Below are 240,879 nucleotides of genomic sequence, written 5' to 3'. Positions count from 1 at the left end.
GATAGTAGTACCAATGGTGGTGGTAGTTGAATAAAATACGCCCTCTATGAAGTATTGCAATTATGCTTCTGAATATAATTTATGTAATGTGGATTATGCAGTTCGCTTAAAATGAATATCTCTTGTTTTAGCGGAAAGAGAAACCCGAGAAATTTTTTTTTTTTTTCAAAAACTAATAGATACATTCTCTTGGATTTCTTGAGTAATACTCCAGGCATGTCTAAAAACTGAACCAAACTGCGTGCCGCATTTGAAAACTACCACGAAGTTTATTTGAGACGGTACGCAGTTGCCGTGCCTGATAAAACAACCCGGACGCTGTGAAAAAGCAACCGCTAGCCTTTTCAGTGTTGTTTTTTGCACACCGGGTTTTAACACTTCGGAAACACTCGGGATGGCGTGTATTTCTACTTCGTAAAAGTTTCTCGGATAGATGCTGGACGACCAGCGTGAACTCGTGTCTTTTTACTTTTCTATTTCTTTCACTCACACGGCCAATTGGAATAAGTATGAAGCGCCTCCATGCGTGTTTTTGCAAGCTTGAAAGTACTCGCCTACGGTGGATTCCGATATCGGTAACACTCGGAAACCGTGTGTAATTGAAAACAGACTGAACATTTTTTAAACCTAACGCCACCGGTGTAATGCTTCTTACACTCCGTGTTTGTTTGCATGTACGGGAACGGCGTGCAAAACGAAATTAAGTTTGTTGAGTGGTTTTGAGCAATGGTGCCCACGTGTAAGCTCGGTTCGGTGTTTTACCCATGCCTGTAATACTCTATTCGGCATAGCTGCTAAAGTAGGTCTTGCATTCTATCTCTTTGTCAATACAATAAATTTACTAGCTGAGTGCCCGATCTTATTCGGGGCACTTTTGTCTCTCAGCCACTTTTACATCTGTTATTGTAACGGAAATTCCCATATCGCAAGAAATAAAACCCTTTTTCTTTATTTCAGCATCCATACTCCCTTTGTTACCTCTCTCAAACCCTGTTGTTTCCTAACCACTTGTAAATCTGTTTTCTTTTCGGTAATCTCTATAGAGTCACAAAGCTTTTTTTTGCTTATTTGAACCTCCCCCTTTTTTCTGTTTTACTTGTCTCTGACTCTATCGCGGTCCAACGTAAACCATTTTTTTATTAAAGTGGAGGGGCGTTTGGTGACATGAATGGTAGACTGGATGAAACTGGGAAATTTCGATATAAGGTCAAAAATATATTGGGCAGTTCAATTGGTAAGTGGGACTCCAACCCACACTTTCTCGGTTGACGCCCGAGTGCTTTGGCAATTAAACTATTACCACACAACTCTATATTAGAGTCTCATATCTAATTTTGTCCCTTCAATCTAACCATTCCACATACGCACACATACGCTCCCCGGCTGACGGTAACTATTTTTGTATGATTGCCCGTTTTACTTCTACCACCGAGAAGCTAGACGATTATCGGCTGCATTGTGATAGGAGCTCAGCAGTTTGGTGCCAACCGTCGAGTCGCAAGCTGGTGTTATAGCACACCTTTACACCTGAACTACCCAATATATTTTTGGCCTCATATCGAACTTTCCAGTCTCATCTAGTCTACCATTCTTCTCACCAAGCGCTCACCCACTTAAATAAAACCTCCCTTTGTTAATGGCCACCCGATCTTATTTAGATGCCCCTCTTGTCTTTCAGCCATATGTACATCTGCTATGAATCCGCCAATTCATACAATGTAAGACAAATAAAACCCTTTTTTCCTTATTTGGGCCTTCTCTCTATATTAGGGACCACCTCCCTTTTGACGTAGGACTACGTCTTTGTTTACTATACTGGGACTGGGTAGCACTTTGTGAAAACGAAAATAGAAGTGTAACGTTTGAATCAAAGATTTCGAATGCTAATAACTACTAAACTACTAAACGAAACTGAACAATTTGTATGTCGTTGGATAGATAAAGATAGATAAAGCAGTTTTAAGGAGGGCAAAATTCGAGAACTAATCAAGCAAATGGAACCAAATTTGGCATGTGGGGATTTCAGAAAACATTTTTTTTCTATGGGGAATTGAGACTCCCGTCTTTAGAAGGGGGGGGGGGCTCCTGTACAAATAGAACACAAATTTCCTCATAACTCGAGAACTAATCAAGCAAATGGAACCAAATTTGGTATGTGGGGGGTTTTGGAGGCATGAATTTATTTAAAATAAATTCGTGCCTCCAGGGGTTTGAGACCCCTCACTTCTGTGGGCTGGTCATTAATTACTATTTCAACCTTTATGATGCACACAAGTGATTTTTAAAAGGAATCTCTATGTCTCAATGGTTGCAGGCGTTGTACTTATGAACCCCCGTCCACGTATTTTCAAAGCCACCATTGCAATCAATGAAGGATTGAAACTGAATATTTTGCTCTTCCTTTCACACATTCACTTGAACAATGGCACTGACAGATTCTTATAAATATATATATGCCAGAAATGCAGTTTACATTAGTCTATGATCTAATTATCTGATATAGTCCTACGCCACCCTTTCGTACAACCCTTAGGGCTGTATACCTTGTAGTTTTTATCAATCATTCTATTCTGATTCCCTTATGCCTAGGTACTAGTATGCCAAGTTTTATGTAGAACCGTCCAAGCGTTCCGGAGTTTGGCGGGGCATACAAACAGATATTCACTTTTACATACAGGAATCCTTCGAATAAAGCGATGAGAGGTGCTCTACGGCCCACCGCCATAGCTCAGCTCTCAATTAACCAATAAATCTGATTTGATAGACGAGTTTATGGCAGTGGCAGATACTAACAATGTAGCTAAAATCAACTACGTTGGTTAAGGCGGAACCGAAAGTGGCTAACGTTATTGTGTTAGTGCGATAAACACTGTGCTGTACATCTCATGTGTTCGTTAAAAACCTAAACGTTTATTTGAATATTGCATTAGTATTGGTAATATATGTCAAATAGCGGAGCTTGCAAACATAAACAGCTGATCCGCAGCCAACCGCACTGACTACAAACATCCCGAAAAAGGGTTTGTTTTCTTTATCAAGATCTTCCGATTCAATCAAAATTAACAGCAGCAACTGAATAATGCGTAGGATCACTAGGATGTTTAATTAATCCGCTTGCATCGGATTGCGTTTTTGATTCCTGCTTTTGCGTTTTGTTTGTTTACTTCACTCTAAACTCATTGTTGCGGCGAAAGTTGAAAGCTCTTTAAAAGCTCATTGATGTGAAGAAAGTTTGATACTGTGTTGCTGCTTTTTCAGAAATCGCTAGTTCAACGAAATATGTGTGCTACCAAATATCTATTAACTAATTCCAAATTATACATTGGTCGCTTTTATGAACACGTAATGATCGATATGATCAGTAAAATTTATTTTCCATTAGCAATTATGTTTTGCTGAGCGTTTATTGATACATAGCAGATCGATAAATTGAACTACAAGTTTTAGGAAATTATAACAGCACTGGAAGCACTGATTACGTGGCGAAAGCGTGCTCTGCCAATACAAATGCATTTTTAAGGCGCAAAACAATACATGCATCGAATGGTAGCCATTTATCCAGCCATCTTTGAGCCACTTTCGGTTTCCCCTTAATGGGCAACTAAGAAATCGCCGTGAGCGTACAGTACCATGCACTGTCTTATTCGGGGGACTGCTGTATTCAGATTGGATTACTCCACCCCCTTTTTGTATTCTAGCTCCTTGCGTATCTCTTTTCGTTTCGGAAATTACTATGTTGCAACAAAGCAAGCCTGTTACCACAGTAGATCTAAATGCTGGTCGCAGTGGTCGAGTCTCCTATAAACAAAAAAAAACCAAGCCGGTTTTTCTTCGTTTTTACGTCCTCGTCCCCTTATCAGCTAACCCTCCCTCTCCTGGGCGGCGGCCGCTTTTTGTCCTGCAACCACTTATACATTTGTTTTTTATTTCGAAAGTCTTTATAACGAAAGAGAAACAAAGCCTTTTTTCCTAGTTTAGACCACCCTCTTGTAGGAGAAATAGTAGGCATAACATTAGAAAAATATAAAAGGATGACTTTCATTGTAAAATAAAAAGGATTATTTGCCTTTCAGAAGGGTACGAATAAACGCTTGCAGTAGTAATTTACTAAAGTTCGGATATTCGTGTTCACTCCCTAGTTGGTGACCCCCCGTCCCCTTTTCGAACCCTCCCCCCATCTCTTGCAGGCTTGGCATGTTCTTTTGACTACAGCACCTCAGTCAAGCCAAGTTTGAAAAAGTGGTAGGTATATGGGGCATTTATAGAGCTAGTGATTATCTACAATATTACCGAAAAAATTCATGTTTTATCTTTAGTATTTACGCCGCTCTAGGGCTGCAATACCGTTGGTTACAAAAGGCTGCTAAGAAGGGGTTGCAGCCTTATAGTGCTATAAAAACAAAAGGCATAGCAATGCTTACTACAGCAATGTGGCAGATAATAACTAATTCTTTAAATGCCCCATATAGCAAAGCAAAGCCAAAAAGCAAAGCCTAGGTGCTACATTCCGTTATAGAAACTTGACCTTCTGTTTTTCTACGACAGACTTCAGCCAGCTGTTAGAGTGCAGAATAATTGCAGGGTCAGTTGCTGCGATCCTATTGACTCTAACAGCCTCTCCCAATCGAGATTCGAACATACGACGACTGGTTTATTAGGCCAGCGCCATATCTCGAAACCAACTGGGAGGTTACAATGCCCCATATATCAATTTTTAAAATTCTGCTTAGCTGAGGTGCAGTAAAGCCCAGGAGCAAAATTGAAACGAAAAGAGCATTCTAAGCCTGATCTCTAGTCATACCGCTACTTATACAATTTTTATCGGTCCAAATGCAGGAGAAACGCAGCCGCTTTACTTGTTTGGACCTCCACGCTTATTAAAGTCTGGCACTCCCTTTTTATCAACCCGCCAGTGCTGATTCCATTATTTCAAGAAACAAGTCATTCAAGTCTGTTCCTGGAATTATGTTAGTGTTCAACGGAAAAACTTTGGAGACGATATTGCTACTAATTTGGATATGGTTTGTCATCTGCACTCGCGGTAATTCTCCAATGTGTTTTGTTGTTGTTGAAAGGCTGTCTGAAATAGAATTATCAACTGCACTAGACAACATTTTCAATCTCGGTGGCTCTTTCAATAACCTGACTATTGACGAAGCTATTTATTAAGCCGATCGCTCTGAAGTTAGACAGCTCTACATCCGGTGGACCGAACGGCATTCCCTCAACCATTTTAGCAGTTCCAATCCGTCGTCTATTTAGCTCATCGATTAGCTTAGGTACCAATTTCCTCGTTCGTCCAGCAGTACATCGTCGATGATGTGCAACACGGATTCATGCCCAAGAGCTCAACGTCTACCAACCTTGTTAAACTGGACAAACTCGGCATTCGAGGGCCGCTGCGAAGGTGTTTCAAATCGTATTTGGCAAATCGTCTTATTAATAATATCCATCAATGGGTCCCTTTTGCCGGTTTTCACTGCATTCTCGGAAATTCCGCAAGGAAGTCATCTCGGTCCGTTGGTTTATCTTATTTATTTCAACGACGTCATCATAGCGCTCAAAGGTCGTTAATTTGCGTTCACCGACGACTGGAAACCGTTCACAAAAATCAATCAATCAATAACCCATCTGATACTCTACACTCAAAATATTCTGCACATAACTAATAGTACATTTCCATATGAAATTCCCTATAGTTATCATGAGCCGCATATAAACACAGTCCTCCCAGAAATACACATAAAAATTATACGCATATGAATAGTATGTGCAAAAGTTTCGCGTACCCATAAATTATAACTGTTTGGCATATAAAGTTCATTAACTGGGCACATTGCAAAAATCTATGTGTGGGACCCATAGAAACTATACGAAAAGTTTTCTCAGTGTAGCATTCCAGAAACAGCTGTCGATATTCGCTGAATGTCGCCGAAGTTGAATCCGATAATCTTCGAATGCCGACTATCAAGCATACCCCGACGTCGCACAGTGGGACGGATTCAAAAAAAAAAAAAGGCGGACATCAGCTTTTGCGTAGAAACCAATAAGTTTTATGCATTTGTGTCTTCACAAAAGTTTCTTGATCTTTGAAGCACGTTTTTGTTATACTAAAAAAATCAGAGGGGTTGTGTACAAGACACGACCGTATATGTAGGTGACGCAGGGCTACATAAAAGTCTCTTTGTAGTGATAGTAGCATGTATTCATGCATGTAATCATTCGATGTATACATACTATATGCAGCATAAATACATGCAGGGATGGCACCTCCTCAGAAGAAAAAAAGAGAAGAGAAAAATTCAAACTGTGCTCAGTCTTCAACGCGATTTATTCTGCTCCGTTTCGTTTTAACTGTGCTCTTTCTTGCTGAACGCAGTTGTATGTGCAACCGCACACTGTGCTACTCATTGAGGAGAATGTTAATACACTTTGAATAAGTTGATGCGATGCGCTGACGTATGACAACTACGGGTAGTTTTAACATGGGTAGTGCGTTGAGAAAAAACGACGATTGTCAGTAGCGGTCATTGCCATCAGAAAAATATTAATCCATTAATGCAGTTGAATCATGATCCTTACATTTAGTCTATGCAGTTGAGTTTGGCTGCCCGTGAACGCAACTGCATCATATGGTTAGGCATGTCACAATGGCAACAGTGCGAAAAATGTTATTTAGATATGGCAACATTTGAATTCCCATACATATGCTTCTTGTCGCGTACCAACAGGAAAGTCACATTATAAACAAAGGCAATTCTCCGCTAAGATTCAAAATATAACGACTTTTGATTGTCTTGACGCCTCTGAGTCTATAGCTGCTGTACGCGCACCGGTTGTTTTTTTTCCAGGTTTACTGCTGTAGCTACCGAGAGGACCGGGAGCAAAACCGAAAGTTGCTCATTTAAAGAGCGCATTAAGAAATTTTTCTGCACGTCAGTTTTTCTCATTGTGTTTAGTCTGTTTCTCATTGTGTGGATTTACTTCTCATTTCTGAAAGCAGTTCTGCTCATTGTGTGGAACAAAAAAAGTTGCACTTTTTGCACAATGAGTGAGGAAATAACAAGCCTGAATACATGCTACATGCGTTGAATGTAACATTTACCAAAGTAGTAATATTGTATACGTCCAAACCTCAATATATTTCAGAGTTATTTCTATGTGCATTTGGAAGCAATTTAACAAAATCAAGAACATACATTATTGCTTTCCTGCTACCTTTCAGAAATTAAAGATTGTTTTTATTACCAATCGTTTAACCACGTTGTATGGACCAATTGAATTTACTAATTCAATCCCATTTTATCAACAGCACAGCTTTTAACTACACTTCCTATGAAACGTCAAGCATGCGCATCCATACGGAATTAAATTATAACCGAACGCTACTGACAGCTGAAGCGCACTTTTCCAACACAGATATCAAATTCGCCTAGGTTTAATCGTTTCGCCGTAAAGAATTTGCAATCTGTTGGGGCAATGGACTTAAGTAATTTTTTCTGGCACACTTCCCTAACACAGACATCAAATTGGAGGGATGGAAACTATCATTAAAAATCGTTACTGATAACTATCAGTAATTTCAGTACGTTACTGATAATTATCAGTAAATATCAGTAATTTTACCCATCCAGATTTTACCGACCAGATTTTTTCCATCCGACAGATCTTGAAGAAATGTTGAGGGTACATCGTGTCCTCGGATCACATCTTTATTGATTTCAAAGCAACATACGATACAGTCCATCGCGACCAGCTATGGTACGTAATGCACGAAACCGGTTTGCCGGATAAACTGACCCGACTAATCAGAGCTACATTGGAACGAGTGATGTGCTTCGCACGTCCGCGGGACACACTCGAGTCCCTTCGAGACTCGTCGAGGGTTGGGACAAGGTGACAGGTTATCCAGTATGCTGTTCAATATTACTCTTGAGGCGGTGTTCCGATCAGCGAGTATCGAAACGATAGGCATGATTTTCATCAAGGGTAGAAGTATATGAATCACGACATACTTTCACTGCTTGAGAATCCCAGAGACTCCCATCTACATCTGACGAAAGTCGGTAGGCTACAGTGGGCCGGGCACGTCGTAAGGATGCCGAACGACAGAGCAACGACAACAGTTCTTTTCAACAACCCCACCAGCACCGGAAACACGAAGACTCAACATGCAAGATGGCTTGACCAAGTCGAAAGTGATTTGTGACTTTTGAGACGACTGGGAAACTTGCGACGAATGGCCCAAGATCGAGTTAAATAGAGACGACTGCTTGAAACAGCACGAGCCATCCCGGCTCTAGATTGCTGACGACAACGGGCATTAATTACTGATAACTATCAGTAATTAATGATAGTTTTCCCATCCCTATATGGACTAGGTTTAATCGCGTTCGAAAGAAATTTGTTGGCACGAGGGGGCTTTGTCACTCTTTCTGGCATACTTCCCAAGCAAGGACATCAAAATGGTCTATGTTCAATCGTGGCATTAAGAAATCTTGTTGAGACGAGGGAACTTTGTCACTTGTTTTGGTTTACTTCCCAAGCACAGATATGAAATTGGTATAGGTTTAGATGATCGTAAAGAATCTTCCAACCAATCACAAAGCGAAGATTTCCAGTTGGACAATGCTTCATTATTTTCAATTTTTCAATAGTACATACTTTGAAATCAATAGGTTTTATTACTGGTGTGGATGCGTAGAAGATTTTCCGATCGATTGACGTAAAAATATTTAAAATCGATCTGGAAACCGCCAAGCTATTAGCGTTCAAAATTTTTCATTTTTCATGACGCTCGCATTTTTCGATTTTTTAGAATGATACCCTATCCCTAACCTTGCCGTAAGACGTAGTCCTCGTCAAAAATTGGCATGGGTCAATAAATAATCAATTTAGCTTTTTTATTTAAAGCCAAAAATGAACAAAGCCATAGAAAAAATTGTACGAAATGTTATGTAAGGAGTTTTTGTCGAAGAAAGAAAACTTCTATCTCTTAAGGGAAAGAAGTTATAGTGCTACAAACTACTGTATCCCCTTAATAAAAGTTTTTCTAATTTTTTTTTGGCTATCTTCATTTCGATGCAGTTTTGATGTTCCACAAAGCTTAACATGCTATGAAAATACATCTTTTTGCTGAAAGAAGTGTAGCTCTAGCTTTCTTGGTTTTCGAGCTATTCCAGCTTTAGTCTAATTTTCAATTAATTTTTAGGGGCTTTATTTTAAAAGGGCGCAGGTATGCGCAGTCGATCTCCGCCACTACGAACTGCAATGTAGTGTTTTTCGCTTCATAAGTATGTCACGGTAGATCTCGGTGGAACATTTGAGAAAACTGCAAATGAAATTCCCAATTTTGCATGATTTCTTTGTTCAAAAATATGTAAGAAAAAAAAAATATTGCCAAAAATAATCATCAATACCCTGGCAAGGCTTACGGTTACACTCACATCCGAGCATTTTTGTTTTTGATATATTTTGGGCATTTGCATCTAGCGTATTTCGATTTCAAAGCAAAAAAATGTGCGAAATTGGTAATTTTATTTACAGTTTTCTAAAATGTTCCACCGAGATCCTTAAGGAAGTAATAAGATACGATTTAAATCGTTATTATGAAATCTTCAACAAGACAACAAATGATTTCGCACAAGTTATCAACGCAAACCAGCGCAACCAGCGAATGTGGCAAATAAGAAAAGAAAAGAAAAGAAAAGAAAAATGAAGAACCAATTTTTCCATTGCTTCAGGGCAACCATGCGATCAGTGCTTTCCTGCTGGGATTTACAGCGGTATACGGCTGTGTGCTGTAATGGAAGATAACCCTTCCATCGAGCCTCTGCATTCACTTAGAAACCAGCTCAAAAAAATGAACATCCAAAAAACGCCTGTTCCTACAAGTACATACGTATGTTGCTGTCGGAATCAAATATCTCTAGTGATGCTTTCGGCACTCCGCGGCTTCGGTGTGCTTATACTTCAAAGTTTATAACCATCATTGTATTTTTTACGGAAATAATTGCATTATGTAAACTTCTCAATGGAGAGGGATTGCCGCTTCCGGGAAACCGTTGTAACCCTTGCAACCACGCTTGCCATAATCCATTACCGCTAAAACGGATTTTCACTGTACACATACATTGTTTGGGTGGGTCCCTTGTTCAGTTGTTCTGGATAAGATATGGTACAGTATCACTCATCCAAATATTCCACGATGGCACGGTGAATGAAATTCCGGCAAGATGTTTGAGTTGCTTATTGAAATTTGCCCATAGAGACACGTCCCGAATGGGGAGGAGGATAATACCTACTCGTCGTCCGAACCGGTTGCTACTAGCCAGCAACGCTGGAGGATCTTTTGCAGCTAGCAGGTCTCGCCTACCCGCCCGCCGCTGGCGCTCGCTGGGTTGGCTGCGTCGTGGGAAAACCGGCAGAAATTTTCCTACGTGTTTGAGTTATCGTGATTGGCATATGGTTTGAAATGAATAGGGATTAATTTTGGAAGTTTGCGCTCTTGCATAACCGCTTGTCAGGGAGGATTTTGTGGGGGCGTGATTAAAAAGAAGAGGCATTTTTGTTCGGTGCGGGTTTTGAACGGAGGCAAATTAGTATATGTGGCGAAAAAAAAAATCACTAAATCAGGCTACAATTTTCGCGTGAACGTCAGAGAGTGTGACGGAAAAACAAAATTGATTGGTTCAATTGAACAGCGACGGATTGATTCATTGATAGGTATATATTTGCGTCGGTTTTTATAGATCCGCAATAAAGAACAGGTTTTTTTTTTTAAATTTCAGCATATTGATTGCGTTCATTTTTCGAGATTAATGCGAAAATGTATTTTCGATTTTCATTTGATGCCATTGACTCAATGGTTTATTATCCACGAATTGCGCTTTCACCTTTTGAACTGTGTGCTCTGTGCAAACATGGCTTAACATTCTCTTTTGTACGTCACGCAACTACCCTTGACCCTAATCAAGCTTCGACAATGAAGTAATCTCCAAATAATCGAATAACTTTTCATTCTGCTGGTGCCAGATCGCAGCCAATTACCGAATATAGGAAGTATTGTCCCGAGGAAACATTACGGTGTCTAATGCGATGTGTCACCACAGGCACAAACAGACAAATTTTCCTCTCGCTCGGACTGGAACTGAACCGGTGCGGTGTCACGTCGTCGTTTTGCTTTGTTCGTCGGCACGGAAGAAGAAAGTCAGACAGAAACAAATTACTCCTACTCCGAACAGGAACTTTTTTCCTCCATTATCCATTCCGGCGGTCGTATGGAGTCGCTTGGTAAACCAGTGAACCGCTGCCTGCCACTACACAGCAAAATGTCGTCTACTGGGCAGCAAAGTGATTCTTTGCGATTTTATCACACCCACCACACCACCGCCCCCGGCCAGTCCTGTCGATTTGTTGGTGGGCGGTTGGACAACACTGAAGTATGTTGTAATTGTATGAAGTGGTTTGATTTTATGTTGCCTGTCAAATTGGTGTAAATTGGCTGTACTAATGTACTTGACACAAACTATATTTATTAGTAATTAGTGATGTCTTCAAACTAATGGAATGAGTTCATACTGAAATTGAATGTTTTGTGTTCTAATTTCTACTGTAGTGCAGTAGATTGCATTTTTCCTCGAATGACGTTCTTCTACAATCAAATTGATGCATGGAAAAGATTTTTCTTCACAACGAAAAACTACACGTGAGTTTTACTGAAAAGTACTGGAGCTCCAGTCCTGCACATTATTTTTATCGAATCGTACCTACTGCATAGTTGGTAGTTCGCGTGAGCGATTTATTCATTGTACGAAATCGCGTTTATTTATGATACCAATTAAGACTCTTCCGGGGTCCGGCAGCTCTTTTAACCCAGCAAACATTCGGTCGCGTGTTCCTTTTATTGTACATACGGAACTACCTACAGTAAATCCATTGTACAACCGATCGAATGGAATGGATTTCCTTCACTGAATTCCTTTTCTCTGACCTACTAGTTCTATAAAGAACCAAGTGGCAGCGAATAAATCGAACTGGAAGAAGCAATGGAATACACACCATAATTTTCTTTTAGTTTTTTGTCCACTCCCACAGAAATCTCACGTTCCTAACCGGTTAAGTCATCCGATAAAGTTTAATCGAAAGATAGTTCGAAAGCGCTTCGCATCAAAGACATCAATGATTGAAGAAAACAAACAGACATTGAGCGAGAGGAAAAAAACAAAAACAAAACAGATAAAACGCCCCAATGACTTCGATCTGCTTCTTTCAATTTACACCGAAGAAAATTGCATGGAACGATACCCGAGCGTTGCAGATGTCCATGTTTATCTGCCTTTGTTCGAAGGAATTTCTATCCGTAGTTCTATCATCGATTTTCAATCGAATTGTCAGCTGCAGGATTGTGTCCCTCTTGCTTGGTTCCCAAAGCTGCACTGTCCCGGATCTGAAAAGGGATTTTACACCGTAGGACAAAACTAGCCCCAGTGAAGGAACAAAATCCTTGAGAATCGATTGAAGTACTATAAGCACTTTGATATTATTGCAGACAGCCGTGACGGTACACTTTTGACAACGTCAGTCTGAAATATTCGATTTTATCATGTCATTTTAATTGAAACTTCGTGTAGAAAGCTGAATACCATGATTCCACCGTAATTGAGTGCTTCCTTCCCTGTTTCACTTCAGTTCCAATTTGAAAGCAATTGTCGCAGCTCGATTGCGATGCACAAAAAGAGACGTCAGGGTGGAGGGTTCGTCCTTCCGGGAATGGGACCGTAGAAACGGCAGGATTAGTCTTTGACCGTCTGTCACAGAAATGTACGAGCTGTACAGTTGGTACGAACGATTGAAATGTTAGAGTAGCGAATGCAATAACGATAGCGCAAATTAAGCGCGAAAGAAAAAAAGGACTCGACAGTGTGAGAAAATATTCTGTTGAGCTCAATTGGAATTGGAAGATAACAAGGTGGCATCAAGTAGGGTAAGGAACGAGTTAAGCAGTGTTACCTATTTTAATCAGTTGAACATAAATGATCCGAAAATGCACTTTTTTATTCATATTTTCAAAATCTTTTGATAGGATCATCTTCACAAATCACTTAACCATACATTTGATTCACACAAACACAATTTACTGGGTTTCCGGCAAGAAATATGATGAATTAAAAATTGTTGTCCAAAAACGTACATTTTTCAGTTGCTCTTCAGCAATCGCCACCTCGCTACTAACGAATTCATCAAATTTTCAGCACTGATTACAACCACTCTGAAAGTCAAGCACTCAATTGTCACATACCATATTATTCAGTCTCTTTTTTCTATTATCTATGGCTTTGTTACTAGCCAAAAGTTTTATTATTTTCTAACAAAACTGAAAACAAATTCTGAATTGACGGAACCTGTTCACCACTAGCAGCAGCTGCAGCACAACTGATGAACTATCGTGTTGCCAAGACACTGTTTCGGTTCTGGAAATAACAATTTTAAGTTTGAAATTAACTGAAACCTCCTACGGTGAAAACGTGGTTCAATACTTTCAAGAGAAATGTATGTTCATAATTAATTTTTCTTTAAAACAACACAAAAGACAGCTTTTTCAATAATTTTCGAAGATTTTCTCAGTGATTTAATAAAGCAACGATGTGTTTCAATGTTATTTGCTTTGACAACACTGTTCTGAGTCGGATCGTTTGTACTGCTATATGTTTACCTCTTTTGTTCTCCCACCATCCTTATGAACAGCGAGTTAGACGTCAAACTCGCAGTTTCCCATAAGAACACCAGAGAATAAAAGAGACAACGAATACCGTTTGCCGAACGGTGCGGTGAGTGTATGCCCCGATAAACAATTTAGACAGATGGCATTTTACGCATCTATGCCGATACGCTATGCCGATTACACATCAGATGCCGATTAGTAGGTCGCGGATAGGAACGCGAACTTACTGAATAGGGGGAAAAGTTCGAGGGATTTTTTAAGGGGACGTAAAAAAATTCAGATTTCAGGATTGCTTAAAAAAGCACCTTGCGGGTGAAAATGGGTTCGGTCTGTTCAAAATTAGTTCCGCCGCTCCAACTTTTAAAGCGAAAAATCAAAAGTTTAGCTCAACAATAGTGTCTTCCAATGGTAACAGCTTGAAGAACTAAAGATAGCAAGAAGATTGGTATGCTGATATCCCCCACTTAGTCAACCCATCGCTTGTAATAAGGTAAAACAATCAGTGACCCGCTTAGACTGCTTAAAACTAGTTCTTTACCCTAACTTATTACCGGTTGCAACGAAAAGAATTTTCATCTCGACCTTGATCTATATTGTAAACATGTTGTATTTCAGCATGCATGATAGTCTAAAGCACTTCACTAAAAATTCAAGAAACGACGATGGCACACGGCGGGGCATACAACTTAGTGGACGAGTCAACTTTCTCCTTAAAATTTAACATCAAGCTTTACGAATCTAATCGTCCGAAGAATTGTTCGGCATTCTAGCGACATGCCTTGTCCAACGTATCCGTCCGGCTTTAGCCTCTTTCCGAATACTGAGTTCGCCGTAGAGACGCTCGAGCTCGTGGTTCATTCTTCGCCTCCATACACCGTTCTCTTGTACGCCACCAAAGATGGTTCTTAGCACCCGCCATTCGAAAACTCCGAGTGCTCGCAGGTCTACTTCTAGCAGTGTCCACGCTTCAAATCCGTAGAGCACAACCGGTCTAACTAGCGTTTTGTACAATGTGCACTTTGTACGGAGTCTGAGATTGTTCGACTGCAAATGTTTGGAGTCTATAGTAGGAACGACTTCCGCTTATAAACTTGCGCCTAATCTCACGGCTGGCATTGTTGTTCACTGTTGTCAGTGAGCCAAGGTACACCAAGTGAAAAGCTGTTGGTCAACAGATTAGTAAAATTTTTGAATCAGTTTGATATATTATATAAATTTCAATATGGATTTAGGAAAGGTTGTAGCACTTCGACAGCCATAGTGGAACTAGTCGAATTTTTGTTGTAACATTGATAATAAATGTATTGTTGGTGGGCTATTTATCGATCTAAAGAAAAAGTTCGATACGTTGGATCACCATATCCTGCTTCAAAAGTTAGAATCTTATGGGATACGGGGTCTACCAAATGACATTATTCGAAGCTATCTAAAGAACAGACGACAATATGTAGCCATCGAGGACTCGCGAAGTTCTCTGCAAACATATAATATTGGTGTCCCACAAGGTAGCAATATCGGGCCACTCTTATTCCTCATCTACATAAACGACCTCGGAAACCTGCCTCTTAAAGGAATACCGAGACTATTTGCGGATGACACAGCAATGTTCTATCCAAATAGTAATGCTTCCACTATTATTTCTGATATAAATGATGATTTGAAAATCCTTATACAGTTTTTCGACTCGAATCTTCTATCTTTGAATTTAGGAAAAACTAAATACATGTCGTTCCGCTCGCCGAGGAAAAAAATTTCCGCACATATAAATCCGTCTGTTGGACAGATAGCTATCGACGAAGTACAAACTTTCAAATATCTCGGCTTGGTTTTAGACCCTACGCTTTCTTGGGGAAGCCATATAGATTATATTCACCGAAGACTATCATCTCTTTGTGGGCTATTGTATCAAGTCAGACCGTTTGTTCCGCGGCATGCATTGATCAAATTTTATTTTGGGTGTATTCATTCTCACCTGCAGTATCTAGTCGTTGTTTGGGGCCAAGCCTGCAAATCTAAACTTAAGAAACTGCAAGTTTTACAGAACAGATGTCTTAAAATAATTTATACATTACCTCAGTTTTACTCAACGCTCGACTTATTCAAGAACTTCATGCATAACGCCTTACCAATACTAGGGTTGCGCGAGTTGCAATCCTGTTTATTTATTTACGATATACAGAAAAATTCAAACATGCATCATAATATTATTCTGCCGGCAAGAACTCATGACCACAACACAAGGTATGCAAACAACTTGGGAAGATCTCGAGCCCTCAGTACCCTTGGTCAAACTCGAATATCTTCTTATGGTCCTTCTGCGTATAATAAAATACCACAACACTTTAAGTTAATCAATAATAGATTGCTATTCAAAAAAAGATTGAAACAGTATTTCAAATCTAAAGTTAATACTTTTATAATTTAGTTTCGTATCAACCACAAGATAATTTTCGTAAAATTCACTCTATAAATGTCTAGTTAACTTGTTAATTATATTTGTATCTATTTATCTAGTTTTTTGGGATCCCTTCAAAGGAATGAACTTCCACTGGGAATCCCTTTTTGATATTAGTTTTGTTCAGTATACATCACTTCCAAACTCACCAATAAGTTACACTGCTCGGTTTTTTTGTTCATTATTTGCTTTTTTTTTTCATTAGATGAGTCCATTACCAGGGGGCTCGTCCTTACAGCTTTTTGGTGTGGGGGTAGTGGTGGGCCATTATAAAAAAAGGCCAGCACATACTTCATTCCAGACGTATTTATCTTCAATCCAATCTTCTCTACTTCGCGTTTCAGTCTGGTGTTCTGATTTTCCAACGCATCAAAAGTTCTACCGACAGCGTCCACGTCGTCGGTAAAGCAGCGCAATGTTGAATCGAAGGTAGGAGAAACCATCTCCTTGTCGAAGTCATCTGCAAGATTCGAATGGGTCCGAAAATTCACCCAAGATTACCACACAGCACTGGATCCATGATAAGTCTAGTAAGCTTACCCTGGAAAGCCGTTTTCATCCAAAATTTTCCATAGCTGTTTTTGGTTTACACTATCATTTGCGACTTTCAAATCGATGAACAGGTGATGCATGGGGACTCGGAATTCGCGGCACTTCTGGAGGATCTGCCGTAGGATAAAGATTTGGTCCGTTGTAGATCGATTCTTTACGAAACCCGCCCGATAACTTCTCAAGAGCCTATTGGCTATTGATAACAGTCGAAGGAAGATGACTTGGGAAAGCACTTTGTAGGTGGCATTCAGCATAGTTATCGCTAGGTAGTTCTTACAATCCAGCTTATCGCTTTTTTTGGCCAACTTGTCCGGATCCATTCAGTTCCGCTCCAATGCCATTCTTTCCCGCTGCTTTGTTGTTCTTCAGCCGCTGGATGGCTTCTTAAACTTCGCTTATCGATGGGGGTGACACATCTCCGTTGCTTGCTACACCAATGAAGTCACTTTCTGCCCTATCAATGTCTTTCGCCTGCACGCCATTCAGGTGTTCATCGTAGCGCTTCCACGTTTCGATCACCGTACGGTCGTCTGTCAAGATACCTCCATTCGAGATTCGTTTAGTCTCTGATAGAACTTCCGTGTGTCGTGAAAGCGGTACAGCTGCTTGAGTTCTTCGCACTTCTTCACCTTCTGGTTCCTTCTACATAGCATTAGAACCCGCGCTGCGTTGTTCTCATTTAATATCTGCTAGTACTCCTCGGTAAATGATTCGTTACGTCGATTTGGTGCCACACGGCCTGGGACGTTCTCCGCTACGCTGTTAATACATGCACGACACATCAACCGTCCTCAAGAGGCCCTAATTCAGCTCACCCTCATCCAGCAATGTGGCTTCGAGAGATAACGCGTAGCTTTCAGCGAGATCCGGTTGCTTCAGTCGTGTTAGATTATACCGTGGTGGGCGCTGGTATCCCATGTTGGTCACAACAGTTTTTGACGTATCTCAACCATCACTAGATAGTGATTCGAATCAATATTAGCGCCTCAATAGGTTCTGATGCCGATGATGTCTAAAAAATATCGACCTTCTATCAGAACGTGGTCGATTTGTGATTCCGTCTGGTTGGGTGATCTCTAAGTCTAAGTCTTCAAGTCTAAGTCCAAGTCTCCTACTAACTGTGGCTTTGATGCACGTCCCACGTCCCATTCAATCCTCTACGGAATTCGAAATCTCCGGTTCCGGCAACGTCACTCCGTTTGTCCAGACCGCCGGCTTACTGTGTACGCTGAGAGCCTTGTCGGTCCTCACCGCCCTTCGGTCTTGCCCCGGAGTGTGATCCACCGGCGCGCTATGGTTCCGAGTGTGGCACTCGTTTCAGCATCGGCGGCACTATCTCCGGCGGCAAGTGCAGGTACGAACGCAGATACTCGATACCTTCGTTGGTCAGGTACCAGTAGTAGTGGCGCCAGGTGAACTGTACCTTCATGAAATTGTTCGACTTCAGCGACTGCATCGTCTTAATGACGTGCAGATTGGGGATGTTCTCCAGCTCCGGGTGCTTCGGAACGTAGAAATCCTTTTGTGTCACGTGGACTCCCTTCTTGAAGAGGTACTCATAATTGGCGACGCGATGGGCTTTTGGCATAAGCATCTCGCACGAAATGAGTTTCTACAATTCCGTGCGATTGCCGGAAAGAGAAAAGGCCAATTGTAACAACTTCCAAGTAAGTTACTACCCCTTCAAACTATAACAGCACGAGACCCTGACTTCGTCGCAAGGTCAGCGCGCTACTGGCCAAACTGGAGAGAATTAACTATAAAAATTTTAACATTGAAACGGTCAACTTCTTTGTAAGAATGTGTTTTATTGTTCGTATAGCGTAGAGTGGAGTGGTTCACGGATCGGTACTACTAACTGATTCCGTATTTCGGTTTATTGACGGTGACGGCGACTGTTCCTATTCTTGAGCAGCGAGCGCTCGCTGATCGTCGGTGCGGCTACTAGCGTCTCTCTGCCGGCTGGAAAAATGGCGTCGACTCTTAACGGATGGCAAATGCGTGCCCTGGAAAGGCCCTCCAGGTGGATTCTCTTTCAGGCGTTTCCTTCCTTGACGGAGATCGGTTGACGACGGGCAAGACCGGCTTCTTCCAGACCGAGAAGGGAATCCTCCTTTATGCTTAGGGCCGACAACCAAGGGTTAATGCCCTTCTTGACGGCTATGATCATGGGCGATCAGAGGACCGATCGCTGCTCCTTTACGGGATATGTAGGCGTCGACAACCGCCAGGTTCCCTGGGCCGAATCCGAGTCCATGTCCAAGTCCAAGGCCAAGGCCAAGGCCAAGGCCAAGGCCAACGCCAAGGCCAAGGCCAACGCCAAGGCCAAGGCCAAGGCCAAGGCCAAGGCCAAGGCCAAGGCCAAGGCCAAGGCCAAGGCCAAGGCCAAGGCCAAGGCCAAGGCCAAGGCCAAGGCCAAGGCCAAGGCCAAGGCCAAGGCCAAGGCCAAGGCCAAGGCCAAGGTCTTCAAGACCAAGTCTCTAAGGCCAAGTCGCCATGACCAAATCTCCAAGGCAAAGTCTTTAAATCCAAGTCTCCAAGTACAAGTCACCAAGTCCAAGTCTCCAAGGCCAAGTCTCCAAGTCCAAGTATCCAAGGCCAAGTCTACAAGTTCAAGTTCAAGTCTCCAAGGCCAAGTCTTCAATGCAAAGTCTCTAAGGCCAAGTATCTAAGTCCAAGTCTCCAAGTCCAAGCCTCCAAGTCCAAGTTCAAGGCTCCAAGGCCAAATCTTCAAGACCAGCTCTCTAAGGCCAAGTCTCCAAGTCCAAGTCACCAAGTCCAAGTCTCCAAGGCCAAGTCTCCAAGGCCAAGTCTTCAATGCCAAGTCTCCAAAGCCAAATCTCTAAGTCCAAGTCTCCAAGTCCAAGTTCAAGTCTCCAAGGTCAAATTTTCAAGTCCAAGTCTCCTAGTATTCAAGTCCAAGTCTACGAGTCCAAGTCTCCAAGTCCAAATCTCCAAGTCCAAGCCTCCAAGTCCAAATCTCCAAGTCTAAGTCTCCAAGTCCAAGTCTCCAAGTCCAAGTGTCCAAGTCCAAGTCTCCAAATCCAAGTCTCCAAGTCCAAGTTTTCAAGTCAAAGTCTCCAAGGCTAAGTGTTCAATGCCAAGTCTGCAAGGCCTAGTCTTTAAGTCCAAGTCTACAAGTCCAAGTCTCCAAGTCCAAGATTCCAAGTCCAAGTCTCCAAGTCCAAGTCTCCAAATCGAAGTCTCCAAGTCCAAGTCTTCAAGTCCAAGTCTTCAAGTCTGAGTCTTCAAGTCCAAGTCTTCAAGTCTGAGTCTTCAAGTCCAAGTCTTCAAGTCTAAGTCTCCAAGGCCAAGTCTTCAATGCCAAGTCTCCAAGGCCTAGTCTCTAAGTCCAAGTCCAAGTCCAAGTCCAAGTCCAAGTCCAAGTCCAAGTCCAAGTCCAAGTCCAAGTCCAAGTCCAAGTCCAAGTCCAAGTCCAAGTCCAAGTCCAAGTCCAAGTCCAAGTCCAAGTCCAAGTCCAAGTCCAAGTCCAAGTCCAAGTCCAAGTCCAAGTCCAAGTCCAAGTCCAAGTCCAGGTCCAGGTCCAGGTCCAAGTCCAAGTCCAAGTCCAAGTCCAAGTCCAAGTCCAAGTCCAAGTCCAAGTCCAAGTCCAAGTCCAAGTCCAAGTCCAAGTCCAAGTCCAAGTCCAAGTCCAAGTCCAAGTCCAAGTCCAAGTCCAAGTCCAAGTCCAAGTCCAAGTCCAAGTCCAAGTCCAAGTCCAAGTCCAAGTCCAAGTCCAAGTCCAAGTCCAAGTCCAAGTCCAAGTCCAAGTCCAAGTCCAAGTCCAAGTCCAAGTCCAAGTCCAAGTTCAGGTTCCAGTCCAAGTCCAAGTTCAGGTCCAAGTCCAAGTCCAAGTTCAAGTGCAAATCCAAGTCTTCAGGCTTAAATCCAAGTCCAAGTTTAAGTCCCAGTTCAAATCCGAATCCAAGTTTTCAAGCTCAAATCCAAGTCCAAGTTCATGTCCTAGTCCAAGTCCAAGTCCAAGTCCAAGTCCAAGTCCAAGTCCAAGTCCAAGTCCAAGTCCAAGTCCAAGTCCAAGTCCAAGTCCAAGTCCAAGTCCAAGTCCAAGTCCAAGTCCAAGTCCAAGTCCAAGTCCAAGTCCAAGTCCAAGTCCAAGTCCAAGTCCAAGTCCAAGTCCAAGTCCAAGTCCAAGTTCAGGTTCAAGTCCAAGTCCAAGTTCAGGTCCAAGTCCAAGTCCAAGTTCAAGTGCAAATCCAAGTCTTCAGGCTTAAATCCAAGTCCAAGTTCAAGTCCCAGTTCAAGTCCGAATCCAAGTTTTCAAGCTCAAATCCAAGTCCAAGTTCATGTCCTAGTCCAAGTCCAGCCCAAGTCAGTCAAACCCAAGTACGAGTCCAATTCTTCAAGTCTTAGTCTCTACGTCCAGGTCTAAGCCTAAGTCCGCAAAAAGGAGGACAAACATCTTGAAAGGTTAATGGCATGCGTAAGTTATATGAAAAGGTCCATGGACCTACACACCGATACCTGAAGTGTGTAGAGCCGAGAAGGGAAACTGGATTACAAGCGAGCGCGGGATCGGCGACAAATCCAAGCAGTTTTTCGATGAATCCCTAAACCCCTAAACCCGTATAACGAAAGAAGCCCGAATGGAAACCAACTTGGGAGCGCACTTAAACCGTAGTTGCATCCAGTGCTAAAGAGCAGTACAGCCGCCGGAAACGACCGACTTCCGATAGAATTCTACAAACATAGTAAAGTAAAGTAAATCAAAGTAAAGTAAAGTAAAGTAAAGAAAAAGTAAAGTAAAGTAAAGTAAAGTAAAGTAAAGTAAAGTAAAGTAAAGTAAAGTAAAGTAAAGTAAAGTAAAGTAAAGTAAAGTAAAGTAAAGTAAAGTAAAGTAAAGTAAAGTAAAGTAAAGTAAAGTAAAGTAAAGTAAAGTAAAGTAAAGTAAAGTAAAGTAAAGTAAAGTAAAGTAAAGTAAAGTAAAGTAAAGTAAAGTAAAGTAAAGTAAAGTAAAGTAAAGTAAAGTAAAGTAAAGTAAAGTAAAGTAAAGTAAAGTAAAGTAAAGTAAAGTAAAGTAAAGTAAAGTAAAGTAAAGTAAAGTAAAGTAAAGTAAAGTAAAGTAAAGTAAAGTAAAGTAAAGTAAAGTAAAGTGAAATCAAGTAAAGTAATGTAAAATAAGTTAGAATTAATTATAGTAAAGCACAAAAAAGTAAAATAAAGTAAAGTGAAAAAATGAATTTCAATCATGCTAGTTTCCTACAGTAAAAACAATTTTGATTATAATTTGTATTCTACCATTAAGTCATCAATTATGAATTCCAGCGTTACATTTTGCTCACAAAGTGTAAAGTTTATACCACCAAAGTTGTTGGTTTCTGTGCTAACCGACAAGCTGACTAATTGGCTCGAAGTTACAAATTGTTTTCGACACCGCAATGCGTATATTCCGACACTGTACAAGCGAAAACTGCACAAGCATCCCCTGAGCTTAATATGTTCAAATTTAAAACTTTTATATAATTTTTCAAATCACATTATTTTCGTTTTCCTTTCGTATTTTCATTTTCAGGTAATTTATCGATTCGCATTACCGGTGCTAATATGTAAATTTGAATTTCGAAACTTTTATTTCAAGTAAATAACCATCTAAACTATCAATATCATTAGGTTTACAGTCTATCGACTAATCATGGCGAAAGTGGAATAAAGCTTACCATTACAGTAGTGCTGTAAGATTGTCATGGAGTCACTTCTGGACGAAAACAAATCCCGACCCCTTTGGGAAAACACATCACGGACACGCCAGGGATACCGGCATCGGAGAAAACTCCGATTCAGTCAGTCAGTCGGTCGTTGACAACCCGATCCGGGCGGCGAAATTCGGTAAGATTGATGAATGCCAATTGTTGCTCTCGCTACCCTCCCTTGCCGGATTCCCGGTCGAAAGTGGCAATTGCTTACGCAGTTGCGTCGGTTGCGTCCGGGACCTGCGGGCCGGATGTTTTCTACGCCTATGCCGTGTCAGTTAGCATATAAATCATCGTGAAATTTCATCAAAACTTCAACCGATTGATTGCGGCTGGCAGTTGCTGAATAACCAGGTTACCGTCACCGGTTTTGCTTGGCAGGGCGGAAAATCGCACTCCCGCAAACGACGACGACAAACAGAGGTGTGAGGCGTGTGCGTGGGCTTCGTCATCAGAATCCGACAACCGACCGTCTAGGTGTTTGTCTTGTCTATGGTAATTCGCACGTTGTTGCTGATGTTGTTACCGTTATCCAACCTACGTGTTTCATGCGGTTGTACTTATGGTACACGCTGGTGGGTTTACCTAATGTTCGGTAATATCAATTTTTTTTGTCGGTCGGTCGTATGCAATAGAAACGACCATTACGGAGCACATCTTTTACAGAAATGGCTTTTATTGGATTTTTCTTTTGATATGGTTTCAAAGAAGTCTGGTAGAACAGTGGGCTGCTCTATACCGAAAGGATATCCCAGGGCGGAACTAAACGCTTAGCTCGGTTTTGCACTAGCAAGGAGTCGTGCGGAACGAGCGGTAGTCGAAAATCGATATTCTGTCAAAAGTGATTTATACCGGTTGGTTCAATGGTCACAGTAGAAGTTCTGTTGGGAAGAGATGTGCAAAAAGCTATTGTTGCTATTATTGCTTTTATTTATCTTAAAATAATTCATGTTCTGCTTATGTTGTACCAAAATAATTTAAAAGAGTTCGTGACTCGTGACTTGTTTGGTCTGCAAAAGAATGTTTACAAACTAAAAACGGTTACCGAAATGTAAGTCATGCCTGCGCCATTCTCTACATGAACAACCCGCCGAAAACCTTAAGCCACAGAACAGAAGCCCAAAGTTTTCCGTTCTGGGATGAGACAAACGGTGTATAATGAGCTCAAACAGACCACAGTTGTTCGTGGATGATTTATTTCGGTCAATTAAGCCATTCGTTGCAAAGAAGCCAGATCCCTCGAGCCAGCGAAATCCAGAGAAGCAGAGCAAATATATCTGTGCGTACGTTATGCCACCACTAAGCAGACGAACAACATGTTGTGTAATATAAATATTCTTACTGTTTGCCGGTAAGCTAAGGATATTTGTTAAGCCATTTGCTGAATTTAACGAAAATACCAAAGAAGGACGTTTAGTAGCGTGGTCAGTATTTTATTCAAATTTAAAAAGATCAAAATTCAAAAAAATCAATTTCAATTCAATAATTATTTGATATTGATTCAACAAGAAGGTGCGTAATGATTAGACTCCAGATTGAATGAAGAAAAAAATTTACAGTCGAAGTACAAGCTGTTTCAGACGTAGCATTTAAGGGACAAGTTGTATGATATTATAGACTGCACCTAATGCTTCATATTTTGGCGGACTCTGGGAAGCGGTGGTGCGATCAGTAAAATAACACCAAATCCATCCAAAACAGCACGGAATAATCGTGATGCTTCAGATATACGCGTTTTTCTAGAAACTCGTTCACATAAATTTCTTGATGTTACAGCCAAACCGCACATTTCGTAGCAATTTTGACAGTTTCATAAGCTTAAAATTGTCTGCCGCCTTTCCCCTTCCATTTGCAGTGCAAAACCCCTGTCCAGGAAGCTATTTGAAGTTAGCCTCGACGACATAGATTTCATTTTCTATTACAATGCAATCAAACTTCGTCATCATGATCTTATGCATAGCTTCCAAAATCGTGTGTTGGCCGTCTTGTTTTGTTTATCTACTATCAAACTAACCCTGATCACTTTTATCACGTTGGTGACAGTTAATTTGGTTACTTTCAACGATTTCGCTAACTGGACTTGCGAGTAGCCTGCATTTTCGTCATGCGTGACAAAAGTTTCGATGCGTTGATTCGCTTGTTTGGACGCCATTTTGATAACTGAAGAGCAAATGTCAAAATCAACAAAGAGGCATCATTTTGCCTCGCACATAAAGGGTGTCCCACACCAAATTGCATCACGGAAGAAACGCTGTAGAAAATTACCCATTGGGTATTTTCTCTTGAACATTGGGGTAGAAGTAGTTTAGAACGTATTGTTTACTCTGTATTTTTATCGCGGTCAGTTTTTCGAAAAATGGAAAAAATGGCGGCACCCGAAATGCAACGCCGAGAATTTATTTTCCGCAAACACCTGGAAAATTCTCAACTCTCTCATCATAGATGACCAACTCAACTCAACTGCAAGGCGGACTTCCGGCAGCTTCCGGGGCTACTGTACTTCACCGCCCAGCACAAGTTTGATGTTCCGGAGGAAGTTTACCAAGAAATACATGATTTGGCAAGCGATCTGCTCATGAGGCAAACAGAGTGCGCCGTTCGTGACTACCGGGACTGTAAACGGGCAGATCTACTTCAAGGAGTGTCTATAGAAGTGTCTGCTTTCTCTGTTGAAGCAACAAGAGGGCCCTACGATCTTCTGGCCGGATCTAGCTTCGTACCACTATTCAAAGGATGTTAAGCGTAAGGAGCGAACATACGGTTATGGTACTGATGTTGAATGAAATAAATATGCCAAAAGCTTACTAATGGGTTATATTTTATTGTCTGAAAGTTTGAAAAGGATCGGTCAAATAGGTAATTTTCTACGGCGTTTCTTCCGTGATGCAATTTGATGTGGGACACCCTTTAATCTGCTTTTAATTATTTTGTTTAATGCACAAGAAATACGATGAGCTCGCGAATTGAGCAATTTCACCGGTTTATGAGTGTTTTAGTAGTCTTACCTTGCTTCTGTTGACTTTTAAACTTTATTCATGCGACGGCTGAGCTTATAATTACTAACCTAGGACACCGTCCGGTAACCTTTTGCCTGACAAAGCAGGCATGAAATCTGTGGTACCAGTGTAATTATAGTTTACAGCCGGTTTGCTTCCTACCGTCCGTCGTCCAACCGGATGTAAACAGCTTTGTTTGAAGAACAAACCGACCGGACAAACCGAACACCTGGTGAATAAATTATAGTAGAAAATTAACTTCAATTATGTTGGTGCAACAGAATGTAGCTTTCAATTTAGAAGAAAACGCGAAAAATTTGACACTTTGCGGTATTCACTCGTCTGTAGCTGTGTAAACCACAATGATGACAGCAAAAAGTATGCTGAGGTTTTTTCATAGGGTAAGCCGGGTTAAGACGGCCCCTAAGCAAATAAATTGCTTGCATAAAAAGTGTACAAAAATTCGCTTCTTCATGTTCCGCATATGAATGACCATTCATTTACCTACCATTAAAAATTATATAAACAATTGATTAGTCTATTCTTTCACGATATTTCGTCAATTTTTGAAACGTCAAAAAGTTACATGTTTACAACCAAAAAGGATAACCAGCAAAGGGTAAGACGGACCATGACGAAGTAAGGCGGATTGATCGTAAGTAATGCAATCCATATAGTCTTCCTTTTGAATCGTCGCGATGAGTTTTAATGAAGTATCAGTTTTAAGAAATAAGCATCTGCGCTATCGAATATCAACTGTGTTACATTTTGTTACATTTTTAGCACGACGACCTGGACTTGGTTGGTTGGTTTGCATGTCATTGAAACTAGATCGCTTAAAGTCACTGGTTACGTCTGGTGCCACAAGTGTATGTTGACGACTTCATAATTATTACAAATGTGACTCGAATAACGTTCTATCCTTGATGTAACAATGATTTTCTTATATTTTTGCAAATAAAAATTTGTTTGCTTACACTTCATTCGCAAAATACATTCTCGGCTTATTGACAGCGATAAACAATGAGTGTGAAATGGGGATACCAGGTGAGTGTTTGCGAGCGTAGTCAATTCAGATTTTTCCCAGCAGTTTTCACGTCGGCGCTCATTCGGTAGGGACTACGTAAATCGCTGATCCGCTGACGATGAGCAATCATCACGAAGAAAATTAGCAACATTGCCTCTCACTTTAGGTAGCGGTTGAACGCAGGAAGTCATTAAATCAGCCATCAAATGAATTGGAATTATCGAATTAGGATTCTGTTAGATTCTATGGCACTCGTTGGCTCCCTTCAACGTATCTCTGTGTCGAAACAGACACTGATAAAGCCCGCAAGTCGTAGGCGAAATGCGTATCTGTCAGAATAATAAAAAAAAACTAGTTGAATTTAACAGGAAAAAAGTTCGCCTTTTTATTTTTAGAATCTATTGCGACTTTCAATACCGTCCAGTTAGTCGAAGTACGATGCTGCTGTCTAACAAGCCAATCATCGTATGGCGATGTTCGATTAAGCGATGCTACTAGATAGATTTAGTGGGATTGTTGCACTAGCGCTGTAATTGTGCTGTACAACGTCTTGGAAGCGGCTATTCTGACGCATGATGTTGAGCCTTCCCGCGTCGCACTAATCAGCGTAACTAGTTTTGTCGGAAAGTCAGGTTCTAGCATTATCTGTCACAACTTATTTCGCTTGACTGAATCGTATGCCGCTTTAAAATCCAGAAACGGATGAGGAGTCTGAAAATTGTACTAGCTGAACTTGTCTACTGACGCATGATAAACATCTGATGATTTATGGGCCTCAGACCGTTATCATTGGACACATTTCAGCGTGTCCCGTTACGACGACGACCCGACTTTCATTGACATTTTGCTCCCGCTAGCAAAAAATACGTTCGTGACTAAGTTATTAAACAAGTTTTAAATTATGTCTGTTAAATGTACTTTCTAACGTAGTATTTACTTTTTGATTTAGATTGTTATTTAGGTAGGTATAACAAGTTACATTTCGTAACGGGACACCATCGCAGAAATACCGCTTTTCCAGCATGTTTTAATATGTTTACACTTCAATGTGCTAATTATTAAACGTTCTATATGTTAATTGTGTTGAGAACTACGTTTTCTTTGTAGTTCAATAATCACTGGTTCAGATCCAGTATAATATGAGTTGAAAAATGAAATTTAAATACCGATTTCTTGGTGTACAAGTGTGTGGAATGTGTCATTGGTCGACAGATGAAGGCAATGTCTTCCAATGACAGGATGGAAGAATTCCTCCCTCCCGATTTGCGCATTTGCATCTCCGATGATGATTTTTACGTAATGCTTTGGGTACTCTCCGTAGGTCTTCTTGAGCTTGTAGTAGAACTCGTCCTTAGCATTATCGTATTAATCATTTGTCGGTGCCTATACGTTGATTAGGTTGTAGTTGAAGAATTTACCCTTAATTTTCAACACACGTCATCTACGGGCCTCCTTCGGATAATTCTTTGCTTTTGTGTTCTCAATACTACGAAACCGACTCCATGTTCTGTATTTCCACCGCCACTGTAGTAGACGTAGTACTTGAAAGAAGTGCCTGCAATAAAAAAATTATAAATTAAATTTCAAATTTAGTTTCAAGCCAAATTTAAGCTTAATTGCAAATCAAAATTCAATTCAAGCTTCATGATCAATTTCAACACTGATTTCAAGTCCAATTTTAAGTCCAGCTTCAAAAGTTCAATTCCAAATACAATTCCAGGCGCAATTCGAATCCATTTTATAACCAATTTCAATTGCTACTTTATGTTCAATTTCAGAAAGGTAACGGGACAGAAAACGAAAAACAAAACTGAAAAAGAGGAAAACAGGTCTGAAAATGGAAGGAAAAACACGAAAACAGCGACCAAACAAAAAAAAAAACCAGAGTGAAGAGGAAAAAATAGAGGAAAGACGGGACAGAAAAACGAAAAACGAAAAGAAAAAGAGGGAAAATAAGTCAAGAAATGGAAAATGGAACAGAAAACAAGAGAATCTCACATTTTCTCACATACGTTCTCATTCTAATAAACACACTGACTGGCATGGATATGCTCTTGGACTACCTTTCTCATTTTTACAAGCCCTGTGATTGCGTTTTTGCGAGTGTGTATTTAGTTATCAGCCACAGTCGTCGCTCGCGCTCGTCATTGTCATCCGAGCAAGAATTGATATGGAACGCTCACGAGGGCCTGCACTCTTAACCGCGTGTGAGGCGCAGGCCTAAGATGAAGAAGAAAAAAGAAGTAAAGCAAAATCTGCAGCCAGATGACCTACTCACGCTCGCTACCTAATTTAAGCTTGATTTAACAAAACAGCTCACAAGCTGGTAGTTTCGTGAGCGGGCTGCGCAGAACGACACTGTACGCTCGCGAGTAAATCGGTAGCAGCGGTTGTTGGTCGTACGCTTGCGTCAATGGACTAAACGTTGGATGTTATGCTTCTCACACTCGCTTGTTACTTGGGAGGAAACGAAGAAAAACGGAACAATGAAACAGAAAACACCGGACAGGGAAAAAAACGAGAAAAAAAGTAAAACAGAAGGAACAAGAAGAAAAATGGGAGCAAAAACCAAGAAAACAAAAACAAGTGTACTTTCTTCAGAAAAAAGAAAAAACGAAAGAAAAAGAAGAAAAACGCGAGTTGGTAAAGCAGAAGAAAGGTGTCCATGTTCAATTTCAATTTTAAGGTTCATTTTGAGCATAATTTCAAAAAATGTTGCAAATCGAGCTAGAAGCCAACCTTATCTACTCTCACGCGAGTGGGTATGAGAAGCACAGCATCCAACGCTTACGCCACACACGCAAGCATGAAACAAACAGCCACCGTTGCTGTGTGCAGACATTCTGCTACCTACACACTCGCGCTCGCACATCCTCACATCGTCTTCCTGCATAGCTTTTTCGCGAGTAAAATAACTCCTGAGCAATCAGCTGCCCGTGGGGCATAGTGACGCACTGGGATTCAGGTTTTGCATGACTTTTTCTTTTCTTCTTCTTCTTAGCCCCCGATTCTACTCACGGGCGGGAGTGCGAGCCCCCGCAAGCAGCACAGGCTGCAACGAAGAACGAGAGCGACGACCGTAGCTGCTAGCTAAACACACACTCGCAAAAACTCGTCGCAATGCATGAATAAGTACGAGCGAGAGTCCGATAGGGACGCCTTTGCCGGTGCCTTCCTTAGGACGAGTACGCGTGTGTGAGAAAATTAGACCACATGAGTGTGAGCTTCGCAACACTGATTTCTAATCCAATTTTAATTCTAATTCCAAATCTAATTCAATTGCAATTTCAAGTTCAATTTCAAATAAAAACAAAAGTTTACTTTTAAGGCCGATTTCATGTCTAATTCCAAGTAAAACTTCTAGTGTAAATTATTCCAAATTTAAGTCCCGTTTCAAATTCAATTTTAGCTTCAATACAAATTGAATTCTATTCTAGTCCAATCTATCATCATAAATATAAGAGGCTTATGTCTGTCGCCAAAACGAGGGGCGCGATATGTATTTTCGTGGTAATAATCGCCCACATTAAGCAAAGAATCAAACCAATCATACCAGATTACATTCAAGACGAGTAAACGTAACGTAGTTGCACCTCATAGAGTTACATAGCGTTAGCGTTACATAGCGTACCTCCAATTTGCTCTCAATTAGACGCTAGGCGACGCGCGCGGGTTACAGTAAGTCTATTCAAATAAGAGGTTTATGTCTGTACCGGAAACCAGGTCTCTGGCAGGACGTCATAAGAGGCTTATCGGTAACTAAAAACAGGTCCCTGACAGCTCGTCATGCTTTCGTAGTAACGGGTTGTATTCTCAGTCACCTCACTGGTCGACTGTTGGACTGCTCGATTGCTCAACTGGTTGACTAGACTGCTCGACTGGACTGGTCGATTAGACTGCTCGATTTTATTGCTCGACTGGACTGCTTAACTGAACTGCTCGACTGAACTGTTCGATTTGACTGCACGACTAAACTGCTTGATTGGATAGATCGACATTATTGCTTGACTGAACAGCTCGATCTAAGTGCTCGGGTGGACTACTCGTGTTAACTACTCGATTCGACTGCTTGACACATTTACTTGACTTACTACTCGACCCGACTGCTCGACTTAACTGCACGATTGAACTGCTCGACTAGACTGTTAGATTCGGCTGCTTGACTGGACAGCATGCTTCATCTGCTCGACTCAACTGTTCGATTCGACGCTCGACGCAACTGCTCGATTCAACTGCTTGATTTCAACAGCTCGAGTAGCCTGCTCGACTTAGCCACTCAACCCGACTGCTCGACTCAACTGCTTGATTTAACTGTTTGATTCGACAGCTCGGCTTAACTGCTCGACTGGACTACTCGACTCAACTGCTCGAATGAACTGCTCGACTTAACCGCTTGACCCGACTGCTTGACTAAACCATTCGATTCGACTGCTCGACTCAAGTGCTCAACTAGACTACTCGATTCCACTGCTCGACTGGACTGCTAGACTTAACTGTTCGATTAAACTGCTCGATTAAGCCACTCGATTTGACTGCTCGACTGGACCATTCGATTCAACTGCTCGAATCTACTGCTTGATTTCACTGCTCGACTGGACTACTCGACTCAACTGCTCGACTCGACTGCTTGAATGAACTGCTTGACTCAACTACTCGATTGGACTATTTGAATCGGCTGCTCGACTGAATTGCTCAACCCGATTGCTCGATTCAACTGCTCGACTAGACTACTCGATTTGATTGCTCGACTCAACTGACAGCTTGATTCAACAGCTTGAGTAGCCTGCTCGACTTAGCCACTCAACCCGACTGCTCCACTCAACTGCTTGACATAACTGTTTGATTCGACAGCTCGGCTTAACTGCTCGACTGGACTATTCGAATCAACTGTTCGACTTAACCGCTTGACCCGACTGCTTGACTAAACCATTCGATTCGACTGCTCGACTCAAGTGCTCGACTAGACTATTCGATTCAACTGCTCGATTGGACTACTCGACTTTACTGCTCGATTCAGCTGCTCGACTTGACTGCTCGACTGCACCACTCGATTCAACTGCTCAACTCGAATGCTCAACTCTACTGCTCGATTCAACTTCTCGACAGGAATGCTTGACTGAGCTGCCAGATTTAACTGCTCGACTAGACTGCACGATTTGACTGCTCGACTAGACTGCACAATTTGACTGCTCGACTTGACTGTTCGACTCGACTGCTCGACCCAACTGCTTGACTCGATTGCTTGATTCGACTGCTCGACTCGCCTGCTGCCGATTGCTTGTCGCGATATCAAATGGTCGGTGATAAATCAGACCGGACCAAGTCGCAAAATTTTAAAAATTGAGTTAATGATAGTAAACGATCAAGAATTTTCTAAGCAGCATTTCACTCTAATCAGACTACATAAATGTTGCAAACAGCCAGAGTTAGACAATGATTTCGAAGGCAACAAACTTTGAATGCGTTTTTCTCGAAGTCAGAATTTTGCCACTTGGTTCTGTCTGACTTAACACCGACCATATGAATCGGTTTGTTTGCCGCACGGTAGACGGTTCAGAGCCACTCACACAAAAGAGCCATATTGGCCGCCTATAGAATCAGCACAGTGGAGATAATGTTTTTGTTCAGTTAAATAAAATCCAATACGACCATACAAACTATTTCAGTTTCAGTTTCAGTTTCAGTTTGCGGCTATGATTCTTTTATGTACAACATCTTAGAGCTATATTATGAAATATAAGAACTCAAAGAACTAATATAAAGATTAAACATCTTCACAAAACACTGGCCAATGGAATGTATCCGCAGTTTTATGAATTCTGAATTCGTAAGATTCAGGCTCAACTAGTTTGAAATAAAGCTTCAAACCCAAATAAGTCCAAAACCAAGACTAGTTTAATATTCTATGACAAGTCCAACTTCAACTCAAATTTTTAGTCCAATTTCAACTTTGATTTTAAAGAAAGTGCGGAGTTTTCAAGCTAATCGGTCGGTAATTTTGTGATAAAAATTATAAATTTGCCATACTTGATTTTCCAGGCCAAAACAATCTTCGGAAAGGTCTGAAAGGTTGTTTATGTCTGGGCATGCTACTGCTCGCCTCGAAAGTGTTTAGACACTTGTAAACATTTTACAGATTTCTCATCGAAAGCGATGTAGTTCGTCTTTCCCCGGTCGGGCCCTTCCCAGCTAGCACCAATTCGTATATGAATGTACGAAAATTATCGTAAATATTTCCTAACAAATTCGAAATCGTAACTAAAGCTGGACAAAGCGAGACCAAGTGGATTTTATATCGCATATAATGATAATAACTGACATACATACGATTTTCAGCATAAAACGCTCAAAATTATTCGTAATCACGTATATCGCCTACAAAATAGTACGGATATGCCAATTTTGCGCATCAAATACGATTTATTAGCATGTATATCTGTCCGTAGTGCTGATTTTTATCTTTTATACATATGAAAATGCTAGCTGGTACGAGATGAACCAGCCCACGGCTGAAAATCTCGATAATAAAGAGAGAAAAAAAAAAAAAAAAAAAAAAATGCTAGCTGGATTTTACTCCTTGTTCCCCTACTCGAACAGTTTGCTTAGAGCTCAGGGAAGGCAAAGAGCGTAGAAGTGGATTTGGGTATTTTAAATCAGATTATTGTTTAGCAGAATTTAATCTACTAACAGCTTCAATGGATCTCCCACATGCGTGTGCAGCGATGATTATTCTGTCAAGTGCAGAATCATTCGTACCTCGAGTCCGACAAAAAGATCGGTGAATGAAATCGTCAAAACGATTTTTGATTGACATTTTATTTATATATAAACATTCGCAACTTAGTTGTTTGTGCTTGCTTGGATGGACATAACATCTTATTGTTTTTCCTCTCGCTGTTGCTTTGTATTTTGCTGTGAATAGGGTGGATTCAGCAAAAAGTTGTTTAAAATTACTCAAAATACCCTTGAAGAGTACAAACTCAAATTCTGAGTAGTTTCCAACCAAAAGATTGATAGAAGGAATCCAAAACTACGTTATTTGTCATAGTGAATAATTCAGTTATTCGCTCAAGTACGATAAGTTTTCTACTGAAAGTCTGAGTTTGTATCACTAGAAGCGAATCCTGAGAAGATTTATTCAACTTTTAGCTAAATCCAACCTATTCAAAAGTCCATTAGGTTGCCGTATACGACAACGAAAAGTGTTGTCAAAGCTTTCTTGATTTTCAAGCTGCAATGGGTTAATGAAGATAGCTGGTTTTCCATTGAAGAGCAAAATTACCGTGCTGATAAAGATGTGCATAATTTGTTATTTCTTATTTTATACCAAACTGCGATAAACGAGAAAATAAATCCCACATAGCGAGTATAATCTATAAAATATCTTATTATAAAAACCGGAAACTTAAGAAAAATAAATGCGTGAATTTTCCCAAACCAAAAGCAATTGACCGTGAAAAATTAAACTGCAGGTTCTTTACTTTTCAGCAATTAGCAAGCCACCCGGCAATCTCACCAATTTAGGCTCAATTCAACGCGTTCGAGCGCCGGGTCTTCTAATCCTTCTGTGCAGTGGCTCATTCGGGTGCCTCCTGCTGGGTGAACTTTATTTTAGTACGTGTCGGCTCTATAAAGTGTGTGCGTGGATCCTTTAGGATCGCACAGGATGACTTGTGTAAGCAAGTGAGGAGAAATTTTCCAGTTCAAAACTGAATTCCATTACCGGGCAATGAATCATCGCTTTTATGGAAAACTCTCGGCCAACGAACGGCGGTGGTTGTGTTTCGATTCGATTAAGCTCACTCCGGATGGTTTCGCCTCTGAAATATGAGGCGACTGTGGCAGGAGAACCCACGTCAAGTGAGGTTAGTTTGAGCCCGGTAGAAGGACATGGATATAGGCTTCGGCCTACGGAAGATCCGCATCTTGCATCGGATGAGCCTAACCAAATCGTTCCATTGAACGGCTTTTACCGGCAGCCCACGTGATGATCCAAGAGTCATCCAAGAGGTGCTCCTGCCGATGTATGCTTTTGGAGGTTTTCCTTAAGCGGTGTGCTCTTGCTAGGGCGGCCTCGCTATGTGTTGCTAATGTAAATGTATTGTAAATATTTGATAGAATCTACTAGAGGTTGCTTTTTTATTCGCATCATACCGGCGCTGCGCTGCGCTGGTGTGGTATGGAATAGGGAAAATCCTTCGACGAAAGGAACAATAACTGTCTGTATAATTTCGTGCTTCGGAAGCGTCTCGGGTTCAGTTTTCGTAGTCCTTTCATTCTGGGTTGAAGCTTGTGTAAACACATGGAAGGTACAATACTTTTTTTTTGATTATTCATGATTGATTCATTTCCTTTTGTGCTCCACTGCCGGTCGGCACTGCCGGGTGAAGAGATATGAAAAAATATTGCTATACGTAGCACAAAATAATTGGGTCTTACTGAAATTTGTCAAGCTTCTCTTTGATTTCATTTCGTTACATCAGAGAATGTTAAAATAAGGATCTCGTTAATTCGGTGGATGTAAAATTGGATCTAATTTATTATTATTACCAACATTGTCCTTTCAATTTCTCGTGGGAGCTTTGTTTGGTTTTAAGGTAATAATATTAGATTTTTCGAGAAAAAACGAGGCTTGAAATTTCTATCAAATGTTTGAATGTTTACGCACAAATTACTTCACTCCCCTAAGGGAATGATAATTGCAGATTATGCTGCAAAATTGATTATACCGCAGTTTCGGCTCGTTCTGTAGCAGCTAGGTGACATAATTACTATAATCCTCTGCGACACCAATTTTTCATCACCGTATGATGAGTAATTATCGAAAATTTAATATTTTTATGGTCGCTTCTGGGCGCAAAAAATCTTTATCACGCATAGCGAAAAAAGCAGCTAATTATATTCCGATTTTATAGTGCCGCCGTTGTCGTCTAAGTAAGTATGGATATGTCCCTTCATCATTCCTGTCGCCATCGCTATCATCATCATCGTTTTTATCATTCGCGTTGAAGATTTTCTTTAAGCAACGGGTTTGCGGGTGGTCCGCCTGTTAGCAGCTACCGCCGGGTGGAACCGGTACACGGAAAATGGACCCATTATAACAAAGTTGAAGTATAAAGCAAAAATAGAAACACAGAATAGGAACCTGGAACAACAGCAGGACGAAGCAAGGACTGGAAGTTTTTTCTCTAAGCGTGTCTGCTATTATTATCATTGTTGTTGGAAGTATGTATTTGTTTTAAACCAAACGTATAAATCTATTACGGGTTCTGATGGTGTAGAAAAGGTTGCTTTTCTTGCCAAAACAATCAAGATAGCAATGAGATTTTTTACAACAGAAGTTTACAGACGATTATTAGCGTTGAGATTAAGGAAATTCAAACTGGTTAATTAGTGTTTGCAGTGCATTAGCCAAATCAATAATAAAAGATTTTTAGAACGACTGCAGTTTTTCGATATTCAATATTGATTTGAAAATTAATCCGCATCCGCAATTTTGTGGCTGGCAGACTTAAAAATCTGCTTGCTTTGTCGATGCAATTATGGTAGGGTAGACGCTCCATTAGGCGCCCAGCTAAGCACAATGTTATTTTTTCTTCTTGTTCATTGAGGTATATGCTTCAATAATTGTTATATATAAATTTATCAAACACAAGGTATTTGTCACAAGGCAAGGCAATTGCATTCGTTGTTGTACAAGAAGCCTTGTAGAGAAAAAAAATGAAATTTCCGATTCAATTACTCTGTACCAATAGTTGCGATAATGTTCCCTTAATTAAATTTCGTGTTCCTTTAATTGTGTTATTACATATACATTGCTAGCTTGCTAGGTGAAAAAGCATTATAGCGCAACTATTGAAATGAGCGTCTTCCAGCGGCGCTTACAGTTGTGTTAGATTTTAGAAAATCGGTATTTTAGCAAATAATGTTTAAATTTTAAATGGTATAGTCTAACTACCAATACTCCTAAGAACTTGCTTTTATAATGAACGTAATTGTTTTATTTAAAAGGCTGCGGTGATGAAAATATGCATTAATAATTCATAGCAGCGCAACTATTGGTGCTACCACAACTATTAGATCAACTACCCTAAGTACCTAAGACACTTTTTTCGATTCCAAACCATAATAAGACAGTAGAGACCATAGTATATAAGTAACCTCCATTCCTAAAAATAAAAAATAAGAAAACTTATCCAATTTAATTCTACTATGTGTATTTTATTCAATGACAGATACGTATTTCGCCTACGACTTGCAGGCTTCCTCAGTGTCTGTTTTCGAACCACGACACTGAGGAAGCCTGCAAGTCGTAGGCGAAATACGTATCTGTCATTGAATAAAATACACATAGTAGAATTAAATTGGATAAGTTTTCTTATTTTTTATTTTTAGGTTTCGTATTCTACTAAGACGCTCCAAAAACTTCAGTTAACCTCCATTGTTTCTTTGGGAAAAAGAGGGCGCATGGTTACTTTCAAAATTTAAATCGCCGGTGTACACCACTGCAACTGGATAGAACTGTTTTTAGGAAGCAATTGCTTTGTTTTATTTCGCGAAGTACTTTAAACTTAAGCCATTTTATTGACATAAACCCTAACTAATCATGTTATATTCTCTAATACGAATAATTAATTTAAACTGTTGGAATTTTAACCATATGAGATGAGAAGCTCTGCTAAAATTGACGAAAATGAAAAAAGAAGATACCGTGATTCTAGGTTGGGATGCGAGTGTAAACAGAGAGGAAGGTTTTGGCAACAATTATAACGTTTATTGAGATGACCGAAACTATTAACCCTCTAACGGGTAAGACCGTCTGTAGACGGCCTTCGCTTTTGGAGCTCCAGAGCCGCATACGAAATTTGTTTTTAGTTGACAATATGCAAAATGTGTTCAGAACAAATTTCTTGACATTTTGATACTAATATCATAACATTCTGACCATGCATTCAAAAGTTATCATCTTTCAAAAACAAAAATTCCGAAAAATTCCGAAAATAATGCGCGAATATTCCCTTTTTTACTTTTGAAGGAAACGGACATCTAGAACAAAATTGTTGACCTAAACAAAATTTCTTTGAGTAAATTTCATGCTTTATTTTAATTTTGTAATATATCTGAATTGAAAAAATATCTGGGCAGAGCGTTAGACATGAAAAAAGAAAAAGAGAAATTGGACTTTTTCTTACCTGCCGCTCCTCCAGAGAATTGTTTTTGCATGAAAATCAGAACTTAAGGATTTTTTGTGTGTACTTCCATGATAAAATACTCATTAGCTTAATCGCATCGTTTTTAAGGTGTTGCCCGTTAGAGGGTCAATATAAAAAAAAAAATCAGGAATCATGAGGTCAGGTGTCCGAAATATTTCGTTCTAAAATAGCCAATACAAGAAAAATTGAGGTTTTTGAACACGTTTGGGTAAAAGTGCAAGTAACAGTAGTAAGAGAGTGAATGCATGTGCATGATATTCAAATGCGCAAACATTATTGTTTTAGTGAAATGGTCATAACATCTACAATTTTCAACCGATTGTTAGCATTAACCCCTAGATTTCTTTGACTTTCATCGGCCTTTAAGGCCCACGTGGACTAAAATTTTTAAAATGCTTTAATGCTATCCAAAATCTTTGTTGCAAACAAATTCATAAATATCTACAGTACTATTAGTCTTACAAAAAAGTGAAGTTCAACTAATCGATAGCAAATTTTCTCATCTTTAATAAGAAAAAAAGACATTGAGAATTATGCACCGCAGCCGTAAATATTTGTATTTATGTGCATGTACTTTCTCTTAGCAAAATTTCAGCTTTTGTGCATATCCCAAAAACTATTCCAGTTTAATTTTTTCTGACCTCATTTTCGGATTCAGCGGCCAATTTTACATGAAAAATCACCTTCAGCTTACTTAGTTCATGCTCTTTGTTTTACTTTTTTGACAAGTGTTATTTGTGCCATTTAACTTCAAGCAATAAAATTGGTAAACTTTACCTCAACATACAGCATATCTGAGAAAATCTGCGTTTTTTTTTCAAACATATCTGTCATCTGTGTTCAGAGATTCTGTGCCTTGAAATGACGACAAAATCTGCGATTTTATTGCCAAATCTGTGAAAATGACAACTCTGAATCCAGCCCAAACGCGTCAAAAGACTTGAATCATATACGACCAACCGTAAACTAATAGTAATACTCAGAGGAAAACAATCAAACTCTGTCAATACCAAGTGTTGTGTCCCTCAGGGTACTTATTTGAGACCTTTACTCTTAATTATGTTTGTAAACGATTTATCCTTCATTATTAAGAACCTGAAAATATTAATGTAATGTAATAAGTACTGAAATGACATGCAACGTAGCCAGCTGAGGTCCCATAGACTGCAACTCCGTACAAAACTTGCGCTCTATAAGATGCTAATGCTTCCGGTGGTACTCTACGGCCACGAAGCGTGGCCGTTGAAAGAGAACAACCGACGAGCTCTTGGCGTTTTTGAGCGTAAAATCCTGCAATCAATTCTTGGCGGCATATTACAGGAAGGAGTGTGGCGCAGGCGCTTGAATCATATACAAAGATGAGTAGTAGATGAAAGTATATATAAAGTTGCGGATATTGTGAAGCGACTAAAACACGGCAGGCTACAATGGGCTGGCCACGTAACAAGGATGCCCGATGAGAGACCAGCGAAAACAATAGTCAGCATAGAACCAGACAGAGGCCGTCGATTTCGAGGCAGATGCCTTACCCGTTAGATGAGCGTTGTTGACGAGGATGCTAGAACAGCGGGTGTTAGGGGTGATTGGCCAAAGACCAAGTAGCGCGGAAACTACTCCTAAATTCGGCCCAGATTCGAAGAGCGGATTGTCGCCAAAAAATGAAATGAAATGAACGACCTAATCTAAAAATATATTGGGCTGTTCAATGGCAGGTGGAAATCGAACCCACGACTGGTCATCGAGCGACGGGGGTCGAGTCCCACCTACCATTGAACAACTCAATATATTTTAGATCTATGTATTTTCCAGTTCCAGTTTTCCAGTAATTTTCCAGTTCATCCAGTATTCCAAAAAAGAATCAAAACGTCAAAAAATGATTCAGGAATAATCCTGGACTCAAAGCTAACGTTCATTGACTATTATAACACAATTACAAACAGAACTAATTTCTTTTTTTTTTGACGTAGGGCTACGTCTTTCAAGAAGGTAGCTTGTATATGGGGTCTTTCTAAGAAATCTATATCAAAAAGCGATCCGGTTTTGAACGCCTATAACGCGAGAACGCGATTTCCTGATCGAATTCCAATATTGCTGCATCAATCGATCGAAAAATCTTACACGCGTCGACCCAAAGAAAGAAAACTATTGTAGTTTTCGTTTACAAATCACGAAATAGTGAAAATTAGTGAACAGTTTCTAGTTCAAATTTCGCCACACATTTTCTTTGTGATCACCGTGCTTAACAGGCAGGGATGACAGTTCAATATACCATATGTTTTCTATGATTTCGATTAATTTCGTTATGGAAAAAATGTGACGAAACCTCCTCGTCTCAACTGGTCGAGGATTCTTTACCATTTTGATATCCCAAGCAACAATGTGAGTTTTATTATACTCTTATGGTGGTCTTCAAGATCAATTTTGGTTTTAAATGCCACCATAAGAGTGTAATAAAACCCAAATTGTTACTTGGGATCCTTGCTTGGAAAGTATGCCACAATTTTGAGCTCAATTATTTTGTCCTAGATGCTCTTTTTCTTCAAAAGTGAAATAGAGAATATTCACGCCATAATTTTTTTACGCAAAGTTTCTGAATTTTTGTGTTTGAAAGACGATAAAACTTAACCTCTTTTCGTGACGCTCGGGCTCTTACATTTTCAGGACTAACAGCTTACCTTTCCGTAAGGCCTTACCTTACGTAAATCATTTTATTGAATTTTGCGACGCTTAGAACGTGACCACGATTTAAATATTCTTTATAGAACAATTTTATGTGCTTGGCAATTCTCCTCGTTTCATTTTATACCGTGCAATAATTGCACAGTGATCCAAAAGGGCGAAAAGTGGAACTTTTTTCTTAGCGTCTTTTGCTTTCATTTTAGCATTTCGAAACTTCAGCACTTTTGTTTGTATAAATACCACCATAATCTGAAAGGATAAAACATTAGCCATAGCTTACTATGATAAAAATAACTTTTTTGCGTTAGTAGTTAGAGACTAGACTGCCCACAGCGCGCTATATAACGTAATTGCGCCAGTCATCTCTGAAACTCAGCACGGCTTCATGAGGAACCGGTCAACTACCACTAATCTGATGTGCTACGTTACTACTTTATCCAAAGAAGTCGAAGCAAGACGACAAGTGGACTCGGTATACAACGACTTTGCAAAAGCTTTTGATACTGTTCCACATATTCTGGTTATCGCTAAGTTAAAGCACATGGGTCTTCCGGATTGGATTACAGAATGGCTCAGTTCATATCTGATGGACCGCACGGCATACGTTGTAGTGAATTCTGCTCGCTCTCGAACGTTTCTAATTCCCTCCGGCGTACCCCAAGGAAGCGTACTCGGACCATTGCTATTCAACATTTTCGTAAGCGACCTGAGTACATCTATGTAATCTCCGGTACTTTCGTTCGCCGATAATTTTAAAGTTTTTCGAACAATACTGTCGGTTTCGGACTGCATGGCACTGCAAAAAGACTTAAACAAACTATTAATTTGGTGCGACAGCAATGGCATGCGCATCAACTACAAAAAATGCAAAACTGTAACCTTCACTCGAAGCAATAATGCTCTACACCATCAATACTTATTGGGATTAGACATTTTAGATCCCGTTCACTCAATGTGCGACTTATAGTAGGCGTCACAATTGACTCGAAAGCAAGATTCAACGAGCACATCGGGATTATCACCGCGAAGGCATTCACAACACTAGGATTCATCCGTCGTAATGCTTCCAGCTTTAGCGACATTTACGCACTCAAAACGCTGTATTGCGCGTTGGTGCGTAGCATCTTGGAGTACGCTTCTGGGTATGAAATGGGGAAGGCAAATGAGGAGCGTCCAATATAGCTCTAGCCATCCCAAGCCCCTACCTAGCGCCTCCACGTGGCCATACCTGGTAATGCTCTTTTGAGTAGCCAAGCTAGGAGGTGCGATGCTGGGTGGTTCCCGGCTGCCTGATCTCAAAACCGGGGTTTTGGACAGACGGCGGAGCCACACGGCCTTGCTAATAGGTAAGCCTGATTTAGTTATTTTAATTTTTTTTTTTTCGTTTTAGCTTATGAAGCATCTCTTGCTATATAGTAAAAACTTTGGCCAAAACGAGTTTTAATACTGCACATGGATACCAAAATGAAAAAATTAAATTAAGTATTAGAAACACTTATGGAACTTCAAAGGACGCTATTCTATTTCATACGAAGGACTGCTGGTGAGATTGTTCTATCATATACCACACTTCATTATATACCCATATATACCACATTTCCACTTAATATTATATTATTAATAGTATTATTATTGATATCATAAATGTGGAAGGCTGGATGATGGAGTGGATTGCCAACCTGAATTCTTAAGGTCTGAAGCAAATATGGCACTACTCAACTCAAAACAAACTAATCATCACGTGGGTTAAAGTTGGTACAGCGAAATTGATTATTACATGGAAGGATTCTAATGCTGGAAGGCGACTCTTATAACCCCGGAATGAGCACAAGTGCCTCTGCTTGTGGGTCCGCCCAATCCCTTTTGGCCCTTCTGTAACAGCATTAGTGTGAAATTTATTTGATAATCAAATTTGGATCTACTGTAATTCTACCTACATACATTGGCAAGTCCTTGAAATGATGGTGGCTTTCCCCTACTACTACTACTACTACTACTACTACTACTACTACTACTACTACTACTACTACTACTACTACTACTACTACTACTACTACTACTACTACTACTACTACTACTACTACTACTACTACTACTACTACTACTACTACTACTACTACTACTACTACTACTACTACTACTACTACTACTACTACTACTACTACTACTACTACTACTACTACTACTACTACTACTACTACTACTACTACTACTACTACTACTACTACTACTACTACTACTACTACTACTACTACTACTACTACTACTACTACTACTACTACTACTACTACTACTACTACTACTACTACTACTACTACTACTACTACTACTACTACTACTACTACTACTACTACTACTACTACTACTACTACTACTACTACTACTAGCATATTGGAGTACGCTTCTATCGTTTGGTGCCCGCATCAGGTTACGCAAACCCTTGTTACCGAACGAGTACAGAAAAAATTATTACGTTTTGCTCTGCGCAATTTGCCCTGGAACGATCCGATCAATCTTCCACATTACCAAGCTTGGTGTCAGCTGATCAAACTCGATCTACTGTCGGGTAGGGGTACCAATCGACAAAGAATGTTCGGGTTGACCTAATGCAGGGAAACTTTGACTGCCCAGCATTATTAGAACAGGTGCCAATCAACGTACCACCTCGCCGGTTTCGCGATACGCAGTTACTTGCAATACCTTTCCACCGGACGCACTTTGGCCAGAACAACGCATTAAACTCATGTCTTCAGGCCTTCAACGCTGTTGGTGACATTTTTGACTTCGACATGCCAAAGTCAGTTTTCAAACAACGAATCAGCGAAATCACATTGTGAAACATAGTTTATAAGCATATTCATCTGTACGATTTTTTGTCGAAGGCGGTGTAAATTAAATAAAATAAAAAATGGAATAATATTCATTCAAAAAATTCATTGATTGCATTGCGCAAAAGCATTGCGGTCGTATTAAAGAATAAACTGTTGATTTGGGTTTTTTTTTCGAACTGACAACCAGCAAAAAATGTTATACAGTCAGTCCACAATCATGAATCACACATAATTAATGCATGAATAGTATACTAATTGATTGATAAAATTTTTATTCATAAGTAGCACTAATAAGTTGATCACTCATTAGGTAATATTTAACGGGAAACTAGCAGTCATTAACTTTTCGTCGGAGAGCCCAATTTCGGAAGCAGTTTTTGGGCCCAAAAGCGGGATTCTGTTCATGAAAATGTAAATACTGCATTCTTCTTGCCAATCTGAACACAGCGAATATAAAATATATTGGACAGAATTTTTGTTTCAAACAAAAAAACTGCTTTTGGAATTGGCAGAATCGATGACGATTAATTTCACCTTAAACGGAAATTAGCAGCTAAAGCTAAAATGACAATTGTCTGTGACCCATGATTGTGGATTGACTGTACTCTGTTAATATCTACAACAAAGCATGGCAAGAAAAGAAAATGGAACGGGGTTTGCAGTTTATGATAAAAAAATTATACCGAACAGTAATATGATGTCCAGAAAAGGGAGGAATCTCACAACGGCTAACACCTCATGCATCTGTAACATAGCAGGAACTCAGAGTGAGGGAACCGAATCGAAACCAGAGACGCGAGAAAATCTTCTAGTCTCACTTCGGATTGGAACGCGCGCTCGCGTTCTCTGGTTCGCGTGTTCTTGCTCTCGCGCGGTTTAATCGGCGACAGAGCAGCGAACGTTTTGAATTTTACTTTGAGAGTTCATAATTTCTCCATCTCGACGAGTTACATATTTCATAATATCACATCGGTAAACAAAACTACAGATATTAAATTGAGGATTTGTGGCTTTAGTGGAGCTGAAGGATATGGAGACGAATATTCATATTCGGCACACTTGCACTGTTGGAAAAAAATTTGCTTCTCACTTAGAGCAACAATTGTGAGCTGATGACTGTTATTTTTGCATTGTCGTAATAATAATTAATAACTTTTTTTTAAAGAAATACACCTGTTGTTTACAAATCACTACATTTTTCTTTCAAAGAATTCAAAACATTCTCAACGTTTAAATTGGTGTGAAAACAATAACTACCACAATCAGTGGATTCCCGCACGGTGAATCGAATCGCACTCGAACGATAAAAAAACATCAACAGTTCGCGTTGTTACGCAGTTACGATTGATGCTCTTATCGATTTCGGTCGATTCGCTTTGAAAATAACACCGCGAATCCCAGTTGATCCCACTCGGTTTTGATTTTGGCTTCTCAACACGTGCTCTGTCCAGATAATAAAAGTTTCCAGCGATTTGAAACTTTTCGTTGCTCAGAATATGTATGTTTCCACACGTCGCGGCGGGTGTGAGTTCCGCCAGCTGTCGGCCTCGAAACTGTACACAGGTCTGTCAGATATGGTTCTAACACAGAAATTGAACATTATTCACGCAGTCATTCATATGCCTCCGACTGGACGTACGCCTCGGTACACCATCAGCAGGGAAACAGAGTACGACAAGATCCCTACTATCTCCCAGCCCAACAATGGACAATCGAATAATTTGATGCGCTCATTTATTACCGCTGCCACTTTTTGCTGTTGTTCTTGCGCTTGATGTTGCTGCTTACTACCCTAATGTATTCGTACACATATGTACGTGGTACAGCCATACAGCATTCAGCTATTCATCGTTAGGTCGCATAATGAAATTTGCAATTTCTGGTTCTAATCACACTTGTCAGTCAGCCCTGCTGGAGAAAAAACACTCCAACCTGACCCGAGCAAGTTCCGCGGCAACCGCAAAAAAAAGGCTACAAAATTACAATTGCTGATGGTGGATGATATTCAATATGAATGGATAAAGATGGCTCGACCGGCATGAACGGTCTGTTGTGCCTTCGAAAGCTCGTAAGTAATTTGATTTTGTTCGTTTTACACGTGGCGCCAACGGGTCTTAGTCTGGCTGACGGCATCGCATTGTGTGTTCTCTTTTGTGGTCGTTCACAGAATTTGACTGAGAAATAATTTGAACCGCGATATAGGTAGGTACAATCGAATTTGCGGAGACACCGTTTGATAATGTTAAAATAATATCACTCGCGAAAGATAACAATCGGACAGAAGTGATATTTTTACTCTGTGCTTTGAAAAATAAAACAAATATTGTAATCTTCAATTGACACCATGCTGCTATACGGCAAATAATTGTATCGTTTCAGTCAGCCCCATTGTTCAACAATATCGAATAATATCCGACATTCTAACCGGTATTGTTGTGCTCACAATATTTGTATAAATTTTAACACCAGTCAGTGGATGCTTCGCCTTGCGGATCTCGCAAAACATGTTCAGGTATTGCAAACTGTGAGATTCTAACGATCCAAATTGATTAACTAATTGAAAGCAAATATATTAATCGGATTAATTGTTGCACAAGCATATAGCAGTACAGCTTTGTGCTAATTTGATGTTTGCATGCATGATGTCATCAAATATGCCATCTCGTTGACACCAGTGCCGGTTCATACAACAAGAAGTACGATTGTAACGACTTCAGGTGTATATATTTAACGGGCCAACGTTGCTACCTTAAGGGACGTCAATTTCATTTTTTTGAAATGAGTTACGTACAGCGCCAATCATAACGAGCTGCATTATGTTTGCTGGCAACCTGCAAGTACCATTATGTATTTGCAATACACTTAATCTCTTTGATATTTTTTTTGTTGAAGTTTTTAAATTGTGCATCGTAGCGAAGCATTAACACGGCTACTTTCGTAAAAAATTAAAATTACTGATTAATTTCTAGGATTAATTGATTTACACAGCCGCTGAATTTTTTGCACAGGGTGAGTAGTAACAATTGTCGGTAAAGGAAATTGTCACAAAAATAAGACGTCCGAATAAATTTAAATTTTGAGTGTATTTTGTGTAAAGTATATGCATAACATTTGTCTTAAATTAGTCCAACTCAAAACTTTCCCCCTTTGCTTTAATTACCGGTTGCAATCGTTGTTCAAAAGCGTTACAACAGTCACGCACCATATCATGCGGCGTTTCATCCTAAATCTTCTACAAACATTGCTTAAAAGTATCCACAGCCAACCCTTTGGGGCTCCCTAGTTTTCCTATCATGTAACTCCATGCATAGAGGTTGAGCGGATTCAAATCAGGTAAAGAGGCAGACCACTCTTTCGTAGAAATAAAATCCGGAAAACTGATCTCACACCAAACTTGTGCAGCTTTCGCCTGATAAGACGGTGCAGAAACTTGTTGGAAGCAGTATGATGCATTCTTGTAGTGGTTTTTTGACGATCGGAAGCAAATTAAACATTATCAATGTAATATTTTAGTTAAAAACAATACCGAAGTGTATAACGGTATTGTGAAGGACCAATTGTTTCCTTGGGTGAAAGCCAACAACTCTGAGGATCAATACGCTGTCCTACTATCCTACAACAGAATGGTGCACCATGATCACACGTCAAATCGGACCTAACGATGGCTGAGAGAAAGCATGAAAATTTGTGGCCGGACCTAAAACCGTTGGATTATTCGATTTGGGTGAATCTTGAAGCGCAAATCAGCTAAACATCTCACCCTAGTGTGAAGACCCTAAAGTCTGTTAAAACGCACATAGGGCAGTAGGGACTAGGGAGGACTATGTTCGAAAAGCGTGTTTTACTATGTTCTAGGCGTGTCTTGAGGATCAGCAATAATTAGCTAAAAATGAAGAGCACATCGAGTAAATTTCTTTGAAAGGACCTAATATAGATAACTGAACTCTAAAATGGTGATATTATAGCCTCAAAAAGTTGAAAATGAAACTGAATAAATATACCACAAACTTTCACATTTTTTCTTGCTGCATCCTGATTTAGCAAAACAAAGCAATCTCTCTGAAAATTAAATATTAATAACCTACAGAACTGCGGTTTTCAGCAAAACAAATAACTCTCTTGAATATTACGAACACATGAAAATTTACCAGAGACCAGAGAGAAATTAGGATCAAAAAACTGTTTCATGAGGTTTTCCACAAACTACGCTTCATAAATAGTTTTTATGAAGGGATACAGGTTTGATGTTTTTAGACTGGTCAAGGCTCCACTTTCTCTATTAAATTTAGTATAAAAAATAATTGTTGATGTGCATTTTTGCGAAAAATAATCTAACTGCGTAAAAATAGATCTTGAAACTTTAAATCCAGTGTCAAGCAAAATTGCAAGTTTAATTTGTAGACCAATTTCAAGTCCTATTTCAAGTCCTATTTCAAGTCCTATTTACGTTCAAATCCACTTTCAGTTTTAGGTCCAACTTTTAGTTCAATTTGAAGTAATGTTGGCATTTCAAATTGGTTTAGGTTTGAGTCTATTTTCAATCAATTTCAAATTTTGCGCCAATTTAAAGTACAATTTCAAGCTCAATTTAAGTCTAAATTAACGTTCAACTTTGAGATTATTTTAACTGAAGTTTTTGGAGCGTCTTAGTAAAATACGAAACCTAAAATTAAAAAAGAAGAAAACTTATCCAATTCAATTCTACTATGTATATTTTATTCACGACAGATACGTATTTCGCCTACGACTTGCAGGTTTCCTCAGTGTCTGTAATGTCCACCTTTAGCATTACAATTACATTTTCCTGTCTAATTTCAAGTCCTATTTTGTATTTAATTTCAAGTTTAATGCCAAGTCCGAATTCAGTTCCCATTTTAAGTCGAATTCTCGATCAATATTAGGTTCACGTCCACTTTCAACATCAATTTTAAGTAAACTGTCGTGTCTAATTCCAAATAAAATTTTAAGTTCGATTTTAAGTCCAACTTAAAGTTGAATTTAATTCCGATTTAGAGCTCATTTTGAGTCCAATTTTAAATTCTATTGAGTCTGAACAATTTTCAAGTCCAGCTTCATGAAATTATGAAATTAAATTTTAGAACGATTTTACACCTAATTTCACGTCCGATTTCTGATCCGATTTTAAGATCAATTTTAGGGGAAATTCCAAAACCTATTTTATGTCCCGCTTCTGGTCCTATTGCATGTCTGATTTCAATTCGAGTTCAAAGTTTCAACTCAAGTCCAATTTTCAGTTCAATTTAAAGTCCAATTTTCAAATGAATTCAAGGTCAAATTTCAAACCTAAAACGACCCGAATTTAAATCCAATGTCAAGTCCAAGGTCAAATCCAAATCCAAGTTAAAATTTAAATACAAATTATAATCTAATGTCAAGTCAAATTTTAAATTTAATTTCAAATCCAGTTTCAGGTCCACTGAGATGCTCAGACTGGAGCACGTGTCCCGTCTGCTTTATGAAATTTAATGTAAAAATCCTCATGGGTTATGGTTGATTTGGCTTCACGTTTGTCCGCACTGGCAATTATCGAAAAGCAAGCTTGTTTTGCAGATGCCATTTAATTCTATTCGCTCTTGTCTGCTCTCTCATTCAGCGACTGCAACCGTCAAGGCACGAAAATTGATTTACATTAGCTAGTCCATGACTGCATATGTTGCCTGTTTGCAGCGTCATGTAGCAAGCAAAAAGCCTGAGCCTCTTGGTTGGCCTCGAGGTACGACACTGGTCTAACAAGCCAGACGTCGCATGTTCGAATATCGATTGGGAGAGGCTGGTAGAGTCAATAGAATCGTTGCACTACAATTGTCCGGCATTCTGACAGCTGGCTGCAAAGTTTGTCGTATAAAACCGGAAATTTTGAAATTTTCTTTGCTTTGTAGCAAGCAAAAATTAGAGGGGTTGTGTACAAGACAGGACCGCATATATAGATGACGCAGGACTACGTAAGTCTCTTTGTAGTGATAGTAGCATGTATCCATGCTTGTAATCATTCGATTCTTCATGTATACATGCTATATGCAACATATATACATGCTACATACGTTGTATGTAACATTTATCAAAGTAGGCACATTGCATACGTTCAATCCCCAAAAGACTTCAGAGTTATTTCTAAGTGAACTAGGAAACAATTTAACACAATCAAGAACACAAACTATTGCTTTCCTGCTACCTTACAGAAATTAAAGATTGTTTTATGACCCATGGTTCCCCACGTTAAAGGGATTTTACCAATTCAATCCTATTTTATCAACAGCACATCTTTTCACTACACTTCTAATGAAACGGCAAGCATGCATATTCATACAGAGTCATATTATAACCGAACACTACAGTTGTAGCACATTTTTCCAACACGGATATCAAATTTGCCTAGGTTTAATCGTCTCGCAGTAAAGAATTTGCGATCTGTCGGGACAACGAGCTCTTGTCATTTTTTCTGGCCCACTTCCCTAACACAGACATCAAATTGGACTAGTTTTAATCGCGTTCGTAAGAAATCTGTTGGCACGAGGGGGCTTTGTCACTCTTTCTGGCGTACTTCCCAAGCAAGGACATCAAAATGTTCTAGGTTTAATCGCGGTGTTGAGAAATCTTGTTGAAATGATGAAGCTTGGTCACTTGTTTTGGCTTACTCCCCAAGCACAGATATCAAATTAGTATAGGTTTAGATCATCGTAAAGAATCTTCAAACCAATCACGAAGCGAGAATTCTGGTAAAACATAGGTTCATTATTTACAATTTATCAATAGTTCAACATCAAGAATCCATACTTTTCTACATTTGGGCCAATTCTTAGAAGATTTTCCAATCTATTGGTGTAAGAATATTGAAAATCGGTCGGGAAACCACTAAGCTATTAGCGTTTAAAACCTGACCACTTTTCGAGAAAGATTTTTTGGAATGACACCCTATACCAGCTACCTTCCTGAAAGACGTAGTCCTACGACAAAAACACGATCGAAAGTGTAGCTTGTACAATAAAGTTCCGAACGACGATATCTATGTCGGATTACCACTGGTGGGGTCCAAGTATAGATCGAAATAGAAAGTTACACAAGTAACAATTTGGATTTTATTACACTCTTATGATAGCTTTTATGACCAAAATTTGTCGTGGGACCGCAATAAGCGTACAATAAAACTCATATTGTTACTTTGGTACTGTAATCAGCTCGGAAGTCGAGCAGTGATTAAATGACGATAATGGCTTTGCTTTTCTTTTTATGACATTTCAATAGTCTTTACATGTCAAGAAGGCAGCACAACGTAACCGCCACAAGATTATCCTACTTCTCTATCTTAAAGCAGCAGCAACAGCCTGGGAAGTAAGGCTATCACACTTAAAAATGTATGGGAAAATTTTAACTAGAAAGTTTTCATTGATTTTCGCTATGTAGAGATTGTAAAACAATCTTTCCAAGAAAGCCATAAAATTGCTCCATCTTTTATGATCGAATGGTATGCGAACCATCAAAATCTATTCTAAATTGGAAGAACTATTAGCGTTCATAATCTTTCTTCCTTCATAACGCTGGCTTCAATCCAAATTTTAGTAAGACGTAGTTCTACGTCAAAAATCAATAAGTGTGTCTAAATACATCCAGTTTTAGGCCAAATTTCAACTTTAATTTGAAGTCTAATTTAAGCTAATTTTCAAGAAGGATATTAAAATATATTAGAAGCCAAATTTAATATCCAACAACAAGTTCAAAGTCAAATCCAACTTAATGTTCCATTTTATTTAAGCTCAATTTCAAGCCTGATTAAGTTCGAATTTCATCTTCAATTTCAAGTTCCAATTTAATTCCAATTTTAAATGTAGCTCCATGTCCAGTTCAAGTTCAATTACATATTCTGTTTAACATCCTATGTGAAGCCCAATTATAAGCCTAATTCAACTCTAATTTCATCTCTAATCCAATTCCAAGTCCAATTTAAGTTAAGCTTCTCGTAAAATTTCAAACCTGATTCAATTCTAATTACATCTCAGATTTCGTGTCCAATTTTAGGTCATATTGTGGAACAATTCCGGGTCCAGTTTTAAGTCAAATTTAAGTACAGTTTCATGTCTAGTTCATTGTCCTATTTTTAAACCATTTTCAGCTATGATTCGAAGTCGAATTTCAAGTCTAATTTCAAGCCCAACATCAAGTCTAATTTCAAGTGCAATTGGATATACGATTGAGGTCCAATTTCAAGTCCAACTTAATGTCCAATTTTAAAGCTAAATTATTAGTGCGTTTCAATTCCAATTTTAACTCAGATTTAAAGTCCATCTTAAGTCAAATTTTAGATCCAATTTCAAGCCCAATTCAATGTGCAATTTCAATTTGTCCAAGGCCAATTTAGAATCCAACTTCATGTCTGATTTCAAGCTTAATTTAATGTTTTTTTTTGTTAGGGGGGACTTAGACTACTTTGTCCATCGAATTGAAATTTTGTGGTATAAATTTTATGTTAAATTTCAATTCCAATTTCAAGTCCAATTTAATGTCCGATAAGGATCCGCTCAGTTAGCTTTGAGGTATGATGCTGGTCTTACAAGTCAGTCGTCGTATGTTCGAATCTCGGTTGGGCGGTGCTGCTCAATAGAGTCTGACAAATTCAGTTCTAATTTCAATCTACTTGTAAGTCTAATATCAGGTCTAGTTTCAAATCCAATTTTCAGTTCAATTTTAAATAAAATGTTAAGTCTAAGTTTAAGTCCGAGTTCAAATTCTAGTTTAATGTCAAGGCCAGTTTGAAAATTTGAAAAGCTGAGAATTGTTTACATAACGTATTAAATATTCAGAAATGTACAGTTTATGCTTGTGAGCTACATATTTTTTAAAGAAATAAAGTTGCGTTAACGCAATGGAGAGGAGACACATGGTGTCTCATTTTTACCGGAAATGAAACGGATATTTTCGGGAAAAAGGAGCCAGAAATACCCTTCCTTTTTCGTGGAATAGTTATACAATCCAGATGTAGTCTGGAAGGTGTTTTTGTATCTCCAGTGTATTTCCCACTTTTGGGCACAAGTATGAAATACAACATCCATCCTCTCTGACACGACATGAAGTTTCCCAGCAGAAGCAGAACTACACAGAGGCGAAAAGGTACCTAACTCAATAGTTAACACTAAACGGCGAGTTCGCCGTAAAAATAACGCACTAAATCGTCGTTTAGTTTCAACTATTGAGTTACCTTATCGACTCTGTAGAACTGTAGTTTATAGCCTCCACCATGTTGCTGGAACATGTGTGATAGACACATTCCAAACTTGCCCGTGCGGACGGCGACACTGTTGGGTGGTCGTGTTTAATGAGTTCCCCGTGAGCTTCTTCTCCCGTTGATTTTCTCTACTATAGAGCGATGATCAAATCAAAAATGTTCGGCGCTGCTTTACCACGTCGTCGCCGTACCGTACACCTGTTCATCGGACGCTAGCTGAAAACGTTTCAAACATTTGGCCGAGTTTTGTTATCTCACCGATGATAATGATGATGATAATTCGAAACAACCAGAATCACATGCACATACGAGCCGAACCATGGGCGCCTCTCATATGGCCACCGTACACGTACACGTACATGCGCCGGGAACCGCTTTGCGGCGCGTGCTTGCTTGTTCACTCCCGAGTACCAACGAGCGAAGCCACACTCAGTCAGGTCGCTCACCAATGCGATACGACGATACGACGCTTTTTTCGTGCGGCCGGCCGTTGTTGTCGATGATGGTGCTGTTGTTGTTTGGTGAATTGATGCGGATTCTCACACACCGTCAGGCCGTCGTCGTGAGTCTGTTTATCGCCAGGTTACCTTCGAAAATACGCCTGGACTATCAGTACGGAAAAATACGTTCTCCGAGCGATAACGTATGTTCTGCCGGGTGTTCGGAATCGCGCGCGTGTTGCTTCGCGGATAACTCTCTTCTGATCGGTCAAGTTGCGAAGTGTTTTCCCGGAAATTTAAACCCGGTTGGTGGAGTTACGTACGGGGTGTGACATTTGGTGTTTCCTTGTTTTTTTTTTCGTCGGTGGTTTGCCCTCTTTCCTGCCGATGATTGGTGGTTGTAGGTGTGAAACTGGGTAGCCGGGGGGTGGAATTCTTGTTTTATCGTGAAAATTGTGTGGGGCTCGCCTTAAGGCGCTCGAAGGTTGTTAAAAGTGAATTAGTTTCGAATTGTAGACAGCACTCGTGAAAGGAAGGGAAACTGGTGCGGTTCAGAATGGGAGCATTCCTGACGTGTGCGTGTTAGAGTGAAATTGCGCGGAAATGAGCTGTGGAAAATGTGACATTCGCAAGTGGGTGAACCAGAATGCACCACTGTAAACGGAAGTGCAACGAAGACGAACGGAAAAAAGTTATCACCAACGACCGAATGCCATTCAACACGTTTGTTAAGTGCATTGGACAGTGTGCAGAGAGGAAAAAGAAATATTTCGATTGAAATTGGTCGCAAATAAGGTGGAAATCGTTGAAGGAAAATTGTTTTTGTTTCAAACTACTGAGGCGAGCAAGCTGGAACCGGGCGAACAATAGGTACGTGTCGGAATCAAACCCGCCATGATAAAGCGAACGAATGAATGAATGAATGAGCAAGTTGCAGAAGGATAATTTTTCATTTCCTGTCCCTTTCCGCGCGACTAGTCGCAATCTTCGCTGCTCTCGGCTGAACGAACCGTCGAATGCTTTCCCGGCTGGAGGGGTAAGTTAATTAACCGTATTCGGCTCTGCAGCAGATTCCTTCAGCGTGTACCGTACATTCATCGCTCGAGAACACACTCCATAAATATTGAGTCTATTTTTAACACAACTCCATCCCGATGTATACTACGGCACCATTTAGCCAGCCGGTCGGTGGTGACGCCTGGTGGGCCAGTGCACTTTGCTTCACGCTGTCGATTGTCGGCACAAGTGCGAACGTGCAAAACGTTATTGATATCGTTGTTTACAGTGGACCTGAGTCACTTCGTAGCATCTAGTGGCGATTACTCCGTGAAAATTTCTGGAAATTGATGGGGGCTGCTCTGTTTCAGGTTATGTGTCATTCGTCCGTTGGATTTGATCTTATAGGGAGTTCAAAACATCATGAATTGATATTGATGACATATTTGGTTGCACTTTAAATAGATACGCCTTCTTTCGAATAATATAAAAAACACATTTTCGGGCAAAACAAGAAAAAGCGTAAAAATTGAAATGAAGATTTCAATAATAAATTACATATCTATGGACACGCATTTTCTGTGTTACGCAGTTATTAACCCATAGGGAGCATTCAATAATGACGTCCATTGCTTATGGGGGGGAGGGGGGTATCAATTTTGTGACAGGTTGTGACAAAGGGGGGAGGTGGTCTAGGCAAATGTGACATCCGTCGAAAAAAAATTGCATTTTCATCAAAAGGCAGCAAAAATATGTTTCTCAGTCATTCATCACTAATTGATTTATTTCGATTTACGAACTTATTGTTCCAGCTGACGGCGCTCTGGCATGAAAGTCTGGCATAATTTGTCAATGTTAACTAGATAGACCACGCGTTACATCGAAGGATCAATTTACACATCAATTTCAGTTCATTTGCAATCAAAGTTTCTAGCTTTTTACTAAATATTGGATAGAAAAGTACAATGAACTCTAAAAGTTATCGTCACGATGTAGTGAAACCTGCTTCGCCGACGATTGAAGATTGAAGCTTGTTTTGAAGCGGAGCCATGCTACTTTAATTGAAACCAAAGCTTCATTTCTTCATTGATTTGTAACAATTTGCAATTGAATGTTGTTAGAGCCCTTGTTCGCAGTTATTATTTTTTATTAATTGTTATTTTCTATATTTTTTTAATCATACATTAACTCTTAAAATGTTAAGCTAGTTTTATAAACCACTTTTTACTTTGAACACGCTTTTCATTTTTATTTTGAGTTTGTGTGACGTCCAAAGGGGGGGGGGGGGGAGGTTGAGTTTTGTGACACAATCGGACATAGGGGGAGGGGGGGTCTAAAAAAGCAGAAATTTGGTGGACGTCATATTTGAATCGTCCCATAGTTGGCTTACCAATCGTATTTCAAGTTAACCTGTAGCTGACCTAAAATAATGGAAGCAATTTTACCAATGTAAAGAATGACTAAAATGATAAGCTTTACAACTTTAATTACAATATCTTTCGGAAGACCAAGAAAATATATAAGATAATATGTTTACCGAGTTTCCCAGCGACTCTGATTTAATACTATATCTATCGAAATATTCTCTAAATTGAAATGAATTCCCTCTAGATACATTACTAAGCGACATGTACTTGGTAACTGGTTCACTCTGGTGTTATAGTTAGTTTATACTCCGGTTGACTCCGTTCAACGAATGTTTCCTTCAATGTTGCCTTTTCCTACTTCCATGTCAGGATACGAATAGCGAACACGTTATCCATGCTCTCACTAAACGAAATTCCAAAATAAAATGAAAGCGCTTTTTCACCATGGATAAGAGAAAAAATCCTTTGCAAATCAACGTTATAGAATAGTATAATATAGAACATTTTGAAATACCTCAAAAGAGATCGAAATTTTACAATGGGTTTCTTTCAAAACAAGGTGAAAACTTTTAATATATACTTAAAGTGTATCAGTGCCGTGTTCTAATGAGTTTGTTTTTACGAAATTAATCGCAGAAACGGGCCCTATTCAAACTATTAACTTCTGTACTTGCTGATGAAAGAACTTGTGTTTCAAAAGTTACATAAAGAAATGCGAAACAGAGAGTGTTTGAAATATATCTTTATTACATACAATAATTCATAGTCAATGAGAAATAATGAGGAAAAATGTTGATTCTTGAGATTGACTATTAAAAACTTGAAAATAATGAAGTATTGTCCAACTGGAAATCCTCGCTTCGTGATTGGTTGGGAGAGATGGCATCAAAGTTTTAACATGTTTTTAGAAAAGAAGTGACAGAATCTCCCCATCCCTACGGATAAAAAATTCTTGACGACGATTAAACTTGGACCAATTCTCTGCTCTGCAAAGTCTCTGCTTGGGAAGTATGCCAGAAAAAGTGACGAAATCCACTCGTCCCAACAGACCGAAGATTTCGTACGTACGACGATTAATCCTAGGCCAATTCGATATCTATTATGCTACATTTATAGTGTTGTGTTTTGACATAATTCAATATGTATGCGCATGTTGTCATGACTTTTTTTTGTATGCCAGAAGGGCATTGGGTTAAAAGGCCGCTTCGACAGTCTTAATGATCGTCTTTTGTGGCAGGTCCCGATTGCTGTACACAGTTTACGCACCGCTCATACCCATTGATAGAGTTGAGCGGGATAGTTGTAATCCTGTGCCCCAATTCGGTACTACATGGTTTATAAAGCCAATGATTGTTTCGGGATTTAGGCTCCATACCTGATATGCAGTAAGAAGGAAACTTCCGAAGAAGTTCTGCCTTGATAATGCAAGAGCTCCGCAGTAGCAGAGCAGATGCGCTGAACTTTCAGGTTCAGAGTTACAACAGCGGCAGGTGTTGGATGATACCTTGCTGATATTCTTTAAATGATAAAAAGCGGGGCTATGTTCTGTTAGGAGTCCCGTGATTGTGCGTAGTTCACCATGAGTTAAATATAATAGTTTGTTTTGGCTACTGCAGGGTTTAGGTAGATAAACTGTTTAGCTTGTCTACAACCCTGTGTTTGATTCCAACTGGATACTATTTCTATAGCTTTTCCCATGTCATCAGTTCGCCATTCACGGCGGATGTGGAGGTGCCCAGAAACGGTTCAGGACCAATAAATTGCTGAGCTGATCCTTGTCTTGCTAGGTTGTCAGCAAATTCATTGCCCTCGATTCCGCAATGACCGGGCATCCTAAGTAATAAAACTTTGTTTTGGCGGGAGAGCTCCCTCAATGCTGTGCTGCACTCCCAAACTAATTTAGACACGTATTTGACGGACTAGAGTGCCAGTAGTGCTGCATGGCTGTCCGTGAAGATACCGATTTTCGCATGCCTGTACTTTCGTTTTAAGCATATTGTTGTACAGATGTATATTGCATATACTTCTGCTTGAAAAACGGTGTACCACTTTCCTAATGAGATAGTTTCCCTGATGCCGGGTCCGTAGACTCCGGAGCCTGTGCAGGCCCCCATTTTTGAATCATCTGTAAAAAAGCAGATAGTTCCAGATGGAAGATCGGGCCCTCCATTATTCCACATTGAGCGATCTGTTTCAATCACCTCATATGGAACGTCCATATTGGGCCTGGTTTCCATGCAGTCAGAGACTGAAGTTACTAAGGGTGTCAGATTGTACTCCCGAAGTATGCGAAGATGACCGATTTGGTCACCTTCGAGTATAGTTTGGCTCTTTTGTAACCGTAGTGCGCCGAGCTCTGCTTCCTTTTTCACATGAAGATGCAAAGGCAGTAGCGTAGCATTGCCTCCATGGCTGCAGTAGGTGTTGTACGCATGATACTGGCAACTGTAAGACAGGTCAGGCGCTGAACTTTGTTTAGTTTGGTTTGAGCTGTCACCTAATTCACTTTTGGCCACCATATGACAGCAGCATAGGTTATCCTAGGCTGTGCATATATACCAAACCAAAATATACCAAAAGGCTAGTTGAGGTTTCAATCCCCAAGTTTTGCCAAACAGTGAGCTGCATGCCCAGATAGCCGAAGTTGCTTTCTTAACAGCATAATCTAGGTGGGCAGCCCAGTTCAGTTTTTTATCGAAAATTATTCCGAGGTGTTTGTCTTCATTACTGAAGCCCAGTCTGAGTAATAGTATGTTTCCTACGCCTAGTGAATGGAATAACGACTGTTTTGGTGGGGTTAACATTAAGTCCCTCTTGTGAGCACCATAACATGGTGGTGTTTAGAGCTACTTGCAAGCGACTTGACAATACGGCGTCAATCTGACGATAAGTACAACGTCGTCGGCGTAAGCAATGGTCTCATAACCAAGCTGTGATAGCTTGTGAAGGAGTGCGTCGGCCACTAGTGACCAGAGCAGGGGGGAGAGAACTCCTCCCTGTGGACATGCTTTGATCACCGAAATCGTGAGCGACGTATCTCCCAATGATGCTGTAATTTCTCTACTCGAGAGCATTCCTTGAATCCAGCTCATTGTAGTGTGCTCGATTCTCTTTTGACAGATAGCCGTATTAAACGACGCGAAGGACATGTTATCGAAAGCGCCTTCAATATCAAGAAAAGCACAAAGTACTGTCTCTTGATATATGAGCGATTTCTCAATTAACGTGCGGTTTCCGTAGATTTACCGTGTTGGTATGCATGTTGATTTACATGTAACGGAGAGTTTTTTAAAAACTCTTTGTGGTTATAGTTATCCGTGATTTTCTCCATTAGCTTAAGAAGCGTTGAAGCCAGACTTATCGGTCTGAAAGCCTTAGGCATGGTTTTGTCTTTTCTGCCCAAAGTGAAACTGGCTCGAAAGAGGTTGATGAGCTCGGACACCGTCCGTTTTTTGTAAGAAAATGGGTAGAATACCATCCGGACCTGGAGATTTCATTACTTCAAAAGAGCTGAGTGCCCAATTGACCGAAGCCTCCGTAAGTAATCGGCGTGCAAATAGAACCGAATCATTTGACACATAATGACCCATTCCGCTGTTGTCCGCCTATGTCTTGTCCAGTGGTCACTGTCGAACCAGGGAAGTGTGTGTTCATTAGAACTTTCAGAGTTTCCCTGGTGGTAGCAGTGAGACTCCCATCCTCTTTTTTTAATTGCCCTAGACCATTGCAGTGGTCCTTGGACATCGCTTTCTGCAGACGAGTAGCCTCTGGCAGAGTTTGAATGCTTTCGCAAAATTTAACTCGTGTTTTCTTTTAGGCTTTGAGTAGCTCAGCGTTGTATTTGGTGAGGGAAGTTCTGTAGTCTTCCCAGTTAGACGTGATGTTGGCCCTATTGAACAGACGCCTTGCCTTCCGACGGAGATTGCTAAGCGTCTCATTCCACCAGGGCACATCACGGCAAACTGTTCGCGTGTTTACGGGACAGTTTGTGTTATACGCGTCTGTGATCCTACATTGCAGGTCACTAGCGGCGATATCCTGCTCAACTGGAGTTCGCATATTATTGTGACAGGAATTACGTGAGGCAATTAGATGATCCCTAAAGGAACTTCAATTGGTTTTCCTCGGATTCCTGAATTGCTCTCTCTTTAGAGGATTAGCCTCAATGTCGAAAACGATATGTCTGTGGTCTGATAAACTTGGTTCATCAGAGACATGCCAATTTTTGACTTTCTCAGCTATAGAGGCGCTACATAGAGTAAGGTCTAAGACCTCTTGTCTTATAAACGCTAATAAAGGTGGGATCATTCCCTTCATTGATTACATTGACATCGTTAGAAGTAAGATATTCAAGTAGGTACTCACCCCTGTTGTTTGTGTCCGAGCTGCCCCGTATCGTGTGATGCGCATTTGCGTCGCAGCCTATCACGTATGGCTTGTTGACTGCCTTGCAGTAGCGCACGAGTTCAGCAACCTCGGGCGGTGGTATTTCGTCCTTGTCCCCTGGAAAGTAGGCGAACGCAACGACTATCTCCTGCTTCCCTCTAGTCGTCGGGACTACCACCGTAATGGCAGCTACATCACGTAGGATGAATTCTGTAATTGGAGAAAATGTTATTTTCTTATTTAACAGAATGGAAGTTCTAGGCTTGGACTGTGTATTGCAATAGATCAACCTACCATTAGCGCCGGACAGACCGAGAATCGTGGTATCGTTAATCCATGGCTTCTGGATCAGAGCAGCACTCAGCTGCTCATTGGTGAACCTCCAGCATAGGACAATAGACGCGCCCTTGGCATGGTGGAGATTCACCTGAACGCAGCGAAAGCTGCTCATTTTGAGCCAGGATTACCGTTTTCAGCTTGATCCAATAATGGTTCGAGCCATGGCAAACGGGTACCAGCAGCGTTTTCGCTGAGTTGAGCGGCCGAGTCGCCCACATCGGCAGGCTTCGGTTGCTGCAGGCGACAGGCCACAGATGTCCGACCCGCACTTAACGGCGGGTTGAGCCTCTGAGGTCTGCAATCGACTGGTGGTTGCTGCGTTCGCCTCTTGCGAGGTTTTCGCTGCGCCCGTCTAGTCTTCGCAGGAGTGCGTTGTTTAGGTGGCGACGGGGCATTCCCGGAGGGAAGTTCCGCACTTTCCAACCTCAACGTTACGGGATAGCATTATCTTGGTGGTGGCGGGGTGCTCCCAGAAGGGAGTTCCGCTCGTACCGTCCTCGACTTTGCAGCAGAGATTGTTGCGCCTGTGTTGATCAGACCTCTGCCAACCTGTCGCATGCGTGCTTTGCCAAACATATAGTTTAGCATGAAGCACTGCTCGGCGATCTGGCTTGCCGGTTTTTGGTCAACCTCCGTCAACAGTTCGACGGTATTTCCAAATACATTGCGACGGCGTATGAAGGTATGTGCCATCGGCAGGTTCTTCGTGTCGTAGGCCCGTAGCCCGGGACGAGAGTAGATGCCGTTTGCTCCAGCCACTTGACCGTGTTCTGGTCAGAGCTCTGAACCTCTTGAACCCTCTTAAACTGGCAGCTCCTGAATTTTGGCCTAATGTCTGGAGTCTCCTGGTCAGCAATGAAGAACGGCGCGGATAGTCAGCAGGGAAACAGGATAATCAGCCATAGTTATGGCTACGCTGAAGGCACTATTGCCGTGTATGTGCAACCCGAGGGAGGTTTTGGTGCCGAAGGACCCGCGCAGGCTCGGCTGCGTGGTCTCTTTTTAGTGGGACCTTTGTTGCTGATATTCGGGGACGCCGTATCAGCAGATCGTTGCCCTTTGGTAACGACCAGGTCCCGCTGGGCAGGCTGGCTGGCCGGCCGACAGAAGAGCGAGTTCCTCCGCTTCCTCCTTTGAGTAACCCTTGCTACGACACCACTTCTGCCGTCGCCGTTGCGCATTTGAGAGACGCTTGGCCACATCTCCGGAAACCTCAGGTTGCTTCTTGACTTCAGACAGCGTTGCTGGATCGGGAAGGTTATCCGCGTCACTCTCCGCATTCCCTGTTGCTGTTGGTGAGTTTAGGATCAGGGATGAAGCTGAGAGTCCTCCTTCCTGCGACATGCTGTCGAGGCTAAAGTCCTCTTCCATCCCTCTGTCCATCACTTCACCAGTATCGACCGTGCCGATCGGAGAGCGCACTTGCGGTCTACCGTCGTGCGACACCTCTACACCTACTCCGGTGTTTATCACCAACTCTTGGGGGTCGTTGGTTGTCCCATCAATTGTTTTTGTAAGGTTTTCCATGGCGATGGTTGTACTCTGCTGGGGAGAAAATCAACTGTCCTTTACCAGCTTGGAACAGAGGGAGCAATTTACTGCACAGGGTGCTCTGGTACCATGCAGGCTCCATTTTGATTACCTCAAAGACCTTTTTACATCATCGACATAAAAAGATCGACAGCCAGGTGGCAGGAGAGCTGATAGTTCATTTATAAAAAGAGAAAAGAGCAGCGGTCCAAGGTTGCTCCCCTGTGATTCGCCAGAGACGTTGCAGAACGAGTCGGAAAACTCGGACCCGATCTTCACATTCACGTGCGTCAATTTGCACTCCTTGCGGCATGTTGCGCAAGCAGAATAAAACGAAAACAACGAGATTCGTAAAAACTGAACGTTTTGGAAAAATCTCTTACCGGACTAATGAAATGTAGTGTTAACAGCTAGCGAACATAGCGTAGATCACGAGTATCTCGAGCACTTTAGAGCTGGAGTACAACGTTGTAATCCCTCGATAGTTTTCTACGTTGCGCTTATCACCCTTCTTATGTACAGGGAATGTAACTGAACTGAACTGCTGGATTAAAGTATTGGACAAGAAATGAAAGAGGTTTAGCGAGAATAATCAATCACTTTTTCATGATGGAAGATGCAATACCGTCAGGTTCGGCCATTACTTGGACTTAAGGCAGTGCAGGAATCAAGCAACGTTCTCGTCAGGATCATGTTTCCGAGACGGACCTTGATCTTTACGATGGTTGTTGACAACAGAATTTTATGCAGAGTAGGTGTTTCAGAAAGTGCGACATAAGTCTGACTGATGCAACTGCTTGTCGCTATGGTACTGGGGAACGTGCTGCTCGAGCCGAAAATGCTGATACCTGAGTTCGACATGCCATGCAGATTCTTCTTCTTCGTCAGCATAGAGCCAGGGTGGCTCGTGCTGTTTCAAGCACTCGTCTCCATTCAACTGGGTCTTGGGCCACTCGTCGCCAATTTCCTAGTCGTCTCAGAAGTCGCAAATCGCTTTCAACCTGGTCGAGCCATCGTGCACGTTGGGCACCCCTGTTCCTGTTGCCGGTGGGGTTATTGAAGAGGACTATTTTCGTCGCACTGTCGTCTGGCATCCTTACGACGTGTCCGGACCACTGTAGCCTGCTAACTTTCGCTAAATGTACGATGGGAGTCTCCCCAGGCAGTGCCTGTAGCTCGTGATTCATACGCCTCCGCAACTCTCCGCTTTCAGTTTGTACTCCGCCAAATATCGTCCGCAGCACTTTCCGTTCGAACACGGCAAGGGCGCGTATGTCCTCCGTCCAGTCTTTCAGTCTGGCGTAGATTGTCCCCGCCGTCACAAAGTTCCTGGCGATGATATCTAAGTCATCTGCAAAGTTGGCTACCCTTGGTATAAATCGTGTCTCTCGTTTCGATGCCCGCTCGTCGGATCACCCTCTCAAAAGCGATGTTGAACAGTATGCAGGATAAACCGTCACCTTGTCTCAACCCTCGCCGCGTCTCGAAGGGACTCGAGAGTGTCCCAGAGATGCGTACGAAACACATCACTCGATCCAATGTAGCTCTGATCAGCGGCGTCAGTTTGTCCGGGAAACCGTGTTCGTGCATTCTCTGCCATAGCTTGTCTCGATCGACTGTATCGTATGTTGCTTTGAAATCAATAAAGATGTGATGCGTGGGCACGTTGTACTCCCGACATGCCGTGCAGCTGCGAGTGATGATTTGTCAGCAGTGGCGACAGAGTCCTCATTCAAAACATCGCTTTCAAACTGATGTTGCCGTGCTTCAGGAGCGATCGTTTTCTGCGGCATCACGAATTGGATAACTCAATTCTGATTTCGAAGAAAGATATATCAATCGTATCAGATCCAAGAAATATTATACGGCAACCACACCAGCAATAACGTGCAGCAATTTGAGCTAGCCATGATGTCGGGGCCAAAACTTTGTCAAAAATGATGCTGGTGAAACAATTACTCTTTGGTGTGATATGAAGCGCTTCGGTGTTCTAGTATGGCAGCATGGTCGCAACTGGCGAAAACGCGATGATAAATTTTATTGAATGAATGCGAGTTACTGTAGAGCCTGTTGTACTTTGCATAAAAATAAAATTATCCCCACTTTTCACTAAAATGTTGCATTCAGCTCTTGAGTTAAAATGAATCCTCTTGCTGAAAGTCCCTCTACAACGTGAGCAGCTTTCTACTCAAGCAAAGTGTGTTGTTTGGTTTCGGAATGACATTGAGTGCATGTAGTTGTGATAGGACATTCTCCACAGTACTAAGGAAATAACTTCTCCCGTTACAAGCCAAACGACTCAGGCCTATCGTGAACAGTGAAAGCCACACCGCTGGCGCTGGCTGCTGCTGCATTTATGGTTAACCTCCTGCCTTCACTTTCAGGCCGGGCCGGCCGCGTACGCAAACACCAGCCACCATTAGCCGACGAATATGCGTGTTTCTCAGTTTAGATGTTTACTGCGGTATGTCTCCTGTAGTGTTATGAGGTTGGCAAGACAACATATGACATTAACACCAATCAGTGGTGGTGTTTCTGTAGGTAGTGATGTGCAGTTATCATCTGTTGGAAGTGGAATCTAGTTCCTTTAATGCATGACCTTTTCGAATATGTTCGATTTTACACAGATTTCGAAAACAATTTTATTTTTAATCTGTTTGAACCACTGAACAGCAACGACATGCGAAATTGCTTTTCTAGTAAACATCAGAAAATATCGGTAGGCGTTCCATTTTATGCCGGCGCTGACAGAAACTTTTGTCATGATCGAACAAATTGCCCCAAAAGTTGGTTTATCGACACACTGCAGACGACAGCGGACCACCGCTTTCGATTTTGTTTACTAATTCTCATTTTAAATTATGACTGTGAAGTGCTGTATTTGTTTACCGAATCACTTGGAAGCTAGGTACTACAGAAGTACAGAAGAGCAGTAGCGTAAAACAGCAATCGAACCGCTATTGTGACAGTATCCGTTCCATAGCACAAATCAGCAAGTCAAGAGGAAACTCGTTTTGAGTTTACTCTGTGATACCAACCATTGATTTTTATGGGATGAGACAATCAGTTTTGCTTGACTCCCGTCCCAAGAATTTTCGTGTAACAAAGTGTTTTAGTTTATTCAGTGTTAAGAAAATGTAGGTCATTAAGTATCATTTCCATCGGAAAATTCATTGTTGATTAGCAGTGAGCGATGCACTGTGACTGACTGACTGACTGACTGACAGTTAAGTGACTGTCGCGGCAAGTGGCTGTGAAGGTGAGAAGACACCAACAACCAACTGTCAGCAACATGCAAGCTTGTCGAACAACTTGTGAGCAAGTGGGTGATTGTGTCTGCTAAATAGATTCGCGGCTTCCCAACAGCAGAGGAGCGGCGGCGTGCTCAGAGTGTCGACGGCATCCTGTAACAAGAGATAATTTACAACGGTTGGCTGGAGGTGTGTATTTGATATTTTTAACCCGTCACTATTTAACACGTCAAGATAATTTTGATAAATATTTAACCGACGACAACGGTTGAAACTGCGAATATAACCGGCAAACGTGTACGGTGTGGGAAGCAATTTGCCGGAAATGGAGCAATTTTTTGTTTTCGATGAAAGCAGCAGCGTCTAACTGGAAGCAAACGGTAGAGAAAACGGAAACAAATTGAACAGCGGCGGCGAAAATGTCGCTTCGAAAGACATGAGAAATTACAGTAAATGACGTCGAGGAAGACAGGTCGGTCACAGCTGTTTTTTTTTCAGGCACCTACGTCAGAATATATTGACGGTGCATAAATCTAGACGGTATGGTGCGGTACCATTACCGTTGTCGAATTTTTGACAGTGAAGAATGCGCTCGCAAACACCCACGAATATATAGATTGATGGTCGTCGAAGGTGAAATTTGAGCGATCTGCCTTGTGAATAATATTAGTTAATTTATGTTTTGAAAAATATCAGCTTGAACATGACTGCCATGACTGACGTGAGTCTGCACAAATTTAGGAATTACAAACTTATCTCCGAGTGACTCTTTTGGCTCCAAATAGGTTTACCAAGTCTGGAAATTCCTGAAATCGGCTTTGCTGGCTTGTTGAAAAAGCTCAGTATATCAAGGTACTTATAAGTACTTTTTGTACTAACGTTTGTCATATCCATAAAACCGGTTAAGGGAACCCCTGCGTCGCTATACAGCATCGACGGACAGTGACTTTTGACGGTGGTGAACTAGAAATGGTTGATGAGTTGATATATTTGGGATCTCTGGTCACCACCGACAATAATGTGAGTAAGAAGATTAACCGATACATTCAAGCTGGAAGTCGAGCCTACTTTTACCTCCGCAAAACGCTTCGATCGATTATCGCCGAACAAAGCTGACGGTGTTACTTACTTCACTTACTTGGCTGTGGCTTGCCGTCATTATTAGATAAAGCCCCTGTTGCACTAGGTTTCTCCAGTTAACTCGGTTGCGGGCTACCGCTCTCCAATTCCTTGGACACCGAGTACTCTCCGCCTAATCTTGCTCCACCTGGTCTAACTATCTTGCTAGTTGCGCTTCTGGTCGTCTCGTTTTTACCGGATTTGAGGCAAATACCATCTTTGTAGGGTAGTTGTCAGGCATTGTCGCAACATACCCTGCTTATCGTTATCGTCCAACTGTAGCCACCTTTTTTATAATATTGGGTTCGCCATAGAGCTGTGCGAGTTCATGGTTCATCCTGCGCCTCCATACTTCGCTCTCCTGTACGCCGCCGAAGATCGTTCTTAGCACTGGTCTTCCGAAAGCTTCTAGCACTCGCAGGTCCTCCTCGAGCATTGTCCATGTTTCATGCCGGTCGGAGAACATGGTGCACTTTGTACGGGGGGTTAGTAATTTCGACCATAATTGCTTATGAAGCCTGTAGGAAGCACGACTTCCGCTGATAATACGCCTCCAGATCTCACGGTTGGTGTCTTTGTCTGTCGTTACCAGTGAGCCAAGGTTGACAAATTCATCGACTAGCTCAAACTCATCGCCGACGATCGTTACATTACTGCCCAAGCAGCGTTGGTTGGCTTCGGTTCCGCCGGCCAGCATATAATTCGTCTTAGACCCATTTATCTTTTTTACTTCGCATTTCAGTCTAGTGTATTGTTCGGCCTCCGCCATAGATGCTCTGCCGATAATATTCATATCATCGACAAGGCAAACGAATTGACTGGATTTGTTTAAGATCGTGCCCCGCGTGTTGATATCCACTCGGTTCGTAACAGCTTGTAGCGCTATGTTGAACAGCAAGCATGAGACACCATCACCTAGACGAAACCCTTCATGTAATTTGAATAAACTCCACAATCCACCCGAGATCCGAACGAAGTACTGTGTACCATCCATCGTAAAATGAATCAGTTTGATGAGCTTCCTAGGGAAGCTGTTTTCATCAATGATTTTCTATAGCTCTTGTCGGTCGATGGTATCATATGCAGCGTTGAAGTCAACGAGCAAATGGTGCGTGGGAACTCTGTATTCGCGGCCCTTTTGGAGGATCTGCCGCAGTGTAAATATTTGATCCGTTGTAGACCAACCTTCGACGAAGCTGGCTTGATAAGTTCCCATAAATCTGTTCGCAATTGGGGAAAATGATAGTCGGCGGACAGCAATTTATAGGCGGCATTGACGGTGATCGCTCGATAGCTCTCACAGTCCAACTTGCCACCCTTTTTATAGATCGGGCAGATAACCTTATTTTTCCACTCCGCCGGTAGCTGTTCCGTATCCCAAATTCAAACAATTAGCCGGTGCATACAAACGGCCCGCTTTTCTGGTCCCTTTTTAATAATCTCCGCTCCGATGCCATCTTTCCCAGCTGACTTGTTGTTCTTTAGCTGCATGATGGTCTCCTTAACTTCGCCTATCGTTGGGGCAGGCACCTCTTCTCTGCGGGATCCGTACAGTTTCTAATAGAACTTTCGCGTTTCCTGAGAACGATGCAGCCGCTCCAACTCTGTATATTCCTGCTCTTCCAGGTAGCGCTTTTTCTCCTGAAAGATTTGGTTTCGCTGCATCTTTTTCTGTTTGTGTCTTTTCACGTTCTGACGTGTGGCACTACGGATCTTAGCTGCCCGCGCAGCGTTCTCCTCATCCTACATTCATTGTCAAACGCTACGTTGTCAAATCAGCGAGTTATTGAATTCTAGTGTCATTTAAGGTATCGCACGATAGGTTTTTGTTCATGAACGAAATTGACCACTTGTCTGTGTGTTTCCGGAAGTCCCCGGAGCTTGTCCAGATATAACCGACGTGGTGCTAGGTAGTTGATCTGACTGTCAGTGATCTAGTTTTTAAATTCTGGCGTAATTTGAGGTGTCACATGATAAGTAGTTGTTCATGTTCGATACTGGCTATTTGCCTCAGTGGTAACTTAATCCGGAACATTTCCGGTTAGTCCCAATACAGCGTAAAACTCCTAAAACGGTCGGCAATGGGCATATGTTGCATAAAAATCAATACTGGCTGTGATTTACGTTCATTTTGGAAGTGTCATTGAAAATTTTTATTTACTTTATATGAGCAATCTGCCCTTTAAAACTTCAAAAGGGCGTAACTCAAAAATTCCTCGATCGATTTTTTCAAAAATTGGTTCAGAGGTGTAGGATGGCAATACAAACCAACTGGCATTTTCAGTTTAAATGGCCTATTTTATTTTTTAATAACGGTATTTTGAACACCGTGTTTGATGGAGTTCCAACAGTCCTCGAGAGGGGCTTCGTCCAGCTCGTCCTCTTCCGGCAGCGCAGCTTCCAGTGAATGCACGTAGTTTGCGGCGATGTCTGGCTGCTTCAGTCGCGCGAGATCTAACAGAGGCGTCGGTACCGAACAACAGTTTACAACGGTGAGTCTTGGGCGCATCTTAACCATCACTAGGTAGTGGTCCGAGTCAACGTTAGCGCTTCGATAGAATCTGATGTCGCTAATATCTGAGAGCCTCCGGGTATGCAAGAGTAGGATTCTGTGCTGGAAAAGGGTACTACTTACGGCCATATTCTTGGAGGTGGCAAAGTCGATAAGTCTTAGGCCCATTTCATTGGTCCGCTGGTGTGCGTTGAACCTTCCAATCACCGGTTTGTATTCCACCTCCTGGCCGACCTGAGCATTGAAATTTACTCTCCAACTGCGCGTAGAATTCATCCTTGTCGTCATCGGTACTTCTGTGGTGAGGGCTGAGCACATTGATGATGCTTATATTGAAGAACTGGCTCTTGATTCTTAACCTGCACATTTGAAGATTGATTGGCCACCACCCAATCACCCGTTTCCGCATATCTCCGACCACTATGAAAGCTGTAGCTTGTGTGTGTTGCCGTAGCTCTGGTAGATGGTACCGTTGAGCTCTTCCAGCACACCTCCTGCAGCGCTACGACGTCGAACTTGTGGCTCTTCAATACGTCGGAGAGCACTCGAGTGCTCCCTAGGAAGTTCAGAGATCGGCAGTTCCACGTCCCGAGTTTCCAATCCATAGTCCGTTTTCGTCGCGTGGGTCTATTCCGATTGTTCCAGTAAGAATTACTTGTTCTTCGTTCCGTGCTTTAGTATTTTTCGTTGCGGCGGCTTGCAAAGCCTGCTCCACCAGTCCCATGTTTCGCCGGTGGGCCAACGAAGCTCGAAAGAGCCCTCCTTCCCTGTCGGCATACGACCTTGGCTTCCACCGGGACTAGTTACCCGATCTCGGCCAAGGTTGCTTGTATCCCGGCTGGTACCACGAGGAGGTAGGGATAGAAGTTGCTGAGAAAGAGGCTATGAACCACTGTAGGGTCTATTTTATGCCTATAGGTGCACAAGGCACCGACGGTACGCATTATTCAGCCGTTTACCAGCCCGTGTTGATATCCATTCGGTTCATAACAACTTTATAGCGCTATGTTGAACCGCATGCATGAGAGACCATCATTTTGACGAAGCCCTCTGTGTGATTCGAATGAACTCGACAATCTACCCGAGATCCGTACACAGTACTGTGACCATTCATCGGAATTTGAATCAGTTTAATGAGCTTCCTAGGGTATCTGTTTTCGTCAATGATTTTTCCTAGCTTTTTTCGGCCAATTGTATCATATGCGGCTTTGAAGTCAACGAACAAATTGGCAAATCTTTTGGAGGATCTTCCACGATGTGAATATTTCATGCGGTTTGATAAATTTCCACAAATTTGTTCGCAATTGGTGATAGACGGCGGAAGAAGATTTTGAACAACACTTTGTAGGCGGCATTGAGAAAGGCCTGGGAAGGAAATTGGTTCCGATAATAGCTTGGTTTGATCCGCGGATCCCCTAACTTGTATATAAAGGAGCGGTAACAACTTCTTAAGCGTTACTTCAATGACCCTCCTTTATCTTATTTTTCCTCCTTTTTTAAAATTTTTTTTGCTAACCAATTTTTAATCTTTAAATTATCAAAATTTCACGACAGCGTCGTCTTTTTGTTTTGCTCTTGAGTTATGCACGAGAAAGTATCTACTGATCAACCTACCTTGAGATTTCGTCTTCATCAAACGATTATAACGTAACGCGAAGTAAAACTCACCATTTCCAGCACACGACTGCAGCATCCTGTCCAAAACCCGCGGTTGCATCGCTTCCCTTCTTATCCGTCCTAATTTATTCAGTACAGCAACAGTCTACAACGTGCTTCGAATAACCACTAGCGGCGCTGCTGCTGCGGTTGTCCGGAAAGGCCAAAACACGCGGCACGCGAGAACGGTGATTTGCGATATTCTAAACAAAAAGAAACAGCACGGATCTTTGGCAGATGAAAAAGCAACATTTCACGAGGCAAAAGGAAAACAACACACATCAGACCATGCTCGGTGTCGGACGAGCTGAAGAGCGGAGATTGTGTGAAGAAAAAAAAGTGTGGCTAATTATATCCGGAATGTTTTGGTTATGGTTACAACAGGTCAGGTCAAGTTGGCTCGTTCGCAAGGGTGGAATCTCTTGGGTACGGTTCTGACAGTCTGAACTTGACAACTCTCCGTTTACCTGCTGCTACTGTGAGTTTACAAAAGCGCTGATTTAATCAAGATGGAGGAACAGTGTAATCAGTCAACCTTGCCAGATACCGCGGCTGATGGTGATGGTATTGTGCATGTAGAAGAAAGATAGGTACCGCACCGGTATCGTGCGCTTACCCATACCGACCGACGTGGTGATGGGTTCAATGAGTTAAGTGTCACTCAACAGCTATCTCCACCGGACAGCCAGTCATTATTCTGTGTTAATTTAGCATACTAGGAAATTGACTTGCTGGTCTGTGCAGTAAAGGCTGTTAAATTCGCTGGAAATTAAATATCGCCGCGTTGGTAATCAATTCTTTTTTTTCTGGGTTGACGGAAAGAAGAAGGGCTCGAATACAATCCACTGAATGGAGAAATCGTCCAGATAATGAGACAAACCATATCTTATCGGATTGTGAAGTAGAAACTGTGTTTTGAAACTGTACGTATTGATTGTTTCTGACCGCACGCCAGGGATTTTGAAATATTTTCGATTTGAAATCACTCTAGTTCCAAATTGATAGAAGTACCTTGTTTGAATTCATCTTATGTTACTGTGGAACGCATAGCATGTGAAAGCTCTACTTTCCTATGATTTGGCAAATTGTTGGTTCCACTTAAACAATTTCGACCAACGCTTACTTTCAATTGCACACGGCTCCTCCTAATGGGTTTGACCCTACAGCATGCTGCAGGGAAGAATGTACCATTGCATTGTTCGCTCGTTAACTTTCAAGTGATCTTGAAAGTAATTCAATTGCATGGCAACATCCCGGCATGGGTTCTGCATTTGCGCTGCACATTGTGGTGCACTGGGAATATTCACGGATAGCTTCGCCTACTCCGGACATTTATCTCGGCATCATACGGAGTAGGGCGCACAATCGAGACCGTAATCCGATTAGAAACGACTGATTGCAGCCAGTGCATCATGCGAGCGCACAGTATTTGGTTTGATCATGCATTTCTATGGCACAAGTGCATCAGTGAAAATCTCAGCAATTAATGTGTGCGGTTTTATGCTACATTATGCACTTATTCAAGTTCTTTATTAATTTTAGTGTTAGCGGATAAGATAGCTTTGAATTGTTAGCAAAGCAAAATTTTTTCATTCAAATCTGAATGAAAATAAAAAGCTTCTAATAGATACCATTCATCAATCGTTTCAAAAAATATTAATAAATGTTTGACCGCATTTCAAGGTCAAGACTAAAAACACGAGGTTTAGTCTATTTCATAGGAACGAAGCCTTCTCCCGAAAGCCCGCGCTGAGAATCGCGGCTAACACGCTGACAGACGAACAGCGTCACACGCAGTACCTTGTAAGTCGCAAAGGCCTGCATAGTGTCGTCGTCACACCTGTAAACACAAAGTTAGATTAAACTTCGCGGTCGGTGGTTCTACAGTAAATGGAGGAAGAGGCACGGTCTGTGTCTAAAAATAGCCCAACCCATATCACTACGTTAATAAGGGAGGTTGTGCAGTCTCCTTCTGTCCAGCGCCTCTATGGTTCAAAGGTACAAGTACCAGCGAGCCACATGCCCTGGCGGGTGTCGTGGGTTCGAATCCGGTTATAATCTCAGATTATTATAGCTTGGTTCGACCCATGCACATGCCAGCATTGAACAAAAGTAGGAGTCACAACGACAACTTGTTAAGCGTAGTTACCTATAACCCCCTTCCCCTCACCTTTCCACTCTATTTCAAAAAACTTTTCATTGCTTTCCCCTACCGACCCTTCATCAATTGTAGAACCTCCGTTCCAATAAATACTAATAGATGACTGATTGGTTGTTAAACATTATCTGAACCAAATTGCCTGAATGTACCTTCTGAGCAAAAGTATTAATGTCTAAAAAATAATCATTTCGGTACACCCCCCTCAAATCTCACCCCATCCAATAATATGCACTACTAGCGTTGTAACATTGATGAACTTTTGTTATTCGATTGAAATCCACTAACACAAACAAAGCTTGCCGTACTCTCATATGGGTGGCTGGGAACAAGCGGCCCCTATACAAGTTTATAATACTCGATGTAAGCTTTAAGTTGAAGCACTGATTTCCAAAAGGTTCGTGGAGATATGAAAAATAATAACTTGAATATGCGATAATTTAGCAAGTAAAGGTCCAAGAAATTTGCGATCTTCTCCTAAAACGTGTGTTTTGAGTGTTTCGATAATTGTAAAGTGCATCTAACAAAAGCTAAATATGAAAAACTAATTTTTAAAGAGCTTTCAAAGAAAATGCTCTATAATCCTGCACTCGGCAGAGATAGAAATTTTGTTTCTTCAGCAAAGTTGCTTGTTTTTACATTGCTTACTGACTGATGAGCCGATAAAACCCAAGTCTAAAGAATTGCTTACAACTTTGCCGAAGAAACTATGTCTGTATTTCCCAACACAAAAAAGTTATTTATTTTTATTTTTATTATAGTTAATAAGCGATGACTAACTTTTGACAGTTTGGGGTTCGAAGATACTATATTGCTAAAATGAAAGCAAAGGATGTAAGTAAAAAGTTCCTGTTTTCGCCCTTTTGGACCACTATGCGCTGCAGCCTCGACTCGATATTTGACGCCATTTGGAAATGCACCATGGCGGACTTCTATTAAGCATTTTGCATGAAAAATTCTGCAACATAGACATTTTTGGAATGGACTGTGGAAGTGACTAAGAGGTCGAAAGTCGTTGTTTGATGCCTTTTTGAAATCCAACATGTATTACATGCGGAGTATTGTTATTAAACTTTTGCATGAAAACCTCTGCAATGAGACTGTGAGAAGTCGTAAATTGTGGTTTGACACCATTTGGCATTTTACGCTGGTGGGTGCCTTTTCAAGATGGCTATTTTGCATCTAACCGCCCACCCAGATAACACATACACAAGATCGTAATAGAATGTTCGCATTAAATCGTATGCATGTCAATTTTGCATTGGAATTGTATAATGATTAGAGTATGTCAACAAGTGAAGTCAAAGTGAACAGTGAAGTCGTTTTGCAGTCGTGCGTGCCCTCATATACAACTCATGACTGTGAATTATAAAGTAGTATAGATGATTGCAATATTAAGTTATATTTTGATCATATATTCAGTAGTATTCAGTTACGTGTTCTAAAATCCACGCAAGATAGAATTACATTTGCTATCAAAATTTTCGCACTTATATTGCCTTCACTTTGGTACTTATATGTTCTTATGTGGTGTGAAATATAACCTATTCGTTTAAATATGATTTCGTATTTCTCAGTTGTAATCGAGATATACAAACCAAGTTGTTTACTGGGCAGCTAGCTTCAAGGTATGATGCTGGTCTAACAATCCAGTCGTCGTTTGTTCGAATCTCGGCTGATTGGTGCTGCTACAGTAGGAGGATCGTTGCACCAACGTCTTTTCGCCGTCTGTTCATTGAATTTTCATGTTACCTTCGATGTATTATCATCAGGGAATCAAAATATCATTGTTCATATGCAGAAATAACCGACAAAAACGTAGAGCGCTAAACCAGTTGTTCTCTGCGTATAAACATACCTAGCAGCCAGAATGTATCACGATAACAAAATATTAGGACTAATGAATGTCCCTTCACACCAGTAAGCAGGACCACTTTCTATGAGATTATATTTTCATACATGCTTGCTCTCACAAGCGCTTGTTGTTGGTGTTGCAGGTATTCAATAAAATATGTCTTTGTCGCCAGTCAGCAGGTTAAAGACAATACTTTATCAGCAACTTGAACTAAAGGAACAAACAGCAAAAACCTTTGAAAAAGACCAGCTTGCTTTGACCTAAAGTCTGGCGTACAAAAGTTACCAACGTTATCTTGGTGTAACTATCAAACACTGCCGCTGCCGACACGGTGTAACATGATTAGGATTGCTTTTGTTGCGTACAATACGTATTGTATACAGCAGTGTGTCTTTTTCGCAGGCAACAACATAGTTGTCATGAAACATCTGTATCCACGATAAACAACTACGATAACTTATCTTTGTCCTAACTTCCATGCAATAGTGACAAAGTTTTATCATATATAGCCGCAACATTTTAAAGTAGGGACAATATCTTTGTCTCTTTTGAATTCGTGATTTTTGATTTCCTGATTATCACTGTCTTTCGTTGTATTTTCGTCAACTATTTAGCGCATTTTCACTATCATTTTATCACTTTTTCGTCAGCTTTTCTTCACACTTTCGTCGTATTTAAGTCGTCTTTTTGTTGTGTTTTCTGAAGGCTTACATATTAAACAGATTTTAATTAAATTATCGCTTAGAAGAAGCCAAGCTAATTAATACAATTTATATCGGGTGTAAAATTGGACTGGAAATTGGACTTAAAATCGCATTTGAAATGGTAATTAAATTCGACTTGGAATTGGCTTTACAATGGGTCCTTAAGTTGGACTTCAAATTGGACTTGAAATTTCACTTCAAATTAATCTAGATCAAGGACCGCTTAATCCGCAGGAGATAAAGTAACATTAACACAATATAAAAAACTCAATCATTCTGTCATTTAATCAACATTCAAAGCCATCTCCTTTGCAGACGTTCTTGTGAGAGTATTTGTAATTTGTACATTCTACTTTAAATTTTAAACAACCACTGCCTAGTATTTGCAGCTCCTAAATTCTTTCTGTTAAACATTAGAGGTCTGTTGAAAGTAACAACCTAATGCCGAATCAGAATTAATTTGAATCTGTTTATGTACCTACATTGATTGTGGATTGATCAATAAAATTAGTCTGGCTGAACCAGATCATCCGTTCTATGTCTCGGCACACTAGATGCTACTCGCAAAATTGTTAAGCCCCGTAACCTAGGAGAGAGACTTGAGATCGTACGTGCAACTGGAATTAAATTAGACTAGAAATGGAACCTAAAATGGGACACTAAGTAGGACATAAAATCGGACCTAAATTGAATTTTTGAAATTGAACTTGAAATTTGGTTTGAAATTATAATGGGAATGGGACATGAAGTCGGCGGTAAAATTAAAAATTAAATTAAGACTTGAATTTCTATTCCCTAAGCTTCGAACATTAAACTGCATTTGAAATTAGACCTGGAATCGGAGATAAAATTGGACCTAAATGGGACATTACATTGGACTTGAGCTCGGAGGTGAAATAGGAATTTGAAATTGGCTTTAAAATGGGACATTGATATTGGACTTCAAATTACATTTGAAACTAGACCTTGATTTGACCTTAATAGCTGACATTAAATTGCACTTGAAATTGGATTTGAAATTGGGCCTGAAATCGTAGGTGAAGTTGAAACTAAATTAGGCATCAAATCAGACTTACAGTGCGACATTAAATTCTTCAATTTGCCTTTGGAAATAGGCCTGTATTTGAACTTAAAATGGGACAATAAATTGCACTTAGAATTGGACTCGAAATCGAAGGTAAAATTGGAACTAAATTAGACTTGAAACTGGACTTCAATGGGACACTGAAATTGGACTTCAATTGGGCTTCGAATTGCATTTGGAACAATACATGATATTGGACTCAAGATGGGACATTAAGTTGCACTTGAAATTGGATCTAAAATTGGCCGTAGAATTGGAACTAAATTAAACTTGAAATTTGACTTACAATGGTATATCAAAACTGAACTTCAATAGAACTTCACATTGGACTTGAAACTAGACCTGAATTTAACCTTAAAATCGGTCATTGAACTGCATTTGAAACTAGACCTGAAATTAGAGATAAAATTGGGACTTAAAATGGGACTTAAAATGGGACATCAAATTAGACTTGAGATTACAGAAGAAATTGAAATTAAATTGAACTTGAAATTGCTTTAAAATGGGACATTGATATTGGACCTCAACCGGACGTAAAATTGGAACTAAATTAGACTTGAAGTTGGACTTACAATGGGACATTGAAGTTGGAGATTTCTAATTCACTTTGAACAAGGCTTGAATTTGGCCTTAAAATCGGAAATTATTTTGTTGTATTTTAAATTTGTTATGCCCGGGCACGCCAATGTTCATATTACCGGGGTTCAAATTAAAAATGTTCACATTTAAGAAGGTCATACCAGTGAGGGTTCACGGTACTGTGAACAGACATAACTATTGGCAATTTAGTTATGAAAGTGACAGTAAATAAAAACGAAGGATTTAATTTTCTTTGTACATCATATGGAGTCTGCCTGCGTTTCTCTGATGTGATGGATCCCTTCATATCTAAAAGTTGTCTCTTTTACTAATTAATCATTATTTTGCCATTCAGAAACAAAGTTGCTGCTCGTAATAACATTGGTCCACGATCCGAATTTACTCAGAGACAAAAGTTATCGTTTGTGTTAAAATACATCTCGTCGATGATACTAATACGTTTTCATTACTAATCATCTTAATTATCACCCACTTAGCAAAACCCTACGACATTAGCCTCAGCAAAACAGCAGCACGATAACAACCTTGAAACTTTCACCTCACGAAACAATACCAAAACAAAATCGGAAACCGCTCCGTGCGCCGGCAGTGCTGATTCATCCTCCCATAAATTTTCTCGACCAGCTAAGACGATATTCACGCAACAAAGGAAAGAAGGGAGGAAAAAACAACCTGTCAGATTTTCAGAACGTTTTCCATCCCGCCGAGTCCATGCTGTTCGAGTAGGTAGGAAAATACTCCACTCCAGCGGGCGCACCGGTACCTGTCCGCCACACCACCCCGTGCCACGCCCCGGCCTGCGCTGATAGCGATGGTAATTGGCATGAAAATCAGCACCAGCAAAGTGGAAACACCAAAAATTAATAAAGTTTTCTTCTCCCTCCGGCTGCTGCTGCGGCAGCAGACGGATCATCGCCAATTTCGTCGTTCCAGGTTCACTTACGCTCCATGCCTCGCTCATCCCTGTTGTTACACCGATTTATGTTGGTGTACACCGTAGTCGGATTCGAGAACCGTGGCTCCCGGGTGAAAAGGGGGAAGAGGAGGAATGTCAGAGAGGTCCGAAGTTTCAGCCATTTGGTTGCTTGTGTGTGTGTGGGGGGGGGGGGGGGATAGGAAGATGCTGCTGTGTCTGGCCGATTTGATACGTTTTTTTTTCTTCTTCCGAACGCCTACGAACTTTTTCCTTGGACTTGGAGCAACCTGAACCTCCACCAGCATCGAACGCTCGAAAACGTTTATCACAGGCAGGCGTGAGGCATTCTATTTGGTTAGAGATTTTTTGAAGAGAAAAAGTTTCACATTGTTGGGTTAAAAATCGATAGCATTGTTTTGCTTCCGAAGGAAGTTCTGTAAAAGCATAGTTTTCTTGCAATTTATTTCCGTCGAAAGGTGCCGAATGAGGGCAAGCAGATAAAGTTTCTAAAATGTAGGTTTTTGGTTAAAAAAAACTTAAAGACAGTTTTGATTTTTTTCCGTGAAAATATTAGTATTTATTCACACATTCATAGAATTTATGCATTTGCTAGTCTGTTTTGCTGAGGGTTGAAAGGGGAAAACTTTCCTGTTGAACGAATCAACCAGTTTGTGGGTAATTTGGTTTATGTATGTTGTTTACGCTCGCGTTTTATTTTTGTTAGACGTATTTATGTTGCTACTAACCAGTGCTGATTTGTTTTTTTTTGTATTCCTTTCTTTCTTCGGCACGTGTCTGGTAATGGTGGAGCACTTAACGTTATTAAGTGAAGTAAATACGGGAGATGTATAGTTCGTGCCACGTGGCGGCAGAAAAACGTAAAATAAAGTGTTGATGGAAATGTATCCATTTTCCTCCTCCCAAGTTCATGCTAAATATAATGGCTGGCCATATATTCACGTTCTAAAATGGTTGTTTATATGCCTGTCCAGTTTCCCAAGCAAACCTAGGCTAATTTTTCGGAGCGGATTTTTGATATGATAGTAGATGGTCAGTTTACTTGAAATTTGAACGAAAGTAGTAGTGAAAACTTACGGTAAACACGACCGCAGTTGGAGATTCAAATTTACTTTTGACGTTTCGTTACGCTATAATTTTTTGTTTTTTGTTAGCTTTGATTGATCTATTCACGCTAAGATTTTGCTGGAATTACCCGAATTCCATCTCTTACACATTTACACTAGCGTGCCCAAACAGAAACAAAAGGTGGGCACCCAACATTTCAGTAGAATATATTGGAGTAATCGTAGGATGGCGAATCTATTATTACTAATCACAAAAATACCGGCAAATTAGATTCCCAACTCCGAACTTTCTGGTCCAATTTGAGTTAAAATCATAGTTGAAATTGAACTGGAATTTAGACTTGGAACTGCACTAGAACTTGGACTTAAAATCGGACTTGACGTAGGACATTAAATTATACTTGAATTTAGACTAATTTGAACTTGACTTTTAACTTCAAACCGCACATGGACACAAAGTTTTACTTGAAATCACATTTTTCGTTTTATTTTCCTACTCGTTTCTTTTCGTGTTTTTCTCTTTTCCAGCCCCATTTTTTTATCTTTTTCTTTCGTTTTCCATTTTTTCTGTTCCATGTTTCCTTTCCAATTTTTTTTAAATATTGTTTTTCACTCATTTTTTGTTATTTTCTTTCCCGTTTTCTCTTTTTTCCTCGTTACCGTTATCTAACAGTTTATTCTAACATTCTAATTGCTTTTATTTTCTTTCCTTCTCGTTTTCTGTCTTCGTCTCCGCTTCCGTTTTTCCTCTTTTGGTTCCCCGGTTTTCCGTTCTGACACTGACATTTATTCCAATTTTTTCTCCCATTTTTCCCTTTCATCTCCGATTTTTCTTTTTAATATTCAGTTTTTTCGTTCTTTTTCCTCTTCCGTGTTACCTTTTTCTTTAGTGAATATTTTTGGCTCTCCTTTTCTGCTTTTTCTTCCCGTTTTTTGTCTCAACTTTCTGCTTTTATATCCCGTTTGACCTCTTTTTCACGTTTTCCTTTATCGATTTTCTTTTTTCTCTTTCACTATTCGTTTATTTCATTTTCTTGTTTTCTGCTCCATTCCTTTCCTTTCTTGTCTCGTTTTCTTTTTTTTTCACTCTCCTTTTTCATTGGCGGAACTAGCGCTTATTTCAGAAATGCCGCGCACTAGCCCCCCGCATTTTTTTCGACCATTTTATTTGGTCGGCCAGGTTCATTTTTCTAGGGGGGCTAACTTTCTCCTAGCCCGGCCTAGCACCCTCCTAACCAATGCTTTTTTTCTTTGTCTTGCCTGCTGTTTTGTCTCTCTGTTTCTTTTTCTTGCTCTTTTCCATCCCGTATTCACCCTTTCTTTAATTTTTCGTCTTTTTTCGTTTTTCTCATCATCTGGTCAGTTTTTCTTTTGTTTTTCTGTCCCGTTTTTTTGTCATTTTCTATCAGACTCTTGACTTTTTTCTTTCATTTGATCCCGGTTTTCGTCTTTTATTCCTTTTTAACTCTTTTCGTCTGCTCCATTTTTGTTTTCGTCTGCTCTATTTTCCCTCCTTTTCTATTGGGTTCGGTCGATTTTCGTTTTAACCTTTTTTCCTTCCGTATTCATTTTCTCCTTCCATTTCTTTTCTGTCCCGTTTTTTCTCTTTTTGTTTTGTGTTTATAACATTTTTGGTAGCTTTTTCTTGCTTGTAGCTCTCGTTTTGCTCCAGTTTTTCTTTATCTTACGTCTTCCATTTTTTCTGCCCCGTGTTTCCTGTTTCATCTTATCCTATTTTTTTTCGTTTCAGTCCTATTTTTAGTTCGTTTATTATTATTTTCTTTCCCGTCTCCCTTCTGATTTCCAGATTTTGTCTTTTTCTAACTTTTTTATCCCCTTTTTTCTCTTTTTCCGTCTTCGCCCCTTCCGTTTTTCCTATTTAGGATGGATCTCTTGGATTTTTGCTCCCTTTTTCTTCTCTTCTTTTCTTGACTCTTATTTTCCTTTTCTGTAGCCCGTTTTTTGTCTTTGTCTCGTCCGTGTTACCATTTTCTTTAGTCCGTTTTTCACGTTTTTCTTTTCTTCTCCTGTCATATACCGTTTGACATCCTTTTCCCGTTTTCCTCATTTCCACTATCGATTTTCTTTTTTCTCAACTTCGCAATTCTCTTTTTCCCTTTTGATTTCTCTTGTTTTGTGTTCCGTGTTCCTTTTTTCTGACCGCCATTTTCTCGTTCTCTATTCCTTTTCTGGTTGTGCTTGTACTATACAGTTGGATTTCGAATTTGGCAACAAATGTGTGTCGCCTATGTTGCCAAAATCGAAACCGTGCCAAAATTGAGACCCTTTTTTATTATAAAAAAATTGTATGTAAGTGCGTTAGAAATTGACTAAATGTTATTAATCAACGATTGTAACCTTTTTATGTTTACAAAATCCGCCAATAGCTATCCGTGCGGTGCAAGTAAGTTTTTGGCGACCTGCGGTAAGACGTAGTCCTACGGCGGTACAAATATTATTCTTCGAAACCGCAATTTTTTTTTCGTGAACACACTTGGGGCAATATTTTTTCGTCATTTAAAGTATGTATGCGGAAACTGACTGATATTTAAGCATATTTTCAGAAGTAAAATACTTTGTGTTGCCAAAAACGGATACTTATGTTGCCAAAATCGAGGCATACCAAAATCGAACCATGCCAAATTCGAAATCCCACTGTACCTTGATTTTCCTCTGTTCCGTTTTTCATTTTTTATTTTCCGTTTTCATCGTTTTCTGATCTGTTTTTCCTCCTTTTTCTGTCTCGTTTTTTTGTCATTTTCTGTCCGGCGTTCGTCGTATTGGTTTTGGTCCCGGTTTTCGTCTTTTTTATCTTTTTAACTTCTTTTCTATCCCGTTTTTCGTTTTCATCTGCTCCGTTCTTCTTCTTATTATGTCCTGCTTTTCCCACTTTACTGTCATGTTCTGTTTTTCTTTTCCGTTAAACCTTTTTGTCTTCCGTATTCATTTTTTCTCTCCACTTTTTTCTGTCCCGTTTTTCCACTTTTCCTGACTCGTTTTTATCATTTTCTGTCCGACTTTTGACTTTTACTCGCTCCCGGTTTTCGCCGTTTTACGCTTTTTAACTTTTTTTAACGTAGGACTACGTCTTTCAGGAAGGTAGCTGGTAAAGGGCGTCATATCAAAAAATCTTTCTCGAAAAGTGGTCAGGTTTTGAAGGCTAATAGCTTAGTGGTTTCCCGAACGATTTTGAATATTCTTACACCAATCGATTTGAAAATCTTCTTAGAATTGGCCGAAATGAAGAAAAGTATGGATTCTTGATGTTGAACTATTGAAAAATTGAATATAATGAACCTATGTTTTACCAGAATTCTCGCTTCGTGATTGGTTGGAAGATTCTTACGATGATCTAAACACATACCAATTTGGTATCTGTGCTTGGGAAGTAAGCCAAAACAAGTGACCAAGTTCCCTCATTTCAACAAGATTTCTGAACACCGCGATTAAACCTAGACCATTTTGCTGTCCTTGCTTGGGAAGTACGCCAGAAAGAGTGACAAAGCCCCCTCGTGCCGACAGATTTCTTACGAACGCGATTAAACCTAGTCCAATTTGATGTCTGTGTTAGGGAAGTGTGCCAGCAAAAATGTCACAAGTTCGTTGTCCCAACAGATCGCAAATTCTTTACTGCGAGACGATTAAACCTAGACGAATTTGATATCTGTGTTGGAAAAATGTGCTACAGCTGTATTGTGTTCGGTTTCAATATGATCCTGTTTGGATTCGCGTGTTTACCGGTTCATTGGAAGTGTAGTGAAAAGATGTGCTGTTGATAAAATGGGATTGAATTGGTTAAATCCGTGGGGGAACCATTGGTAATAAAAGCAATCCTAAAATTCTGCAAGGTAGTAGGAAAGCAATAGTTTGTGTTCTTGATTTTGTTAAATTGTTTCTAAATGCACCTAGAAATAACTCTGAAATCTTTTGAGGATTGAACGTATGCAATGTTACTACTTTGATAAATGTTACAAACAACGCATGTAGCATGTATATATGTTGCATATAGCATGTATACATGAAGAATCGTATGATTACATGCATGGATACATGCTACTATCACTACAAAGAGACTTACGTAGTCCTGCGTCACCTATATCTGCGGTCGTGTCTTGTACACAACCCCTCTGATTTTTCTTTTCCGTTCTTCATATTTTTCTGTCCAGCCTCCTCGTTTTTTGTTACGTTTTCTCAAGATTCTCTTCCGTTTTCCTCGTTTCCACTTTTTTCTCTTTCAATGTCCCGTTTTCTCTCCCATTCTGTCACAATTATTCTTTCGTTCTTTTGTTTTTCATGCCAGTTAGGCCGTTGTAAATTATTTCTAAACGTTTTGTGATCCCGCTCCCCTCCATCCGTTTGAAATTGATTTTAAAAATCGTGGGGGGGGAGACAAAATAAAGTTTGTTTGGACATGAAAATACTTTTTTGTGTAAAAATAAAATCAATTGTCTGTGCGCTCAATCATAGCGTAAAACAATAGTAAAATGAGACTGCAGAGTATTAACGCCCGTTTATTCAGTTTTTGTCACGGAAAACGTAAACGTGAGAGCACGAAGGAAAACTTCGGGCTCTGTTTTATTTTTTCTCCTCGTGTCTCATTTTTCCTTTTTCATTCGTTTTTTTTCGGAGAGCAGTAAGAGACGGATTACCTTTCCTCGGTAATCCAACTGTGATAAGAAAATTTACCTATATTTTCGTAAGAAACTGTTCTACAGTGTGATACATAAATATTCGAAAACATTCACGCCTCTCACGCCGAGGACCCGGGTTTAGTTTTAGAAGTTATTTACCCATAGATACAGAACGCAACAAACAATCATTGCTCTATTGAATCGCCTTATGCCTGAATAACAGGCTTCAAACGCTTTTTGAAGTCGTTACATGCGGCACGTACTACTTTTATCGGAATATCATCCCATATCTTGTTGATAACTAACCTAAACTCATCCAAATTATGATATTTATAATCCTTAAGCTTCTGCTGCATGTATCCCCATATACAAAAATCCGGAGGTTCAAATCAGGAGAACTTGGAAGACATTCCTTTTCCGATATGAAATTCGTCAGATTGGCTTTGCACCGCGTCTGCACAATTTAAAGTCTCTCGTGCGTGTCCGGGTAAAAAGGCCTGGTATCCAAAGGGTAACAAAGTGAAGATCCTTTTGATGAGAGGTGGAATTGGGTGTTCGGATGATGCACTGACACTTTAGTTCACCGGCTTGTGTATTCTACTTTTTTATCGGATGACAGTGTTGCCAGAAAGACTGCTATAATTAATCGATATAATTGATCGATTTCGATCAATTACACTTCTTTTTTACCCTTTTTTAGGTAAATTTAATACACAACACACAAGACTTGCAGTGTGGACAGGAGCTCCATCCTGTCGAAAGCAGTATTATTCTTCATCATACGTTCCCTGAACGTAAGGCATCAAATTTTGTTCTAAGACCATTTCTAGCTTGTATTTTGCATTAACTTTCACACCTTTTTCAACAAATACAAGAAGAAGTTTCCCTTTCTTTGAAATGCCTCCCCATATCATGCCCGCTAATGTATTTTGGTATCGCGGTACATTCCGTTTGTGCTTTGAAACATCCATGATCGAAACCGATCATTTCGAGCGGGATGCAGGGTTTGAAGAACAAACAACTTCTCATCAGAAAATATCACTTTGGAATCACCGTGTCGGCGGAGCAGCCGTTTGCATCTTTCCTGTCGCTTTTGTTTTGTTGCTTCCGATAATCCATGGATTTTACGTTTTTTTAATGCTTTCACATCCAAAAGAGATTCCATGTTGATAATCAGTTCAACCAGTTCAACTGATATTTTCCGTGCGGACCGGTCGCAGCTGCGATGAATTCGCTCTCGAACAACCTTTTTGACCTCTGCAGTTCTAACGCTTCATTTTTTTCGGGGTTTTTACGGTTTTCCACAGACTCCATCTCGATAAATTTTTTTACTGTATAGTATGCAAAACCTCTCTTTATGCCAAGATGTTTGAGATCACGAAAAATAGTGCTGCATGCAGCACCGTTTCGGAATTTATTTATTATCAACGATCGTAACAAAAATTTTGAAAATAATTTGCAATTGCCTTATTAATGGCAAAAAAATGGCCGAATAAACTGCACCGCACTTCTGGATTACAGACTTACATAAAATTTTACAGAGAAGATAGGGCGCGTGCCCCAGTGTGCCCCAGTCTGGGCATACCAGTGCACATTTAGTTGCTGATTTTGTTCAGACAGGCCGTGCAGGTCCCCCTAATAATCTATTATTCGATTCGAGTTTCGCGTGCACTGCCAACCGGATTTAAATAAATTTTTATCGATTTTACACGCTAAACAATCATCGTTAAGACAGTAAATCTGCGTATTTTTGTTTACCATGTGATACTTCCTGCATTTGTTATGGATCCGCTCTGCCAAGAATAAAAAAACATTAGGCTACCCAAATCTCCCGTAATTTTGGCAATTTGCAAACTTATTGATTAAATCCATCAATTTCCTACGAGTAATCCGAGAAGCAGAATTCAGTCAGTTAATCTTCGCTTAAATAGCTTTAAAACAAACCCTCACCTGCTCGGCTGAATTGTTTACAGCGGAATATGTTGATCCATCAGTACGACGAACACTCCACAACCCAAACAGCACGCATGTGCGATTCTCCGATATCGGTCGGTGCGCGGTATAAAAACCGAAAAAACGAAAGAAAAAAAATAATGCGATCATAAAGATTATTACTCAGCGAAGATATTTTCGTAAACACTTCGTTTCGGCGTCCGTACTTTGATCCACAGGAAAAAATTCCGTCAGCCCTAGTACGACCGGTCAATCCGAACGGGGCCAAATGCAAAATATCGGCCACTAAACCTGATTGACTTAGCACAGAACACACAGCAGGAAAGAAAAAAAATAAGAAAATAAATCCATGGCTGATTTCCGACCCCAACACTACTATAAGGTCTGCGGTTTTATCTGACAGAAACCTATACCTAAGGACGGCAACCGAAACGCGCCGCTTACTGCGGCTTTCTTGTCTTATCGGGCTGGCGCAGATTTCCTAGCGCCGATAAGATTCGTTCCGTCTTGGAAGTCACCGGTAAGCTCCGTCGATTGCCTACACTGACAACGCGCCGTTTACCTCTCAACCGAATATGCGCGGCAGAAAGTTGTATCGGATGGCCAGCCAAAGGCCACCCATATGACTACATGGCGTCAGTCAGGTTACTGTGTGATCTGTATCTCATCTTCATTATCAACAGCAGCATTATCGATTGCAGCAGAAACAGCAGCATCGATTCGATTTGAATGACCACTTGAACACCGACGGATTAAGATGAATTATGGTGCCTGCCAATTATTCATTTTCAAGTATTTCGAGCCGGTTCATTTTGGCCGCTTTTGACAGCTCTGTTTACGTTTTACGAGATGTGCTCAGGCGAACGTGTAATAGTTATCTACTGATCTGCGCAGATTAACTAATATTAGCTCCGATTTTGGGAATCGGAAATACCTAAATAGACGCATTAGAGTTTTCCAAAGTTCGGAGAAACATGTGTTCGAGACTAGGGGTGCTTAAATAATCTTGTTTCTCGTTACAGCTCGCTAAAACTGTACCAATAGCTTCTTCTGCCTGCTCCTATTTTGGGCCTACCTTCTGTTTTCCATGTTTTGAGGGAACAATTATCACTATTTATAACCAACAAATAATACCTCGCTAGGGGATCTGTGGCTAAGTAGATTTTGTTTTGAATAATTAGCATCCTGTCGAAAATCATTCTAAGGCAATGCATTACTTGCAAAAAGCTACTTTTGCGGGAATGAAGAATACCTTGGCGAACTTCACTGTCGTCCCATGAATGATAATCACTTCCGTCCCGTGTGTGAAGGTGATGACCAACAGGCACTTGTTGAGAGTGCTTGCTAGTTTAGCCAAACAGGCGTCGGTTGGCGGAACTGGGCGATGCGAGCAAACAACGCCGCCCGTATCGTGACGGCGGCGTGATACGGCGCAGGCAGGTCGAACTCATCAGGCCTCCAATTCAATGAGTTTTGAAGGAGGTGCCTACCTATTCCGTCAATGGATGACGCGTGCGAAAATAAACAAGTGTATATTAGGAAGCGAAAAGACCGGGTGCGGTGTGGTGGCTGCTACGATGATGGACAACGACGACACCCGACATCGGCAGAAGTGATGCGACAAGTGAATAATGCACGATGATGCAACTGCAGCTGCATACTACTGACCGAATCTCAAGTGAGAAAAGGCACCGCTGTTTGTAGCTTGCGCATGAAGTAGGTCGGTCAAATGTTTACAAAGAGATAAATTTATTCAAATAAATACAGGCAGTTGAACTACTGGACAGGAACTTAGATGAGTACTATCCCAGTCCGTACAATTTTCATGACAAACGGGTGACAACTAAAATTTTGGAATTTTTGTTGAGGTCTCTATATTCCACTACAAACGAGCTCAGAGAGAAATGAGAGTATGTAAGGGAAAAGTGTATAATGTGCCCCCCCTAAGAATAAATGGATGTATCTCTGTTATACTTCCCCAAATTAACGTTACAACTACGTGTATATGTTGGTATTTAAGCTGACAACCAATTGCAATTGTTTATTTCATTTAGTATTGTGGAATAAACATGCTAGGAATTATTTAATAAAAGCACCTAAATGTTGTGTTTCTCGTCTGCGCGGGGTAAAATGCCCCACCTGCGGTATAATATGCCCAATGCGGTAATTTGAGTATTTCTACCAGTGACAGACCAACTCTATTTTGTAGAAAGTAAAACTATTTCCCTCGTTTTGCAAAATATCGTTATTTTATGTAAAATAAACCTAGTTTCGGCCTTCTGGTGCACTTTTTCTTTTCTGCATTGGGCACATTATACTGCAGCTGTGGCGTTTTGTACCGGGTAGTTGAATTACCTAGAATTTGGACGTTGGCAATAAATTATTCCACCACGGTTGCTCTACAATAGTAATTGAATTAAATAATGGCAATTGGCTTCAACTTAGATCTGTTTACCTATGTTTATAGCCACATTTGTAAGGGGGGCAAATTGCACCACCGCTAGTGGGGCATATTGGCCTGCTTTTACTTATTTGAAAAAATATTTAATGCTAAAGCAAATCAAGCGTTTCATACCGTTATTTTTGGCAGGGATGTCTTTTTGAAGTTCACTTTACGCAATCGAATCGCAACAACCGGTTATTTACAGATTTTGACAAGAAAATAGCTTATGGAAATGACGCCGAAAGTTACATCGGAAGCTGCTCAAAAACAAATTTATTTTTGTTTTGTTTTTACAGCATGTGACAACTGTCATACTTTCATAGTAGGCTAGTTTCATCAAATACTATGGTTTCTGGGTGGTTTTGCATTTTGATTTCGCTTGTTTAGCGAAAAACGAAGGGGGGGCACATTGGCCAGGGGGGGCACGATATACACTTTTCCCCTATGTGTTAGCTCCCTCTATCTCCTCTTTTTGTCAATATTTTTTGGTTTGTTTATGCTTGCCTTGTTTTACTTAAAATGACGTCGAAACAAGAAGCATTTCGACAGCGCGTTGTGTACACTTCTACGAACTACCACAGAAATCTCGGCAAAAAGTATACGGTACAACATTTAAAAAGCGAATATGTTGTGGCTCCGACTGTTTACCATATCCTTAGATGCCCAACAACTATTCGCAAGCAAGGTAGTGGAAGAACAGCCAAAAATAATGACGCAGATGGACATCGTTCTCTTTCTCGTTTCTTCAACAACTATCCCTCTGATTTGGCTATCAATTAAGATGCAGCAGACGAATGTTTGAAGAAAATTTTTTATCCCGTTTCTACAAAAATATCATGCAGACGGACAATACGTGTTTTGGCCGGATAGAGAATGATCGCATTACGCCAAAAAACACAATCGTTCCTGAACCCATTCGATATCATTTTTACCCAAAAACCAACTACCCGAAAAATCTGTCTCAGTGCGCCCAATCGAAGATTTCTTCGGGATTTTGTGTTCCTTGATGAACAAAAATAACTGGAGAACCACGAATTGCAAAAAGTTGATTGGTAGAATCAAGAGATGCATGCATTCGCAAAGTTGACATGACGGCCGTACAACGCTCCTGTTTCGACGTCAAACGAAAGCTTCGCCGAACAGCCGATTACGGACCGTTTTGAAATGTACACTAATTTTTTTTTCAACCATGGGTAATGTACCTTTCATTTCGGTAAATCAGATTTTCTTCATGTTTCTTTGTCTTATTTTGACAGCTTGATAAAAAAATTCCAAAATTTTAGTTGTCACCCGTTACTAGCACATATTCTTTTGATGGAAACTATTAGCGAATTCATAAATTAACCTGGGTTCGTGCTAACTCGAACCCGAAATTTATGAACGATACGGGCAGTTTGACAGATCGACCCGCAAACCGTTATGCAAGACAGTTTTAACCTGCGCTTCAAACTGAATGCTGTCAGTTTAACCGAAATGCAATCTCGGTTAATTTATGAACACTTTGACAGCACTTCGATTAAAACTGAGTGCCAATCGACCTGAGGCAGGTTAATTTATGAATACGCTATAAAAAGACAAATGACAGCGGAATTGAAGCAAAAAAAATTGAAAACAAATTTTTTTCTTCTATCTTTGGTGCTGGAAAAGTTTCATTTGTAAACGAAACACCACCGTCGTCCCGCGCTCCGACCCATGAAATGGTCGAAGAATTTTAGCTCACCCGGAACGCCATCCAGGAATCTTCGTGTGGGAAGACAAACGCCGTAGGGGAACTGCAGTGCTCCCGGTGCAGATCGACGGCGGCGACGGCGAATGTACCAACCGACAGGTGTTGATTAAAACACGATACCTACAACAAGAAAATAAAAAGGCGTGGGAATGTTGACTTCCAGCGTCGAGCTGCGTCGGCGGCTTTCGATATGCTAACGTAGGGTGGAGGTTCCTATTTTCGGATTTAATTGATTCAAATGACTTGTTTCATACTAATACTACCAGTGGGGGGAGATTCACTAAACGAGAATAGTTTGTTTTCGTTGCATGTTTCGCTTTGTCGCGTTTTTGAGATGATACGGTTTGATTCGTGTTTTTTTTTAATTCCATATGTTATGACAAGCAACTCTCGGCTGATGACGCCGATTCGAGTGGCGAAAATTCTGGCAAGCTTTGGCTACATATTTAGCGATTTTTTTCGCCATCTGGATACACTTCATCATATTTTGGCCGTGATCGGTCTGCGCTGGTCCGCGTGGAGGATGTTGGATTCGCATTGATGGATGGATTGGCAGGTCATTTTGGAAAATTAACATACACTCGAGCGAATAAATGGCGCATAGCCATCGGTGTCGGTGTCGGTGTTTCGTCCGATACAGACGATCAAGGCTGCTCATCCACGGTTAATATGCGCTCCGAAGATCGGTTTCGGGGACACCATATTGGCTCTGTATTTGGTGCGCTGCGGGGGCGGACATTCTCGCATGGCTGATTAGCGTCTGAACCCTGGGTGTAGAAAGGCGATGATTTTCGGAGTGCTGCCGATTGATGGTTGCTTTCATAGTTGAATCATCTTCAGATAAAGCTAATGATTTGTTTCGAAACGCACTCGGATAATTTATTTCAATGTGTTTGTTATGAAAGCAGCCTGATAAAACACGGTCTAGCACCGGCTGTGACGTTCCGATTGTGAATTGAGAATCAAACGGCATTTTTGACAGATTATTTCACCGCAGCAGTAAATAACAGGCAGCCAGCATACTTGCCGTACATTTTCGTTATCGCTGCTTATTAGGCAACTGACCGTTGATTCACAGCTAAACCAACAATTTTAAACACCTAAATATATCGACCTGATAACGCCATGACTTTTAACATTGTAATCAGATTTGTCAGTTTCTTGCAATACAATACACACAAACAAAGCAGCCTTGTACAACAACTGTTCTAACGAGCGATCCTATATATCATCTTTGTCTGTCCCGACGTTCCCTGGAGTGCTTTAGAAATAGGCCTGTGTTCAGCAGACGCGACTCTGGCTATTTGTCAATGGTATAAACCAGTTCACAATTACTAACTGTATACCGTGGACCCCCGTTCGTTTGACCATTTTTAATCTGAACACTTTTTAATTTGAACCCCGTTGGTTTGCACGACGTGCAAATTAAAAATGGTTCAAATGTCATTCTCAACATGACGTCATTTGTTTTTGCAGACAATGCACATAAACACGATTTGGTTGTACTGACCTAGCGTGTTTAATCGGTTTCACATTTCATTTTCCTAACGATTAAGATAGAAATCCGATCGGAAAATGCAATATTCGCACTTGCAACTGCCAACTAAACAAACCACCAAAACAATAACAAAGAGCAGGGCGGCCAGTTCACACAGGTTTCAGCATATTTCGGGTTACTAGTTGTTCAAATTAAAAAGTAACTCCGTTAGTTTGCATGAGGAATCGTTCAAACGAACGGGGGTCCACTGTATAGTGCGTGCGAGGCGAGTACGAGACAAGTTGGTCTCTATTTGGACGCCCGCGGAAATGTTACACTTTTGATGGGGTGTCATCGTTGGTGGACACTGCAAACTATTCGTGTTTCCCTACCTCGGTGGTGGAACTAAGAGAAACTTGTATTTGTTTACAGGCGCAATTGGCAACCACTGAGTTTTAGTGCAATGCAAACATTCGGCTATCAGTGACAGTGACAGTGTGCCAGTTTTTAAATACTTCTAACTTTTATTCGCATTTCTGGATGGAATAGGTTGCAACTTTAAGCCCTCTAGTAATATGGGGTGATGCATGAGTACATTAAGGCTCAAACACGCGTCATTAATTTAACGGAAATGGCCGCGGCTTTCACGAAAATTACTATAACTTGGTGTTTCTCAATTTTCATTGTTGTTGTTGTTGTTGTTGATGATGATGATGATGATGATGATGATGATGATGATGATGATGATGATGATGATGATGATGATGATGATGATGATGATGATGATGATGATGATGATGATGATGATGATGATGATGATGATGATGATGATGATGATGATGATGATGATGATGATGATGATGATGATGATGATGATGATGATGATGATGATGATGATGATGATGATGATGATGATGATGATGATGATGATGATGATGATGATGATGATGATGATGATGATGATGATGATGATGATGATGATGATGATGATGATGATGATGATGATGATGATGATGATGATGATGATGATGATGATGATGATGATGATGATGATGATGATGATGATGATGATGATGATGATGATGATGATGATGATGATGATGATGATGATGATTTCAAACTGTGAAAGTACCGCCATCCGGGGTGACATTGTGACACGGGGGTGAAATTGGGCCAAAAACCAAAGATGTTTATATGTGAAAATTTATTATATCTATAGAAACTGGTGGCCTAAATTCAAAATGATGATGAACATAACATATTTATTCATAACTTAGAATGGAACACAGATAATATTACCAAACTATTTAGCCTAAACAGGGTTTCAAAGTTCGCGATTAAAAATACTCGGAAATAACGTTTGTAAAAAATGTCCCGCATAAACCAACCCAAAAGACAAAACGCACCAACTTACTATTTTGAAGATATATAAATTAATCATTTTCAATGTATTGAAAGGTTATTATGCGTTGGATAAGTTTTGATTACGAAAATAATATTTTTCCAAACTTCGTATTTTGCGAGCTTCACTGGGATGAGATTGTGCTAAGCCATAATGATCGATCCGATTTGTGGAATTCACATACACTACAAAAATACGTCAGTATACACCAGTAAACTCACATTCTTCACTATTGAGCACAATATTTTGACAGATTAGATTGCATTATCCATTTTGGAGCAAACAACATCGTAGGTCTGCTAAATATTTTAAACTAATTTTTACTTTTTCTCTGGAAATTTCAAATGCTTTGAATAAACACTCTAATATACGACAAATATTTTATACCGTATATAAACTGCAAGTTTTAAAGAAGGGGGGGGGTCCACATGTCCTTCGGCCGCGGGTTCTCTAACGAAGTTATGGTTACTTTTGTCAAATGATCATATAGATATGACCCCTTAGGATACACGCCCTCCCTATATCTCCCCCTTGTTAATCCTAGAAACGCTACTGGCTATATAAAGGCTGTCTATTGACTACGAACTCATATTTGGTTATTTCAGGCCTCCCCGGGTTATTTTCGTTCATACTTTTTGTATGACGCGTTGTTTTTGGCCGCCCCCTTGCCCCTGATAGTCCACTTAGTTCATGGACGGCCCCATATGAACTACTTTATACTGATATTTATGTGTATTGTTTATAAACATGCTAATGTTCACTGTTTAGGTATTTACCTTAACTTTATGTTTTTGGCATAATGTCTCCCCCCCTAAAAGAGTGCCAAAGTTCATGCACTTCCAGTAAAATTAGGTTTCATTATAACTAAACCATCTCTACGGTAGTTGTTAATTGAACAATTCAGTATATATTGACAGGTTTGAAATCAACTTAGTTCGTAAATTGTGTGTAATGGCCGCGGATTTCACTAAAGAACTAAAGAACAAAAACATATGCTTTTTTGGCACAATCTCGCCCCGGATGACGGCATATAAACAAGTGGAAATAACAAATATGAATTTGCAGCTTCTCAAAATTAATTTAAATTTTAACGCAATTGATTACAATTGAAAGCCCATACTCATTAATCATTTGAAAAGTTTCGATAAAGCCTTTGCCGAATTTTGCATGCAATTAGTGCACGACCCGGCACCGATGTACTTTTGTTCGTACGTTTTGTGTTGCCCATTTCAGGGCAATCAATTTTATTTTCGTTTGCGTGGTGTGGAGTCAAGGCATCAAGGCTTCTAATGTAGGATTAAATTGGATGTACGCGCGTGAAGGAATCAGCTTCATAGTTACGAATTCGCCGATCTCCATTGGCGTTAAACAGCGCACATCCATGTATGTATACAAGCATCCCTGGTTGGTAACGTGTGAGCTTACACATGCCGCCTCGTTTGGCTAAGCCTATAATAAAGGATTTTCCGACAGCTCGTTTCTACTCAACATGGCAGTTTGCGGTAAACAGCTGCCAGCAGCAAATTAGTTAGAATTTGTTGTTCTGTTTTGCGAGTGACGGATGAAAATGTACTGAACTGACAATGAGCTTCGTGATTCGAAATCTGTTGAAATCTGTCTATTGGATAAAAAGTTTCCTAGAATTAGAATTAATTTAAATTATCGCTCATGTCGAATCAATCGCACGAATTTCGGTTGAACAGTCATTCTCTACCTAGAAAAGCTTCCCATCGGAGATGTGCTCATGAAAAACCAATCTTCTGTTGACTTTGAAAACAGTAGTTACCATTTCACAGCCCACTTCCGGCAAAGCCTTCACCCACCAAACGTCATGTACAGATGTAGCTAGTGTGACAGTCAGCTCCATCTTCCCGATCGGTTTCTCTCACAGCTTTGGCAAACTAACGAATGATGCCTGTTTGTACAGATGTTACTTTAAATATGGATCATGTTTTCTTTCCCGTTGCACTTCGCCTCGGGATGCAAAGCCATTGGACTGGCCAGTCGGTGCAAGGCTCATACAACAGATGCTGAAATGGAAGGAAATAACTTTCAACGGTCGCAAGGGTGTTGCACTCTCAATGCAGTAATTAATTTTTAAACAGTAAACGATTTGTAGAACGATGCTCTATCGAGAGTCTATTCAGTTCATATGTTACAGCATGAGGCTGTAAAGATATTTCATTGTTCATAGATAATTCATCTAATAATAGCATCATAACACAGATTGTTTTCAGCTCTTTTGACGTAGGACTACGTCTGCTGCGAAAGCAAAAATGATCATGACACGAAAAAGTGACAAAAACTTAGTCAGTTCTGAACCGATTTTGCTGGTTTTCATACCAATCGATGCACAAAACGTGTACCTATTGTGATTTTTTCAAAAGATGGATTTTTACAGCTACCTGCTGGAAATTTTACATAAAGTTGAACAATTTTAGTGAATTTACATGAGCTTCCAGCCAATCACGTTGGAGCATTTTCGGGTATGAAATCGATACTTCCATAGCATTTATCAGGTAGATGTGAGAGAAAAATCCATCATTTTTATAACCTTTTAGTCTAATTGTTGCCACTCTATTGAATATTGGATGTTTATGATCTCAATTCCTCAGCTTTTCCTTTTCTGCTGAGTTCCTCCAGACAACCTGAAATGCAATACAAAACACTATCAGTTTTCGTAACTACGTGTTGCAAAAACAGTAACAGTTTCGCGACCTGCTAGTAGTGCATCGACAAGCTACGCCCTTCACGTTACGTAGATGATGGAAAAATAGAATTTGAAAAAAAGGACGGACTTTGAATCCCCGTTCTAATGAAACAGAGACTATTTACTCGATGACATAATTAGTTTCTGCGAAATGTTGAAATATATACCTAGTACGTGAATTTTGTCGATTAGCGCCGAAAATTAATGACAAAAGTCGTGCAAGGCTGGAAAAATATCACTAAAAAGAGTAACTTCTAGTGAATTCCAGCCGAGACTTCTACTCTAACTCACTACAATAAGCGCTCTACGATTACCTGTCCCGAGTATCAAACCTCTGGAAATCTGCTGTATCCAGAAAACTTGAATAAGCTCGTCACCTCTAATCGTGTGTCTAAGTGAATGTTGCAAAAGTTTTATAAATCATCCACCAATAAGCCTCTTTAAGAGCCACCAACCTAATGGTTGAAGAAGTTTTAGAATTAATTTTCTTTTCGGTGAAATTAACTCATCAAGTTCTAAAGGTATCACCGAAATCAAACGATTAAGCTTTAGCTGTAAATCTCTGATGTATTTTTAACAAATATTTCGCCCAGTAAAATTTCCGGACATTTGAAAACATTCGTTCATGTTCCCGGTATTCAAAAGAGGAGATCGCCGAAGTGTCAGAAGCTACCGTGGTATTACTAGTTTGTCCGCCGCGTCCAAATCACTTGAAATAATCGTGAGCCATCGCTTTATTTCGTAGCACTAAACATTACATTTCTTCTAATCAATATGGATTCGTGGCTGGCCGCTCTGTGACGACGAACCTACTTGACTTCCAATTGCATTACTGAAATGGAGCGCAAGGTGCAAGTAGACGTGATACCTTCGATAGCATCAATCATCGCATATTGCTTGATAAAATATTACGACTAGGTGTTTCGCAATAGTTTGCCACATGATTACGCTCGTATTTGTGTTGAAAGAGTTTTACAAGTGAAACTTGGCTCGAAGGTATCGTCTCCGTTCACGAAGCAATCTGGTGTGCCACAAGGCAGTAACTTAGGACCACTTTTATTAATTTTATTTTTTAATGACGCTGTCTCTGTCCATGCAAGAGGATGCAGATTGGTTTATGCTGACGATTTTAAAATCTACTTGACGATTCGTTGCATCGAGGATTGTTATCGACTTCAACTACTTTTGGATACATTTGTAAATAGGTGCAAAGTGAAATAACTTTGCTGATAGTCGTCAGCGTCTCTAAATGCGAGCTTATGACGTTTCACCGAATCAAATCGCCTATAGTTTTCGACTGCAAAATTGACGACCAGGTTTTGAAAAGGGTTGACCATGTAAATGATCTTCTGGTGTGATTCTAGATCCGAAGCTGACTAAACAAACAAACAGTACGAAATCGTCGGCATCCCCTGGACCAGATGAAATACTTTCGATTATATCTACTTTTTCGAAACTTCTACAGTTTATTATTAACCTATCGCTTCTTCAGGAAACTATTCCTGTATGCTGGTAACGATCCTATATTTTTTCTGTGTTAAAAAAAGGAAACAAAACGATATTGCCAATTACCGCGGGATTTCGTCATTTTGCGCTGGCACGAAATTATTTGAAACCCTTATCAGTGGGCAGTGGCTCACTGCTCAGAAGTTTTTCGCAATGCATCTCAACAGATCAGCAAGGCTTTTTTCCTGGTCGCTCAATTAGAATAAATCTGGTGGAGTTTTGTCTACAACATATGGAAGGTGGAGCACACGTCGACACGGTGTAGGTATACCGACAACAAAGCTGCGTTCGATCGTGTTGATCACACCATACTGCTAGCCAAAATAAAGCACCTCGGTGCCTCTGCTGCTTTTGTCCGGTGGTTAGGATTTCAACCTCGAAAACCATGAAACTGGGGAACACTGAGTCTTGCGACGTCCGGAGTACCTTAGGCGTGCCTCAGGGCAGCAAACCCTTGCTATTTTCGCTGTATTACAACGAAGTTTGCATGATACTTCCTCCAGGATGCAGAATCGTGTACGGGTATATTTTTTGGTTGGTGTGTATGCAACCGGCTCAGCATCAGCATTACCAAGTGCTCCGTAATCAGTTGCAGCCGAAAGAAGGCTCCAATCTAATTCAGTTATTTCATAAATGAAAATGGCCAGAATATTGAACGCGTTACGGCCGTCAAGGACCTTGGTGTTCTATTGAATACCGAACTCACACTCCAGGACCACTACAGCAGCATAATTTCCAAAGCAAACAAAAACCTGAGATTCATAATGAAAATTGCAAGAGTTTCGTGATCCATACTGAGCTTTGCACAGCGCACTTGTACGCTCATTACTGAAGACGGCAGCTGTTGTTTGGAGCCCTGGCATTTGGACGGCACGAGTCGAATCTATACAAAAAAGGTTCATCAGATACGCGCTTCGGGACCTACCCTGGACGGATCCAGTCGAACTTCCCCCTTCCGAATACAGGTGTAAGCTGCTGAATATGGACATACTGAAAAAGAGATGGGACGATATGCTTGCCGTATTTGTTGCTAAGTTATTATGTAGAGCAACTGATACCCCGTGGATTCTAGCAAAGATTATCGAGAGTTCTTCGCTCAACTGACTTCCCCAGAACTCCGTTTCATCGATATCATATGGTCAAAACGGACCTGTTACCGCTATGTGCGCAGTTTTTAGCTCTGTTTTCTACTTATTTGATTTTAATATTAGCTGTGAAACGTTCAAGTGTCGTTTACGTAACCGTAGGTCATTTTAATTTGTTAGTTTGTTTGTTGATGAAAACTACTCATTTATTTCATGTAGATGTAGATCTTGTTGTGAGATGAAGCAAGGAAATATAAATAAATAAATAAACCGAATTGGTTTTACCACCAATCAAGTCATAAACGTATTGGTAAAATCTTGAACTGGCGGCGGTTCATACTTATTTAAACATAATAGTAGTAGTAGTAGTAGTAGTAGTAGTAGTAGTAGTAGTAGTAGTAGTAGTAGTAGTAGTAGTAGTAGTAGTAGTAGTAGTAGTAGTAGTAGTAGTAGTAGTAGTAGTAGTAGTAGTAGTAGTAGTAGTAGTAGTAGTAGTAGTAGTAGTAGTAGTAGTAGTAGTAGTAGTAGTAGTAGTAGTAGTAGTAGTAGTAGTAGTAGTAGTAGTAGTAGTAGTAGTAGTAGTAGTAGTAGTAGTAGTAGTAGTAGTAGTAGTAGTAGTAGTAGTAGTAGTAGTAGTAGTAGTAGTAGTAGTAGTAGTAGTAGTAGTAGTAGTAGTAGTAGTAGTAGTAGTAGTAGTAGTAGTAGTAGTAGTAGTAGTAGTAGTAGTAGTAGTAGTAGTAGTAGTAGTAGTAGTAGTAGTAGTAGTAGTAGTAGTAGTAGTAGTAGTAGTAGTAGTAGTAGTAGTAGTAGTAGTAGTAGTAGTAGTAGTAGTAGTAGTAGTAGTAGTAGTAGTAGTAGTAGTAGTAGTAGTAGTAGTAGTAGTAGTAGTAGTAGTAGTAGTAGTAGTAGTAGTAGTAGTAGTAGTAGTAGTAGTAGTAGTAGTAGTAGTAGTAGTAGTAGTAGTAGTAGTAGTAGTAGTAGTAGTAGTAGTAGTAGTAGTAGTAGTAGTAGTAGTAGTAGTAGTAGTAGTAGTAGTAGTAGTAGTAGTAGTAGTAGTAGTAGTAGTAGTAGTAGTAGTAGTAGTAGTAGTAGTAGTAGTAGTAGTAGTAGTAGTAGTAGTAGTAGTAGTAGTAGTAGTAGTAGTAGTAGTAGTAGTAGTAGTAGTAGTAGTAGTAGTAGTAGTAGTAGTAGTAGTAGTAGTAGTAGTAGTAGTAGTAGTAGTAGTAGTAGTAGTAGTAGTAGTAGTAGTAGTAGTAGTAGTAGTAGTAGTAGTAGTAGTAGTAGTAGTAGTAGTAGTAGTAGTAGTAGTAGTAGTAGTAGTAGTAGTAGTAGTAGTAGTAGTAGTAGTAGTAGTAGTAGTAGTAGTAGTAGTAGTAGTAGTAGTAGTAGTAGTAGTAGTAGTAGTAGTAGTAGTAGTAGTAGTAGTAGTAGTAGTAGTAGTAGTAGTAGTAGTAGTAGTAGTAGTAGTAGTAGTAGTAGTAGTAGTAGTAGTAGTAGTAGTAGTAGTAGTAGTAGTAGTAGTAGTAGTAGTAGTAGTAGTAGTAGTAGTAGTAGTAGTAGTAGTAGTAGTAGTAGGGGAAAGCCACCATCATTTCGAGGACTTGCCAATGTATGTGGGTAGAATTACAGTAGATCCAAATTTGATTATCAAATGAATTTCACACTAATGCTATTACAGAACGGCCAAAAGGGATTGGGCGGACCCACAAGCAGAGGCACTTGTACGCATTCCGGGGTTATAAGAGTCGCCTTCCAGCATTAGGATCCTTCCATGTAATAATCAATTTCGCTGTACCAACTTTAACCCACGTGATGATTTGTTTGTTTTGAATTGAGAAGTGCCATATTTGCTTCAGACCTTAAGGATTCAGGTTGGCGATCCACTACATCATCCAGTCTTCCACATTTATGATATCAATAATAATACTGTTAATAATATGATATTAAGATGAAATGTGGCATATATGGGTAAAATTAGAACAATCTCACCAGCAGTCCTTCGTATGGAATAGCGTGCTTTGAGGTTCCATAAGTGCTTCTAATAGTTAGTTTAATTTTTCATTCTGGTATCCATGTGCAGTATTAAAACTTGTTTTGGCCAAAGTTTTTACTATATAGCAGGAGATGCTTCATAAGCTAAAACGAAAAAAATAATTAAAATAACTTATTAGGCTTACCTATTAGCTAGGCCGTGTGGCTCCGTCGTCTGCCCAAAACCGCGGTTTTGAGACCAGACAACCGGGAACCACCCAGCATCGCACCTCCTAGCTTGGCTACTCAATAGAGCATTACAAGGTATGGCCACGTGGAGGCACTAGGCAGAGGCTTGGGATGGCTAGAGCTATATTGGACGCTCCTCATTTGCCTTCCGCATTTCATACCCGGATCATACTTATTTAAACATACACACAAATATATAAAGGCAGTCTTATGAACCAATCTAGGGGCATGTACCAGCCTAAGACACTATCAGTTAGCTCCCATTAGCTAGTTCTTGCGGATGAATTGACAAATTATCATGTCGATGATTTGCATCGTTCGGAAAATCAAAACCATTCCCTGCACCGCCGCTTTCGATAAGCAAATGCATTCATCTCAACAAGTGGAAACCATCGTTCCACGTTTGCTAATTTATAACGATAATTAACGTTCGGGCTCATCTGAACTGAGAAGCGCCCGCCTTCCCGTTTGATCCCGTTCAGGTTGATGGGGAATTTATTAGCTAAGCTAATAATCATCGTGCCGTGGAGGCCCGTCAAGGACTAATACGAACATCAAACGTTTCTGGCCACCCGTCGTCCGCTCCAGTCTTATCGACCTGATCCGACGGCTCATCTGATTATGTAATCACCAGCGTCATTATCGTTATGACTAGTCATAACCATTTGGGGTTCGACGTTCAGGAAGCGCGGCCTCGCACTACTCCGGTCGGTTCCAGTTCAAAAGCGCTGTAACGGGTCAGGCTCCGGTGGTGGTTAATCCTTTTAGGCTTGTACCTAATACACCGATCGATCGGTGCCGGCACCAGGAGGTACATCATCCGCTGACCAGCATGCTGAGCAGGGCGAGACGAGATGGCTCATTCATAAGTGGATCTGTGTTATGAATGGCTTTGGCTGGTTGCCAAATTCTACGGCATCAGTCAGTGCAGTGTGGGAAAGTGAAAATCGATGATGCCATTTCGGGCCACCAGTTGGATGAGGCTGCTCTACTTCTGCTACCGGGCAGGGACGAATATAAACCTAATTAGCTCCGAACGGAATAAACTTTTTTCCGGAAACGGTACAGAACCATCACACCATCAATGAGATTGATTAGCAGCAGGCCACCAGTTTATTCTACTGTTTTAGTGGTGGCCATAATTGGATTATTAATTAATACATTATTTGTCAATTTTTATTACCGATCTATTCGGTTGGGTCCCTTAAAACTTCCTAATATGGATAATACGGCGCGTGTGTTACCCAGTTACTTGTTAACCGAAAGGACGGATTGGATAGATTTATTTTTAGAAAATGGAATAATAACAGGCTTGCAAACTTGTAGGGCTGACGTAGGATACGTTTTTTTATGAAAGAGGAAACATGTGCAATATTTTATTATTGCTATTGACATAACTGATGCAAAATATTAATTAAATCGTTCGGCATGAAATGGCGAGTCAATATTGTGCAACTTAAAATGAGCGTACACTGGCCAAACTAATAATTACATTCGGTTATATTGCTAACCAATGCGTGCGGTTTTTCACATCAGCGTTTGTTCTTTCACTATCCCCGCTGCCGAAGCTGCAAAATTATTTATAGTGTAATTATCCATTACTTCAATTTCAAATCGCACGAGTCCACTGCTTCATCGAAATCGTCCTTCACCAACCATACCCAGCACATGTCACCCCACTGTGTCCTCGGCCTTCCGACCAGCGTCTTCGTAGTCAGTACGCCGGACCGGAGCACCGAAGCCATAAGTCATTAGAACATGACGGCACAATCTGTACTTGGCAGGATTACACCCAAACATTTCATCGTGAAGCGGACCCAACCGTCATTACGACAGTAAAAGAAAAGAGCAAGCTTAGAGACGGCCGGCCACTGCAAGATGTTGCCAGCTGGCTGACTGAAGGAGCAAGTTTTTCCTGCCTAATGGTCTGAGTCGAAATGTTTAATGGCCTGGTTTCGGATGGCCGCGGCCTGGCGGCGGTGTCCGGTTCCAGGCAGCAACAAGTGCCACGTGTAGCTGCTGCTTATTTTTAGACTACTTATGCAGAGCTCATTTGCTTTTCTTTCTACAGTAATCAAATTCCCACTCGGTTGACATCGCAATTGTTCTTACGGAAAATGTCCTCAAAAAAGACGCCTTGATTTTTCGCCCCATTACTATTGTGACCTCGCCCGATTTTGGGCAGGTTCTCTCCCTGGTAAGAACGTCGTTGATAGAATCTACAGCAGAAACCTTTTACCTGGGCCTGTTCGCTATTAGTATCCAACCGCAAATTATGAATTACCATCCGCGGCAGACAGCCGCGAAATGGTACTTTTCCCAAATAGAGCAACGTGTAAATAAATGAGTGAAAAGCTACAAACATGCCTCGGGGGGCTCACGATGATGCAAGGAAGTGTCATTCATTTCGCTCGCTCCACTTAGTAATCCGCTTTTCATTACGGCAAGCGCACGCACAACTTTGCCATTCGAAGCGTCACTTTGCAAAGTCGGGCTTCCACTACGTAATTCCGCAACCGTGATAATGTTTCTGTTTTTGTTTCGACTACATCGTCACCGTGTGCGTGTTCCGTAGTAGGAATCAACCATTGGCGTAGTAAGCGGGTGTTTTTCAACAAATGTAATTTATAAACAGGTAAATAAATGACATTATCAGAATGAATATTTGAATGATGTGAGTAAATCACGGTCTTGTTAATATGGTGAACTTATTTAAGTTATTTTATTTGGATCTAATTTAACCCTCTAACGGGTAAGACCGTCTGTAGACGGCCTTCGTTTTTGGAGCTCCAGAGTCACATACGAAATTTGTCTTGAATTGACAATATGAGAAATATGTTCAGAACAGATTTCCTGACATTTTGATACTATTATCACAACATTCTGTCCATGCGTTTAAAAGTTATCATCTTCAAAAAACAAGAATTCCAAAAAAATCCGAAAAAAATTATGGTGCGAATATTCCCGTTTTTACGTTTGAAGTAAAAGGACATCTAGAACAAAATGTTCGATCTCAAATTTTTCCTATGAGTAACTTACATGTTTTTTTTTTCAAATTTTGTGATATATTTGAACTGAAAAAATATTTGGGTAGAGCGTTAGGCATGAAAAACTAAAATGAGAAATTGTACTATTTCATACCTAGCGGTCCTCCTGATAAATATTTTCCCATGAAAATCAACACTCGAGCTTCTTTTGAGTGTACTTTCATGATAAATTAATCATTTGCTCGATCGCATCGTTTTTACCATGTTGCCCGTTAGAGGGTTAAATCTGAAGAAAATGGAAAGAACAGGTCGCAGGATGAAAGCCTCTAAAATAAAGTATCGAATCGAGCCTAACCTCTTGACGCAAATTTATTAGTAATAGCTTGGAAAAGGTTTGTAGTCTTCTTGCTATTTCCTTTTTAGTGTAGAACTACGTTTTTGTTTACTGTGGTAGAGTGCACTTTAGAAGTACGAGAAATCAACATGTACCGAAAAGTGGTTATCAGATCAGAAAATATTCTAAGCATCGATTGATAGAGAAAATATGTAGGAATTTGTCAAGTCACTATTAAAATAAATAAAAATCAAGCTCTCCCAAGTAACAATTTGCGTTTTATTACACTCTTAACGATAGCATTTAAGACCAACAGTGGACCAAAACCGCCTTAAAGGTACAATAAAACTCACATTGTTGCTTGGGCTGTCAAGAATTAAAGAATCAACCAAATTTTCGCTTCCCAGCCCTGGTACGGCAATCTTATACACCTGTAATTTTGTTTACTTCGATTCTGGAAAACAGTGACCAAATCTTTCCATCCCAACAGGTCAGCAATAATTTATTTCGATAAAATCTAGACCAACATTGATGTCCTGAAGGTAAACAGTTTTGTAAAAATGTTAAACTATCACTTTCCTTCGATCGATTTTATCATTTGAACATTGAACCTATACAAACTTCAGATGTTCTAAAAATAAACCATTAAAGAACCGGGCGCAACTATCCCTTCTCTTCAACTGGTTATCAGTGATGCCAGTTCTACGGATTTTTCCGTAGTTCTACGGAGTTATGAATTTTCTACGGATTTTTGTAAATTTTATGAAAAAGATTGAATTTTAATGTAGTTGCAAAGATCACGAGTACATGCAATGAAAAATATCCCAAACATAGCTTTATTCTTTATGTATTAATCTTCTCTTTGCTCTTATTATATTTAACGGGAAATGAGCAGTCACTAACTTTTCGTCCAAAAGCCCAATTTTGGAAGCAGTTTCTGGGCCCAAAACAGGTACCGTGAACGTACCATATTCTGCGCAGCTCCTAATTCTGCGCATTTTTCTTTATATATGTATTTTTCAACATTGTGCATAACTATGGCCATTGTGTTATTTTTTTATAAATCTCTGTTGAATATTACGCCATTATTCACAAAAGGGCCATAATATTTGACAGCGAAATAAATTAAAGTGAAACTGAAAGTATTTTATATGTCAGAAAACAACGTCGTTAGCGCCAACGCTAAAACTGTCCTTCTAGAAAATTAATAAAATTATGATCGAAATTCTTTGCAATGATCAAATTACCCAACATAATTAGAAAGAATAATTAGTTTTAGTCATGTTTTAGGCAAAAAGAGTGATTGCATGCCTTGTTTTCGTTGGAAAAATGCGATGCAGTAGTGCGCAGATTTAGGCACAGATTTTTTATTCATGTTCCAAATTCTGCGCAGTAATGTATCCTATGAAGAAATCGCGAAAAAATACGCAACTTCTCCCAAATGGCTGAGGTATAGAGGCATAGAAATTCAAGTAGAACCTTTAACTTGCATTGATTGCAATCCTGTGTTACGGCTCGGGGTCCGAACCTACGAACGCCAATTCATGGAACCATGTCTTCTGATTTTTTTTGACAGTCGAACTTCATTGAGCTGTCAGGGAGTGGGGAAGTGGTTTCTATATGAAAACACAATTGTTAATATTAGTCTAAAGTATAATGTTCAATATAGAGAAAACCCGAATGAACTCGCCCTTCACGTTACCGACAATAAAATATTTAAAATAAGCCAATCCAAATGATAATAATGTTCCTGTGCCACCTGGACAGCACAAGAAGGCCAGATCATGGATTTAATCATGGTAATGGCTAATGTCGGATTTTTGATGTGCTTTCAGCGTATAAAGACATAAACTACATGGCATGAATGTTTATTGCTACTTTTTAGGTGCGCAGAATTAGGAACAAACATGCGCAGAATTAGGAACATGGGCAAGAGAGTGCGCAGAATTAGGCACAGTGGATAAGTTTACAAAACGAAAGATATACTCAATTGTTGGTCGACTTTTAATTCCCATGTTTTTTACCATATATTATAGACCGTAGCACTACATGTTGCTGCTATCAACGTTATCAATTTAACTCTAGAATACTTATAATAGCGGAGGAATCATAAAAATGTCTTAACTGCGCAGAATATGGTACGTTCACGGTATTCGGTTTTTGAAAATGTATTCACTGTATTCTTCTTTCTAATCTGAACACAGGGAATATATTTTATGAACATAATTTTTGTTTCAAACAAAGAAACTGCTTTTGAAATTTACAGAATCAATGCAGCAAAAAAATTATGATAGTTAGAAACAATAATATCTGCTGTTAAGTTCAACTTCTATCATATTTTTGAATCAAAAAATATTTTTCAAACTGAATTAACACTCCTTTTGTTTCTACCAGATCGTTAATAAACCTAAAAATACTTATTTTTGATTCTACAACATTTTTAAATAGAAACTGGTATTTTTAGAAATAACAAAGCTAATTGTTGAACTAAAACTTGTATCTTCCCTTAAAAGATCAACCAGTTAGAATCAAAAAAATATTTGGGTAAGCCGTGAGTCTACAGTATTTTTTGTTAAATTTATACAAAATTCATCAAATACAAATCATTTTTCTGTGTTATGACGACTCATTTCTCCCTAAGCCTTCAGAAGGCGATGAAAATATGACTAAAATATGTATAAAAGACAACAAAGAGACGACGAGAAGACAGCGGTAAGATGACAATAATAATACCAAAATACGATGAAAAGTTGGCAAACGACACGACACAAATCTAATGAAAATAACGTGAAAATACAATGAAAAGACGCCAAAACAGTAACAAAACCGCAGAGTTACGTTTAAAATGTGTCATACAAACGATAAAACATGCAAAAAGGATGGCGAATAGATGGCGAATATACTTCAAAAAAGCCTTGAAAACAGCTACGAAAAGACAATATTTTTGTTATCTTGGCCACAAAAACGACGAAAGATGATGTAAGGAAGACAAAAAACGAAGATACGACGGCAAAATGTCAATAAAAAGATGCTATTTTAGCAATAAATAACAACAAAAAGCTGTCGAAAACAAGCGACCAAAAATGCAAAAAAAACGAAAATATAAGGGAAAAGTGGCCACGAAAAGCCAACAAAAGTATGACATGGAAATGACAAAAAGGCGACAACAAGAAAATACAACAAAGAGATGACAAAAAACCGACAAAAAGTAACGATAAGATGACGCAGAGACAACGAAAGAACGACAAGAAAACAGTAAATAAACAACAAAAAGACAACGAACTCGCTCATTCATGAATATACAGCGAAAAGGCAACGGAATAATGAAGAAGAAGACCAGTAAATGAATAGACGAAAAAACGAAAGGCGGCAGAATCAGAATCAGAATCAGAAAGATATCGGAAAACGCCACAAAAGCGAAAAAATAGGAAGAAAAAAGAACAATACAAAACGACGAAGAGATTATAAACGGATACAGAAAACGTAATGAAGAAACAATAAAAAGACATCAAAATCGCAACTAGAAATGTCAAAGAAGACTACAAATGACATCGCCATCAAAACGAAAACGCTACAAAATACGATAAAAATGACAACAATTGCTTTAAAGAGACAAAACGACGATGCAAAAATGCCTAAGACTACAGACTACAAATGACATCGCCATCAAAACGAAAACGCTACAAAATACGATAAAAATGACAACAATTGCTTTAAAGAGACAAAACGACGATGCAAAAATGCTAGAAAACCGACTAACAAACGTTGAAAGACAACAAAACTAAACAAAGAGCGGTTAGCATTCATGCCTCTCACACCAAGGACTCGGGTTCAAATCCCAACCCTGCAGAAGTCGCGAATAGCCCAAGCTGTTAAAAAGACTATAATCAAATCTAATAAATAAGCAAAAATTGACTTGAAACCGACAGTAAAAGGCGATGGAGTACACAATAACAATACGAAGATGAAAAATTAGAGACTGAAGATAAAAACCAAACAACACAAAATGGAAGATGAAATACGGAAAAAAAGGCGAATGACGAAAGTCGAGAGTATGCGTTATCCGTGTTAAAAGGAACTCTAGTATATCAGAAAACTATACATTTCGAAATCTGTTTACACTTTTAAAGAAAAATAATAAGCACTTCAATCAAGGTAACCTTTACATGAAGCACAAATTTCGGTTAAACTTTCATTTAAACCAAAAATTTGATTAATTTTGATTTTTCTTCAGCAAACTCTAGATTTTATTTGATTTTTCTCCAGCAAAACCAGGCATCACTGCTGGTTATATCGATATACTGTACTAATCTATTTGAAACGGAAGTTTTTTTATGAAAACGTGGAACACGGAATAATCAAAAATGTGACCGAAATGAACATTAACTGAACTACTGGCTACTGGCTACTGGCTACTGGCTACTGGCTACTGGCTACTGGCTACTGGCTACTGGCTACTGGCTACTGGCTACTGGCTACTGGCTACTGGCTACTGGCTACTGGCTACTGGCTACTGGCTACTGGCTACTGGCTACTGGCTACTGGCTACTGGCTACTGGCTACTGGCTACTGGCTACTGGCTACTGGCTACTGGCTACTGGCTACTGGCTACTGGCTACTGGCTACTGGCTACTGGCTACTGGCTACTGGCTACTGGCTACTGGCTACTGGCTACTGGCTACTGGCTACTGGCTACTGGCTACTGGCTACTGGCTACTGGCTACTGGCTACTGGCTACTGGCTACTGGCTACTGGCTACTGGCTACTGGCTACTGGCTACTGGCTACTGGCTACTGGCTACTGGCTACTGGCTACTGGCTACTGGCTACTGGCTACTGGCTACTGGCCACTGGCTACTGCCAAAAATACTGGATATTTTTGTATCTTTTATGCATCACTTTTGGAATTATTTTTCACCTTTTGTATTAATTTGACTCTATTTTTGTACCATTTTTCATTTCTTTGTCAATTTTTTTGTGATATCTATGCTTTTTATGTTTTTCCTCTTTTTTTGTTTCTGTTTTGTTTTGCTCTTTTCTGTCTTTTTGTTTTTTGTTTCTTTTTTCCGTAACTTGTGTACTGGTTTGTATTATTTTTAATGGCTTTTTTTGTTATTCTTGCATTATTGCGAGGCCATTTTGGTGTCCATTTTAGTACTGTTTATTGCTTTAGTATGGTTTTGGGGTCTTGTTCGTGTCTTATTTTATTTTGCCTAAAGCTATGGTAAATGGTTTTGCGTTATTTCTTGTATATTTCGTTTCATTTTTCTATATTTTTGATAATAATTATAATAGACCGTTGTGTTTTTATTAAAAGATGTGGTTTCGGTTTCGGATTTCTTACGAAAACTTTATTTTACGTTTAGTTTACGTTTAATTGTACTGTTTTATAATGATAGTTGCTCCGAGGATAAAGATATAGACACGGTGTTCAAAATACCGTTATTAAAAAATACACCTACACCTCTGAGCCAATTTTAAAAAAAATCGATCGAGGAATTTTTGAGTTACGCCCTTTTGATGTTTTAAAGGGCAGATTGCTCATATAAAGTAAATAAAAAACTTCAAATACACTTCCAAAATGAACGTAAATCACAGCCGGTATTGATTTTTTAGGCAACATATAGCCCTTGGCGACCATTTTAAGAGTTTTACGCTGTATTGGGCCTAACCGGAAATGTTCCGGATTGAGTTATCGCTATAGGAATTGGCCAGTATCGAACATGAACAAAGACTTATCATGCGACACCTCAAATTACGCCAGAATTTAAAAACTAGATCAATTAAAGTCAGATCAACTACCTAGCGCCACTTTGGTTATAACTGGACAAGTTCCGGGGACTTCCGGGAACACCCAGTCAAGTGGCCAGTTTCGTCCATGAACAGAAACTTATGATGCGACACCTTAAATTACACTAGAATTCGATAACTAGATTAATTGAAGGCAAATCTGCTATCTAGGGTCAGGTTTGGTCATATCTGGACATGTTTGGGGTCTCCGGGCACCCTTAGGGAAGTCAATAACACAATGCGGTACTTTTGTAATAATAAAGACATGTTCGGAATTGGCCATTGCGGTTCTATGTACTCAATTTGGCTTACTTGGATCCATTTTAAAAGTTTTAGTGTAATTTAAGGTATCGTATGATGAGTTTTTGTTCATGTTCAAAACTGGTCATTTCCTAGGGGTTTCCGGAAAGTCCCCCAAACATGTCTAGATATGACCAAACTTGACCCTAGATAGCAGATTTGGCTTCCATTGAACTAGTTATTGAATTCTAGTGTGATTTAAGGTGTAGCATCATAAGTTTTTGTTCATGGACGAAACTGGCCACTTGGCTTGGTGCTCCCGGAAGTCCCCGGAATTAGCTGAATAAAATGTTCAGCAAAGTTAAAGTTTTTAGTTTTTTAATCCATTCTTTTTACGTAAAAATTGTAATTTTGGAAAGTAAACCGGTGATTTTTACTTCATTATTCAATACGATCTAGCAAAAAAGGGCCGACCTGGACCGATGTGATCGCAATCAATTTCGGAGGCCAATATATATATAAAATTTGATTTGCTGCTTTTGAGCAGTTTTTACGTTTTTTTTGTATGCCAGAGGGGCATTGGGTTAAAAGGCCACTGCGAGTTTTTACGTTAGGTCATTCCAAATATGTTTTAAAGTTTTTGTCCTTCGGATGCTGGGCAACTGAAAGAGGGTGGCGAAAAAAACAGATTTTTTTAATCACACAAACAAAATTAAGATTTTTAAGAATTTTTACTTAAAGTTTAATCGTGAAACCCGAATCTATTCTTGCTTTTCGAATATACTTTATTGTTTTCCATGAAAAACCTTCTAAAATAGAGTCAAAATCGAAAAAAAAATTTTTTTGCCGATATTTGGAAATTCTGTACTTTCAGTTTTGTTACGTGCTGGAAGCGTTAACACTCCGTAAACTCTTTTTTCGAATTCTTTAGGCTATAAAACTCACAAATAATAGATTTTACACAATCAATTTTTACTCAAGTTTAACAAATTTTTTTTGCCCCCCGATTTTTAGAGCCAATTTTGAAGGGCGGGGTAACAAAAACTTTAAAAATAATTTGCAATGGCCTTATTGACATATGAAAAAACCATATTTTTTTTTAGAAGAAATGCCTGTAGCTTGAGAACCGAAGGAGATAGCGACTTGATTTCTTCAAACAAAATGTGCGCTTTTTATTCGTGTGAAAGTGCTCTGAAGCCATGATTTGTAAGAAATCAACACGAAAGAAGATATTAAGCAAAAACGGATTTTTTAGGTCCACCCCGACCAAAAAACTTTAAATAGCTCCAGCCCATCAACCATAAGAGATAGAACTTATATTTCTTTTTCAAAGTTACCTAAAATTTAGTTTTCTTTAATTTTGTTGAACATTTTATCCAGCTAACTTAAGCCATAAAAAAGTTTTTATTTTGCATTCGCTTACTATGATGGTCATCCTAATGTCATATACACCAAACAATGTGGAAGTTAAAATAACAAATTTACTCCGAACATACTGTATACCTAGGACTAATGGATTTAGCGTAATTACTTTTGTCCACCTAGATTTGGGTTTCAACCCACAGTGCGGCGGCAGTCGTCAATGTTTTGAATTGAAGCTAACAATTTCAGGTCGTCAGCGTACATTGATTTGCAGCCAACATCAAGCGATAAAGTGACGTCGTAAAGGAACAACAAGAAAAGCAAAGGTCCCATGTTGCTACCTTGAGGAACTCCAGACTTACTAGTGAACATCGACGAAACACTGGATCCGAGTTTTACACGCAATACCCTATCACCGAGATATGAGTCCAGTCATCTGACCATTTGTTGAGAAGCACCAAGCCGAGATGATTTTCGTAAGCAAAGCAAAGCCATGGGTTTAGGCTCCGTCTTTAGACATTACCCTTCTTTATCGATAGACTTCGCAGCCGGCTGTTAGAGTACAGGAAAATTACGGGGCCAGTGCAACGATCCTATTGACTCTAACTAGCAAGCACCGCCTAGCCGAGATTCGAACATACGACGACTAGCTTGTTAGACCAGCATCGTACCTTGAAGTTAACTGGGCAGATGATTTTCGTAAGAGTATTGTATGGTAAATTCGATCAAATGCCGCCTTTAAGTCTGTATAAATAACATCGACTTGTTTCTTATCTTCCATTTGCGAAATACACATTGATGTAGGGGAAGGGCGGTAAAGACGGACACTGCGGGAAAGACGGACACTTGTCATATTTCATAAACAATAATTTTTTGAAGCAAATCAATGATGGAAATGTTTCTATAGACTGAATTAACACTTTTGAATTAAACTGCTGATTTTTAGCAGCGCAGCTGTCAAATTTATAAGCAAAACAAAGAAAAAATACGTATATACGCTTACCGATGTAATTTTGTGTGTGAAGAAAATAGCTAGTAAATCGTTAAAAAATAACATAATCATGCTAAACAGACGACATTCCGTTAGTTTGATCCTTCACTGAATATGCATTGGAAACCTGGTAAACTTTTGAATATTCAGTAAAAAGTTATTGAAGTTTGAACAAATGATATCCAAGTCGGGAAAGACGGACACCCAAAGGTAGGGAAAGGCGGACAGACAGATTTTGAACCCATTTTGCCCAACAACTATTTAACATTGCAAATACTTAAATATTTTATATGTAAAAGTAACCAGAAGTCATATAGCAGTTGGAATAGGCCAACTTTTAGAAACGATTAATTCGTTACCAATTAAAATATTGAAGGGAACCATTTTATTTTCTCGCTCAAAGGGGGGATCGGGAAGGGGGTTTTCCCAAACCAATTCTTTCCTAAATACAAGATGAAATATGTTAATCTTTCTTAATACTGATAATTCGACGACGCGTGACGCCTTTTTGCGAGTGTCCGTCTTTCCCGCCCTTGCGCAGAAACTCTAATTTATACATGATGTTTATAATATTAAAAAAAGCATAAATTTTGGAAGAAATTTTCCAGCGCACGTTGTAACTTTATTAGACAGAGACTTAAAGGTTCAGTTTGTGCGAAAATTGCGATCAATACAGTTATATTTGAGTAGATATTGAGTCTTTACCTTAAGGTGTCCGTCTTTACCGCCCTTCCCCTAAATTCTAACAGATTAGTAAAGACAGACCGACCAGGCAAGAAATCGTGCTAAGCCGTTGAAATGTAGCGCTTAGTGCGGGACAGTATCGCTCCACTCACGATTATTTCCAATAATTTAGATGCCGCAGAGAGACTAGTGATTCCACGGTAATTTCTCACATTATGACGATTGCCAGATTTAAATACCGGAAACATGAACGACTGTTTCCAAATGTCGGGAAATCATCTAGTCGTAAAGAATTTGGTATCTGTTGGGATAAAGGACTTTTGTTATTTTTTCTGGCACACTTCCCTAACACAAACATTTTATTGGTCTAGGTTTAATCGCGGTCGTAAGAAATTTTGTCGTTTTTCACTTTTTCTGGCGTACTTCCCAAGCAAAGACATCACATTGGTCTGGGATCAATCGTAGTGTTAAAAAATCTTGCTGGAAAGAGGAGACTTTGTCATTTGGCTTACTTCCTAACCACAGACATCAAATTGGTCTAGGACCTAGACTCTAGGTTCAATCGTCGCAAAGAAACTTCGATCTGTTGGGACGGGAACACGTGTCTAAAAACACGTTAAAAGTATGATGGCATCTTTACCAGCCAATCGCGAAGCGAGGATTTCTAGTTGGACAATGCTTCATTATTTTCAATTTTTCAATAGAGCGCGTTTAAGAATCAATAGTTTTCTTCATCGGTGTGGATGCGTAGAATATAAAAAATATTGAAAATCGATCGAAAAACCGCTAAGCTATTGGCGCTCGTAAACTTTTAACAGTGATAATTTGGGACAAATTTGTAATACTTCAGTAAAATAGTAGCAGGGATAGCAGCGTTCTGGCTCCCGATCTCGAAGAGATCCAACGAGAATTTGGTCAGTTGAAGAATAATAGAACCAACGGAGAGGACGATTTCCCGGCATAGCGCTACAAAAATGACCAAGTACAACAACAACAAAACAACAATTTCCGGGATTTGGAAGGAGGAGAAACTACCGGAGAACTGGATGGAAGGTGTGGTTCATCCCATCTATAAAAAGGACGACCGGCTCGATTGCTATAGTTACCGCGGCATTTCAAGACCGTTTACAAAGTGCTCTTCTCTCTTCATGATATTGTTACGTCGTCTATCCCCAACAGCAAGGAAATTCGTAGGACAGTATCAAGTGGCTCCAGAAATGTTGGGAGTACAACGTGCCTACACAACATATTCTTATGGATTTCCGGGCGGTATACGGTACAGTCAAGTGCGAACGGCTATGGCAGGTAATACACGTGAACGGTTTTCCGGACACCAAAGGACGCGGCTGACCAAAGCTAGCCTGAAGCGAGTGTTGTGCTGCGTTCGTGTTTCTGGGAACTCCCAAATTTTTTCAAGTCGCGTAGAGGGTTGTCGGTAGAGGATGGACTGTGCTGTGTGTTATTCAATATCGCTAATGAAGGTGGATCCGACGAAAGGGTTTCGAAACGAGAAGGACGATATTCGCCAGCTGCTAGTTTTCGCAGACGTCCTCGACATGATTACGAAGAACCTTGGGATGGTGAAGGCAATGTAAGCCAGACTAAAAACGAAGCCTTACTTACTTACTTAAGTGGCTTACCGTCCTAAAACAAAGCCTGTTCAACAGGGTTTCTCCAACTAACTCGGTTGTAGGAGAGGAGAGGAGAGGAGAGGAGAGGAGAGCGGTAGCTCCAATTCTTCTAACACTCGTCTTGTTCCTATCGGATGTGAGGCGAACACCATCTTTGCAAGGTAGTTGTCCGGAATTCATGCAACATGCCCTACCCATCGTATCCGTCTAGCTTTAGTCACCTTTTGGATACTGGGTTCGCCATAGAGCTGTGCGAGTTCATGGTTCATCCTCCGCCTCCATACTCCGTTCTCCTGTACGCCGCCGAAGATCGTTCTTAGCACTCGTCTTTCGAAAACTCCGAGCACTCGCAGGTCCTCCTCGAGCATTGTCCACGTTTCATGGAGCTGGTACCGAATAGCCGAAAACCAAATGGCCGAATCACTAATGGCCGAATTGTCTCGAAATGCCTAAATAACCGTAATCCGTTTCATGCCCGTAGAGAACAACCAGCCTAATAAGCGTCTTGAACACGGTGCACTTTGTACGGAAACTTAGTCTACTTGACCGCAATTGCTTGTAAAGCCCATAGTAAGCACGATGGAAGAGACTCCAAAGACAACAATGTTTCTCCTACGGACAGTAACTAATTGACGGCGATGAACTGGAAGGGATTGATGAGTTTGTATATTTAGGATCTCTGGTTCCTGCCGACAATAATACGAGTAAGGAGATTCAACAACGCATTCAAGATGGAAGTCGCAAGAATGCCGAACGATTGTGCAGTGAAATCCGTTCTCTTCAAGAACCCTAGTTGCACCAGGAATAGAGGGACCCAACGTGCTAGTTGGCTCGACTAGATTGAAGCCGATTTGCGAGTGTCGAGATGCTTAATGAGGGCAGTCGGAGTGATAGCAATATGTCTGCTCAAATTGGTCATGGTGACAAATTGACGATGGTTTGCAATTAGAAAAATCTTGAGCAAATCTTAATCGTTGTCTTGAAAATATAATCAAAATTATTATAAATTCTTAAAATTCTCAAAATTTAATTTCAACAACTCTGTTTCGTGATAGAGCTGATTCCTAACCGCCATATTTTAACTGAGTTGTGAATTAATAAATAAGGTTGTAGAACAAAATATAAGAGCTAAACAAGTGAACAACATATGTAACAAATTTTCGTAAAATGTCCAGTAAAAAAAGATTTGTAAACTTTACCGTTACAAAAACGTTTAGCACCTGCTATAATAGAATGCAACTTTACCAAGCGGCTACACTGCGGTACACTAAATTAGCTCTTTGTATCTGTCCTGATTCCGCCAATGAACACGCTCTAGCAAATCTTGGTCCACACGAAAACAGCATAAGACGGTGTATGGCCGGCAGCAAGTTATGAGCGAGGATTTAGTGGAATCTAGCTAGCAAAAGGCAAGCAAGCCTGTAACCTTTTAGTTGATCCCGTCGAACTCTGTTGATTCGCATCAGCGAAATTCAGCTTCCCGGTGAATCGTTGGAATTGGACTTAATAATTAATGCAACACCAAACAAGCAGGGCTACACTGTAATGCGTATTCAAACAGTCGACATTCGTTGCTTAGATGTGGTTTCAATCTACCCTCGTACAAGTCTCTTTCACTCTCTCTGTCTCTCCCTGGTTGAGAAGGATTCTCGGAAAGGAAATTGGATTTTTGGTTTTCACTACAACACCGAGAAAGGTAAATCCCGAAACAATGATTGAACCATTCCACCGGAAGCGAGGTTAATCCCGTTGGATTATGAATGGTTAATTCTGCTGTTGGCATGGCTTTTTAGTGAAATTTAAGAAAGTGTGAGACCTTTATTCGGTAGGAGTTTGCGTGAACGTCAGTGGACGATCTGCCCGTCCCGTCCCACCCCAGAGTGAGCGAGAGGGCTGCAGGGCTAACCGAGAAGAGAACAAAGGTGCGCATCGAGTTGCTGATTAATTTCCGCAGAACAAACAATTCGTTGCTGGAATAATAAAACTGCTTTGACTTACTTACCGAAACTTATTGCGGTATAGCTCAAGGGTAATCATTCGGGAGTTTGCTACCTGAAACTTGAAACGAGAGGAAATGGCGTACTTTTGATTTGGTAGAGGAAACGTTGGGTTTGACATCGACACAATGTAAGGATTCGTGGATTAGCAACCGAAAAGGGCACCGGATGAGATTGATTGTGTATATTAATTAGAGACCCAATATTTAAACTTGTTTGTGCGTTCTCTCAGTATTTGTAATATTTAATACTTGTTTTAGATTATGACAAATGAATTTATAAATAAGTTTCAAAATTAAGCTGAAGCTATCCATGGTATATAATTACACATCATTTTATAATCAAATCATGCTTCTAAACGTTATCTCTTTAGTTCCTTATCATATTGCAGAAGCATTTCTGCAGGACAACCAGTGCAGAAGATACTTGTAAGTACTAATACTAAAGCTATTTAGCTTAGCCGGCAGGCTGCAAACGAGGACTGCCCGATTGAATATTTAATAAGGCTTCCATTTGCAACTATCTGGCAGTAGCACTTTGATGTTTGTGCAAGAGTCGTCTAATAAAGTGGTTATTAGTTACAAGCTGCTGCTACTGCTTCTCAGTCGTTGCAGCTTGCAGCTCTAGTGAAAGCTAGAGGATTGTGCATCGTTCACTGAACGGTTGCCGGTCTTGACTGAAATGCCGGGTGCACATCCGAGAGTGCCTTTTAAGGCGATTGAATGCGTAGTGCCGCGATTATGGTTCGAACGACACGCGAACAGGTTATTAATTGAATGGTAGAATTCATTGAAGCTACTCGGCTGGACAGAGCAGAATATTGAATAATCTGTAAAGGCAGTAGCCGGCGCTATATCTACCATTACGAGGTAATTAATTGCCATGATCAATTGTCTTTGGAGAGCGTCTGATTATGCAATCAGTCTAGTGTCTTGTTCTATTGTATTACTAAGCGATAGTACTTCGAAGTCAACAATAAAATGTGTATTTTATAGCTTCTCACCATAGTGTTAAATTATTATTGAAATACAGTACGTATACGTTGGTGACATTAAGAAGATTAAGGTAATATTTCAAAAATTCAATATTTTGCTACGCGGAAAGCGCTCTGGGTGCACCGCTCAGTGTGAACTGGGAGTGCGCCATAAATACTTAAGATAGAACAATACTTAGTTCAGCAATCTTATGGATAATAATGGACTCTATAAATGCCCCATGCATAACATTTTCGAATTTTGTTTGGCTAAGGTGTTACAGCGTAAAAAAGCAAACTAAAGGGTGTCGCACATCAAATTGCGTCACGGAAAAAACGCTGTAGAAAATTACTTAGTTGACCGATCTTTTTAAAACTTTCAGACAATAACGTTTAGCATACTTATTTCATTCAACTTCAACACCATAACCGTATGCTCGCACCTTACGCTTAACTCTACTTATAAGATTGTGGAGCATAAGAATCTGGATGCAGCTACTTCTGTACTGAACTCCACTTTTTCATCATGTATTCCTCCGATTTGACCTTCTTGGGATGCTCCCGTAGTGCCTGCTTCATAATTGTTTAGTATTTTTTGATAAACCTTAGTTCCGGTGCGTTGAGGGTGTTCATGTCCTTGGGTACGAAAGCAACCCCGTTGGCTTCGTACCACTCCGGGACATCCCTTAAATAGTGGCACGAAGCTAGACCCGACCAGAAGTTCGTAGGGCCCTCGTGTTGTTTAAACAGAGGAAGCAGACGCTTCTGTAGACACTCCTTGGGGTAGATCCGCCTGTTTACAGTCCCGGTAGTCACGAACGGTGCACTCCGTTTGCCTCTTGAGCAGATCGCTTGCCTAATCATGTATTTCTTGGTAAACTTTAAAAGTTTCTGCTTTTAAATCAAACTCACATCAAACTTGTGCTGGAAGCTGCCGACTCATATTGTTACCTAGCGGTTCTTGAAAATTCGAAAAATGACCAAAAAGGCAACATATTTTCCAAAATAAAAGTGTTTTTCATCAAAAATCGCAAATTGCGAGCTTATAAAAAATTGCAGAATTGAGATATCAAAACACAGTTACGTAACAATTTAGATAATTCATTTGTAGATGCTGAAGAAAAATTTCAGCCAAATCGGACCACAAGATTCTGAGATACTCTCGTTCCGCCAGCTGAAAAAACATGGTTTCGAGAAAAACGCATTTAAAGTTTCGTACAGCGAGGCAATTCCCTTGAGGTGACCCCACAGTTTTCGCCGTAACTTTTCGACAAGATCAGATATCAAAAAATGCTTTTTGCGTGGTATTTCTGAAGGCATAAACCACTGGAAAATGCAAAAAAATAAAATTTCCAGAGTAGGGTTTCCCCTTAAGACAAATATATTACGTGTAAAGTATCCATACACGAAATACACTCAAAATTAAATTTAAAGTATTATTTTTTTGCCGATTTACAGTTGTTACTACACACCCTGTAGATATATTGATAGTAGTCTATAGAGATCAATATCAAAACCATTCCGTAGTATAATTGCCCATGATTTTAATTGACTGGACGGTGATGATGCCACTCGCCATATAAATTAACACAAGTGTGAAAGCGATTCCGTCCCCGGCTCTCGATTTGCCTTGTCTTGTCTTGGTCTGTCATAAGTTGTCATCCAATCCATTATAAAAAAACAGTGTCACGAGTTTTATTACTTCCACCATCAATTAACAACCACTGTGCCCGTTTAGCGGCATCGAATTAGTGACCGGCAATCGATTGGTGCCGCGTACTAACAATGTCATCGAGCAATCTCGAAACGTACATGCCCTCTCGATGATGGCATAAACAAGCGGTAATTATTGGTACCCTTTGATCCCGGTATCGAGTAGCGCACACCACGTAACGGTTCCTAACTACGGTAATTGGCTTCCACTGAATGAAAAAATTCGTGATTACAAAAACTATATTGCAGAAGCGGTAAGAGATTCATTCTTTCGTCTTTGGTTTTAGAAAATTTTTATAATATTTTTATAATATTATATTTTTATAATTATTTTTATATTATTATTATATATATAAAGTTGATGTTCTTTATAACGGTAGTTGTTTACGAACGACGGAGCGGATGGTAGAAAAAAGTAATGAAACAAAGGTGTTGATGGTATCCAAACAGAACGGGACAAGGCGTGAACGGGAGAGAGCGGAAAATTAGGTAAGAAAGGGCCATTGAAGCAACGCTTCCTCTTAACCCAAGCCTCCCAAGAAACCACTTGTCATTCCTAGGCCCTGTGACTCGCCGGTAGTATTGATCCTTTGAACCACAGCGGGCTGGACTCCAATACTCCACAGCCCTCTTATTAAGCGTGCAGCGTACTTCAAACTCCACTAACTCTGGTGGGTTAAGTTATTTGGGTTGGTACCGAATGGCCGAAACACAAAAGGCCGAAATCCAAATGGCCGAATTTGAACAACAGTCACGGAATACCGAAATATCGTTTTGCCGAATCACGAAAGGTCGAATTTACTCGGAATGTCTCAATTTCAATAAAAAACTATGAATTGGCAAGCAGCTAACAGATAACTTTCTCCTAAGCGCAAATGACCATTATAAGGTCATTATAAGGTGCGAAACCAATTTACCATATCAGTAGCAAATGTTTCCTAGATGATTCGTGATTCGGCCATTTGTGTTTCGGCCATTTGTGTTTCGGCCATTTGTAGGTAATCCGGTATTCAAAATCGGTTTTAGTTTCGTAATCATTTTAATCCAAGTCAATCTTCTCCAAATTGCGACCCGAGAATCGACTAAGGAATCTGTGGTTATAAATCTACTGCAAAATAAATAACTATAGAAAACAACATCCAAACCACTTGAGCCATTTAAAATTTTCGTAAACTATGAATGAACAAATGATCATGTGTTCATTATCATTATACTCTAGCCCTTCCGGCACACTTCACAGCTGCACTAAACAGAAGTGCTAAATTATTTCCCGCGTACTCATTTACCAGGTGCTAATAACCTAACACCAAACTGAGGAAGAGTCCGCTTGTTTCGCATCACTATCAACAGTAGAAGCAATCCTTCTCTCACTAGCTGACGACGGACGCATACTCCGGACGCGGTATGTTTAGTGCTCCTTCCTTCCCTTCCTTTCATTTTCCGCAAGCTTTAGATGACTAACATCCGTCAAAAATTGCAACAACACAATGATTGATGAGTTACCGTGGTCGTTTCATCCGGTACTGTTTAGCGGTGATAGCGGAGAAGCGGGTTTCCCTCTAAATATAGCGGATTTTAACCTTTCAGCTCATCAGCGGGAGCGGAAATTCATACAGCGAGAAGCAGGATTTCAGCAGGTTTCGTCAATAATCCAGTAGAATTTCAACAAAAATAAGAAACGTAATTACAAATGTCAAAAATGATTAATTCTGGTTCGTCAACAAAACTAATCGGACGTCACCAAATATTTCCAATGATTCGCTACATTTTTCCAACTTGCTAGGTTCGACCTGCTTGAAGGTTGAGTGACTCAGAAATTTCGCATTGTTTGGAGCAACGTTGTAAATAATTACATTCGCCGTCTATCACTAAAGCATCTATTTTTAGCATCCTATAAAGAAAATCGATAGTCGCGGGCGTCCTGCGCTTCCTAACAACTATCTGCTCTATTATGAATGAGGAAAATTGAAAATCCAGCCAAAGGGCGGAGGGTTTCGCTTTTCGCATCATGTGGTTTCCTCTACCGAGTCGAAGGTCACCCTGCAGGCACCATCATAATCAGCATGTTTAGCGAGCTGGCAGAGCTTCCAGTTTCCACTTATATATCGTCGAGCGGTTTTGGCTTCGGCTGTGAAAGGTTAATGTATCTTCTTTCTTATAAAGTAAAACAGCTTTCCCAAATGGCAGGAAAATCGATGTTTGCTTCTCTTTGAGCACAGCGCTGCTAAACTGCGCTTATACTGAGGTGTTTGATGTCTTTATCGCTCCCATTCATTAGCTTTTGACCATAAACATCAAACACTCAACTGGCAATCATAAACAAATTAGCCTGTTTTAATTAGTTTGGTTAGCAAATAAATTACGACAACCAGTCGAAGGCAAGCAGCCCCCAGACCTGGTAGTGGGGCATGTGCAAGATATTGTCTGTGTTGGAATGTTTCCAGAGATCGAGTGATTTTTTTTTTGGACAATGAATAAGAGCTGCCACAGAGTAGCAGATTTTCCACTCCTGATTTTAAGCTAGATTTGGTAGTCAATTATGCCACTGGTGTCGCTGAAGTTGTTTGTCCTAATCGATCTACCGGTAGTCTGCCCACCAAGAATTGAAGAAATCGAACCTGTAAGAAATGTTAAATTTATAGCTAGCTACAGAATGTGAGTGTTCGCTTTTGAGGTTAGACCGATGATTATAGTAGGGATTTTCATAGAAGAAATATGTCCGTTAATCCATGGAAACGTTACAATGCTGCATTGCTAGGGCTATAACCATATCACGACTTGAACTTCATGCAACTCGCCCAATTTATCAGAAAATTTCTTCTGCGACACCGTACATTTGAGTCACGTGACGTGAGTAATTTGTTAAACACATCAGCACGTTCACGGCGAGAAAAATAATAACGAGAAGTGCGGATGATTGGATTTTGACAGCCGCCTGTAATGCCTTCTTGCAGCACACCGGTAATAATTCATACCTATCGTTTGTTCTGTCGTGTAGACCTTGTGTAGACTCCTCGGATCGGGAACGCATGTCACGTAGTGCCCATTTGTTATTTGCGGTTTTGTTCGCTGAGAGAATCTGACAAATCGAACGTCAATATCGTCGATAAAATTTTGTACAACCTTGCTGCTGCCTGCTGTGCTATGAATTACTGCAGAAGCAAATTTCGATGGCAAAATGGAAGCAAATCGAAATCGTGCATTGATGAAATTTTGCAATGAGGTTAAAAGGTTTCTGATCTAAACGATTAACCTATCATTTTTCAGATATCTTTGAAGCCTTCTTGTTAATTGAATTATCTCAGAAGAGTGTAAGTTCCTGGTAGAATGTCTTATTTTGTTACCGGAAGAATAACTTAGCGGGGAATTTTGAAGGATTTCATGCCAACTCGTCTATGTGGTTGGCAGCGTTCTCTCAGAATTCAATGAAACTTTGTGTCTGTATAGAGGGCTTCAAATGGTGAGTTGATAACCTGGAAGGAACGTCAAACACAGCTCTGGTCTCACAAGCCGTAATTTAAAAAAAGCTTTTCGCTTTTCTGGCAAAAGCTAAATAAGTTCGCTAGGTTTGTCAACTTGAAAATATATCCGTGAGCAGAAAAGTTTAAATTTTACTGACAGATCGTTCTGAACGATATGGTTTATAGCGATCAGAATAAAATATCCCATAGAATATTTATTGAATTTTAAGCAATTTCGTTGGTTTGCAGCATGTGCGCATTTAATTTCATCGTGCATATTGATATGATAGGTTGATAATATAGCGCGCCACTGGTTGTTTTAACAAATTGAAAATATTCAGTTAGTCAATCTCAATTTCTAGCAAAATCGTTTTAGTTGCGTCCTCCTTCTGACAGGAAAACCGATTGATAATAACTTTCTTTCTGCAAAACACTTTGCTTTGATGAATTTTTATTTGCGAGCTAAACAAAATACTAGAATATGGCAATATGGCTTCGCATAAAAAATGATTTTGGTTTAGAACTTTGGTATTCTTCATAATAGCAGCAAAAAAAACTATTTGGTCAGGGTGTTACAGTTTTAATAGCTCTATAAAACTAACAGATTTATTGCGGTTTGACAAGTAGCCGCGATAAGATCAATTTTAATTGGTGCGCCATTTTGTATTGCTACGTCACGCTTATGGTAACTTTATAAGAGACGTGGTGCAGTCAACAAGTTTTAACGTGGTAATATAAGCAACCGCAATAAATTTGCTTTATTAACGGTTTTATTATGGTTTTCTAGCTAGCTATAAGTGTGTTTGGATTCGTATCCTCTTGGTATTGCGCAATACCACAATAAACCCAGAGGTAATGATTAATTCCGCAATAAAACCTTTATAAAATTGAAGTAAACCAAGTGGCTTTAGAATTGTTACTTGGGAAGCAATTATCTGTAGCAAAGTTTACAATTTTCATATAATTATTATGACTTTTCTAAAATTTTCTATGAAATAAACAAGAAACGACATGATTTTATAAAGAGAAAGGATAGGACTTTCAAATAAAGTAAAAAGAATTGGCAGCAATCTTGGATTTGGCCGCCATATTGGATTTTATCAAAAAACCATGTAATGTAATGTACCAATTTCGATACCGATTCTGCAGCAAAAATATTATGACAGTCGGTTTACTGTAAAGACAATTTTAGATTTTGATTTCATTTATAATCATTACTCATAAAAAGAATTTCGATGAAAATCGCTAGATTGTGTTCAAAGCAAGTTCCTTCTGGAAGTATCATGATTTAAATTTCACGCAACGCAGTAATTGTTCAAGTCAAAAATATTCTTTATATTCCTGCACCCAAAGTTTAGCTCAGTAATCATTTCAATAACCGTGAAAGTGTCTACAAAATACATTTATTTGCATAGTACCGGTTTCAGTTTCCAAGGAACACCAGAAAGTAGGTTAATATTTTATGTTTCGTAAAGCCGACCAAATTCCACAAATCCAGCTGCAATCCACATGATGGTTTCGATCAACTGAATTACAGTTCAAGCAAAAAAACTAATATGAAAAACTTTACGCTCCGAATGCAAACATTGTTTTGACAGTTTGGAAAATTTCTAGTGAAAAAGTTTCCCTAGTACATGGTATGTTCGTAGATGTTACCAACTGTTACTGCTAAAGGCTGAAAATTATGAATAATATAACCAAACCGAACTATTCGCGAAGATTCGCTAGCCACTTGGAGAGAAACTTTAATCCATTTCAACTTGCCAGCCGTGATAAGTCGAAAGGCTGAAATATGTACACGACAGTCACATTTCATCTTTCACCAAAACGGAAGCAGCTCTTCTGCATCTCTGGAGACTCGGATGATGGCAGCACACAATCTGAGATTCGCGAAGTGCGGTTTTTGTGATTTTGCTCCGATCTCCGAAGTCATCACTTTTTATCACCCCCGGTTGGCAGCGAGCAGGGAAAAGTTTTCACCAAGCTAAAAAGCTACGTTCTTCTGCACGACCACAAGATTTCTCGACGAAAGTAAATTTGATTCCACATGGCCGCGTTTTAGGTTACGATCAACCTTGAATGCTTGATGGAGGAAAGTTGTAGGTATGCTAAATTTTAGGACTTTGACTGCAAGAAAAACTCAAACTTAATGGTAGAAGAAGGTTCAACAATCAACATTTTTACGGACTGCTTCGGTTCAGACCGTTATGCTATCCACATGAGATTTTATATTTTTCCTGCACGTGACTTTACTCAGTACCTTATTAGGCCGTTTTCGTTTCCCAAATGTCCATAGATTTAGTTGATAAAAATTTGATCTAGTTAAAAGTGATTTTTTTAATATAAATGGCCCTGCATGGGAATTATGGGTGTTACTGTCAAGCAAGAATGCGTATAAATTGAACAATTTTTCTATTGAATAATTCAAATATGGTTTTTTCCGAAGTTTAGTTAAAATGATATACAGAAAACATATTCAGCTAAAATTCCGGTCGACCGAATCCGAATTAGTGGGCTTTTTGTTTAACCCCTGCCGTACAAAATCCGGCCAAAACAGCACGAAACAATTGTATTGCTGCATGGGATTCTAAACACTCGTTCACGTAAAAGATTGATGGTCCCGAATGCAAAGAAAATTTGGCTTTTCAAGTCAAAAGTGCAGACAGTCTGCCAAACTGGATATTTCGTAGCAAACTTTGACGCTTTCATATGCTTGAAAATGTCTGCCACTGTTCCCCTTCTGGTTGCCGCCCAGCAAGCCATTTGAAATCGGCCTTGATGAAGATTTTGTCATTCATCCCCATGCAATCGAACTTCGTCAGCGTCGTCGTTTACAATTTCCGTAATTCGTATTTTGCACGCCATATTTTGTTTATCGCCGCGATTTGGACTACATACTTTGTTATAAGTTGAGAGTACGGTGCGGTTTTAGCTCGAGACACGGTTGTAGATAACTACCGTGGCTTCCGGCATCCGGCTTCCGGCTTGTCTCTGATTCAGGCTTCCTGTCTATCGACAAACACTTCCCGAAGTTTTTTATTACGCTAGTGACAGTTGTTTTTAGTGATTTCACATTTTTAACGACTTGTAGTTCAGATTTTCACGGTGTGCTCGCAAAATGTTACTGCGTCGCTCCTCTTACTTGGGCGCCATCATGACAGCAAATATCAAAGTCAAAATACACACGTACACACCTACAAAATGAGGGCTGTTAAGGTTTTTTAAATACACGATTAAAAGAAATGTTTATGTCCTCCAAAATTTTATCGTAAAATGAATTAATTCAACAGTTTGAAGAGAGACCAGAGTGTCAACAGTTTGATTCTCAAACAATATTTAATTTTTAAGATTTGTTGTTAATGAAAGGACACAGACGTCTTTGGTGAAATGTTACACCGTGATTTTATTGCATATTGGTTGTTACTTTAGATCTAAAACAGTTTTTTCTCAAGTTAATTTAAAGTTTCTTTCCTAGCATAGCATAAGGATTGCAAACTTCTTCGTGTCCGGTGCTTGGCTTATAACACGCAATGGCAAGAAAAAAAATTCACCATAAAAAAGTACGGGGACTAGCATTCTTACCAAACTCGCCGAACATCCTCTCCCCAGTCATTATTACTCATGGGTAGCCGCCTTTTCAGACTGTCTAGGATAGCGAAGATGATAACAAGTTGATTGAATTATGTTCGTCAGAGTACCGTCAACAAGCGCTGGCGGAGCGACACAAAAAAGTCCTTTACGGCTGTCAAGTGCCTACCGGTCGTCTATTTCTAGTCAACTTACTCGTACATGCACATAAGAAAATGTCCTTCCTTTCCCCTTGGAAGCTAGCCTCAGCTCCGCACTACTTGACAGGAGCAAGCAAATAACTGAGATTATTACCCACCCGCATCCCTAGGGGAAGACGACAACTTCACAGAACATGATTGCTACTCATCCATGTCGCGTTTATTCACTAAGAGCCTCTTTTTACCCCCAGCAGCTCTTACCTATTGTGCCTGTCTTGAGAGATTCTAGAGATCGAGCAGTAAATATACGCAACAGTGACCGACAACCAGGAAGACACGAGTGCCGAGTTGTATAAAGGACCTCCCACACGGCCACTCAATCCGACTCGGTAGTATGCGAACTGGAATAAATTAATCGTGACACAACGGCAATGTGACGGCCTGTCCCACGAGTGCTGCGAAGGCTGAAACGAGGTCATCTTTACTGTGCTGTCGAAGCCTGTTCCGTCTAAAGCATAAATTATGCGCCTCCGGAGTAATGAACGTTGCTGTTTTCTTTCCATTATGAACCCACGAAACTGGACACGCGCGCTGCTAACAGTGAAAGACAGCGCGTTTCGAAAGCTGGGAAAAACGAACTGTCAAAAAGGTTGAACGTCTGGGAAACAGTAACAGTAACAGTAATACAAAAGTATTTTAGGCTGACCCACGACTTAAAAATAACGGGTGACAACTAAAATTTTGGAATTTATTTCTCAAGCTGTCAAAAAATGTAAAAAAATCTGATTTACCGAAATGAAAGATACATTACCCATTGTTGAAAAAAAAATTAGTGTACATTTGAAAACGGTCCGTAATCGGCTGTTCGGCGAAGCTTTCGTTTGACGTCGAAACAGGAGCGTTGTACGACCGTCAGGTCAACTTTGCGAATGAATCTCTTGATTCTACCAACCAACTGTTTGCAATTCGTGGGTCTGCAGTTATTTTTGTACACCAAAGAACTCAAAATCCCGAATAAATCCTTAATTGGGCGCACTGAGACAGATTTTACGGGTCGTGGTTTGTGGGTAAAAATGGGATCGAATGGGTATGCAGAAACGATTGAGTTTTTTGGAATAATATGATGATGCTCTATCCGGCCAAAACACGTATTGTCCATCTGCATGATGTTTTTGTAGAAACCGGATCGAAATTTTCTTCAAACATTCGCCTGGTGTATCTTAATTGATAGCCAAACCAGAGGGCTTGTTGTTGAAGAAACGCCCTTTAAAAAAATTGGTACCAAAATGCGCTTGCTGCATATTTCTGAGATCACATAAATTGCCTATATTCTGGCCTGTGCTGTGGCTTGCTACTCGTAGCTACGAGTGTAGAGCGCATAACGTACCCAAATCGATGGTGGTAACCTTTGCAAACTTGAGAAAATGAGCGAAAATATATGTAAAGCTTTTCTCGGGTCAATGTCATGTCAATGAATTCTGGATGGCAATAAAAACGTGTTCGTTGTAGGTTTTCGCTTCATGAAATTTGAGAGGGAGTTTTTGTTATTGTTGTTTATGTCCCAATAAGGGCCAATGGACTTGGGCAGTCGGCCAAACACAGACACAGAGCCTATTTAGGATACCAGCTTAACTATTTGTCAACAAACGGGACAAAATTATTATTGCAGTGAATGGTTTTGGTTTCTTGCCAGTGAAATTACAATCAAAAATGGGTATATTGCAGCACAAATGAAAGAGTTGAATCATCCCACTTAATTTAATCATATGCACATTCATGTAACAGTATGTATTTCATTTTACACTAATAGAATCAAAATCAGTACCGTCATCCGGGGCGAGATTGTGCCAAAAAAGCATATGTTTTTGCTCTTTAGCTCAGTATACACGCAATTTAGGAACTAAGTTGATTTGAAACCTGTCAAATTATACTAAATTGTTCAATTAACAACTACTGTAGAGATGGTTTAGTTACAATGTAACCTTATTTTACTGGAAGTGCATGACCCCTTCTAGGGGGTGACATTGTGCCAAAGAGATAAAGTTAGGCTAAAAATCTAAACAGTGAAAATTAGCATGTTTATAAACAATACACATAAATATCAGTATAAAGTAGTTCATATGGGGCTGTCCATGAACTAAGCGGACTATTAGGGGCAGGGGATCGGCCAAAAACAACGCATCATACAAAAAGTATGAACGAAAATAACCCGGGTAGGTCTGAAATAACTAAAAATGAGTTCGTACTCAATGGACAGCCTTTATATAGCCAGTAGCGTTTCGAGGGTTAACAAAGGGAAGATATATGAAGGGTTGTATCCCCAAGGGGGCATACCTATTTGATCATTTAACAACAGTAACCATTACTTCGTTCGAGAACCCGCAGCCGCAGAACATCCCACGCCCCTCCCCCTCCTTAAAACTTGCAGTTTATACACGGTATAATATATTCGTCTTATATTAGAGTGTTTATTCAAAGTATCTGAAATTTCCAGAGAAAAAGTAAAAATTAGTTTAAATTATTCAGCAGACATATGATGCTGTTTGCTCTAAAATGGATGATGCAATCTAATCTGTCAAAATATTGTGCTCAATAGTAAGGAATGTGAGTGTACTGGTGTATACTGACGTATTTTTGTTGTGTATGTTAAATCCACAAATAGGATCGATCATTATGGCTTGGCACAATCTCACCCCCATGAAGCTCGAAAAGTACAAAGTTTCGAAAAATATTATTTTCGTAATCAAAACTTATCCAACGCATAATAACCTTTCAATACAATGTAAATGATTAGTTTATATACCTTCAAAATAGCAAGTTGATGCGATTTCTTGTTTGGGTTGGTTTATGGGGGCATTTTTTACAAGCGTTATTTCCGAGTATTTTTGATCGCGAACTTTGAAACCCTGTTTAGGCTAAATAGTTTACTAATATTATCTGTGTTCCATTCTAAGTTATGAATAAATATGTTATGTTCATGATCATTTTGAATTTAGGTCACCAGTTTCTACAGATATAATAAATTTTCACAAATAAACATTTTTGGTTTTTGGCCCAATCTCATCCCGTGGCACAATCTCGCCCCGGATGGCGGTACAATAAAACTCAACGTCATGCTTGCGTAATTTGATATTGTTTACTTCACAATTAACTACATATTTCCGTCTATTATTCATAGCCTAACACACATTTCTTATCCAATTTATTTTCAGGTAAGTGTTCTACGGTAAGACAGCAACAAGATGCACATTTTGAGTGATTCTACTGTGGTAGCTACAGAGACTATAGGTTACAGAGGCGACGAGGCACTCAAAATCCGCTAAATTTTGAATCAAAACGGAGAGTTACCTTTATTTATGGTGGTACTCTCCGTTTGGATTGAAAATTTAGCGGTTTTGGAGTGCTTCGTCGCCTCTGTAACCTATAATCTCTGTAGTAGTTACAGAAATCAAGGTGAGTTAAAATAGGTGATCTAGTTTTCACAGTTTATAGAACAGAAGTGCGCGCATGGCGCGATGGTTAGCAACCATCGAAGTCGTTTGTCACATAGAACAGTTTGTCACATTCAACAGTTTTCACCCTCAGCGGGGGTGATAAGCAAACATCAGAAAACCTCTCTTGACTAACCTTGACAGAGACTACCCAAGTAACAATTTGGGTTTTATTACACTCTTATGATGGTATTTAAGATCAAAATTGGTCTTGAAGACCACCATAAGAGTACAATAAAACTCAGATTGCTGCTTGCGTATAGATTACAGAGGCTACAAGGCACTCCCAAATCGCTAAATTTTGATCGAAAGCGGAGAGTTACCTTTATTTATGATGGTACTCTCCGTTTCGATTCAAAATTTAGCGGATTTTGAGTGCCTTGTCGCCTCTGTAGTACTGGTACCCGACCAAACGTCCATTACCGGCCACTCATTTTACTGCCTTTCCGTGGGCATCCACTGCACTCAACCACACTCTGGCCACCGACCAGTTACGCGCTACCGCTTATTTTCCAAGTATCGTATCAAAACATCCCTTTACGCTCTTCAGGCAAAACCTTATAATCTATACCTATAAAAAAGGATTTCTGTCTGTCTGTCTGTCTGTCTGTCCCTATGTTCCTTATAGAATCGAAAACTACTGAACCGATGTGAAAATTTGCATGTAGAGGTTTTTGGGGCTAGGGAAAGTTTTCTCGATGGCAAAAGACCCCTCCCCCCACTAAGAGGGGGGGCTCCCATACAAATCTATAACTATAAAAATGGATTTCTGTCTATCTACCCGAATGTTCCTTATAGAATCGAAAACTACTGAACCGATCGGCGTGAAAATTTTCATATAGGGGGTTTTGGGGCCAGGGAAGGTTCTTATGATGGTTAGAGACCCCTCCCCCCACTAAGAGGGGGGCTCGCATACAAATGAAACACAAATTTCTGCATAACGCGAGAACTAATCAAGCAAATGGAACAAAATTTTACATGTGAGTGTTTTTGGAGACAAGAATTTTTTCTATGGTGAATTAAGACCCCTCCCCGCTTTAGGAGGAGGGGCTCCCATACAAATGAAATACAAATTTCCGCATAACTCCAGAACTAATCAAGCAAATGGAACCATATTTGGCATGTGGATGTTTTTTTAGGAGGCATGAATTTTTTCTATGGTGTATTGAGACCCTCCCATCTTTAGGAGGGGGGCTCCTATACAAATGAAATACAAATTTCCTCATAACTCGAGAACTAATTAATCAAATGGAACCATATTGGCATGTGGGTGTTTTTGGAGGCAAACATTTTTTCTATGATGAATTAGGACCCCTTACCTTTTTAGGAGGGGGGGGCTCCCATACAAAAGAAAAATAAATTTCCTCATAACTCCAGAACTAATCAAGCGAAGGGAACCAAATTTAGTGAAAAAGTGAATTGAGATCCCTCCCCTCTATAGAAGGGGAATAATGATCCCTCTTCGTTTTAAGAGGGGGGGGGGCTTCCACACAAATGAAATACAAATTTCCTCATAACTCGAGAACCAATCAATCAAATGGTACCATATTTGGCATGTGGGTGTTTTTGGAGGCATGAATTTTTTCTATGACGAATTAGCACCCCTTACCTTTTTAGGAGGGGGGCTCCCATACAAATGAAATACAAATTTCCTCATAGCTCGAGAACTAATCAAGCAAATGCAACCAAATTTGACATGTGGGTGTTTTTGGAGACAAGAATGTTTTCTATGGTGAATTGAAACCTCTCCCTGCTTTAGGAGGGGGGGGGGGGCTCCTATACAAATGAAATACAAATTTTCTCATAACTCTAGAAATGGTACTTTCTACGAAAAGATTTTCCGTGAAATAGTACATCCCGCGTAAGGTTTTTCGCGAAATTGTATTCTGCGAAACTCTATATTTCGCGTTATGGTCAACCGAGAATTGGCGTTCCGCAAAATGGTATTCGGCGAAATGGTTCGTAATGATGGCGAATATTTAAATGCTATCCGATTCATTTTATCAGGCTAAGCGATGGGGGGAGTTGTTTTCTACTTTACTGTGAGGAAAATTTTTATATTAAAACACCCATGAACTCCCCAGAAACTTGCAAAACTCGAGATTGTCACAAAGGTCATCCGAAATTCGCGATTTATGCACAACACAGTTTAATTTGTGGCAATACGAAGTTTGTCGGGTTAGCTAGTATAGTATAAATAACAGAATGCCACATCCTCCCCTTGCGCAAAGTAAACATCTAATACATTTGTCTCGCCGTTTTATTTTGGGACGGATAGACGTTTCAGTACTCAATTCCAGGAAACTGTTTTTGGACTGACGTGCCTGGTTTATTGGGACTCAACCTTCTTAAGGGTTGGCCTTGGGTTCTTCCCGACTGAACCTTAATAAGCGTTGGTCTTGGGCTTTTCCCGACGGGACCTTAATAAGCGTCCATACTGTATTACCCCTTAACTCACAATTGATCAACCGGATACCCTTTTTATATTTTATGCTACGATTTCGGTCTGTTCCTTTTAAAGTATACTAGAATCCCTTTTTACGTCTTTCATTTTACGTGATTTCATTTTACGTCACTTTTTTACGTCCGAAATTTGAATTGACGTCCTCTCGTTTTACGTCCAAAATTTGAATTAACGTCCTCTTTTTTACGTCCAAATTCGAATTAACGTCCTCTCGTTTTACGTCTAAAATTTGAATTAACGGCCTCTCGTTTTGCATCCAAAATTTGAATTAAAGTCGTCGTCAAAAATCAATAGATGTCTTAAGAAAATTCGAAATAACGTCTTTTCTCTTGTTTTGTCCAGAATTCATATTAACGTCCACTTTTTTCACGTCCAAAACTTGAATTATCATACTTTTTTCTAAGACCGATTTTTTTTACGTCCCCCTAATAGTGGACGTAAAACAAGATTTGTATTGTCAAAAGGCGTCAGATATTCATTATTTAGACGAATTTAAGTAAAAATCGGTCACCTCGCGTATAATTGAGAACGAATCAGTGGTACTCATCGAAATTTTTTTATAATTTGGACGGAAAACACGTTTTGCTGAGATAATCATGATTCATTTTAAGGAAGATTGCCAGTTTCAGTCATACAACGTCTAAAAGTACCACTAACGGTAGATGCCACTACATTACTGATGCTTATTTTGACTGCAATCTCTCACAATTGGTTTAAATTTTCGCTTATTCTGCAACTCTAACCGTGATGGCGTAAACAGTGAAGCTACTCCGTTCAGAAATGTACGCGTTCAAAGAACCGTACCCCCCTGCGTCGAAAGCAGACATTGTGCGGCACTTTGTAGACGCCGGATACGCCCCGTTTCGGCATCTACAACATCTTGGCACTATTGGACAACAATCAGAGCATCGAAAGAAAATCCGGGTCCGAACGGCCGACGACTCTGAGCGACAAGAAGCTCCAAAAGATGCTGAAGCAGGGACGTAAAATGTCCTGGTTGGTGACAAAAATTTGAAGACATTTACCATTTTCTCTTGCTACCAGTCCTGCGACATGTTACTGGTACACAAGCACCGAAAAGAAATGCAAGAACAACGAAAACATCTCTTGGTCTACGCGTCATACACTCTTCGATATCGGGGAGAAAATGTCAGCAGTCTTGGAGACACTTTTTTGTATTCTCTTTTGCTGTTGCGCACGTAAACCAAACGTACAGCTTTCCCCCAAACTACACGGTTTGAAATAAGAAGATCCCTAATACACCTTATTCTCTATCACTGCTCCATACTATTTCAACTACAACTGTAAGCAAAAAGCGACAAATGCATGTCATTTCTACACGACATTTTGTATGAATGGTCGGCTGACATACGAAAATGTTTGCTTATCATGCTGTATCATGTACGTATTCGGGCTAGTCTCGACACGTGCAAACGATAGGCACTGTCGATACAGAAACAGTACAGAGCGATGGTATTGGTTAGAGTCTGACATGGCACTGCATGCTGGTAAATGTAAAGAAAAAATGTAACCATTTCGGTCCCTGTGCTGAAGAGTAAGACCGAGGGAAAAGTGGCTACATATTATTGAATATTGAATATATGGTACTACCACCTGCCTTAGCAGAACATCCGTTCATAGCAATGAGCCTATCATGTCAAAAAGAGTTGAAGATATTCAACGATTGGTCATGCTTCCCAACTCTTGTATGAAGGGCCAAAAGGGAATTGGTCGATAAGCAACATCACTTACACGTACCAGGGATTTAGAGAATCTCCTTCCAAGGGCTAAGTCACCTGAGTCAATCGTTGAATAAACCGTCTTAATGCAGAATGACTCCAGCGGGTGGGGAGAAGAACCCGCTCATTATCCACGATGTGTTGTTAATCGGGCCAAGATTAACCCTAGAAAGTTGACTGTTTCACTCTCCCTAGGCCCACCGCTTCAAACAAGTGCTCTGATGGTCCCTCCCTCTTCCCCATTCTAGTTTATTTATGAAATGTGGTATATATGGATAAAAATAGAACAATCTCACCAGCAGTCCTTCGAATGGAATAGAGTTGCGTCATTTTAGTTTCCATAAGTGCTTCTAATAATAAATTTATTTTTTTCTTCTGGTATCCAATATCCATGTGCAGTATTAACACTCGTATTGGCCAAAGTTTTATATAGCAGGAGGTGCTTCATAAGCTAAAACGAAAAAAATAATTAAGATAACTTATTTTATGCTTACCTATTAACAAGGTCGTGTGGCTCCGCCATCTGCCAAAAACCTCGATTTTGAGATCAAGCAGCCGGGAACCACCCAGTATAGCACCTCCGAGCTTGGCTACTCAATAGAGCATTACCGAGTATGGCCATGTGGAGGCGCTAGGTAGGGGCTTGGGATAGCTAGAGCTATATTGGACACTCCTCATTTGCCTTCCCCATTTCATACCCACCGAGGAAAAAGTGGCTATATCGCCTGAAACATCTGCACTAAGCTACCTCTCAGCTAGCATTTTCATATGTATAAAAAAGATAAAAATCAGTATTGCATGCAGATATACATGCTAATAAATCGTGATTACGTGATATACGTGATTACGAATAATTTTGAGCGTTACGACTATATAAGTATTTATATACGATAATATCCGATTAAGCGCGAGTCGCTCCGTACTACTATACGATTTTGTGCTGAAAATCGTATGTATGTCAGTTATTATCATTATATACGATAGAAAATCAACTTGGTCCCACTTTATCCAGCTTTAGTTACGATTTCGAGTATGTTAGGAGATATTTACGATAATTTTCGTACATTGATATACGAGTTGGTGCTAGCTGGCCTATAACCCTGTATACAGCAGTCCCCGAATAAGGCGGTGGGTGGTGGTGTGCTACCTCGGCGATTTATTAGTTGTTCATTAATCAATAAAGTTAATTTTTGATACATTGGTAATATTTGATACAACCTAGTAACTTCCAAAAATCAACTTCATTGACTAATGGATCACTCGCCTTATTCGGGGGATTCCTGTACATGCTTTATTAGAATTACGAAATATATGTCATTTAAAAAATTATTGCGGAAGAACGTGGGAAATAGAAAACGAAACAAAATTAGACTATTTATGTCTTACCGCTCCTTACGAAACCACTTTAGTTGTTCCACTCACCAATTGCAGAGACTGCAAATGAACTGCTGAATAGTGTCAGTCAGCAGCAATCCCACTCACAAATGGTTTCCAAAATTAAGATTAGACGAGAATTGTTAACCGCTCAGATGCCAACGAATGTTGGTTAAAACCAAAATCCTCTATGAGGTGATGGGAAATATACGTCCAGAGACGAACAACAATGTGGTCGAATGCAATCGTGCTCTGTTCACCATTAACCGACAGGAAATGCGCACGCTTCATTCACCTCAAAGAAGCTTCCGTTCGAAAAGTAGTGCAGGACGGACGATTCTCCGGACAGTGTTCTCCCTGTCGATGCGGAGTGCATAGCCTAACAATAATCCAATGCGTTTGTTCAAGTTTGCACGCACAAACAAGAACACACACGGAGAAGACACTTTCACTTCAAATGCACCCAGTTTGAGCCTCTCGGTTGTATGCATCACAATCCGGTGGTACCTACTGGCCTAGCATCTGATGGTTCAGCCTGACGGAAGACGACACCGCAACGCTCAACAGGTCTACGTATAATGGTTAGCACGTAATGGCCAATTCGAGTCTCACAGGATTCCTTCGTACTTGCAGTCCGATCTAAAACGATATGATGTGCTTTCGATTTCTATCTACAGGTTGCTATTGCAAGGCCTAAACGATGGCTATTCGTCCGATGATGCACTGTGTTGTTACTTTCAAAGCAAGGTTTTGTATGTTTTCAGTCTGACAATCGGACAAGGGAAAAGACGACTGGATTATTAACAATATCTACAATCTAGTCTGTATGTAACTATATTATGTTATCGATTCGAATTGTATGATTGTTTTGTTTTTACTATAAATTCTCATGCTATCCGGTTCGTATTCCACGTTAACAGCCCTTTGCAAACAATGAACAGTACTTTAGGTACTTTAACAGTATTGTTGTGAAAAGGAATACAGTTTCGAATTGTGGTGGAATAGTTTTGTTCATGGGAAATTCTTATCCCTTTTCATTGTGAATTGCTTTTTGTAGCCACGAAGTTTTCGAGTCAGTCTTTACAAGCGAGCGGTCGTGGGATCGTATCTTAGTATCAGGTCATTCGATGTTAAGTGACTTTAGCGTGGGTTTATTCTCAGGCCCCTCCACATATTTCCTTCTTAATGAATTCTGCATTTACCGATAATGAAGCCTCATGCCAGGGCAAGTTATAGGAATGGTTATAAGAATGCGCGAGGTGCGAATGAAGTCTTTTATCCAAGTGCAAATTGTAACTAGTTTTCGCACTTCCTGTCAAGAGAGAGCGAAATTGGTTGAAAAGTAGTAGAAAAGTATAAAAGGAAACAAAAGGTGAAAACACCGACACTTGCACGGATAATAAACAGCAGTTCGTACACTCTATAGCGATACTTCAATAAAAATGAAGTGCGGAATACAACACTTGGATGGAATCACAATACTGGTCGCAGTGATACTGTCCACACAGAAAAAAATCGGGTTTTTATTTTTAACCGTGTGAGCACATTTCTTTAACCGGTGATGACAATCGTGTTTGTCTACTGTGATATCATTTATTCCAAGTTTTATCATTCTTGGTTGAATGTTTCTTCCTTTGATTCTTTGACTAATATAGTGAATTATGTGAGTTTTTAAACATATATGTACACACTTCAATTACGTAGTCGTGCTAACGTAATATATGTACACAGCTATTAATTTAACGAAAAACAAAACTATACTGGTTCATTCTCTTCTAATACGAATTGTTTTGTTTGACCTGTTGAAAATCCGTACATCTACCTACGTGCCTAATTTACTCTCAGGCTGACACCAAAAAAAAACTGCGAAAAATGGAAAATAATGGTACCCTAATTATACAATGCATTAGAAACCACGCCGGACCATCCCAACTGATCCGCAAGCGAATCCCATGTGTGTAATTTACCTTAGCCATTCCGGCAGGCATTTTTTCACAGATGCGTTTTCACACATAGGCTTTCCCAACGGGTCGGTAATAACCGAAAGGTTGTACTACGCTCTTACAAAAGGCAGAACACGCCGAGCAACAAACTGAACCGAGTAGGTATAGGTACTCACTGTTGATAATAATTTGCTTTCCGCCGGCCATTGTCTTGGTTTCGTTGTGTTAATTCATCCGGACGGGCTTCGCCCAGCGCAGCATTGTGAAAAACAACTTTTTGTTTGTGGAGGAAGTGAATAACATTCCCCGCCTAAAAAAAGCACGAAAATTTTAATGGATTTGGTTTTAACAATTAAGCACACGGAGCCACGTCGGAGTATATTGAGCGGGCCTCCGTCCCATTATTTCACGCTGTCAGGATCATCCAATTATTATCAGCGTTGATGGTGGCTCTGACGGAGGCTCCGTTCTGCTGCCGGCCGGATGGAGAGTGGACTGGGCGGGCACAGCTGGCGCCCGGAACGGACGTAGAGCCGCTATGAATATTAATTAAATTAACGTTTGAGCTTCGGATTGATTGACGACGCCATGAGTCGTCGATATTGATGCTGAGCCCGTCGTTCAAAGGCTAGAAACGGAAACCGGCCGTGACTTCCTTATGGCGCTTTAGCCGGAATTTGACGGCATCCTCCGATGATGATGAATTAGATTAATTAAAATTATGGAAAATTACCGCATCATCGGCAGTAGTTTGACTGTGGCTGAAAGGCGGTCTCGGTGCTCGATGGCAAAGGGGCGTATCCGAGCTGCCATTTTCCGTGGCAGTAACTTTTCAAACGGTGCTTATCGTCGCTTAAATAGATATGCTGAAACATAATTTAAATTGTGGTCTATTCTTGTATCGATCCCAAGAATACTGTAGCTTGTTTGGTTTAAACTTTGGTACTTTGGTACTGTGTTCGAACGATGAAAATATCTAGTTGTGGATGCAGTGAAAATTTATCTAATATCTCTAATATAAAAGAAATAGAGAACCACAATTAAAAAATATTGATAGCTTCGATAGGTTTACAAAAAAAATTTTTTTTTCAGATCCTTGAGATATTTTACGTGAATTCTTTGTTTTTCAAGGTGCTGAATGTAAAACAATTTCCATATCTCTCCACGACGATTAGATTTTTTTGCAAAACATCAAGAAATCGCATTGCCAAATCGAACTAAGTATGTGTACCGTTCCTTTTTACCCAAGCTATAATCGGAGCCAATTATAACCGGATTCGAACTTAATTTTTCCTTCCAGGTCCTGTGAATAGGGCCACAGTGATATGATAGTGTCGTTGGCCGGCATGAGACCAAGTAAGCGATCATTAGAAGCAAACTGATTTGCTTTAGGCCGTGAACCACAGTTCCACAAATTTCCACAAATGCGATAGCCAGATTTTAGAACAGATTTGGACTAGATTTTGGAGGAAATTTTGAACCAGATTTTGGGATGAATTTTGGATCCAGATTGTAGACCTGGTCTGGACCACATTAGGGACCTGCATCAGATTCTGGACCAAATTTGGACCATATTTTCGTCAGATTTAGACCAAATTCTGGATTATGGGCCACTTTTTTATCATGTTTTGGACTTCTTTTTTTTCACATTCCGGAACTGGACCACATTCGGGAGCTGAACCAGATGTTGGAGTTGCATCCGATTTTGGATAATATTTTGGACCATATTTTTTATCTGATTTTGTACCAAATTTTGAATTGGGTTCAGGTTCTGGAACTGGACCGCAACACAAACCAGATTGTGGCCCACATTTGTGATCAGATTTTAAATCATCAGCCAGATTTTGGATCAGGTTTTGAACCAGATTCTGGATCTGTACCGTATTTTAGACATGGATTATATTGTGGCCCACATTTTTTATCAAATTTTGCTCCAGATTTTATAACAGGGACCAAATTTTGTACAGCATGTTTGATTACATTTTGGCCAAATTTGCCCATCAGTTCCAAGATGCAGATGTTGGACCTCCATCAGATTCGGGACCACATTTTTATCTAATTTGGACTAGGTTTTGGATAGTATTTTGGACCACTTTTTCGTTCAGATTTTGGACCAGATGTAAGATCAAATTTTGAGCCTGGACCAGATTCTAGATCACACTTTTGATCAGATTTTGGTCCAGATTTTGGATCAAATTTTGATCCAGACTCTCAGACAGGGCCAGATTTTGGTCCAGACATTTTTTGCGAGATCTTGGACCTGGAGCAGATTTTGGGCCACATTTTTTATCAGATTTTAAACACCAATCAGATTTTGGATCAGGTTTTTAACCAGTTTTTGGACCAGGACCATGTTTTGGACCGAAACTAGCTAGATTGCGGACCACATTTTTTGTCAAATTTTGTGCAAGATTTTGTAACAGATTTGAACCACATTTTGGATCATGTTTTGTGTCCCATTTTTCATCAGATTTTAGAGCCCGATTCTAGACCTAGCTTCAGAGCCGTAGCGTGGCATTGTGGTGGCCTTGGCGAAGTGAGGATTTGGTGCCTCCTCGTTTCTTAAATCAGTGTTCCTTCGAAGTATATATTTTTTAGGATTAGACTATCATATATGATTTGTACAGCTTCCTATATCCGGTTCTTCGCTACACTTGAGAGGTCCTTACTGAGGTTCAGGCTGTCTTTGGCGCCCCCTAGAGCTAACGACCATTGCGGGGGCTAGTCTGGCCAATTATACGCTATGGTGCTAAATGCTGCTCACGTCAGCTTTAGTACAAAAGAAATCTCGCAATATAGGGTAAAGAACTAGTTTTAAGCAGTCTAAGCGGGTCACTGATTGTTTTACCTTATTACAAGCGATGGGTTGACTAAGTGGGGGATATCAGCATACCAATCTTCTTGCTATCTTTAGTCCTTCAAGCTGTTACCATTGGAAGACACTATTGTTGAGCTAAACTTTTGATTTTTCGCTTTAAAAGTTGGAGCGGCGGAACTAATTTTGAACACACCGAACCCATTTTCACCCGCAAGGTGCTATTTTAGGCAATCCTGAAATCTGAATTTTTTTATGTCCCGTTAAAAAATCTCTCGAACTTTTCCCCCTATTCAGTAAGTTCGCGTTCCTATCCGCGACCTACTAATCGGCATCTGATGCGTAATCGGCATAGCGTATCGGCATAGATGCGTAAAATGCCATCTGTCTAAATTGTTTATCGGGGCATACACTCACCGCACCGTTCGACAAACGGTATTTGTCGTCTCTTTTATTCCCTAGTGTTCTTATGGGAAACTGCGAGTTTGACGTCTCACTCGCTGTTCATAAGGATGGTGGGAGAACAAAAGAGGTAAACATATAGCAGTACAAACGATCCGAGTACAAACGATTAGAACAGTGTTGTCAAAGCAAATAACATTGAAACACATCGTTGCTTTATTAAATCACTGAGAAAATCTTCGAAAATTATTGAAAAAGCTGTCTTTTGTGTTGTTTTTAATAAAGAAAAATTAATTATGAACATACATTTCTCTTGAAAGTATTGAACCACGTTTTCACCATAGGATGTTTCAGGTAATTTCAAACTTAAAATCCTTATTTCCAGAAACGAAACAGTGTCTTGGCAACACGATAGTTCATCAGTTGTGCTGCAGCTGCTGCTAGTAGTGAACAGGTTCCGTCAATTCAGAATTTGTTTTCAGTTTTGTTAGAAAATAATAAAACTTTTGGCTAGTGACAAAGCCTTAGATAATAGAAAAAAAGAGACTGAATAATATGGTATGTGACAATTGAGTGCTTGACTTTCAGAGTGGTTGTAATCAGTGCTGAAAATTTGATGAATTTGTTAGTAGCGAGGTGGCGATTGCTGAAGAGCAGCTGAAAAATGTACGATTTTGGACAACAATTTTTAATTCATCATATTTCTTGTCGGAAACCCAGTAAATTGTGTTTGTGTGAATCAAATGTATGGTTAAGTGATTTGTGAAGATGATCCTATCAAAAGATTTTGAAAATATGAATAAAAAAGTGCATTTCCGGATCATTTATGTTCTACTGATTAAAATAGGTAACACTGCTTAACTCGTTCCTTACCCTACTTTGTTACAGCAAATCCGACTCAGAATTCTTGCAGAGACTGTCTGACAGAAGAAGAGTTCTGTTGAACAGTTTATCTCATTGAAAATGACAATCAAAGCGCTACCGCTTGCCCACGTTTTATCGATTATAATCATTTCTAAAAACCAGTGAAGGGAGTTCTGAATAACTGTTCTGAATAGATCCTCTTACGAAACCTGGTTTCCACTATAGCGATAATACCATATTTGGCAACATATTTGGCCTAATTTAGCTACAGGAATGGATAAAACGCCAGTTTTGGTATCAATACCACGTACGTTTCGATAATATATCCGTTTTTTGTCTGGTTAGATTTTGACAGCTGAGAGCTGAGAACGAACTAGAGGAACGACGGTTGACACCCGACATATACTGCATTTAGAAAGTACGAGAACGCGACACAAAAACATGAAGTAAACTTTACAAGCCTCTCGCTAGCTCTTAAAAACGAAGGAACTCGACAATTTCTGTTCGTATATTGATAGTTTTCTCTATGAATATTATATTTAAATTTTTTTGATTATATCATGAGTGGTGATAACGGTATTGTTACCTAACCGAATTGAAAATATTTTAGAATACAAAAATACAAAAATACAAAAATACAAAAATACAAAAATACAAAAATACAAAAATACAAAAATATAAAAATACAAAAATACAAAAATACAAAAATACAAAAATACAAAAATACAAAAATACAAAAATACAAAAATACAAAAATACAAAAATACAAAAATACAAAAATACAAAAATACAAAAATACAAAAATATAAAAATACAAAAATACAAAAATACAAAAATACAAAAATACAAAAATACAAAAATACAAAAATACAAAAATACAAAAATACAAAAATACAAAAATACAAAAATACAAAAATACAAAAATACAAAAATACAAAAATACAAAAATACAAAAATACAAAAATACAAAAATACAAAAATACAAAAATACAAAAATACAAAAATACAAAAATACAAAAATACAAAAATACAAAAATACAAAAATACAAAAATACAAAAATACAAAAATACAAAAATACAAAAATACAAAAATACAAAAATACAAAAATACAAAAATACAAAAATACAAAAATACAAAAATACAAAAATACAAAAATACAAAAATACAAAAATACAAAAATACAAAAATACAAAAATACAAAAATACAAAAATACAAAAATACAAAAATACAAAAATACAAAAATACAAAAATACAAAAATACAAAAATACAAAAATACAAAAATACAAAAATACAAAAATACAAAAATACAAAAATACAAAAATACAAAAATACAAAAATACAAAAATACAAAAATACAAAAATACAAAAATACAAAAATACAAAAATACAAAAATACAAAAATACAAAAATACAAAAATACAAAAATACAAAAATACAAAAATACAAAAATACAAAAATACAAAAATACAAAAATACAAAAATACAAAAATACAAAAATACAAAAATACAAAAATACAAAAATACAAAAATACAAAAATACAAAAATACAAAAATACAAAAATACAAAAATACAAAAATACAAAAATACAAAAATACAAAAATACAAAAATACAAAAATACAAAAATACAAAAATACAAAAATACAAAAATACAAAAATACAAAAATACAAAAATACAAAAATACAAAAATACAAAAATACAAAAATACAAAAATACAAAAATACAAAAATACAAAAATACAAAAATACAAAAATACAAAAATACAAAAATACAAAAATACAAAAATACAAAAATACAAAAATACAAAAATACAAAAATACAAAAATACAAAAAAATACAAAAATACAAAAATACAAAAATACAAAAATACAAAAATACAAAAATACAAAAATACAAAAATACAAAAATACAAAAATACAAAAATACAAAAATACAAAAATACAAAAATACAAAAATACAAAAATACAAAAATACAAAAATACAAAAATACAAAAATACAAAAATACAAAAATACAAAAATACAAAAATACAAAAATACAAAAATACACAAAAATACAAAAAAAAATACAAAAATACAAAAATTCAAAAATACAAAAATACAAAAATACAAAAATATATGAAATAAGAACATATTCAAATGCGAGAGCAGAGAATTACTATGGACTTTCCGGGAAACATAATGAAGTCTCAGTTCTATAAGGTGAAAGAGCGAACAAAATTTATTTTCAATTCGCTTGCCACCGCTTTCCTAAAAACAAATTCAAGTTTTCTTTTTATATTTCCCTATTCTTTCCGCTGTGTCATGGATGTAGTTAGTTTTTATTGTTTACTTTTGGCGACAAGATAACACTACAGTAGTGTGATTCAGTGTGTTAACCACTTAGTCAACGATGCAGTTTTTGTATCGTAATTTTCAGTTCATCAAATGTAGATATGATCTAGGTAAAATCTTATAACGTTTCAATGAAAACTCCTGCCACTACTTTCAATTTGGCACTAGGATTGGCTGCCTTGCCTTGGTTATTATTGTTTACGTAACACGCTGCCACTCTTCAGAAATAAAAACTCTCCATTAACGAAACGAGACTGTCGAAAAACGAAATAGGAATAAATAGAGGGAAATGGGGAGGTAGTATTCAAAGTTTTCTTTTTTCACATTAAATTTTATAGCACCTGGCTGGTAGCAAGACTCAAGAGAGAGTACGAAATTCATTTGTATTCATGGTTAATTTAGCTGATGTTTGTAGACGACTGTACTATTGCAATTTCATAGCTATAATCGGCAGTGTTATTTAAATTTCAAAATTCAATTTGGTTTATGGTAGAAGTTGAGCATCGCAATTCGGTATTTCAAAGATTTTGGACATTTAACACTTAAGTTTTATACAGGTAGGACAGGGACAAGGTAGGTAGGGTAGGACAAAACATAGGTTTCCAACAGAACAGAGCATAAAGGTATAATTTTCATTGGAGTAAAATGAATGTAACTCGTAACGAAACAGAAAACCATCCATGCAGGATTAGTGCTCCGGCTATTCATGTTCCTACATTTATTCCAATTCAAATTTTTCAGTATAACATTCCTCTTCTTCCATTAGGGTAAATTAAATTCTACGACGCTGACTGTTTCTAACTGCAACTTAGCAGTGCTGCTATGTGGTTTACGAGAATAATTTTGTGGGGGTCGGCATTTCACTTCACATCTTTTACACTTGTAGTTTGTTTCGGCACATACGAGGAATGCGAAGTTGGGATTTTTAAGCAAATTAGCTTTTTCCGCCATCGTTTTTCCAACTATGCATGCTAGGTTGATTCAAAACAGCAAAACAATGTTTCGCAACAACCAATAGGTACCCAATCATAATGCTGAAAGTAAGTTACCAGAAAAAGCTGTGAACCATTCTGCACTTGCAGTGGCCATTTATGGCCATGCCAAAGGCAGGAAGCGCCAGCTGGGAAACTACGCGGGTGAAAGGTGCTATTAAAATGAATTCCCAGCGTGTCAGTGGCCGCCTGCGAAAGGGATGCTTGCGGCTTTCGCAATCAAGTTAGCTCTATTACTAGGAGCGGGCATAGAATATTCTGATACGGATGCGAGTTGGAATGAATGAAGAAGTTCAGAAATTATACGACTTGCAAGCAATTTGTCCGAAGTGCACTACACAGATTCTGGCTTTTGATAATTGCGATAACTTCTTTTTCTGTTCATGTCAATCTCAATAAAATAGTAATGAATCCAAACGAAGATTAATTTACGACCTTAAACCAACAGAAACTCAATATCAAAAGAAAAACTACCCTCAATCCTTCGTTGGAGGATGAAATGTGTCATTCCATCCCCTCGGTGATTGCGTACATACAACCATTTCAAACTATATCACCATTTAATTTGGCCATAAAATTTAACAGCCTTCTAGTGAGCCACTGAACTTTCTCGCTGTACAATTAAACTGCTCCGTTCTCACTACATCGTAACGCGGGGATCACGAGACACAGCAATGGCAGTCGCATAGCCCGTAGTAACCGCAAAATGGAAGCCAATTTACAACAAATTAAGCTCACCCATTCTTGCTTTCAAACTGGCCGTAAACCGTTTCCGAGCCCATCAACGACATGTGTGTGTGGTGCTAGCTTAGATGTGATGCGGTACCAGGAGGATGTCTCTTCCCGTGGGACTCGGGCTCGGGTGGGATAAATAAATGGTATGAAATGGTATCCTTCGAGGATTAGCTCCGAGATCGTGAAATGACACTTCGTCACTATACATATAGGTAATGATTTTTTATGAGCGTGTTCCAGGTTATGGTCCATCACTCCTGTTTGCCGGTTGGCACATTTGTTTTCGATAATGACCACTGCCCAGTGTCCTGCAGAATGTAGATGTAGGAGGAAATTTCACTTTATTTTTGGAATCACAAAACTGACAAGTTACAGTATCATCAGCGTGCACTTCCCGCAGGAGGGTAACTCAGCGATGAAAAGGAAGCATTCATCGCGAGGCTGGAGGCAACTTACGACAGCTGCTCACCACGAGACATCAAGATCTTTATCGGCGATGTAAACGCCCAGGTCGGTAGGGAAGAAATGTTTATACCAGTGATGGGAACCCAAAACCTGCACACCGACACGAACGTAACGTTCAACAATGTAAACTTCGTAGCTTCCCGAGGCCCGGTGATTTGAAGCACATTTTTCCCACAAAAATTGGGTTGCTGAAGACCGATAAAGCTGCTGGCAAGGACCGCCTTTCGGTAAAGCCGTACAGAGATGGCCGAGAAACGCTGGCAACGGCTCTACACTGGGTTATTTTAGATTTGGGAGAAGGCGAAGTTGCCAGAGGGATGGACGGAAGGACTGGTTTGTCCCATCTATAAAAAAGGTGATCGGCTCGAATGCTGCAACTATCCCAGAGGCACGATTTCCACCAACTCCTAGGCTTTGCAGATGAGCTTGATATCATTACAGGTATACCTCCATAGTACGTACCCTCGTTAGTACGTACCCTCGATAATACGTACCCTCCATAATACGTACATTTTGCCTCGATAGTACGTACATTTTCCAGCAATGATTTTTTTTTATTTTCTATATAAAGCAGAAACATTTTTATGAATATTTATGAGTCAATACAAGCAGATACGTATTCAATAATTATAATTTTTTGAATAATATCAGTTATTTCTATTTTGTAAAAAACTATTATTTTAAAAACAGTTCTAAAATAGTAAATTAATCAAATATACGTTCTAAATAACAGTTATTTTAACATTCCGGGCAGAGTCATTGCACATATCGGCACTAGATATTGTAAATTTTTGCTTGGGGTATTCACCTTTTCTGCGATTCGCAATCTTCCCAACTGCGACGGGGGGATCAGCAAGCAATGTTATATTCGTTCGTTTGCAGATACGGGTTCTATCAAATACGTGTAATACGATTACTACCCATAAAAACTTAACTGTCCCATATGGAAAAAAGTGAAGTGTGGAAAAATGAAACTGCAAGCAATTGATTAATTTATAAATATATATATGTTGTGCGTCATTATACACGAATTATTTTACTTTCTTTGGAGGAAAAATATCGTTACACTAGTAATTAAACTATCCACATTAATTTTGTTGTAACACAAATGCATTTTTTTTTTAATTTCGAAGATTGGACAGTTATGTTCTTATTTACAAGCGCAAGTTGCTAAGTAAAAGCATGTCTGTCCCATATATTCTTTTTAAATTTTTAACAGTACATGGCGGAAGATAGTTCCTATGCCAATGAATGCGCAACCGGACGCTCCAATAATATTTCAGAATTTTAAAATCGCGATTAAAGAAGCCAAGAAAGACATCGCCGTCTTGGACATAGAGTCATCGGTCTGGATTCGAAATACATCTATACCTATAAAGAAGGATTTCTGTCTGTCTGTCTGTCTGTCCGTATGTTCCTTATAGAATCGAAAACTACTGAACCAATCGGCATTAAAATATGCATGTAGAGGTTTTTTGGGGCCAGGAAAGGTTTTAGTGATGGTTAGAAACCCCTCCCCCCACTAAGAGGAGGGGCTCCCATACAAATGAAACACAAATTTCTGCATAACTCGACAACTAATCAAGCAAATAGAACAAAATTTGGCATGTGGGTGTTTTCGGTGACAAGAATTTATTCTATGGTAAATTGAGACCCCTCCCCTCTTTATAAGGGGAATTATAACTCCTCTCCTCTTTAAAAGGGGGGGGCTTCCATACAAATTTCCTCATAACTCGAGAACTAATCAAGCAAATGGAACCAAATTTGGCATGTGAAGGTTTTCGAGGGCAAGAATATTTTCCATAGTAAATTAGGACCCCTCCCCACTTTAAGAGGGGGGGCTCCTGTACCAAAGAAACACAATTTTGCTCATAACTCGAGAAGTAATTAAGCAAATGGAACCAAATTTGGCATGTGGGTGTTTTTGGAGACAAAAATTTTTTCTATGATGAATTGGGACCCCTCCCCGTTTTAGGAGGGGGGGATCCTATACACATGAAATACAAATTTCCTCATAACTGAAGAACTAATCAAGCAAATGGAACGAAATTTGGCATGTGAAAGTTTTCGAGGGCAAGAATATTTTCTATGGTGAATAAGGACCCCTCCCCACTTTAAGAGGGGGGGCTCCTATACAAACGAAATGCAAATTTCCTCATAACTCGAGAACTAATCAAGCAAATGGAACCAAATTTGGCACGTGGGTGTTTTTGGAGACAAAATTTTTTTCTATGATGAATTGGGACCTCTACCTACTTTAAGAAGGGGGGCTCCTATACAAATGAAATGCAAATTTCCTCATAACTCGAGAACTAATCAAGCAAATGGAACCAAATTTGGCATGTGAAGGTTTTCGAGGGCAAGAATATTTTCCATAGTAAATTAGGACCCCTCCCCACTTTAAGAGGGGGGGCTCCTGTACCAAAGAAACACAATTTTGCTCATAACTCGAGAATTAATTAAGCAAATGGAACCAAATTTGGCATGTGGGTGTTTTTGGAGACAAAAATTTTTTCTATGATGAACTGGGACCCCTCCTCACTTTAGGAGGTGGGGGGGCTCCTATATAAATGAAATACAAATTTCCTCATAACTCGAGAGCTAATCAAGCAAATGGAACGAAATTTGGCAAGTGGGTGTTTTTGAAGACAAAAATTTTTTCTATGATGAATTGGGACCCCTACCCACTTTAGGAGGGGGGCTCCAATACAAATGAAATTCAAATTTCCTCAACTCGAGAACTAATCAAGCAAATAGAACCAAATTTGGCATGTGCAGGTTTTTGGAGGCAAAAATATTTTCTATGGTGAATTAGGACCCCTGCCAACTTTAAGAGGGGGTGCTTCTACACAAATGAAATACAAATTTCCTCATAATTCGAGAACTAATCAAGCAAATGGAACCATATTTGGCATGTGGGTGTTTTTGTAGGCAAGAATATTTTCTATGGTATATTTTCTATGGATTTCCCCACTTTAAGAGGGGGGGGGGGGCTCCTATACAAATGAAAAACAAATTTCCTCATAACTCGAGAACTAATCAAGACTCTTCGAGACTCTTTCGAGACTCTTCCATAAAAAATTAGTCAATACAAGACCACAAAAACTGTCTATAGTAACACTAGATCATTCAGGACGAGACGGTCGCGAGTGTTGCCGGTGACCCGCCGTCGGAAGCGCCGCCCACTGGGGGGCTTGCAAAAGTCGAGATTGTGACAAAGATCATCCGAGATTCATGATTTATGTACAACACAGGTTAATTTGTGGCAGTACGAAGTTTGTCGGGTCAGCTAGTAATTTATAAATTACAATATCTCGAAAGCATTCTCAAGATTATATTCAAAAGAGTGCAGCTTCGCTGTCAAATACAGCAGAAAATTTGATGAAGTATGAATTTTGTGCTTCAAGTATGCTTTACTGTCGAAAAAACAACACGAGCTATTTTTTTGAAAACTTCTCAAATGAAATAAAAAGTTACCATAAAGGATATTGTGGAATCGAATCGTAAAGAAAAGCTGTTCTATCAAATATTGTTCTCCCTGTCATCGCCGCAATAAAATTGTGCCTGTGTGAAATCTTTGCCGATTAAGAAAAAATCGTGGACAAGCTTTGATATAAACTTAGAAACAAATATTACTTTCATATTACTTTTTTGTTAAGTTATTATAACACTCAATAGAGGCAATATTGTTGCCTCAACTGGCAAAAAGAAAATGTTTATAATGAACAATATTACTATGGGACAGTTATGCTTTTATTTTGCATATGGAACTGTTCATGCTCGATACTTTTTGGAAAAATTTTCGCAGTCCGTCTGAATTACAGTTTTTTAGGTAAATTAGGATATAAATAAGTTACTTCCGTGTTTTTCTCAAAATCGATAAAAAATCATATGGGACAGTTACGCTTTTATGGGCAGATAAGCAGCCTGGAACTCCAATTTACGCAGCCTACAGCTGAAGCTCCGATTATTGTAGTTAACTATTACCTGTTCATAGCACTTACTCAGCTTATTGTCCAGCATATAGATACTGGATCACTCGATCGATATTAGCGGAATTGAAATGAAATATCCCGTATGGCGGCTATTGAACTCCTTTTTTCATGCTTCCTCATTTCAGCTTATATTGACAACTATGTACCTACCAAACCTTTACCTAGATTTATTCGATTAAAATATGTAAATTTTCAATTTGAGGGAGAATTTTGAAAAAACTAAGTGTTTTTGGATTCGTTTTGCTTTAATTTTCAACTATTTTTTAACATTTGTAGTTTTTTTTCTAAATTAATTTTGCTAAGATAATTATTTATTTTATAATATATCAAAATTTAGAAGTTTTAGACAATATTTAGCATACTAAAAATAATATTTTACATTAAAAATTGTGATTCGATAGTACGTACGTTTCGATAGTACGTACGCTAAACGATGCGCGGGTGTACGTACTATCGAGGTATACCTGTACCAGGGAATTCACGACGGCGACGGCAATCTACACCAGATTGACTGCGGAGTCTATGAGGACTGGGCTAAAAATAAATGCGTCGAAGACCAAATACATGAAAGGAATCAAACGCGACAGACGGCAACCGTTGATGGTGACGTACCAGAAGTGCTGGGTGATTTGTGTATTTAGGACGGACAACAACAATTGTAAGGAGATCCAGCGGAAAATCAGGCCTACTTTGTCCTTCGTCACATTCAGTCGGACAGTTTTGTTACCTTATCTGGTGTTCCGCAAGGGAGTAACTTGTGTCCGCTGCTGTTCTCTTTATTCTTCAATGATGTGTGCTTTATTATCCCACTTGGCTTAAAACACATTTAGGCCATTACAAATATTTTAAGAGGTTTTTGTCCCTCCGGGGTTGGTCCACTGGAAGGGCGGAGGCGAAACAAAAAAACAAAGAGACTTTTTTAATCGAGCAAAAATAAATGGATTTTAAGCATTTTTACTTAAAATCAAAACGTGAAAACCAAATCTATTCTTACTTTTAATATATATGCGTTATTATTTTCTATGCAAAAATCTATGAAAAAGAGACAAGAAAGAAAAGAAAAATTTTTTGGCCTATTTTTGGAAATTCCACTGTGTGAATTTCCATTTCTATTTCGTGCTAGAAGCGTTAACTCAACTAGTACTTACACTCATTTTTCGACTTTTTCAGGCTATAGAGCCCACAGACAATTGATTTAAAAAAAAAATTAACTCAAATCCTACAAATTATTTGGTTGCCCCCCGATTTTTCAAGCCAATTTCCAAAAACTTTAGAAATAATTTGCAATGGCCTTATTTACGCTGATGAACTGAAATTATTTATTGTCATCCGAATTATGACCGACTACAATGATTCTGGAATAACTAGTGCTTGCAAAATTATTAATAAACTAATAACTTAATCAAAATATTTTGTAATTTTTTTGACACGTAAAAAACAGGAACGTGCTACTCGAGCCGCAAATGCTGATGAAAATATTGCCCGCCGGAACCCGAAGCAATTTTGGAATTTTGTGAATTCCAAACGAAATAAATCTTTTATTCCCACGAATGTTTGCCTCGATGTCGTTGAAGTAATATCGATACCGGACTCGTGCGAACTATTTACAAAATTTTTCGGTTCAGTTTTGCCGACAGTACTGCCTCTGAATTAGAAACTGAGATTGCCTCAGAGTCTGTACTGCTTAATTTAGTTGATTTGAGCACATTTGAAATCACAACGGATATGATTGTACTCGCCACAAAAGAACTAAAATCCTCGTTTTCTGTTGGTCCAAATGGGATTCCAGCAATTGTTTATTGCCACTGCGCAGATGTTATGTCGTTATGTTATGTGCGAACTGCTATGTCGTATATTTAGCAGATCGTTCGATCGAATAAAAAAATATCCGACGATTTGGAAGTAATCTTACATATTCCCAGTACTCAAAAGCGGTGACTGACAAAATATAAGAAATACTCGTGGCATAACCATCCTCTCCGCGTCGCGTCAGGTTTCTGAAATAATTGTAAGCACTGTTGTTCTTGCCCATACGAAAAGCTACATTTCCTTCGATCAACATATGAAGCCGAAATCTTTTACGGAAACTTTCCTGGCTTGGTGCATAGTAACATTTCTTCGAGTGGTTAAGTTCCTCCTCAAGCGATCCAACACTACGTGTACAGTTCAACTCATGTTTTTCCTCTGCATTCATCAACAAATCGGGTGTACCTCAGGGCAACAACCTGGGCCCTCTACTCTTCTTGTTATTACTACAACGACCCAACCTTACTTTTGGGCGACGGATGTAAATTTATGTAAGCGTACGATTTAAAATCATATCTCGCCATCCGGTCTATCGAAGACTGCTGTAAAGGGTGTCCTACATCAATTTGCATCACGGAAGAACGCCGCACAGTGGGACCATTCTGAAAAAAGACGGTCAAAAGTCTTTTCTCGCTTTTTCTGACGTTTCGGAGCTTAGGTGCCTTGCGGGAACTTTCTGAAAAAACTATTCTGCATCTGTTGACATTTTCACATAATTAGATATTAAGGGGATAACATATTTGAAAAAAATAACCTTTTATAGGAATTAGATAGCATGTTCATGAGTTCGGCAAAGTCGTAGAACTTTGAATTTCATTAAACTTTGCCGAAGATACTAAGTATCTGTACCATATGGTTTGCGAGATATAATTGACTTTCTGTCATGACCCCCTTAAAATCAGTTTATTAAACTTTTTGTACACAAAACCTCATCTAACAGGTTTGACAAGCTCTACAAACTTTTTGATACTATCAAAATACGTAACTTTCTAGAAGGTGTAAATATCATATGTTGACTAATTTGCCTACAAAATTGATTTGAAGCATAAATTTTACCGTTTTTACATTTTTTTTTTCGTAAACAAGCACCTGCTGGCTGCTAAAGTTAGCATCGCTTGAACCGCCATAGAATATAGTATAAGTGTGCCAAAAATCACGGCCGGGTCTGCTAGAAAGTTACGTATTTTGATAGTATCAAAAAGTTTGTAGAACAAGTCAAACTTATCAGATGAGGTTTTGTGTACAAAAAGTTTAATAAACTGATTTTAAGGGGGCCATGAAAGAAAGTCAATTATATCTCGCAAACCATATGATGCAGATACTTAGTATCTTCGGCAAAGTTGAATGAAATTCAAATTTCTACAACTTTGCCGAAATCATGAACATGCTATCTAATTTCTATAAAAAGTTAATTTTTTCAAATATGTTATCCCCTTAATATCTAATTATGTGAAAGTGTCAAAAGATGCAAAATACTTTTCTCAGATACTTCCCGGAAGACACCTAAGCTCCGAAACGTCAGAAAAAGCAAGAAAAGACTTTTGAGCGTCTTTTTTCAGTCTCACTGTGCGCTGTCGAAAATTGACCGATCCTTTACAAATTTTTAGACAATAGAATATAGCTCATTAGTAGGTGGCTCCGTAGCCGCAAGGTTATCGAGTCTGCTTTGACAAGCGAGTGGTCGTGGGTTCGAATCTTAGTAGAATCAAGCCATTCCTTGTCAAGTGCTTTTAGCATGGGTTTATTCTCAGGCCCCTCCATTTACCCTTCCTTCATGCTGAATTCTATATTTACTCTCTGAAGCCTCTTGACAGTGCAAATGTCCCTCCTATAGTTAAGTGTACTGGTCAGAGGTACGAACGAGTCCTCGCCAGGGACGGCTATAATATGGGATAGTACTGGTAGCGAGGAATAAGTGGGTTAAGTAGATCAAGCTTTGAAGGAAGGGCCCCAATACACACAAGCACGCATAAAAGTTAATAAGCATATCGCTCATTCAATAGCGATTATAGCAAAAAGAAATGCAGTGCAGGTCATACAGCAAACACACCCGGGCGGTATCACAATATATCAACTATACTGGTCGCAGTGATGAGTCCACACATGAAAAAATAGCTCATTAGTAAGCTTTTGGCCTATTTATTTGATTTAACTTCAATATCATAACCGTATGCTCGCCCCTTACGCTTAGCTCTACTGAAAAAGTTCTGTTCACGAAATTAGATCCAGCCAAAGCATCTAGGATCCTCGTGTTGCTTCAACAGAAGAAGCAGACGGTTCTTAGTGATGTCCGTTAATCGTTCGATTAATTCAACTAATCGAATAACTAAAAACATATTCGAATAATTTTCAATCGAATACCGCCAGCACGAGTAGTTGAATTAGCCGAATAGTTCAATGAGTACGAATAATCCCCGAATAATGCTCATTAATCGTTCATAATCGTTCGATTAATCGAATTATTCAAAGAAATATTCGAATATTTTTAATCGAACAACACTGACACTAATAGTCGAATTAGGGTAACCAACGTATTTTGGACCCCCTCAGCAGCTGTACATAATTTGGACACTTACAGCAAAATCAAATGCAAGTATCCAAATTATGTACAGCTACTGATGGGGTCCAAAATAGGTTGGTTACCCTAATCGATTAGTGCAGACAACGCTCACCGATTAATCGGTACTCTAATAATTGAAAATTTCGGACATCACTAACGGTTCTGTATGCACTCCTTGAGATAGATCGGTCCATTTACAGTCCCGGTAGTCACGAACGGCGCACTCCGTTTGCCACATGAGCAGATTGCTTGCAAATTCATGTAGGGTAACGACCCCAGAATTCGCCCCTTTTATCAGGTTTTTTTGCTGTAAAATGAATAAATCGCCATATTATTATAAAATCAGCCCTGAACTCAGACAAGTATGACTATATATTAATATTCTATCTATTTTGGCTATTCGGAATCGCGAAAATTGAAATTTGATTGCAAAAGACCCAATTTTGAGCAGGAACCTCTAGTACCACATTTCGCCCATAGCGATCCAAAATTCGTCCCCCATGTGACCCAAATTTCGCCCACTTGTTATTTGTTGCAAATTTCCCAAATAACCTCAATTATTTTATTAGAATTGTTGTTACTATTATTTAACGTTAAGATTATGTCTATTCAGTGATTAATATGGCAACCAATTTGTATCAGGAATTCGTTAAATGTAAATCTAAATTGAAATAAACTGATCATAATCACCTCCTGATACCTGATTCAGTAAAACTAAAAAACACAGAGAAGGTGGGTTTTTACTAAATGTTTATTTTCATTGCAGTAAATAAGGCTTTTGACACTCGTCAAAGATATTTAAAATGAATGGTTCTGTTGGTGCTTTTTCTGGTCCTTTGTTGAATTCATTTTCACTATTGATATGTGGGCGAATAAATACAATTCAGTGCCTATAGAATGGTACAATGTTTATTTTAATAGTTTAAATAACCTTACTGATTACTTATATCATTGTTTAGTAATTTTTTGGGAAAGAGTAAATGTTTACTGTGAACAATAAAAAATTAGATGAACTGGAAAATCTTGATATTCGGCAATATATATTGACTAATCGAAGGTGAGACTCGAGTCCACAACCTAACCTCTTCCCCAAGAAATAACTAAGCTTAACTGCTATATCTATACCTATAAAGAAGGATTTCTGTCTGTCTGTCTGTCTGTCTGTCTGTCTGTCTGTCTGTCTGTCTGTCCTGTGTTCCTTATAGAATCAAAAACTACTGAACCAATCGGCGTGAAAATTTGCATGTAGAGGTTTTTGGGGCCAGGAAAGGTTTTAGTGATGGTTAGAGACCCCTCCCCCCACTAAGAGGGGGGGCTCCCATACAAATGAAACACAAATTTTTGCATAACTCGAGAACTAATCAAGCAAATAGAACCAAATTTGGCATGTGGGTGTTTTCGGTGACAAGAATTTATTCTAGGGTAATTTGAGACCCCTCCCCTCTTTATAAGGGGAATTATAACTCCTCTCCCCTTTAAGAGGGGGGATTTCCATACAAATTTCCTCATAACTCGAGAACTAATCAAGCAAATGGAACCAAATTTGGCATGTGAAGGTTTTCGAGGGCAAGAAAATTTTCTATGTTGAATTAGGACCCCTCCTCACTTTAAGAGGGGGGGCTCCTGTACAAATGAAATACCAATTTCCTCATAACTCGAGAACTAATCAAGCAAATGGAACCAAATTTGGCATGTGTGTGTTTTTGAAGACAAAATTTTTTTCTATGGTAAATTGAGACCCCTCCCTCTTTATAAGGGGAATTGTAACTCCTCTCCCCTTTAAGAGGGGGGGCTTCCATACAAATTTCCTCATAACTCGAGAACTAATCAAGCAAATGGAACCAACTTTGGCATGTGAAGGTTTTCGAGGGCAAGAAAATTTTCTACGGTGAATTAGGACCCCTCCCCACTCTAAGAGGGGGGGCTCCTGTACAAATGAAATACAAATTTCCTCCTAACTCGAGAACTAATCAAGCAAATAGAACAACATTTGGCATGTGGGTGTTTCTTTCGGTGACAAGAATTTATTCTATGGTGAATTGAGACCCCTCCCCTCTTTATAAGAGGAATTATAACTCCTCTCCCCTTTAAGAGGGGGGACTTCCATACAAATTTCCTCATAACTCGAGAACTAATCAAGCAAATGCAACCAAATTTGGCACGTGAAGGTTTTCGAGAGCAAGAAAATTTTCTATGGTGAATTAGGACCCCTCCCCACTTTAAGAGGAGGGGCTCCTGTACAAATGAAATACAAATTTCCTCATAACTCGAGAACTAATCAAGCGAATTGAACCAAATTTGGCATGTGTGTGTTTTTGGAGACAATTTTTTTTTCAATGATGAATTGGGACCCCTCCCCACTTTAGAAGGGGGGGTCCTATACAAACGAAATACAAATTTCCTCATAACTCGAGAACTAATCCAGCAAATGGAACCAAATTTGGCGTGTAGGTGTTTTTGGAGGCAAGAATTTTTTCTGTGATGAATTAGGACCTCTTCCCACATTAGGAGGGGGGGCTCCAATACAAATGAAATACAAATTTCCCCATAACTCGAGAACTAATCAAGCAAATAGAACCAAATTCGGCATGTGGAGGTTTTTGGAGGCAAAAATATTTTCTACGGTGAATTAGGATCCTTCCACACTTCAAGAGGGGGGGCTTCTACACAAATGAAATACAAATTTCCTCATAATTCGAGAACTAATCAAGCAAATGGAACCATATTTGGCATGTGGGTGTTTTTGGAGGCAACCATTTTTCCCATGTTGAATTAGGACTTCTTACCTTTTTAGGAGGGGGAGGGGGCTCCCATTCAAACAAAATACAAATTTGCTCATAACTTTAGAACTAATCAAACAAATGGAACCAAATTTGGCATGTAGGAGATTTTTGAGTCTTGAATTTATTTTATGATAGTTAGAGACCTCTCACCCCTGTGGTAGGGGGATATGGACTCTCATACAAATAAAACAGAAATTTTTGCGAAACTCAAAAACTAATCCAAGTTGAGAAATTCGAGACTCTTCCATAAAACATTAATCAATAACAAGACCACAAAAACTATCTATAGTAACACTAGATCATTCAGGACGAGCCGGTCGCGAGTGTTGCCGGTGACCCGCCGTCGGAGGCGCCGCCCACTGGGGGGCTTGCAAAACTCGAGAAGTGACAAAGATCATCCGAGATTCATGATTTATGTACAACACAGGTTAATTTGTGGCAATACGAAGTTTGTCGGGTCAGCTAGTAGTCAATAAAAAGATGAAGAAAAAAAATTGTTTAGTAAATCCCTGTCTGTAAATGGGTATGCCGGTTTACTATATTAAATATTCCTGGTAACTGCTAAGCATACCCATCTTACCTACTCAACTAGGATATTTTTTGACAAAACTTGGAATTCTTAACTAGCATTTTTGGTTAGACCGGGTTTGTAATGCTAAGATATTAGAGTTTTCATGATATTATCGAAATATTCTATTTTATCACCCCGATTATTTCTTTGTTATCTGCATTGCACATTAAATACTTTTCAAAGTTTTATCCATGACAACAATTTTATTGCGCTTAGATGCTTTAAAATAGTAGACGGATTTTTCGTGTGATTTTCTAATAGTCAGATTTATTCTCATGACAAGAAAAATTGTGATTTTTGAGAATATTATGCGCGTCTTATTAATTCGTGCGGTTTTAATCTTATTATCAATTTCGATGTCGATTATTGCTAAAACACTTGGAACATTTCGATTGGTAAAAACCCCATTAGCCCATGTTTAGCAGGTAATTCTTTTGTTAGATGAATTCAAATGAAGATATGATGTGCTTTCTGCACCAAAATATTATTTATTCGATACTTTCACTCACCATTTTGATAAACATAAATCAGCAAACAAACTAATCGATTGTGACTTGCTTTTGCTTATGTGTGGCATATTTGCATATATTTGATAGATGAGGGCGAAAACTGGTTCACGCAGTAAGTTCGGTTAAGTATATACAGATTCGACCCGGGCGAATTTTGGAACTCATATGATTTACAATACCCAGTTTTCACCCAGTGCATTTATGTTCTATTTTCAGCAGAATTGCGATAAAATATTAAAACAAAAGCACAATTATGAAATTTGAAACAGATATAACCAAATTGATGCGAAAAAAGTACAGAGAGATACGATTTTCCATTACTTTTCCTCAATTTTATTTTTCCTGCTCGTTCTTGAGAATGGAAAAATCGCGTCTTAAATACAATACCTATTTTTCAAACCATAATAAATCATTAAAATACATAAAACAACACAACGAATTCTATTCAAATAACTGAAAACTGAGTTAAATTGAATATAAATTAAACTTACAACTTATAATTCAAGTATATATTGAGTTAAATCACGGGAATACCAATGGGAGGGCAAATTCTGGGGTGGGGGCGAATTGTGAGGTTCTTACCCTATTTCTTGGCAGACTTTAAAAGTTTCTGCTTTTTTACTTCCTCCGGAACATCAAACTTGTGCATCTCGTCGGCATCTGGGTGTACAGTTTCCGGGCCCGTAGTTTTTCCACCGTATTTTGCCGTTCGTCATGATTTGGAGCATTCCGCACTTTGCAGTCCCTCCCGGTCCTTGGCTCTCTGAACGAAAGACTTGGACAAATTTAACTTTTTGGCCACATCCCTGACCGAAGCATTGGGATCCCGCTTAAACGCTTTCACGACACGCTTGTGATCCTGATCACCAATAGAACATCCATTCTGGGCACGTTTCTTCTTCCGTTTGATGCTCAAAGTTTCGTAGTAACGTTTAATCACACGACTCACCATTGACTGCACGATTCCGAGTTGTTTTCCGATGTCCCGATGAGAGAGTTGCTTTTCGGGTGACGCCATTTGTCCAATTTCGGAAAAACTGACAGCGATAACAATACAGTGTAAACAATACACGCTAAACTACTTACACCCAAATTTTCAAGAGAAAATACCCAATGAGTAATTTTCTACAGTGTTTTTTCCGTGATGTAATTTGATGTGGGACACCCTTTAGGCACTTCCTAACTTAATTATCCACAAACCCACTTATCATGACGTTTGAAAAATGACTGTTAATTTTCAAATAAAATACATAGATGGACTAGAACAAATAGCATTGTGAATTTAACTTTTGCCTTTCGTATAGTCATGGATGCTTCTCAAGGTGAACTTATACGAATTGGAACGTGTAAGAACTACTGTATGATATTTAGGTAATTACACTGAGAGAATACTGAAGCACGTGATATACAACCTTTTTTGACCTAACTGAATACAAAGGATGATATTTACTGTAGGGGAGGCAAAATTATACGTTAACCAATACTATATCAATCTTCGGGATCGGATTGAATAAAAGGAATATAGTCGCGTACGACCTCCAGTGCTCTACCAATCCTGGAGAAATGTTTTGCGATCGAGATTGTCGTAAAAATGGGGCCATTAAAACATAAAAGGGCACAAGTGCAAAAGGACCCGCCCATGGCTTGGCGCTCCAATCACTTTCTTTCGGTCGGACAAACCGATTACACTGCGTGTAACCGGAATAAAAACGCAAAATGACAAGCAACCGGCCGGCCAGCGTTGGGAACCGCTTCGGGATGAGAATAAACGACCGTGACATTATGAAACTTGATGCAAATAAATTACGTCAAACCCACGCCGAATACGGGGCTGACCCTTCTCGAGTTTTCTTCTAAATATCTGACATCGGGCACAAATTCAAGGTTGTAGCAGGATGGTGCCAAGCTCGGAAAACGAAAGTCAGATTATCGTCGGCTACCGATGTCGGTTGCTATTGCTGCTGTTGATGTTGGCCATCGAGCCCCCGGAGAAAGGAATAATATACTTACCTACTTGTACTGCCAGTTCGGTGTACCGAATGGATGCGAACTTTGTTGACGACAAGGTGAATTAAAAATTCACGAGCTTGGGAGTATTTATGCAATTATGATGTACGAAACTTTGTCGTCAGCCGGGCGTTTCGGTTGGTGCTTCTCTAGAAAGCAATTTTTACGTTCGACCGGCGCAAGGCAAGGTGACACAGGGATGTGTGCAACCCGTTTTGGTCGTTTCCCATTAAAGTTTGCTCAAACAATAAATTGATGTGGTTTCATGAGACGTGATATTTGCAGTAAAAGAAAGTTTCATGTTAACGAGTTCCATCCATTTTTCAGTACCGATGTTGCGTTTGTTTAAATTGAGTTGTTTGAGTTGTTCACTTTGTGTGGCATTAGGTGAGAATGAGGATTTTTACGATTCTGCTACAGGGCTTTGACGGTTCCTTTGCATGTCGCTAAATTTACGGTACAATTTAAGTGATTGCCGCTGACAGATGCGTCTGCCACGGATAATTTATGTCGCTTTTATGCCAGCAGCGACGTCCAATTGTATAAATTAAAAATGTTCGCGGTGAAGCTCATAAAAAACACGATTTTTGGCAGCGGTCTCGTCCGCCGCGAGACCACCCTGCGGCAGAAAATGCAGCCAGCCAAGCGAATGCATCAGGGGCCGGTTTGTGCACGCAAATCGATTGAATCCGGAAATCCAATCGTGTTCAATTCGATCGCCTGTCATCACCACAGTATATTTATTCAGTCCGTCGCACTCCAACTGGCTTTTCACCGCTCATCGGCACTTGGACAATTTATTTTTCATCGAGCAACCACTTGAATTGTGATGATTTATTTACTTGCATTCAATCCATGTGCATGTTTGAAACTCACTAACGATCGATCGAGAACTGATAGTGGGTAATGAGACGATTGAAGAAAGCGGGTAACTCACATGAGCTTCGAATGCAATGATTTGGCTACAACTTTGATTCGTTTATTTTATACTGGAAGGTGGCGATTAAACATTGTACAATCTCAAGAGTTGGCTGACGGATAACGGGTGCCATAAAAGTGACACCTTTCGAGTTTTATGACTGCAACAGATTTTCTAGTCTTAAAAGCTTGAATTATAAACGATGAAATACACTTTCATGATGTCTTTTATAGCTACTCTCTACAATGCTGCCGTTGCCCCCTATAAATCTGCGTCAAATACCGATTCTTCGGTCGGAACGAAATGACAAGCAATCTGTTATTGAAACATGGATCATGATCCAAAAACAATAGAACACGAACAAACAAACAGACGCGTTGTCAATTAACGTGATTTTTACAAATAAATGATTTATATTTGCTGGTGATTATGCATCCCGATTTGCATATGAATGCTTTCATCGATGAGTTTCGTGTCAGTTTTTGAATTGATAAAATATAATTAATTTATAACATGTTCCGTTGATTTTATCAGCGATTTGGAACGAAAGACGAAGTTTTTTTTTCAAATGACGAACATTCACATCATTTTGATTTGAGTCATACTTGTTTCTTACTTACTTATTTATATCAGATTTGAGTATAAATTATTTTTTTTATCTATTTTTCCTTTATGAGTTTTCAAGTCATTTTCAAGATCTTTTTAAAAAGAAAAAGTCACTGATCGCAAATCTAGTTTCTCACTACTCTAACATTAACTGATGTTAACTGATCACTATCAAATAATACTAGCCAATCTTCATCAGCCTATCAGAATTTTGTAGCTCGGGTGGCACGTTCTCCACAACCTTGTTGGGGGAAAATTTCTCGAAAATTTTACCGAAAATCACACTGGAATCTGCCTGCCTGTTGCAAAGAGGCAAGCAACCTACACGAAAAATAGCAACATTATCAGCACAGAGCTGTGTAGGAGCAGAGGTGGGCTAGAACCGGGAACGCTCCTGCTCCTCACTCGGTAATGAAGCAGAACACTTAACAACCACATGTTTGCATCAGTTACCCAGTTCCAGGAGACGTGTGTGATGGAAAACCGGTGATTCGCCTAACCGCAGCCCGCACATTTCCTCGACGTACATAAACTCATTTCGGAATGAAAATAAATTTCGCCTTCGCATTGCGGCGTTTCCCAACACTGTCGTCGCCGTCTTCTTTTTGGCTGCGTTGCGCAGCCCAGAACATGGGCTGAAGCTGATGTGGCTTCCGAGCGGGATTTAAAGTTTACACTGCGAGCAGCTGGAATATTATTAATCATGGAGGGCGAATAAAACATTGATAATTTCGCAGAAATGGAAAAATTTTCATTACGGAAAATATTTTCTGGAAAATGAAAATTATTGCTTTACAGCAAATTATCTTCAACATTATTCACAAAAAATTGTGTGACAAAACCCATGACGCACGGTTCTGGGCCGGAGACCTATTATTATCTCGATCAACTAATCTTTATAGTTAAAAGCACTCCGATTTTAGTGGAACTTGACTAACCTAGAGTGGAACTGTTGCAAACCTGCAATCTGACTGCACGGTTGATATTGCTGTTAGTTCCGGGTACCCCCGACTGATAAGAGGCATAATTGTAACGAGAGTAGATTGGAACAAAAAATGAGTTCGTAGAACGTTTAAAAGAGTTGTTGCAAATGGCAACACGGACAGGGGGTTTCTCCGTAAATTTAATATCAGAACCCGAGTTATGATTCGTAGAGATATTATAATCTATACCTATAAAGAAGGATTTCTGTCTGTCTGTCTGTCTGTCTGTCTGTCTGTCTGTCTGTCTGTCTGTCTGTCTGTCTGTCTGTCTGTCTGTCTGTTTTGTGTTCCTTATAGAATCAAAAACTACTGAACCAATCGGCATGAAAATTTGCATGTAGAGGTTTTTAGGGCCAGGAAAGGTTTTAGTGATGGTTAGAGACCCCTCCCCCCACTAAGAGGGGGGGCTCCCATACAAATGAAACACAAATTTCTGCATAATTCGAGAACTAATTAAGCAAATAGAACCAAATTTGGCATGTGGGTGTTTTCGGTGACAAGATTTTATTCTAGGGTAATTTGAGACCCCTCCCCTCTTTATAAGGGGAATTATAACTCCTCTCCCCTTTAAGAGGGGGGGTTTCCATACCAATTTCCTCATAACTCGAGAACTAATCAAGCAAATGGAACCAAATTTGGCATGTGAAGGTTTTCGAGGGCAAGAAAATTTTCTATGTTGAATTAGGACCCCTCCTCACTTTAAGAGGGGGGGCTCCTGTACAAATGAAATACCAATTTCCTCATAACTCGAGAACTAATCAAGCAAATGGAACCAAATTTGGCATGTGTGTGTTTTTGAAGACAAAATTTTTTCTATGATGAATTGGGACCCCTCCCCACTTTAAGAGGGGGGGGGAGGCTCCTATACAAACGAAATACAAATTTCCTTATAACTCGAGAGCTAATCCAGCAAATGGAACCAAATTTGGCATGTAGGTGTTTTTGGAGGCAAGAATGTTTTCTATGATGAATAAGAACCTCTCCCCACTTTAGGAGGGGGGGCTCCTATACAAATGAAATACAAATTTCCTCATAACTCGAGAACTAATCAAGCAAATAGAACCAAATTTGGCATGTGAGTGTTTTCGGTGACAAGAATTTATTCTATGGTAAATTGAGACCCCTCCCTCTTTATAAGAGGAATTGTAACTCCTCTCTCCTTTAAGAGGGGGGGCTGCCATACAAATTTCCTCATAACTCGAGAACTAATCAAGCAAATGGAACCAACTTTGGCATGTGAAGGTTTTCGAGGGCAAGAAAATTTTCTACGGTGAATTAGGACCCCTCCCCACTCTAAGAGGGGGGGGCTCCTGTACAAATGAAATACAAATTTCCTCCTAACTCGAGAACTAATCAAGCAAATAGAACAACATTTGGCATGTGGGTGTTTTTTTTGGTGACAAGAATTTATTCTATGGTGAATTGAGACCCCTCCCCTCTTTATAAGAGGAATTATAACTCCTCTCCCCTTTAAGAGGGGGGACTTCCATACAAATTTCCTCATAACTCGAGAACTAATCAAGCAAATGCAACCAAATTTGGCATGTGAAGGTTTTCGAGAGCAAGAAAATTTTCTATGTTGAATTAGGACCCCTCCCCACTTTAAGAGGAGGGGCTCCTGTACAAATGAAATACAAATTTCCTCATAACTCGAGAACTAATCAAGCGAATTGAACCAAATTTGGCATGTGTGTGTTTTTGGAGACAATTTTTTTTTCAATGATGAATTGGGACCCCTCCCCACTTTAGAAGGGGGGGTCCTGTACAAACGAGATACAAATTTCCTCATAACTCGAGAACTAATCCAGCAAATGGAACCAAATTTTGCATGTAGGTGTTTTTGGAGGCAAGAATTTTTTCTGTGATGAATTAGGACCTCTTCCCACATTAGGAGGGGGGGCTCCAATACAAATGAAATACAAATTTCCCCATAACTCGAGAACTAATCAAGCAAATGGAACCAACTTTGGCATGTGAAGGTTTTCGAGGGCAAGAAAATTTTCTACGGTGAATTAGGACCCCTCCCCACTCTAAGAGGGGGGGCTCCTGTACAAATGAAATACAAATTTCCTCCTAACTCGAGAACTAATCAAGCAAATAGAACAACATTTGGCATGTGGGTGTTTTTGGAGGCTGCCATTTTTCCCATGATGAATTAGGACTTCTTACCTTTTTAGGAGGGGGGGGGGGCTCCCATTCAAACGAAAAACAAATTTGCTCATAACTTTAGAACTAATCAAGTAAATGGAACCAAATTTGGCATGTGAGAGTTTTAGATGGCAGAATTTTTTTTCTGTGGTGTATTACGACCCCTTTCCCTTTTAAGAGGGTGGGCTTCCATACAAATGAAATACAAATTTCCTTATAATTTGAGTACTAATCAAGCAAATGGAACCAAATTTAGCATGTAGGAGATTTTTGAGTCTTGAATTTATTTTATGATAGTTAGAGACCTCTCACCCCTGTGGTAGGGGGATATGGACTCTCATACAAATAAAACAGAAATTTTGGCGAAACTCAAAAACTAATCCAACTCGAGAAATTCGAGACTCTTCCATAAAACATTAATCAATAACAAGACCACAAAAACTATCTATAGTAACACTAGATCATTCAGGACGAGCCGGTCGCGAGTGTTGCCGGTGACCCGCCGTCGGAAGCGCCGCCCACTGGGGGACTTGCAAAACTCGAGAAGTGATAAAGATCATCCGAGATTCATGATTTATGTACAACACAGGTTAATTTGTGGCAATACGAAGTTTGTCGGGTCAGCTAGTTTTCCTATAAACGTAATTGACACATATTGTTATCATTGTTTCCCCTAATTTTAACATGTTTAATTGTGTAATGTTTATGCACTAAGTGTATATGTACGTTATTCTTTTCAGTTGCATGTAGGGGAATTGTGTATAACGTGCCCCCCGTGGCCAATGTGCCCCCCCTTCGTTTTTCGCTAAACAAGCGAAATTAAAATGCAAAACCACCCAGAAACCATAGTATTTGATGGAACTAGCCTACTATGCAAGTATGACAGTTATCACATGCTGTAAAAACAAAACAAAAATAAATTTGTTTTTGAGCAGTTTCCGATGTAACTTTTGGCGTCATTTCCATAAGCTATTTTCTTGTCAAAATCTGTAAATAACCGGTTGTTGCGATTCGATTGCGTAAAGTGAACTTCAAAATGACATCCCTGCTAAAAATAACGGTATGAAACGCTTGATTTGCTTTAGCATTTAATATTTTTTCAAATAAGTAAAAGCAGGCCAATATGCCCCACTTGCGGTGGTGCAATTTGCCCCCCCCCCCCTGCAAATGTGGCTATAAACAGAGGTAAACAGATCTAACTTGAAGCCAATTGCCATTATTTAATTCAATTAGTATTGTAGAGCAACCGTGGCGGGAATAATTTATTACCAACGTCCAAATTCTAGGTAATTCAACTACCCGGTACAAAACGCCACAGCTGCGGTATAATGTGCCCCATGCAGAAAAGAAAAAGTGCACCAGAAGGCCGAAACTAGGTTTATTTTACATAAAATAACGATATTTTGAAAAACAAAGGAAATAGTTTTACTTTCTACAAAATAGAGTTGGTCTGTCACTGGTAGAAATACTCAAATTACCTCATTGGGCATATTATACCGCAGGTGGGGCATTTTACCCCGCGCAGACGAGAAACACAACATTTAGGTGCTTTTATTAAATAATTCCTAGCATGTTTATTCCACAATACTAAATGAAATAAACAATTGCAATTGGTTGTCAGCTTAAGTACCAACATATACACGTAGTTGTAACGTTAATTTGGGGAAGTATAACGGAGATATATCCATTTATTCTTAGGGGGGGCACATTATACACTTTTCCCCTAAATATTGTTGTTGTGGCTGTTGACGCACACACTGTGCGATCGAAATGAGTGAGTACCGGTTTCGCCCTTTTGCCAAGTTGATCGCGACTGTCAGTCTGACAGCGCTGCTCGTCTCAAAGGTAAACAAGAAGGGAAGAAACTTTGACAGAAGAAAAAGTGCAAATTCATTTTCTAAGTTGAAGTTGAACAGTTAAGAACTTGAAATAAAAGCTAAAGAAGTTTACCGATAAAATAAATAATAAAATTAAAGATTTGTGAAAAGATAGGTGTTTGAAAAGCTAGAGATAGTAAAAGGTAGGAAAGCAAATAAAATTATATAAATATTTAAAATGAAACTTAAAATTATGGAAACTATAGGACAGATAGTTGGAAGTTGGAACAGAGAGGAGGAGAAACTAACCTATACAACCAAGAACACTAAAAATGTAAGTTCGAAACAAATTAAAACTTATATCTAACTATTTAGAATTAAAATAAATTGCAGCTTTAAAGCTGCACCAGTACGTGCTGCTAAAAGACTAGTGTCTTACTACTTTTCCTCGAAAGTGGCTTTTGTTTATTTTCTGTGGGTTTAATTTTAAGTAATGTTTCGTTCAACTCAAGTTTAGTCCCCTTAAATGTATTTTAACTATAAACACAGGTCGCGTGAGTATCAAATCGGGAACCGAAAGACTGAATTCAGCACTCTAATAAGATTCAGGTTGGAAACTAGCTCCTCTTAGCAGTAGAATTCCAGTTGATAACAGATCTACCACGTCACCGCTGACAGCTATGCATGATACCGATCTCGATGCCGGGTTGATCTAGAAATACTCACAGTGAGAGATACGCGGAAACTAAAGCCAACGATTTGGCATCAGTGTACAAAAACTGCCAGCACTTGCTGCGGAGCAAAATGCTGTAGCAGTGTGACTTGATTGTTTTCAACATGATCCACTTCTGTTTTGTTTACATTCAATTTTGCACAATAGAGCGATATATCTTTCAACTTAATCAATGTAAAATGCATTGCAAAGCTTTATACACACTGTGTCCGAGTATAATATTCAAGGTGTGTGACAATAGCTTAAGTAGATTTCATAGCTATTTCAATACTTGTTAATCAAACATTTAAGCAAACAGTATGCGTGTTCGATCGGCTCCCTTTTGACAATTCTCGCTGCTTGATTGGCTCTCAAGATGGCTGCTTCCACGTATCTCTCAACTCTGAGTATTTCTAGGTTGATCGCGTTGCGCTGTCGGTCTTGCTCGATTAACCAAGGTAGTAATTGGAAGGTGATGATGCGAGGCCAACTAAGGATGGCCAACAAGAGTGCTCGGTAACAAAGTGGCTTTTAATTAATTAGTTTATTGGATTTAAATTATAAATATCATATTATTAGATCAGTATCTGATAACCCTGTGAGAATAGTAATTTATATATGAATTTGATTTACATTTCATCACCTAGTGTAACTTACACTCATTCCATTAAGAAACCTCAAGGGTAGTTTAAAATAACGGACATTGTGATGTTACACATAGTTAACGTTGCTTTTATAAGAGTAACTATATTAGTATATTGCTAGTACAGCAAGACCTGTTAAGATTGCTGCTATTGCTATTGCTGCTTATGATAACTTACATATCATCGTCATCGTCAGCGGCATAGAGGAAGCTCGTGCTGTTTTAAGCACTGTCTCCTTTCAACTCGATCTTGGGCCACGCATCGCCAATGTTCCAGTCCGTCTCAGAAGTCGCAAATCACTTTCGACCTGGTTGAACCACCTTGCACATTGAGCCTCCTGTTCCTGGTGCCGGTGGGGTTGTTGAAGAGAACTGTTTTCGTCGCACTATCGTCCGGCATCGTTACGACGTGTCCAGCTAACCATAACCTACCGATTTTCGCCAGATTTACGATGGGAAGCAGTGTATGTAGCTCGTGATTCATACGCCTCCGCCACTCTTCACTTTCAGTTTTTACTCCGCCAAATATCGACCGCACCACCTTTCGCTCGAACAGGCAAGGGCGCGTATATGTACTCCATGAGCAGCATCACGGCTTCAAGTTAATAAAAAGATAACCGGCTTGAAACTTGAATGCGTCGCTGGATCTCCTTACCACAGACTTGTGAATGCACGCACCGCACCGCACCGCTAGCGGTGCTCAAAGTTTCTGCTCTGATCATAATTAGCACGCATCCGGTTTAGGTGCATTGTTCCAACTCGCGTCAGAAAGGAACGTGAAACCGCACATCGCTGCGAACTTCTTCCATTTGGTGCTAGGTTATATGTGTTCGGAAAGCAACCGTGCGGCACCTAGCTAAAGAATGGCTGCCGAACACACGCGTTTCGTGCTATCTACCAGATAGAAATAACGTAGAATGAAAACATGCAGGTTCGCTGGCACGGTGGCCCCGAGGTGCGACCCGCAATCAAAGCACGGCGTTCGGGTGCTCGCTTTCTGTTGTAGCGTGCCAGTACGTAGCGACGAAAGTGCGTCATTTTTTCAAAAGAACCCGGTTGAGGTGCATACATGTGAAGTATGCACGGTTTGGCTCCGAACGGCGTTTATTACAAATCTGTTTCGGATAAACTGACGCGATTGATTAGAGCTACATTGCATTGAGTGATGTGTTTCGTGCGCATTTCGGGAATACTATCGAGTCCCTTCGAAACGCGGCGATGGTTAAGACAAGGTAGCGGCTTATGCTGCATGCTATTCTATATCGCTCTTGAGGGGATGATTCGACGACCAACTCTTAGATTTTGCAGATGACTTTGGTACCATAGCCAGGAACCTTGTGTCGGCGGAAGCAATCTAAGAAAGACTGAAAGCGGAGTCCAGGAGGATTGGGCTAAAACTAGATGCGTCGAAGACCGATTACATGAAAGGAAAAGGCTCAAAGAAATCAAACGCGTACCTGTCACGGATGGTAACCGTTGACGGCGACGAACTAGAAGTGGTAGATGATTCGTATAATGCATTCATTCTAACTGACCCAAAATTTCATCTGTTACTTATGACGTGAAAAAATAATCGCACTGCAATCTAGAATATCACCGGGAAATTACATTCAAAATTTGCTAATATATTTTTTCATTGAAGGTCAATCTAAGGTGGTTCTTTTAAGACAAGTTGTATAAAAATCGATCAAAAAATAGTAGAGATAGACCTAATAGTGTAACGTCAAATACTCAAATTGGATCCCACCTGGTAATGACCTACCAAACCTTGTGCAGTCGGTAACAGCCGGCGTAACAAGAGCTGAGAGGGTAACAAGCAAGCGTCGTTTACACGCGTTATGCCCCTGTAGTCAAGCCAATCACTCTTTTAGTAGATAGGACAAACAACTCCTACCGTCCATTCTTCCGGCAACTTCTCCTCCCCCAATTCTTGGAAATAACCCTCCAAATTTAAGCATACCCGGATCATAATGGGCTAAACTACATCTGGTGCGAGCACCACACGAACAGTCTCTTATCTGGTGTATGATTTGCTGTGGGTCCGAAAAAAAGTTGGTGTTATAAACATAGCGACATTCCCGACAAAACGGTGTACAGATGTCAGTGCCCTGGTTAAAGTTTTTTTGCAAGTAAGCTAATATAATTACCTGCCATAGAAAATTTATCTCAATTAGTTTTTAATTACTTAGCAATTAGTTTTCTTTATCACCATCCGAAAAAAAATTCACTTTTTTAATCCATACGAAACAGAAGTGTAAGTTCAAACAATATAATAATCGAAATGCGGTAATTTTCTTGACGTAAAACTACGTCATGCGACGAGGTTTGTGATAGGGTGTCATTACAAAAAATCGAAAAATGCGAGCGTCACAAAAAATGATACGTTTTAAATGCTAATAACCAAGCTGTTTCCCGATTGATTTTCAATATTCTTACACCAATCGATCGGAAAGTCTCCTACGCGTTGACTCAAATGAAGAAAAGTACTGATTCTTGAGGTTGCACAGTTGAAAAATTGAAAATAATGAAGCTATGTTTAACCAGAATTCTCGCTTCGTGATTGGTTATTGGAAATGACGTCATCAAAGTGGTAACGCGTTTTCACGCTTCGGCTTATAATTCAGTCAATTCTCAAGAGATTTCCAACATATTTACACCAATCGATCGGAAAATCTAATTGGAAAATATAGAAAACTATTAATTTTCGTTGCGCATCATTGAAAAATCGAAAATAACTCTAAATCGGTCTAAGTAGAAATTGTCGGTGCGTAGAAAAACGCATTAAAAACAAACCCAATGTTTTGTTTAACTTTGTTGTGATCAGCGGAGAACAACAATCTTTCATATTTTCATATAAGTAAGTTTTCATCCTTAAAAGGACGGTTTCTGTTAATTGATAAATCTACTAGAAATTTCGGCATTTTTCTTGGGCGATACAACAACTTAAATGTTTGGCAGAACACCTCTAGTAACTCCGAAGCCAAGTTTGTTCATTTCTCCGCCGTTACGGACAACCAGCTGCGAAATTACTGCTGCTGGTTCATGGGCGCACGTAATTTTTCTTTCTTAGCAAACAATGCCTACCAGGAACTGCAGACCAGCGGGACTTTCCCATTCCCTACTTTGCCAGATGAATGTTAGATGAAACATTTGAAACGGCAAACAAACTGATGAAAATGAAGTCGATTTTCGACTTACTTTTTGTTATATACTAAAGTAACGATCGGCTGAAAAGGTGGTAACTACGAACGTCAGAAAAGGCAGATTATGAAAAAAGGGCTGGCCTTCGAAGGTATACTTTGTTCGAATAAAACAGAGCCCACTGCTTGGCATAGTTATCAGTTTCTGTAAAGCAAGCGAACCAAAGCGTGCTTTTGCTATCGGCGTCGACGTCAGTGCAATCGCCAAGGGATTTGGAAAAGTACACTACCAAAGGAAGAAGCTGCTGCTTCAAAGCTGCTTAGGCTTCCCGATTTGTTCAGTACGTTCGATGATCGCCTTTCTCGAGGTTACATCCAAGCAACTGTTGTTCTTAATTTTTTGTTAATTTTTTAAGTTAAACTTTTCAGCTTTTTGAAGCGTAACTGCCAAAATGAATCATCTGAGGTTGGACTCCTCAGAAACTTGCAAATCTCGAGATCGTGAGTTTAATTTGTGGCAAAACGAAGTTTACCTAATACCTAGTATACCTAAAAAAGCAAGAATAGACATAATTTTCACGACTAAACTTTAAGTAAACGTTTAAACAGACTAATCTCAAGTTTTTAGTCTTGACCTTGAAATGCGGTCATACATATATATTAATATTTTTTGAAACGATGGTTCTACAATTGATGAAGGGACGGTAGGGGAAAGAAATGAAAATTTTTTGGTGAAGGAGGAGAAGAGCGGAAAGGAAGGGGGGGGGGGGGTATTGGTAGCTATGCTTGACAAATAGTCATTTTGACTCCTACCTTTTGTCCAATGCTGGAAGGTGCATGAGTCGAACCAAGCTGTAATCTGTAATCTGAATCCGGATATAATCTCAGGATATAATCAATTGTATAACCATCGTTTCAAAAAATATTAAACGTTTAAACGTTTATTTTTTTGCTTGTTTACTAAAATCTCTTTTTTTCGTCTCGTCTTTAGTTGCCTTCTATCGGGAGGACAAAACATTTATAAAATACTAGCTGACCCGACAAACTTCGTATTGCTACAAATTAAACTGTGTTGTACATAAATCCTGAATCTCGGATGACCTTTATCACAATCTCGAGTTTTGCAAGTTTCTGTGGAGTTCATGGGTGTTTTAATCGTCCACAGCGACTTTGCAGAATTTTTCAAACACGAAATTATTATTGCCTGGCACATCAGCACGCCCAGCTGCAATGTAAAATTTTTGACCGGGATGTTGTTGCAAAACCATTTTCAGCATGTTTCTTGGCTACCAAATTCTGCTACAAGTTCCAATTCGGATGTTTACTAGTAACTTCATCCATTATCGGTTAGCTTCGCGATGCTGATTAACAAATCCTTACGGTTAAATGCCACCCAGAATAATGAGCTTTGGTTAAAATCTAGTTATAGACACAGCAAAGGGTGAAGAATGCTTTTTCCAATCATCGCAGCCTTTGGCAGCTCGCTGTCTTTCCATTCTTTCGCCACCCAATAACGGAAAATCCCCTGATCTCATCAGTCACAGTGCGGAACCATGTAGCGGCGCAATTTATCGCCTTTAAGCTGGCAGTAAACTGTCCTGATGACGGCGACCGCCCGAAAAATAAACTTGGACAGTCAGAGCCCGGTCATCAATGAAAATAAATGTCCCGACTAAATCTCACCCATTAATATCTCGCCGCCCACGGTGGGCATCCTTTTCCGGCTGCCTCCGGTGCGAAGAAGACTTTTGCTGCTGCTCCGTCATTAGCGATAGGCTATACAGCGTCAAAAGCGGCAATTGGCTTTACGGCACTCACGAAGGTTGATGCTTTTCCGGTCTGATGAAATCAACAGTGAAAGTCATTTTTTAGGACCAATCACTTCTCGGCTGAGTTATTTACGAGCCAGCCGGGCAGTTAATGTTGCTCGAGCGTGTAGCTTTCTCTGGGTTTGATTTAGTTGATTCAAAACACGTACCTATACTAGCTGTCCTGTGGCGGGTTCAGGTTGAAAAATGTCCAATGTGAAGGCAAAAATAAAACAAATGCACACAGAAAGATCTAAAGCGTCATTTCCAAATGCTTTTTATGGTGTGAATTTGATATTTAAACGGCTCTAATATTAAAAATATTACTATGTTTTCTACGAATATGAACTTATTATTAGTGTGATTTTATGTGAAGGTCTGCCAAGACAACAATTAGATAAGCCATCCTACGATTACTCGATTATTTTCCAGATCCAGACCAAACATTGTTCTGAAAGAACGGGACGGGACCATTGCATTATGTTTCATTAGTTTTTCAAAAAAAAGGGGGTTCTGCAGTACCTGCAGATATAATTCCATTAAAAACTAGAAATAAAGTATGGATCGTGCTTAATATGACGAAAGGAGGTCTGCAACCTAGGATAAACTTCCTTTCTACTAGAAAAACATAAACAACCAGCAGCAGAATTTATTTCTATAGCAACACCACCATCACCAGTGGTTTGAAACTTTTCTCAAAGAATGGGTTTTCAGTTTCAGCGCGCTGGGCAAACAATCTGTAAATCAGAACCTAATGCTTCATTTCTTTCAGATACGCCGAGAACGACGACAGTTGCCGCTTTTCTTGTTTATTTTCCAATTCCTACGAAGTTGTCACTGAGCCAGCACCAGGCGCCATGTGCACTAACGTAGCATTTTTCGTTGCAAATGGGAAAGCCCTACGGCAGCAGAAAAGAATGGTTATGTCATATTTCATCTCGAATGAAGCTCGTGCGTATGTTTGTTTGTTCTTTTTTTTATTTTGCGTTGAAGATTTTTTTTAGCAGAAAATTCCCATTCAAGTTGTAAAAGTTAAACAGAATTGTTTTTTTTTTCTCTCGGTTCTATTTGGCATTCTGTGCTATTTGAAAAGCAGGTCTCAGCTAATGTCAGAAAGATAGTGAAGTATTCTCTAGCCGACGCTTTCCACAAGCCTATCGTCGTGCTTATTTTTGTAACCTTGCTTGGCACACGATTTCAACGTTATGATGGCTGAACTTGACCCTCAAGCTATAAATTGTTCTTTACAGCCAAGTGTTTCGCATTGCTAGGAAACTAAGTTGGAGCCCTGTTGACGTTTTCGGTGCCAAAAAATAGCATTTCAAAGTTTTATATTTCTTTGGGGTAGACTTCTTGGAGCTCCGGATTGGTCGTTTCGATATCCTTGCATGGCAGGTTCAAGGGCAGATGATACAGCAACGAGAACAGAATTGCTGCAGCGATTTTCTCATTTTGAAGGTTACTATACCTATATGTATGTACCTACTTGCTCTCAATTGTTTATTTTCTGTCCCAAATTGTGTTTTATCGTTAGGTACATCGTTTTTCCTTTTTACTTTTCAATTCAATATTCAAGCGTGCTTCTACTTGTAGACACATTATGGTACCCGAAAACTTATTATCTAACAAAAAGTTTTCAAATCCCTAACTATCATTACGAGACTTTAATATGTCATCAATCTTGTAGTTTAGTTACCATATTCGTATGAACTATCATATCAGCAAAAAAGAAACGATATAATCACAATCAACACAATTATTTCCACGTTAACAATTTTCGCAAAATACCACCAATTGAAATTCCACCGATATTATCATCGATTGATGTCAGCGATGCAAGCAATCGCATAAACCGTCTCAATTTTAACCATGTATTATGTGATACACGCCGTGATACACATTCGGAATGATGGCATGCAGAGCGCAAGCAAGCAATCCCCTCACACATGACTAGGCTGGAGAATTTCCAATATAGCAAAATTTAATAACACAATAGCGAAAGTGTATCACTTTAGCTGTACCGCCCCCACCATATCGAACCGAAGCCGGCCCGCAACCAGCTTCCTCGGAGATTACTGACTGGTGGGAAAATATTTTCTTTCTATTTATTGCATCCTTCGTCGGACCCGCCTTACGCGCGTCATCTTTAATAGAATCTTCATATCTTCGATATCGAAGGCACACTCGGGACTTGGGAAAGGATATTTGCCTAACGCTTCGAACGCGCACTGCGCTGCTGCCTGGGAGCAACAGGGTGAACTGCTGTGGGTCCTACAAGAATGTAACAAGTCGATAATGGCAACCGAGAGTTATATTTATGCGACTATAAAAGTAACGTTAGATGAACGAACAACGAAGGTCCTTACAGGCACTGTTGCTTTGTCCCCGTCTCCGCTTATGGGTATACAGAATAAAGTTCGAAACGAGGGGAAAGCTAGTCTAAAGATGGACGGAGAACAGCACTTTTCCAATTGCTTCGTTGTTCGTTCTTTACGCTTCCAGCCGACGGCAATAAAATCTCGCAAGAAAATATTACAATAGACAGCGCGTATTATATTATGCACAGTCAGTGTTTTGTTTTATGGTATTTTTTACGCTTATTATGATTATGGTTTTCTCCTGTCTGGAGATTTGCGGTTTATCATCGCAGAATGAATCCGGCGAACTTCCTCGTAAAAGTCATTTCGTGGAAGTTACTGTGGAAATGTGAAGCCAGCAGCGATGTTGGTTAACTTTTCTCAAATATTTTTCAGAATATTAACTAGTAACATTCTCACCATCCGAAAATATCATTTCAAAAGCGGCGTTTTGACGTAGGACTTTGCTTACTATGCTGGGTGGCACTATGTGAAAACGAAAACGGAATTGAAACGTTTGAATGAAAGATATTAAGTATCAATAACTTTTTTACCACTGGATGGAATTTCATCATCAGTAAGTTGTTGGATAGAAAAAAGGTCCAGCAATGTGATTATTGTAACCATTATGCAATTGCTAAACAATGAAAATTAGTAGGAAAGTCAAGTTTTACGGTTTTGCCTTTCTACTATATGAAAATATAGTATAAAGGTATAGGAATCACTCGAAAAACCGAAAATCGAAAGAAAGCCTAGCGGGACGAATGTCATATACCATTCGACTCAGTTTCGAAAACTGAGCATTTTCTGTGTGTGTATGTGTGTGTGTGTGTGTGTGTGTGTGTGTGTGTGTGTGTGTGTGTGTGTGTGTGTGTGTGTGTGTGTGTGTGTGTGTGTGTGTGTGTGTGTGTGTGTGTGTGTGTGTGTGTGTGTGTGTGTGTGTGTGTGTGTGTGTGTGTGTGTGTGTGTGTGTGTGTGTGTGTGTGTGTGTGTGTGTGTGTGTGTGTGTGTGTGTGTGTGTGTGTGTGTGTGTGTGTGTGTGTGTGTGTGTGTGTGTGTGTGTGTGTGTGTGTGTGTGTGTGTGTGTGTGTGTGTGTGTGTGTGTGTGTGTGTGTGTGTGTGTGTGTGTGTGTGTGTGTGTGTGTGTGTGTGTGTGTGTGTGTGTGTGTGTGTGTGTGTGTGTGTGTGTGTGTGTGTGTGTGTGGCTGAACCGATTTTAATGATCTTAGTGTCAAATGAAAGGTCTAGGTGTCCCATTGTTCGCTATTTAATTTCATACTTATCGGACTTTTAGTTCAAAAGTTATGTATAAAAATACGAAAAATATGGGACTTCATTATCTCATAGGTCCCTTAACCGATTTGAATAAAATTGATTGCATATGAAAGGGGAGTCTTTCAAAACCTTAACTTCTAGATTTCATGACGAATGGGCTTGTGGTTTGAAAGTTACATGAAGAAATGTGGAAAAAATGTATTTAAAACTGCTTTTTGTTGCATATAAGCATTAATTCAATAGAAAACATCCTACAATTTATTATCATTTGAAAGTTACTGTTGAGATCTATAAAACGAAACCAAGTTACTGAAAATTGGACGATTGATTCAAAAGTTATTCAAACTTTAACACTTCAGCACCATTAAAATGTATAAAATCGAAATAAATTAATCAAGGGTCGATTGTATTCAATGTATGTGTTGTATGTATGCGTGTATGTGTGTATGCATGTATGTGTGGTATGCATGTATATGCGATTTGCAATTTTAAAATTTGCATAGAATACAAGAAGAGCAAGAAACATTTCAATTGTCATCTTCTTTACTTGCTGTTACTCGCAATCGGACGAACAAAGCAAAAAGCGAAGAAAAGTATTTGATTTAAACATATAGGTATAGTGATGTATAGTATTGAAAATACTAACGAGTTGATTTTCCCAAATAAATTTATACTAATTTCAAACAAATTTTGCGCGTCAACAGATGCTTTTCCAATCAATAGATGCTAGAGCTTAGAAATTTTATATGAAAAAGAGGAACAAAGGGTACTAATAATTCTGTTTAATAATCGTTTTCGCTAGTGACACTGTAAAAGATAATATCATATGTCATGTATCATGTTTTAATAAATAAATAAATATGGGTCCACTCATACCAGCAACATTAACAGCGCCGAAAATTATATCGATCTGGCCATCCTCAAGCATATTTATGGCGCTGCTTTTGTTTCTTTGATCTCATCGTTTCCTAAAACATCTAGCGGGCAATATCGTATAAACGATACGATCAAGCTAATGACTATTTTTTCATTAAAGTTTATTCAAAAGAAGCTCAAGTTTTGATTTTCATGCAAAAATAATTAACTGAAAGAGCGCCAACTAAGAAAAAGTCCAATTTCTCTGTTTAGTTTGTCATATCTAATGCTCTACTTAGTAATTTTTTTCAAATTCAGATATTACCTTTTTTGGATAAGGATTTTGAAAAATAAGGAACGGATATTTAAAAATATAATCAAGTTAATTATAGATGTTCCTGAGAAATTAAAAAATAATTATTACGGGATTACGGCAGTAGAAAGGCTAGGACACACCGCCAGGTGGATTAATTCGGGTTTTTATTTTTCAATTAATCACATGCCAACATAATTTTCGCTTTCTTTACCTCGGACGATGGTTTAATATACCTACCATCTCGAATACTTTGAATCGCCATCCCATTTTGATTATTCTAGGTTTCTAGAAAACCTAGACGAAATTGATGTCCTGAAAGTAAAGCGTATCGAAAAAGTGCACAACCACCCTTTCGTCTCGACCAATTTTACCGGACACCACAATCTAGTTAAAACTGAAGTTCTGTACGAAAGCATAGGTAACAGTTCCTTATATTACACAACTAGGAAAGTTCAAATTAATGAACAAATTAGTCAATTTCTCCATCAAAAAAATGTTATTCTACCTCATTAATTGGGTTATTTATTGAGGCCATTACAAATCTATACCTATAAAAGAGGATTTCTGTCTGTCTGTCCGTAGGTTCCTTTTAGAATCGAAAACTACTGAACCGATCGGCGTGAAAATTTGCATATAGGGGTTTTTGGAGCCAGGGAAGGTTTTTATGATGGGTAGAGACCCCTCCCCACACTAAGAGGGGGGGCTCCCATACAAATGAAATACAAATTTCCTCATAACTCGAGAACTAATCAAGCAAATGGAACAAAATTTGGCATGGGAAAGTTTTCTAGGGCAAGAATATTTTCTATGGTGAATTAGGACCCCTCCCCACTTTAAGAGGGGGGGCTCCTATACAAATGAAATACAAATTTCCTCATAACTCGAGAATTATTCAATCAAATGCAACCAAATTTGACATGTAAGTTGTTTTGCAGGCAAGATTTTTTTCTATGGCGAATTGAGACGAGACGGGTGTCTTTAGAAAGCGAGTTATGACCCATCTCCCCTTTAAGAGGGTGGGCTTCCATACAAATGAAATGCAAATTACCTCTTATCTCGAGAACTAATCAAGCAAATGGAACCAAATTTGGCATGTGGGGCTTTTAGGGGGCAGACATTTTTTCTATGATGAATTAAGACCCCTCCCCTGTTTAGGACGGGGGGGGGGCTCCCATACAAATGAAATTCAAATTTCCTCATAACTTGAGAACTAATCAAGCAAATGGAACCAAATTTGGCATGTGGGAGATTTTGGAGTCTTGAATTTATTTTATGATAGTTAGAGACCTCTCACCACTGCGGTAGGGGGATTTGGACTCTCATAAAAATAAAACAGAAATTTTTGCGAAACTCAAAAACTAATCGAACTAGACAAATTCGAATGTTGCCGGCGACCCGTCGTCGGAAGCGCCGCCCACTGGGGGGAGGCAACGAAATGGTACTTTCCACAAAAAAATTTTCCGTGAAATGGTACATTCCGATTAATATTACTATCCGCTTTCTGGCTATGCAAAGAGGGGACAGATGAGTTGTTTTCTACTTTACTGTGAGGAAAAATTGCAAATTTGTATATCAAACTACCCATTCCTGGTAACTAATAAGCATTAACATAAGCAGCAAATCAGCGTTTCTGGCATTTTATACTGCACGTTGTTGTATATCAGCTTTTTGACTGCATAGGTATGGTAAATTGGCATCCAAAATTGTATTCAAATTCTTCGTGTCGGTAATTGGCTGTAAATTAGCATTATCAGCACTATACGAAGGTTATCAGTAAAGTAGCTGTATATTTTTCCAAAATAGCGTTTAAGTAGCATTTAAGGCGACTTAAATGCTTATTGGCCTACATTTGAATGGAATTGGTGATGCTTATTGGTTACCTGAGAGGCTTTCATAGTTACGTAACTGCCAAAATGAATCATCTAAGGTTGAACTCCTCAGAAACTTGCAAAACTCGAGATTGTGACAAAGATCATCCGAGATTCATGATTTATGTACAACACAGGTTAATTTGTGGCAATACGAAGTTTGTCGGGTCAGCTAGTCTTATATATAAAAATGGATTTCTGTCTATCTGTCGGGATGTTCCTTATAGAATCGAAAACTACTAAACCAATCGGCGTGAAAATTTGCATGTAGAGGTTTTTGGAGCCAGAGAAGGTTCTTATGATGGTTAGAGACCCCTTCCCTCACTATGAGGGGAGCCTAGCCCCATACAAATGAAACACAAACACAAAGCATAACTCGAGAACTTATCAAGCAAATGGAACAAAATTTGGCATGTGAAGGTTTTTGGTGGCAAGAATTTTTGCTATGGTGAATTAGGACGCCTCCCCACTTTAGGAGGGGAGGCTCCTATACAAATGAAATAACTCAGTAACACAAAAACTAATCGAACTCGAGAAATTTTAGATTCTTTCTTAAAACATTAGTCAATAACAAGACCACCAGAAACTATCAATAGTAACATTAGATGATTCAGGGCGAGACGGACACAGGCCGGGAGTGTTGCCGGCGACCTGCCGTCGGAAGCGTCGGCCACTGCGGGGAGGGCAGCCCCTCGTAGAGATCACCTCTATCTAGGTTTATTTATTTTCCTAGATCTACTGACATCTATTACTTTCCTTCAGTTGGGTCACCTCTGCGAAATGGTACTTTCTACGAAAATCTTTTCCGTGAAATGGTACATCCCGCGTAAGGGTTCTTGTGAAATGGTATTCTGCGAAACTCTATATTCCGCGTTATGGTCAACCGAGAATTGGTGTTCCGCAAAATGGTATTCGGCGAAATGGTTTATAATGATGGCGAATGTTTAAATGATATCTGCTTTATTTTATCAGGCTAAGCAATGGGGGGAGTTGTTTTCTATTTTACTGTGAGGAAAATTTGTATATTAAAACGGTCCACACGTAGAACGTTGCAAGCTTATTGCCATCTACACATTAGCAGCTAGAAGAAAACCACTTCAGCGAATGTGTATTTTCGTACTAATTAACGAGGATATTGACTGCAGCCCTATTCTTCCTAGTCTGATGTGCATACATGTCCCTCACAGACAACTGCGTAACTATACATTGCTATGGCATCGTTCCCACCGTACCAACTATGGCCACAATGAACCGTGGACTATGTGCTGCCGTGCTTTTAATGAAACGTCAAGCGTGTTCGATTCTATTATCAGGTGAATAAATCTGTGCGATTAAATGTTGAAGAAAAGAATGAATAAATCAGGTGGTTTTTAATTGTGTTTTTATATGGAGCTTCCCGGTTAGCTTCCCGGTTATTTATTGTCACCAAAAATTAGTTACCTCCATCATCGTTCAGTTTTCATATTTAACCAATTTCCGGTTTCTTTTTTTTTCGAACATTATTAAAGCACTGGCTATGTGCTACGAATCAGCATCAAAATCCTTAATCCAGCAACTAATCTAGCTATAATGTGTACCGGAAAAAAAATCGCGAAGAAAATAAAAATTTTCCACTTACCGACGATAAAACTCACCTCACTCGTTTTGTTTCCTTCCCAGGGCAAACCGGAGACGACAGCCAACCCGTCGCGATAAACGACTCGCAACTCGCAATCATCCTTCCGTAGTAAATCTCGTCGTACGGCAGGCGGCAGCAGCAAGGAGTTTCCTGCAGGGAGGGGGCAAGATATAGAGAAAAACAGCAGAATAAGGTATGATTTACGAACAGATGAAGTCACAGCAAAGCCAGTCCCGTGTGCTGGCAATAAGACACCATTTTAATAAATCATCATTTCGTCTTTTATTCACTGCAGGATCGATTTGAAGCGAAGATTGCAATCGGCTGCTGCCGTGCCAGCAAAAGAACTGGAAAGACGCTTTGCTGGAATCAGCAACATCCGGTTCATATTGCACTTGTTTGGCTGCCAGAGAACGGACGAAATTGGAGTGCAGCGGTGCAAATACAGAAATCAATCCGTTGATGCTGCTGAAGGAGGTCTACCGAAGTCGGTGGTGATACATCAACGTCATTTCCATTGCCTAGAACGGAACCAAGCGCCGGAAGACCACACAGCAATTCTCGCTCAAGTGCAGTTCTTTCGCTCTATTGGCACTAGAAACAACTAAGCTCCAGAGCTAGTGCTAGTTACTAACGCATTCTGCAGTTTGCGTCCATTCCTAGCCCAACGGTGCTGGTAGTCAAGTAGCTGATTTCCGGCTGATAGTAGGATCATTTGAATAACCGACAAAGAAAAACGGTGAAATCCTTTTATCCACTTCGAACGGTAAAGGAGTGGATAATCAAACCGTAATTTAATCAAGAACCAGCGTTTGACACCCGCCGTGTGCGTGTGTGTGCCACTGGTGCTTCGCACAGGATAATTGGGGAAAAAACTTCCGGAATCGAATAACGAGCAAACGTAGCCTGGCAAAAAAAAACCAGCACACGTGTCGAGGTGGAATCCACTCTTGAATGGGAAAAAATCAATGTGCTTTCAGAGTGTACAGAGAGGGATCGAAAGAGAACAAAAAACAATTTGCTTGTTGTATTGCGGACTAAGCAAGCAAAAATTTTACTCTTTGTGTTGCTGAATAAATATTGCGAATTGGGTTGAGTATGATTTCAAGCGGAGTACGAAACCTGCTTCGTTACTAGTACGACTTGGTTTACACCGGTTTCAACAAATGAAGCAAATCGGGATACTGGCAGCAGGTGGAAAGCGTGTTTTGCCGTTAGAAAAATACCGCATTATTATTTTAGAATTTTGCCGCTTGTACAAATCGATCTGCACCGCTGGATTGTCCGCGAACTAGAAGCCATATTACAATCGTGCTCCTGCGGAGCTAGGAATGGGGGTCTAGCAGGAGCCCCTAATCCAGCAGTCTTTCTTTATGTATGGATCCAACAGTTCTACCGTTGTTGTCGACCTTGGTAGCACCGTCGTCGAACGTCGTTGTCGCATCAGGGGCTATCGTAGTAGCGGCTACGGCCGCAGCGGGAAACGCAACCGGTGCGGCGGTTGCAGCCATACTCAACGCCACAGTGACATCCAGTTTTCTGGAGTATCTTCTCAACGGCAGTGGGATCCACGCACCACTGCCAGTCTTAGCGGATCATAAGACAGCAGCACTGCTCACATCAACCAGCTCTCTAATCGAAACCAGCAGCACCGAGAGTTCCGCAGTTAAACCGGGCGCTAATACTCTTACCTTCCAGACAATCATCATTAGTACCATTTTGCTAGCAGTAATAATCGGGACAATCATTGGCAACGTGCTGGTATGTGTGGCAGTCTGCCTGGTGCGGAAACTACGAAGACCGTGTAACTACCTGCTAGTATCCCTGGCAATTTCGGACCTGTGCGTGGCACTGCTTGTGATGCCAACAGCCCTCCTGTACGAAGTACTCGAAGAATGGAAATTTGGACACGTGTTTTGCGACATATGGGTGTCGTTCGACGTGCTCTCCTGCACTGCGTCAATCTTGAACCTGTGTGCCATCTCAGTTGACAGATACTGGGCCATCACTAAACCGCTCGAGTATGGTGTTAAGCGTACGCCCCGGCGGATGATTGCTCTGATCGTGCTAGTCTGGCTCGTCGCAGCCTGTATATCGCTCCCACCACTCTTAATCTTAGGAAATGAACACATGACCAACGGCCATCCATCCTGTTCGGTGTGCCAAAATTTCTTCTATCAAATCTACGCAACACTTGGTTCCTTCTACATCCCGCTGGCGGTGATGCTGTTCGTCTATTTTCAGATATTCCGCGCAGCACGTCGAATTGTCAACGAAGAAAAACGAGCCCAAACGCGGCTGGACACGGCCATCAACGGTAGTGTGACGTCGGAGAAAAAATTGGGCCCTAGCAAAAACATTCTGGTCAGTGGATCACATCATCACCACAAGCGGCTTCGCTTCCAGTTGGCCAAAGAACGGAAAGCATCGACGACTCTCGGCATCATCATGTCTGCCTTCACTATTTGCTGGTTACCGTTTTTCATCCTCGCACTGGTCCGACCGTTTCTCGGGGACCATCATCCGACGCTGTCGTCGGTGTTTCTGTGGTTAGGTTACGCCAATTCTCTGCTGAATCCCATCATTTACGCGACGCTGAACCGAGACTTTCGGAAGCCCTTTCAGGAGATTCTGTATTTCCGCTGTTCTAGCTTGAACAACATGATGCGAGAAGACTTCTACCACAGCCAGTACGGCGAGCCGGGTTCGCAGCGGCTGGTCATCACCAACGATGGCGGAGCGCGGGAAAGTTTCCTATGAAGCTAGAGGCAAGCTGCAGGAGCGATAGATAGTTGCCGATGACGACCGACGGCATCCGTCGGGCGCTCGGATGTAGGTGTCGTTAGTTGTAATAGTAGTAGCTAAGCTAGGGTGCTTCTTTTCGGTGCGAACAGGTGGGACGTTCTATGGGCCATGTCTAAAGCACGGCTCGTTCAGTATTTTAAACACCTACAGATTCTGGAATAAGAGCATCATTAAACTAACGACACGCATTGATGATGGAAATTCCAGCAAAACTGTCATCAACGAGTGTCGTTGACTTAATGATAACAAGTACTCGCGAGCTACTGAGTTGCGTTGGCCATTCTCTAATTTTGGTCTGTGTTTAGGTCATGTCTACCGGCTTACGGCGTACGGATTCTGCATTCGGGAACCTAGTAAATAAACGAAATTTTACATAAACATAGCTCAAATTTTTCGGTAGAATCCCATTTTTATCTTTGTGGAATTCCTCGCATTTACTGCTTTAATCAGCTTCAATTTCTATAAAATGTGTATAAAGGCACTTAAAACAAATTTTTCTATCAACGCAACACTTTGTTTGCGTTTTTTCTTAGTGCCCTGCTGGAACTTTCAAGTTAGAACAAAGAAATCAACCGTAAAATAACCAAAATGGCAGCTAAACCCCTGACGCACAACCTTCCAAGAAAGCATGGTTCCAAGGAATGTTCAGATACTTTCCGGTTAAAACATCGCGATACAAATAGATTATCAAAAACCAAAAAAAATCTATTACTGATACTTTTCACTCGTTTCATTTGCAATTGGTAATAAGAATAAAATAAGAGCCACAATTATCCTCTCAAACCAAACCACAAACAACAACAGGTGCAAAACGTGAAGGAAAAATTCAAAACAACGCACTAACTGCTAGGCAAATGTCGGATGATTATACTGTACATAGGAATAAGTGACATCAACCGGTAGCAGCACTCGAAACAAACTGATAATATAAGTATTAGTAACTTGATGTTCGTGCTGACGGTGCTGGAAAACTGAAAGCAACTGACTAAGAAGCTGTGCGATTGAAAGAAAACAATGATCAAACAGGAGAGAGAGGCAAAACTTGCATCGAAAAACATTTCCTATTTGTATATGTAATGTATTACGTACGATTGCCATGTTAATAATTAATCGAAATTTTAAAATACTTGAAAAGCCAAAGACAGCTACAGCGAGGGAGAAAGAAATTTAACTAGATTTTGACGTTCAATTGCTGCAATTGCTCGAAGAACGTGGGTGTGTGATGCAGGTTATGAAACCTCTTGTTGTATTATAAGCAGTTGGACGTGTTAACGAAATAAGATCGTATTGGTGCAGTTTCCTAAGCAAAAAAAACTCTTAACAATGATGGTATTATTCGAACTATTTCTAAACATAAAACAGTTTTGCCTATGAGACGTAGTATAATAAATGAAAATTTCGTATTACCGTGTAAATTTTATTAGTGTACATTGGCATTCGTTTAGGTGGAAGCTTTGGAAGGCTAAAATTATGTATTGTTTGTTGTATACGGTGCAATTTGCCAGCCCATGTATGTGGGCCAAACAACTGTAAGATATTATATTATTTCTATTAAAATACTATGATTGTTATTATTACGATCGAGACGTAGGACAGTCAGTGCAATCACGCAGTGTATTTAAGAGAAAATATGAAAAAATACAATCAATGTTAGGCAACTAAAAGGGTTTGCAATTATTGACGATGACACAAATAATAAAACCAAAGAAAAGTGCAGGTAGGTCCCGTCACTTTAAAAAGATAGCATTCTAGGCTCTTGTAGTATTAATTAGGTTACATTACGTTATGTAGTGTATTCATGTACCCTATTCAGTTTCACACATGTTCCTTTCCGCATATTCCCGTCGTTCTGGGCGCACTGCCTAACTTGTCAAATTAGTAAGCGCCAAAATGGTTCGGTACGTGTGTGCAGGAAAGTTTATTGTAACCGACATGATAGGATATGAAAGATCATTCCGTACTATACTATACCAAGGATGCAACAAAGTTTAGTTTGCGCGTTCAAAGTTTTTGTGTTGCTTTATTTTCCGTCCTCCATAGTGTTTAATTTTTCCTACGACAAGTTCAGAAGTGGGATTACACGCTAGAAAAGTGCTAAAGTGCTAATGAGTCGTATGGTTGAAAACGGCTTTGTGGATTGGTTTGACCAACCAAAACCTACTCGAATTTCCGACATTGGCCAATTGTGCGACCTTTGTGGTCGATTCACGGACACCATAGTGAAGGACAACAGAAAGCACCTGACAACGACGACGCTTCGGGGTGGAGCACTTCTGACGAGCAGTAGTTAGATGCCGAACTACGTGTACTAGGAAAGAAGAAATCGATTATGGGAGTTTCACGATCTACGGAACCCATTGGAATACTGGATTGTTACGACGCTTCAGGACGTAGCGCCTTCAACCACAAGCTGTTGGATGCTCATTTGAGAGGACAAAAATCGCTAGTTTACGTCGAAAATCAAAGGACACGGAACAGAACGCAGCTACATCCGCCATTTTCAGCTATTCATCACACAGATAGTTTAGTAACTAAGTATTCCGACGCGTATATTTCGTGTATTGAATCAGAATTTTCCGTTTTCGTTTAAGCTTGCTTCTGATTCCGATAATCAGTTAAGTTTCATTTTTGTACGACCAAATTCCTCCGAGCCGAGACAGTTTACCCATTCCGATCAGTTTTGACTGTTTTTCCGTTCCGGGTTTGTTTTATATTGCTTTAGGTTATGATTTCAGTTTATATAAATCCGCGATTAGGTATCAATGTTCGCAGTAAAAGCCGATCCGGAATCTAATGAGTACGATTTTTTTCACGTTTCTGATTGTAACGAGTTAGCGGAAACAGAGCCATCGGATGTAGCTGGTACTGGCTACTGGGTTAACGGATGTAGTAGACAGTAGAGGATATTGCTGGATCGACTCTTCAGGTGCCATTGTAAATTGAACCACATCCAGTAAGATTGCCTATGGTAGTTGCTGTGTGTTTCCTTCAAAAGTCGAGGATTGCCTTGGAATCCTCTAACGATGGAGCAGCTAAATGACCTCGACCTAGCCGACGACATCGGCTTGCTCGCGCAACGCCGAAACGATATGCAGAGCAAGTTAGGTGACCTGTCAGAGAGCTCCCAAGCAGCAGGTCTTACAGTCAATGTAGCAAAAACTAAATCTATGGCAGTGAACACTGACAATCCCACCAACTTCACAGTAGCAGGACAAGTTGAGCAGATAGACGCCTTTCAATATCTTGGTAGCCAAACAACGCCCAATGGTGGTACCAAAACTGATATAGCCACACGGATCAGGAAGACCAGGGCGCCTTTGTAGGTATGTGACACATTTGGCTCACTCATTTGGATTCACTCTATATACCAAAACCCGAATTTTCAACTTAAACGTTAAATCTGTACTGCTGTATGCCTGAAAAACGTGGTGCGTCTCAGCGGAGACAACACAAAAACTGCAGATATTTATCATGCGGTGCCTGCGATATATCATTCGTGCTCGTTGGCCTCCCAGTTGGCCTCGAGGTATGATGCTGGCCCAATAAGCCAGTCGTCATATGTTCGAATCTTGACTGGGAGGGTCTATTAGAGTCAATAGGATCGTAGCAAAGACGCTTATTAGACCGGTTGTTTTCTACGGGTATGAAACATGGACAATGCTCGAGGAGGACCTGCGAGTGCTCGGAGTTTTCGAACGACGAGTGCTAAGAACGATCTTCGGCGGCGTACAGGAGAACGGAGTATGGAGGCGGAGGATGAACCATGAACTCGCACAGCTCTATGGCGAACCAAGTATCCAGAAGGTGGCTAAAGCTGGACGGACACGATGGGCAGGGCATGTTGCAAGAATGCCAGACAACTACCCTGCAAAGATGGTGTTCGCCTCAAATCCGGTAGGAACAAGACGGCCAGGAGCGCAGCGAGCAAGATGGTTAGACCAGGTGGAGCGAGATCTGGCGGAGAGTACTTGGTGTCCGAGGAATTGGAGAGCAGTAGCCCTCAACCGAGTTACATGGAGAAACTTTGTTCAACAGGTTTTGTCTTGGGACAGCAAGCCACCTAAACAAACAACAGGATCGTAGCAACTGGCCCTGCAATTGTCCTGCATTCTAACAGCTAGCTGCGAAGTCTGTCGTATAAAAACAGAAGGACAAGTTTCGATAACGGAATGTAGCACCTAGGCTTTGCTTTGCTTGTTGGACTGTCAGCTGGATATCCAATGCGGAACTCCATCGTCGATATCATCAACGGCCGATAGCCACAGAAATTCATAAACGTAGGTAGAAGTGGATCCGTCACACCTTGAGGAAACGAACGGACGAGATCTGCAGAGAGCACTCGACTGGAATCCGTAAGGACAGCGTAGAAGAGGTAGACCCAGAGGCTCAAGGCAACGGAGCTTAACCAACGATATACAGGCAGTAGACGAGAACCTGTCCTGGAGACCAGTAAAAGCTATGGCGGGTAACCGTCAACAGTGAAGATCTCTGATTTCATCCCTTTGTTCTGCCAGACCGGCGGATATGGACACATAAGTAAGTAAGCCCCTCAAAAGTGTGTGGTTTACGAAATCCTTCCGCTCGATGACTGAACTGCTCATCTTATTTGTGGTTCCTTTCAGCTGTGTTACAGGATCAGATTTCCCTAGCTGTCCAATGTGTTGCGCACTGTTCTTCCAAGTAACGCTTCAGCTGTGTGGGAATGCGCCTGTGTAGATGAACCAACTCCAGAGCTCAGCTTTTTCAGGCTACGCTTGAGAGAATCAACACACCGTTTGGGTTGTGTATGGCTTATGTGATCGCTCGTGAATTTCATGCCGTTGTCCAAAACCAATGATTCCGAATTGCCAAAACGGAAAAACGTCTTTCGAAGCTTGTTCCTGGTTACAATGGTGTTGCTGGATCAATTGCAGAACATTTCGGGCCACTTGTAAAAAGCGTTCGCGATAACGATAATAATAATATCCATCAATAGGGCCAGTGAAGTCAATATGAACACGTTGCCATGGCCGGAGTGGAATGGGCCACGACTCCAGGGCTGCTTCCGTTGGAGACTTCGCTGCTTCAGCACACACTCTGCGAACGAACTGTGCCACATCGTCGTCGACATTGGGCCAGTAGATGTAACTGCGCACCGAAGATTTCATACGGTTCATCGCAGGGTGTTCTCGATGCAGCTGAAGTATAATCCGCTTGAGAAACTTCGACGGTATGACGATTCGATCGGCGAACATAACGCATTCGTCGACAGCTTGGAGTCCATCTCGTCTGGCGTAGAATTTCTTGGATTCGCATTTGATGACCAACCGTTGTTGATGAAATTGATCACTTGCTGCAGAACTGCATCCTTCTTTGTTTGAGCCACAATCATCTGGAGCCTAACTGGTAGGTTGGTGATGATGCCGTCGAGAACTGCTTTCGCTTCAAGTTTCACGTGGCAGAAGGTAACTACGTATTCTTCATCCGATCGACGTTGGGATGACATCAGCCGGGACAGCCTTTTTCGAGCCGAAAACCTTGACCTTGCTCGGTGATCAGTTTACAGGAGAAAATGGTGTTTACACAGCATCGTGTGGTAGCGAGTAACAGCGAATATCAGGGCTAATGCTTCCTTCTCTACTTGTCCGTACTTCAGCTCCGCCGGCGTCAGTGAGCGAGAGGTACGATTGCCTTGCATTTTTCGAGGTCTAATACCATAGAATACCATAAAGACTTTGATCGTGCTTCTGTCTGGTGCCACCAGCGATGAGGATGTCGTCCAAGTACGGTTTGACCTTGGGGATCACTTTGCTATCGACGATACGTAGGAGTGCGTCTGGTGCCTGGTGGTGACTTGACTCCAGGAAAAAGTCGTCCAACTTGTGTGTTCACAGCGAGCAATTTGCGGCACACACACACACACACACACACACACACACACACACACACACACACACACACACACACACACACACACACACACACACACACACACACACACACACACACACACACACACACACACACACACACACACACACACACACACACACACACACACACACACACACACACACACACACACACACACGCACACACACACACACACACGCACACACACACACACACGCACACACACACACACACACACACACACACACACACACACGGATGGTAAATGGTTGAATAATGCGCTCCAGAACTATCACGAAGTTCCACAGCCTCTTATTTAGCAACTCCTATCTCTACCTCCTCGTGGTACCATCCGGGATACGCTCCTTAGTGGAAATCGGACAACCGGTGGAAACTAGGGTCGTATGCGGACAGAGAAGGGGGCACTCATGCGAAGGCTGAGTGTAAACTCTCCGCCTGCAAATGACGGATCTCGGTAGAAGCATGTTCGATGAACCTGAAAATACCGAGAACCTGAGCAGAGGGTCCAAAGCCCCCAAAGGAGAATGGTTTTAATAGCTATTATCCATGGCTAAAAGTAAAAACATGAATGGATAAACCCCTAATCCAAGGTGTCATGCGACCCGTGCCGAGGGATGAATGGTGGGGGGGGTTCTATAAATACTCAGCCTCAAACGGAGCCTGTGGAGTACCAGAGCGCCCTCCACAGTAATCAGCCCTTACCGCATCATGAGGGGCTCTGATGTGGCGGACTTTTCTTTCCCCTCAACTCGTGGGATTCTTATGGAAGACAAAATCAAAAATATAACAAGTGTGGATACGGTGGAAAACCCGTTCGCTAGAGGAGGCATCCAGCGTTCTCCACCAAGGGTGGAGAAGGATGCAACTAGGAGCGCTAGTGTGGGTGGCAAAGGCTGTGGTATGCCTACCACGCCGGACACAGCGATGAACGGCCCAGCGCTTATCAGGGCGATGGAGAAAAATAGAGATGCTGTACCTAAAGTGGTAGCAGCGTCACAGCAGCTCGAGGTAATAATCGAGTTCACGTCAGGTCGCGGAAATTTCTCCAAGGACCTGAAGCAGAGCTTGCTCATGCTTCGGAGAACCTTGAATGCAGCGACCAAAACGCACAACGACCTCGTGGCGCGTGCAGGAGAGGCTAAGAAGGTGACCGTGAAGGCGTCGAAGGCAGTACAAACGGACGCTTGCCCGTTGACGGAGTGTCGTAACGCGGCCCAGGAGGCTACGGAAGGCGCTACCAGCAGCGGTAAGGCATCCGCCAAGCGCCCGAGACAGTCCCCGGGGGATAGCACCCCTGGCGGACCGAAAAAACGCCTGATCGGTAAAAGCCCTCAGGCTAGCGGGTTGGCAGAGCTAACCGATGAACCAGCGGGAAGCTCCAAGACAGGTGGCCCGTGGACCGAGGTTAGGGCCAAGAGAAAAGGCGGAGGAGGCTCCAGTAAAAAAAACTGCTCCACCTAAACCGGCAAGAAAGCGAGCGAAGAAGGGCGACGCTCTTATCCTGAAAACCGACGGGTCGAAATACTCGGAGGTTCTGAAGGCCATGAGAGGAGACGCCCTACTCAAGGATCTGGGCGCGGACGTACGGAGCATCCGCCGCTCACGCACGGGCGATATGATCCTTGAGTTAAAGAAGGACGCCACAAAGAAGAGTTCCGCATACAAGCCAATAGCGGAAGGAGTGCTCGGGGACGGAGTGAAGGTACGTGCTCTCACACCAGAAGTGACTCTCCAGCTTAAGAACCTGGACGAGATCACCGAAGTGCGTGAGGTCGTACAAGCTCTCAAAGAGCAAAGTGGAGTGGTGGTGGCAACCGAGGCGGTTCGCCTACGCAAGGGTCCGGCCGGGACCCAGGTAGCCACCATACGACTTCCGCTGATTGACGGAAACAAAGCCCTGAAAGCTGCTAGGCTAAAAGTGGGGTGGTCGGTATGCCCACTGAGCGTGTCCAAGCAGTCGGAAGCTTGCTTCCGGTGTTTCGAGCACGGACATAAAGCCTGGAACTGCAAGGGGCCAGATAGGAGCCAGTTGTGCAGGAGATGTGGCAGTGCTGGCCATAAAGCAAAGGACTGCGCGGAGCCTCCTAAGTGCCTGATCTGCACCGGTAAACGGGACGCAAAGCACGTAACGGGAGGTCCAAGGTGCCCGGCCGGTGCACCGGCGACTAAGCCACGTTCATAGTGCAAGTGACACAACTCAACCTGAACCACTGCAGCACAGCTCAGCAGCTGTTACACCAAGCAGTTTCTGAGTCAGCAATGGACATTGCCATAGTCTCGGATCCATATCGCGTCCCTGCCGGAAACGGCAACTGGGTCTCGGATAGGTCTGCGACGGCGGCTATATGGACAACAAGCAGGTTCCCGGTTCAGGAGGTTGTGTCAACTGCAGACGAGGGATTTGCGGTTGCCAAAGTGGGTGGAGTGTTCTACTGCAGTTGTTATGCTCCGCCGAGTTGGTCTATCGAGCAGTTTACGCGGATGGTAGACCGAGTATCAGTTGTGCTGACTGGTTTAAGGCCGGTGGTTGTGGCGGGCGACTTTAACGCTTGGGCGGTAGAGTGGGGAAGTCGTCGCACGAACCATAGGGGTCGGATTCTGCTTGAAGCTCTGGCAAAGCTTAACGTAGATCTGGCCAACGTCGGCAACACAAGTACCTTCAGTAGGAACGGTGCGGAGTCTATCATCGACGTGACTTTCGGCAGTCCTGGTCTGATAGGAGACTGGCGGGTAGATAATGGCTACACTCACAGTGACCACCAGGCGGTCCGCTATGGTGTCGGTCAGATAACGAGGCGGCAGGCGGCGAGTAGGGCCAACACTCCAACCACCCGTAGATGGAAGACATCATACTTCGATCCCGAAGTATTTGTGGAAGCGATCCGGAGAGAGTGCGATGATCGCGGTATGCCCGATCCGAACGCTGATCATTTGGTTGAGGTACTGTCGCGAGCATGTGACGCTACCATGCCTAGGAAAGGTCGTCCTAGGTATGGCAGGTCACCGGCTTACTGGTGGACAGATGAAATTGCGGAACTCCGCGGAGCGTGCTTTCGTGCGAGGAGAATTATGCAAAGAGCTCGTTCGGATGAAAGCAGGGCTGAATGTCGAGTAGCACTCGTTGCTGCACGCGCAGCGCTTAAGAGCGGGATAAAAGCTAGTAAACGAGACTGCTTTGAAAGGTTATGTGCTAGTGCCAATGCGAACCCGTGGGGTGATGCCTACAGAGTCGTAATGGCAAAGACCAAGGGTGTGATGGCGCCCGCTGAGCAATCGCCAGAGATGCTGGAGCGGATCATCGAGGGCCTCTTTCCGCGCCACGAGCCAAGGCCCTGGCCCCAGGCCGCTGAGTCGTCCCACGGCCGACGTTCCAGTATCTCAGACCATAGCGTAGGATGGTCGGCCTCCCAGCCGAACATCCAAAGTAACGTGGGCGACGGCGGTTTGGAGGTCGGGGAGGAAGTGACGGTTACGAACGAGGAACTCATTGATATCGCTAAATCCCTAAAGGTGAGCAAGGCACCGGGGCCAGACGGTATCCCGAATATGGCCATTAAAGCGGCTATTTTAGAGGCTCCCGAATTATTCGGGGCAGTAATGAATAGATGCCTGGAAGCTGGCCACTTCCCGGACAGATGGAAGCGACAGAACCTGGTCCTATTGCCGAAGCCGGGAAAACCTCCGGGTGTCCCCTCATCATATAGGCCGATCTGTCTACTCGATACTGCCGGCAAGGTGCTGGAGAGGGTTATCCTTAACAGACTCGTACAGTACACGGAGGGTACAAACGGTCTGTCAAGGAACCAATTCGGCTTCCGAAAAGGCAAATCTACGGTGGATGCCATCTTGTCTGTCACTAAGACAGCCGAGGTGGCAATCCAGCCCAAGAGGACAGGTATTCGTTATTGCGCAGTTGTCACGCTCGACGTGAGAAATGCGTTTAATAGCGCTAGCTGGGACTCCATAGCCAGCTCGCTTCGGAACGTCCAAGTGCCGGTGTCGCTGTACAGAATTCTGGAAAATTATTTCCAGAATCGTGTGCTATGCTACAACACGGAGGATGGTCAGAAATGCGTTTCAATCACCTCAGGGGTTCCGCAAGGTTCCATACTGGGCCCGGTGTTGTGGAACGTCATGTATGACGAGGTGTTGAAACTAAAGTTTCCGGTAGGGGTGGCGATTGTCGGCTTTGCGGACGATATCACCTTGGAAGTCTACGGTGAATCTATCAGAGAGGTTGAGTTGACGGCTGCTCACTCTATAAGCATTGTTGAAGATTGGATGCGATCCAGGAAACTGGACCTAGCGCATCAAAAAACGGAGGTTATCGTGGTTAACAACCGCAAGTCGGTGCAGCAAGCAAATATCAGTGTCGGGGACTGCACTATTTCGTCAACGCGGTTCTTAAAACTCCTTGGAGTCATGGTCGACGACAAGCTCAAGTTCGGGAGCCACGTCGACTATGCCTGCAAGAAGGCTTCCACAGCTATTTCGGCATTGTCTCGTATGATGTCTAATAGCTCTGCGGTATATGGCAGCAAGCGAAGGCTTTTAGCCAACGTGGTCCAGTCCATACTCAGGTATGGCGGGCCGGTGTGGTCATCGGCGTTAGGTACCAAAAGCTATCTAGCCAAGCTGGAAAGCACCTATCGTCTCATGTGCTTAAGAGTGGCGAGTGCGTACCGCACAGTTTCACATGACGCAATCTGCGTCTTAGCGGGTATGATGCCTATTGGTATCATCATCAGCGAGGACGTAGAGTGCTTCAACCAACGTGGAACTAGAAGCATACGGAGTACCACAAGATCGGCCTCGATGATCACATGGCAGCGGGCATGGTCTGATTCCACAAAAGGCCGGTGGACACATAGACTTATCCCGGAACTATCCGGATGGGTCAACGGGCGTCATGGCGAAGTCAACTTCCACCTGACACAGATTCTGTCAGGGGATGGTTGTTTTAGACAGTATCTGCACAAATTTGGGCATGCGGAGTCCCCCGAGTGTCCTGAATGCGCGGACGTTGAGGAAACTGCAGAACATGCTTTCTTCATATGCCCTCGTTTCGAGGGCGTGAGAAGCAACATGATGGCAGTTAGCGGACAGGACACTACTCCGGATAACTTAGTCCAAAGGATGTGTTCTAGCGCGGACGTCTGGGGTGCGGTCAATGCGGCTGCTACCCAGATCGTACTTGAGCTACAAAACCGCTGGAAAGCCGATCAACGGCGAATAAACAGCCTAACTACCATAGTCCAGTAGTTATCTAAGAGCGTGCGTTAAGCACAATAGCCCCTCCCTGAAGTAATACCGATAAGGTGGTTCCAGGGGGGGATTGAGGCTGGAGACTCGAGTAGGGTTTTAGTGGGTCTGGATCTCCACGATCTTCACGGGATACCAAACCCCACTCCCTGAGCTGTCTTTTCAGGTGTCTGATAGCAGATTTCCCTACTCGTTAAAAAAAAAAAAAAAACAGAACACACACACACACACACACACACACACACACACACACACACACACACACACACACACACACACACACACACACACACACACACACACACACACACACACACACACACACACACACACACACACACACACACACACACACACACACACACACACACACACACACACACACACACACACACACACACACACACACACACACACACACACACACACACACACACACACACACACACACACACACACACACACACACACACACACACACACACACACACACACACACACACACACACACATCGCTGGAGACTACTCGAATTGACGATAGCAGAGTGAAATTTGACAAAATAACAACACTTACGGGAAGAAATCCTGCGAGGGTGGCTGTGAGGGGATGGACGTTAAGTTGGTCGTCATCCAAGCATCAGTGCACGTCTCAACTGGTGTACGGAGCAGTGTACAGACGCATTGTACAGATCATGTTGCAATTATGTTGTTGATTAGTATTGACTCACTACGAGGGCGGCCGTGAGTGGATGGATGTCCAATATACGCTATTCTTGGATCGTTTCGCGTCTCGACAGGTGAAATGGAAGTGCAGTGGCGAACTCGACGGAGCAGTGCTGAGTCCAACAAGAAACCCTGCGAGGGTGACCGTGAGCATATGGAAGTCATGACGGTCGCCATCTCTGAATCGGTACACGTCTCGATAGGTGCAAGGAAAGTGGACGGTGAAGGAGCATGTAGTAGCATAAAGGATGGCTAAACCCTGAGAGGATGGCTGTGAAGGAGTGGACGTTATCACGGTCGCCATCTTCGGATCGGTTCACGTCTCGACAGGGGTACGGAGCAGTGTACAAACACAGCCTCCCCCCGAATTAATGCTTAACCGTAGTTTGAGCGGGGTTAAGGTCAGATGCCCGATGTCCCACACTGTGCCACATACATCATTAGTGTGCCTGGCATAGAATGGCTTTGTGTGCCCCAGATTTGAAGCGGTGCGCGCGAGGATATGTTCACGCCAAACGTAGACAATATTGTCGAGAAAATGTGTCTACGAGGATATTTGGGATGTTGTCAGCAAATCAATCTCATGAATCCTGGCCGAGCATCATCGAACATGGAGGGCAGACCAGCGAGCCGGCAATGCCTAGCCTTGCTGAAACGGTGCCGGGTGTGAAGAAGGCAATGCCTCTAGGCCGCGTATGACACACAGACCAAAAACAACGCGATTCTGGGCGCGGTACAACCCTAGCCCGAACTCACATGTGTGGGGGACGGGATTCTTCTCAAAATAGCCCCTGTTCCTAGACGGAAAACGCTCAACGTGGCAATCTAAGAAACCCTGAGAGGGTGACTGAGCGGGATGCACGTTATGTGGCAGTTCCTTATCGGTTCACGTTTCGACAGGTAGAGAAATCCCGCGAGGGTGGCTGTGACGCAGTGCGCGCTTTAATGGAGGGCACTTCCGATTCGGTTCACATCTTGATGAGTAGAGAGTGTAAGCTGATGCGCTGTATAATAAAGGTAGGTATTCCAGATTCGATTACGCCAAGTTGCACTGACGAGGAAATCCTGCGAGGGTGACCATGAAGGGATGGACATCAAGTTGGTCGCCGTCCCCACATCGGTGCACGTCTCAATACCTAACGGTAGCCCTGGAAGGGCGGGAAAAAGATGGAGGAAGTAGGGAGTTTTTTAGTGTATAGGCACAAGGTATAAAGTTGTGAATCCCACACAGCGCCATCACATTGCAGGTCAGTCTTTCGAAGATTTTCTCCTTTCTATTACAAAAAAAAAACACACACACAAAAAGCACACACACGGACTTGTCCGATTTTCGTACGACGACTATTGGAGCTTCCCTGTCCAAGAGTTGAACCGGAAAAAAGTTACCAATTTTCTGGACTTTTTCGAGTTCTGCGTCTACTTTGGACAGTGCGGCATATGACAAGACGTGCTGGGCAGGACGTTGAGTAGTAGAATAGACAGGGCGTGTGTTGGGCTTCACTTGCGCTTTCGTGGGCCTTCCCAGTGTGCATTGGAAAACTTCCAAGAACTGACGCTAGAAAAGGTTGACGAATTGATCTTGCGTTTGTTGGATGGCGTTGGCGTTGGCCGGCCCTGACCACAGATTCACAGAACGTTGAGTTTAGTGTTTTTCGAAATGTGCCCATTTTTAGTGACGTTGCCACTGGCCAATGGTGATCGCGGTCTGGAACTCTGGAAAGACGGTTAAGGTTACCTATGGAAGGTGTGTTTGTAGACTTTTCTTCTTGGCAGGATTCTTCTGGTTGCGAGAGACAGTGTTGACGATGCGCGTTTCTTTGCTCTCCACCAACAGTGTGTCCTGCTTGAGGTTAGTCACGCAATGACTTTCTTTCACTAGGTTCTCCAGAGTTACGGTATCTGCGCCTCCTACTGCATTTTCATCGTCATCTAGGTTCGAAATTCTTTAGGACGGATCAAACCTACGATAACTGAAGAATCTTTCTTAAAGTCATGAGCGAACAAAAACAGAAAATGTTCTCGAATTAAACGTAAAACTGCCGAAAAATGCTCCCAACTGTCAGAAAATACAAAAAAAACAGCAAATAATCTTAAAAAATAAACCTAAAGCAGTGGAAAATCAAACGAGAAAAGATCCCAAATTAAACAGATAATCTTAAACCCCCTTTAAAAGGCCAAAAAAGCTCAACATAAATGATTGCGAGTTTACATTAAAATCGTCTAGAAACACTTCTGAAGGGCAAACCAGCAAAAGAAAAGTAAAAAATAACATTAAGCCTAAAATCGCATCTATAGGCAAAAAAAGGAAATGATCCAGAATTGAACTTATAATCGCTGTTAAACGCTTTTAGGTCCTACAATGACCGAAAAAGAAAATAATCCCCTCTTAAGTTTAAACTCATTTTTGAATGCTTCTAAAGGCAGGCAAAGCATGAGAAAGAAAGTGAACCGAAGCTAATTTAATTGATCAAATATATTGTATTAATTGATTTTTGAAATTTCTAGAGCAGTTCAGCAGCAGTATCAGCTTAAACAGAAGATGAAAAACTCTTTGCAACATCATCTCGTAGAAGACCAGCCGTAAGCGTGGAGTTCAAGGTAGCTTTTTATCCATTCGAAAAGTTTTCGACATCCCACCGTCGAGATAATAGCGATTGAGTTATCCCCAGTTAAACTCCGCATTTATCATGACCCTTTTTCTGGGCCAAGTTGGTTGAGACAACGATAAAAAAATAGAAGGCAAGCAACATGACGATCTAAGCTGCTGTCGGAATTGTTATGTAAATGAACTGTAGGCCGTTGTCTACAGATTTATAACTTTTTCCTCGTTTCATTTTCATCTGATAAATCCCGCAAGACAATTTATATTCATCCGTGCGTGCGACAACTGCGGAAACCCCCAGAAAACGCGTCACGTAAATAAATGACAAAGTTGAAAGTCAAAAAGCGTGCAATAATGAAAATATGATATCGTGTGGCTTCTAAATTAAAATATTAATAAAAGAAACAGGTCTTATCATTCAACCGACAGTTGGGTTTTAGTAAAAACATTGGCATTGAAGAAATCACGAACTTTCAAGAAACGTCAAAATAGCCCATTCAAACAACCTTATTCTGATATTTCATCCAACATGGAAAGTACATTCTTCTTTATTCGTTTTTGATGAATATACCTTAGCCATCTCGGCTTCTTTTAGAGCCTCTTGATTTTTTTTACGAGCCAAACGTGCAATCAAATAACGGCCGGGATCCGCCTCCGTTCTGCGATAAAATTCTAACCGATCATCTCGTTGGCATGTTTTCGGTTTTCCACAGAAAATAGACAGAAAAAGGAACACACTCGACAAGTTCTTGAGGTGCATGGAATTGTTTTGTTTGATTTATGAAAGTCGAGCTGCTTTTTAAAATAAATGCTTCGTGTGCAATGTGGAAACCAGGTGGCTCCGCATCACCCACCGGTTGGAGAGCACACTATCTGAGCAATTCGGATTATTCATTGTGGGTGGGGTACAAGCGGGAGGTACTTGGGTGATGATTATGAAAAGTTATACCTAATGCCTAATGTGATACAATGCAGTTGAAGTTCGTCTTTCGCAAAACGGCATCGTCGGTCAGAGTCGGATTTGGATAAAATCGTTATCATCAAGACGATTTATCACTCGCAGTGAATGGAAAACATTCAACTGATGGTGTCTTGTTGATTATTGATTCGCTGATAGAATTAAATTAAGTTATTTACAGAAGAAGGGAATTTGTCACTAATTCGGTTTTGTAAATTACAATATTACGCTTTTATAATTTGGAAAATTGATAAATTGCTGATGGAGACGTTACAAGACATCTCAACAGACGATAAAACTGTCTTAGCAAACTAATCAAACTTCTTCTTAACTGAAGTATTTTTACAAAAGCATATTCGTATAGAATCAAATAACGTGACAACATTCTGAATTACGCACGTAAGTGCATACAAACTGTAAACAAAGACTAAGTTCATGCATAGAATTCCAATTAGGTTTCACTGCTACAATACAACGTAATTAAACTTTTCCTAACCTCTCTAAACTAGACGGAGCAGTTGTTCTGCCTCCACAGCAGCTTTACATTTGCGAAAAACTTTCAGCTATTATCCGATAGGGAATACTGCACGTATATGTGTGCGCTATTGTAAATGATTGTTGAACTTTACCAGTTGAGAAAGTTGTCTCAAGTGGTTTTACTCAAGTGTGCTACTTATTATCCATACAGGAGCTAAGTGCTGATTATGACACTTTCAGCTCGAGAACCGGGTAGATTCAAGATTGGATAATGAGTGCTTGAAGCAAGGACAGTAGCAGGGGGTACTGATATATGACACCCAGCTGGTGGAACTGGCAGTCCCAGAAGAAAGTTTACTTTTTCAACCGGAAATGGGGGAAAAGGGCAGTAAATAATATCGTTGGTTGAGGCAGTTTAACAGTTTTTCAACGCATTATTCGAAGTTTGTTTTGAAGTTTGGTACCCGACAGTTTCTCTACTCCGTTAATGAGAATAATTGCATAAAAAATGGGAAGACGGAAAGACTGCAATGGCGAATTCTTTAATTAATTAATCTTTTCTCCTATTAAAGCTCAGCCAACCAACGTCAATTTTGCGATGAACGGGCATCAAAACAAGAGGCACGATTTTCACCAAAGGTAGCCAACTCCTAAGGCTTTGCAGATGACTTTGATATCATAGCCAGTAATTTTGCGTCGGCGAAAGCGATCTACGCCACACTGAAAACGGATTCAGAGGAGGAGGATTCGGCTAAAAATAATGCGTCGAAGACCAAATACATGAAAGAATGAGGCTCAAAGGAAACAAACGCATGCCTCACACGGCCGGTAACCGTTAAGGGCGACGAACTAGAAGTGGTAGAAGAATTCATGTATTTGGGATCGCTGGTGACCGCAGACAACACTAATAAGGAGATCCAGCGGCGCATCCAAGCAGGAAACCGGGCCTTTACTTGGGCCGGACACGTCGTAAGGATGCCGGACGATTGGGCGACGGAAACAGCCTTCTCTTCAACAACACTACCGGCCGGCCTACCAAGAACATGGGGGCTCAACGTGCAAGATAGCTCGACTAGGTCGAAAGTGACTTCCGACTTCTGAGGTGACTCGAAAATTGGTGACGGGTGGCTCAGCATCGAGTTGAATGGAGACGACTGCTTGAAACAGCACGCGCCACTCCGCCTCTAGGTTGCTAACGACAACGACGACGACGACCCCTACGTGTATGAAATAGAAAGCTCGGTAGACTGACAGCCAGATTGCACCAACCACGTGAAACAGCAGCCATAAAACCAGAGTCCATCACAAGCAGCAACGGTCAGTCGACCAAAAGCAAATACCCAGCCAGCACCAACTCGTATATCAAATATCAATGTACGAAAATTATCGTAAATATCTCTTAACAAATTCGGATTCGTAAATTAAGCCTAATAAAGCGCATACGAGTTGATATTCTATCGTTTATAATGCTAGTAGCTGACAAACATACGATTTTCAGCATAAAGTTGTAGCACTGACGAACTGACATGACACATAGAAGAAAATCCTTTGAAAACCATCGTCCTACACATTTTGCTTGCACACTTCACCCTCTGTTATGCATGTTGCGGAGTAGCTTGCATTTGCTGGGTTTTAAGCTGTAGGGGTTTTACATTTGTATGGTTTCATACTGAAAACTCGAAGCAACACTCGCGCGCCGCGGTGTGGCCATGTTGCGAAACATGCTTTTTTAAAAAATAAGTAGTTTTTGAGTGAACGATGGAATCAACACGAGTGTCTCGTCTGTTTGTCTGTGGTTGTAGGTATAGCTGCATGAAACTGGTTGCGCTTAATAGGATCTTATCGTATTGAAATATCTTTAAGTGTATCGCTCGAAATTATTCCTCAGTGCGTAGGGTAAGGAACGAGTTAAGCAGTGTCACCTGTTTTAATCAGTTGTAAATAAATGAGCCAAAATTGCACTTTTTTATTCATATTTTCAAAATCTTTTGATAAGGACATCATTATGAATCACTTAGCCGTAGTTTTAATTTTCACAAGCACAATTTACTGTGTTTCCGACAGGAAATATGATGAATTAAAAATTGTTGACCAAAAACGTACATTTTTCAGCTGCTGAATACAATCGCTGCCTTGCTACTAAGCAATTCATCACATTTTTCAACACTGATTTCAGTGATTCTAAAAGTCAAGCACCTAACATTCACATACCAAATTATTCAATACAGTTTTTTCTATCATCTAAAGTTTTGTTACTAGCCGAAAATCTTATTATTTTATAACAAAACTGAAAATAAATTCTGAATCGATGGGACCTGTTCAGCAGTAGCAGCAACGGCAGTGAAACTCGTAAACTATCGTGTTGCCAAAATACTAATTCGATTCTGGAAATAAGAATTATAGGTTTGAAATTAACTGAAACCTCCAATGGTGAAAACGTGGTTCAATACTTTCAAGAGAAATGTATGTTCATAATTAATTTTTCTTTATTAAAAACAACAGAAAAGACAGATTTTTCAATAATTTTCGAAGATTTTCTCAGTAATTTAATGAAACAACGATGTGTTTCAATGTTATTTGCTTTGACAACACTGTTCTGCAGTCGGATCGTGTACACTGCTATGTTTGCCTCTTTTGTTCTCCCACCATCCTTATGAACAGCGAGGGAGACGTCAAACTCGCCGTTTTCCATAAGATCACTAGATAATAAAAGAGACGACGAATACCATTTGCCGAACGGTGTGGTGAATGTATGACCCGATAAACAATTTAGACAGATGGCATTTTACGCATCTACCGACCAAAAATATCAAATCTATTAATTCAGATGTCGATTAGTAGGTCGCGGATAGGAACACGACCTTACTGAATAGGGGGAAAAGTTCGTGGGATTTTTTATGGGGGCGTATAAAAATTTAGATTTCAGGACTGCTTAAAAAGCACCTTGAGGGTGAAAATATGTTCGGACTGATCAAAATTAGTTCCATCGCTCCAACTTTTAAAGCGAGAAATCAAAAGTTTAGCTCAATAATAGTCAAGTCTTCCAGTGGTAACAGCTTGAAGAACTAAAGGTAGCAAGAAGATTGGTATGCTGATATCCCCCACTTTGTGAATCCATCGTTTGTAATAAGGTAAAACAATCAGTGACCCGCTTAGACTGCTTAAAACCGGTTCTTTACCCTATACCGCCTCCAAAATGGTACGGATAAGCGGCTTTTGCGCGTCGAATACGATTTTGTTCGATACATATCAGTACGTAACTGTTATTTTCAATCTAATTATCATATGAAAATGCTGACTGGGTAATATCGTGAGTAGAGTGAAAAAAAGAGTAAGATTAATAAAATGCTGTAAAAATGTAAATAAAAGTTTTGGTTCCTTGATTCCGAAAATAGACCCGGAGGCGACTCTGAGAGCCTTCGTGCTTTCCAAGGTTGAGAAAAGAGTAATTCTCTGTGGTTCGAGACTTATCTGATGCCCCTCCGACATCAGCGATAAAAGAAATCAAATTTTTTTCTGACTTAAATTAAATTTGGAGAAAACATTACAACACCTGAAATCACCATTTGGTAACAAAATTTTCTTCTCACCTTATGAAACATATGTTTTTCTACAATCTCACATCACTGTTGTGTCGCCGCCCTTGTTGCCCATTTGGCTATCAGTAAACTATGTGAAATGAATCTTCCACTTTATTTACAGAGTTATTAACGATTTAAAAGTCTAAGACCGAACTATTTTACTATAATTAGATATTTTTATTACCAGCGCATGCTTATTTATAAATATAGAAAATATTATTTAATTGTAACCCTCCGCCTTTTTAATGGCCACCCTATTCCCCCTTTTAGAAATAAAGCAACTTGTACAACTGCTATCGTTCTAAATACAAGACCATTTGAACCTTTTTCTTCTCTTGTAAGAGACCGTACCCCTTTTCTATCAACTCCCCGGTGCTGATTCTTTCATGCCAAAAAACATGTGTTTGACAAGCGACGTTTGATGAACAGTCCAGAAGCTCCAGAGCTTGGCGGAACATACATTCATACTCACGTTCCTCGTCCTTGTCGATTCCTTCCCAGTCAGCTCCCCCTTCTGTCACGTAGCTAATTATGCATCGGTTTGCTCAATGAAAATCGCTACAACGGAAACGAAACAAAGGTTTACCATATATTCTCCTCGGTGGATCCCTTCTCTTTTCTCAAAGTCACAACTGCAGTCAGTTTAAATGCAAGAGAAACGCAACCCCTTTTACTTATTTAGATCTCTCCCTCGCTTGTTAGGGATTCCCCCTTTTGTCAACTTCCCAGTGCTGATTCCCTAATGTCTAGGAACATGTGTGCCAAGTTTGATGAAGAATTATCCAGGCATTTCGGAGTTTGATCTCCCCTCTTTTGTCAGTCCCCTGAGTTCTGATTGCCTTACGCCTAGAAACAACCCTTCAGTGCTGATTCCCTTATGTTAAGGAACATGTATGCCAAGTTTGATAAAGAACCGTCCAGATATTTCGGAGTTATAGCCTCTCCCCTGTTACGAACCCCCCCCCCCACTCCTCTTATCAACCCCCCGGTGCTGATTCTCTTATATCAAGGAATATGTGTGCCAAATTTGGTGGAAATCGGTCATGGCATTCTAGAGTTATGGTGGAGCATACAAAGCGCCGTAGCGTGCGGTTAGCCAGACTGGCCCCCGCCAAGAGCGCAAGCTCTTAGGGGTGCCAAAAGGGGCCTTCCAAAAACGGTATGCGTTATCAGGTGATTTGCATGCAGCAGCCATAGTGAAAACTGTCAAACAACTATACTCGATGCTTTGTTCGTACTTCCAGCTCCACCCAGAGCGCAGAAGTTGGGCATGATGAAGCACTTCGTATCCGCCGAATAGAGCAATCTAACATTCGCATCTTTTCTCAACAACATCAACATCTTTTCTCGCAAGAAAGGCGAAAGAGCTGTACGGTAGCCTGGTTCTGGCCGCCCGACGAGCTGCGCGGCCGTGCCGCAAAAGCTAAAGATGAAGACCGAGAGCAATAAGGTCTCATCGTTCCGCGTCTTGGGCCGGGAGGTCAAAGAAACCGGCTAAACGGTGGAGTACTTGGCCAAAATGGACAGTTTAATGCGGAAGCGTCATTTGAGTCTGAGTAGCAAGCAATCGCCTAGAGAACGGCTGAAGGTGCTGGTGAAAAACATCTTTCCGGCTAAACATGATGTCGTGGTCATAATGGGCTACGAAAACTATTTGTCGCTGGACGCAACGTCTGGCAAAGAACCGAGAGCTTTACGTCCGCCACCAGAAACGTAAGTGATGACGTCGAGTATATCTTCCGCCCCAAGTTCCCAAGTTCTGTGGCTGACGATCAGAGACAAGAGAATGCTCAAGCCACTGTTATTTCGTTCAGGGTTTACGGTGAATAAGGAGATACAAAGATACATGAAGTACCTACCGGAAATTACCGCCTTCAATAAAAAGTATCGCGCAAAGAATGTGGTTTTTTGGCCGGACTTGGCCTTGGTCCATCAAGGCAAAAGATCACTGGAGCAGATGAACCGGCTGAAGATAAAGGTTGTACCGACGATCACCAACTCTTCCAACGTCCCCCAACTGCGATCAATAGTAAATTTTAGGACGAAGCTCAAATGGAGCATTTACTTCAATAACTTTGTAGCCAAAACGGAGAAGGACTCGATCGCCAAGGCCACGAAAGAGTTGAATAATATGGCGACGTCTATCTTGTGATCAGCGATAGCAAAGATCCCGGTGAACAGCTGTAAAACCACCTGGCACGGCGTCGAAGCATTTTTATAGAAGGCTTAATACACGTAGGATTTAAAACAAATTTGTTTCATTGAATTATCTTTTGTATTTTTTTTTTCATTGTTAAGTGCATCTAAGTATTGGATATGGGGTGAATACGACCCCGCCCTAACTGGCGTAACAAGCCTGTCGTCGTAAGTTCGAATCTCGGCTGGGAGTTGCTGCTACAGAGTCAGTAGGATCGTTGCACTAGCCCCGTAATTGCCCTGTACTCTAATAACCGGCTGCGAAGTCTGTCGATAAAGAAGAGTCATGCTATCAACAGGACGTTTATACCCATGGGTTTGCGAATACGAAAAAGTAATAAACCTGGAACGAGCCCTGATTTAAAAAATGAGGAGGCGTCAAATTGGGTTTCCGCCAAGGGCTCCACAATGTCACGCTACGCCTCTGAACATACATACAAACATACTCACGCTCACTTTTATATGTATAGATTATTATATTGATTACCATTGATTACGTAATTAAGACATAGAAGATTACAAAAATAATCCATGATTTCTACGCAGTTATATGCCTAACTGGAAACCCCCTGGTACATGCATTATTGTGATTATTGGTTCGGTCCTAGGTTCGGGCGAAGGAAAATTTGGATGGACGGGTTTAAAAATGGTACGACGAATTTAAAATAAAGTCAGTTGCGTAATTTCAATAAAATGCTCATAATAATCGCTTTTTAGTGAAATTACACTGCACGGATCGGAAGGTAAGTGTGCTTGCGTCAAATCAGTTCAAGAGCTTTCCGATTATTCGTCAAAACCCATCCAAAAACACGCTGAAAATTGAAATGGTTTTCCTTACTATGGCGGAAATTATCACTAAACCCTATTTCTGGGTTTGATTGTAATTTAATTAAACTTATCACTTCCTTCCTTTTCATCGCATATCCATCCCGTTAGCGCTGGTCTCTTCATCGGATGCCATTGTCGTTGTCGATGACGTTGCCGGTGCCGTTGTCGTCGTCATCGGTGCCGTTGTTGTGGTCGGTGCCGTTGTTGTCGTCGGTGCCACTGTCGTCGTCGGTGCCGTTGTGGTCGTCGGAATAGATGCTGTTGTAGGCGCCGATGTCGGTGCCACTGTTGTTACCGGTGCGGAGGGCATTCCCGTTGTAGTTGACGTCGGTTCTCCGTTGACTTTTGTGCAATTGATGCACATTATTTCACATTTTTCATCGCATATTACCTTTACCGTGGTGTTTCCTGTAATGTTGATAACATGCTCACTGCTTTCTTCTTCATCGCTTCCGAACAGCGAATCGAACAAATCATAGATTATGTCCTGAAAAATGATAAAAGAAATTATAAAGCGATTTGATGTCACAATTTCATAGATAAAGAAAATCACAAAAGTAGCTTCTGTAGACGGTACTGCATTTAGGACAGCTAGTGTTATTAGATAACAGCCAATAGTAAATTTTGAAAACATTTTTATAGTTCTTGGAAATCAAAACCTCAACACCTCATGAGGAAACCTTCGATGGAGTACTGCTCGTTCTACGGGCACAATCTACCTTTATATTGGAATATTTTACTCTTCATTAATGTGTCAAAGCGTCTGTAGAAGCTGCTTGGAAATATTATTTTTGCCTAATGCATAATTATTAGTAACTGGCAACAGAAGGAAATGTGCAGTGGTAGAGTGCTCTTGCATATACTAAGACACTTTTTGTTTTTGTTTTCACGTTAGTAGGGTTTATTTCTAATTCCCGTCGTAGTAAGTAAAGCCATTCTAATTTTTATCATTTGTTGGATGGATTTAATGAATACTCCAGAAGTTCTTGTGCTGATTTGACTAAAACACACTTACCTTCTGATCCGTGAACTTTGAAATCACTGAAAAGCGATTATTGAAGCATATTATTGAAATTACACAACTGACCTTATTTCTTGAATTCGTCGTACCGTTTTAAAATCCGTCCATCAAAATTTTTCATCGTCCAAACTAAAAATCACAACAATGTTTACGAAGCTAACGCGCATATATTTGTGTAGGACGGCATGACAAATGTTATTCTACAATATTTCTGCAGGTCAGGCAAGTTTTCCTGGCTGTAGAATAACGACAATGCCTTGCGTGAGTTATTTTTATTTATGAATGACGGAAATTAAAACGATTAGTCAACATTTTCTCCTTCGTCGCACGAAAAAATGTTGGAAATTTGCTGTAGGACTTCTTTAATGATAAACTTTGATTGATTGCCAACAAACTAAAATATTAGGGAAAAACTAGTTTTGTATTGGGTGTCATAAAAAATAATAGGCAATTACGACGAAGCAGCAACATACCCTATCCGTCAAATGCAGTAAGAAAAATTATTGTACTAATTTCTAAGCGCCTCTAAAAAGAAACAGTGAAGAGGAGAATTGCACAAAATGCACCGGCATCAGTGAATGGCGCATGAAATTAACTTTAAAAATGTGAAAACTGTTTTATGAAATTATGAATACTCTGTTGATTTCGGTGTAAAACAAACTAATTCATAATTTTGTAGCATGTAAACGCACCAAATACAATCGCAGTATTTAATAACATCAAAGGACTATCTGCAATCCTATACCATATGTAAATAATCCAGGGTTTTTCACAATCTTTTACCGCTAGTAAGTATACTTACTTTACTTTAGTATCGACGGTCCGTTATCTATCCTGCGCCGAACGAATTATGGTCTCCCACTACTGTCGATCCTCGGCTGTGGTTCCCCAGTGTCCTCGAATACTAAATGCTGAACAACGTGCATCGTCCTCGACAGGGCCCATCCTTCGAGTGCAGGTGTACCCCGAAGTCTACGGCCGCTTCCTAATTCTCTGCTGAAAACAGTTTTGGCTATTTTTTCCTCGTGCACAGGGATGGTTCGACCACTTTGACTCAATTTTGATTCATTTGACAGTACCGTCTCAGCCGAGCCAAACATAACTCATCAGTAACTAAATAAACGTTCATTTAGTCACTAATAAGATACTAGCATCGTAGCACCGTAACTACAAAAGATACAACAAAACATTTTTCAGCAAAATTATAGATAATAGCTTACTCTACAAATGTCCCATATATAACTTTGTCATATTTGGATCCGCTGAGAAGGTACTGTCAAATGAATCAAAATTGAGTCAAAGTGATCGAACCATCCCTGCTCGTGCATACTGGCCACGTGCGCAGCCCACACTCCATTTTCCATTTTGCCACCAAGTGTAAATCGCAGAATTTTCATATATTTCATCAAAATCTTCAAAATATGGAGAAGGGGTAGAATACACCGGGGTTTATCAATTATATGATATATTTAATTTGTAGTACATTTCTTATTTTCAATTGCTTATTACAAATGTAGCAATATTGTGTTTTATGTTATAAAGTTCTTAAAATTTACATTGAAAAGAGTTCTCCACTGTTTAACTGTTTCACACGCCAGTTGAAGAAAAATGAATAAATTGTATTGCTAATTACATTGCCATATGAACCCATCATTGTGTTGACCTGTCATATCTGTCAATACTTCACTGTTTTGATAATCTAGGTTCAGGAGTTTGTTTCTTTAATCAAATGGATTTGCTTACTTCGCCTACTTCGACGTGGTTTATTTTGAACCTACAATGATAGTAGCTGTTCTGCGTGTTGCGTTTTTCGCCTGCTTGCCCAAATCAGATGGGTTCTGTCCATGGACTTAGAGGTTATGTCCCACGTAATGATTTTGACTCTTGACGAATATTTTCAAAAACGCAAAAAAATAGTATCTTGAGTGAAATTGAATCAGAAGTAACTATTTCAAAAATGTTAAGAGACACGGAACAAAATTTTTATAGCATAGTTTTAACGTTTTTCTTAAGTGGTGCGTTCTGTACCGTTTTCCCTAATATAAGAGCGAAAGCTTCTGCAAGTAGCCAGCCATCAATAATGTTATTCCCATTGACAACAAATGGCGTGCATAATTTTTTCTATTTAGTCATATGCACGAGGGAATACCACAACGTACGTATCAGATGCTTTAAAGTTTGTTCATAAAGGTTATTCAGTATGCTACTATGCCATTTTAGTAAATAGTGAGCTATACGCTGCTCATTTCAGCAGCAGCGCAGTAATCATTTTGCCTTGGGGACGGTGGTGTGTCAATATTTTTATGAATGAATTTAAAATAAACATTTTGATTTACCAAAGCTGAAAATTTATACTTTTAATACGGTAGTTTATTACAATTAACGTTAGGGACGGAAGTAGAAAGCGATATATCAAAGTTGTTGATAGGATGCAACAGAATGGGACCAGACATAGCCCTTTCCCCTTCACGCCTAATCCCATTCAGTTGGATCTGGGAATGAGTCAAAGGCTCACGAGCCGTTCAAACAAACCACCGCCGGCCACTCTCTTTCAATGGCCACGCTTCGTGGCCGCACAGTACCACCGGGAGAATTAGCCTCTTATAGAGCGCGAGTTTTGTGCGGTGTTGTAGGCTACGGGACCTCAGCTACGGCTACGTAAGCCGTAGAAGGCCATGTTGGCAGCCACTATCCGCCTTTTTACTTCACGGCTCACATCGTTGTCACATGTCATTAACGGACCGAGGGAAACAAATTCGTCGACCACTTCAAAAGAATCTCCATCTATCACCACCGCAGTTCTAATCCTCGAAGGGCTACCACGCTCTCTACCAGCCATCATATACTTTGTTTTGGTAGAATTTATGATAAGCCCTATCCTCGCAGCTTCCTCCTTAAGATGCGTGCACGCTTCTTCCACAACTCTACGGTTAACAACGATGATATCGATGTCGTCCGCAAACCCTAGAAGCATATGAGATTTCGTGATGATGGTACCGCTGCTCTGTACGCCTGCCCTTCATATAGCAACTTCTAATGCAATGTTGAACAGCAAATTCGATAGTCCGTCACCTTCCTGTAAACCAGTTCACATCACAAACGAGTCCGATGTCTCACCCGCTATCCTGACGCTTGATTTTGAACCATCAAGGGTAGCGCGTATCAGCCTAATCAGTTTTGTTGGAAAACCATGTTTATTTGTTTATTTGTGAACAATCAACAGACCCAGATGGTCCTAATGATGCTTAAGAATAATCTGTCACAGCTCGTTTCATTTAACTGAATAGTATACCGCCTAGAAGTTTATAAACAAATGGTGATTCTGCAAGTTGAATTACCGGAATTTATCGAAGATCTGTCGCAAGGTGAACATTTGGTCCGTCGTGGAGCATTTCTCTCGAAAACCGCACTGACATTCGCCAACAAAGGTTTTCTGCAACGGCCTCAGTCTGAGAAACAGGATGCGGGAGAGAAATTTTGAATGCAGAATTGAGGAGAGTAATACCTCGATAATTGCTGCATTCGAGTCGATGACTCTTTTTATAAATAAGACATACCGCGTCCGTCTAACCAGTCCGTAGGTAATTCTTTCTTAGTCCATACCTGATATAACCTGATAGATTGCATAATATAGTCGTTTGCTCCCGACTTTCAAAAGTTCGGCGGGGATGCCATGCTTTCCAGCTGCTTTGCCCTTTTTCAGCTATCTCGCTGCTTTCCTAACCTCGTCCAAAGTTGGTGGATCCACAGCTTGTCCATCATCACCATTTAATCGAAATGTTGTTTCCAACGCCTAGCCACCTCCGATCTTTCGGTAATCAGGTTCCCCTCCTTGTCGTTGCACATAACAAGAGTTGGCACGGTCCAGTTCCTGATTGCGTTGATCGTATTAAAAAAGCTTCTCGTATCGTGCCTCTCGAAGTAATTCTCCGCCTCCGAAAGAACGCGATCCCAGTGCTGAATTTTCTTACGACAGTGAAGTCTCTTTTCTGGCGTGCCTTGCTCTGGCGTGTCACAGTTGCAGCCATTGTGTGACTTCTGGGTTCTGGCTCGATTCTTCACATCAGTCACTTGCTGACCCTCTGTCACCAGTCACTGGAAGTGGCTGTAGCAGTAGTACACAGCACTTCCCGCGCTGTAGTACTGATCGCGTCGTGAATGTGTCTCCACTGTTCGTTCAGGTTCTCTCCGAGATGTTCACCGATCCGCTTATCAGTCTTCCGAGAGTACTCTGCAGCAACTTCTTCCGCTGATAACCGCCGAATGTTCAGTCGTATCTTCCTCGTTGGTTTCGATTTGAATACGTTGGGCAACCAGGCGCGGATCTTACTTACTATGAGATAGTGGTGCGAGTCGGCGTTTGGTCCCCGGAAGGATCGCACGTCTGCGACATCAGAAAAGTGTCGGCCATCAACTAGAACGTGCCATTGTCGTCTGTGGTAGGATGGAGGCTTTCTCTGCCAATAACGGGACGAAAGAACTCTTCACGTCCGACCGGCGCATTTGTATCCCCGATGGCTATCTTTATGTCATGTCTTGTCAAGGTACTCTCCATATGTCCTGTCGAGAAGATCATACAAGGCCTCTTCTACATCATCGTTGTACATGTCGTTCGTCGGTGCGTACACATTTATCGGACTGTAGTTAAGGAATTTGCCTTTAATTCTCAACACGCATAGACGGTCATTGATGGACCTCCACCTAATGACACGCTTCATTTGTTTTCCATGTAATACGAATCCGACTCCATGCCCTGCTTTATCGTCGCCACTGTTGTGGATGCGATACTTGAATGTCGTGCCCGTAATAGGATCTACTGCGCGGATTTCGCATTCTCCCGTCTTCGGCCATCGCACTTTCTGGATAGCTGCAACCTCGATCTTCATCTTCTGCAGCTCTCTTCCCAGGATATCCGCACGTGCCGGTTCAAGTAGAGTCCTGGCATTCCAAGTACCAAATTTCCAACAATCGTTGTCCCTTTTCTTTGGCCTGGGTCCAAACCGATTATCCGGTAGTAGTTTCTTTCCTGAATTTCTCCTAGCGAAAGTTACTTAAGCATACCGCCTTACTGGGGCTGCGATGCCTAGTCTCTCGGACAGGGCTGCTGTGTTGGGTACAACTAGCGAGACACAGCGTTTCATAAGTCAGCCGCCCGCTCCGGATCAGTCGCTGTTGTATGCCGCCCCTAACCTGGGATACAGTCGCATACCTGGTACGGAAACGGCGATTCACCGTGCAGCGTGGTCACCGTCGCGAACCGTCCCTAACCTGGAACCAGACTCTCATGGCTGACAAGGCTGTTCCTTTTGCCAACACTCTGCAGATGCATGAGTGCCTCCTTCCATGTCGGTATACGACCTTAGCTTCCACCGGGGTTGGTTACCCGATCTCCACTAAGGTTGCTCGTATTCCGGCTGGTACCACGAGAAGGTAGGGACAAATGCTGGATAAGAGGCTTATGACCACTGTGGGGTCTATTTTATAACTGCATGTAAGCAAGGTACCGATGTTACGCATTACCCAGCCAACATCTTTGTTTTATGGCTGTATTCTACCGTCTTCTACGTAAATTGTAAAAAACTACCGTTATATAAACTTGATTATATGCCTAACATAATAGTTCAAGACAAAAACACAAAGTTGGTCTAAAACAGTGATGGCAAAACTGCGGCCCGTGGGCCACATCCGACCCTACGGGATAATTAGTGAGCCCGCGGACTGATTTGAGGGACGATGGAGTTATGAGTAAATGACACAGTGAAAACTATGCCTTAGCACCACTGGTCTAAAAGCTTGGGTAATATAGCTCATATGCCATTTACCTTTCATCTACACCAAAAATAGACCGTTTTAGTTATAATTGGCGAGTAATCTTCCTAGTTTCTACAATTCGGTCGTTCAGAAATCGTGAATATTTAATACGTTTTCAATTTCATTGTTAATAATGTTACCCTGATTTAGGTACCTACCTAGAAATAATTTCCCTCCAAATGTGACACGCTTTCCAAATCCTGCTGTTCAATAGGCGGCACCAAAATGCTGTGCATTTTGCTGTTACTCTAACCCAGACTCATCCTTATCACGCCTTCAGGAATGCATTCATTTGAGTTTCCTTGTTGCCAAGTATCGTACAACGTTCACCTGCATGTTTATCCCAGACCTACCATTCACCTGTACGTACCTACCAAAGGAAGCAAACCTGAGGAATTCATCGCGCGCTCTGCTGCCAGGAAACCGCAGCATCAAAATAGGGATAACAATATTCAACCGCTCTTTCCAACATCGCTTGGTGTCGTTTGTGCTGTCTACAGAAGGCTCCACTTTAAAACGTGACGTGACATTAAATCAGAAATAGCAAGTGAGTAACCAGTTTTTCGAATGTGCAAAATGCTGCCGCCGTTTTATCCCATCTGCCGTCCGATTGGGTGCTACGAGCGGAACAGGAGCATCCTTCCACGACATGAAGATGAATATCGTCTTGTGAAGACACTGTACCACTTCTGCAACAGCACAAGCAGTCACGGGAAGTGCACTTCGCAATAATCCTCCTTTTCAACCTCCTATACCGAGGATAGTGAAACGTTCCGTTATCTGCTCAGCGGAAGATGATAAATTATAATTTTTGATAAAACGGATGCGCCAAAGTGGATAGATACTCGGACGGTGAGGGCAACATAATTCGCAGAGAATTAATTAGGAATTCAAAATGCTTAGCGGGATGTTGGCGGAAAAACTACCGCAGCATTCAACCAGCCAATCTTTCAAGTATGCTCGCGGCTAAGGTAAATTCATATTTCAACTGTGCGTTAGACCTCTCTGTATCTTATGCCGAACTATTCTTGAACGTTAAGGCCAATACTCTTGTGGACTCTTAAACTCTAGCAGAATAAACCACTAAACTGATTAATATAATTGTTTCATCTGATTTTAAGCAACAAACTTGCACTGAAAAAAAATATCACAAAATGCAAATAAGTGCATAGGTATAGGCATATTCAACTCTTTTTTTCCTACTTCATTCTATGCAACAATATTCGAAAGTTGCTTCGGTGGATATTAAATAAAATTTTCAAGACTTGTGATTTACCCTTGAGTCTCATAGATGGAATGCAATACTGCTGAAAAATAAATCAATTTATTCTTTGTCGCTATCTTTACATTAGTTTAAACTAACAATAGTACTTCTGTTTCTAGTATCACTATGCTGTAAAATATGCATTGTTCTCCATAAATACATAAACTCTCTAATTTCAATAAAGCTTCTTGATAACATTCATTAGAACCTAAAAAATTATAACCTATAGCGAACTAGAGTCATTTTCACTAGAATCAACTATTAAACAACCGCACTTTGTGATGCCTTCGTACTGCCCCCCGCCCGTCGCGTTCCATTAGCCTCCTAGTGTACCTGTACCTTCAAATCGAATATCTCTCGCAATAAGGGCTCAACCTGGGCAGGATTCACATCCAGATAGACACTAATGATTTCGTCATTCAATCGGTGAAGTTCGGAAATTTTCTGCATCAATTTTAGGAATATGGAACGAGCCTCACAGCCCGGATAAATGCTCTCTAGGTAACGACGCAACAGATAATAGTACGAGTTCTGTGGAAAAAAAACAACCATAAATTAAAAGCTTCTTCGGTCGGACGATCCTAAACCGGTACCTGTTCCAGTTTTATCACATCGGAATGTACCGTTTTTGGCCGATCAGGCGTGAACAGCGTTATGGCACACATTATTAGGATGATGTTTTCATCGGAACGCCACTTCTTGTCGAAAGTACGGATAAAACGCTCATGCTCCTGATATACGTTACCCTTCGCCAGCTTCAACACATCAGCGCGGATGTTGGACATTTCCTCTTGTCTGTGGGGGATCTACAATGAATTTGATACAGTTACGTTTGGTTTGATTGAATAATATCTGAGGATCATTTACTTTCCAGCTAGCTCTATCACAGTCATATTGCATTGCCGACCTGAGAATCATCATCTCCGTACAGCCGGCCTTCAGCAAAGCCAGTTGGTCTTCCTGGCACATGTTCTTAAATGCACTGATCTTCTTGGACATCTTGATCAATCGCCGGATTGCGATCGCCGTCAGATTAATCACTTTAAGCAGCAGCGGGTCATGTTGGTTTTGATTGGACTGCAATGTTTGCGTGTGTGGGAAGAAACAAAAAAAAATATATCATTTTCGGAGCCGCTAGCATGATAAACAGGTTATTGACAGCTGTACTTGTAGTCGAACAGGTGTGATTCGTTTGTCGTTCGGTCACAACTGATTAGATTGTGATAGGCAGCAGAAAAGGGACAGTGCAAAATTGATAACAGGTTATCTATCACAACACAGAATGTAAACATTGAAGTAAATTCAAAGACGTAAGTTATGAATTGGAACTGTATGTTGGTTCACTGAGACCTTAGAGCCTGTACTATCGGTACAGTTTCCAAACCTCACAGATTTTTACAATGCATCTGCATCGAAACTTGCTATTGCTCCACAGGGTAGTAATTTGGAACATTTATTTTTCAGAAACATTTCCCCATATACATTCTTAAACAAGGATAATTAGTTGACATCAAGTATGTTAAGATCAATCGGAGCCTTCACGGTACCAGATTACCTTGTGTACCGAACAAAATCGGTAAAGCTTCAGAATAATTGACTGTTTATTTCCAGTAACATGCACGGAAACAATATAATTCAATCCAAAAGAATTGGCAAAGTTTATGGAAGTAGTCGCCGTAATGACGTTGAAATGCAAGCAAAAATCATCCACTGAAATCTGTCATCAAGATCTGCTCTCCATGTTATCATGGATTCTTGCTTCACCAGAAGGAATTGAGCAAAACTATACGAATATTCTCTACGGTTCGTACCTAATCAGGGATGGAAAATCAGTGATTTTGATCAAATCTGTGAGTTATCGCCACACGCACAGATCACGATCCGTACAGTACAGGACAAGCAGTGAATCTTTAGCATTGATCACAAGATTTTATCCTCTAAACAGTCTCAGCAGTCGGTCGCAGTGTTATATCTTACCTAGCTCCGAGAAAAAAGGTTCTGGTTTGTAGCGGTAATTTGGCACATCTTCCTTCAACAAACTACATTGCCGCGCCTACTTCTGATGCAAACTTCTTTGCTACGTTGTTGTGGCGTTCCATATAGGCTGCATTTGCTAGTACTAGGCAGCCAGCCACACACCTTTATTCTTGTTGACGGCGTATCCTGCATTCGTACGAATAGTTTGTTTCGAACGAATCGGGAAGCACAATTCTCATGTTCGAATGAATGAAAGGAAAGGGCGTTCCAACGTTCGAATCCTTTCTAACTTTCCTTTACTAACTTTTAACTTTAAAACGAACTTAACTTTTAACTATTCCCCGCGTTGAGGAAAGACTTTAGGACACAGTTCACTCGACATAAAAATTTCGTCCGCAGCTCTATCTTGATGTCGGTGTGGCGAATACTGGTGAGCTGCATGAACCCAAGGTATCTGTACGATTCGGCACGAACCATATCCCCAATCATCTCCCCATTGTAGACCTCATAGGCATCAAAACTAGTCAAGCTCCCTGCTTGAAGCTGTACTGATCGGCATTTGTTAAGCCCAAATTCCATACCGATATCGCTGCTTACTCTCTCAACTAATTTGATAGCTTCTCCTAGTTGTTCTGTTGATTCAGAATAAATCTTGAGATCATCCATATAAAAGGTATGGGCCAGTTTCTGTTAAGCGTTTTGCTAAGGAGGCTCAAAGCTAGGCAAAACCAAACCGGACTGAATGAATCCCCTTGGAAGATACCTCTTTGAATCCGCAACGTTCTCGAGCGCAACACAGTTTTCCCTTTACTAAGTTGTATTGTAGTAGTCCACTGCCTCATCCCATTTAGCGGAATTTTCCATTTTAGATTACCGTCCATAATGATGAATTTCATTTTTTGCGATTACAGAATCTACAAATATCCACCAAAATTTTTGACACCCATAGCGTTTAAGGATTCCTCAAAAACTGTGTGGGACTACAGTTGTATTTTACGGCAACTAAGAACTCGAAAAATGTTGCATTGCACTCGTCGATTCTGGCACGAAACAAAAATGGAAGGTCAATACAGTAACCGAAAAGCAGGTATCTTTATGGATAGCCAGGCTGCACGACCTCTTGTCGGACCTACCCATATTATAGCCCATATATAAAAATAACCCATATATTACTGCAGGAGTGACACATGATAGGGCTACATGTGTACTGTCACCGCAACCGTTGCTCGTCGTGATGGACGGGATTTTAGTTGGAGCCATTGACAGTGAACCAAACCGAGGTTAACCCTGGAGACTTTTGACTATGACCGAAGACATTCTCTTGCACTGTTAACGACAATATGATACGTCGAGCAAACTTGAACATTGACAATCCATCCAATTTCATAGTAGGAAGGTAAAAGGTTGAGAAACTGGTAGGTTAGACTCACGAGTCAGGATGGCCAGAGGTTTGGGACTTTGGAATGCTCGGCGCACAAATCAGATCACCTTACAGACCGTAACACGAATTTTCAGTTTAAACGTGATGTTAGTTCTCTGCGAGATGTGGTGCGTATCGATGGAGACAACTGCATGCCTTCGTTATACATTATTCAGGCTTGGAGGCCTCAGGCCTCCGATAGAAACAGAGAATCGGAAGCGTAAGTGAATGAGGATCTGACATATTTTGAAAAGAGACAGGAACGAAATCTGCAGAAAGACACTCAAAGGAGAACGGAAGAAGCAGACCTAGAGGCTACTGGCGGCGTGGTCTTGCCAACTGTATTCAGATTATTATTGGAACCTCTCCTGGCGACAGGTAAAAACCATGGCAGATGACCGTCGATAGTTAAGAAACCAGATTTCATCCCTTCATTCTGCCGAACCACAAGCCAAAGGATATGGACACATCAGTAAGTAAATCATCAGCAAGAAGACAAAAACGGGGAATATTACAATAATTCAAAATATTGGACGCAGGGGTTAACATACGACGAGTGGCTTGTCAGACCAACGACGTAACTCGAAGTCAACTGGAAGGCTGTATCTTCACCAAAAGCGCCATACAGCCCCAGTTGCACACGGTTTTCAGTTCGTTTTGCAGATTTAGGAAATTACTGGTACGAAGATTTCGTTCAGAATCTTCAGATTCATTTGTCTCAGAATGACAAGGTTGTCAACATGTCTCTCAGATTCCAACAAGGAATACAACTTGAACATCTGAATTCGCAAATTCCCAATTTATAACAATTTTGGCCGAATTCCCGACTTTTCCCGCATTTCTTGAGTCTGTGGCCACCCTGGCATTGTATAAAACTAAAACACAAATAAATTTGTTTTGGAGCAACTTCTGATGTAATTTTTTGCGTCGTTTCCATAGGCTACTTTCTCGTAAAAATCCGTAAATAACCGGTTGTTGCAAATCTGTTTTGTGAACTGATTTCCGAAAAGTAGAGGTGGGCAAAACGACTCTTTTGTGTAAGCGGCTCTGAACCATTGATTTGCCGATGCGAATCGATTCAAATGAGCGGCTCTTCATAGTTCACGATTCATTTGTCCTCCAAGCTGAATGTTCGGTAAATTACGATTCACAAACCAAACTTCGTGTCACCTTCGAGTATGTTTGAAGAACCGTGGTTCTTTTTGAAGAGCCGTTCATTTGAACGCTCAAATCACGACAAGAACGCTTGATTTACTCGACTATTTAATATTTTTTTTCCAATGAGTTGACCTGCTTGTCAATATGCCCCAATTGCAGTGGTACAATATGCCTCATTGCAGATTGTGCTATAAACAAAGGCAAACAGATCTAAATTAAGGGGGAACCAACTCTGAAAAGCCGGAAAATCAAATTTTATTGTTTACTAACTGACCCGACAAACTTCGTATAGCCACAAATTAAACTGTGTTGTCCATAAATCGTGAATCTCGGATGACCTTTGTCACAATCTCGAGTTTTGCAAGTTTCTGGGGAGTTCTTGGGTGTTTTAATACACAAATTTTCCTCACTGTAAAGTAGAAAACAACTCCCCCCATTGCTTACCCTGATAAAATAAAGCGGATAGCATTTAAATATTCGCCATCATTACAAACTATTTCGCCGAATACCATTTTGCGGAACACCAATTCTCGGTTAATCATAACGCGGAATATAGAGTTTCGCAGAATACCATTTCGCGAAAACCCTTACGCGGGATGTACCATTTCACGGAAAATATTTTCGTAGAAAGTATCATTTCGCAGGGGTGACCCAACTGAAGGAAAGTAATAGAGGTCAGTAGATCTAGGAAAATAAATAAACCTAGATAGAGAGGTGACCTCCTCTATCCGCCGACATATTAACAGTTATGTTTCGGTCAGTAGTATGGTAGCTATTAGCACTTGAAAACTTTCATTCATATGTTACACTTCTATTATCGGGTCCTAGATAAGTTTGTTAGATTTGTGAAGCAGAATAGGGATTAGTTAACGATTGCAAAAGATAGACAATACTATGAACAAATTTTCATAAACTTCCCATATGAGAGTACAAGAGATCGATTTGTGCTTACACAGCAAATCGGTATTTGGGAATAGCAAAGACTAGAAAGAAATACGAAAAAAATATCATAATGCATACTTTCTCGATTTATCGAACTAAAACGCCCATCGTTAGCATCCTAGGAGTTTTCCAACCGTTTTGCTTCCAACGAATGAAAACTTGATCGATGATCAGCAGAGAAGCTTTACATCCATTAGTTGCTTATTTCATCGACCCTCTTGGCTGTAAAATACGGTGACGGATTCTATCCTTTCGGAGCATTTTGAGATACTGACTCTCTGCTCTATCGCATATAGGCGTAAACAAGTTTACATGTAGGTAGTAAGTACAAATACAAGTAAAAACGTTAAAAAAATTATGAACAGCAGAGGTCTCATGTTCATACTTCCTTGCTGCGGTACTCTAGTCAAATTACCAAACGGCAGTGTTGGGCACCGCTAATTCGCTAATTCGCTAACCGATACAATTTGCTCGATAATCGTGGAAATTTCGCTAATCACTAATCGCAAACTGCAAATTAACAGTTACTGTTTATTTTTAAACATATCGCAATAACTTGCATTGTAATCTATCGCTGTACAAATTATTTGTAATTTACATTTATTGCATGGCTTTTCTTAATTTACCTAAGATCAAAACCTATTACAATGGATAAAATGCTTTACAGTTTATTAATTTTAAAATAAACAGCGGTATTTTATTTGGAATCATGGCCCAGTAACATTTCGGCTAGTCTGAGTATAAATTATAAAGTACAACTAGCGTTTCTCGATTGGTCGGTTAGCGAATTAGCGAATTAGCGGTGCCCAACACTGCCAAACGGTAAGGAAATACATGCTCCCACTCAATTGGTTTTCTATTATTGTCCGTACATACTGAACCAAGTTTCAAAAACGTTTGATTCGGGCGGCACGTTGTCTAGTATTTGGCAGATTTGCGCTCCCACCAAGTTTATTCGTTGACTTGCGTTTCAATCACTAGCGACATGCAAATAACGTTGGCTTACCGCTTATATTTATGCAAAGCAAGTAAAACTTAGCAATAGTTGTCGGAGATACTAAACCATACCCAGTTGTCTAAGTATAAGCAAATTCTCACATTAAGAGCTCAGTGAAAATTTGTTGCGCGACGTCGGACAAACGACGTCCGATACTAGCGAAACTTTTGCTTGCGTTGTTGCAACGTCGGACGAAAACTTCTTGCTGGGGGAGCTTAAACTGTTTCCTGTTCTTCATCCGAAGTGCTCAGACCCGATATCAGGGAAACTATGTACAATCAACAAATGTAGACCGCGTGACAAAAGTACATCAATACAGTCAACAACACAACTTCATAGCTTTCCACCTACGCTATAACAGAAAATAAACAAGTTAATCTACCGGTTTTTCCCTACCTTGATTCGGCAATCGTCGGAAATCAGCGAGGCGAGATCTTCATCCACGGGAGCATAGAGTGCCTTGTTTGCCACGATGAGCTCATTTAGCTTGGCCCGCTCGGCATCATTCAGTTCGATGCTGTTGCCACTGATCGCCGGATGCTGATGCTGCTGGCCGACCGTTGAAGTTCCGGACCCGGCCGAACCTAGCGAACTTCCATTGTAGCCTTCGTACTCGAGTCGTATTGCTTGCATCAGAATTGACTCCAACGTGTTCGGCAGTATCGTTCGTCCCTCGATATCTTGAAACAAATCGGTGTCCAGTTGTTCTTGCTGCAGGTTTTGCACGGAACTAGGCCGTTGATCGCCGTTGGTCACATCCGGTGTTGAATTTAGCAGAAACGGATCAAACGGTAGAGGGGATAGCGACGGTTCACAGATCTGTGACGTAGATGACGGTGACGCTGTTTCTGTAGGTCCAACTGGTATCGAAGATTGCGACTCTAGGATAAGAGATCGAATGGTCTCTAGGCGCGGATCTTCATCGTTTTCCTGTAGCGACGAAGACGTATCGGCTGCTTCCTTGATAGTTTCAATCACATCCGAATGATTCATCATTTTGTTTATCATCTGCAAGGCTTCTGCTGGAGCGTTCATAAATTTATTCATAATTTGGACGGCGTCCTCCGGTTGATTCATCAACTGTTGCATAAAATGCAACACTTCTGCTGGGGAGCTCATAATTTTACCAATTATTTGCAACGCATCAGTCGGGGAGCTCATGAATTGCGCGAATACTGTCAAGGCGTCTAGCGGGGAATTCATTATCTTACTGATAATTTGTAACGCATCGCCAGGTGCCGTGATAAAATGTGATATCAATTTTAATGCGTCACACTGCGAGTTGATGACTTTGGACATAATATAAACAGCATCTTTTGGGGTTTTCATCAAAGAGGCAATCGTTTGGCTGGCATGCGTGGGATAGTTTACGATGCGATTTACAATGTCTGTGGCACTTGATTCAAGCGATAGCACCGGCAGCGATTGCTCATTGTTATTTTGAGCTGGTTTCGCTGTTAAGGAATCATTGGACTGTGGTGGCAACACTGATATTGCTGATAAGAGGTCCCCGTCCATCGTTTGATTCGCGTGTAAATTATTCTGCGATGAAATTGATGAATTGCTGATTTCATTCACTGATGATATACCATTGAACACATTCGTATTCGGCACCGCTAATCCAGTGTTTCTGTGTAGCATTTCAGCCGCCATAAAGTCCGATGGAGAATTGCTCCAGCAGTCAGAATCACTACCCTCTCGTTTTATTTTCATTGGCAAATCTGAATCGGCTATTCCCCCGCCATCTCCAGCAGGAACTGCTAGTCCATCATTTGAATTTCCCCCTCCGCTGCCACTACTACCACCGCTACCGTTTATCATTCGCTTCTTCGCTCTATTCTGCTCAATCTTTCGTCTCTTCAATGCCTTATCCTCCTCCGACATAATGTATTCCTTTTTCATTCCGATTTGAAAACACTTATCTAGCCGACACTTCTGGCAGAAGCGCCTGGTTACAACCGTAATTTCGCAACTCTCGCTAAACGGACAAGTGAAACTTTTGGTTGAAAGAGCGTTGCGTCGAAAAAACGCTTTGCAGCTTTCGCAGGTCATTGCGTTGAAATTATAGCCCAACGCCTTGTCCCCACAAACGCTACATACTTTGCTAGCTCCACTGCTCGAATCCATTGCACCGACTGAATTCGCTTTATCCGAGCTCTCGGTGCTCATGTTGTTTGATTGCCGATCCTACCTTTATCTCCTGCAACAATTGGCCGCTGAGCGGCTTATCAGGTTTCAACCTTTTTATAGCTCCACTGTTAAGCTTATCGAATGATCGACGTTGCTGCAATCAATATTTTCATAGCGATTAAACGTCGTGACGTTTCCCAGTGGACAAACCCATTGGTCCAGGTCATACGGAGGAAGAACTGTTCTTCCAGTCAACACACAACGAAAATCACCTTCACTTAGCACGTATCGGACACTCCCGCCACTCAGTATCTATAGAAGGCGGCGCACAAATCAAATAATCAAATTTAATTATAATAAATTGAACATAAAAAGAGACAGCTCCAACAACAGCTGCACTGATGGCTAATAGTAAATAAAAACCAGTAAGTATGAGTCAAGAATCGCGAGAATCGCACCTCCGAACTCGCGAACTTCAACGTAAAGAATAACAATAAAAAATAATGCACTTCACTTTGACAGTTCCCAAAACGTAAAGGCTCCATCAGGGTTGAAAATTGCACAATTTTACCGTTACGCAATGTTGGTTTGTTCGAGTTTCGAGATGAGAGTCCTTGCCTTGAATTTGCCTTCAAGCAACTTTACGAGTTCTGCATAAATGCATATTTTAATAATAATTATCCTGTACTTACCAAATACATTGAAAATATACTTGTCAATGGTGCAGTGGGGAGGCATCATTAAAAGAAAATTGATGGTTCAATTTGTTAAATTGCAAGCATGTGTAAGACATATTCTAACAACGCTAAAAATGTTTGCGTGGAAGTCTAAATAGGCGGAATCTCCACAATAATTGGAATGCCCATCAAGGAACATTTTTGTTGTATCCACCTTTTCGCGGTGGGTACAACTTTCAAAAAATATTAACAAGCCTTTGGCAACTTTATTCACGTCATGTTAATATTTCCACCCTTAATTTCGTGTTGTTGTAGTGTTGTATCAAGCGTACGTGAGCGGAGTTGCCAAAAGCAAATAAATATTTTCGAAAAGTATACTAGCCGCCATTACGCACGCGAAAAGGTGGATAGCAGCTTATCAAGCGCTTGTGCCACCCCATCGGCAGGCAACCATATTTTCGCTGCCAACATCTCGTGTGTGCGTTTCACCCTAGTTTCACCACTGCGTTTCACTCAACTGCCAGCAGTCTGATAGGCCCACTGTCAAATTTTGAGCCCGGGACATCCTGACGCTGTTGATCATTGCAACTCGATATAGAGGTGCTAAACACGCTTTTTACGAGCCATAATTGCGGACGTGTTCGTAATATTTGAACAGCATTTTTGACATTTCCTTGATACATCGCAAGTTTTCTTTCCATGCGTTCACGGTAAAACTAAAGGAAAAAATTATCCAGCTTTTTACGAGCCATAATGGCGGACGTGTTCGTAATATTTGAAGAGCATTTTTGACATTTCCTTAATACATGGTACGTTTTCTTTCCGTACATTCCTTTAGTTTTACCGTGCGAACGCGCGGAAAGAAAACGTGCGATGTATTAGGGAAATGTCAAAAATGCTGTTCAAATATTACGAACACGTCCGTCATTATGGCTCGTAAAAAGCTGGATAATTTTTATGTGTATTTCTGGAATGATCGTGTTTATATGCGGCTCATGATAATTATAGGGAATTTCATATGGAAATTTACTATTAGTTATGTGCAGAATATTTTGAGTGTATACGGTGGACAGCTTTGAGCACATGCACTGCTACTAGGTAATGGTCAGAATCAATATCCGCACCCCGACGGGCGCGTACGTTCGTGATATTAGAGAAAAATCGGCCGTCTATGAGAACGTGCTCAATTTGGTTCATTGTACGTTGGTCAGGTGATCTCCAAGTGGCTTTGAAGATATCCTAGCGTGCGAAAAAGGTGCTTCGGATCACCAGGCCTCGAGAAGCTGCAAAGTTCGCCGTTCGTTTGTGTTCGGTGTTCGTTTGTACATCGTTGGCCGTTATCGTTTGTGTCGGTGTGCAGGCTATGGGGTCCTACCACCGGTCTATACATTTCTTCCCTACCGACCTGGGCGTTCATATCCCCGATGACGATCTTGATGTCCCGTGACGAGCAGCTGTCGAACGTTGCTTTTAGCCTCGCGTAGCATGCTTCTTTCTCATCGTCGGGTCTACCTTCGTGCGGGCAGTGCACGTTAATGATGCTATAATTGAAGAAACGGCCCTCAATACACACATTCTCTCGTTGATCGCCTTCCAATCTATCACGCGATCCTGCATTCCGCCCAACACTACAAAAGCCATTCCCAGTTCGTTGGTAGTGCCATCGCTCTGGTAAAACTGGGCCTTTCCGCCACGGACCTTCTATACCTTCTTTCCTTTGCGGCAGATTTCCTGCAGAGCTACGATGCCAAGTTTGCGGGGTTCAAGCTGTTCAATCAGCACCCGCTCGCAACCTGCGAAATTTAGCGATTTGCAGTTCCAGGTATCGAGTCTCCATTCGTCTCGTCCTTATTCCATCGTCTAAGTCGATGCCGAATATTCCGCTCCGAATTTGCTTGAATTTTGTTAGTTGTAGTTTAATTTAGGGCTGCAACACTACCGAGTCTCGCGATGTGGCTGCCATCTTATAGTGCCGAGACTCACTATACCTCCTTCCCGGTTAGTATACGACCATAGTTTCCACCGCGGTTGGTTACCCGATCTCCGCTTAGGTTGCTCGTATTCCGGCTGGTACCACGAGGAGGTCGGGATCGGAGTTGCTGGATAAGAGGCTCACGACCACCACAGAGAACAGACATTTACGTTCATATAAAATATCTTTCAAACCATGTGTAAAACTTTAACCAATACACTAGCGACATCTGTCTCAGCGTGCGCCAGCTACGCGAAATCCATGTTGCCATTTTTATTTTATTTGCTTGCTATGTTCCACATATCACAATAACTGGCAACTATAATGGAAGTTACTGTAGCAACGACATATGTTTGTTTATTAATTATTCCTTAAACCGAAAACGAAAATACATTTGTGATGCTACCGATTCCAAGGAGTATATTTGGAATTATTCTGCTGAATTATATACGGTGAGTAAATTATTTCCATTACCTATTTCTAAATAAAGATCTAGATTTCATACATATAGACAGCATACACGGAAGAGCTATTGCGTGCGGAGTGCCAATGTCAAGAGCTTCTACCATCTTGACGGATAAAACAACGCTATGTCATCTTCGCCAGCAAACGGCCACGGTATCGACAGTGTAAACAAGTCAGGATCTAAATAGCGGACATAAGGCATCGGTCAGAATAACAGCTACAATTTCAGCATTTTCGATTTCTAAAAATGGCACGCCAAAGATGGTCAACATCCTCAATGTTATCGAACGTCTGAGCAGCAGTTCTAACATGCTGCTAATAAGTGAATAAGTAGTATTTTCTTGTGGGACAGCATTTTTGCCTGATGGAAGCATAGCGGTAGAGTGCAATACGCTAAGAGCACAATAATAAAATAATGATAAAGTGATATTTTGTTTTACATATTTTAATGAGTATCAAAGAAGTGGCGGCGCTTTGGAGGCTAGTCCAAAACTATCAAATGATCCTTCCTCTTCATTATTTTAATTCCATCTTTGGTCGTTATAATCTTTCACTTAATACTGCCTGACTCAAACGTGCTGGGACCAGCCTTTTCAGCTTTGAAGCTTCTAAAAAGTTTTTTATAGAGCTCTGTCGATGTTTCGTCAAATTACTCCACACTCGACTGTATTGTTCGCCAGAAAAGTTTGGAATCGTGCTCGATGGAGCATCTTTCTATTTTTCAAGATACGCTGCTCATTGATATACTTAAGTCACTGACTAACAGCACAGTTTTCCTAATCGGTACGGCAATAGCTCGCAACATGTAACCGGAATCATCACTATCACTGAAAAGCCGTTCAGGCAAACTGGTACGAAAATCATTCATCGATTTCGGAAATGGTTAAAATATGTTTGTTTTATTTTTGGTAGATTGAGCAAACAATACATAAGTTACCGTAGCAACTACTAGCTCCGCAAAGCTTTGATAAAAAAGATCGGCATTGACAACCAAAACTTTCCAAGTTCAGTTTTGTGATGCGAGCGCCGCGTAACGGGAGCATTACCATATACTTTTAAGCTTTTACACATGGTGCGAGATTAAGATGAATGTCTGTTCTCTGTGCGACCACTATCGGGTCTATATTCCGCATTATCCAGCCATTTGCCAGACTTGAAAGTTCTACAACAACAATTAAGGGTGAAAATGTCCACTTGATGTGACCAGAGTGACCAAAAAGCTAATTTTTTCCGAATTGAACTTGCTGGCGTTTGCCGCACGCACACATTGACGCGCGACTGTTTGTTGCTGTTGTTAAATTTTACATTGATTTTACACGTTTGTTTTTGTTTTCCCGCAGTTATATCCCGGTAAAAAACATACGTTTGAGTGAAAAACGATAAGTTTTTGCAGCCTCTGGCACTGGGTTTATTGATAGTTGGGTTGAAACTGTATTGCGCTCTTCACACTCAATTGGACTGCACAGTTATTAAGTGCAACCTTCAAAACTGTGATGAAAAGTGTGCTACTGATAATATCGCTAGTAATGTTATATCGATAATACCATCAAACTTTATCGTCATGGAAGAATATCGAAAATTGGAGGGTTTAAAGTGAAATCTTCTTGATTTGTTATTATTTTAACATTTTTGTTCTATTTCTTACGTATTTTTGCTTATATTGCCATATTATCGTTATTAATTATTAACGATAACAAAATTTTATCAATAATCGTTATAGATTTTGACCGACATTTCCCATCATTACAACTCTCCCATCTGAGCTGACATTTGATTTAGCAGTGGCGCCAGTACCAGTTGTAGGGAAAGCAAATAGTATTTAATTTTTCATTTATTTCATATATGCTGCATATTTATTCAAGTTATGAATTATGCGTGGAATTATGTATTTAGAAACTATTTTTATATTATTCTTTGCGTCGATAACAACTCTACGTAAGCATTAGAATTTATATAGAAATCAACCAAGATTCATCGTTTTTTCCCACGAAATTTTGGCAACTTTTCTCACCTACAAAATGTGTGACTGGACAAGTGTGTTCAAAATCCAACTTTCAATGCAAAGAGCAATAAACATTCCAAAAGCAATCGTCGTCTTAAATGTTCAACCTTGCGCGAAACTAAGTTCAAACTGAGTGAAAAATTCGATTGCCTCTAGAGCGAACCTAGTTGGACGTAAGCTAATACAAAAACGATAATACACCGAAAATAGACACGGCATTACCAAAACAACTGACACATGAATTTCAATATTCAAATTGATAATTGTGTTTCATATCCCAATTATTATTCGGGTAAAAATATACACACAAATATACGTCCCAAGTAACAATTTTCGGTTGTTTAAACGTTTTTACAGCTGATTTTATACAGCCTTTGTCTGGACAAAGGTTTTGTTATTGGGAATAAAAACCTTTGATCAGCTCTTAAACATCGAATTCTGGTGATTTTATCAAGCTTCGGGCTTGTTAAAGGCCGTTTCCTAAGCTGCAAGAAAGCTTATTAAGGGTGTCGTTAGCCTTTTTAAACAGTGTTATCGACTTGCTAGTTTCCCAGTGTATGCGAAGAAGCGATTGTTAAGTCACATTTCAACCTTTGATAATCTATTATGTTGATTTTAATTCTATTTTTAGAATAATAAATAGCTTTGCTGAGATTTGCTCAAGCGACTAATCAGTGCTTTATCAGCCGTCACATATCAACTGATAAATATTATTTAAAACAAAAAAAATATTTGTGATGTTTTATTATTATTCGCGTTGCTATTTTGTTGGATGTTTTTGGTTTGTTTTGTACACGAAAACCAATTCTTATTAGTATACTACTTACCTAAAATTGTTTTCAATTTCTCGGGAATTGAACTACTCATCCTTCTATCCATAGGTCCTCGCTATGTTTCCTGGTCTATATGCGCCTGCATGGGTGTGTTATAAAAATATTGATATGTTAGACATGGAAATCGGGTTTCATGTTGATTCGTCGATCACACCGGTCGACAAAATCGAATTTTTACCGATCGATTTGTCTTGTATACGAGATGAAATTCGATATAGGATCTAGTATAGGATTTTTTTTCATTTGCAATCAAATAGGAAACTATTGGAAAAGTGCGACAAATCAAGACGCAGAAAAACATCGGATAAAAAACTCCAAAATCACATTTTATTATACTTTGACTACAATTTCCATTGAAAGAACTTTTGCTGACCGGTGTTATTTAACGTTCTGTATAGAACAGAGGTGCCAGATATGTATGATTTTCGCAAATTCGCTAATTTGTCTGATTAACACGAGTGACTAATTCTTCTATATTATAGTTAACGAACAAGACATCTTTATTTTAATCAGTTACTTTTTTATTTGGCTTGCAAATGTAAAGTAACTGAGTAATTGTTATTGAACGAACGAATCCCGTTTGCTGTGAAAAGTTTCCGAAATATGCAAAAATATGGCACCGCTGGTGGAAACAAAATCTGTCAAAAGTTTTCAGTGGCTCGTATTTAAGCAGGTTTCGTATTTTCCTTTTGCTTGTTCCTTATATAAAACCTGTAGAACATGAAGAAAAATATAGGTAAGAATCGAAAATTAAAATATTATATTTATATTAAGATTTATCAATATTTTGCAGTATCATCGAGTTTCGCTGTTGAGAGAGAAGATTCCGAAGATAATGGTAAAAGTGAACTGAACCAAAGAAAAACAGCTTAATATTTTGTTTTTGTTTTTAAACAGGATTTTCCCCACAGTCGCAACTGGATGAAACCGCGCATTTGTCGACCACAGACGTCGAATATATTTTCGATGCAGGCCAGGTAAGCTTAATGTGTAGGTAGCTCATGTTTTGTAGGCTTCTGCGATATGGGTATGAATATCGTTGGAATATTCACCTTTACCGTGCATACCGATCGGCGCTGGATCCGATCAGAAATTGCAGTTCGATCGAAATATATCGTATGCACACATGTAGATCGGGACGTTTCTGATCGGAATGATCCCGATCGGAATGCAGGATCGAGGCGATTATGGAAATTTTATTTTAGACGTATCGTAACATGATTTTTTTTATTGTATCTTAGAGAGGTTTTCAGCCTGCGGCTGGTTCGCCTCTTCCATTTGATATTAATAGGGGCTATTTTAATTAATTTTTTGTTTTTGTAGCAAATAAATGATCTTAAAAATGAGATGCTGTTGAAGATTTCTACAGCAGAGAAAAGAATTACAGAGGAGGTAAACAGCAATACAAAGAAACTAATAGAAGAACTAATGATAAAGACGATAGCCGCCATCAAGTGCGATTTCGATGAAAAAATAAATGTGATCCTAAATTCTAAGGAAGGAGAAGACGACATGTGGAAAATTAATATTCCTCTCAAACCGTGCACAACAGCACAAGAGCTTGATGATATGGAGAACCATCTAGCTGACAAAAAACACTCAAAGGAATTTGTAAGTCATAACCAAATGTCTCTAACTTTACCTGTCCAAACATCTACCTAGTCAAAAAGTTCATTTTTGATTCGTTTTGATGATGACGATTTTTATTTCTTATTTTCTCAACAGATGGCATACGTCAAAAAAATAATTGGACCAACAGGGGACAACTGTAACGGGCTTAACACATGTTACCAGATCATAGATTGCTTCTTCGACAGGAAATTCATGCCCAACTGTTCTTGGACCGGCGCAAGTCGCAGCGAATCCAAAAAACTTGCAATTCAAGATTGCAAGAATATTCTGAATGTGTTCTTCGCAATCGTAAAAACTTTGAACAATGGCTTTACAGTAACTATCATGGAAAATTTTTTTAAAACGGTCACCAAAAATTCAAAAAAGAGAAGCGAGACAAAGGGTCTCAGGCAGTCAACCGCTCACCATCGTCCAAAAAAACTGGCTGGCATAGTTATGCAAGGTATACATAATAATAATTATTATTATTATTTATTATTAAGTTTATTAATATATTTGTCCCAGATTTCTATGAGTCCGTTTGAAATCCAAATACAATATATGAAGAGTTTGCAGAAGAAAACAGTGCATTGCCGCAAACGATAGTTTTGAGCCAATCGACTTCACATTATCGTCCTCAAGCACTGGTTGCTACAGTGAAACAAGGTAATAAAAATATTAACTTTGCGCATATTCGTAGCTCAAAAGTAGTTGAACCATGTTTTCATTATACTCAGATATAAACTATTATTAATAATATTACTGTTATAAATTTCAGATCCTTATGAGTCCCTTTCATATACAAATTCTCAGCGTGACGCAATGTTTGACTTGGAAGAAAACGATGAGGGTGCCTAGCCACATGGTATTTTGTAGACGTTGGTGGATCCACTATGAAAAATTAGATGAGGACTGTTTGAATTTTTATTCCTTTTTATAACGTACATATTACTTTGTAGAGATAATTTAATTATTAAAGCGTTTAAAATCTTGTTTTAAATGGTATGCAGTAGTGGTATAAAAACAGTACATGTTTCGTTGTAATTAATTGCAACTAGCTTATTAAATATATCGTTAATGGAGTAGCACTCACGGCGTTTCAAGTTATATTTGTTTGCCATATAAATGTGTATAACCGACGAGCGAATAGGTAAATCGAAAAAGTTTTCTTTGCAAATGATTGATCTGCCGTAGATTATTATGTTATTGTTTACATCATAAGATGCTGATTTCATTTTAACAATTTCTTTACTTTTTGTCATGAACCATGCATTTCTAAAAACATTGCTTAACATGAATCCTTGTTTTATGTACAGTTCTATGACTCTGCCTCGATTTTTTATTGTTGGGAAATTGTATTTAACATGTTCGGTACTAGGATAAACAAGGATGGCATTTCGTTCAATAATCCTATTTGCAATTTGTTCCAAGCTTCGGTGTCCTTGTCGTAGCATTTTTTTGATTCCAAATAATGAATTTTCGAAAGGATATGCAGAAATTGTTTGTAAGGATCCATATCTTGTTACGTCGTCCACAATGTGTTACAAGTTATGAATATTACTTGTGATATGTTCCGCGCCATAAATATTCTTGAACTGCTCTATATATTTTTGAAACATTTGCTGGGCAGTAGAAAGATATTGTCTATAAATATCATTTGAGCAAATTGTTACTGCTACAAAAAGTAGTAAGAAATGATTATAGATTTGTTCATTTAAAATATCCTTCAATACAACAATTCCAACATAATTTAAGAAACACCGCAATTTCACTCCTTTCCAGAATGGTAAAACATCTATTCCTCGCATTGGATGATGAATTTCCGAGGGGAGGTGTATATTTCGTAGGGAGTTAGAAAGTTTTAGTATATCGCCGGCGCATAACTTTCTTTCGTATCCTAAACTGCCGTCTCTCCAACCAATTAGACATCGTTTCATGATTCCAAGTTCAAGCAAATGTAAGGAATCTGCCACTACGAAATCCTTTATTAGATCCAGGCCAGGTATTCTTAAAATTGGCGAGTCTTGTGGTTTATGATGCTTGCCGTATTGCTTCAACCTAAACATTTCATCAGTTCTTGGAGCACAATTTATGTTTGGAAATGTCACTGTGCGGGATATATGGGAATATACTCCCACTGTAGTACATTTTAAGCATCCATGTATACCATTGTAGCTAACAACACCTGGAAATTAAAAAAACAAAAACAATCAATAAATAGAAACAACAAAGATTCATCTACGTAGGTAAGTAGGTAAAAGCTAAATTCCTGTAAATGAGATAAATCAATATACATAAATTAGTAATTACCTTTGACGAACGCCCGAGCTGGTGAATCGCAAATGAAACATCTTATTTTCAGTTTTAATAAATAGTTATTTATAATTATCCCATTTGATAGCAATTGTAGTAATTCCTCAACGAATGGTGTTAAATATTCACATATATCCAGTGGTTTGCTCTTTCCTAGGAAAATTCCAATTACCATCGGTTCGATATCGGGCATATCAAATACGTTACACAGAATAGGCCAGAACTGATCCTTAGAACTTTTATATATAGGCAAACCGTCCATGTTTATATTCAGCTCAATAAAAATGTTCTCAGAAATGAATTTGAAACGATTTCTCCATATTTCTAACCCTTGGTGCCAGTATTTTCCTCCAGGTATATCTTTAAGAAGCATGCTTGTATTTTGAGGAGTGGCTAGCAGTGTTCTTGGGTCAGATGGGAGATTGATATCGTCATAATGATGTTTTATAACACTTAATAGATTTCTCAGAGCCTGCTGTGGAATATTATGTTCAATTGCCCATTTGCGTAGTGCTTCTCTGGAACTCTCGGTATTTTCAGCAGATTTTATACTGTCCATTGTATTTGTTGTATACAAATCATAGTTATCCTGATTTTTAATATTTGTGAACGATGTAGATACGGATTCATCATTGTCCTTATATAAAGTAGTAAGAGTAGATTGATCAGGTCGCGGCTCAGGTTTGTTTGCCGGAGTACCTAAAATCGCGGTAGTAATGGGTAGTTAAGTCGCATCGTTTTGAATAGATGATTAAATTAAAATAGATTTGACACAATTGTTTGCTTACTTGCTTGACAATCCGGCTGCTTCGGAATATCCGGAATTTGTGATAACTTTTGCAGTACATTACACTGTTTATTATTTTCCGAAAATATGTCTTTTAAAAAGATTTCACATTTTTCACGTTTCAATTTCTTTTTTCTGTAATACGATCCATTTTTTTCCCATTTTTTAAAGTATTTTTATTCATTTTTAATTATAACTAAACAAATTGCTGTCAGCTTAACGACAGATTTCGATAGCTTATTTAGGTTCTTAACCAACCTCTCAAAAACCATAAACCAACCTAATTTGCTTGACTTATAAAAGCTGTATTTTTTGCCGAACTATCCACTATTAAGCCTTTCTACTAGCTTTTACCAGAATACTGATTTATTATACTTAAAGTATCTTAAGCATCGTTTATTCAAGTATCAATTTAGCTTTTACTTTATTCAGCCTTATTGCCTTTAAGCAACCAATAAGCAGCCATTGCTCTTGCAATACAGCCTTCATTGTTACTTGGGGTATCAAAAGATTTTCCCTTGGTGCAGCCCCGTCGTTTTTTTTTCAGAGTGCCACTAAAACATCGCACATAAGTTTTGGTTTAAATACTACACCTTCGAGATCCGCTATCTTGGATACTTTTTGACAACAGAAATGTCAGTTACTGGGTGTTGGGGTGGAACAGGGATACCAGATGTACAAATTTACTTCGAAATGCGGACTTTGGAACCTTTGGAATCCATGCGAAAATGACCCCCTCAGCAGCTGTACATAATTTGGACACTTACAGCAAAATCAAATGCAAGTGTCCAAATTATGTACAGCTGCTGATGGGGTCCAAAATAGGTTGGTTACCCTATTATTCTAAATTTAAATGCATGCATTCACAATTATTTAAATGTACAAATTGCGTAAACTATTTATGAAGAAAGCTTCACGAATAGAGTACTATTTTAACGAATTTTGCCGTACCTTTGGTTTTATATGTAGCTTGTAAGCCTTGTAAGGCACTGCATTAGATGGAACAAAGATGCACAATTCGACCGCTGCAAAATTTCTGGCAACTTTGATGACAGTCTGAAAAATAATTTTTATTAGTGTTTTTCCAAAAATTGGCACTGTTGTATGATTTACTGTTACACAAATTTGCCAGGAAAGTTTCTGATAATCGATTGGTTTCCGGCTTTTGGTGGTTTGAAGTAGTTTAAAACTATTTACCTTGGCTCATAAAATGCCAGAAAGGGTGTAGTTATCAGCACTAGCGGTACCTGCTGTGAGTGTATGTTACGATTATGAAAACCCATTTGCCGCGGAATGAAGTAATCAAAGTGAATAATAATTGAAGCAGAAATCCTTTAGCTTAGTGAGCCAACAGCGTCTTAAGTATAGCAGTGCAGTACAGCAAACAATGGAGACGGAAAATTCCACCAAATACCAGAAGCTGGCAGCTGAATACGCAAAGGTAATTTATTTTGAATTCGTTCTTTGTTTACGCTTCAGAGGATTATCGCTGCTAGCGAAGGATCACTTTTATCAGTTTGCGAGAGGGCGTTTTTAGTATCATATTCAGTAATCTTCATGCCTCGTGATGCATGTTTTTCTCGTACAGCTGCGAGCGCAGGCCAGCGTCCTTAAACGTGCCGTGCTGGAAGAGCAGAATAAAAGCTCTGTGCTGCGGGAATCGGTGCGGATCAAGGAAGCCAACCTGCGAAAATCGGAACAGGAAGTGGACAGTCTCGGCTTCCGGAATAAGCAGCTGGAACGGCGGGTGGCCACATTGCAGGAAAACCTTGAGCAAGAGTTGAAAAAGGTCGCCACCAAGGGACAAAAGTCGAAGACGAGTAACGATGGTCTGTCGATCGGTTCTACAGCCGCTGCGGATTCCATGGTGATTGCAGAGGAACTACAGAAAAAGATTCTGGAGAATGCTCAGCTTGTAACACTGATGGACGACAAAAATGCCGAAATAAGGCAGTTTCAGTTGCGTTTGGAAGGACTTGAAAAAGATTTACAGCAGCAGGCCTCAGTGGAACAAAAGTTGCGCAAGGAGATGGAAACACTGACTTTGAAGAACACAGAGTTGGAATCAAAAATTTCGGAAGCGACTAGCACGGTAAGATTTTCTTGCGATTTATGTTAAAATCAGCTGAAGTTTGTTTTATTTCAATTTATAGATTGGCAGTGAGGACGGGTTAAGTGTAACAGCAGATATGGAGAACCACTTTAATAATCATTTCAGCAGTAGTGCTTCCAGTCAAGTGACAACAGGTGCGGTAGCAGGAGCTGCTACCAATCACAACAATAATAATAATAATGTTGCTGGAAGTAATAATCACAATAATTATGACGATCGAATAGTGTTCCTTGAAAAGGAGTTAAGTCACTGGAGAGCGCAGTACGAGTTACTAAAAATCGAATCCGCTAGTCACCAACATCGAACATCGGCTGCGTTGGCCGTGGATAATGCCTCTATGAAGCTGGAATTGTCACCGCCAGATGTGGTAGATAAGTAAGAATGGAAAAAATGACCTGTCAAAGGTTCTTTGCTGATTTTTTTTCGTTTGTTTTTAGAAACGCGGAGGACAATCAGACCCAAAGTGAGTACCAGGCTCGAGAACAACAGATGACGGAATGCTTCACTAAAAGTATAGGAGGTTTGTTCCATGACAAGTGTAGAGCAGAGTCCAAGCTTGCTTCGCATTTACTAGAGGTTAGCTATCGTTTTAAAGAATTTCCGAAAAAATAGTGCATTGTCTTTAGTATTTTTTCTTTTATTACTTCCAGTCTCAAAGACTGCAATCTCATTTGGATATCGTGAAAAACCGACTGAAAGAATGTGAAGAAGCCAAACGTAACGAGGAGCACAGATATCGCATTATCGAAGATGAACTGGTAAGTGAAAGCGGCCAATTTTATTTGATTCTAGTGTACCATCACAAGAATTACTTCCATTGTTTCAGGGACGCACTCGTTCTAACTACGAAGAGCAAATCAGCGTGCTTACGGAGCAGGTTATTAGCCTGAGCGATCAGCTGGCTAACTGTAAATAAACAGTTAGGAAGTTCCTGTTTGTTCTTTCGCTAGCTGATAGGAAAGTCTTCTCGATAGAAGAGAAAAAAGAGCGTCATTGCTTCTAGACATAAAAAGAAGATCGTAAAATTGTTGACTAGTTTTGTTCGAACAAAAGGAGGGGACTTTTTTCCTTCAAATTAAGATATCCTTTTTAGTAGAGTATTATTAACCTTTTTCTCCCTGATGCTGCGTGTGCAAAAATCTAATACCTATATCAATGAGATTTGTGGATGAACATATTCAAACGACGAGTAAGAAATATAATGTGCAACGTATTGTGTTATTAAATCATGTTTATTATGCAAAATCCTATCCTACATGTCCTCGTCGTCTTCAATGCCGTACTTCTTCATCAGCTCTAATTTTCGCTTGCGCAGTAGAGCGGCTTCGATGTCCTTCTGGCTGGGAACGGGAACGTGTGCGGTGAATCTCGGTCCGAGCAGTCCCATTGGGTCATCCTTTTGCTGTTTTTCCGCGTCGGAACTTAACCTAGCATCTGACCCATAGATATCTTCTTCCTGGTCCTGTTCTTTTCGATCACCGCTTAGTTGACTCTGCTTCCACTCGTCTGCTACTCTCTGGATAGTCTGCTTCTCAGCTTTTTCTTCAACAGGTAACAGAATACCGTCATCGTCGTCCCGATAGCCGTAGTAATCAGCATCGATATCCTTCATCAGTTCGGCTCGCGTTTTTTTGGGCGGAGGTGGTGGTTCCTGCTCGAACAATTCCCTCACTCCGGGCAAATCCTTGGCCGCTCCAAAGTACTTATAGCCACGATTTCCAGGCACTTCGCGACCTTCAGCGTCAAACATTTTTGGACCGTACCGGCGATAGTGCGGGCCGCCCAAGTCGGAAATTTGATTTTCCCAGTGACGCTTTTCCCGAAGTAGCTTGTTGATCTCATCGTTTAAATCTCGAATCCGGAATTCGCCCAAACCAGCTGAAAACAAACTCGTATTTCAAGTTAGCCGAATCACATGTATAATAAAGTAATACCATTCTGAATTTGCGCCACTTTTTTGGAGATCTCCCGAATGATTTCTAGCCGCCACTTTTCGCATTTCCCCAGATCTCTGCATTCGGATGCCAAATATGGGCGACGTTCATTTTTACCAGTTTCCGCTTCCTTGGCAGCTCGCCATCGCGCCAAAGTGGTCCTAGAAACAAAAGCGGTTACTTTCATTATTCAAAATTTGATTGTAAATTTAATGTAAACCTACTAACTTAGTATCTTCATCACAATATACAGGATAATACTTACATTGCTTTTTCAGCGTTACGAGCCTAGTGTGAAAAAAAATGTTAATGTTTATAAAACGAAAAATTATAATTTATATTTACCATTATAATAGATGTTTTTAGTTATATATCTACGAGTAAAGAATAAATGAGAAAGTAAATGCGTAACGACCACAAACAGCTATAAACGTATACTGTGTCGTTTACGAAATAAACAGAACAGCGTTTCCTGGTTTTCTTCCGCTCCGATGTGCTTTCTGCTTTGGTACGGCGATGTTCCTTTTATTTAATGTTTTGACTTTTGACAAACGTGACAAACACGTACACGTTTAACGTGAGGACGGCGAGAACTCAAAACACTGAATTTGAGAAATATACCTCAGGGTTGAAATTACGGTAGCAGTCACCGAAAAAAATCGCCAAGGCGTCATTCACAAAAGACGTCTGTCAAACAGGGGGGTTGGAGGGTGGATTTTGAAAGAATTCGCTATGTGCGCGAAACGGTGCTGCCACCTTCCCAAGTTTGTTCTATTTGTGAAGTATGTGTAGTATAAAAAATTGATGCTTGACCATGCCTGTGCCCAGTAAATGATCTTTATGTGCCTAACAGTTATCCACTGACGAACTGACATGTAACATAGAAGAAAATTCTTCAAAAACTATCGTCCTACACATTTTGCTTGCACACTAGCGCCCCCTGTTATACATGTTGCAGAGTAGCTTGCATTTGCAGGGTTTTATACTGTAGGTTTTTTACATTTGCAGGGTTTTATACTTACTTACTTAATCAGCTCCAGGCCGCCCAACCAACATTTTCGCTGTATAATTGTTTATCAAGTGCTTAGTTATTGAATATTGGCTGTATAACGGTTGAATAATCTACTATGCAAATAAAATGTTTGCTGAGCGTGGCTTCCTCTGCTGTTCGAAGAAGTCGTCTCCATTCCACTCGGTCTATGACCGCAATTCGCCAACCACGTAGTTTGCGTACGCTTCCTGCGCGCCCCGCCATCTCGTTCCAGTCGGATCGTTATTGAGAACTTTTTTAACCGGGCTGTCGACCGACATCCTCACGACGTGCTCAGCCCATCGCAGGCGACCGATTTTTGCGGTGTGAGCGATGGGTGGTTTCCTAAGCAGCTGATGCAATTCATGGTTCGTTCGCCTCCTCCACGTTCCGTCTTCCATCTGTACTCCGCCGTAGATGGTGCGCAACACCTTCCGTTCGAAAACACTAAGGGCGCGTTGGTCCTCCACGAGCATAGTCCATGTCTCTTGGCCGTAAAGGACTACTGGTCTAATCAGCGTCTTGTAGATTGTTAACTTCGTGCGGTGGCGAATTTTGTTCGATGCATAATGCGTTTTTGTATTTCTCTGCTGGTGTCGTTGCCTGCGGTAACCAGTGAGCCCAGATACACGAACTCTTCTACCACCTCGATTTCATCGCCGTCTAAATGAATCCGGGGAGGGAGGTCAGCATTCACTTCTCTAGAACCTCTTCTTTTCATGTATTTTGTTTTCGATACATTAATGACAAGTCCAATCCGCTTTCAGCTTTCAGTCCGATGTACGTTTCCACCATCCACTCAAAGGTACGTGTAATGATGTCTACGTCGTCAGCGAAACCAAGAAGCTGGACGGACTTCGCGAATATCGTGCCACTCGTGTCTATCCCCGCTTTTCTTATCACACCCTCCAAAGCGATGTCGAACTCTTCGAGATTCAAAGGGACTTGAGACTGCCCCTGATACTCGAACAACACACATTACTCGATCCATCATCGCCTTGACCAATCGCGTTAGTCTATCCGGAAATCCGTAGTAGTGCATAATCTGCCATAGCCAGGGATGGAAGATCAGTGATTTTGATAAAATCTAAGAGTTATCGCCACACGCACAGATCACGATCCGTACAAATCATGACAAGCAGTGAATCTTTAGCGTTGATCACAAGATTTTGTTCTCTAAACAGTCTCAGCAGTCGATCACAGTGTTACATCTTACCTAGCTACAGGGATGATTCCTCCTCAGAATAAAAAAAAAGAAGAGAAAAATTCACACTTTACTCAGTCGCGATTTATGTTGCTCCGTTTTGTTTGAACTGTTCTCTTTTTTACTGACCGCGATTGCTCAACAACCTGCTCATTGTTCTTCTCATTGAGGAATAAACTGCGTCGGGCAAGACGCTGTTGTGCAAAACCTTGCACGAGAACGCCTCGATGAGATAGACTAGCTTATCTGGAACTCCTCTACGCCCAAGTGCGCCCCAGATGTTTTCGTGGTTGAATCGGTCGTACGTCTTTTCGAAGTCAACGAACACCAGCTCTGTCCCGGAATTGGAATTCGTTGTCCTGTTCCAATATAATGCGGAGCGTTGTGATATGGTCTATACATAGCGTAGCGTAGATCTTTTTCCTGTATCCGGTTGTGCATTACCTTACAGAGTACTTTGAGAGTAATACAGAGCAACGTGATGCCACGCCAGTTACCGCATTCAGTTAGGTCTCCTTTTTTAGCAACTTTGACCAATATGCCCTAAGGGGCAATGCAATTGACAATGATGTCTTGATTTAAATCATGTGCAAAACTTCGCCGATGTAAAAAAAATTATAGGATCAAGGTAATTTACTTGAATTCAGCTCTAAATGAAAGCAGAGCCGTGACAGTCATACAGAAAAAATAACCTTGCAGACATTTGCTTCTAAGAAGCATCGCGGTGTACCCAGTTGATGAAGATTAATGACCGAGAAAGCAAGACCTGAATATTTCGTACGCCAAAGCTTGCTTGCAGATGTATAGATTAAGTGACGAAACATAATCTTGCGATTTTGTTAATGTCACATAATGAATTAATTACTGTGTTATGATAGCGGGTAGAAAATATTGTGCAAATAATTTAGTAGTAAACTACAGAAACATTTCGGTTTTGCTTTTAACATTTACGGTCGGGTCTCTTGTTTAGAAGAACTTTTGAAAAATAACTCAAATTATCCGAACTCGCTGATATTTTGTCATGAAAAATAATTACACAATTATCGTGTAAAAACATTCAGTCGATGCACGATTAGGTTGAATTTACTCCCCAGTAGCGGGTATTTTATCATGTAACGTAATATGTTTGATTCAGCAGGTGAATAATTACGTATATACTTTTCCATCAAAGCCATAATCGCATGATTATGATAAATTAGACTAAATCACTGTCTAGACATGTAAGACAATTAAGACTAATGGGAGATCAACGGTGCTTAGTAAGTTGCTGTTTACTGAGCTGAATAATTGGAAAATAGATATTTTGGTGTTTTGTACGCAATTTTTTGTTGATTAGTAGCTTATTCAACCCTTGTATAGCTTGTTAACCTGTTATTCAACAATAATGTTTGTTGGGGGTTTTCGTTGGGTTGAAGTTTTTCTTCTAGGAAATATATGCCATGAGATACTATTTTCGGTACTCTCTCCATTTGTGTTTCACAAACCTTCAAAT

At 40.3% G+C, this 240,879-nt stretch overlaps 5 protein-coding genes and 1 pseudogene across 9 annotated transcripts; 2 read left to right on the top strand and 4 right to left on the bottom strand.

The window, feature by feature from the left end:
* Window positions 1–17,844: 17,844 nt before the first annotated feature.
* LOC128745476 (40S ribosomal protein S10b-like) lies at window positions 17,845–18,324 on the bottom strand (annotated as a pseudogene).
* Window positions 18,325–53,049: 34,725 nt separating this feature from the next.
* LOC128732507 (5-hydroxytryptamine receptor 1-like) lies at window positions 53,050–184,839 on the top strand. Of its 3 annotated transcripts, XM_053825772.1 has the most exons (4): window positions 53,050–53,732; window positions 53,841–53,898; window positions 180,423–180,574; window positions 180,677–184,839. In XM_053825772.1, the coding sequence occupies exon 4, from the start codon at window positions 181,759–181,761 to the stop codon at window positions 183,139–183,141; it is 1,383 nt and encodes a 460-aa protein (XP_053681747.1). In that variant the 5' UTR covers window positions 53,050–53,732; window positions 53,841–53,898; window positions 180,423–180,574; window positions 180,677–181,758; the 3' UTR covers window positions 183,142–184,839. The 3 variants fall into 3 exon arrangements, with proteins under 3 accessions (XP_053681747.1, XP_053681746.1, XP_053681745.1); XM_053825771.1 differs by lacking the exon at window positions 53,841–53,898; XM_053825770.1 differs by having other exon boundaries at window positions 53,050–53,898.
* Window positions 184,840–205,010: 20,171 nt separating this feature from the next.
* LOC128732508 (threonine-rich protein-like) lies at window positions 205,011–206,416 on the bottom strand. Its single transcript, XM_053825774.1, has 2 exons — window positions 206,280–206,416; window positions 205,011–206,213 (listed from the first exon to the last, which is right to left on the bottom strand). Exons 1-2 carry the CDS (start codon window positions 206,358–206,360, stop codon window positions 205,812–205,814), a joined length of 483 nt encoding a protein of 160 aa, XP_053681749.1. The 5' UTR covers window positions 206,361–206,416; the 3' UTR covers window positions 205,011–205,811.
* Window positions 206,417–213,899: 7,483 nt separating this feature from the next.
* Window positions 213,900–222,854, bottom strand: LOC128732506 (nuclear hormone receptor HR96). Its single transcript, XM_053825769.1, has 4 exons — window positions 220,713–222,854; window positions 214,690–214,899; window positions 214,416–214,628; window positions 213,900–214,353 (listed from the first exon to the last, which is right to left on the bottom strand). The coding sequence occupies exons 1-4, from the start codon at window positions 222,483–222,485 to the stop codon at window positions 214,147–214,149; spliced, it is 2,403 nt and encodes an 800-aa protein (XP_053681744.1). The 5' UTR covers window positions 222,486–222,854; the 3' UTR covers window positions 213,900–214,146.
* An 11,358-nt stretch (window positions 222,855–234,212) lies between these two features.
* On the top strand, window positions 234,213–236,419 carry LOC128737173 (protein phosphatase 1 regulatory subunit 21). Of its 2 annotated transcripts, XM_053831761.1 has the most exons (7): window positions 234,213–234,358; window positions 234,434–234,547; window positions 234,695–235,198; window positions 235,260–235,594; window positions 235,657–235,795; window positions 235,870–235,977; window positions 236,046–236,419. In XM_053831761.1, the coding sequence occupies exons 2-7, from the start codon at window positions 234,494–234,496 to the stop codon at window positions 236,133–236,135; spliced, it is 1,230 nt and encodes a 409-aa protein (XP_053687736.1). In that variant the 5' UTR covers window positions 234,213–234,358; window positions 234,434–234,493; the 3' UTR covers window positions 236,136–236,419. The 2 variants fall into 2 exon arrangements, with proteins under 2 accessions (XP_053687736.1, XP_053687726.1); XM_053831751.1 differs by having other exon boundaries at window positions 234,213–234,547.
* Window positions 236,383–237,648, bottom strand: LOC128737183 (pre-mRNA-splicing factor ISY1 homolog). 2 transcript variants are annotated; one of them, XM_053831781.1, is made up of 5 exons: window positions 237,592–237,633; window positions 237,499–237,527; window positions 237,419–237,441; window positions 237,154–237,314; window positions 236,383–237,097 (listed from the first exon to the last, which is right to left on the bottom strand). In XM_053831781.1, the coding sequence occupies exons 2-5, from the start codon at window positions 237,499–237,501 to the stop codon at window positions 236,472–236,474; spliced, it is 813 nt and encodes a 270-aa protein (XP_053687756.1). In that variant the 5' UTR covers window positions 237,502–237,527; window positions 237,592–237,633; the 3' UTR covers window positions 236,383–236,471. The 2 variants fall into 2 exon arrangements, with proteins under 2 accessions (XP_053687756.1, XP_053687748.1); XM_053831773.1 differs by having other exon boundaries at window positions 236,385–237,097; window positions 237,499–237,648.
* Between the last annotated feature and the right edge of the window lie 3,231 nt (window positions 237,649–240,879).

Source organism: Sabethes cyaneus, chromosome 1, assembly GCF_943734655.1.
Source record: "Sabethes cyaneus chromosome 1, idSabCyanKW18_F2, whole genome shotgun sequence".
NCBI classification, from domain to species: domain Eukaryota; kingdom Metazoa; phylum Arthropoda; class Insecta; order Diptera; family Culicidae; genus Sabethes; species Sabethes cyaneus.
The sequence above is the reverse complement of the archived record's forward strand: the minus strand, read 5'-3'. Positions and strand labels throughout refer to the sequence as shown.

Bases quoted from the DNA above. Each gene is read 5' to 3' on its own strand.
- LOC128737183 (XM_053831773.1), bottom strand. The intron at 237,315-237,418 runs GTAAGTATTATC...TTTTGTTTCTAG, and splicing joins CGTAACGCTGAAAAAGCAAT to GACCACTTTGGCGCGATGGC. The intron at 237,098-237,153 runs GTATTACTTTAT...GTTTGTTTTCAG, and splicing joins AGTGGCGCAAATTCAGAATG to CTGGTTTGGGCGAATTCCGG.
- LOC128732508 (XM_053825774.1), bottom strand. From the start codon at position 206,360: ATGTTTTCAAAATTTACTATTGGCTGTTATCTAATAACACTAGCTGTC. The intron at 206,214-206,279 runs GTGATTTTCTTT...ATCATTTTTCAG, and splicing joins CGTCTACAGAAGCTACTTTT to GACATAATCTATGATTTGTT.
- LOC128732507 (XM_053825771.1), top strand. From the start codon at position 181,759: ATGGATCCAACAGTTCTACCGTTGTTGTCGACCTTGGTAGCACCGTCG.
- LOC128737173 (XM_053831761.1), top strand. From the start codon at position 234,494: ATGGAGACGGAAAATTCCACCAAATACCAGAAGCTGGCAGCTGAATAC. The intron at 234,548-234,694 runs GTAATTTATTTT...TTTCTCGTACAG, and splicing joins TGGCAGCTGAATACGCAAAG to CTGCGAGCGCAGGCCAGCGT. The intron at 235,978-236,045 runs GTAAGTGAAAGC...CCATTGTTTCAG, and splicing joins GCATTATCGAAGATGAACTG to GGACGCACTCGTTCTAACTA.
- LOC128732506 (XM_053825769.1), bottom strand. From the start codon at position 222,485: ATGAGCACCGAGAGCTCGGATAAAGCGAATTCAGTCGGTGCAATGGAT. The intron at 214,629-214,689 runs GTAAATGATCCT...AATTCATTGTAG, and splicing joins GTGATAGAGCTAGCTGGAAA to ATCCCCCACAGACAAGAGGA. The intron at 214,354-214,415 runs GTACCGGTTTAG...TTTTTTCCACAG, and splicing joins ATGTGATAAAACTGGAACAG to AACTCGTACTATTATCTGTT.